The sequence below is a fragment of the Falco peregrinus genome, chromosome 4 (assembly GCF_023634155.1).
Source record: "Falco peregrinus isolate bFalPer1 chromosome 4, bFalPer1.pri, whole genome shotgun sequence".
Lineage (NCBI taxonomy): Eukaryota > Metazoa > Chordata > Aves > Falconiformes > Falconidae > Falco > Falco peregrinus.
The window spans coordinates 11,525,425-11,813,782 of NC_073724.1; the positions used below are offsets into that span (position 1 = coordinate 11,525,425).

Here is a 288,358-nt window from a genome sequence, read left to right on the forward strand (position 1 = left end):
CTCCTGGGGAGGGAAGGTGGGTAGGAGAAGGCATAATAAGCCCTTGAAGATTTGACCGATACTTAATCACACGATTAAATATCATAATCACACACAAGTGTACTCTTATTCAAGCCATGAGACACATTACATACAGCTTGTGTGAGAGGCACTTTTAGTACCTCTCTCCTTTTTCTGTTCCTTGACTTTAGCTCTAATCAGGATAGGATCAAGCAGAAACTAGAGGTTCTCCTTTGCATCCATTCACAAATTGGACAACCCTCTGTATGTTACATTGGCTCCACTGAAGGCTGTATGTACACATATCAATACCCTCAGGAGCACTGTTTGCAATGTGCAGGTTTTAGACCAAGAGTAGCTATTCTAGGTACCATAGCTCAAGGAGGCCACCTATTGCCCCTAACTAGTCTCAGATTGGTCCCACCTGTCATCTTTTTCACCAGCTTTAAATGCAAATGTATCGAAGAAGTACCAAAAAGTGAGATTATATCCCTCGTGCTTCTGAACTGATTATTCAGAGCTGTATGGTTATTCGCTCCTTTTCTGAAGAAGATACATGGAGTTCTTGGGTAGAACTTGGCTCAAACCTTGTGTTACAGCACATACAAACTAATCCATAGGGTTTTGCACAAGCGTGTAGTAAATTACTGTCAGAAGCAGAGAGAAATAGAGGAAAAATGGTGATAAGCCTCACACGTTCTTGTTATAATTGCCTCCTAGAGTTACTCCTCTGCTGATAAGGTTTATGTGCTGCTTCTCCCTCCAAGCTCTGCTTAAATTCCTAGCTTAACCATATGTGCCTTTTTTTTTTGGTTAACAGTGTGATTTGATGCTGCTAGTAGCATTATTTTACTGTCATAGAAGTCTACATGGAGAGTGGGAGGTGATAATGCTGTGCAGCGCAACCTTGCAGAGCAAAGTTTCCTTAATATATTCACTTTCACTTCTAATACTGTTTTGGAAAGACAAATATCATAATCCAGGGATAATTAAGAGGCTAGACTAATTCTGTCATGTCAGTGTTTTCTTAATCTGCCCCTAATAAGATTAAACACCTTAATTTAGAGGTTATTGATGTTGCAGGTTGCAGAACTCCAAGGGAGCTGTTACAGCCTATCATATCATAGGGGTTGTTGTGATATTAATGGCTGTTTATAACTTCAAATATTTTGCCAAGAGTAGAGAGAGTATTTGGGGAATGAAGGAATCCAAAAGTATGTTTTAGCACAAAGAAAAATTAAAGCACCTGGCTGTCAGGATATTATCTATACTGGCTCACTTATCTTTTGGGGATCGAGGTCACTAAAAGTGTTTTCTTAAAGTTTGCTGATAAAATTTTGACTACTGTAATGCCTGTTTGTGTGTGTGTGCATATATATATACACACAGACAATATCTATACGCTCTGCTACTTATGCTTAAAATGCGAGAACAATTTTCTTAAGAAATTTATGCAACTTAGTGACGTACAACGAGTTGCACTGCAAATATTAGTAAAAACAGAAAGTAATTTAATTAGAGAACCCACTTGCTGTTTGCTTTTTATTTCAAAATCAGTTATACTCACAATTCTTTTGGTATAGTTATTGGCAACAGCTAGTGTCTAGGAGGACTATTTTAAACTTGGAATTTATGTTTTGTAGCCAATCCTGACTCACAAAACATAGTTTGCACCATACTTTGATCACAGGCTAATTGTGTGTTGCTAATGGGTTTTTATGAAATAAAACCACAAATGATACCTCAGGATGTGTCAGGAAAAACCTTCTAGTGAAGATGAAAAACTAGAAAACTGCATCAGCAAGTAGGGCCAAGTTTTATTTTTATCTCTGCCCCAAAATACATTGGAATAATTATCAGTAGCTTTAAAAGATGTTCTAATTTCGTGATTTTGTTAATTCTCTTCCACCAATTTATTTTTTCTCTTGAACAGAACAATATGTTTTTAAGGCACTTCATTTGTGAGTGTTTACTTCTGATAATGCCAGTCAGTTTTGAGCACCTTGGCTATGGAAGGTTATGTGCTTAGTCGTTGCTTACAGCATCAGCAATTGGCACACCACAGGTAGTTCTCTCCTGAATCTGCTTTGGCAAAAGAGGTCGTCACAAAGCATCTGTATTCTTACTTGGTATATTTTGTCAAGAGCTGTATTAAATTTTTAAGTTAAAGTAATTCTTGCTCTCATCTTAAGATATAAGGCTGAATTTATCCTGAGTGAAATGACTATTAAATTTGTTTTACTGTGGATAAGTTTATTTCCTTGTGTCAGGTTTCAGCCTAAAGCAATTGCTTCTGAAAGTTTGTGATGTCTTATATGTGTTTGCAGAAACAGCTGTTGTACAACACATATGGTACAATACCTTTAAAATGTAGGGTCTGTGATATTGATCTATCAATGGACAATTGGTGATAGAGAAGTGGAAATGATTAATTTAGCTCAAAGAATATAATGCTATTCTTCATGGCTCTCAGACTCACACAAAGTACTGAATCAGATTTTTCCATTATGAACACTTTAAACTTTATGCTGTTATCTGCACAAAATGTTCTTATACAATATGCATCAATCACAGATGTTGTAATCTGAGAAATAATAGTTTTAACTTGTTTTGGAGAAAAAGCTGTGTTCTTTAATGTCATTTAAGAACTTGGGATGTTTTTACCCTTTAGCTTTTGTTATTGAGCTGTTAACGGGGTCGGGGGTGGGGGGCGGTGGTAAAGAAATGAAGAGGACAGGAGGAAGAAAAGACAGAAATCATTCTACTCATATCAAATCTAGGCTAAGAAAATCTCTCAGCTAATTGTAAGATGGACTGGCTACAGAGTTGCAAACTAATTAGAATATAAATCGTACCATGTGACAGGATACTTATTACAAAAAAGTGTATCTAGCCTTTATTACCAAATGCATTCTGCACTACAGATCAAAACTAACATTTAAATTCGGCCTGCTGACTCCCCTGCCAAAAGCCCGATTCTGTTTCCATAACTTTGCACATTCTTATTAAAATTAGAGTTTTTAACACTATAATTTTTCTCCCTTGCTTGCTTTCACTTTCATGAATGTCAGAAGTGTTTCTCTTTCATTTAGATGCCAATTACTGTTCTCCTGTTGGTTTAGATGGGATGCAGATAGAACCCTAGTATCAAGCATCCGCTGATTCTTCATGAACACCTTTTAACCTGCACGTTATCCATTCCATTATTTTTTTCACATTGTGCATTCCTCTTATAGCTTATATGTAAGTTGTCCATCAAAGTTGTCCATCACACACCAAAGCCCTTCTGCAGTTAAGTTTGTATGCAGACACGACACTGGGATGATTCCTGTCCTGAGAAGCTTACCCTTATTTACTGGAAGCTGATACCTGAATGAAGCAGGTGGTGTATACGCTCGTAGCCTGGTACTGCTATAGCAGGGGGCACCCACAGCACGGCTGTGATATAGGAAGAAGGTAAGTCAGGTAGCCCATATGGAAGACACGAAACAGTAAATTAATAATACTGAGGTAGAAACAATGAAGTGATACTAGTCAAAATAATACTTGGTTTTTTCTTAAAAATTATTTATGAGATTTAATTGTTAAAATGTAGATACCCAGTGCCGATTGAGATGCCACAGGTGTGCCTGGACACCACCTGTAGCTTGTAGAGTCAGCTTGGAGGGAGTGATTCAGCTGAAAATGTGAACCAGGAAAACAGCATCTAGGATGAGACATAGAAATTACTCAAAGATGTTTTCCTGGCTGTAACTCTAGTGACAAGGATGCTGGTCTTGCACTGTGTTGACACTAAGGAACCATTCATATTGAGGATGAGATGGGTTCACCTTCAAAAAGGGCCAGAATGGCGCCTTAAGTCTCATGCCATGAAAGACCCTGTACACGTACCTTTGAAATCTCTTACAACATCAGAGTGTACCAAAGGACCATCCTGAGCTTAGGTTTTGTAACATGTTAGGGTGGCTAAGCTTCACTAGTTTTTGAATGCTGCCAGTTTTTATAGCCAGTGGCCTGGAAAAAAAAAGTGCTGTTGGACTATTGCCATGTCCCACTCAATTCTGACTCTTCAATAAGCAGGTAAGCATTAGAATTTGGATTTGTAGACACAGCCTAGCAAGTTGGCTGTCTCAACTGTATAAAAAAACTAATAGAGTTGACATTTTCACTTCTTGTTTTAAAGTTTTTTTGGGAGAGGACAAAGTAGTGAAGAGACTTCTAAACGAAGCAAATTTTTAAAAAGTCCATTTAACCCAAAGGTTATACAAAGTACTGTATCTGAAACATGATAGTTGTCATGGCAACATTTGTTTTATTATTGATTGCTTGACTAAATAGCCTCCAAGTTCCTGTTGACAATTTCAGACTGCAAAATAAACTGGTTTAGTGTGCAGGTTTTTTATTACATGCATTCAATTATATTGCTTAGTAATTAAGGAACTATCACTCTTTATTTGTGATATTAGAGGTGCTGTTAATTTTTAATCTCTATTCTTGCTCACAATGCGAGGGGAGATCAACGTTCAGAAGTAAAAATGTAATTCACACTGGAGTGATCTCTTTTTATCCTGGTGAAAACAGAAATGCATGCAGTGCCTTCGATGTGTCTGTCTTTGCCTTGTGCTCTCTCAAAATTATCCACCACATGTCACTGGGTATTCCGGGCTTAGATTAATTAGACTTTTGATCCTCCTAGTGGTGATGAAGTCTTTTTGCTTACTATTCTATCTATGATTTCAGCAAGCCTCGCTATTATTTTCTTTTTAGTCTGAGGCTGTTGTGGAAGTTGTCATCTAAACGTGTTCATGTTTCCTATCTGATGTGTTCAGTTTGTTCACACTCCTTAGACTTCCAGAAGATAGAGTGCGTTCTCTCCAATTTATTTTACAGACCTTCCTGATAAGAACAATGAATTCTAGAAAAGTTCCTCACTGTTGTGGTGTTCCAGAAATATCTCTAAAGAAGGAGAGGAGGTATTGGAAATTATTATTGTGTCAGTGCTGGTCATGAGTCCGTGGCTGACAATACTTCAAGTCTCTGAAGGCTGTTTGTTGTTAAAGGCCATCTTTATGCTTTATGTCATTATTGTGGCATCTCTCATTTTCTGGATAAGTAAAAAGACTTAATATTTCTAACAATATTCCTGGAATATTAACAGGCACGCATTTCTTTTGCCTTTTTTTAATAAAACCATATAGTTCTTTTGCTGATTAATGTCATCAGTGAAGTAAAGGTCATTTAAATGGGTTTGCCAGTGAAATGTCTAGTTGCCATTTATTATCATCTTCCTCTTGATTCAGACAATAATGCAAAGAGTAGCAGGGCATAACACAGCCTTGCTTTACTCTTTAGCTTCCTTTGCTAATTTGTAAATGCTGATCATCACCTCTGTTTAATCAGTGTTATCATAAAGGACTTGGAGCGTTTTGATTATGTTGTTCTAGCACTTCCTATTTTGGGGGCAGGGTGGTGGTGGTGGTTTGGTTTTGGTTTTTTGGGGGGGTTGATTGTTTTTGTTTGTTTGTTTTTGTGTGTGTGTGTGTGTGGTTATTGTTTTCTTTTGGGTTTTTTTTCTTCCAAAAAGCTATTTCTCAAAAGCTGTTTTGGATGGCAATACCTTCTGTCATAAAAGTTATTTATCATCCTGCTGTTTACACAGGGATTTAATATGTATCCTGGGGATGGGGGTGTATTTTTCCAGCCTTCAAAACTCAGATTATTTTTGTTTTACTGAGCAAAAATGTATAAACAAATAATCCACATTTATGTATCATATATTTGGAAAGATAAATTATACAAACATTTAATTACTAAATATTTGTAAAATGGAGAAGAGGCCTCTACAGTAAGTTGAATTATCAGTTTATTAAGTATAAGTGAATATTGCTGGAAATTTTCCCCCAAACATCTGCATGTAGACAGCTATAATTTCTGTTCTCCAGTCTGCTATCATTGCCATTGTCAGAGTCACAAAACGCATACAACATCTCCAGCAATGTCATACCCCTGGCCTACATGTGCTGCAGCGTTTGACTTTGTTCTCTTCAGGATACCTGTCATCTACAAAGCAGACAGCCCGCAGCTTTCACAATCTGGCCATTTTTGGATCCTGTCAGAACACTGTGAGAGCAACTTACTCACAGGGGCTACTTGTCATCATACCAGCATTTATTTTTTTGTACTTTCTGAGTATCGTGAGTAAGAACAGAAGGCATTATTTGATAATTTGAAATAGACATTAAGGTACATTTTGTTTGGAGGTGCTTCACACAGCTTCTTCTGCATCTGGAAAAAAAAAATAATTCAGCTGACTTCTAGCTCTACTTTCCTCTTCAACTTTCCTCGAGATTTGCTCTTTAAACCTCTAGCATCAATTTTTGTAGCTAGTACAAAAGAAAATACTTTCAAACTTTAAGCAAGTCAAATCCAATTGTAAAATGCAGGTTAATGCTATAAAAAAACCAGAATTTACTAGTAATTTTCACAGAAGCCAACACTACTATCATTTGAACAAAATATTGAAAACTTACAAATGCTAGTCCTTTTGGAAAATATCTTGCAATTTCATAATTAATTTCTCATGGAGATGTGATACACTACTACAATGTACTTATGTCTAATGCATAGTTTATATTGTAATAATATCATTGTCAACGCTTAAAATATAATTAGTGCATTTGATAAGGTAGTATCAGGCACTTAGGATGTATTGGGAAACATGGTTCAACAAGTCACAAATATACATGTAAAGTCAAATAGCTCTGATTTTTTTTCTCTGTGTAAAAGTCTTCATGATATAAGGATGTAACAAAACTACAAAACAGAATTTGGTTCACTGATCTGGAATGAAAAGGAAAAGTATATATATTTTTTATATAAGGTATATTTTATACACATGATACATAGGAAAAAATATCATCTTCTCATTCTGGTTTTCTAAATGTTTATTAAAAAGCAAGGATCTTGACTATGGCTTCAGTAATATAAATGGGAAACCTGCTCAGTGGAATGTATACAGATAATTTTTTCTTTTTGATCAACAGTTGTCCTTTTTATAGTTTCGTTTTTACTCTGTAACGATAACAAAAAAACTTGAAAAAGTTGGGGGTTATCTTTCTGACAGAGTAAAATGTGTTTAATCACTATTTTTTCCTGAATGATTTAGAAATGTTTATGAAAATATCATATCCCTCTTAAACAGTATACCTTTTAGCATTTACCCTTTATCATTATGCAACATTCTGTCACATCGTTGTAACAGAATCATAGAATGCTTTGAGGTGGGAGAGACCTTCAAAGGTCACCTCCTCCAACCACCCTGCAATAATCAGGGACATCTTCAACTAGATCAGGTTGCTCAGAACCCCGTCCAACCTGACCTTGAATGTTTCCAGGGATGGAGCATCTATCACGTCTGTCTGCAACCTTTTCCGGTGTCTCACCACCCACATTATAGAAAATTTCTTCCTTATGTCTATTCTGAATCTACGTTCTTTTAGCTTAAAACTATTATGCCTCGTCCTATCACTACAGGCCCTACTAAAAAAGTCTGGGATGCATCTTGTCAGGTCCCATAGGTTCCTCAGGCAATCTCGAACCCAATCTCTCACAGTGGGAGGGACTTTGCTCCCCCGGTCCCTGCCTTGAGGTCCATCCACTTGAGAGGTGTGGGAAGAATAGGATTGCCAGTGAAGACTGAAGCAAAAGCATTGTTGAGTACCTCAGCCTTCTCCTTGTCCGTTGTTACCAGTTTGCCAGTTGTGTTCATCAGGGGTGTATGCTCTCTTTGACCTTCCTTTTCTGGCTGATAAACCCATAGAAGCCCTTATTATTCTTTGTGTCCCTTGCCAAGTTCATCACCAGCTGCACCTTGGCCTTCCTGACCTCATCGCTCCAAAACTGGGCAACGTCCTTATACTCTTCTCAGGATAGCAGTCCCTGCTTCCACTGCCTCTGTGTTTCCTTCTTGCCCTTTAAGTTGGCCAGCAGGTCTTGACTCTTCCATGGCAGTCTCTGCCTTCCTTTCCTGATTTCTTACACAGAGGGATTAAGAGCTCTTGCGCTTTATGGAAAGCATCCTTAAAGATCTGCCACTGCTGTTGTTTCCTTGTGTCTGAGGGAAGTTTCCCTGGGGGTCCTATTGACTAACTCTTTGAACAGCTGGTAGTTTGTTTTCTTAAAATTCAGGATCCTGACTTTATGCTTTTCATGAGTCATATTTCTCAGGACTGAACTCCAGCAGTACACGATTGCTGCAACCCAGACTGTGATTCTAGTCTTGAGGTCACTAATTAGCTCACTTGCATCGGTGACCAAGAGGTCCAGTAACCCGTCCCCTCTGCTAGAGCTGTTGCCTGGGATAAGAAGTTATTCTCAATGCACTTCCAGGAGTCTCCCGTATCGCCTACAGCTCACCATGCTACTTCTCCAGCAGATGCCAGGGTGGCTGAAGTCCTCCAGCAGGACTAGAGCCTATGAGTACGATGCCTTTTGTACCTGGAGTAAGAAGGCTTCGTCAATATGCTCCCCTTCATGGGCAGCCTGTAGTAAATACCAACCACAAGGTTCCCTTTGTTGCCTCAGTCTCTAATTCTTACCCACAAGCTTTCAACCTGCTCGTGGCTCTTCTTCAGCGTCAGCTCATCTATTTCTTGACGTAGAGGGCAACCCCTCTGCCCCTCCATCCTCACCTGTCCCTTCTGAACAGCTCGTAGCCGTTGATAGCCACACTCAGTGACAGCACTACTTTAAAATATGTATAGGCCCTATGTGCAGCTTTGACTTCATATAATGCCTTTTCTGAGCAAATGAATTCCAAAGTATGTAAAATACGTGTCAGTTTAAGGCATGTTTTCAGGCTTATCTCAGCGATGAAGTTCCAACTTAAAACCCTGTGAGTCCAAAATTAGAGCAAGTTAATCACAGGTGGAATTAATGCTGCTTAACGCTAAAGTATGAACAGTTTTCAAATACAAAACCTTTCAGGTTTTGTACATGAGGTTGTTACGTGTTTTTTTAAACCACTGGGTTATGCGTAGCCCATTTGTGGGCAAAGTTGTATCATTAGGAATATGCCTAATACCAGTACAGTTATTTCCCTGCCAGTGTGGAAATGAGCTTTACTAGTGCAAGCTTCTTTGTAACGATTTCACAGCAACAAGGAAGTTGAAAAACCATTTTAATAATACTGGAGATTTGAAAGGCATTGCTTTTGCCAAGCATGCTTATGAGAAGAGCAACTTTAATCAGAAAACTGCACTGAGACTTTTCCTATACATCAAATCAGCCATATATAGATGTCTGTAGAAAGAATTATCGGGATTCCCTAAGGAATTTAAGCATCTAATGATTCTGATGAACACCAGCTGAGATTTTCAAGGATCTCTAACAAGTCAGGTACTTATCTCCCATTGGCTTTATCTATTTAGTCACTCTCGGTGTGAGGGAAACTATTAGACTATACAGAGCAGATTTAGCTGCTCAGACACTCATTGAATTATTTTCCTTACTTACAGTTAGTAATTGTTTTGTGTTTTAAAGACATTAAAAAATCTATTAAATTGCTGTTAATGACTACACTAATGCAGTATTTTTTCTAGAAAAATATTTTTTTCTAAATAAATAAATAAATAAAAAGTAGAAGTAATCTAAACTACAGCTCACAAACGATTAATTTATATGGTTTAAAGACTATATTGGAATTATGTAATCATATATGCATTTAATAATGTAAGTAATCAAAATATGCAATTAAAAAAACTTACAGAAGGTGTCATAAAAGGCAGGGGCTAGCCTCTGAAACTTGGACTGGAATTTTCTATGCTACTGAACAAAACAAACCAGCCTGAATGTGATACTTTTACCTATAGTACAGAGACTTTGAAAGTAAAAAATGTTTATTTCACAGAGTGATTTAGCTCAGTTCAAAGACCCACACATTTAGGCTTCTTGCAGAGCTCTACTGCAACCAGAGACTGACAGATTAAACGAGTCTTTTCATTTGTGTTTTATTACCTGCCATAGTAGTCAGTTATACCTGATCATGTAAAAACATACCATAATTTTTATTAAAGCCCATAATTTAATGTCAAGATGTTAACCTTTCCCCATATTATTTCCTTCTTTTAGTTTTCTGAGCATACGATTCTTAACTGTACCAGCTAAAACCCTCTTGTTTTGACTGCAGTTGCCCAGAATAAAATTGACATTTCTCATAAAGATTACATTCATTTTACCTTTTTGAAAAGCTTCTTGAACTTTAGAACTGCCCTCAGCTTTCTGCAATAAATGATTGGTTTCACCTATTTTTAAACTTTTCATTTTTAAGTTTCAAGGCTACAATTAAAAGTCACTTTGTTTAACTTTTTACCAGTCAGAAGCAAACAGGTAACTCACAACAGATGTGGAGTCAAATGTATTTATAAACTGTGCAAAAAGCCTGGTATTTTCATTCTATAGAGGAAGCTCAAGATTTTGATAGACTGGCAGAAAGAATTACAGGTACTCTTTCTGTTGTTAGGCTTTGCGAAAGAGCTATAAATGTTAAAGAGAAGGTTAAACCGAAGGTGAAAATTTGAGAACATTTTTCAGCATGCTTTGTTTAAATTTGACAAAAATAATTTCTGCAGACTATATTTGGCTTTCACTTATAACAGTGAGAATCCATTCACTACTTTCACTGAAGGCAATGAAGACAGAAAATCAAGACAAAATTACGTATTATATTAAGAACCGATTTGTAAACATCAAACCATCTACATAGGTTCTTTCTTGTCAGTCCTTTTATCTGTAATTTACTCCTCATTCATACTTTTGGTATACTGTGTATCTTCCACTTTCAATTAGCAGAGCTTTTCAATTTAACTACTTAAATTAAACTTTCAGTTTAACAACTTACTGCAATAAATCTTGTTACACATAAGAAAAGCAGTTTGCTTGACCAAAAGGCTCTAACTGTTAAGAAAATGAGAAACTGCTGATACTTTATGATACTTGCTCGAATTCGATAGCTACTTATATGGAATATAGTCAAGCCTGTTACATGATACTTTCAGTATTTTTCTTATACATACACTCATAATCATGAATGCTATCTGCACATAAGCCTCACTGGGTAGTGATAATCTCCTCTAAATAAGACAAGATGATACCTTAAAACCCATAAAGAATTGTATTTAACATTTTTATCCTCCCAGGGCTATGCTGAGAACAGAAATTAGTGCATGCTCTCAGACAAATTGCATTAAACCAAATGGGATCTTGAATAAAAATAATATTATTTAAGTTATAAAATGTTCTACTTGAAAATGTTTAATCCAAATTACTTATTTTTAGCACTGCCAAGAGCAATACACAGTATATCTACAACTGCACTACCGAATTTCTATTTAAAGCTGAATAAAATGCATCTGCACTACTGCTTTGATACAGATTACATGTACATGTGTGGACATATATATGTGAGCATATGTGTATCTGTATGGTATTCTCAATGTGATGCACAGAAGTTCATAAGCTTAAAAAGCATGGCCAAGTAGGACTTACACCAGCAGTTAAGAAGATGAGAATATGCCAGTTATTTCCAGCAGAAGGTAATAGACCGACATGAGAGATGTGATTGATAACTGATACATAGGATCTGTGGCATGGAGCACGCCACATGTGCCAGCCACATGGCACAACGAGCACTCTGAGAGCTACAGCTCTCACCACACCACACTTACAACAATAAAGGCATCTCTTAATACTAAAAAGATAAATGTATTTAGTTCTGTGGATGCTGTTGTATAGCAAAACTTTGAATGGCTTCTTTGTACGAGTTGAAATATACATTTATGAGTAGTAAAATTATATTTAACTGACATCTTTTTTACAACTGAGAAGTCTATTAAGAAAATGTCAGGGTATACAAACCAAACATATATAAGAGAGAATGACTGCTCTCTCATAGCGTGTGCAGGAGACGTCAAAAACAGGCAGCTGTATCTTAATTTCCATTATGCTAAGACCCTTCTACGGTCTGTCTCAAAGTGAGGGAACTTTTGCCATGGCCTAGAAAAACCTCTTTGTGCGATAAACTTCCCACTCAGCGAAGTGTATAATTATGGCATTTTTTTTCCTGAGATTCCTCCTCTTCCCCATCTGATGTCCTAGGAGAGACTGGGGTGCTAGATAGTGTGTACCCCAGAACGGCTACTCTGTTTTCCCAAGCTTGAAAAGCCAAGGAAGCATAAGAGCTAGACATGGCATGAAAACCCATATGGAAATGCTCCAATATAAGCACTAGAGAAGATTCTGTATGACTCAGTGCATGTGAAATATTGAAATTTTTGAAGTCAGCTTAAGCCCTTTTTTTAGGGGTAGAATAAAGTACAAATAACATTGACCACAACAGTATTTTTTTCCCCTTAACGAAAATATAGGATTTTTTTCCCATACTACCCATGGGGGTTTTTTTCAAGATTTTATTTCAGGTTTTCACTGAAAAATAAAAAGTTGGCTTTTTTTAGCAATTTAGAAGACTTCTTTTCCAGTAATAACAAAAGAAATAGCATAGGTACAGAGAATGTAACAGTTTGGGGGTTTTTTTCCAGTAAGACGTGTGAAGCAAAAGAGCTAAAGCTCTGCTTTTGCCTCCTTGACATGGATAAACTTTCACAAATACAAAATAATATAGGGTTAAACCAAAGAAGAGTATAGAGTGAACAGAGGCAGGGCCAGTTCAAGGTTGAAGAAGGGTTATCTCACAAGTTTGATCCAAAAACATTTTAACTTAGTGGCATCATTTTTATGGAGTTGTATATTTAATAAATTAAATAGCATTACAAAAGTAATCATTATTGAAGGGCAGTGAAAAAGGAAAGAACAAAATACAAGACACTTGTAATCGGTATATTTAGTGTACTGCATATACATATTCTGTCCCATGTAATACTATTGAATGCAAACCAGTGCATGATGTTGTTCTCTGGTTACATTTTCTGGAAATTAGAGCTCTGTTGAGGTCAGTTTATATACAGTAAATTTTTTGCAGTGTGTAGCCTTCTAACCTGGCAAGATCCCAGCTGACACTTAATAAATGAATATCCGAATATCTTTTCCTGAGCTGCTTCACAGAATAATTTCAGCATCATTCTGAATTGTGCATATTACCCCAAATAGTTCTGGAAGTAGATGGTGATCACTTGAGAAAAGTGGTTTTTAACTGCTAACAATAGTAAGGCAATTTCAATTGCTGAATTACATCAAATGATGCCATACATTCACTTCTATATAATTCTTTTTAATTTTTTATCACCAGTCATCTCAGTCATTTTCCAGAAAAAAATATTTTCTTAGATTACATATTTAAAGCTTTGCAAAGAGTCATGGCAAATATCCGCAACATAAATAACTTAATGGTCAGAAGTTTTATAATTAGATTAACTTTTTTTCCCCTCTTCATTGTGTTCCTGTTCAGGCATGCGAACCATTTTTAGGATGTTAATATATTCATAGATTGGTTCATGTTGTGTTGCTTTAGCGTTCATTTTAATTTTATCACTCATTTGAGATAGGATAAAAAAAGGCAAGGGGAAAGTGGCTGCACAAGACATTGGTTGCTTGCTTTCCAATTTGTCTCTATTTTTCCAAAGGCTTATGAGAAAGTATACGCAAAATCTTCATATGGTTTTCCAGCCCAGAAATTCTATTCAGCAATTAAATTGTCTTTACTGGTTTCTACAAGTTATTTATTGTTCTGGTACTGTTTTAAATGACTTAATACACAAAATGTCTGGAGGGGTCAAGTTTTTTGGCTTTAAGCAAGCTAGGTGTCATAGCAGGACAGGGTACCTTTACATACCAAGAAGTCACTTGGGTAGCACGGATAGCTTGTCTCCTTGCTAGTCTGACAAGTCAGAGGTCAAAATGGGAACAATTTTAAGTGAGGATCTGGATTATTAATGCAAGATAAATTGAAAACCAACTTCAATATTTTCCTTAAAATGCTACTTTTTTTTTTTTTTTTTTTTAGCATCCTACTTTTTTTTTAACAAAACAGAAATGTCTCGAGGATAAATGAAAGATTGATACTGGAAGCAATTACTGTGACTGGTGAGCATCATGTAAATTTATTACTCATAAGAACAATTGATGTAGAAAATGATATGGTTTTACCTTTCTTTTATTTAGTCAGGTAACCAATATTTGATGCCTTTTTATTTCGATTAGGAAAATGCAGTATGGATCAGTTACGTTCTTGTATAATCAACTGTAATTTATAAAACTGCAGAGAAAGCTGAACCCAGTAGAAATTAAATTCAGACTTTTCCATTGAATTGTCTGTTCCAGAAACAACTCACTTTTTTCTTTCCCCTTCTCTTTTTTCCAGCTGCTTGTCTCAGTTTCTGCTATATGTTTTCCTTATTTCTGGTGGCTTCATACAGTTGGTGATGCAGTCACAGTATTGGTATGTTGACTTCTCTATGTGTAGACTATGCTAAACAAGTTTTTTGGTACTTACTCCTACCTTCTAACAAACTTTCAGCCTCATATGGTAACCTTCTGTTCTTAAAGTTACTGTTACAAAAACTGGAAGTACCTAAGGTTGAACAAAATGATATAGCACGCTTATTGAATTAAAGTAAACATGTGATGAAACACATACATGGAAGGAAAAACAAGGAGAAAAGTTTCAATAGCATGGAAATATTCTTGGAATGAAATTGTCATGTGGTTTTCTTCAAAATGACTATTGCAGAAGCTTGTTTTCCATTTTTCAGAACAAATGGTATAAGGGTTAAACCATAGAATCCATCAGTTTTGAAGTAATGACAAAATTTAAACTGAATCATGGAACAGCTTGCTTTAATGAGTAATTTTGAACTTAGAGTGGCAATTTATAAATTATGCCAAAGGTCATATTGTCAGAACCCTCCTGCCTTTTCCACAGTTCCACAAATGTCTTTCTCTCTTGACAATATCATCTTGAGAAGACTTAGTCTTGCTTTATTACCTTTTTCTCTTGGCATCCCAAATTCAACCCAATCATGACTTAGAATCTGTTAATGGCCAAAGAGGGATCTCATCAAGTAAATCTTGAAAAATCTGGATAGAAGGGAAATTAGATTATCTTTGTAATAATAATTCTAAGAACTCCTGCCTTTTTTTCATGAGCACCCTTACTTGATCCTACAGGTATCAGTGTTTGGATTAATGCTGTTTCTGTGTATTCACATTCAGAATTTATGCAGATCTTCCAGGACTTTACTCAGGATCAGTTCTAAAACTTAGTTGTCTATTGTGGTGGGTTGACCTTGCCTAAAGGCCAGACACCTGGACAGCCACTCTCTCATTCCGCCTCTTCAACAGGACAGGGGGAGAAGATAAAATGGAAAAGCTCATGGGTCAAGGTAAGGACCAGGAGATCACTCACCAATTAGTCACAGGCAAAACAGACTCAACTTGGGGAATATTATTTTTTTTTTCCGTTTAAATTGGAGTTGGATGGTGAGAAATAAGAACAAAAATGCTTTCCCCTTACCCCAGCCCTTCTTCTCAGGCTCAGCTTCACTCCTTCCTTCCCCCCTCCTCCACCTCCTGCTGATGAGCGGTGAAGGGGGCATGGGGAACAGGGGCTGTGGTCAGTCCATAACGGCTCCTCTCTGCAGTTCCTTCCTCCTCACACTTTTCCCCTGCTCCAGCGGGGGTCCTTCCCACAGACTGCAGTCCTTCAGGATGAACCTGCTCCTGCGTGGGCCACAGTTTTTTCAGGGCACATTCACCTACTCTACTGTGCGGTTTTCCATGGATGAAGTTTGGATATCTCCTTCAGTGTGGTGCTTTCCATAGGCTGCTCTTCCCCTTCCTTCTTCTCTCACCTTGGCGTTCACAGCGTGGTTTGCTATGCTATTTTTGTTCCTTCTTTCTCTCTGTCCAGCTTTTTCTTCCCTTCCTTAACTATGTTTTGCCAGAGGTGCCACCAGTTTGGCTGATGGGCTCAGCTGTGTCTTGTGGTGGGTCCATTGTGGAGCTGGCTATGTCCAGGACAGAGCAGCCCCTGGACTTTTCTTACAGAGGCTACACCTGCAGCCCTGCTGCTGCCAACACGTTGACACTGACACCCCAAACACCTATACATCATCCCTCTTTTCTTGTAGCAATTTTAAGGTTTTAAAAATAGGGCTAGCTTCCCCTCTTCAAGGCTCATTTTTATTTGCAATCCATCAATAACTTAATTTAAAGTTGAATCTCAGTGATTAAGCTGGAAATGTGCTCTCTGAAGCTCATAGTTGTGGGAGGCGTGGGATTTGCTTCACGTGTGACAAGCTGTATGAGCTGCATAATACCATTTGCTATCCCTAAATGGTAGAGTAAGTCCTTATTTTCCTTACTCTGGAGAAAAAAACCCACACATTTGTAAGCATTGTTATGCCCAGCACTCATTGCCATTATTTTAAAAGTAATGAGACTTTTTTTTTTTTTTTTTTATAAACCCAGCACCAATTGACTCAACCACTGATACCCATGAACTCTTATGCCGGACAGACAGGAATGGAAATTACATTGTCTTTGAGGATGCTTCATGTCATGCTCTGCTTATTGCTTTCATTCAGCTACCATTTAATAAGTAGGTAGGGATAATAAATATTATTTACTTCTTCATCCTAATCCATCAGATACTTATCAAACTGAACTGTGTGTTGTGAGAATTAACTCCGTGATCTTGTCTCGTTATTTATTTAATACTCTGATGACCAAGAGTGATGCTGTTCTTCCCTGCTGCAGGCCACGTGGCACCCCCTGGTACAGGCAGCCCCACCACACTCAGTGGGGTTCCTCAGTGAGTATGGGGTTGCACAGGGAGGGAGGGACTTTAAAAATAGTATTTCATTGCTGTGCACCCCGTGAATAAAGCTTAATGAGAGTTACAGCAGAGTAACATCACCTCTTGTACAGGTTTCAAGGAAGAACTTTGCCTCAACTTGGGGTTCAGAGCTGCCCCTGCCTCAAAAGTTAGGAGGATGCACCCCGTCTCTTAAATGGTGAAGGAAGTGGTGTCTCAGTTTAGTGCAGCATATCTGTTTTGTTTGGAAATAGGTAATGAAAATCTCCATTTTACAGGTGGGATTTTGAGTCACAGTGAGAGTAATTGATTTGTACAAATTCACATAGCTGAAACAAGGAGTTGCATCTAGATTTTGAAAACTTAAGCCAAAACCTTTTTCTGTGATCTGTTTAAAAACAAAACAGAACAAACAGAACCAAAACTAAAAATATATTGATATTGCAAATGAGTATGACTATAACAAACCTATCCATTTTTGGACATCACTTCCATGGTTATTAAAATGCCCTAAGATAGGTTTGGACAGTCCTTCAAATGTATATTTTTATTTGGATTTGTGTTTAAGCAAGATAAAGTTCAGTAGTGTTTGTTCCCTGTACTTGGACTTGTTTCTAATTTACGAACCCTAATATTTTAGCAATTTAAAAGCTAATGTTGTTTATATATGTTGGATGCTAATAATTCTGTTCTATTGTATAAATATATATTTACAGTGGGAAATGCTTATGAAGCTGAATTAAAGGCAAATGTAAACATCGGGGTTAATTTTTGCACATTTTCAAGCACATATCAGAAGAGAAGAGTAAAATTGGTCATTATGAGTACATAGTGATGAAAAATGGCTAGACACAATAAAGGATAATTTCTTTGGTTTCCAGAGCATAATGGAGTATGAATCATATTTAAAATTAATGGCTGAGAAGACAGATCATGATTTGAATGTCATCAGTAGCTATTTTACTCCTCCCTAGAGCAGCAACAAGCCTTTTATGAGGGATGAGTTCCTGCAAACAAGCCCTTCTAAGCCATCTGAAAGCTCCTCATTTATAACAGAGCTTTAGAAAATGTTTTATTTTTACTTCTTCCAGTGCTTGGAGTAAGGGAGACATACTGGGAACACCACCTCACTGTCCAGCAAGTAATATGCAGTTATATGTTTGCAAGTAATTTTTTTAATGTCACTTTTTTGGGGGTGACATTGGCAGCATATGTCCTTATTTTCAGATGGTGTGTGGTCCTCCTTCATCCTTTTATACTTCTGAAATAAACCCAAAATTAATTCAGTGGCAGCCGGCATTTTCACTTTTGGGCAGTGCTGCATCCCTCAGCCTTCATTTGAAGCACCACACTGAGATTGATGTTCAGCACCCTTGAAGACTGCTGGCACATTCCCACCCTTTGCCGAAGTGCCCGCCTGTGCCCATGCATCAGGCAGCTGCAGCCCTTCTGCCCGGACACGTCTTGTCTCGCCCGTGAGAGCTGCTGTCGGACACATGCCTTGCTGCCTGCTCTGCCGGGCTGCCTCTTGCCAACCAGCCAAACCTGACTGATGCGCAGGGCACACTCCCTATAAAGCCTTTGACCAACAATACACCAATGCCTAATGTGAGTGCTTATTAATACACCACTCTGATAAGCATTTCTTAATCTGCTTATTCTTGCACACAGAGAATGTGTTACCGCACCACAAAAATAGCACATTTGGCAAGGGTGGGTTCTGGCCGTTAGCGGGAAAGGAAAAGGAGAGGGAAAAGGCAATGTACAGTATCTGTCTGTGGAAAAAATTGTGCTTGCCCTCAGCATTTTACTCACAAATTAAATGGACCTCAGAGTATGTGCCAGTACTTGTTTTAGTCTTTGGAGAAATAGCACAGTGGAGGGGGGCATGCTATTGTTTCTATTTAAATGAACCTTTAGATTCTGCTATTATATACATGTGGTAGGCAATAAGTAATGATAACTAGTCAATGATAAGTCTTTATCCAGAATGATAGTCAAAGATATTGAGCAACAATGAAACAGAAAAGTCTGGGGATTTATGTGTACATAAAGTAATTAATGCTTTTTGATTTTCAGCATCAGCAAGTCCTGTATTGAAAGCTGAAGTCTGCTGTTGGAGATCAAACCTTTAATAAAAGATGAAGTATGCCTTTTGTTTTAAAGGACTGTAGGTAAGACCTTTCCTGACATTCAAACTTTGTATTTACTAAAGCTGTTATGGGCTTTCAGTTCACAGGCTGTCCTTAAACTGGTGCAGCTATTATAGTGGTGTATTACCTTCCATCCTTCCCACCAAATCTCTCATGGCTCATTTGCAGCACACGATGATATTCTGTGAGATTGTTTTCATTTTTCAGTAATTTATATCACAGAGTATCCCAAATTTAGCCATAACGCTGTTTCACTGGCAGGCTCCTCTCTCCTCTTCATTTTGGAATTGCCTCTTGAAGGGAGCACTCATAAAACCCAGTCAGTCAGGATCCCAGTTTAAAGGACCTGCCATATTATACTGGTTCAAATCGGCACGAAGGCAGGATTATAGGCAGAAAGCAGGCATTGGAATGGTTCGTTCTTACAAGCAGAGATAGACCAGAAGGGATACTTTCATGTATAATACCTAAAATAATCGCCTGACTTCTGGTTTAAGGCATCATTCTTCACAATGCACTGTCTTGTAATGTCAGAAAAACACTTTCTATTGTATTTAGATTCTTCTTGGCATCTTTTGTATTTAGATTCGTCTTTGGCAATACCTAGAAAGATACAGAAGCTACTACTGCTAAAGGTACCTGATATTTTGTTGAAAAATGTTTCCCTTCGTGTCAGTACAGTATATTGTTTTGTAGGAGCTGAAATGGGTGCAGTGAAAGTTAAGGACTCTGAATAATCTGTAGCCTGGTAACTACAGCAGCGTACATATGCATTTACATATATATATAAAAATACCACAACAACAAAGTAAAATTATCTCTCTGCATGCTACTTTTGTACATCCTAGGACATGGTATCCTGACCACCATTCGGCAGGATTCTGTCCTCTTAGTGAATACTTTCTAAAACAAAAAAGAGAATATTTGAATACACACCCCCATGTTTTGTATAATTTCCTTATTGCAAAGACACTCGATATGCTTACTTTTTATTTCATTGTGATGAAAAGCTAAATGTGAAAACACTGGAATTTCAGAATGTCTCTTGATCCATTCGCTTTACCAGATAGGTTTGTGAACTAGGTAACTCTGATTCTGATGACCCCTTAGTTATCAAAGCACAAGGACTACAGGAAAGTACTTCTCTTTCTCATATAGGGAAGATTGGAAGGGATGGTAAGTAGGAAGTTCATGGGGACATGAATAAATGGAAGGCATCCCCTGGTATGGGAGGAAAACTAATGCAAGTTTTAACCTAAGCAGTCTAAACTGCTACTTCTAAAAATAGCCGTCTCTAGGCATTTCTGTGTTGCACTTCTTATTTTGTATATGACATACCTGGTGCAGCATTGTGCTATGTAGGAGTGGATCTGATGGTTTAGAAAGGCAACCCAAATGAAATATGAACAGCTAGTTTCAGTGCTCATAGAAATACATTAGAAAAACACTACACGGAAGCAATAATTTGAGATCCCAAACACGTTTTCCCCCCATTAACAATATTTTAAAATGCAGAAAGCACCTCTGTGAAGCATGAAGGATGGTCAGGGTTAGCTAATGAGGCTGATAGGTACAATTGCTGCATGCTTGATCTGTCTTGGATCCTAATGCTCATTTGGACATGTCTTATTATTGTGTGGGTGTTAAGTCTGTCCAAGCTCATAATCAATAGATATATGGTCATTCACAGTGTTTATGCCTCTATCTTAGAAAGCTGGAACAAAGTGATAAGGATGTAGTTTGGTACGTTCATACAGAAAATTTCTCATAGAAAATCTGAGCAAACTAATTGCTGGCATTAACTTGGGAGTCATATGAGCTGTGATAATGATACAGATAATGAAACCCATGCCTTTGGCCATCAGTTTATCACCTATGGGGTCAGCAAAGAATTTATTCAACCCTGAGCTGCATTTTATAATTGGCTATTTGTATCTGGGAAGATTTTGGTTCTGTACTGTAGCTTCAGATATCATTCATTGACTGTAAAATGGCCTAAGTGCATCAGAAGAAAGAATGGTGGGGACACACTGTCAAAGCGTGTTGGAAAACAGTCAAAACCCCATCATTTTCAGTTTTAAACATATCGATCTTTGAGATTTAGAGGGAATAGCTTGAACTGGCAGCTTAGCAATAACTTAGCAGATTTATAAAAACTGTGTATCTGCCGAATTATGATGACATGATGTTGCGTGAACATACTGAACCAAGTGGAGCAGTGCTTTGCTAAATGTAGTTTTGTTTTGGTCATGTGACTGCTCAATCTCACAGAAGAGTGGGAATTTCCCATCTTTAATTCTGCACTGGGTATCATGGCACATCACATTAATGAAAGTCCCCCTAATAACAAGATGCTAAATAGTCAAGGACTCTTGAATGCCTGAAGGTTAACAGTGGGATATTTTTCAGTTATTTGCTACAAGTTGAATTCAACATGAGATGTAGCCACAATTCATTCAGCCTGTGTCTAGGTGCCTAGTTGAGAACAAAATTTGGGAACCCAGTTTTCTGAATGGTAACATACGCGGTGAGAGCAGCTCATACTTGACATCCCTCCAGAAAGCAATTCAGCCTGTGTTTCTTTCTCTGCTAGCTGTATAAAAAGCCCAGGGAGAGTGTGCATTTAATTTAAGCTGGTTTTGCAAAGACTGTTTGACTTGGGCTTAGGTATTCTGAGTTTATTGTCCCAGGCATGTGGGTATAGCTGTCTGACAGTATCGGTAACTTAAAATGACACCCACAGCAAAGAGCTTGGCAAGTGTCTCCAGTCTCCACTGCAAATTCTGCTTACTGCTTAGTAAGACACAAGCCCCTCTTCCAAGAAAGAGAAGCAGAAGAGCTCTTGTGCAGTGGACTGTAGCCTTTAGAGCTGACCAGGGGTCCTCTCCCCTGCCATTTCACAGCTGAGACAAAAGACCACACAGAAGCGCCAGTTCTCCATTCACAAAAGCGTATGTCAACTGTAAAAGGAGAAAAAAAAAAAATAATAGCCAAGAGGTGACCAGGAAGTTTCTTAAAGTATCCCTTATCCCGCGCTTGTTCATGGCTGACTACCAGCCTAAAGAGCTACCAGATTTCCACTAAGGCACTTCAGTAGTTCAGGTTAGATGCCTAACTGTGGGAGAATTACTTGGAACAGAGATGAGTTTTGATCATCTAGGTCTAAAATGTGATCCCAAATCCCCTGCTCACTGGTTGCCTATGGTGACATGTCTTTTACTTGCAGATTCTTCAGGCATCAGTTCTGCTCCTGGGCTTACTCCTGTTTGGAACAGCTATTTTAGTAGTTTTAATTAAACTCTGATCAAGATCCAGGTGATAATCACTTTGGTAAAAAACTCTGGATGCTCAGCACACACCCACAAGATTAGATGGCTGTGCTTTTTTTCTATGCTATTTCTATGCATCTTTGCTATCGTATTTTCCCTGGACACAGGAGAATGATGAGATTTTTCATCTTTCAGGAAAGTTTCATAGTGAAAGGACATACCAGCTTAGGTACAGAAGCAGTAAATCCAATCATTTTTAAACTATTCCAAATGTTTTTCCTATGTTAATTACAACAAACAAACAAAGAAAAAAACAAGCCAGTAAAATAAAAACCCAAACCCTCAACAGCAGAAAAGAAGAGCAAATAAAAATCATAAATAAAAAATTACCTTCATTTAAATTTTACGTTTCAAATTATTTCTGGATCCAAAATCACTTCACAAGTAAAATTTGTTGAAGCAGATTTGTGTTTTTCATGTAAATAGTGAAAAAACGTAGCAATTTTTTTCCACCAAGCTTCCTGAATCAGAGGTTTCCAAATGTTTCTTAACATAATAACTTGCGAAGCATTCACTTACTCTGTTTTTAATCTAGCTAGCTATATATTACTGATCTGAAGGGGTTCACTCCAACTACACATTATTTTATTATGAAGGTCTCACAAACACTGTAAATTTTAAAATAAGTCTGAGAGTTTGGTTTTATAAAAATAAGATTTTACAAAATCAAAGTGAAATAACTCTAACTTTTTAGGATTTAATATTGTTTCAAAATATGCTATTGGCAATAAATCCTCAATTCAAAAATTGCAGCTACAGCATAACCTAGCAGAGGCGTATTTCAGTCATGACCACATTATGCCAGGAGACAGGTGGATCACATCTGAAGATCTCAGTGAAGGTTAGTTATATGGTGGATCTGGGCCATAACTTTGCTAGGACCTTGCCAAACTACACATGCTGTGCTTTTTTACATTCCTACAAGACATCCCATGCATATTGTTGCTTTTTTTTTTTTTTTTCTAGTTTCCCCAGGAGCAGCTGCACCGTCCCACTAAGTTCTTAACTAGGAAAACATGATCCAGCACTGTCTGTCCTGGCAGAGAGCTGCAGCCTACTCACTGCCTCCTCCTGGGCAGATTTTAGGACAAGGACACAGCATTACTGTATGTGTTAAAGGATTTGCTGTAAGCTGGGAGTGATACTCCTAGGGGCTGGAAATAAATGTAAACTCAATGACCAGGTGTTCTGGCAGAAAAAAAAGAAAAAAAAAAAAGAAAATGTTTCTGCAGATCTGTCCTATCTGCATACTGTCAGACCTCGTGAGAATTTTGGATTAATTTTGCTCCCTGAATATTTGCTAGTAACCGGAGGGTGACTGCTGCGCTGAAATATTAAAGATTTTTTTTCCCCCCTGTATTTCTGACCTGCAAGACAGGAAACTCCATGTTCGGGGAATTAAAGCAGCAATGAAGTTTAGGTTTCAGTTGTGAGAAAAGGAGAATTCTTGATAAGACGGTTGCTGGATTAAGTATCTGTTTAAAACTGAAAACAACTCATGAGTAACATAGGCAGCTAAATTGCACCATCTGGAGCAAGAGGCAGATGTTAGCATCTTTATTTAAGAATCAGCTTATAAATAATAAGAAAAGATGTATGGAATTAATTTACTCTTTTTCTGCAGGTAGCAAAATTTATGGGACATAGCTTTGTTAGTTCAGAGTATATCTACATAGCACATGAAGATTTGTGTAGACATCTGGAATAGATATTTCTTAATAATTTTAAATAATAAATCCAGAATAACTGCTAAGGATTAATAGGCAACATTGCTTAAAGACTTCAGGCTACCTGTCAGCCCGGACAGAACACAGGCAGATGCTTTAGAAAGGCTGTAAGGAAGCCTAAGAATAATAAGCAAAGCAGGGAAGTGAACTTTTATTGTGGCAAGTAATGAAAGTGTTATCATATACCTCAACACCATACACTGCATGAATTAGACGGATCCACTGACCACATCTAGATAACTTTGTTTTCCAGCTGGTATTCTGGGCCTTTCAGCTTTAAGGCGGGCATTCAGAAACTGAGGCATATAAAAGTATCAGTCATCTTCTAAATTTTATAGAGAAAGTGGTACTTTCATAAGAATACAGTAATTTTGTTTTCACAATACAGATTTGTTGTTAATGATTAATGAAAGGGTAATTGCCTTTTTTTTAACTAAAAATTACAGGGCTTGATTGACAAAATGACTGTTATTCAATATTTACAGATGGAAGGAAAGGAGCATTCGAAAAACAATGTATATGTGATCCTCAAAACCTTTTTAAGTTTCATCTAAGTTCATTCAAAGTGAATATATAAATATAAAGATAAAATAAGGAAGTAATCTATGTATATTCAGGGAGTAAAATATTAAGATTTAGAGTCTCTTAGGATAAAAAATAATGAATGAAAAAGACTGCTTTATTGAAACTTAATGTTAAGTTGTGCACTTTTAAAAAGGTCCATCTAATTCTGTGCAACTTATTTCCAGATGGAAGACATGCATAAGAAAGATTATACTCACAGAAAAAAGAAAAAAAAATGTTAGTGAGACCAAGGCAACCATTAGTAAAGCAACTATTGGGATGTTTACAGAGCATTGACAAGGGAAGATCTATGAAAAGAGGATGTCTTAAAAAAGCTGCCCACCAAAGAAACAGAAAAGTTTAGATTTTGAATATATGGCTATTTTCCCATGCCAAGAACTCTGATTTAGTTCCAAAGATATTTTATGCTCTGTACAATTAAAACGTGAATAAATAGAAATGTACATTATACTGCCTTTTCAAAGAAATCTACCAGCTTAATTCTTGTGACATGAGCTAACATACCAAGAAAGGACAAAATTATTTGCTCTTCAGTGGATCTTTGTCTCTAGTGAACAGATAGTCAGCATCAGGAAGCAGGATTTATCACCATCTTAAAATCAGGCCCTGGTAATTCTGCTTGGTGAAATTTAATTTAGATTTAATTAGAGATGGACTGGAGTCAGGGTACATGACTTCAATAAGCTGCTGTTAATACTGAAGGGGTAAAAGTTACCTTTGTTTTATTGGACCTCCCAGTTGATTACAACCCATGAAAATTTGCCTTTTGGGTTCGCTGGCTGTGGCCACCACAGGCTCTCAAACCGGTGCCTGGGGCAGAATTAGTGCCCCTATCAGCAGGGTGACAGGTGTATGCGTGAGAAACGGGCTGGTGATCTACCAGTGCTAACATTGCTTATAAAAACCCTGTCCTTGGGTTTATCTCTCACAGGTGGGGATGAAACTGCAGGCGAATAGCATCCCGCTTGCTCACAGCTCTCACTCAGCTCTTCTCTTTAGTGGTCCACGTGCTCCTGGCCACGTGGCCTCCCCACCCCCATCGCTCCATTTCTAACTCTTCCTTGTCATGGTGCCCCGGGCTCAGGGTACCGCCTGGCCATGGCTGCCCTCTGCATCGCCCCCGGCGTGTCTGAGGTCTGTGTCCTGCAACGCACTACTTAGGAGTGGACTCCCACATTCTTGGACAGATATTTTTAGGTATCAGCGACACGTCTACCTTGAAGACAGGGTTCTATGCATATAGAGCTGCTTTCAGGACTAGCACCTCTATCTAACTTTAGGAATTAAAGGTTCAGCACCAGTGCTGAGCAGCTAGAACCTATCCCTCTGGACCTGTTTCTAAACTTGATTTGTTACCTAATCCAGCCATATTTCACATGGATTTGTGGTAAGTATCTTCACATGTCTGAAGACAGAACCTGACTAATGTCGTCTTCTACTGCTGATTACCACTAATACTTTTATTTTTCTTTTCTAATGATTATTTTTCATTAAATTATCATTCTCTAAAAAGTATCTGTGTATTTCCCTATTGGCAGGAAAAAAACCTAAAAATCCCATCATGAATTGAAACAAAACCAATCAAAATCTGGGGGAAAGAAGAGCTAATAGGCAGATTGAAGAAAGTGGCTTAATATTCTCAAAGTATTTTCAGAATATTTACTTTTAAACTAGTATTTTTGAAAACATAAAGTTTTCAGTACAGCATAGCAATAATTTGAAACTGTCTTCTCAGTTCAAAAAAAACAAGTTAGAAATTGATCTTTTTCCTACGCACTGACACAGCATTGTCTGGTGATCTGAGAATCCTGTAATGTCACTGTGCGGCTCAGGAATGACTGAAGAGCACCTCCAAGATCAACAATTTTTTCCTAGCAGTGATGCTAGAAGTTTTAAAAGGATTGCTCTTGCAATATAGTTTCTTTCAATAGTGTTGTGTGGAACTTGAATATCTGTCGGCTGCTGGTCAACAGTTTCTTTCTCGTTTGTGATTATACCTTTTTCATTACATTTAAGAGCTTTGCTACAGATGAGTGGCATATGGTATTGGCTACGGAAATGAGACTTTAATGAGATATAGAACACACCAACAAAATGCATGCTAAATTGCAATGACACGCTTGTGTTGGTAGCATGTGATGCTGTGAAATTAAATTCCCACCAAGACAATACAAACAAATGCACTGCAGCAAGCATGCAGTCACCAAACTTGTTCTCAAGTTGGTCCAAGAGAAAGGGCAAGTGGCGGGCTGCTGGGAGGGAGGAGGGATTTGGCTCTTTCCTCATTCTCCTACTGATTTGCTGTGCAATTTTGTAAAAGTAATTTCACCTTTTTTCTCACATTTTGCACATAGACATAATGAGGCATGGTATTACTTACTTGAAGACGTAGGGATAAAGTGGTAAGTATGACTGCTGATGCAGAATGGTCTTCTGAAAATTGTTGCATTTATCTTACACACAGGCAATTTCAAACAGATAGCTAAACAATAACAATTACAGTCAACAGCACTAGACTGTAAGTGATAGGTGACTTGCTGTAACCTGGAGCCATGCACACTATTTAATTAGCACCACTGAAAATTTTCCGTTGGGGAATACAAGAGCCAGTCTTCTGTTCAGCTCAAGGAGTTACTATTGAGCCTGCAGAAGGAAATAGCAGTACCTCTGACACTTTGGCTTTTGTGCTTGGACTCCCAGATCACCCATTTTTTGCAAACAGGAGAAAAGTAATAACGTTAATAATATTGTTGTGAGTAGTTCACAGGGTTTGGAAAGGTTTGGTAACATCATTAGTCTGTCTTGGGAGAGATTAGAGAAATTAAATGTTAGATTCCTAGCCAAGGAATACAGATCCAACAGATATAATCTCGGTTGGCACCATTTGGAGGATCAAATGAAGCTATAACTGTTCCATTAAGACTGCTCCACTTGGGTCCTTCTACTACTCTCTAAGCTTCCTCTTGCCCTTCCCCCGATTCAGAGAAATAAATGTCAGAAAAGTAAAGTATGTAAACATCTTCTCCTACCATGCTTACGCAGAAACAGGAGCTAATTAAAGATAGCAGCTTTCCCCCACGCAGCCTTCCCAAGGCATCCTGACTCTGGTGGGAAAAATGTATTTTTAAGGAAAAAATTATGGTTTATCTCTTTATGAAGAATTTATTCATGTCTGTTTCACCTTAACAAAGTTTGGAAAGCTAAAAGTAAAGAAAGCTTGCAGTGCAAGTTATCAAGAAATTGCATTTTTCAGGCACAAGAATTTCCTAGGAATACCACTAGATTTGAACTAGAAATAGTCTCAGACCAAAAGATTCAATCATCTGTGAACTTTAAGAGAATCCAGATGTCTCTCTGAACTTTGTGAGTTGTCTTTTATATCTGTTGTAGAATTTAAACTAAAATCTAATCCTGGATGCAATTTAGAACAGGTCTGAACCAGAGCTGATCAATACAATCCCAGTTTTAGTATACCTGAGGGGAAAAAAAAATAATTAAAAAAAATAAATCTGATGAACAGCAATTGCATCATCCATAATGTATCTTTAAGATGTATGAACTGCAGGTCAGTGCAGATGCTCTTAAGATAGCTTTAAAGTGGGTAACTGGCAATTTAGCTTCTGCTAAACTTTAGCTAGCAATGTTAGCTAGGTCTGGTTATCAAACCAGATGCCAAGGTGAGTTTGGCACCATGCAGATTTTCATGACACCTTTAGCAGTCAGGCAGCAGTAGCCACAGGAGGTAATTTAAAGGTATCTTCAATATAGCAACATGGTTGCCATGCACATGTAATTGTGGACCATGCTCTGTCTTTTACTACTGATGTAGCCTGTTAGCTGGTTTGTGAAAGACGGAAATCTCTGTCTTAATGCTACTAGCAGAAAGCATTTTCTTGTACTTTGCAGAGCCAAAGGGCAAGGACAACAGCTTCTTACAACAGTCACAGAGCAGAAGGAAAAACCTGTTTAATTTGCAGTGAGGATTTTCAAGGTACGCTTTGGTTTACTTGTGGTTTTATTGAGAACAGCAAGCTGGGTGCACATGGGATGGGCAGCCTGTGGCTCCTGAGTGACGTGCACTTACCAAGCAATCTGAGTGCGCCTGGCACTGGCATGCCAAGGCTCCACCACGGTTGTGTTGCCATGGGAAGGCCCGGTAAGAAGTAGGGTAAGTAATCTGAGTCCGGGGGGCTGTTGAATTGAGATTACCCCTAACCCAGCTCACATTTTCTTCTAGCAGAGGAATATGTGTAAGTCATTTTAAGAACAACTTCGGACTTCCAGTGCCTATGGTACATGCATTTGATTTTGGTGGGGAGCTCTTAGGATCTATAAAGATTTGTGGAGACTTACCATTTTTATGCCAGCTAGTTTCTACAAGATAATATTTTTCCTTCTTAAGGAAGATAAATAAAAGGGTCTTTGAAATCATTCAGACAGAGACCAAGGATGTGAGCTGTGGCCTGTGTGGATCTGACAGTGTGGGAAGGTGATTGGAGAGGGAGCTGAAATAACCAGCCTGGCCTTTTTATTCGTACTTGCTCCCTCGTACTCTGTATTCATGCTTCTCTCCCTGATGGCACATCCTTATTTATCTCTTACCTTGAGCCAAATATATTGTGCTATTCTGAGAGATATTTTCCAAAGGAGATGCAGCACCTCCTTGGGATGATGGCTTCTGGTAAAAAGATTCTTTTGTTCACTTGGTTATGCACAAAGCATCGTATGTTTCCTCTTAACAGGTTTTCCTTCTAGGTAGAAGTCTTTTAACAATTGGAATTAGAAAGAAATTATATTCATCTATTCAGACCTTGCAAAGAAAGAAGTAAGATTGTCAGCCTTATGCCTTTGTAGTTTTCCCTGTTTGAAAGGTGGGCTGATGTACAAATGCTGCACTGTGCCCACTGCTCTCAAGAGTACCTGAATAATATTTATATACATGTATATTCTATATATATATTTTAAAATAAATACTGTAATCTGTAGAATATATATATCATGTTTGCAAATGTTCCAGTTATATCAAGACAGTAAAGTATACGGTAACAGGTCTTTTCAGTCCATTTAGCCATTGCATTGCATGAAGGGAAAGATTATATACCTAGGTGATTTTTTTCAACAGTGAATAGTAGCTCTTCAATTATATTCTCACTGTCTTTATCGGCGCTATTATAATCAGTAAAAATCCTCATGTTTTTGCAGGATGGGGATTATGCATCTGTACTATGAAAACCATGAGTGTGGTACCTGGACAACTGTGTGCTCCGAAATTAATTTTGCTTTTTATTACTGAGAAAGACAAAGAACAAAATGTCGGAAGGAGAGTTTCCCTTATTAAATATTTACCATTCCAGCTCCAGAGTCAGGAAAGGTAAGCTCTGAGTCATTACTTTTTATTTTTAGTTTCCAATCTACTTGGAAATGAATGGAATGCAATAACCTTCAAATCCCTTTAGAAATTGTGAGTTACATGAAATAATTTATTTGAAAAGCACCGTGAGATAATGGAGGGTGTACTGGGTTTGGGTGGCAAGGTGCTGGTGCGGGGCTGCAGGGGCGGCCCCTGTGAGAAGCTGCCAGCAGCTGCCCCCATGTCCCACAGGGCCCGTGGCAGCGGCTCTGGGACGGACCCGCCGCTGGCCGAGGCCGAGCCCGGCAGCCGCGGGGGCAGCGCCTCGGGGGGGGGTTTAAGGGGGGGGGACCCCAAAACCCAGAGCGAGAGCAGCCAGAGAGGCCTGAGAGCGTGCGAGAGCCCCAGCCCCGCAGCCCCCCAGGCCGGGGCAGGAGGAGGCCGGGGGGCTCCAGGCGCCGCAGCAGAGCCCCCCCGGCAGCCCCTGGAGAAGCCCCCGGCCAGGCGGGCTGTGCCCCCAGCCCATGGAGCCCCCGGGGGAGCAGCTCCCCCCCGCAGCCCGGGCAGGACCCCCCCGGGGCAGGGGGTGCCCGCAGGGGGCTGTGACCCGCGGGCAGCGGCGCTGGGGCAGCTCCTGGCAGGGCCCGTGGCCCCGCGGGGAGAGGAGCCCGGGCTGGGGACCCCGCGGGGACCCCCCTGGGGCCGGCTGGGCCTGGGGGGCTGCGCCCTGGCAGGGCCCCGGGCTGGGGCAGGGGCAGGGGGCGAGGAGCCTCCCCATGGGGGGCAGGGGCGGCAGGGACAGCTGTGAGGGACTGACCCCAGCCCCGGCCCGGCGCTGCTGGGGGGGCCGGAGGTAGAGACACCGGGAGTGGAGCTGAGCCGGGGAGGGGCGGGGGGAGGGGGTTTAAGTTTTGGGTTTATTTGTCATTACCCTACTCTGATTTGATTGGCAATAATTTAAACTAATTTTCCCAAAGTCAAGTCTATTTTGCCCATGACTGTAACTGCTAAGCAATCTCCCCGTCGTTATCTGGACCATTGTATTTTCTCTCCCCTGCCCAGCTGAGGAGGGCAGTGACAGAGCAGCTTTGGTGGGCACCTGGTGTCCAGCCAGGGTCACCCCACCACAGAGGGGTTGGTTGTGAAACACAAGCCACCTTCCTGCAAATACCCATGTCCTGACTCCACTTTTTCCATATTTAAAATTGGAACACTGGAGATAAGAATATGATGGATTTTTTGAAATTGTTTTGTGTTGTGTTAATTTAAAATGATCACCTAATGCAGTAGTAATGATCACAGAGGATTGTTCTTTTGAAACAAAGATAACGTATCATTGATCTGATGCTGCAATCATAAGCTTCAAAATACATCAGAGATTTTTTTCAGGCCACAAGGGAGTGTTTTGATCAGCCAGCCTGACTTACTGCAAATGAGAAGCAAAGAGAATTTCACCCATAGCTCCTGCACAAACTGTTTTTCTGGACAAATACAAATACTGCTGTTTGTAAGGGCTTCTGAAAGTAAAAATAAAGCTTTTACTGCATCAGACTGTATGTTCACTAGGTAATTTTAACTTCTTTTGGAAGCAGAGCTGAATATTTAATTTCATTTACATGCTCTGACTTGAAATATTTATTAAAATCATGAGTGGATTCTGGAAGTGAATGAGAGAGATGAGTTATCAGTGAACACTGAGTAAGAAAACCGAGCCCAAAAAAAAAAGATAAAATGCTCAAGTATCATCGACCCAGTACAGTTTTAAGAAGCTAGGTCTTAGAAATAAATGCAAAGAAAGGAAAAATGGCTGAAGTCTTAATCCTGTGAAATACTAAAGCATGCCTGTGACTCATGATGTGAGAAGTTTCATCAAAGGCAATGAGACTGTTAAAAAGTTTCAGAAGATGGGCATAGGCATGCTTCTCAGTCCTTCAGTAGATTGGAATCCAAGTGCCTAGTCAAAATCATTAATTTATTTTAGTGAGGAGGTAGTACAGAGTTTGAGAAGCAAATTACAACACAGAAAAAACTATAAGAAAACTTCTTTTCAACAGTCACGTTCGTCATATTACCTAAGGGTCAACCACAACTGAGGTTTCCACAGTGCAGTATAACACACCTCAGAAAACACTAGATGCTACTTGCTCCACAGAACGTGCAAGCTAAAGAGAAGAAAACATGTCATTTTCCTGCAAACACTATCTACCATTAGTTTATTGTCCTTCTTATTACTTACTCTTGGTTTATTCTTGATTATATGTTCAGTTATGTTGGGTTTCTCCCAACGCAGAAGCCTTTGGTTTACATTTCTTAGCACCCAAAACTACCACTCAATACAATTAGGGCTTATCCCAAATACTGCAGCAGTCCTGCAGGTGAGACGTACCACAATATCAGAGACTGAAGTGCCTTTTTTTTTTTTTTTTTTTTAAGAAGCCAGAGTGCATAATTGAACAGAGCTGCCATCACTAAAACACAATTAAGGTTGTGAAGCCCTTGAGCATCTTAAGTTGTGGCGTGATACAATATTTATCAGGCTTCAGAACACATAATCACATCTATGGCCATCCAGCCATGTTTTGCTTTTTCACTAGGTGAGATTAATCCTCTATCACAGCTTAATGCAGCTAAACTTACCCCTGCTGTATATGACACCTTAATAATTCTGTGATGGAAGAGTAAAGACTAGCATTGTACAGAAGACCGAGCCAATGGAATGCCAAGAAAACACACATGGTTAAGTGTTCATTTAGAAAGATGCTTTATTTTTTTTTGTTGCGTTAACGAATAATGAAATAATACTCTGACAGGCATAAACCTATTAATTCTGATACTGCAATCTACAGGTGACTTACAAACAATAAACTGAATGATGTTAGTTTTATGCAAGAAATAATCTTTTAAAAGCCAGAAAAAAAGGCAAATGTACAGTTCATATGGCTAATAATATCTGCAGTATTTTCAAGGTAAGTTCACAAGTTTCCTGTGTCTACATGTGCGTGGGTTTAAAAAAACATAATACAAATGACCTTCAGTTAAAAACTTGGCAACTATTTCAAATTCTACTTCTAAATTTAACTTTGTCATGTATGCTTATTAAGAATATAATTCATTGCCTGGGAGTCTGGTTTGAAATACCAGTATCTATCATAAATGCTGGACAATTTTTCAATGTATCTGCTTTCAGACATTGGCACAGTATCAGCTTCAATGACTAGGTCAAATTCAGGTGTTGGCAAATGACACTGCAGGCTTCAATGACAGATTTGTGAATCTGCTGATGAACTGTACTACTGCAGTTCAAAAGATTTACGATTATTTTGATTTTCTGTCACATTTAGAAGTTGAGTCAGAAAGATCTTGTGAACTGTACCTAAATCAGAAAAAAAAAACCATTGCCACCCTTACACATGGATTGCCTTAATTAGCTATTACAAGTGCTGTCTTGAGTTTCTGGTGTTTTTTTTTTCCAGGAAGGGAAATAGAAAGCATTAATTCTTCCAGACTTGTTCTGGAGGGGAAAATACAGCCACCATCATATTTTTCCTTAGAAATAGCTACTTTTAAACAGAGCAGGTTTTTAACATTAGAAACACAATTATGTTTAACAGGTTTTTGTGTGCTATGATGTTACTTGTTGTACTTTCATTTCTCATACATAGCACACGCATGCAGTAACGTCTGTGTTGCTCATCGGTCAGGAGATGAACACAGGCACAATCTGTCTAAACCAGACAATGGAGACCAAATCCAAAATTCCTTCTAAATTTAAAAACAGGAGCTTTAAAACGGAGCATTTACCCAATAGCTCAACAGATTGAGGACTAGAGATGCAACTGGATTTTACAGCTGAAGACTCAACTTCCAGAGTTCTAGTTCCAGCAACTACCACAAGTTCCAAACAGTAGCTACAGCAGCAATAGAAAAGAGAATGCTACCTTTTGTATATAACCTAAAAATTGAAAATTTTGTTTAGCTGGAGAAGCAAAAAAAATTCTCTTAAAGTGGTGGAAATTCTTCCTATTTTCTTCCTAATCCTGCCCCTGCTGCCTCCTAAAATCATTGCTCATTTTCACGTTGCCCTTCAGAGAACAGCATGAGCTACTCTTCCTTCCCTCACCCGCTGCCTCCACAAGCCCAGCCACCCATGTGGGAGTTCCACAGGTTCTCCAGTCAGTGCTTTCCAGCCCTTGGATTGAAACCAGGAGGTGGATAGAAAAAACTTCCCATGTTAGAGACGATACTGGGAACCATTTCCAGCCATCATCAAGGAGCAGCTTAACAGGTGGACAAAGCATACAGGCATTAGGGGGTGTGAAGCAGGTAAATGCTATCTAGGCTACCCATCTGAGAAGTGATTGCTTTTTTCCAAGGGGGGTGGACTTGATAATAAGATCACTTTTTTCTGTGACTGCAATGCAGAATTTTCTCTGTGCTAATCCTGGCACTGACATTGAAATTGATGTGTGCCCTTTAGGTAAGTCACTTAATCAATGTGTTTGTAAAATGAGGATAATAACGTTTCTTTGCCTACCTCTGAAAAGGATGTGGTAAGGACAAACTAGTTAATGCTGTAAAATGCTATTTACTAGTAATTGCAAGTATTATTATATTGCAGACTTAAACCCCTCCTTGACTGGTAATTGAAAGAGCTGAAGAACCAAAGAGAAGCCTGAAATGTAAAGGTTATAGAGGTCTCAGCTAAAGTGGAGGTGGTTAATCCCCTCCTTTCTCATGGAGCTAATTATGCTTTAACTAAGGCAATAAATATCAAAACAGTCTCGAGCATATATCTGCTCTTACTTAGAAAGAGAATGAGAAGAAATATCGTGGGACTCACATCTGATTCACTGTGTAATGTGCCACTAATAATGGGTCAAGGGAGGAGCTGGGTGCAACACAGAAAAATACATGTTCAGGCCTCTGCTCTGGGATCCAGGTTCACTCAGGTATCCTAAGAGCATGAAGAACACCGCAGATAAGACAGAATTAGATGCCCAATTAACATCGTTGGTCTTCAGGATTAAATAAGTGCTGTAACTTACCTTTAGGTATGGCAGGTTAAAAAAAAAGAAAAGTAAGTCCCGAGGGTGAGAAGGATGAATGTAATACTGTAGAGTGGCATGAAGTAGATTAGGAAACTACAGTAAACTGGTTTATCTGTGAGCTGTACCTTGAGAACTCTTCTGAGGCCTCAGATTGCCACCACTTCTACCACAGATGTGTCTCTGAGAAGGAAGGAACATAAGCTGGCTGCCTGGGGTGGCTAAAGGATCAGGTCCTCCAAAAATAATTCTTTTGCCATTTGTAATGCTACCAAGAATCATTCATTAAAACCAATCATGTTTAGTTAATGTAGTAGTTAAAATAAACAGCCTTAGGTTTCTCTAACAACTGTAGTGAAAGTTCATAATTTGACCTTTCCTTATGCTGAGTGAAAGCTAACCAGCAGCATAAATGCCTCTGGCTTTATTGGAACTTGGGGTGATATCTGCTTCATGAATATCACATATATCTCAGTTTAACTGCTTGATATTTTTCTGATGAATTTGCTTGAAATTAATCAAAGAATCAAGGAAGCAGAGAACCAGACTATGACTAGCGATATTTCCAAGAATATATCAAGAATTACGAAAAGAGAAATGGTGGAATTATTAACTGTGGAATGACCTACTTTGCCTATCTCCAGGTTATGGCCCTGCTTTCCCATTTTTAAGTTTTACAATCAAAACTCAGGGCAAACCCAGCCCTGGAAGCAGGTAGGTGCCTAGCATCTCTAGAGCAGCAAAGACTCAAACATACTGAAATCCAGCCATTTAAGGGATGCGCTTCTGAGACGGAGATTTAAATGCAGAAATAAAGAAAATGGGATGCTGTAGGCTCATCAGGTTTAAAGGAGAGCATCTCAGGGGAGTTCTGCTACAGCAATACGCAGGCAGAGCCCTGTCAGTCAGAAAGACTGTGCACTGAAGAGATTAGGTAGAGGCAAGGTCCAGCAACTGTTCTTGTCCCGTGGGAAACAGTACTACTGGATATAAAGGCACTGCTATCTGTCGCTCACTGAATGCTTAAATTTTTTTCTGGGAATATCTGGTCAAATTGGTAAAAGAACATGCTCAGTAATTTACTGTTCCTTTTGGGTTTTGATGGTCACACATTTACAGAACCAACAAATTTTAAATGGCCGTCACAAAAATCACTCAAAACAGCAATTGAACTAGCCATGCTGTAACATCTAGCACCAGCAATGTGCGAAGTATCCACAGCTAACAGGAATATCATGCAAGTTCGGTCAAAACAAGCCAAAGGAACTCAGATTTCCAAATATGAATGCTAGTCCCAGATTGTGGGCTACTACAGACCAAAACCAATGCACAGACAAGATTTTGAACTCATAGAAAAGATTTGAAACAACTGGAGGAAAAGTTTCTGGAAGAATTAATGCTTTGTATTTCCCTTCAACACCAGAGCCAGCCACAGTTAAGTATCTAAATAACTGTGTCATGGTTTTGCTTAGGTTTTTGTTGAAAAATTGGCCAAGTTCCAGTAAGATACTGTGACTTTTTATTAAAAGCATGAAAATAAAGCATTCTAAATTATACATGGTTTTTTTTAACTTTTCTTCACCTCTGCAGCACCAGTGGTATATTTTCTTTGCATAACAGCCTCTTTAGCTAATCTTCTCCCTAATTATGCTGAGATTGTTTATTTAGCATTTCCCCCCCCAGTACCGTGTGCTTTTGTCCTGGTTTCAGCTGGGACTGGGATAGAGTTAATGTTCTTCTTAGTAGCTGGTGCTGTGCTGTGTGAGAGCAATGTTGATGGCACACAGATGTCGAGGGCTTCTCAGGCCGTGCCAACGAGAGGGCTGGAGGGGCATGAGGAATTGGGAGGGGACACAGCCACAACAGGTGACCCAAACAAGCCAAAGGGATATTCCATACCATAGGATATCATGCCGAGTATATAAGCTGGGGGAAAAAGGAAGGGGGGGGGGGGGGGGGGGGGAAGGGACATTTGGTGCTATGGCATTTGTCTTCCCAAGTAAGTGTTACGTGTGATGGAGCCCTGCTCTCCGGGGGATGGCTGGACACCTGCCTGCCCAGGAAAAGTCAAGTAAGGCTGCACATATTACTAATTTCTTAGGAATATGTCCTACTTACAGTGTGCCACACACTGGGAGGTAGGTCAAAAAAGTGTTTCAGATTGAACAGAAGTAGGTAGGCATTGCAGCATACATCTTAAACTGTGGTTACACAGTGATTCCCTCTGTGCTGGGGCGGAGAATACAGGAAAGGGTAAGTGATACATATTCTCTAGTCCTTCTTCCTTACCAACAATTTTCCATGTGTATTGTAGGAGGAAAGAAGTGTTTTACCTCTGCCTTCAGGCTGCAGATGTCCCTGGCACTGCTCACCTCAAGCACGTTGGTAAGTTTTCTTACTGATGTGTTTTCTGCCATCAGTGATGTTGCTGCAAAGTCAGTAATGCAGCGGAGGGTCATATGAGGTTCACAACAACAGTGGAACAGATCATCTGAGCTTACTGACTCGAAAGTCCTGTGTTCAATTCAAATTCTCTCTAAAAAGAAATAGGTGCTGTTTTGCTTAGAACAGAACCATGTATTTTTACGAAATCTTTCTCCACTGTCCATGTTTTTACTTCATTGGATCTAGTTATTCCAGGCAAGTGACAGTTTTAATCAACAGGAAACTCAGTTTTCATTGATACAGCAGAAAGGTATATCATTGCGCCAGCAAAGATAAATTCACTGAGTGTTATGGTAATTAATAGGTACATTGGAAAAGGACACTTACCATCCACCTTTAATGAGCTATTCTTAGCACTAAAAGTATTTCCTAACCCGTGATAGGAGAAGGAGATTTAACCTTACCCTGTCAAACTTAACAGCTAAATTAAAAGTGTTACAAGATGGGGAATTCCAAGTCATCTCAATTATACTGCACCACATGAAATAATTATATTTGGTTACCCTTTAAAAGGATATGTTCTTGAGGGATAACTTCTATGTACTGCTCCTCCAAACATGACTACATTCTGAATGCACTGCTTTTGATTTTTAAATAGCTCACACAGCTATAACCTCTGCATATTATAACTGTGGATGACAGTATTATATTTACATTCAGATACCATATTTTTGGAGGATTTTTTTTTTTCCTTAACTATCCAGGCTTACAATGTAAGACAAAAGAAATTAAAGGCTTTGTTGAGTCTTCTCTAATGTAACGGAAAGTTATCAGAGAAGACTTTATACTTTTTACTAATAGAGCTAATACACAATGCAAAAGACTTTTTTGAAAAGAATGAAGAGAATAAAGCTAATCAAACCTCTTTCAGTCAATATGCAAACTTGCACTCAAAGCAGTACGTAAAATATATTAACCTGAAAGGCACAAAGTACCTGATTCAAATTTATAATAAAGACTTGTTTTCATGTTTCTCAGTATTGAACAGGTTATAAAATGAGTGTAATTCACTACAGAAATAAACAGAACGTACCTCAGTTCCCCACTGTTGTGTTAGTGTTGAAAGAGGTCTTGCTGTTTATGAAAAATTGGTCCCCAACATACAAATCAAATCATGTGAACAAACAGGACAGATGCTAAAAGCTGAAATACTTCAGTTTATTCTAAACATGAAAAACTAGGCAAGACACCTGACTAATGTTTTAAGTCGAATCTGCAAAACATTTCTAGATTTAAGAAAAACAGTAGACAACTGGTGATAGTTGTTTTTTTTTTTTTAATAGGAATATGTATACTTCATTCTATAGAAAGGAAAATAGAAAAACAAGAAACAACGTACAAGCATTATTTTCCTGTTGTTGGTAGTGTTGGGTTTTTTTTACAGTTATGAATACCCATGCTTCATTTTACAGAGAAGGAATGAGTCCTTGTGCAACTCCTTACAAAACCAGGGAAATATTTTGATGACACTTGTATCTCGTATTCCACAGTCCTGTCCCTTTACCAACATGCAATGAGATCATGGAGAAACCATAAAGCCTGTCTCATCCATCAGCATGGGGCTCAATTTTCTTCTGTGTAACTTTAAATTCCTTTACGGATATCAATGCCACATGACTTACTGTAAAAAAAAAACAAACCCAAAAACCCCAAAACAACACAACCCCCCCCCCCCCCCAAAAAAAAACCAAACTACAGAAAAAAATCATATTAAAACAAAAAAAAAGTTGGACAAGTGATAAGAGAAGATAAACATGAAAGCAAATAAAGCAAGAGAAAAAACTAAAAAAGTATTAATTTTGGCAATTACAAATTTAATGAAGGCAGTAGTTATAAAAACAGAGCGGGCATAAAAATTGCTAACACATGAAAATAACACTGGCAAAATTAGCTGAAACGTTTTATTTCAAGCAATGTATTACAAGTGAAACATGGAGTTCTGGAGAAGTCTTCATGTAAATCTTATTCAGAGCTGCAAATGACCCAGCATTTTAGACATAAATAGGAAAAATCATAGTGTTAATAACTTGTAGTAGTGCTAGAGTGGTTTCAACATACCAGAGTATATATTTTTGGCAAGCACAGAGATTAAAAGCAAGTCTGTTCATTTAAAAATACAAAAAATATAGATGGTATTTCATAGTGTTAAGAAAAAGATAAGAAGCAAACACTTGGTCTTGCTTTTTCCTCACTTTCAGGTTGTCTAATATATGCCCTCATTAGTTAGCCCTTTTAAATGTTAGGTATATTGGATGACTTAAGACAGATTGATATTCACTGTGAGTGTCTTTTAATGGTATGATTGGAGAAAATATTTTATTGTAGAGGAGGTTATGTTCCTTGAGAACTCGAGGTTTCCTGGATGACAGGAACATACTAATAGTTCACAGAAATTAGATGTACATACAAAAATCAAGCCATTAAAGATGTAAGTATATTTTGAAATGACAACTGATTAAAAAATAAAGGAATAAACAGAACACAGAACTAAGAAGGATAAAGACATTTTTGGCATTATGTAACCTATATGATATGAATACAGAGAAAATTTTAGTGGATACTGCTAAATTATGTGCTTTTCAGTCAGACACGCAAGTAATTTAAAGTAAGAGAAGCTAAAACATCCTATGTAAAATCACATAGGTAATACTTGCCCTTAAGTTCTGCAGAGGAAGATTATTTGTTCACAGGATGATGATCCTGATTTAGAGAATGACTCAGCTCCCAGGATGGAAACCTTTGTGGGTTTTTCTTGTGCATGTGTTGAAACAGATGACAACATAGGAGTTACTCAGGAGACAGCTGAAGGAGCGCATAGGTCAAGAAGCAACAGATAATTCATGAACTGTAAGAGCAATTCAGTATTTTAACTGTGTGCAGCTAAACCAGTGGAAGGAGGAGATAGAACAAATAATTCTAATAATTCAGACAATGTTCTCATGAATGAAGAAATATCTTCATTTAAATAAATAAATGTCTTTACTGCAACTGGTATAAGAGCCAGGTAATGACCATCAGAAAAAATGTCAGGGGAGGCCTTAGTGTGGTTTGTCAGACTAAGTTTTAATGGGGGTAATACATGAAAGACTTTTGAAAGTATTCCTTCATTATAGTGTACTAATACAGTTGGTATTTGACTACTGCTCACCTGACTAACCAGAGAAAGTGAACTGTACCACTGATAAAAAAAAAAAAAAGTTAAATTTATAGAAGGTTGATATTAAGGCACAAATATATAACACTAATTTTGCCTAGAATACTGTGTTACTAGAGTCAGTGATGACACAAAGTAAATGGCAGATGTGTTCCAGGGACTCAGTATACCCACTAGTCCACATATTGTCATCTATCCTACTACAATAATTCATATTTCAGATTCTTTGAGGAAAAAAAAACTTGGAATTAAACAAGACATAAAATTATTTGTAATTTTTCACCACAACAGAGCATTTTGAATACTTAAGTATTTCTACAGCATATTTATCTAAGAACAGTTGGTTAATGTTAAAAGAATAGCATACAATCAGCTGATTTGCTAATGGCCCCAACAGTCATGGATATAAGGCTTTTCATAGCCTGTGTCAGAATTGTAACATTAATTTTGGCAAATCCTGAAAAACAGAACAAATTGGAAGAGATACTGGACTCAAGTTTTTTATATTGTATATTGACAAATTACTAAATTGCAGGCAGACTGCAAAATGGGCCTTTGTACTGCAACATTATAAATGTTCATGATGTCTTCCATTTATAGATGCTTTCCTTCAGTAGCTAAATGACAAATTTGAACTTAATGATGCAATGACCTCCAGTTTATACAGCTTTGCTGACTATGTATTTCAGCAAAACTACTATGAATTTGAAAAATCAACCACTGCTCTCTAACCTGTCTTCTGGATTTTCCACTAAGGAATCACAGTTTTATATTGCTGAAACTACTGATTTTAGTAGAGTTAATGTTTGTATAATAGTGGAATAAAATTGCAGAGGATGGCAGATACCTGCTGAGAGCCCTGGAGTAAAGATATTGTGCAAAATTCAAACTAGCTGGGAATCAATGAGTGGGAAGCAGATGGTGTAGGGAAAAGGTTTAAAATATAACACTAAATGTACCCAAGCCTGAGGACTTGGAGCCCTCCAACATGACCATCGTTGCTGTTCTTGTGAAGACCTCAGGGGCTGATGACTGGTCACAAAGCAAGCCCTCTCCCTCTGCACCAGGAATACTTAAACTGCCAACCTCAGGGCCTAGAGGCACACTGGAAAGGTGACCATAATGTAAGAAAAGTTAGGCTTTTTCTACATTAAACAGATAATTTTGACTGTTAGAATATTTACTGGACTAATTCTTAGTGCTATGTATATGGTATAGTACGTAACATTTTCAGTGTAGCAAATCAGTAGAGAAGGTGGACAACCCCTTCTGTGAAGCCTTCCAGTATGTTAGTGAGCAACTAACCCTCTGCAAAACCTTTTGTAGGTGGAAGCCTATAGTCATCTCAGAAGACCAGGAATGCAGCAGGTGTGAATTCCTGTGTCCTGGCAGGTATCTTATTTACAGTAAAATCAATGAGTTTTGGTCAGCTCAGGTGATTCAGGATCACTAATGGTCTGATGAAAGCAGAGAAACAGTAATTACATTGCTCTGTGATCTGGTTGCGACTCACTCCAGGCAAGCCTTGCCTGGGTAAATGGCAGTCTCTGTGATGCAGTTTGAAAATCTGAAAGAAAGAGGAGAAAATAGATGGCAGTCAGAGAAAGCTGGTGATAGGTGGACACTGGATGGAAGCCCAAAGTTTGTTGGTACTTGTTTTAAAAACCACTGATCATATTCCTTGGTGATCAGAGATCTCTGTCTCTGCTTCTTTCTTTTGACCCAGCTGAGTACAGGCTTTGCTTTTATTACGGCTTATCTGTATAGGACAAAATGAGGTACACCTACAGGGGAATAAAGGAAGAAGAAAACCACATTCAACCCCTTGCTAGACATGCCCACTCTACTCCTAGAAACATCCATCCTCCTCTCCTTTCTGGAAGAAATTGCTGAGCTGAGGGAATGGCATACTAATCAGGGACTAAGTCTTTGAGGTTCAGATTCTTGCAAATCTGTCAGCTCCTGCAGTAGCAACTGCCTACTATTAGTGGATGTGTAACACTGAGCTTTAAAAGGAAGACCAGAATTTGAAAGATTGTATCATCTGGATGATCACAAGCCAGAAGAAAGCAGAGATGTATTAGAAGCAGAAAAAAGTTGTCAGGCTTCTGTTCAAAAGTATTGTACACAGTAGAGATGCACAAGCTTTGAATTAAGACCAGGGTACATTTAAAGAGCTGTAGAGGATGTCCAGGACACAAAAATGCATTTAGCTTTACAGCCTATAGATACTGGCACAGTATGGAATGAGCTAGCAACCTGTATGAAAGAAGAAGTGATCTAGGGAACACTAAATAACAATGAACAAGAAAAACAAACAAAAAAATCTATGAGAGTGTATGACTTAGCAACTGTAAAAACTTATTTTTGTCAGCATTTACTCTCAAATATTCTTCTTTGGTAAAAGTGGAAAAAGGGAGGTGACAAAAAGAGGCAGAAAAGTAGTCCATACATGTATACAGTGGTAGGAAATAGTGTAGTAAGGGAACAGTCAGACCCAGCACAAACACACACATGGAAATGTGAGAAAACTGGGGAAGAGATGTAGTACTAGGACAGTATTTCCAACTACCCCCTACCAGATCACTCACTGAAGACTGGCATATGAAAAAAGGCAATTAATTGCTTACAACTCACATTTACAAACAACAAAGTACAACCTGATCATTGGGGATGGCCTGCTGTCCTGGTGGAACTATAGGACAAGCGGAAAATGAAGAGCCTGGATGTTGCCTGAGAAGATAATATAATGCAAAAAGATTGAATACCTGGCACGGGTTGTGATCTGTGCGGTTCAGAAGGCTATTCTGAATAAGCAGGCAGAGGAAGCAAATGAAGTGCTTAACAAAGAAGCTGAATGATCAACCAGGAGAAACCAGAACCACTCCGAGAAGCGTTGACTTCTGGTGCACAATGCCCTGCTGCAGGAGCTGATCACACAAATGTGAGAAATACCTGCACTGAGTGTCTGGTTAAATCAGACAGGGCAGTGATATCAACCATTTCTTGAGTAGGATTCGGTGACTGAATCCAACATCCAGGGAGAATTTTGAGACATAAACAAAAGGCTCAAAGAGACGTCAGAAAGGAAGAGTGTTTGAAACTGAGGAATGCTGACTGAGTGCCATCAGCCCTTAAACCTCTCTAATGGAACTGGGATCACATTAACTTGGAAACCCAAAAGTTATCCGCATATTGCAATTAATATCTTAAGATGAAAAATTGCATATAATTGTAAAGATTGCTATTTGAATTAAACTATAAATGTTTAGCTCTTTTTTACAAAGAAGAGATGGAATCAAAGCAAAACAAAAACAGACAGGGGAATTACTAAAGTTATCTAATAATAGGAGGTAAACTTTCTTACTAGATAGTTTACCATTAGATAGATACCATTACTATGTACTTCAACTTAAAGTAATCAGGAAACAGAAATGCAGCTAATTATCCTGGATATCCTCACAAACTCATACAGAGGGAGGTGCTGTAGCCTGAATAACTAACATAACTATTAATAATAATATTTGCTTATTTTATCTTCCACAGATAGCACAGTATAAGCAATCCCTTCCAAATGTATGCATTGTAAGCTGCATATTGCTTCGTTTACTGCATATTTTTATTATGATACATGCATATAGGAAAAGTGAAAGTCATATTACTTTTATTTTAACTCAAATGCCATGGCTAAGTTTAAAAACAAGAGCAAAATACAAACCTAGGTAATAAGAGACAAAGGATCCAACCTAAAGGATTCACCTCCAAGCAAGAGAAAATCTGTTTCTCTGTGTGAAGACAGACGTACTTCTTGCTAACCTACGAATATCTATATTCCTAACAAAAATGTGTCTCTGTGCATGGATGCACATTTATCTTGTATGAAGCTTTCTATCTCTACAAAATAGAGAATTTTGAGTGCTCTAGGAAGAAAAGGTGAATCATCAAGGTATAAAAATATTTCCTATGGAAAACTGTGTTGCGTTCAATACAATACCTACAGCAATGAATTGCCTATCTGTAAGTGTAGCTCTGTATCATTGGGACTGTGAAGACTGCGCCTTCACTTACTGAACTGGGGATATTTTAAAGACATGTAGAAAATGGTGGAAATCAGGAGTCCCTAAGCTGACCGGGTAACAAAATGTTACTTATGTTTATAATACAAAACTGTACATAATTATTCAACTAGAGCTAATCAGGTAACTTTGGAGATCTATTACTATAGCATTTCTGAGATCAGAGGTGTGCACATACGAAGATGGATTATTGAACATGATAGATGTTCTTCATAGTATCTTTAGGCATATTCCAGAAAAACAACACCTCAAGACATGCATTACATATGTAAGGATATTAGTTTTCAATGTTTTGACAATTGCTTAGATCAGAATATGACCAAGATGTGATTATGAAATTGCTCCAGTCACTGTGTCATTGTAGGATTTGCTTATGTTCAATATACATCCAGAAATGACAGTGAACTATCTCACTGTGCAACACACCCAGTGATAGGCACACATGCAATGTAAAGATACAAATTACATCATTACCTTAAAAGTAAGACCATGGTTTCCAACATCTACAGAAACCTGAATTTAGCTTTACACCCTACAGTTGTAATTTTAGTTGTTTATACCAGCTTTGGTGTTTTTACAATGGTTATATATCATTATATGCTTAAGACCCTTAAGTGTTACCATCACACAAGACCACACAGGAAAAAATGGTCATTTTCAAGAGCCACCATTCAGCCCTGTTAAAAAGCTTTGAGTCATCACAGAGTCTGCAACATTTCTGCTGGACTCACGTAATGACTAGCCTGTGTTAAGCAGACCATCTACCAAAAAGGGTAATTTTACCCCTGTACATGTGATTTTTTTGCCATTGTCATTGCTTGCCTAGCGCCCAAGTGACTATTGCTAAACCCATGTGAGCTTGTGTCTGTGAGTACCACTGGGAGAAAGGATCTGACAGGCCTGGGCAGTCCCTGCATGACCAACAGCATCCTTAACGTCAACTACATCTGGGAAAGCCTGTTGTGTGGTTGTCAGATTTCAGCTGAGAACCTAAAAACTGAGGAGTGAACATCAGGCTGTGTGTGGCAGATTGTCGTTAACACATATGCCCCCATCTGCCCAAGGAAGACTTTGTCAGCCTTAGGACCCAGAGGCATACCAGGAAGGGGGGGCATGACAGTAAAAGAAAATGCATAGGTGCTAGAAAGCTTTCTTTATAACAAGTTAAATTGCACTATTAATGAGGGTGGGGTTTTTCCCATATTAATCAGATAATTTCAACAATTATACTGTTAAAATATTTACTGGATTCACAGTAAATTCCTAGTTCTATATATGGCGTTCTCTTCTGCCTACAGCAAGATTTTGAACATAGCACTAAGGATCTTGTCCCTGTCTTTCTGTTCATTCAAAACACTACTGGTCACACCTGAGAACTGATTCGGGCAATTCCCACCGACTGCCATCAAAAACTAAACCACAATTAATACTGCCAGGACCTAAAAGACTGTCTGCGGAAACCATTTTGGACTTCCAAAAGCTCTGCATTTCACACATGATTTGCACTGGATTCATCTGCTTTTACTGTGGTGAACCCAGTGCACACTAAAATTCATGAATGTGACTTAGGTACTATGCTGCTTTTTGAAAACTAAAATAGTCCTACACATACTAATGGATTTATATTGACAGAGCTGTCAGAGCATTAGCAATATGCATCTCCTCCTTTCTTCTCACCTCACTTGACCTCCCCCCGGATTAGATGTGTTACCCTCCGAACCAATACCTGGCAACCTCACTTTCTTTTCTGAGTAAAAGGCCAGACAGCCTAAACGCCCACAGTGTTTCAGGGAGGAATGTGAGACCACGCAACCAGCCTTGAAGAAACCTCCTAGGTAAGATAATTTCTCAGAGATTTTAGGAAAGACCTGCCAACGAACAAGAAAGCAAAACTGCTGCTGAAGCGGTGGTGGTTAATTCTTAATTTGAAGTGTATTGGATATAAACCATACAATATTTGGCTAGCATTAATCAGCTGTTTAATACCAACAGATTGTTACAGAAGCCCACTGCAGTAATTGTGGGCACGTTCCTCTGGGACAACTATTCTGGAGAGCTCAAGCTACTTATTTGCTAAGTGTTAGAGAGAAACACACATTGGTAAGACAGTGGTGAGTTACCAACTATTGTGGGTATGGCATTAAGGAGAGAATCCCAAATGTTTTATGTTCTTCCCCCAAGACATAAACACGTATGTAAATACCAGGAATCAGCAGTATTGGCAGCTGCAGAAGGTTGGTACTATTGGCAGTAATCACTTTTGAGCAATACATATACAAGGCACAAATACAACAGAGTATATACATCCAAAAATATTACAATATTCCTAAAGCTTTTCTGTATTTTGTGTCTGTAAAGTGCTTCACAAATTCTTACTTGAAACTAAAGAGTTTCTGCTAAATTAAATCCTTTTTTTAGTGAGGCTCAGGCATTTTCACAACAAATACTGTTCTACATCTGCTGATATTTAATTGGTATCACACTTTGAAGTGTCTTGATTACTGTGTAAATAACTGAAAGATATTTACATGTTTTTGATACTCTGTTATACAAAATAAGGACACCAAATCATAATAATACTGCAATATTGTGAACACAAGAAGCAGCCATTATCTAGGGCATTCAGGTTGTTGGAATGTGTTTTCGTTTTGGTCTGAATGGTAAGTGCAAATGGCATTCCCATCAGCTGCCCTTACTGGAATTTGACAACCCTGAAACTGGCTTTTTAGTATTTCAGATAGTACACTAATTTTGATTTTTAAAGATGTGTTGTTATTTAAAGCTCCTGATACCATGCCAGGGCAGAGGTAAGACCTTAGAAGACAGCCTCAGTGAACAGCCTCCATTTCTTAAAAGACTCAAATCAAAAAATGAAACCCCCAAACCTATAAACTAATTAACAGATGTACTAATGGATTCTTGGAATGTTTGCTGCAGTTTTTAAGGATATGTGCTTTGTTCTTCATATGTAATCACATAATTGAATCCTTGCTGGAAGTGCAGTTTTAATTATGGAACTGTTACATGCTGCTGAGGTCTAGCTCTGGCAGCAGCTGTGCAACACTGACCATTTTTTTTCTCCTATGTATCTCACCTTGGAGAATCCAAAGATAGGGATAAGTAGCTTGTTTAATCTCCATTCCCCATGTTTGACCTGTCTCAGAAGACTACCAAGATAAACGATTTTTTTTTTTTTTAAGGGGGGCATTTGTATTGGATCTGGATGACAACTATGCAACTAGTTCCTTATGGATTCTTGAACAAATAATAGGGGTAAGTGTGGCTGGCCAATGTGGCAAGATAAACTAGTTTTCCTTCAAATTTCGAGCTCCATTGTGTGTTACGTGTTTAACTTGCAGTAATCAGTCCAAAGGTGGGAAGCTGCAAAGTGTACTGTAACATGCTCAGATGTCTGACATCTTTATAAAGGACATAGGGAATACTTCAAGAATCCATTCTTCTGGAATAATGATACACAATTTTTTTTGAACAGCCACCTCTGTCCACAGGAACACCTTTTCTTGATAGTGCCCACTGTGGGATCCAGTACAAGTACAGGGGAAACCTTGTGTTCCTGTGTGTCTCAGTCCTTGGTTGTGGACTGCTTCTCATCTTTGACATCAAAAGGTGCAATGGCAATAAAAAATGCATACATCTTCTCACATGTAAGCAAGCAAAGTGGGCCAACCACACCTAGATCTAAGAAGGCTTTCAGGAAAAGGAACTGGGAGGAGTTGGGAACATACAAAGGACATGCCTTGTGCCTTGTCACTTTGAGAAATTGGTAATTCTTACATGTTCTCAGCAGCAGAGTTAAAAATATTTTGCTGTCTTTGGTACCTGCTGTGTCTTCTCAGATGGATGAAACTAAGAGTCTATGGACTGCCCTCAGCTAAAATGGAGCACAGCTGATGAAATAGGTTAATGAGTACTTTGTGGTATTTGGGACCACACTGTAGTGTCCAGGGATGGATGTTTGTGATGCCCCATTTACGCCTATATTGGAATAAAAACTGGGCATACATCACCCTTGTCCATTGGACTCTTTCTCTCCCTGTAGGCTAGAAGATAACTCCAGAAAACCCTCACCATATACTGGGCAATCCCAGAACCGGTATGGCAGGAACCACACTGTAACTCATGTATGAACTAGCTATTTATCTCACACCTGTGGGATTGGGTCAGCCTAGAAAGTAGCAGTAGTGCATAACAGCTGTAGTGCAGAATCCTGTACCCCAAAGATGACTGACAGGTCTGGAAGTGTCTTACAGAGCCAGGTCAGGACCAGGGTCCAGGTCTGCTCTGAGCCACTTGGTTTAGAAGCACCTGGAGCTCAGGAACTGGCTCTGCAAGAGCCACAGACCACGTAGATCCATTCTAGCTGAGATAGAAATCGTCACTGTTGATAGGGGAGAATATGAACCAGTGCCTTAAAGAAAAAAAAAAAATTCCTAACCCAGGTCCTACAGTTTAGCATCTCTGTTATCTTTTGCAAAATAAATGCAAAATATTAGTGAATCAAAATGGAGGCACTGCATGACAAGAGTAGCCATTTTTCTCCTTATTCAATGCCTTCCAGATCTTGAATGTTCTTTAATGCAAAACTTTTATTTCTATTTGAACTTTGCATATTAAAAAAACCCTAAATTGATATTATAATAATTGTAACTAAACAGTTCCTGCTCAGCATTTCTATGCAACATTTTAAAATATACATAACTTAAGCATGAGCATCCTTTGAAAACCTGGAGCGGATTGATACACTTCAGCCTCAGTGGTAACTGAGCGCCAGACACACGGCTTAGACTTCACTCCTCTATGATCCACTGCTGTCCCGCAGAAGAGCAGTTACTGCAGTCCTCCTCTTCCTACTTCTGCTGGCAGCAGCAGCTGCCAGCTTTGTATCGATCTCTGACAAATGCACAGAGATGCATTCAGCTGTTGGGACAATATTCATTGTTTGAACTGCCATTTTTGCCTCCAGGTAGAGGACTAAATGGCAGTCTCCTGAAAGCCAGTCTCGGCTTTTGAGTCTCAGCTAGATCATGGTGTAACGGATGATCACAACAATATATGCCTTAGTATCTTTGAGTTACTGGTGACAAAGCAGGCAAATAAAATCATGCTCAAGTTGTAAACTGGAACATGAGTAGATAAAAATGATGTGGTTATCAATTTCCCAGTTCACAGAGTGTTAAATGTAGCATTTGGGCTTTTTCTATTATAGGGACAGGGCCTGTTTGCAGAGTTTAACTTCCTGAAGTTCAAGGTTGCTTGGATGTGAGGCTGAATACTATGTCATTTCAACTGGAAATCTCCCAAAGGTTAAAAAGGAGTCCCTGTCTTTCGGAACCCAAAAGTCACAGATATATTCCTACTGTTTACACAATTGCTAATGCTGATTTATAAATCTCTCTACTTTGTTTATGCCAAACAGGTAAAAATGATGCTGCAAACTTGCTTGAGCTTCCTGACAACGAAGACAACCAAAGAGACTGTGCTATGAGTGAAGCTCTTGTTTCCTAGGTTTGTGAATCACAGTGAATTGCTCTCCTACCTCCACTTCAACAGCAGGCGAACTCTCCAGTACCAAATACCTGGAAGCCCCAAAGTAGCAGCACAGGTAACACGTAACTATTGTAAAACCCCAATTTCCTGGCTCTTGATAAGCAGCTGGAATTTCTCCCCTTTTAGTTTGCCAGATTAGTTAACTGTGAGAATGAGTGACACATTCGCAAAAGAACATGATACACACAGTTTGCAATTAGCAAGAATAAGATGGCAAGAGCTGTTAAATTTTGGTTTAGCACAGGCACTGAAAGCACTGCCATGCAGGAAGTTTTGAGAAGCACCTGTAATTTTAAAAACAGGTTCTCAGTCTCAAGTGAGCCTGAAGAAATGGTAGACACTGGGGAAAAAAATAATCCTGATCTATCGCAGCTTTCAATAAGGAAGCAAAAACCACTTGGGGCTCCTGCTGTGGCAACTGCTATAGCAAACACTATGAGCATTGCCCTACACATTCTTCGGACTGGGAATACTTGTTGCACTCCATAAGGAAAAAAAAGGACAAAAGTACTTGGATTTTTGTATGCGTAGTTAGAAACTGCTTGAAGGAAGGAAATAGTTAAACATATAATGTTGATGAAACAAATAATTATGGAAAATCTCACGTAGCCAGTGTTGAATAAAGTAATAAATGAATTGCTGGTGTTCATTACATGCTGTGCTGTTAGTTATCTGGCAGACAGGAAGGCAAAGCAGTGCTAAAATTCAGAGGAAGCTAAGATAGGGGAGATGAGCTACAAACTGAGGATAAAAATTTAAGAGACGGTTGTGGAAACGAGGAAAAGTATCTAGGAGCTAAAAAGTTTATAAACCCTGGCTGAAAAGCATTCAAAAGAGGCCTCTAAATAAACGTTCTCACTACATGTCTAAACAAAGCAAAATTGCTGGACCTTAAATAAAAGTGCTTAAATGCTGGCCTAGAGGCATGGTCAGGCTAGTGATTAGTTGCCTTGGATATTTGGTGGCCTATCCAAAAACCAGACATGCTGATATTAGGTCAAAAACTTCCACAGCAATCTACCTGTGCTATTCAGCATTTAGAGCTACATCAGGATCAGCTGAATTAATCTTACTTTGTTTAGGATTCGTTATGTGTCCGGTACAGCGACATTTTGCTGTTCGGACACGGTGTTTATGAGAACTCATGGATGCCCCCGGAGTCTTGTTTTGCTGAGCTCGTCTGTGAGCACGCCAGCACCCTACGAAACAGTCCAGAAATTTATTCCAGCACTCATGATGACACCAAATCTGGCGGGAGGGGCGGGGGGGAGGGGAAGGGGGGGGTGGGGGGGGGGTGATGTGTTTTTTTGTTATTTTTGCGTCTGTGTGCGTGTGGGAACGCAGAGTTCCCCCGGCAGCAGACACACTGACAAAAGACATCAAAGTGGCACTAAGAAAACAAACCGGGGACCGCCGAGCGGCGGCAGACACCCCCTCCTGCCGGCCCTTGCCCTGCCCAGCCCGGGGGCTCGGCTCCCACCGCCACCTCCTCCCCGCCGTACCGCCGGCGAGCAGCTCGCCCCTCACCCCCGCCCAGCCTCTCAGCCCCGCACTCCGGGCCGCCGCCCGGGGCCCCGCGGCGAAGGCCCCGGCGCTCCCTCCCTCCCCCCAGGGGCGGCTCCGCCAGCGCCGCGGCTCCGGCCCGGCCCGCCCGCGCCGGCACCCCCGCGCCGTTCGGAGAAGGGCTTTTTTACCACCCCCCTGCGCGCTACCAACCCCTGCGGGCAAAGCCGGGGCAGCGACACCAAATCGCTCGCTCGTCCGCGCCGAGGGGAGGCAGCGTGCCCCCGATCCGCTCGCCCCTCGGCTCCCGCAGCCCCCTCGGCACACCGACACCGCCGCCACGGGTGCTGCGGGGGGGGGGTGGGGGTGGCGGGGGCACCGCGGCGCGGCCCGGGCGGCTGGCACGGCGGGCGGGGAGGGGCGGTGGAGGCGGCCGCCTCCCGGCCCCGGCGGGCTGCCCCGGCCGGTGGGCGGCGCCGGGCGGTGAGAGGCAGGGGGCGCCTCGCCCGCCCTCCCCGGCCCCCCCTCCCCGAGTGTATATAGCGGCGGCGCGGCACGGCGCGGATCCCGCGGCGGGCAAGATGGCGGCCGCCACCTGCACGCAGTCCCCGCAGCCGGTGAAGCTGCCGCAGCTGCTGGAGCGGGACCCCTACCTGGCCCCCTTCGAGTCGGACTTCCAGCGCAGGTACCGCCCCGCCCCGGCCCGCCCGCCGGCGGCCTAGGCCTGTGCCGCGGGGAGGGGAGCGCCTCCTCGGCAGGGCGAGGGGCGGCGGGCGAGCAGGCGGCGACCGCCCGCCTCTGGGGGCGCCGGGGCGGGCGGGGGGAGCGGCGGGGCGGGCGGTGTCCCCTCCCCCTCCCTCCTCTCCCCTCCCCGTCGCGGCGGGGGCCGTCCCTCAGCCAGCGCCGGGGCGGCTCCGCTTCCCGCCCCGGTGGCGGCGGGGGGGGACGGACCCGGAGCGGGGTTTCGTGCCGGCACTTCCGACGGAGGCGCCTCCACCGCGGGCGGAGCCGCCGTCGGGACGCGGCGGGGCCTCCAGAGCCGCGTAGGGCGGGCCGCTGCGAGGAGGCCTCCGCCGCGGGCCTCTCCGCTGGCGTCGCCGGTGGTGGCGGTGACTGGGCCGTCCCGGCCCCCGTGGCCTCTCTGGCGCTTCGGGCGTCTTCGTTGCCCCCCTGGGGCCCGCCTAACAGCGGCATGGCTTCGTTACGGCTGGGGGGGGGTGGGCTGGCTCACGGGGAGCCTGGCCCTGCCAGCGCAGGCAGGTGCGCCGCGGCGGCGAGCGCCGGGGGCCGCTGATGAGGGTGTTTTAGCCGAACCGCTGTCGCTAGTAAAAACGGTTTTAAATCCAGCTGCCAGAACCTGTAAATAAACTGCTCCTGAACCACCTCTTTCTGGAGAATTTTCCTTTAGGTGCGTTTTTGGAGAGATCCCTAAATCCCTAACTCAGCTGTTCGCAGACCTCCAACCGATGACAGTGTGCGTTAGGGTGGTTTCAGGTTGCCAGTGTGAACATTTTTTTTTTTTTTTTCATTTTTTTTTTTTCCCTCTCGCCGGCAGCTGCGACACCAACCCTCTGACCAGGACGGGCAGCAGGCCTGGGCGAGAGCCTGCCAGCAGCAGCTCGGGCAGAGGCGACCTGCGTCCTGCCCAGCAGAACTGCCGGCCTTGAGAAACTGCTAAAGCCTCACCGGCCGATTGAAAACCGTAATTGGGAGCTTTTATGGTGCAACTTTCTATGTTGTGTTTCACTACCGGTCCCCTGATAATCAAAACTCTAGTACTGACCAGTGCCCTGTATCCCAGAAGTCTGGAAAAGTCTGTGTATGTGGGAGAGAAGCAAAAGGGATTTTGATTTTTTTTTTTTCCTTTACTGTATTACACAGTGCTTTTGGTTTCATGTTACCAGGTGTCCTGTTGGGTTCTGGCAGAGAATAGTGGTAAGGCTAGATCATGTAAAATGGGATTAAGGATTTGGTAAACTACTAGATTTACACAGCATTTTCTGAAATGTAATCTCTTAATGATAGAATAGTGTAGTGGTTTAAACAATGATTCCTGGCAAGCGTGGGTAATGTATGCAGTGCTGTAAAACACTTAATTCTTCCAGTGAGGTGCCTGAGCGTAGGAAGGAATAAGTGGGTGGCTCTGGCTCTTAATAAAGCCATTTATTAGAGTATTTGGGCTTTCCAAATGTGCTTGCCATATAAATGGTCACATTGCTGATAGAATCATAGATTTTTTTTTTTTAGGTTGGAAAAGACCTTTAAGATCATCAAGTCCAACTGCTAACTGAGGACTGCCAAGTCTATCACTAAACTATGTCCCTAAGCACCACATCTATGTGTTTCTTAAACACCTTCAGGGATGGTGATTCTACTGCCTCCCTGGGCAGCTGTTCCAATGCTTGACTACCCTTTCAGTGAAGAAATTTTTCTTAATATCCAATGTAGACCTCCCCTGGCATAACTTAAGGCTGTTTCCTCTTCTCCTGTCACTTTTTATTTGGGAGAAGAGACCTACCCCCAGCTGCCTACAGCCTCCTTTTAGGTAGTTGTAGAGCATAATAAGGTCCCCCCTGAGCCTCCCTTTTCTCCAGGCTAAACTCCAGTTCCCCTAGCCACTTGTCCTAAGACTTGTAATCTAGATCCTTCACCAGAACCTGCAAAGCATTCTTGGGACATGCTCCAGCACTTCTACATCCCTCTTCTAGTGAGGGGCCCAAAACTGAACACAGTGTTCAAGGTGCAGCCTCACCAGTGCTGAGTGCAGGGGAGTAATAATTTCCTTTGTCCTGCTGGCCACAATGTTTCAGATAAAAGCCAGGGTGCTGTTGGCCTTCTTGGCCACCTGGGCACACTGCTGGCTTATGTTCAGCCAGCATTCCCAGGTCCTTTTCCTCCAGGCAGCTTTCCAGCTGCTCTGCCCAAAGCTCATAGCATTGGGTAGGGTGATTATGACCCAGGTGCAGGACCCAGCACTGAGCCTTGTTGAACCTCATACAGTTGGCCTCGGCCCATCAGTCCAGCCTGTCCAGATCCCTCTGCAGAGCCTCCTGCCCTCAAGGATATCAACACTGCGCCACCAAACTTGGTGTCATCTGCAAACTGAGGGTGCACTCAATCTCCTTGTCCAGATCATCAATAGAGATATTAAACAGAACTGGCCCCAGCTCTGAGCCCTGGGGGTGCTACTTATGACCGGCCACCAGCTGGATGTAACTCCATTCACCACTGCTCTTTGGACTTGGCCATCCAGCCAGCTTTTTACCCAGTGTGGAGTACACCCATCCAAGCCCTGAGCAGACGGTTTATTCAGGAGAATGTTGTGGGAGACCATGTCAAAGGCTTTACTGAAGTCCAGGTAGAAAAGCATCCACAGCCTTTCCTTTGCCCACTGGGTGGGTCGTCTTTTTGCAGAAGGAGATCATGTTTGTCAAGCAGGACTTGCCTTTCATAAACCCATGCTGGCTGGGCCTGATATGATGGCACTCAGGGTAATCAGTTCCATAACTTTTCCTGGCACTTAGGTCAGGCTGACAGGCCTGTAGTTTCCCGAATCCTCCTCCTTGTAGATGCACTTCCCATTGGCTAACCTCCAGTCTGCTGGGACCTCCCCAGTTAGCCAGGACTGTTGATAAATGATGGGGAGTGGCTTGGTGAGCTCCTTCACCAGCTCCCTCAGTACCCTCGTGTGGATCCCATCTGGTCCTGTAGACTTGTGAGTGTCCAAGTGGAGCAGCAGGCCACTAACTGTTTCCTTCTGGAATATGGGGACTTCATTCTGCTCCTTGTCTCAGACTTCCAGCTCAGGGGGCTGAGTACCCTGAGGGTACTGGATGATGGTGTTTGTATTTCTGAGGATAGTACAGCTGTGCTGAACACAGTGAGTTTGCAAAACTTTTGTGTACTTATGAGGTTCATCCATCTTGACCACAGAAGTTCAGATGATCCTGTTTGTATCTTGTCCCTTCCTGGCTTCTGAACCTCAAACTGGTTAATTAACATAGAATACTGTGGAACCGTGTATACTGTTAGGTAGTTTGAAGGAAAACTTTTGTGACAACCTGTGATAAACTGAATGTCTTATTCTACGCCCAAACAACAAGCCTGTCCTGTCTTTTATCCTGTGGATGGTAGAGAGTGCCAAGGAGGAGGAGTATAAGCATAGGGAAATACCTGTTGGTGTATCCATGCAGTGCTCATCCTAGCTTCCATGAATTGTGATTCAATCTGTATTTAATAGCTTGAGGTGCATTTTTGTCTAGAGGTCTTGCATCAGGAGTGCCCAGGAGAAAGGAGTTTTGCAGCCTCGTTGCTGCATGTGTGAAGAGCCAGTTCTCTGGGGTCTCTAGTATATGGGTTTTGCTTTTTTTTTTTTTAATTCTTGTACTGGAGGAGGCGGTCAGCAGCCCTGCACAACTTTGTTCACTGTGTCTGTGAAATCCTGAGCAGTGTGGAGCTAGGTGATCTTTGTCCTAGGCTGAAGGATCATGATGTGTTTAACTGGTCATTGTATGAATGTGGTCCACTTGTCTGATCCTCTGTTGTGTGTCTTTCCTGGCCCCTTTTTGAGATGGTAGTTAAAAATGAAAGCAGTCTGAGTTGAATGCTATGTGGATATGGTTGGATTTGCTCGTAGGTCTTTTCCAGCTTAAACAATTCCATGATTAATACAGTTACATAATGATATGACACTTGCATAACTAATCCTTGAAGAAAAAGTACAAAGCAGAAAAACCTGGCAAGCTGTCTAGAAGCAGAAATACATGTAAATATATTTACCTTTGGAGCTTCAAGTGTACGTACAGAGTGAAGTTGCAGCTACTAATCTTAAATCCTACTGGCAGTAAACTCGTATGCCTCTAGAAAGGTAATAATTATTGTAAATGCATGAACTTGATCATGCATTTGTGGGGCCCGTCATTAAGTAACCCAATGGATCAGGTGTATCCCACATATAGTGTAGGAAAGGCTGTGATGAAGGAACCAGGAATATGTGCTGTTAAGCAAACCTATGTATTAGCTGTCAACTGTTTGCCATGGCCTTATCATGGGCAGGGCAGAAGGACTAATTCTTAATACATACTTAGTATTAGCAATTCATTTACTCTTGTAGAGTAGGAAAACTGGATAGAAGTGATGCCACTCAACTGCTGAACAAGTAATCTCTTCTGATACCACTGGCTGGTTTTCTCTATCTAACGTTGTTCCTGATACGCCTGTCCAGTGGCATTTTTTGCCATTGGGATAGTTTAAACAACAAAGATACAGGTGGTCTGTCAGTTCAGAAGGTTGAGGTGTTCCTGGTGAAGGGGACACGAGGCAGCTGTTGTGCCTGGCACCCTGTAGCATCAAAAGTGTTTTACTTGCTTGGATTAGGAAGCTTTGGGAAAGGAGTAAAACAAACTTAATCAAATACGGTGTGTATGGGTACTTTTTCGGTAGTAGTCTAAATTCCTTCTTAATAATTTGCAGTGATCTTTACCTTCCTTTAATATTAAAGAAAATATTTAAGGACTGATAGGAATTTTGTAGCTTATAGCTATCATACCATGTATTGCCTAGAGAAATAAAAATCGGGGATTTTGACCAGAGGATTAAGAATGCTTGAGAAACAAAGCTTTTTAAACATTTGTCTGTTGACATCATTATACTGTGCCTTGTGCAGAAACATAAAATTAGTCCTTCCTTTGTCTTGCTTAGTAACGGTATGTTCTTCTGTAAAAGGGAGGGGGAATGAAAGATTTAGGGTCTGTTCTTGGCAGTGACATCGGCATGTTGTTAACTCACCCTTTGAGCTTGAGCCTGGCTGCAGTTTTATCCATAGCACTGTGTTAGTACAGCCAGATTATTGCTAGTGGAAAATTTTATGGCTGTTTATACATGACTCTTGTAGGATGCACAGTCAACTTGATTACGATGGATTCTCACACTCAAAGCAGGGCCATTTCTGGTGTTGGATTGAGTTGCCCAGGGGTTTGTTGGGTTGTGCTAGGTCTCTGAGAATGCGCTTCCACAGCCTCCTTTGGCAGTTTCTCCCTGGTTTGGCTACTATCATGGTGCAAATTTCTTTTTTAATACTATAACTGCCCTTGCTGCAACTTCATCTGTTACTTCTGCTCTTTTTTTGCCGTGTGCCTTGGAGGAGAGCCTGGCTCATTCTTTGCTCTGGGCACTGTCCCTCCATTACCTGTCTCTTTAGATAGCTTAAGACTGTAAGTGGAGATCAACAACCCATGCCCCCTCGTGTTAGCTTTTTCATCTCTAGTCCCCAGAAACTCAGCTTTCTCTGACCCTACCTTATGTGCCAGAGGTAGTAGAAGACAGACCAGGAACAAGAAGCTGGCTTTCTACAGAGGCTTTAGCTTGTCCTTACTTGCCTCTGCCTTGAGCAGGTGCAGGCCTACCTCGCTGAAGTTCACACCCACCTCTCCTACCCTGTGCTGTGCCACTTCACCCCAGGGACAGTGACCATGTCTACATGGCAGAATGCCTAATACTGAGATCTTTGCACATTCTTTTATTTTTCTTTATTTTGGCCAGAGGGGGATGTTAAACATCAGCCTGGGTTCTCCAGTGTAGTGTAATTACTGTGATTCAATTTAAGAATTACCAGATTAATGATGGAATGAATCATGATGTTGCCTCAAGTTCTAAAAATTTTCCTTTTGGTTTCAAAGACTGTCTCCTTTAACATCTTGTGAAGTTTGAGCTTCCTGCTTTACACAGTTCACTTTCTTCCATTGTTTTTTTTTTTTTTCTTTTTTTTTTTTAATCTTTGAGAAACACTGAATGGGTGCTCTGGTGGGAACAAAGTGTTTCTCTAAAGAAGTCATGCCTAAAATTAAATGGCAGGACCTAGTTAAGTTCTAAGCATGGAGTATGGACTACCATAGTTAAATGCGTGACAAGTGGGAAGAAGGAGATGTCTGGTCACATTCCCTCTTCCGTTCTTTGTCATGCATAGGCATATTGTTGCAAACGGTACTCATGGGGAAAACAGAAATTGGTATTTTTTTTCTTTCTCTGAATACCTCAATTTGACCCTGAGTGTCTGTGTGGTATTTTCTTTGGTGAGGGGCTACATCCTTCCAGTGTATATATAGTGAACCATTCAGCCTTGACCCAAACACACACTATTCAGAGCTTAAAATAAGAATCTACTTCAAACAAACAAAGAAAAAAACCCACAAGTGATGAGTGTTTGCATAGGGTATCACTGTGCTACACTGTTTGACCATCTGTGATAACGTTTTCGCGCAAGTATTTTGTTAACTCCCAAGTGTTATTTAGGCTAAAGACTTTGTATAATTTAGTATGTATTTTTAGTCTTTTACCTCTTAGAACATAATTGGTTCAATTAAAACCATTAATGCCTGCGGTGTAATTGCATTTTATGGAGTTACAAACTGGTGTTAGAAAGTGCTGCCCATTAGAATTTTCTGCTATAACAACATGCGTGGCTTATTATATTTTACCAGCCTCTGCAACTGCCTCTGTAATGTACTGACTACACAATACTCAGTGAAAGCTTTTCTTTTTCACCTGTTCAATTTATAGAGTAAATAGGTGAAAATGTACCAGTGCACAGCTTCAGTATTTATCTTGATTAAACCTTCAAACAGGACACTGATTTGTTCAGCTAGGCAGAATACTGGCCATAGTTCTTGGTTGTCGGTATGGGTTGAGGGAGAGAGAGGATGTCCCATTTCTTCTGAAGTTTTGGTGAGTTTTTGGTTGAGAAGACAGGAACATCTACTCTGTAGCTTTTGTAGCTAGATGAATTAAAAAGATGTCTGTCAGTTATTTCATAGGTTCCTGGTAGTGTTCTTAGACCCCTCCACTCTTACAAAAGGGAAGTACTTGCCATTTTTCTGTTCGTGTCTACGTAATATCACATTACTGCAGCTTTTTGCTTTTTGATGGTTCTGCTTTTTTTTTTTTTTTTTCCCCTCTTCTTATTTTAAGAGGTGCACAGTTGTGGGTACTTGACTGAGGTATTGAAATTGAAAGGTGTTGAGTTGGGTTCAGTAAGACTAAGTAGGAAGGCAGCTATTGGGGTCTGGCAAGTTTGGGAATGAAAGTTGAAGAGTGACCCAGGTGGAATCCCAGTTTTAGATGATGACAGGAAGTGGGAAAGGCTGGAGTAAGATCTGTCACAGAATTAACACAACTACTGTGTGTCATCTGTGTAGGGAGCCATGATTCTAACTTAGAAAAACAGGATTTTCCTTTTCTGCCTCATACAGGCTGCTGTATTGGGCATGTGAAACTGAATGTTCACGAAAAACAATGTCATACACTGCTGTATTCTTCTTTTTTTTCCTTTTTTTTTTTTTTTTTTGATGGCATTGACTTCTGCTGGACTACTCAGAATGATTTTAAGAGCCCTATAGAAACCAATACCTATCAGTTTAATGGGATATATGCTTCTGCATTATAGTTGTCTGGTGTGCTCTTGTGCATTGGGATTAGTAACCCTGACAAGCACAGCTGACTGCATCACTGATAACTTTAAGTCTGTGAGGAAGTAGTTACATAGGACAGTGTGCATGTAGTATATGTGTATCTGGTCATAGTCCTCATTGAAAGATTCAAGTTGGCAATTGTCTTAATAGCTGCTAGCTTTACAAAAAGGCAGGGAAGTATTAGGATGCAGGTAATTGCTTTTTGTTAGCCAGGCAGTTGCCTCTGTATGTATTCATGCTAAGTACTCTTTGAAAAGCTGAGTGGAGGCCCCCTCAGCTCTATTACACAGTGTTAGCATGTCTGAGAATGTTGAATGGGCTCTGAGAATTTGCCCGGAATTTTTAAAAAATAGATTATGTGACCAGGAATCTAATTACTGTCTCACTATAATAGTGAGGAAAAGCTTTGTCTTGCTGAATACTTTAAATTCAAGTAATTGTGTGTGTTTCTTTAATACTTCTAAGCTGTAAAGAAGGTGTTCTTGTTGTGGAGGATTGTCTTAAGTCAGCATCCTATTGCATGAAGATGCTTTTCTTCCCCTGTTCAGTTTCACTATTTATGTATACACACTACTCTTGCCTCTCAGTCTCCCTGTTACCTTCTATTAACTCCCACTATGCCTTCTAATTGTAGCTGCTCCTTCATCTTCTGGCTTCTACAAAAGAAGCTCCTTTTCACTTGTGCAGTGTCAGAGATCTAAAACCTCTCATTCATGCTTCAGTTTACTTTGTAGTTCTGAAACTCTGCTTCATTAACTTAAAAAGAATATAATGTCTTAAGGCAGTGTGTCAAGTGCGACAAGATCAGATTTTTGTATTTAAAATGTTTAAAATATGAGTTTTCCTCTGGAAGAAAACATTATTCTGCAAAAAAAAAAAAGGTTTTAGCTATAGTATGGTTGCTTCTTCCCCAAGTACCTGACAATTTATTTGACATTCTTAGAGCACCTCATGTTAACACGTTGAAGGCCGGTTATTAGTGGCGATTCCTGGCTGTGCTGTGAAGAACAGGCCTCCAAGCTGCACAGAACAGTCTGTTTTGCCTCATGTTGCTGTTGGAAGCACCTTACCAATGAGCGTTACCTGGGCAGTTGTTGTGATTCAATTCTAGTGTAGGCCCTTGAGCTCTTGGAGTAGATATCTGAAGATCTGTCTAATGACCCAGGCAAAGCAGTTCACTTATGTGAACATCTTGAAACTGTTCTGTTAATCTGGATATTTCTAATGCTACATTTATTTTAACCTATCTCTTGGTATACTTATAACCCCCCCCCCCCCCCAAAAAAAAAAAAAAAAACCAACCCAAAACAAAAAACAAAAAAACACCCCAAACAGAACCACCAAAACACAAAACCAAAACCAAGCCTTACTGACAGTTTCTTTAATCATGCAGCTCTGATTCTGTTGACTGATATTACTTGAAGGTAGTGGTAGCTCTAATGCTTTCTATTTGACGCCCTCCTTTTTTCTTTGGAGCTGTTGCCCAGGCATAATATGCTTGTGGTTCCTTCATATCCTTGCTGTTCTGTTTTTTTGTGTTGCCTGGCTTTGTGCTAGCATGTCCACCCTTGAGCTTAGTGATAGGGAGAGAAAATAATTTCAGTGGGGCATGACATTCCAGTAAGGGTGGACCTACTCTCTGCAATGTAGGGGTACCACTGCTAAAAGGTTATGCTAAGTTAAAAGAAACAAGTAGCCTAGATCTGCAAAAGGAATTGAGTGATGCTGGGTCACACAAAATTAACTTCTAAGTGTATAGTTCATGGCATAGAAAATGTGAGTTTCAGCCCTGGTTACTTGAACTAGTCTTGTGTTCATTAAGTGATTTGTCTCCATTTGTGTGTTCCACAGTTCTTAAAGGGAGGTTGGACCTCTGGGTCCTCTCACTTCCAGGTGATGCTGGTATGAGACACTGAAGTAAGGATGATGTCCTTTATGGTAGGAGTAGAAAAGTGGAGAAATCCTACTAAAGTATTACCTCATGAGAGTGTGGACTTCAATTTGATGAGTGTTTCTTCTTTAATTCCTCCCACTCAAAACCAAACAACCCCCTACCTTTTTGGTCAAGAAAAGGCTTATAGAAATGTGGGTAAGCTAACATACACAGACAGACTTTGCTGATCTCAAAGCGTAGTTAAATAACATTGCAAAGATTTGCGACTGGAGGAGATTTATTTTGCTGTTATTGGGCAATGTTTAGTGTCTGACCTTCATTTGCACTCATCCTTTTCAAGAGGGAGCTGATAGAGAAGGCCCTTTAGGAGGCATTGTATTGGGACAAGTGGACAATAAACTTCTAGTGCTGATCACAAATAGATGTAGGTAGTTTTATTACAGTTTGTGTGGAGATTTTTTTTGACAAAACAATGCATTATATGGTTGCTGAACTCTATGCCAGCGGTGTGTGTGGAGTCAGACTTATGCTTTGAGGGCACTCTTTTTTTCTAGTGTGACACTGATAGGCAGGGTACATGCATGTGCAGGATGTGTGCCTCCAGGTATTCCCTATGGTCACATGTGAGTGTGATGACATCATGAGATCTAAGCTATTGGATGTATAAACATTTGATAAGATGCTTTGGAGGAAAGGTGGGAGGGCCAAGGGGGAATAATCTGAAAGACTCCTCTTAAAATCATGCTGAGTTACTCTGTTTTAAATGAAAACACACTGCACTACCACAGCTGTTTGGAAATAGCCCATCTAGAATGAGTTTGTTGCATAAACATAGGAGTCAGCAGGTCATTTTAGCAGCTTTAGGGGGCAACCTGATTGTACTGTACCTGCTATCCCAGCAAAAAAAAAAAAAAAAAAAAGTTTATTAAATTCTGTTATATGTGCTAGGCTTAAGCAGATAATTTGGGTATTTTACACTGTCTAAAATGCCCTTGGACATCCCTGTTTATGCAGGCAAGTCTTACTGTTAACATAATTGTTTGATACCTGCTGTGGTAAATACCCACAGTATAAATGTTTCTGGTTTGACAGGGGTTGGTAAGCCGTAAGTTAATTAGTTCTTTCCATTCCAAGACTTATGCAGCTCATTTTGAAATTATGAATCTTTGATCACTTTCAGCAAGATTTAATTTGTCCTACATAAACAGTCCTTCCTGCCAAATGCCACTCCTCTAGGAAATTGTTAAAGTGTAATAGAAATATGAAGTGCTGCATACTGCTTTGGTGTGCCAACTTTTCAGAGAAAATTTGGGTAGCATGCCGGTTGTAAATACTTGCACAATAGCTTTGTATTGTTACGCAAACAGTAGCAATGACTCCACATAGAAGCATTTGTGAAATAGTAGATGCAGTGGGTTGGGACAGGAGCTGGTGAAGGGACTTTCCAAAGGTTAAAGCTAAAATCCACCTTTTTTGAGAAGCAAAAATTAGGAAGAACTGATGGAAATATCACAGTCTGTATACTTTGTACATAAAGGTAAGAACTTAATGCAAATAAAAGCTTTTTTTCTCAGTTCCTAGATACTTCCTCAGTTCGTATTTTGCTTGGATTTACCATCTGATGTTACATCATCTTAGTCCCACCCTTCTGCAATTGCCACCCTCCACTGCCTTACTGTCCCTAGAAAAAATATGAGAGAAATGGGGGAAAACCCTGGCTTTGGAAGAAAGGAGGGAACATAGCTGAAAAAAAAAAAAAAAAAAAGACATGCTTTACAACTTCAGGGTCTGTTTAGACTGCATCTTTTTTTTTTGTTGTTGTTGTTTTTTTTTATGAAAATGTTAAAGTAGTGGAGAACAGGGTAAAACTGGCATGCTGAATGAGCCAGGTGACTCAAATCTACTGTCTGAACAAGCATCCTCTCTCTCAGTTCCATGTACTCCCAAACTTTTACTTGATCTTTGGAAAGCTCATGGATTATCTTATCTTTCAAGTTCAATAGATGGAGTAAATAGTATGTGTCCAGTACTGTCATATTACCAGTGGCATGGACTCTATGAACATGTATATGAAGTTTTCCAGTGAAGCATAGTCAGTTGGGAAAGGTGTTTCATTTCCCTTTCTTTCAGTAGGGATCAGATGTGTTCTGTAAATTTTTCATTCTCACTTGAAGAGGAAGTGGTTTAGAAAAATATAGCTTAAAAAAATAACCAGTGTAGCAATAATTTTGAATTTTTCATCTTGCAAGTAGTATGATGGCTGTACTATCTTGTCCCTTTTGTCTGGTCTTTAGGAAGCTAAATAGTCATATCTGCTTGCCCGTTTTTTTTCAGTTAGGGTGCTAGCCTCTTTGCCCCTGTGCTTCCTTCTTTGTTCAGCTCTCGGCTACTTTCTTGCCACTGGCTAGCAGTTGTTTTGAACAACAGCAGGTACTTGTGAGATACTGAACTAATTTCAGGATGTAGCACCAGTAGAAAAATAATGTTTTCATTGGCAAACTCCAAAGGGATGGGAGAGAGACAGCAGACTAGCAAAACAGCATTTAGCTATGAACTGTTGTTCAAGTGGCTTTTTCCCTTTCTTGAAGAAAGCAAATTGAAACAGGCATTGCTGCCTTAAGGTAGCGTTTTCATACAGGTGACAGTATCAGAAAGGGTTGTGGTTTTTTTCCCCTCCCCCTTAGCCCCCTCCATCCCCAATAAAAAGAAGGGGGGGGGGGAGGGGCAGGGGGAAGAAGAGGGGATCCTTGAAGATTTTTAAAGAAAGGCTTGTACCTGGGCTGTGTGGAGATGATGTCACTTGATGAACATTAGGTAGCTGTTTCTTTGTGCAAAATTCAAGGTAGGTAGTTGCATCTTAGCTTTCAGTGGTGTAAAAGTTTTTGATTTGAGTGTGAAATCTAGCTTCTCCTTTGCTGTACAGCTTCCTTTATAGCTTTTGGGGAAAATACATAAAATATCTTTATTAATTGCACTTCATGTACTTAATGCACAAGTGTATATACACACAGAGTTTTTTTCGGAGGTCTTTCTAGGTAGCATGTGTATGTACAGCCTCCATTGAGGTTCATTCGCAAGTTTAACTGGCTTATGCAACTCATTGACTTAGTCTATGGCATATTTGATATGAGTTTTCTAATAAGAGCAAGTTCCTTGATGCTTAATTTTATAAACACTTTAAAGCTTTTTTTAAATAATTGCTGCTTTATTTTAGTCCTGTTTACAACAATTGGAAAGTATTTAAGAAAAAAACCCCAAAGAAACAGGCTCCTAACAGTCTTTTTTTTTAAAAGAGCAGCAAACAGATTTTTTAATAGTAATGCTATTGTGATGTAATTTGAATGTGATTACAGTGATTGGTTCTTTCAGACAGAAAATTCTAAACAGTTGTTAGCATTTAGATTTGCTTGCTAAACTTCTTTGGGTTTCCTTTGTATCATCAAAAAATTCTGGACAGAAAATCTTTTTCTAGCTAATTCTTGTTATCCTAAAATAAATGTATGACTTCATAAATCTGATTATTTATTATTAATCTTAATAAACTTAAACATTGTAAATTAATGTAAATAAAACCACCTCAAAATTGTAGACAACCTCTTCATCTTCCTCCCCTGCCCTCACAGTTTTAGGTGCCACATGATCTTGATGGTAGGTGTATGCAGAACTTTCCTTGGAAGTTCAGGGTTAGCTGCCATGAGGTTGTGGGTTTTGTTGTTTTGTTTTTGTTTTTTTTAGAAAAGGGGCCTTGGATTATAAAGTCAGTGTATAAAAGAGTAATTTATGATTGTGTATTTTTTTCCTGTTCCTAAGGTAGATCATGGATAAAAAGCTGAAGTTTGCAGAATGAGGGCAAGAACTGGGGGAGGTTGGAGATGTTACCTACCAGACAATCTATAGAGTGATAATACTGTAGTTTCACATAAATTTTGCCCTTACAGACTGGCATGGGACACTCTAGCTGGTTCCTGTGCAGTGTCTGGCTACTGATGCTAACGTTCAGGCTTCTCAGGCCAAAAGTATGAGGCCCAACAGAGCAGATAAGGGTCTGTTCAATGCCACCAGCTCCTCAAATACAATGTTTCTGCAAGGCTTCCAGTGTAATTTGTTTCAACAGGTTTCATGCATATATTGTTTAAACTTAAACTGCTTATCTTAACTTTTTTTGATTGCATGATAAAAATACAAGTTCCTTCATGCTTATAAAGTTCTTAACAGCACCAGAAGACTCAATCTATAGGTCTGATTGTTCAAAAATGCACTTTTTCTGAAGAAAGCAGTATGCTGCTTTTTCCATGGACTGATAACAGATGAAAAAATAGTGCTCATAGTACAGAAGTTAACCTAGTCCTTGACACCTTTAACTGGTAGAAGTTGTCTGTAGGTTCCACAGCTGGTAAAACCAAGAAGAGCACAGTCAATTTGTGTATGGAGATATATGTATTTCAGCTACAACTTGAGAATTGTGAGAATGACGTGAAAAGCTTTACTAAAAGGTTAGGTACCTGAATAGACCTAATGATTATTCTCTCTTGAAAATTTAGCAAATTTGGACCTAAACAGCGCTTGAATGTCAACTGTTTTAGCACAGCCAGTAAACCAGGAATGTTGTTACTGCACAATAACAATGACTGGATTAAAGTATCTTTGCCTTCTGAATAGGATCTCTTTTGGACCATGAAGTTATGGACTGAGTATTATAAGATAACGATTGATGTCTTTGAGTGTGACTATCAGCCATTGTGTATTTTGGCCAAGCTATTTGGGTTTTTGCTTAACAGTAAATAGTAGAAACAATTACAGAAACAAAACCCACACTTTCTTTAATAGCAGAAGCAAAAACTTCATCTGAGATGTGGGCTTTGAACTGCAGAACAAGATGTAAGGCATCACCTTCCCTAATATCATAAATAATGTATTGTCATCAAAGTAGGCATCAGACTGAGCTTTCAGCCACAGCGATGGTTGGCTTTGAGTGGTTTCCAACTTAAAATGGAGGTAACTGTAAGTGGCAATTATGTCCATTAAGTGTCCTTGTAGAACACCTTGACCATAATGACTTTTGACAGAAACATCTCCCAGGCCCTGCAGAGCTAGGAAATGCCAAGTCTGTCAAGATCTGATTCTTTTCCAGATATGCCTTTGAACAGCTTGTTTGTCTTTACGTAGCGGGATCAGTATAGTTTGCTGCAAATCCTGTACCTGTCAGTTAAAGTTGTTCAATTATAACTGTTTTCTCAAAAATGCTTGGTCAGTTCTGGGGTGTAGGTTGGCTGATCTTTGCATTGCTTGGCAGGGAAACCAAAAAACAGAGGTATTGAAGTAGAAAGTCCACAGAAAGACATTGTCAGTATAGCATACAATGTTGGAGAAGTGATTGTACAGTAAATACAGTTTATAGGTGCAGGAGCATGCTTTTGATAATACAGGTTGGTGGTGGTGCCCACTCCAACCCAAAAAAACCTTGTAGTTATGAATTCCTTGGTCTAATGGCATCTGCACTAAGGACTTTTGCAGTAAAAAGGATATTGCTCGAGAGCAGCATTTGCTAATACATTAACAAGCACTTCTAATGTAAACCTGGTTTTATAACACTAAACTTCACATTTTGTAAAGTCAGAGACAGCTTCTAGGTACACCTGTGTAGGTCCTTTAGATGTTACTGTCACTGACTGAAGTACAAATTTTGACACCACACTTCTACAACTTGTGGACTTCACTGAAAGGAAACATATTGGACTTTGGGTATTTGGCTCTACGAGTTACTGTGGGTCATTTGTTGCAAAGGCTGCTCTTGGTATTGTTAACCCTTGTTCAGCAGCATATACGTAACTAAAAATGCCGCTGAGATTCCTTCACAGATAGGTTTTCTTAAAATGCTTGATGAGGCTTGTCTAATAGAAGCAACAACATTTAGTCTGTGCTGAGGACAGCAGTAAACTGCAGTGGTTTTTGTATCTTTTTGATGTTTTCCAAACTGTTTTATCTGTCCAGTCCTTGTGTGTTCAAAACAACAGATGTTCTGACAAAGTCAAGATTCTTTGTTGTATTGTTGCCTTATTCTGTTTCCTAAGTTTTTCATGTTCATCTTTCCAGGCTGTGTGGGTTGGCTGCCAGGAACTGTAAGAAGTCCAGGGATTTGTCAGAGGGGAGAAGGCTTTCAGACTCTGAAACCTTTTCTGGCACTCATTCTGTCAATATTACTCTAGGATAGGTATCAGACAACATGCTGCTTACCATCATGTCTGTTACAGTATTTAATACAAGCACAAAACATACATATTGTTGAGTTGAACAGGTATATGTTTTAGCCTTTGGTGTTCCATAAATCAAGTGCCATCATGATGATTAGTTGAGAAGAAACAGGAAAATAAAGACCTGAAATTGCTTGTACTGTGTTTTGATGTTTGTGTTTTGGTTTGTGGTTTGGTTTTTTTTTTTTTTCTGTCTGTGCGTTGTTATGTGTTTGGTTTTTGTGGTTATGTTTTTTTTTTTTTTTTAGTAGCATTACTTTTGGTATCTCTGTGAGTGCTGCTAGTTGGAGCAGGATGGTAAAACAGAACTGTGTCAGAGAAACAATGGCATAAAACCTTAAAATTACTAAATCAACTTGTTTACCACGTTGTTGGAGTGGTTGAAAGCTGACATCTGTTTCCTTATGGCAAAAACAAATATAATTTTCTTATGATGGCTCCAAACCCTAGCTTTGATGTTCCTGATCATGCAAAAGCATAAGTGATGATTAGGAGCAAAAAAGAGGATAAGCTGCTTCTTGTTGTTGTTGTGTTGAGGCACCAACAGTTCTTGTGGCAGAGAAACTGTGTAACAGAAGAGTAGGAATAAACAGTGATTTGTGGCTGGTTTTGTAATGTATTTCATAGTTTGTAGTGGTATATATCAGTAATTTTTTTCATATGTCTGAGTGTTTTTATTTATTTTAAACCAGAAAGGTTTATTTGTGGAGGTATTGGGTGTTGCGGTTTTTAATATCTGCCTCTAGTGGATTAGCTTCCTGAATCTGTTTTGCTGAAGTTTTTGATTCTCAAATGTCCATGCAAAGAAGGTCTTCAATCCCCTGCAGCTTGTAAATGACTTTACTGGCTTTTTATAAAGCTTTGTCCAGAATAGGCTAACCAAGACTGAGACTTCATGAATAGGTCTATCCAAGTAGAAAGGAAGGACATGAAAAACATTTAAAGTCAAGAGTGTTCTGGGTGTCGCTCCTCTTCATCAGTGTGATATTCCTGCTGTGGTTTGCTTTCCCCTACAGAAGAGAAGAGGTATTGTAGAAACCTCAAAAATCAGTAGGGTATGAGCTTTCACCTAGTAGTATAAAAATCTAATAGTCTGTAAGCTGTAAACAGGCATCTAGAAAACAGTAGAGATGGCACTAGTGTTGTACATGCATTTTGGCAATGCATGCATCATTTGTTACATTAGAAGCTTTGGCTTAAGATTTTCTTTTCTCCTTTTATTTCTATTGATACTCTTTCATCAACTGATCCACTTGTAAACTATGAAAGAAACTAAGGAAACTGAAGTAAAGAGAAAATTGTGGTCTTGACAGGTAAACTTGGGAAAGGTCCCTTTGTGATATGGAATAAAGTGGGAAGTATAGCTGGGGGATGTGTCATTGTTTTTGTTCATGCCGTATGAGACACTATGGACTGTATGTGTGTGTGGGGGGGGGGTTAAAATGAAGCTTTGAGGGCTTATTTAGCTATAAATAAGTGTCTGTAACTCAGCTGCTTACCAAGTGTTTGCCAGGCTGTGCAGATGTCTTTTTTTTTTCCTCCCTCCCCGAGCACATTTAGAAAACTTGCTAGCTGGTGAAAAAACTGTGCTCTCTTCTAGTACTTCTTGATATGTGTGCATTGTACTATATAAGTACAATGTTTTTTGTTGGCTTTATTGTTGCTTCCTCTATTCTTTACTTCAGGTATCAAGATTATGAAAATTGAATTTTTTAGGGGTTTTAAAAAGATACAGGTATGACCTTATTTGAATGACAGATACATATTAAAAGATGCTAAAATATCCCTAGCAAACAAGCTGGTCTGCAGTGTAGGATGTCAGATTTCAAATCTAATGTTTCAAAAATTACTGACTTGGAAGCCTGGATAGATGGTGGCCTGTTGAGGGTAACTGTTGCGTATGCTACCACAAGATTCTAATATACTTTGCTGCTTCTACTTTTCATAACACAGCCAAAGCAAATTTTGTTAGAAGCCAGTGGAATTTCCTACACATACACATGCAGTGCCTATTCTAATATGGATTTAAATTCTTGTTAAGTAACTTTTTTTTGAGACTTTAAAAAAACAACATTGCCTCAACGAGAAGAAAAAGGGTGGATGGGAGCGAGAGCCAAGAAAAAGGGAGACCTTGAGAGCAGAGGGAAAGGGAAACATGGAGTGAAGATTTGCAGACCACCTCTAGAGGTTGTGACAAAACCTTGGATTACATCTTTTTCTGGGAAGTGTCAGCCTTTTCCTGTTTTCTGTTCTATTTTCCAGCTATGAAGGGGAAGTGTGTGGTGTGGGGGTTGTTTGTGGTTAGTTTTTTTAATAATAGTTAGGGTGGTTATAAGATGAGTGGAACAAACAGGTTGTAATTGCAACCTGTAGTGTTACTTTTCATGATGGTTATTGCAGTGACACTGTAATTGCAGATCACACAGAATCTCAATAACGTTTGTGGTAGAGTATTGCTTCTGCTGGCTCATTCCTTTGTGCTCTGCTGTGATAGCTGATGAGAGCTGGTCAAATGCGGGGAGCTTAAATAATTGTGTCATTGTATCATGTGCATGTAAGCAGGATGACTATCAACCTTCAGGTAGAATAACAGTGTGTTTCAGTGTGACTCTTCACAAATTCTTACTGTTATGATATCCTGATTAGGTATTGCTAAGGAATTTCTATTAGTAGGTGGAATCAAGTAACTGCTATTTGTTATATTCCTGGAAATACAGGTAACTGTCAAATCTTAAAAGGATAGTTTATTCACTTTCATGATGTGCTTTTTATTGGGTATGATCATGTCAGGACTCCAGTGGATGCCCTATATTATGGAAAATGTTTATACCTTACCAAAACTCAGCCAAACAAAAAAGGTGTTACGGCAAATTTTTGACAGTACAAAACCCCCACGATTATTTCAAGAGGAATCTTACATTAACTAAATAGTATGAAAGGGTAAAATATACAAACTTTTTTTTTGTGTTTTCAGCTCTTAGGAAATACTCTGTATTGCATCTTGGGTTTGCTGTTCACATTAATTCCCTTATTCTTGCTTCCTCCTGCCACCAGAACCATTTTTCATCTTCCTTGTAAGGATTTGTTGTGTATTTTTTACACAGGGAACAATCCATAGCACGTATTGTGGGTGTGCAAGCTGGCACTTCATAGTCTTCAGGGAGTTTTGGGATTCTGAGGCTGATAGCAAATCTCTCTTTTGCCAACTGCAGCACGTCAGCTTATAAGGTACTGGAGGAAATTCCCTCCGGAGCATTAATTACAAAGGAAGAAAAAGATCTCAGAAAGATGGAAATTATAATCAAAGACCTATGTACTTGGTAGTAATCTAGAACTGTTTTTTTTGAGTGGTTTCTGTAACCTGTAATGTCTATGGCACATCCGGCTTGTGTCTTTAAATTTTCAGAACAAAAATATTTCTGGAGCAAATTATATCATACCAATTGCTGATTGTGTATCATTGATATAACTTAATATTTCAGTTTTATTACAATACATTAATCAGAACATGCTGCATACTGCTGAAACTTAGAGAACTGTTGGGGGTGAGGGAGTAGAGGATGTTGGCAGTTTGTAGGGAGCTGCTGGGATTGGAACATACAGGTCACAAATAACGGAGATTACAAACACAAACTAAAATTATGGCAGCATTTGTTCTTCAGTCTTCAATGTTGTTAATGCAATTAAATGAATTTGGCTCTTCAGTTGTGTCCAAGGTATGCTATTCATGGATTTCATGGGGAGGGGCACTGCTTGTGTGCATGTGCATTGTGACTTTTTTGGGGAATGGGTTTATCTGAATTTCTCTCTTTGAATCTCTCTGTGAACTGTCCAAGCAGTGAGGATTTTTTTGACTCTTTATGTTGGCAATCTTTGCAGTTCACTGAATGGTCTTCAGAATAGCTGTCCTGGGTGCAAATTAAATTTACTTCTAATAGTATTTCTGTTTCTGAGAGAACAAACCGAAAAGGAAATTAATAATTAAGCAAGCTGGGTTAGTTTCTGTTGCTTTCACCACCCCCACCCCACCACCACCCTCCACCCCCCAAAAAAACCCCACCAACAAACCAAAGCCACACCCAAACAGACCCAGAACACTAACAACTAGTTGCTACTCTGAATTTATTCTTAAGGCAAATATGGAGGTTGCCTGGTGCTGAAATTTTATCTAGAAAGAGCAAGTTGACCACTAATGTGACAAGATTCAGTTTTAAAAGCGTAAGCCTTGCATTCTGTTTGTTTTAATAAAAAGTTGCATGTCATGTTCACTGCCAATCATGTTAATAGGCATCTGCCTTTGCCAAAATACTTATTTTGGAACTGCTTACCTGTTTTGCCTAATAACTTAATATGTAAATAATGAGTGAATGAGAGAACAGCCTTTACCTTCATGCTACCTTAAAGTTTTAACAGAATGGATTTCATTTAGGTTTTTTGGGGTTTTTTTTGGTGGTTGTTTTGGTTTTGTTTGTTTCTAATCTTGGTTATGTGTAAGCTGTTTGGTGAGATTCATAGAATTATGTATCATGGACACTTGTGCTTGTTTTGAGAACTATATGGAGAAAAGTAACCCTGTTGCTTGGGGAGTTTAAAGCCTGTCTTTGCTCCAAACTGAGGTGAAGAAGGGGAGGGGAAAGGTCGTGCTAAAAGGGAAGGTTGTGGGCAAAGAGCAAGTGAGGTCCTGGCTGTGGGCCTGTGCTTGGCACTTGCTCTGGAGCTAGGAAGTGCCAGGGGCCTGTGCTGCAGAAGAGCTGAACGGGAGGGCTGGTGGGGAAGTAGACTCTGCTGGCTGGGTCCTGTATGCTGTTAAAGGGTCTTAACAGAACAGTGTTATACAATGTATGGAAGTTGAAATCCTACTGTGTTGGCTTATAGATGCGAGCTCCCTAAAATGAAAGTGTAATGTAAATGCAGTGCAATTCTAGCAGCTCTTTAGTACTACAGAAGAGTGATGAATTACCAATTTGAGTTCTTTAATACTGTCCAAATCAGTCTTTGTTCATGCTGTTTGTTACATATACTGATGTGCCTTCAACATTTTGTTTTAATTGCAGATTCTTCTCAGTAAGCAATCTGAAACGTTACACTTAATTAGGAACAATTGATAATCTTACAAAGTTTCTCTCAAGAAGTCATGTGGCAAGTGGAATTTTTTTTTTTTTATTCAGCTGTATGTACACTGCATATAAGGGGAAAGAAGAACGTATGTTCAGTTTAGACCTGAAACTTGCTTATTATTCTTCTCCTCACACTTAGATGATACAGCACCTCTAACTCATGTGTTGGTAAGCTTGAATGAGCTTTTCTTGCTACTGTGACTCCATGTGGGACGTGAAACTTAACTGTGCCAGCTGTGTGATTTTTTGGGTTTGAGAAAGAGGCCATGGTTCTGGCCTGCATTTATGTATCTGACATCTGCTAAAGGACTGGTAGTGAGAAGGGACTTTCTATGGGAATCTCTTACCTCTCTGATCTGTTGCTGAAAGCTTTTTGTCATAACCAAATGCAAGTGTATTGTGTGACATAATGCATTGGAATGGCTTATTCCAATAAATAAACACCAGGGCTTTCTGAACAAAGGTATCTGTAAACTTTGTCAAACAGTGCACCTGCTGATGGTCTGTGGCTTAACGTTTGAAATATAGTTCATTTAGCATGCACATTCTTAAAGGCACTAAATGCTCATCTTAGAAAAATGTGATAATAATTAAGATTTTTTTTCTTGGAGTAAATGAATGATGGACTATAAGAATCCAGGCCTCTTTCAAGAGATCTTAAAATGAGGGAGATGCATAGTTGCAGCCCTTTGCTGCATGAGAGACTGTGTAATACGTGGGCATTAAAATAATTGTAGCCATCACACTGCAGTGAGTCAAACTGTCCTCCGGTTCCCTCCCTGGTGGTGTAGAAGTATGCTGTTCTGTCTTAAGGGAGGCCTGCGAAAGAAGACAAACATGTTGAACGGAACTGCCCCAAACAGTAATGAATACCTTTTCAAAGGCCTCAAAGAACATTGTGGCTGACTTAAAAAGTTAGAATTAAGTTATTTTCTATCCTGAAGACTTGTTGTCCTTTGTAAAGGACTTCCCCTCTGCCCCATTGATTATTCAGGATTTTAAAGCACTGATTTTCAAGTTTTAAGGCTGATGAACTTGATTTAAAGTTACCAAAATCTGGCTGAAGTGTAGGGTAAGGTCCTAGGTTTTGTAAGTCATATATTGCCACAATTTTATGTTAGAAATCCCATTGGTAGCATAAAAGAGAGGCTGACAGTTGCAATTACAGGGGGATTGCTCATCATCATCATCAAGGTACATAAGATGTGGTAGCTTTGCATTCCTGCTGATTTTGGTGAGATAGAAAATAAGGCATCCCTTTTCCGTAGAGATAAAACACTGTTGAACAGCAGTTCTATGCTTCAGTTCAGGAAGGAGACATGGTAGCATTACCTTTCCTGAAGGTTTGGCCCCCTCTATTGCAGAATACTCAGGGATATGGATTGTCTTTTGTTCTCGTTAATTACCTGGGAAGAAAGACTCAAAAATTGCACCATGTGGTTAAAAAGGTTCAGAAGGAAGAAGAAAAAAAATAATCTATATTATTGGATAATGTCCAGTATGAATACAAACTTGCATCCATAATCCCCCACCCAAAATGTTTTATACTTTGGTGCTAGGAACTCTGGATTTCATGTGCATATTAAATTGGTTCACATTTCCAGAATGCTTTGAAACACTACCATAGCTATAGATCTATAAAGTAAACATTGTATGTGTATACACACAAATACATATATAGTGTTTACTATGCAATTATAGAACTTGTATGTAAGGAACGAAAATAGACATAACTAGGTCTATCAGTTCCTTGTGAATATGTGGTTATTGTAACATTTTACAGGTAAATGTAACAAAATGTAACAATGTAATATGTAATGTAAAAATGTAACAAAAACAGATAAAAGTTCAGCTTACACATGTCAGTAGCTACTTTAACTGATTTTAAATTTACATGGCAAAAACTTACATGTGAATAAGGTATTTAAGGAAAAATTGCCTAACAGCAATAGCAAAACTTGTTTCAAGGTAGCAGCTGGGCTGCTTTGTCCATGTTTTTTGTCTGTTTTAGCACTGTGGAATTCCTTTATCTATGTGCATAGATATACAAAGAAAACTTAATGCAAGCTTAGGGGAGGTGTATGTGATTGCCAGTAATCTAAGTTATGTTAGAATGCTTTGGCATTTGGCTTGTAGTGTTTCTGTCATTATCTGCATTGTTTTTATATATCTTGCCATGTTCTTTGTTTTTTCTTAAGCAGAACTGGATAACTTCAGTAAGTGTAAAGTGCTAAATATTCACAGAGCAGTTCTGGTTGGGGGGACCTCTGAATGCTCTGTGACCCAGCCTCCTGCTTAGAACCAGGTCGGTGTTGAATTGGGACTGGATTGTTCAGGATTTTGCTTTCTTGGGTGTCAAACCTACAGAGAAGATTCTGCACCCTCTCTGGGGTGCTCGTCCTAAGCAAATTTTTTTTTTTTTCTTCTATCTAATTGGCACCCCCTCTGTCAATTTTTGCATATGTTTTACACTGAAATCTTTCATCTTGTACTAATTCAGATGACAACTGAAAAAGGCTTTTAACTGGCAGCATGCAAACTGTGTGTGTTAGGAGGGAAAGAACAGGAGATTACACCTATAGATGCTAACGTACGTGTAGCCTTGTAGAAGCTGAACATGAGTTCAGGCTCTCGAGAAGAAGTTGTTGTTAAAATATGGAATGTTGGAGGCAATATATACAATTCACAGATTATAGATTTATTTATGGACTAATAAATATCCAAGCTACTCTGATGTAATGAATATATTGTGATGAAAAAAATAAACACGTTAATTTGTTACATACCTAACTATTTTTTTCTTCCATGATGCCTCAGAAGTCTTTGCCAGCTTTATTCTTGATGCATAGTTCATAAATGAAGAGGTTAATTTCCTGACAGACTGTGAATTCCTAAAGTTGTTGGCTCATGGTTTTCCTTTGTTATTCCCTTGTGTTGGTGTGTATCAAGTTGACCTCAAATAAGGAGGCTGTGCCGACGGAGGCTTTGGGACTAACCTGTTGTCCTGCTTGGCTTCAGTTTGTAGGCTTTACTTTGGCAGCTCTCCAGGCTGACAATTGGAGCTAGCAGTGTTTTTCTAGGCTTAGTTCCAATAAAAGACATTATTACTTTTATGTTCTGTTGTATGTGTTTCAGGTGGGAGAGAGGAGAAAGAAGGATGGTATATACCTAATGTAAACATCCAGATTTGTAGATAATCTGGTATGTATTTACATTTTTTTTCAGTCAAGAGTATACTACACTCCTTTTTCTATTTTGTACTTTAAAAAGAGAGAGGTACTTTAAAATACAAATTTTCAAGCAGGTCAGCAAGTGTAAATTGTCTAAATTCTTCTATAAAGAGGAAAAAAACATGCTAAATAGTCATAGGAATGTCCTAGCGAGGGTGGCAATTCATGAAAAAGGGAAATCCTATCCAATATAGCTTGACCTTTTTGCTGTTTTAAATTTATCCATCTGAAGCAAATGAATGCCTGGTAGTATTAATTTTGTATACAAAAGGTTCTGTGTAAATAAAGTTTATGTGAAAATCTGGTATGGGAGACTTCTCTTAACTTTAGTAGTTGTTTTAGAGGGTGCATATAGAGTCTTAAGCAGGCCAGATGAATCTGAATTGGTAAAACCAGGATTTTCTCTACCTAGTAGATAGCTTGTTCTTCTTGTATTTCTTACCTCCTGGTAGTAGCCAGATGCTAGTATTCCATGATCTCTGAAGCTTTCCCAATAGTATTTTATAAGAGGAAGATTGTGATTGCACTCGGGTGTGCAGCATATCAGGATGACTAAAGCTGGCAATACCAGGCTTTCTGTTTGTGGGATTTTGCTTCCACCTTCTACATAATCCCCTGAATTGTGGCGAGTGGCTTTCTGTGGTGTCTCAGGTTACCTCACCACTTCATATATTTAACATTCTGATGTACACCTCACTGTCTCACCAAGTCTTGAGTCATTTATGGTAGGTGACCTATGAGTCCTACATAGTAATGCAGTGTAAGATAATACTCCCCCCTCTCTTTTGTTTACAATGTTCTTTAGGCACATCAATTCAAACCTTGAATCATAAGCTTTCTAATGTGACAGATGAGTCTTATTATAGATAAGAGATTAACATGCTTGGAAGCTGCAAAGTAATGGTGACTTGCATGATTATTGGGTTTCCTCGCTAACAGCAAATACAGCTACAATCCCATCGGAAGGCAGGTGTCTTGGAAGCTTTGTCATACGTGTTTATGAGCTTAAATCGTATGAGGTGGGTATGTGGTTGAGGTGAATCCAACAACTGCCAAGTAGTGCTCTTTCTGCAGTTAAGTGCTTAATATGTTTTTGGTATGCAGCAATTAATACAGTTTTAGTCAGATTAAAGATCTGTAGATACAGTAGCTTAATGTTTCAGAAGAACGGCTGAGCTATGTAAATCTGAAATCTTCTGTTTTCTAAAGACACTTGAATATTCAAAATAATTACTGAGAGATTGAAGATCATGCTTCTCTTTTCTGGATTATGGTACAAATTGATTAATAACTCGTATTTCTTAACTTTATACTCACTCTTACTGAAGTCTGGAAAGAGAGCAGCTTTTAGACGGCACCTTGAAAATGTTTGGCCGTTAAGTGAAGTAAGCTGTTGTATACAGTTATTCACAGCAGCAGGCAACAGCAGTGCATGATTTTTGCTTGCTCGTCTTCTGTGGGAATAGACTTGATTGCCTGGGACTATTTGAGCAGACATTTGTTAAGGACACAAATTCTAATTATACTTCTAGTATGTTGATACTAAATTATAAACGCTTTGCATTGTGGACTGTATAAATGTTTAAGAGTGGTTGGCTTTCCTTGTTGGTCCTGTCTGCAGTGAAAGCAGTTAAGAATTAAATTTAGATAAGCTTGTGCTGTGAAGCCAATGCGGTGCTTCTGCTAAGGCATCTGAAGCTGGTATGATAATGTAGAAGGAAAAGTAGCTCAGTGGTGTTCCTGCTGCCACCCTCAAATCCCTCCAGATCCTGTTTTCCACTCCCCGGAGGTAAGATTTTCTTCCCTAAAACTGTCTTCTGAAAGGGCTGCTTTTCTTCTTTGGCATTACAGGGAACCCAGCTAGCAGACCAGGTGTGCTTGGTGAGTTGAATGTGTGGTCTGTGTGAATAGCTCCATACATCTACTGAGCCTAAATAGAAAACAAAACACTCCCTGATCAAACCAGTGAAGATTGGTCAAAACTGGCACAGTGGTCAGCAGCAAAAGCGAAAGTATACCTTTCTTTCCCATCCTGTGTTTAGTACTGGTTTTTCTATCTATTCTTTATATGTAGAAACTTCACACATGCTTTTCTTTCTTGAACCAGTATGGGACCACTATGAAATTTTCTTTGTTCTCAGTAAAATAACAGAGATGTAATCCAAAATTGGTGACAAGTACTTGAAGACCAGGAAGAAACCTACATTGGGAGTATTATTTGTGTGCAAAATAGGGAAAACCAACCACCTTTTTTTAAGTAGTGTATGAATACATGCACATCCTAAAATTGAGGCTAAACTAATAGGAATTACGGAGTTATTTAATTGGGTGGAATACTGTAGGTTTTGAGTCACACTAGGGTGAGAGGAATACTGTTACAGGGAGCAAGGTCTGATGGGGTAGTAAAGCAGCCGGGTGTTGCTGTGGGTACTTCTCTAGCCAACTTTTTGGCAGCCTCTTAAGATGGCTATCCATTTAATTCTGTTCAGATTTGACAAGGAAGCAGCCTTGTAGCAAGGGGGATTTTTGTTAGTTTGATGGTTATCAGGGGATGACAAGATTTTATTTAACTTTCTAATGTAACTTTCAAATAGCGAACTGCTTGAATATATAAGCTATTGATCTGATCCATTAAATCAAGACTTTGTTTTTAATTTCTGGAACATATTTTAAGGGGAGGTAAAGTAGGAGTTGTGGAAATTAACATGAAGTTGTGCCTAGAGCAGCTGTGCGGTTTTCTGTTAGGAAATTCAAATAACAATTCAATAATAACTATGTAATGTGCCTGCTAAAGTGGGTTGGGTGGCAAAGGGTAGGGAGGAATATATGGTGTTTTATTTGAAATAATCAGAAGTGGCTTCTGAATTAAAAGCTTTTTCCCGTTTGGTAGACAACTAAACTTTTGATTCTTAACTTCTTGGGTGTTTATTTAGAAAGGTAAGTCTTTCTTGGCATTGTGTTGAGCTTCATTTACGCCAGTTAATGTTACTTGCAACATTACTAAGAACATGGAAGCCAAACTCATGCAGTAGACTTGAAATCCAAATTTGAAAAGAAAGAGATGACTGCTTATGTTTACTGCTGTGGCAGGCTACTAAAAACACCTCACCATCCACAGAATTCAAATCAGATTTATTTAAACAACTGAAACAAAATTTATTAGTTACTTAAGTCCACACTATCTTGTCACTAGGTCAGAGCTTTTACAACCCATAGGAAGTGTGCGGACTTGCATCTCACCACACAGATAATTGCTATAGAAATGATACTGACTGACACTTCCAGGTTAGAAGACCTGCAAGAGGTAATAACATTTCCCCACCAAAAGGCATGTCACAATTCTTTTTAAGAAATTCTGTGGGTTTTTTTCCCCTGAAGGCTCTTCGTAGCTACTGCTTTTAGTTTGTGTTTCAATTCCAGCTTTGTACTGGTGCTGTGATAACCATTGACTTTCCTCCAACTAGACCTTGATATCTATTAATACAAAGATAGTCTGTTAGAAATAGTTGGCCGTGGAATCAAATGGGAATTGATACGCTTTTATTTGGAGCTTCATTAAAAAAAATTCTGATAAATAAAACATTTGAGTGAATTGTTTCCAGGTTAAGGTGTTTTGAAGTGTATGTTAATATGAGTAGAAACTGTTTTGGAAGGTTCCACTAATAACTACATGCTTCTAAGAGGAAAAATAAACTGCTTTTCATACAGGGGGGAAATCTACCTTACAGTTTCCTGTTAAATAGTACTGCATAACAAGAAAAATTTGTGTACTTAAAGTAAAAATGGACTAGTAAACCAGATGAAATTTTGACTCTATTGTCGCTATTGCAAACAAATTAATAATGATACTGTTCCTGTGGCTTACCTGAGAATGTGATTAATGTTCAGTATTATATATTCTAGTGTGTTTTGGCAGTATGAAAACCTGAATGTTTAACGAGAACACAATTTCAAATTAAAGTAATAAATCAGAGTTACTGAAGTAAGGCCTGCAGTATGCCACGCTCCTCAACGGGCATTGAGAGTGGTATTTTGTCCCACATACTTTTGGCAGCAAAAGCCTCTTTATCAGCTACTGTCTTTCCAGTCACGCTTGTGTTCATGTCTTTGCTACATGCTCCGCTGATTACCTTGGAAAAGGGCAATGCTGTAACTGTTCAACTGACCTTTCAGTTTATTTTCTCTTGTGTAATATGAAACATGAGCTAACGCAGTCTTAGTCTACTGATTCCAAGAAAAAAAATATCTCTACGCTTCTGCAGCTTTCTGCTCAAATATGATGGAGTTTCTCTGTAGTTACGTTAATTCAAAAAGAACTCCATCAACTTGCTTTGGATATCATCACAACTGAGAAGGAAATTACTGTAGGTAGAAGAGAGTTTATAGTGTACAATTCATGCATAATTAAGACTACTTAGCAGAGGGATAGTGACACAATGACTATTCAATGAAGAAATCTCAGCTGTAAAGTGTTTATCTGATAAATGTTCAGTGTGTAGAACTAAATAAATGACATGATACTGGTATGTACTGGTATGCTATGCTACTTTGTTTCCTTATATACAGGGAAAAACATATAGAACTCCCATTATTTTGAAATTGGTGTTTTATTTGACTGTTCCCTCATGACATGGAAGCTGTCTTGAGTGCTTTGGCAGGTACAGAATATACATAGCTGTGCTCTTTGGGGCGGTTGTAACATAGCTTGGTATCATACAGTTTTTTGGGGCAGCCATGTTTTTATTTGAGGGTGTCTTTTAGTTTAGGGTAAAAGTGACTATATACCTTTTATCTCAGTAGTGGGTAAAAGATAAAATGGCTTTCTTGTAGCAAGTGTTAATACTTAGGTATACACTTCTCTGTCTTCCCTCTCACTTGAATTGATGTCTCTAAATAGTTTACTAGGCTTCTGATGGAAAATAAATTGCCTCTTGGTCCTTTTAAACACTAGTAATTTGTTACACTTATACTGTGGGGTGCATCCATGTGTTTCTAATAAACTGAAGGGGGTGATAGATGAACAAACATGTGGAGTGGGTAAGAGCTGCTAAATATTGTGGGGAAGGGTTTTCTTAGGAGTGGGATTGGCTTAGATAGGTCAGTGGAGCAATTATTGCTGAATGATTGCATTAAGTTTGCATTTGATACATCTTGTAATCACTCCTGCATTTGGGTCCAAATTGAGCACCGTGCATGTTTATTACAAAGCTGATGGCAAAAACACTACAGCTGTCAAATGCTGGTGAAGCCACTAAATTATGCTAATGTTTAAAGCAGGGAAGAGGCTTGCTTCTAGTCCCCTGCATTGTGCAGAAAGCACAGTGCCAGAACTGAAGTCAGCAAATAATCTTCTTAAAATACTACTGAAAGGTATTTATCTTTATTAGACTTCATAGCTTACAGGTCTTTACCTCTCTGTTAGAAACAGCAACTGCTGGTAAGATGTCAAGAAAAACTCTGTAGTTTCCCTTTGTTTTCTGGCAGTTTTTATGTTTTGTTGCGTTCCTACGTACCAGAATGCCTGTTGTTGTTGGGGCTTGACTTGCATATCACTGTACTTTAAATTGCATTAGAAAAAGTTGGTGCTGAATTGGTCACTTGACCTGTATGAATAACTTCAAGAAAAGCAAGTGATTATTTATTAATTATCCACAAGCAAATATTTAATTTTTAAGATACTGCATTTAGTTGGAGACACAAAGCTGTGTTACCTCTCCATACTGAAATCATGGAACATCCAAGGAGAGTTTGGATTTATTTACTATCTGCGGAGTAGAGAAATTGGAAAAGTTGCTTTTGATGTTTTTGCTTCTCTTGCTGGATTTTGAGTTCTCTGCCTCATGGAGTCTTTAGTAACTAATAACAGATTGTTTCTTTGGTAGGTATTGTAACAGAAATGGTTTAACTGTGTAAGTTTCTTATTGGAATAACTGGATCCCCAAATTATTTGGGTAAGAGTTAATTTTATTATACCTGAGAGGAACTAAATATTATTGGACAACCTGAAGAATCCTTAGTTTTCAGCTGAAAATGTATGTTAAATTGCCTCTGACTTTGGAGAAAAGCAAAATACTTGTGTAGTGAATATTTTTAATAGAGCAACTAGAACCTCTGGGAAATTCAGTTTTAGCCTCACACAGACTTCTTAAGATCGTGATTTCAGAAACATGTAAGATCTTTACTTTTAACCTGCAGAAAAGCAAAATTATATTATCATCTCTTTCTGGATCTCTTAACATTAGCCATTGCTATCCCATGGAACATATCTCTCAGAATTCTTCTAACACTTCAAAAGTTGCATGTGTTCAGGGGTTGCTTAATCTATTTAAATGCATATTAAAAAGATTACCTGAATGAGACAGGACTTCTCTATACAGAAAGTGCAAGTCTGTAATCTAAAACTATAAAGTTGATTTGTGTTAAAATACAGTAAATCTGTTGTTCTGAAGTAGTCATACCTACCTGAGATTTACTGTGCCTTTACTATTTTCCTTAAGTGTGATTACTTTGTGTAATCCTCTGAATAATGTAGTGAAAAGTGAGGAAAGGGAGGTGGAGAAAAGAATGAAATAAAATTCAAGGCTTCTGTTTTGATACTTTCACTAGTGACAAATGAAGTTGAAGAAGCAACTGCAAACAGGAATTTGCTTCTGCCATGTAATTCTAGTGCAGCACGGTCTGATGCATTTGATTTGTTGGGCTGCAGAAAGTTGCTTTAGGAAGAACTTGATCCATCCTGTTGCTGTCTTCCTTCAATCCTTTCCCTTCTAAGCAGCTGAATGATGACAGTTTGTGGAAATAATCAACACAGAGTAAAGGAGAAGATGAGAATCAGGGACTCCTAATCTGAGCAGGGACTTTGCATTGGCTTTGGTGTCAATGAAGGTGTTTGTAAGTGCATCTTCAAAGTAATAGCAGCAATATTAGAAAGGGTAATTTGTGAATGGCCTTATACTCTTTATTTTGAAATATTCAGAGTCGTTGCATCTACATTTTAAACCTCTATTTTCATCTTTTCATTTTCTTTTCTTTTTTTCTTTGAAGTGGTAGGGATCACAGCAGGAATAGAAATGGGTATTATTAGTGATGATTGTTTCAGGATTGTCCAGTTTCATATTCCCGTGTGCTCTTCCTTTGACTGCCTTGAAAGAAATTAATTCTACTCTGGCTTTCCAGGAAAACTCAATGAGAGTACAGCACAGTCTTTATCAGAGACCTTACAGCTGGCATCGTGAAGTGGCAATTACCACTTCTGTGATTTACTAATGGTGGTTAAAGATACCTGTTGCACACAGTGGACTGCAAGGTGGAGATCAAAAAGCTGGTGCCCCTCATCCAGTGAGCCTGGACCATGTGGCTCTGTATAGATGCATCAGATCAAAGTTGCAGGCAGGAATTCCTATTGTATAGGCAGGCTCTATGAAATGTTGCTTTTTGAATTTGACTGGTTACCCTGAGGGCTGTGGCAGGCCACAGGGGATTCTGATTTGATAACAGTTTTCTGAGCAAACTTTACTGCTGCAGATGAACTTTTTTGACTGGATGCATAGTGCTAAAAGCTGCTTAAGTAGAGAAGTTTGACCTAAGTGTTAACATCACATCTTCAGATTCAAACGGTTCCTCTTCTGTAGCTATCAAGGTTTTTTCAGGGAAGCAGTTGCTGTTTACACATTTGGTGTAGGGCCTTAGATGATACCCATCATTGCTAGCTGATGACAGCATTCCAAGATTTTGGACATCATTCTCCAAAGAATGGGCTGCCTGTGATATCAGAAGGAGAACTGCAGCCTCTCAGCCTTTCTTGGTATATAATTCAGAACTAGCTTTTAATCCTTTCTTATGTTCCTACAGTAGACTATCAGAACTAAAATGGGCAATTTTGGTTAGTTATTTGCCAGATTTCAAAGCGTGGCTTTATTTGAGAAATACATTATTTGACTAATACATTATTGTAGGAAAATAAACCTTTAAAAATTGTTGCAGTTTATTCCTTCTCCTATGGAGGTATTATGCTGGTGAAAGTGTGGCGCATCTATACTGTGATTTGGATTTTTTGTTAGTTTTTTGACCCTTTTGATTGTCCACAGGGATCACGAGATAAGAGTGGATCTATACCAAAACAGGGAATGGTCCACATAAAGTGGGTTTACCACCTCAGTGGGTGAATATGAGTTTCACACTGCCTGACTTCTTTTCCACACCACTGGCCCCAGTCTTCCTGCACTATTGTAGTGAGCTTCATTCACCAACTCGGAACCCAGCGTGCTATCTCAGTATTGTTCCAGAGCTGTGATGGGTTGCATTCTTGTTTACAAGACTTAGGAATCCTTTAAAATAATAAAAAAAAACAACAAACAACCACACCCTAACATAAATCCCCAGAGAATCAACAGAGCCCTATTCTTGACGCTGTGGTACTGTGACTGGAAAGCTGCAGGAGAATTTCAGGTCAGTGTAACTTTGGAGCAGAGGGTGATGGTATGTTAGCTGCTAAACAGAGCTGCTGTGTAGGGATTTTGGGAAGAACCTATGATTTCAGCAGAGCACTATAGCAGTTTTCCAGTCATAGTAATAAGTGTGGGAAGACCCAAGGCAGTTTTGAAAATGGAGTTCAGAAATCTTAGTAACTTTATGAATAGTGTTGTTCATGATACATCAGTGATGATACAGGACAGGATTTGATGGCCTCTTTGCTTTCCTATTCCCTGCTTTACTGTAATGCTGATACAGCTTCTTCTGCGGCAGGGAAGAGTGGAAGGTTGAAAATAAGAGGCAGCATTCCCCTAAGAGGCTTCAGGATTGAGCTGATAAATAGGATAAGTGGTATCATGAAATCTGAAACATTTCTTAACGTTTTTTGTTTAACTGAGGAGGAAAAGGGGAAAACAAACCATTTTTCCCTTTCTGCTTTTGATATTTTAGTCCTTCCAACACCTGCCTTGGAAGAAATGTGAAGAAATATAACAAATTTAAGTAGCGGAGAGTTTTCTTTTCTTTTGGACTGTAGCTTTGTTTTTAACACTGGTATTACTGTAAATGTTGTATTTATTGGAAAATGGGAGGATTTGGCTACGCAGAGCACCTTACTGGGCATTTTCTTTCATATCCTTTTCCTTCTGGTATCTGCAGAATTGGGCTTTCCATATGGACACCAGATACCATTACCAAAGTCTCTCCTATTTTTTCATGTTTTGTATAAATTAGCATTAATTAATGGACCAATATTGTAGAAATAAATCATGACATAAAAGCTGGTGTGGAAAAAATGAATCTAAAACATGAATAGCTACTAAGATCAGCACCAAAAGCAGAAGAGGGACCACAGTGATTCATTTCAGTGTTGATACCACAGGTTTTAAAATAAGCTGATTGACTGTTCTATAAACTCCAGTAACTACAACTTTAGAAAAACATGAGAATGGGCATAAAAATGCCTTGAAGCTTTGCAGCTGTCTTGGAGTTCAGCACCAGACTGATTAGATGAGGGTATCATGTATGCTGCTAAGGAATTTTTTGTTTATACTAGTTTCAGTTTAGATTAATAAACAGAACTTTTGGATTTAACCAGATTAGCTTTAGTTTCTAAAGTTTAAGATATTGGAATACCTTTCCGTCATTTTACAAGGTGGTCAGGAAGGAGTTAGTACGTGTGGTTGCTTGGATGAATAAAGACCTGAAAGCTTTATGTGGAGCCTTAATTCAGTATTCTGATTTACCATGAGACTTCCATGGTCTGCCAAAAGTGTTATTTCACTAAGGCAGTTGACTTTGGGAAGGAAGGGGCAGGCTTAGCTTTTTTATTCTTATGCTTCATACTGAAGCTACTAATTTTAACACATGCCTGAGAGTTTTAATGGGGTCAATAGCTGAATGAAGTCAGTGGTGATAGGAACTACAGCATCAGGAGAGTTTTGTATATCATGGTTAGCAAATAAATAGAACACTGTTGCTTTTGATAAGAACTGTATAGCTTTTCATTGAACTGAAAGTTTTCATGCCATCTTTTCCTCTGATCTTCTTCTCTGATAACTGTATAACTTGACTGTATAACTTCTAGACTTCCAGGTATCCATAAGACAAAATGTTTGAGGGTGTTTTTCACCTGAAATCTAAGACCTTGGAGTAGCTAGTGAGTTGGTATTGTCTTTACTCCTTCACTGTGAAGGTTATTTTATTGGCAAGATGCTTGCTTTCTGGGTAGCCATTATACTAATTCATGTTTGATGTTTTAATCCTGCTTTGATGAAAAGTCAGCCAATTCCTACACTTCTATTGTAAGGCTTTAAACAAAGCTGCATATAAAGCGTGGGATTTAAAGCAATGCTGTGTTACAAATTATGAATGTAACAATAGGAAAAGACTGTTGTGACCCTGTTTCAAATGATGTTTACGATTACCAGTATTTCACAGTGAAACAGTGGTAGAGAAGTGGAAAAAATGCTGGTGTAAAAGTAGCATTCTGTTACCAAATGCCTTGTTTCAAGCTGGGTTTATGTGTGCTTGGGAAAATGTGAAGACTGTGAAGTCTTTCTTTCCAGTAACTCTGAAGAAAACACCTAGCTTTGGTATTTTAGTTTTAAAACCCATTGTTGTTTTGTAAGAACTTCAGGAGCAAGGAATACACTGAAAGCAGCCCTCTTCTGCTGTCTTCTGCACTTGTTAGATGTGTTGTGTTGTACTTGGCTGTAGTAAGGGACTTTATGTACAACTTTTTCCATTTACTTCAGACTCCTCTATACCTGAAGTTCTGTGGATCCTGTTGTTGCTCCATTTGGTTTTTTTTGTCCCAGAGTTAAAGGTTGTACTTTTCAAGGCATATTTAGTACACTTTTTACCTTGTAATCCTCTTCAGTGTCAATTTCAATGCAGGGAAACAGAAAAATCTTAAAAGACTTTGCAGTCATTAAACTGTGAATTGAGAAGTATGAAGGCAGAGGTCAGCCTTTTGTCCTGACTTGTAGCTCTGGATGCTGCTGTTGACTCTGTTCGTATGTCCAGAATCTTACAGGATTGTTTCACCTTTGAAATGCGTCCCATGTGTCCAGAGTCTGTCTGACTACATATATATGTGTCATATGAGTATATAGGCATAACTGAACATGACATAACTTTCAGTGTTAAGAGGGGATCACGAAATACAGTTTTACCAATCTAATGTCTAGCTCTCCTCTTTTAGCACTTGTATGTTATTAGTGAACAATATAGATCTTTGGACCCAGTTGAACAAAAAAATGTTTTCCTGTCATCTTCTGTGTGTAATCTTGGGATTTCAGTTTGGAAGATAAAAAAGTTTAACAAGCCTCGGTAATGTAGAAATCAAAGCTGAAATTTCTGTGAAAGCAAAACCTTGTGTTTCCTAAATCCAGATCATGAAGCACACACTTAACTCCATCCTTTAAAGCAGCAACAGGATGCAGTACTATGCTTCTGCTGTTTTACAGGACCTTCTGTGATGGGTAACCCAGATGTTTCATGTCCTGAGATGGGTTTTTGGAATAGTTCACAGCACAAGGAATTGATACATTTCAAAAGCTGTTGGGTTTTTTTGTGAACTTAGAGCAAACTAAAGTTCTATATTTGCTAATTTCAGGAGGTGGTTAAAAATAATAAAACCTGAATGCTTTCAATATTATAATTTAAAAACAATTCTGAAGAGCATTAGCTGTTTCAAAAATCATGATTTCTGCAGTGATGGTGTACCAGCAACACCTGAATTTACTTGCTCTGACACAAGCAATATGCTTTGAATATTGAAGGAGCATTGTTACTGAGTGTACATGATGCTGTATTACTTGTACAAAATCTGTCCTATATAAAAAGCTATTATTGCAGTAATGTTTTAAATCCTTGGTCAACAACTTTTCTAATCTGCTCCCTTCCTTGACCCCTGAACCCGTCCCCCAAAATACATGATTTTTATTGAGCACATGATATTGTTTACCACTATTGCAAAGTGAGCCAAAAGAGCAGTCTTTTACAGTAATACTCATGATCATTTCACTTAAGTGTCATGGTCTCTTTGGGCCACGATCTCTTTGATCGCTTAAACTTTGGATTTACTTAAAGACAAAAGCTGAAATGGTGGATGTGCTCTTACTGCTTCTGTAACAAGAATCCAGAGCTTACAATGTGTGTATTACTGTCAGTGATTTTCCCCCAAAGACATAAATCACATAATTGCTTTGTGAAAGTCCGTTTTCATCCCAGCCAACCCATAAACTCACTCTCAAATTCAAAATTTGTTTGCTGCTTATTTCCTCAGAATGAGATGAATGGGCTTGATTCTTCTTTGCTAGGGAGGACTCACCGAGGAGCAGCAGTAAGCCATCAGTGTGTGTGCACCTCTAGGTTATATGAAGTGTTATCATAGCGGTTTTCTTTTCTGCACAGATATTTCAGTCCTTCTGACCTGCTGTTCTTCTGTGTTAATAAATGTATCATTTCCTTCCTCTCCAGCTTTCTAAGTTATGTACTACTGACTTAGAGTTCAAGGTGAAGCTTGCCACTTACTCTGCTTCTTTCTGAATGTGGGAAATACCACATCCAGCCAAAGGTGTTCTTAAAGCTGTGAAAATGTATTTGTACCAAGTATGGGGAGAAAAGGATTAATTTTGAGTAGATAACCTATTCCAAAACACCTTTTCTATTTTAAGTCTGTCAAACTTATTGCTGCACTAAGATCTTTTTTGGAGTTACAACAGCTGTCTATAGCATATAGAGAAAGGTTCCTGCTTCAGCTGCAGTGGAAATAGTTAAAAATAATATATTTGACAGACAGCAATTTTGAAACAGCTTATGTATGGCTGAGAAATAGGAATTTGCAGATAACACTGTTGTCTCGTAGAATATAACAGATATGTTTTAAAGGAAGGCCTAAAACTTTAAAGCTATACAGATGAAAATACGTCCCACCCCCTACCCCATGCCGGGAGACCCCTTCAATAATGGAGTAATTTTGCCTTTACCAAACATCCTGTGTTGAACTTCTGAGGCTGTTTGTGACTTGTTCTGTTTTTCTGTATTTAAACTTTATTTATATTATTTTTTTTCTGTGATTGCAGTTTATTAAAACTTGTGAGTCAGCTGGGTTTGTGCATGTATGTAATACAATTATACTTGGGAATCTGACAAAATATTCTACCTCAAGCGCTATAAATGAAATTGATCACCACCACAGTAGTAGTTAGTAATGCACTTACCAGGATTATACCCATGAGCAAATTTGAAAGGAATGGTGCAGGTGGATGGGCAAAAATGTGTAAGTGTTTTTGCTGTAGTGTATCCTGAGACATGTTCAAATCTTACTGTCTTTAAAGGTGAGCATTAGTCCTCATAATAAAAACTTGCTGGGAGATTAACCTTGAAAGTCGTCATAGTGCTCAAAATTAATATAGGTAATGTTATTTTACCTTAACCAATAAATAGACATCGCAAACAGGCTACCTTTCTTCTTCTTTTTCTTCTTTTTTTTTTAAACCAAAAGGGTGTTAACCCATAGTGCTGTTCTGCCTCTTTATTTCCTTTTCCAAAATACAGTAATGAGGCAGACAAGTTGTTCTTGCTGGTATTATTATTTTATTATTTTTTATACATTTCAGGAGACTCCTTTCCATTTGTGGAGAACACAAACACATTTCTAATTACAGTGGCGATGTCTTATTTAAAACAAAAAAAAACCCTTTAAATGTTATGTTTGGGTTTTTTTCGGTTTTGTGGTTTTTTTGGTTTTTTTGTTTGTTTTTTTTAAGAGGTAGCCTATTTGCAGTGTCAGGACTTAATGCTCTGATTTGCTTCAAAGTTTCATTTTAGAATTGGCCTTTAATTACTCCAAAGTAGAGGATTAATGTCTATTTACTGGTTAAGTTAAAATAACATTACCTTTATTAATTAAATGCTCAACTGAAGCTTTAAGCTGCGGTTCTTCACATAATAGCTCACGTTTTAGGAGTCAGAGTTGACCCTCTTGTTTATATGGTATACCTGGTGTGTGTTTCTTGTTACGGGAACTTCTTGGAGAAAAACAGCAAAATATGTCAAAAATCTCCAAGCTGTTGCTAGCAAACTTCTTCATTAGAGGTTTAAGGCATTTTAAGTCCTACTGGTATAAGTAGGGTATGATCCAAACAATTACTTTTGCGAAGTGGTAATTTTGTTTTCCAAATCACTGAAGTGTCAGGGGTCTGCAGAGTGATGCTGATGGTTGCTGTAAAGAGGTTGCCCAAGGAGCTGCTTTCTTTAAGTGCCAGACTAGTTTATCCATACTTACATGCTATACTGCAAACTTTTCAGTGTCCTGAAATTGCCTATTAAAACTGACTGTGAGAGATGTAGCAGGCCTATACAATTCTCCCTAGGAGGCCTGTGTCCAATATTAATAAGATGGGGGGAAAAAGTGCTGGGCTGTTCAGAGTGTGAAGTTCTCCTGTTGTGTAGTAATACTATGATTTCTTGGTTGCCAATCAGGAGTTGTAGTCTTGGATTTACAGTGCAAACCATTCCCGTAAAGTAGAGAAAATACAGACAAATACGAAGACTACAACTTTGCACTGTGTAACAACCAGGGAAAAAATTGTATGGCTTGTATTTGGTATTTTTTTCTATTTCTGTAGGGAACAGCGCATCTGATATTGTAGTCTTAGGACATAGTGTGACAGTGTGTCTCATGTAATTTTTTTTTTTTTTTAGTGTTCTTACACTTGTTTATGTAAGAAAGGCACTTTCTAAAAGATCTTATCTGTTTTCATTGAAAGGTATTCTCTGTTTTATAACCGCTTGAAGAACATTGAAGAAAGTGAAGGCGGCCTTGATAAATTTTCAAAAAGTTACAAAACCTTTGGAGTTAATCAGTTTGTGGATGGCGGAATATATTGCAAAGAGTGGGCACCAGGAGCAGAAGCAGTGTTTCTCGCAGGTGACTTCAGTAAGTATTTTAGGAATATTTCTTCTTTTCTGCACTATGTTTTAGATCATTACCTTCTTTGCTTAAAGACAATTTTTAATCAATGAGGAAATTCTGATAGTGAAAACGTGTATCGTGGCTGAAACTAATACTGGTTTTACTCTACATTGTAGTAGCCTTAGAATGTACATGTTTCAGTTGTATGGTCAGTATTGTGTGCATTTTTTTTTTTCTTCTAATACCCATTAGATGATGACTTGTGTAAAGGATCTAGCCCAATTACACTTCATCTGTAGACTGTGTCTAAATTGCCTGAGGTTCTTCCTAAAGCTCTACAGTTAAGCTTCTATAAAACTGTATGCAGAGAAATAAAAGTGTAATAATTGGCTTTATGTTATTTTACTAATCTAAAAACAGTGTTGTCCAAGGCCCAAGGCCCTTCAGAATTCCCACTCATCATGAGAGTGTAGACAAAAGTCATGCTGGAAAAGGGTAATCTAAAATCAAACATATTTATGAAAGAGTAGTTGATGTGCTGGTTTGAGGGGAGGAGAAGGAGGGATATTAGCAGAAGAGGAAGGTGACAGGATTACATGGAGAAATTGTGTTGCTTACTCAAGAACCAGGAAGATGATTCACTTACTTTGAACCTGAGACAAAAATATAAATTTGCTCCTCATTTGGAAGGTTAGCTACATTCAAATCGTTCTGAAAATTCTTAAATGGAGGTGACATGCATTTTTATTTTTGCTTTTAAATCCTGCAATACTAATGCTGTGCTTTTTTTTTTTCTTTTTTTTTTTTTTTTCCCTTGTGGGTTGCGGGGGTGGAGTTGTTTTAACCTTTCAGCTCCCTGTCCCTTCTTCAGGGTGTTAGGTATTAGTCCATCAAGGTATAGGAGTTTCATTGCTGGTTCTTACTGAACTGGAACTTCTGTTTGTGAAATGCTTTTGTTTATTGAACTGCATTTCAGACACACACAGTGTTACTTACCCAACTTTTGGTTTGTGGAAATACTGATCTGGTCAACTCAGTGTGTGTATTTGTGTTACAAAAGAGTACATGAATTGCCAATTTGAGGCAGTTAACTACTGCTTAAACAAAAAGTTAAATATTGAGTTTTCCTTCTTCCTTACCTCTGTTTGAAGAAACTATTAAAAGGACAAACTCTGTATTTGAGGAAGTTAGGAACCTGAAATCACATGTGCTTATATAATTTAACAATGATAAGACTTATTACATATGCCATTAGTTGTAGTATCTGGTGGTGCTTTCTAAGGTACTGTGGTTATCTTCTGCAAAAATGTGGGCAGTAATAAAGAAAGAAGTGGACTATCCTAGCAGTGTTTTTCAGATGCATTGTTAAGGTTTTTTCAATGCTTCATAGCAATCTGGTTTAGTACTGTTTTTCCATAGTCCCAAGATCGATACACTTACAAATAGAATAAGCAAACTGTTTAAATATTCATGTCACACTTCAGTTTCCCAACAAAGTAATAAAATGCATCTATTTTAATTTTCAGAACTTTGCATTTTTTCTTTTAATTTTAAGAACTCAATAGGAGGGTCTGTCTACAGACAATGATTATTTTTAAAAAAAATCTTTTGATTTTGATGCAGAATGCAAACAGAAAACTGTTTTCAGCCATGATCCTGTTTGATATGGTTAACGTAGTGAATGATAGTTTCCTTGAAAACACTCCTTGTCTTTTTATTGGAATAGACATTGATAAAATAGTAGTAGTACTTGAGTTTTAATATGGGAATCAGATATACCCTCTGATTCAAAACTGAATAACGAATCATGAGTATAGTTCACCTGCTGCTAGATAGCAGTGATTTCAGCTATCAGTACTGACTGCAAGACAGCTAGATGAGGCTATTTTTGACAGCTCAACTTTGCATGTATAGACACACAGAATATTCTCCTCTTTACCCCTCTTCTATTTGCTGCAATCCCACCCATTGTTCAAGGTTTTTGTGATGAGATGGGTATGATAGTCTTTAAGTTAAATTTGTCAACATGGTTGGAGACTAGAATTCATTTGTTTTAATTATGTATTTTAATAGATGGCCATTTTAAAAACAAGCTTTCAATGAAATTAGTATCTAAAATTAGTTTTTAAAGAGAATATAACTTGTAAATTGGCATGGTAGGTTAGGAGGAGAAGTACGCGTATACCTGAATACAGTAGCTAAAAACTGGAACGGTTTTCTAAACTCTACTTCATTTAAAATATTTCATGTAATACATCATATGAAGCAGAAATTTAGGACTAATACAGAGTGGTTGTATATAGACGCTAATGAAATGTGGCAATAAGGAGTGAAGAAACTAAAAAGAAATTCACTTTTAACATGGAAGAACTGTTCATTCTATGTATCATATTCATCAGTCATGGTAAAGTATTCATTCCCAAAAGGGAAGATAATGTACTCTGAAAGCCTAGAGGAATGGATGATTGTCATTCAGTGTAATAATATTCTGATGCGAATTTGGGTTGCAGAACCCTAAGATTTAGATTCAGGTTGCTACGGATATGTTTAATTAAAACTGAATCCCTTTAACCTTTCTTTAAGTTTTCAAGCAGGTTAAAGTCTCAAATGAAATTTATGATTATATTGTATTTAAATTGAATATCAGGATTGCTTTTAATAAGATTTTTTTTATAAAAAAGCTTTATAAAGAGAACTGTAATTGAACCATGCGGGGGGAAGCTGGATATCTTATACAAAGCAACAAACATGGAACTTAAATGACAATAGCTCTTTAGGTTTTAAACTGAAATATGATGGTATATAATATAAAACCCTGTCAGTTCATGCTTTCTTTTTTTAGTTCTCTTGTAAGGATATGGATAGCAGTGTTTTCTCTGTGAATCTCTCAGATGTTTGTTGGAAAGATGCAAAAAAAGAAACAAAATGCCCTTGCTATTTAATCTGCTAAGTTTTTGAGGATCGAAACCTTGTAAAAATTATAATAGCAAGGTCAGGTTGTGTTACAGAAAACATAAAATTCTTTCAGAATTTATAATTAAACTGAGCTTAAGATAAACATGAATAATTTGTTTCTGTAATGATATACATGTGAAGCCTCAGTCCTGCAAAGGTCAAGTTTTTTGTGAATGGATTTTATGCCTTATAGCAGACAATAAAAGCTTTAATAATAAGGTATTTTGCCCCAAATTATGGTATTTTTGTACCTCATTCTGAGACACTTGTAATGAGTGAGACAGCTCCTATTTCTAGAATAATTCTTAGTATTGCTGTCTCTTCTGGAAAACAGGTAAAATTTAGTAGTAGCACTCAAATTGGTAATTGAATTGGAGAATGGAAAACATAAATTCAAGAAAATACCAATACTTTCAGTGTTCTTTGTCTGTTCTTTAAAACTCCATAATTGGAGAGAAAACAGTATTATGACTGTTGGTATTCTGGTATGATGCTTATCTGAAATAGTACTAAATGAACATCCAAAACCATTAAGATTTGTCAAGTAGTACTTTTAGCATCTCAGTAAATCAAATGCGTGAGGCAATTAGCTGAATTTCTGATACTAGAGGTAGTATCAATGTTATAGCTACCTTAAAAACTTGCAGCGATAACACACTGAATATTTTATTTGCATGCTATATTGCTGAGGAACTTGGTGACTACTGGCCATTTATTGTTACTTTACAATTGACTATTTCAAAGTCAGCCAGTGACCATCAAGTTTTAAGGGTAACCCAAAGAATTTGTTTGGGAATTAAAACACACAAAATTGTATTTGGCCATGCAGAGACTCAGTAGGTTATCTGTAAACAATATTTGAATTTAAAAAAAATTAAAAGTTACTGGCTTTAAGAACCTTGAAAGGGTAAGAATGTATATGCTAATTTGGAAGTCGTGCTTGTGATTTCTGTTCTTTAGTTCCCTTTTTACTTTTCTCTGTCTTCCTTTCCCTCCCTCCCAGCTATCATTAGGTCTGAAATGTTGATCCCTCTGGAATGTGTTTGATTCCATTTCTGTTTCCTTTTTCTTGCACTAGTGGGGAAGGCTTCTCCTGGTGGTAGAGGGAGGATGGGCTGGCCAGTTTTGGGAGAAGGTTTATTTATTACTTGAACTCTGACAGGCTTCCTTCAGAGTGAAGAAAGAGGAGCTTAAGCTACCAGCCCTCAAAATTTGGGTATCTGACAGCTGACTGGAAACTTTTCTTACTTTAGAATGATTTATTTTTTTCCCCACAGACTTGACTCAAACATTTACTGAAATGCAGACTAGGTATTACAATGATATTATACCCAACTTTACTTTCTTCAAAGCTTTTTATAGAAAAACACCTAGATTTCATGAGTAAAGTCAAATAGTTCTACACTTCTGTGGCTGCAGACAACTGAAAGCACTAAGTAGACTGAAGTATAACCTGTTATTATTATCCAGGGAGACATCCTATGTGAGAAGTAATGACATTTGTTTTTATGTCAGTGTTTGAGCTGTTTAATCACTTTTTAAGCAGATAATGTTAGTGACCCTGCTATTGAGCTGTTGGAAATCAGGCAGTGTAGAAGGAGGAAGATCTAATTGGCCACTATGTAGAACAGTATAGTGTCCTTAGAGAATCTCTCCATTTATGTTCTGATTTCATATTCCAAGCAAATGATATAAAGGTATCTTGTGGGATAGTGGGATTTTGATGCCACTTCCCTTGTCTGAACTGCTGTTTGTCTGATATCTTTTCCTCAAGGAAGCTGTGTGAATGCTTGCTGGTCTCTGTATTCTCTTTGAGCATCTTTCAGTTGATCAGAAGTATGTAGAATGTGCAAATACAATTGAGGTGAGTTTATTGCACTTGAGAGTTCAACCTCAGTTTATGAAGTTTTTTCACTTTTGAAAAAATAGTTACGTTGCACTGATGTATCAGCTCTTACATTGGAACAAGCAAATGATTTGGTCAATATGCAACAAGTACTTTTTTCCCCTATGAGAAGCAAGAGGAAGGTTAATTTCTGATATGAAACTCCAAGTGAAGCCATGAGCCTCAGAGCTGTATGGCTATATACTTGTCGACGTGAAAACAAAATCAGGAGATGGAAGAAGTCACTTAAATTTATGATTTAGTCAGAAGTATTGCATTTAATTTTTTTTAATGATAGAAGGTAGAATCCAAGCTATTAGAGCTTTGAATTCAGTTCTAGATTAATGCTCAGTTCATGATTCTTTAGCATGTGAAGTGTGCTGTTCTGAGCAAGAAGTTCCCTCATGCCTCGTGTTGCTGAGGTAGGATGTAATATTTAAATAATTGGCTGGTTTCGCAAGATCTACTCACAGAGATGAGAGAAACTAAAAGTACCAGACTAATCAAGGTGTCTTCCGTGTTTGATTAAGAGATATCTGGGGCCTGAACTTTTGAATAGAAGGTCTTGTTGTGTATGTCTTACGGGTTCTCTGTGGTGTCATTTTTTCCTAAAACCTATTCAAGCTGATTATTTGAAATTCTGCTGGTAATCTTCTCAGGCTTTTTCTGTTTGTAGCTATTGACAGAGTCTTCAAAGTCCCTGTTCTCAAGCTATTTCTTTTGTCTTTATATTTTCAACTTCTGAATAGTCTTCTATTCAGTTTTTGGTTGGTTAGGCTTCTCCGCCCACCCTCCTGCCCCAAGGCATTTTTGGCTATGTTTTGCTGAAAAATATGAAAACTAAGCAGCAAAACTGAGAGAAGCCTGAGGTGCTGGTTCTTTGAAGGCAGCCTTCAGTTTTCAGGGTGTTTGAACTTTTCGTATCTCTTTCCTTAAAACAAAGCAGTACTTGCTGTTATAACCTTCCTAAATGAGTTCCTCTCCAGGGGTAACTAGTAAACAGTGGTTTTAAGTAGGATTGTGTGGGACAGATGGGTATTGCTTTGCAGTTGTTCTTAAATCATGAACCGTGGGCAGCCAGTACTGAAGGAGTGTGGCTGAGAAGAGGAAGGATTAACAGGAGCACCTGGTGTTGGTAGCAGGTGGAGAGAAAGGTGTAAGCAGCTTGGGCAGAATTGTTAAAGCTGCCTGTGGAGAGCAGAGATGCTTAAATGGGTGGAGAGATGCAACCATTTTCCCTTCTAAAGGAGGAAAGAGAGGTGGTTTTAACAGAGGTCATAAGAATTTTTTTGGGGGTAATGTAAGAATGCAGCAGGTTTGGTATATGTAATGAACTCAACTTCAGGCAATTTTCCCAAGTGAGTTTTCTAGAGACTGGGCCTAGAGGCCTTTGCTGTAACTTTTTATTTTGCTCAGTATTAGCAAGTCATCACTTGGCTTATTTGGTTCACTTCATGTGCTGCAATCAAGAGATACCGCTCAGTAGGAAAGAGATTCATGAAAAGCAATGAAGATGATCAGATATCTCGAGGGCAGGAGGAGAAGAAAGAGTTGGTGGTAATTCCCATAAGAAGGTGTTGACTATCAGAAATCCTGACAGGAACAGGTTCCTTAAAGCAGTCTTCTTGCAACTGAAGATGTTTGTTACTTTTTCATCTTTCTTCTGTTTTCCGATTTTTGCCTGAATTGTTTATTTCAGACAGTTTAGATGTTTGCAATTTAAAAGAAAATATCAGTTTTAACTCTGCCCCACCCCGCGCCCCCCCACCCCCCCCAGCCCCAAAATTCTGGTGATGTATATTCTACATCTTTTTATGATTCCCTGAAATAAATATATGTATTACGGTGTATATAACCACTGTATATATTGTTTGCAGTTTGGGCTTTTTTTTTTTAAGGAGTATTGCTTTGTTGGGAAGGTGTTGTTTGGTCAATATTGGTCTTAGTAGCCTTAGTAGATGGTACTGTTTGTTTCTTTATTTCTTGTACTTTAGAGTAAAACCAAGGGGGAAGACCCATCGAAATCTTACTAACGTACAAGCCATTCTGCTGTTAAGCAATAGTTTAGTAAATACTTTCCTTCTGCTAATTTGTGTATTTTGTCTGCACTATCCAAATACCTTATTTGTGATAAAAGCTATCATCTAAGTAGAGCACCAAGTTAATTGTATTTCTGTGTTCGAGCATGGTAAATGTTCTGTTAGAATAATCTCTTCACTGGTTTTGACACTGTTCATTTTACAGTAGCGAACAGGTACTAGAATATTTGCTGTACATGGTTATTTTTGTCACATTGTCTAGCCCATTTGATTTGTGCCTTTCAGCTTTGTTCCTTGAAGACTGACAGGTCTCAGGTTTAAACAGTTGTCTAAGAGCAACTAGCAACTTACTTTGGAAGCAGCCTAGTTTTTCTCTGAAACTCAAGACATCCAAATACCGATTTGTTTCACAGCAAATAATATTTTTGATTACTGATGTTTAGGAAAATATGTATGTTGATGAATGTAACTTTTTCACTTTTCTGCCTCCCCTGTTGTGATTTCCATGGTGCCAAAGGCGATGATCCTGCTCCAGTGGCACGTCCAGTTTTTTTATTGAATTGCTGTTAACCATGACTACCATACTTAGCAGCAATTTTGATTTACACTAGCTTAAACTAGTCAGGGAACTACAGTTTAGGGTGTGAACAGCTTGTTAGCTGTTACAGAGTACCTGCTTAAGATCATGCACTGTACCTCCTGTAAATAGGAGATCATGGAAGGCTGCTTATTCTTCTTTCATTGAGGTGTTTGTGGGGTTTTGGTATTTACATGACAGGAGATGGCATGCAAATAGATTAGCATGAAGGGAGATTAGCATGTCTTGCTTTAATGTAGAAGAATGAAGCTGGGTTAATTAGCATTGATAATATACAGCTGTGGGTTGGCCTCAGAGGTGACAGGTTGTAGATAAGGTGCAGCTGTGGCTGGTTCTGTTAAGGGGTTGAGAGCCAGTGAAGAGAGAGGGAAGAGGGAACACATGTCCTGGGTGAGGAGAAGGCATCAGAGGGACTGGCATGAAGAGTATGCTGGTGTGAGGTAGTAAAAGACCTTGTTGCAGCTGGCTAGTTTGGGGAGTGCTGTGACACTTCAGTGTCTTGCAATTCAATTTTCTTTGTTGATTGGTTTCTTGTGAGCTTAGGAGTCTCTGTTGCCTTGATCTATGTGAGACAGGTGGGTTTTGAGGCAAAACAAACAAACAAACAAAAAAAGTAATTCTCAAACTTGGCTTGCCACTTCCTTCTAGTCTAGAAATAATTACATTGCCTAGGTCTGTCATTTCAGAAGCTTTTTATTCAGTCTCATTCATACCAGTTAACCTGGAACATGCATACAGACACACAAGACCTTCTTGGAAGGTGTCTGTTCAGTTGGGCATGTCATAATGACCAATCTTGCATGTTTCCAGTGCTCAGTAAATCCAAAGAGGACAAAGAACCTTGAATTACGGAATCTAAGCTAAGTTACTAAGTCCAGTAAACTTTTTTAAATGAAAAAGGAGTCTTCTTCAAGACTTGCTTAATTAGAACTTCATCATTTCAGGCCAGATTTCCCGGCTGCAGTGTCATTGTCTGATATTGTGTGGTTTCTTAGCCATTACTATCAAATTTGTCTGCTGTTTCCCCTTTATTTTTCCTATATTATACACTTAATGAGTGTTATTAATAGGATATCAACTTGTCAAAACAGAGGGAGTGAGCAGCGTGTGTGTCCAAACCTGGTTTGAGTGTTCAGTTTCTGGAGGTGGTTTTGGTTACATTTTGTCTGCTTCCCCTCTCTATAATCAACAGCAGCTCTGATTAGTTTTTTTTTCCGTAGTATTGTAACAAATATTTCTACTGGCTTGTTTAGGATGTGAAGGTTTTTTTAATGTTTATTTTTTTTTTTAAGTTTTAAATCTACATTAAACATTACTTTTAATCCATTAATTTTCATACCACTGTGATATTGTGGTATTAAAATCAATATTTTTTGGGGGGGAGTAGGAGGTTATTTTGACTTTCATCAGAGAGGTGAAGTAGAAATAATTTATTCATTGTCAAATTAGAATTGGAGTATAGTTCCCTAGTGAAAATATTAGCCATTTTATTGAGCCTCTTTTTGAATGTTTATGGTAGTACCAGATAAAAAAAGTCTGCTGTCACTGAGGTTAATTCTGAAAAAGGTGGAACAAGCTGTTATACCTTTGAATTGTAATTGGACACATTTGAAGATAAATACACTTAGTATTATTTCTTACATTGCAGATGGCTGGAATCCATTTTCTCATCCATATAAGAAGATGGAATATGGGAAGTGGGAGTTGTTCATCCCACCTGGACAAGATGGTTATCCTCCTGTGGCCCACGGATCAAAGCTAAAGGTGTTGATTCTAGAATTACTCTGTCCAATTCTTGTAACCCTTCTTACTCAATTGTCCTTTTTGTTTTCTTTTAAATAACTTTATCTTCATTAAATTGTTTTTAGAAGCAGAATCAGTTTATCCTTATACAATGTTACCTCAGTGAGTGAAACATCAACATCTCTCTTCATGACTCTTAGGAACAGGCATATGGGGCTGAAATATGGACATAGTGTATTGTATCACATTACAAGATGAAAACAGTTTTTAAATTTTGATAATTTGAAAAATAAGAAGTAATATATAAACATCTTTCTGTATTTGATGCAGCTTCTTAAGATTTAAGATCCTATTCAAATCTCAATACCTTTGTCATGTTTGTGATGTTTTTAATCATGGCTTTTCAGGTGATCTTTTTGTGTTGCTTTAATGGTATGTGTAACTTTGTAAAACTGCCTGTCCTTTAGGAATTAATGGTATTGAGCAGTAGGCTTAAGTAAGTTAAACTAAATACAGGTGCAGGGAAAACTTAGTTGTATTTTGTGGGTATCCATGAGCATAAAATCCATTCTTCCAGGAATCAATGGAAAGTTTCTTTGAACTCTCAAATGCCACAGTTTTACACAGTGTAGATATACATAATGACAACTAACCATCAGTATTGTTTCTTATTCCTGGGTGAATAATTTTCAGAGTTGTACTTCTGAGGTTTTTAAATTGTTGCAGTCAGAGCTTGAGTTGCAGAGGTATCAGATGCTAACAGAGGACAGTGATGACTAGTTAAGAAATATACTGAAATAATTTATAGACTAGGAAAATTAAGAAACTGGAACATTTGTATAATACTGCTGTATTTTCAGGGCTTCCACCCACAAAAAAAAACCACATTGGAAAAGTCCTAATTTTTCTGCTGAAAATCAGCTTAGGTAAACAAGAAATGTGCTGAAACAAAGATATGCATAAAAATGTTCTGAAAATGCTTACTTGATGTGTGTGCTTATCTTTATGCCTTTTGTTATGGCCTTGAAATTATCCCAGTAATAAATATGGATAAATTGAAATTTAGGAATAATCATTCAAGGATGAAAAAGCTGTTTTTATTTTACAGAGTAGGAAAGAAACAGCCATCTGAAACGTGGAAATACAGTGATTATGCAATAATGTATGAGACTGCAGAATGGTTACTTAGTATTTTCCACAGTTTTGAGATGTAAGTAGGTTAGATTTTTTCGGTTGTTACTAAATTTACCTTTTCCATTCTGTCTACAAAACTGTTGAGCTCACCTACTGTAGAATATTATGCTCTCATTGTAGAGGTGAGAGGTGTGAATGATGAAGAGCGCTGACCATTATTAACAAAATAGCAAAAAGCATATATTCTTGAACATGTTTGGAAAAATTAAAGATTTTTTTTTTTGTCTGTCAACCTATATAAGCACCGGTCGTATCTCCTGTTTTTGAGGCAGACATCTTTATAGTACTTTTTCTGTGTCCATTCATCATTTTCTTTGGCATATGAACTCCATAAAGCAAAGATTGCATTATGCATAATTTGGTTAGCATGCAGAATTTTTGACTACTGATTACTCTTGGTACTGATGTACTAGTAAGAAGATGTGCTGTAGTTCTGTATTTGTTCTGAGTCTCCTGAAAAGCCATGAGGCTCCTGCTGGCAGAGCAGAATGTGAGTTTTATTTTCCTCTTGGAAGAGGCTCGTGAGGCTGGACTGTTCTGTCTGCCTGTGACATAGGTTTGCTTTTAATTGTGCATATTCTTGTCTTAATAAAAAAAAAAAAAAAGTGAAGATTTAGAAACTTGATACACAAGTGTACATAATCATAATTGATGACTTCATCCATATGGAACTGCTCCCAGCCTCATCTGTAACTTTGCTAATAATCTTTCATGACACTTTGTTTTTGTTCCATGGTGTCGACACAACTGAATCTTAACACATCATGACGTGTACTTTCAATGTATTTGGATGGTATAATTAACGTGGAAAAATGTCTCCAGTTAAGGTAGTTCTAAAATGATTTATCCGTTACAAAAGCTGGAAGGAGATTGGAATATTCCACACGTTAGACATGTATCCTACCCTTATGCTATGGCTGATCTTTTTATCCTCTTTCCTTCCACTAATGGGTTCAGAAGACTGCTGCTGTTCTGTAAGTTTTCTTTGAACTACACGGTTCTGTTAGATTATGATTGTTCATAAGTTTATTTTAGGGAACACAGGCATTCATGTGGTAGAGCATAGTTTTGCAGTTCATTGTTCATGTAGAAGCTGAGAATATTGAGTTGTCTGTAAATGGAAATTACTATGCAGATTGCAGAGCCAATGTTTAAATAAAAGGCACTGTTGCCTGCGTGCACTAGACTAGGCAACAAAAGTATTTTTTTGGTAGTGAAGGTAGTCCCTTTTTTGATTTACTAAAGCAGCATAAGGGAATCACAGGCTTTGAAGTTTCTTCTACAAATATTATTCTTAAATATTTAAGTTAAAGTAGTCAACTTTAGATATTTTTGCAAAGATTTGATTAATCTCCTAGGGGGAAAAAGTCTCCTCCAGAAGGTCCTTATCTTTAGCTTCTGTCTACACTGTTTTCATCTTTAGTTCTATGCAAGCGAATGCCAAGTTCTGAAATGGTGACAAGGTCACTCCTTTTAAATAAGTAATTTCTAAGCCAGAATGGGAAATGGATGGAGTTTAGCTGGTGACACTAATTTAGATCAGGTCACAAAATATTTTTGTAGGAAAATAAATGAGGAGCAGAGGTCAAACGTTTGCCTGTTATCAATAGTAGTAGACTGTCTGCTGTAGCTCTTCAGGCAGTCTTCTCATAAGTAAATACAAACATTGAAGAAGGTGAGTAATTAAAAAACCTGCTATAGATCTTCTGATACGTTTCTGTGTGAAGGGATGGATGCTTATGACTCCCTTGTGGGTAATGACATCCATCTGAAAACTAAGGTTGCCTGCTAGAAAAAGGTATTTTTTTTTTATCTGTGGATCAGTTGGGAGCTTAGAGTTAGTTAAGTGAACAAACAGAGTTGCTGTTGTGGATGTGTGGTGTTTGCTCCCCCCCCCCCTTAAACTTCTGACAGATTTCATAAGCTGAGCTGAGCACAGATTAAAAAACAAACTTCGTGCTTTAATAGATCAAGCCTTTTTACCTCTCTTTCTTTATTCTGCTGAGGATAGTTTGAAAGATAGTCTGGGACAACCAGAGTTTCTTTAAATGTTAACGTGTTTGTCATTCTAACAGTGATGGCAGTTGGGGGCAAATGTGCTTATCTTCTTTCATGGTTCAAAATGACTGAATTCTTCCTTCATTGTCAGAGTATTCTTGATTATGTTTTCACAGTATACAGCAAGCTTTTAGAAAAATTAACACAGATAGGCTTCTTTAGCAAGTCATATGTTGTCATATGCATGCAGGAGTTTAATCTGTTCCACTTTGTTCTATTACTGTTTATTTATGAATGAGTTTTTCAACTGCTTAAAAATACCTGTAAATTAAGTTTTCATTGTAGACCATAAGATCCTAATTTTGAAGTAGTGACAGTGGAGTTTAGGGATGGGGACAGTACCAGTAAAAATTGAGATCTTAGTATCTGCAGTGGAGAACTCGTTTAATATTCTTTATAGGAATGCCAGGAAACAACACAGAAACTGCAGAACAATTGGCAAATAGAAGCCAATGAAAATTCAAACAGATGAGTATAATTTCCAAATTCATGGCTAATGATTAACTTTTAAAATATTTTCACACAGCTAAATAAGAAAAGATAGTGAGATCAGTACTTCTACTACAGTCCTACTACATATTGGCAATTATGATTGAGTTACCTGCTGCCCGTGAACATTGAATAGGATGAGATCTGTGTAGCAGAACCACCATATTTTCTTCTGTGAACTGGAGAGGATATACTAAAATAGTAGTAATTGTTCAGCTTTCTAGTAATGATAGTAGACCTGTGATTTCTGAAATGATTTGGCAGAACAATAGTTTTATATATTAATATATTTATCTGACAATATGCTGGGTAGGTGCATGAAATTAAAACACTGTATACAACTAAATATCACTTGTATATTCACAAAATCTAGTGTAATGTAAATAATTCTGGCTTGCTTCTCTGGTGTTATGAAGGCAAGGTTCAGGATGGCTGACATGCCTCCATAATGCAGCTTTTACCAAGAGTGAGGTAAGCATTAGCATTAGGAAGCTGTCGGTAAAATATCAATGACTAAATCTGTTGGTTTCTTATTACATTTTTGAAGCCATGAGTTAGTTACAAATAGGTAGCTTTCTCAGATAGCGTTTATATAATTGAGTGTAGATAGGTGAAAGTAAAAAAAAAACCCCACAAACAACACAACAAATCCCCAACAATAAAGGAAACCCTTTTCTATAGTTCATTTTAATTGGGTTTTAACAATCATTTCTGGAAACCATAGCAGCCTTCATAATTTCTCTGTGTATGCTGACAGAAGTAATCATAAACAGCTCAGGGAACAAATAACCCAAGTATTGCCAGGAAAGGTCACCTCAGAAAACAGTAGAAACTTCAAAAACTCTGCATGCCATTATTTGCTAAATATATATCCTTTCTTCCTTCACACACATATATGTGTTTATGTGTATATATATATATTTCTTCTAATGGTAAACTTTATAGTTTTTCGAGGGAGTATTTTTTATTGTGATGAGGTGATTAGATTTGGTATCTTGTGCGCTTGTTAACACAATATTTTTCTGTTGATATTCCAGTCTTGCGTGTTTGTGTACTTTCAGTGATGGCTGAACAGTAGTTACAGGTGCCAAGTTGAATACAAAATTGGTGCTGGCGTGAGGAACAGTGTCACAATTTTTTTTAATCAGTTTGTACAAAATGTTTTAAAAGTTCACTACTATTGGGTTTGAGTGGTTTTCCTGTCCAAATGTGTAAACCTTTTTAATATTAAAGTGTGCAAAGGAGGGACTACTTTGAGTCAGAACACTTAACAGATTAATCGTGGTTAGAGTATCTTAAAGTACATTTGTATCCATGAGTTGCTGGGGAGGGGGAAGTTAGTTGCAAAGAATATTCTTAGAACTTAATCCTTACAATTTTCCCTGCTGTGTCCTATACTTTGTAGTAGATCTGCATGCTCTGTGTTTAACTTGTAAACCTTGAAAAGGAATCAAATATGGTGAGCCGGTAGGTTAATCAGTGTCAGGGAACCACCGTTCGTAAAATTCATCAAGTGTAATTACTGTCACTGATGAAGTAGATGGTGCTGCAGCTGACCCTGCTGATCGGGAAGTCCAGCAGCATAGCATCAGGCTGGCTCTGAGTTCAGGTCTCATGTGCTTCAAGTAGTCTGCAGTCAAAACGTGAAGGCGTTTTTTAATGAGAGTGTGAAAATCCAGGAAACTTTTTAATAATGGAAAACAGGTGGGTGGTTAGGATGGTAGGTATAGAAATATTAAAGTTGCGGTGAGCATTCTGTAGCATAAGATGTAAATAGAATCATAGAATAGCAGGTTGGAAGGGACCACAAGGATCACTTGGTCCAACCTTTCTTGGCAAAACCACAGTGTGGCCCGGCACCCTGTCCAGCTGAATCTTGAAAGTGTCCTCTGCTGGGCAGTCCACCTCTTCCCTGGGACATGATTCCTGTGGCTGATTGTTCTTTCTCATTGTGAAATCAGTTATGTGCAGTCAGACAGCCTTTACAGAGGGAGTTCTAGGTAACCCTAGCAGAGATACGAAACCTGATTTCAACAGGAAGCTTCTTGAGGAAGTATTCAGTGTTTTCTAACGTATACAAATATAAACACTTCTAATGTTTCTTCTTTTCACCTTAGCTGGCAGCGGGGGGTGGGGGTGGGGGGGCAGGGAAGCAGGGAATATCATTGATCATAGTTTAAGTTCCATGTCACATAAATTTCATGTCTTAAATGGTGCGTAGGATGGAAAAACATAAAAATCATCAGGTCTGCAAAGTTGAACAGTGAATGAAACAAGTGTTCTGCAGCATCGTGGTATGTAACCTATGTGCAAGAAGGAGCAGATGTGGCATTCCTGGTATTTCTGGTATTTTAAACTGTAGAGAACAGGACTTACGTCATCTAATATGTACATTTCTTGGCATCAGTGCTGCTGAATGGAAAGTAAAGCATTAGTTAAATCTGTGGCAATACCCTTCATGTTTCATTGCTTGATTGTGAGCCGTGACCCTTAAGCAAGTTATTGTAGACCTCTCTGGGTTACAGATTAGGTTTACTGGCAGGAAGAGTTGTTATCTCATTGGGAGGTAAATGGTCTCCTGACTTGGCCTGTTTGGGTTTGGTAAACAATGTGCAACTTATGGGCTCATAGGACAGTGGTAGCAGCAATGAAGCATTGTAATGCAGTGGACTGTTGCTCTTTGGAGCCTTTTTTTCCGACCAAGCTCAGCACTTCAGAATTGTCTTGTTGAGTTATTTTGGCAGGCTTAGTTCTCCTGTGACTTGAAGACTGCACAATTCTTTGGTAGGAAGATTTGCTATTTAAAAAGACTTGCCTTTTAGTTTATCCATACAGAACACTTAACTGTTTCAATTGATATTAGCTGCGTGTTAAAGCAAAATGTGAAGGTTTTTTGGAGGAAAAGAGATTTTAAAGAGAAGGGGGGTGTTGAAGTGGAATCTGAAACCTGGGAGTCTATATTAAGTATATATAAACATGCCTGTTTTTTTAGGAGAATTGTTTTTGTTTTGAAGATAGGGCCGCTAATTAGGTAAAGCTTCTCAGACTCTCTTCAGCATGACTTACTGGTACATACTTCCCCAGCTGTATTTGTTAAGAGAAGATTATGGGTCAAGGAGAAAATGGAAGGTAAACTTTGGTATTCTAATGGACTTACTTCACATCTTGGATGCCCAAGTCTTGTCAGATGGAATCTGTACTGGCAATACAGCCAGCACCAGAGTTGCATGAGTACTCTTCTGAGACATTATGATAAAGTATGTATGGTATGCCACTTCGGAATATCAGAAAGTAGTTGAATTAATGCACTTAATCTGTGGAGAGGATCAGGTGAGCTCATCCATGGCAGAAGACGTCAGAACAGAGGGAACAGATCACAATACTCTGCATCTTTTACTGTAACAATAATAATACTGATATTGTTATTATCACTATTATTATTATTGACTATTACTATTTTTATTATTATTATTATCCATCAAAGAGAGAGTGACCTAAGGTGTTCGGGACTTGAGCTGTCAGAGATGACAGCAATGGGAGGGAGAGGACAGTGGAAGGACCGTTTGGGGCTGTAGGCTACCCCAGTTGTAAGACACCTCGGGGGTATGTAGCAGGAAGTGGAGGTGTTGAACATAACCTGCCCCATCCCCAACAGAAGTTTCACTGTCACTTTGAACCAGCCGTGAATGGGAGCATCAAAAAGCAAGCATGCTGTGCCACAGCCACCCAACCGCAAGGTGCATTATGCAGCAGTTGTCCTTTATACAAATGCTTTACTGTTGAGGATAAGTAATACTTAATGCTTGGGTGCCCCTATTACATACTTCAGCAGCTTCTTTTCTACTTGACATGGCTTGAAACAACTCTAATAAGTTACACTTATTGTGTGTAATGTGCTTTATTATGGCTGCTTTTCAAACCATGCTTTCATACCCCGAGCCTCTCAGTTATACAATACATATACGAATGCTTTTATATTATGCATACAAATTTTTATAGTCTTTGACCTACATCACTGTTGTTATAGTAACTTGATTCTGGATAAGTCCCAGTGAGGAAAAAAATATTTCTTGAACTTTCTATTTGAGGTTCCACTTACTTGATTTTGAAAACCTTTTTCAAAATCTGGAATCTAGACTGAAAGAAAAGTTTGAATGCTGTCCTGCAGCATAGATACATGTGGTGTTTTTTGGAGGGTTTTTTTGTTGTTTTTTTTTAATAAACTGGCTGTTCCTCAATACCTAATAATGCCATCTTTGTGTAGCTAACAGTTATAAAGCCTATTGTTTCATCTTATAGAAATCCGTGTATTTTTAGGATAGTACAAGATGATTAAGTGAAGTACTCTGTCTACACTTGTGCCTGTTGAAATCTATTGGGAATGTTTCCATGTGATATTGCTTTTACTTTTAAGAACTCTCCTATGTTTTCTTGGATTTTAAGAGTTTGGTTTTCCTATGGTATTTTTATCTCTTATCTGCGTAGATATTTTTATAATACTAGGCTACTGTCTCCATCTTTTGATTATTTTTTTTTTATATTCAAATAGAGGATATAGTATTTTCTGTATCATTTGTTAGTATTTACTAATTTATCTTAGTTTTCTAAGAAAAGCATGGCAATAAAAAAGCAAAAGCTTTCTTTTAAAATCTGATCTAGTAAACTAGTTAAACATGTTATTTGATTCTTCACTGCAATTGAAATACTTAATTGAAAAGTGGAGCTATATCTCCCTCTTTTGGAAAATCAAGGCATGACTTCATGACTTGGCTTTGAAGATAGACTTTTGCTTCTTTCAAATCGATTATTTTTAGTTTTAAAAAAAATTATTTACTTTCCCCAGGGGAGAAGGGAAGGGGAAAGAAGGGGGAATTGTGAACAAATATTTAATATCCCTAATAAGTTTAGAGTCTAGTAGCTGATGTCATGATATATTTACAGAAAAATAATCTGTACAGCAAATAGATCCCGCTTCCAATGGCTTCTGAACCATGTAGACTCCTCTGCAGAACTTAATTAAACATGTAAACCACCTGAGAAGTATTACTATGTGTCTGATAGCTAAGGAGGTTTTTGGTTTTTTTTTCAATATTTCATTTAAATACTTGTCCTTTCAGTAGATTTCTTTGCCAGAAAATTGCTTGGAAGTAAAAAAACAACAAACCAACCAGACAGCTTTGTCTCCACTGGCTTAATTTTGACAGTAATCTGAAATTGATAAGGAAAAAAACATTGGAGAAAGGGATACTTGTAGTAAAGTGACTAGAGTGTTTGCTTACTTTTTCTTTCTAGTGTGACTGTTTTGCAAGGTAGGAAGAACAGCCTGGCAGAAGCAATGTGCTGTCCGTTCTTTCCAAAACTTCTTTTCAAGGTTTATATTCAATTTGCATGTTAGGAAATAATTTCGTTGACTGCAAGCACCTTGACATATACTCTTGATTTTGTGTTTATTTGGAGCAGCAGGAATAGAGTATGGTAAAGTTTTTCAGCAGGTGAGTTCTGGGAAGATAGCCCACTGCCCATGCCTCCTCCCCCACCGGTTGGGGAGCAGGGTCCGTTTGGGAAGGGACTCCTGGATAGGGGAAGCCGAAGTGTTGAACAGCTTCTGATCCCTTTTCCTCCTTGCTGCCTCTCCTGAGCCTTGTTAGGCAGGGCTGTGCAGCAGCAAGTAGAGTAAGGCACTAGTGCAGCCGCTGTGTTCACTTCATTCCTTGCCTATTTCTGACACTATTAAAGAGGCAAATGTTCTATCTGGTCTCTACAATCTGTTGGGTTGAATGAGGTAATTCCAGAATAAAGCTCTTAACAGTCCTGTTCTATCCCAAATTTTTGTCAGAATTTTGTATTTTTATCTAAATCTTTTTTAAAGCAAACTGTGTCATGCAAGGAACTGGGTTCTGCAGCAGTTTGCATTACCTTACTGGGAAGTGTTCTGCTGTATTAAAAAACATGTATCGTTATTTATCATGCCATGTATTAAAAAACAGGCATGCAAGAACATTGCCTCTAGACTCCAGTGCTTCTCTCACAAACCAGTATGACCTGTAGAAAGAGAATGGTAATACTTGCCCTGGGGTTTCCTCTTTGTGCGTGCAGAAGGCAGGGATGGCGATGTGATTTTACTTATTTACGTAAATGAGCTCAATTTACATAATCTGCTAGCAAAAGATCATCAGAGCTGTCTATCCTGTCTTGGGTGCTAAATTTAGGATTGGATATGCTTCGTGGAAGAAAGGTACACAGCTAACGTGTACAGGGAAAGGTATTTTCAGCTGATAGTAAAGCTTCACCTCTGTTTCTGTAGCAGCTTGAAGGGGCTGAGAAAAAAATGAACAATTAAAAAAAAAGGAAATATGATCTTGTAGCAGGATATTATCAGTGACTTGAATGAAGGAACTGTCTTTGAAACTGAACTGCATTTATGGACTAAAATCTAAGACCAGGTTTTCTTAAAGCAGCAGTGTCCTAGGTATGTAGTTTTGGAGAGAATAATTCTAATTGGTTCAGATTCTTTTGTATTCCTGTAAATTTGTAGTGCTTTCTCTTGGTTACTGTATTTTTGCAAAAGTAAAAAAGTAAACTTTTCTTTGTCTACAGTGTATATTATACTAAAAAATATCTTAGTGTACAAGCAGTTGTTTTGCTTCTTCATATACTCCTAGAACAGCTTGAGGGGTGGAAATACCTGGATGTTTAGTTTCTAATAAATTTCATATCATGGAGAAACCTGTTTATGTTATTGCAGCATCTGACATAAACTTCCTAGAGAATCTTGAAGACATAATTGTGTCATGCTTTTAGGTTTTGGTTTGAACTTTCAAATCAGGTGCATGTTATTGAGATGAGGTGCTGTTTCCAGCTGTGTTCTTGCAGCTTTTACATTGGAATAATCTTGTCAGAAATTTATAAATAACAAGCTAATGAAATGCTGTAAATTGTAAAATATTGGAATATTGGCTTATTGCCCTTGTAGAAATAAGACACTGATTTTTCTATATTTCTCTTAAACCTGGTTCACTCTCAATATATTAGCTATTGTTGGTTTGATGGCCAATTTAATTTCATTATTGTATTAAAAGCCGCATATACCAACAATCATTCTGAGTGCTTTCAAGCTATTAAAGTAATGAAATAATAATACAATGTTTCAGAGCCTTTTATTGGCTTGCATATATTAATCAGTTATCTAGTTGTCACCACTTCATCTTCTCTGCAACAAGTATAAATGGCAAACCGCTGTATAACAAATTTCCCGAACTGCAAAAGTATCAGTGTTAATTCTTTATTCTTTTTATAAAAAATGTTCAGCAGATTCTAGTATTAAATGAAAATAAATATTTGAAAAATAAGGAGTTATCAAGACAGCATGGCTTATTTTTATTTCTGATGTTTGATCCTGTGTCATCATCAGTGAAAACAGAAGCAGACAACGGGGACGCATCATAGTTAAATGCAATGCTCTCACATGGAATTGGTCTGCCTTAGATGCGGGAACTGAAAGCTAAAGGAGTGGACGTTTAGCAGAGAAATTGTCTGATCCCCTATGTAACTGTCACTTGAGTTATTCTCCCACGCTGTTCTGAAGAACTGTGTATGTGTACACTGGAAGACAAGGTAGCCAAATGAAGCTGATGTGAAGAGAATATGAAGGTAGGCAAACACGAAAAGAAAGAAAGAAAGGGGATATTCATAAAAATGGATTTTAAAGGTGGTGTTTTGTGGCCTGTGACTGCACAGTTTCATCTGTCATAACAATAGCGCAACCATATTAAGTGCCATTTTATACATGGGTTTACATTTTATCTAAATTTGCATTTCTGGCTAAACTGTTGAAGTTGTTAGACTTACAAAGCTTTCAGACTTTTTATTGTTACAGATAATTTAAGAAAAAAAAAGTTTGGCTTCTGTTCATAAAAAGTCAACAAATTTCACCAAGTCACAGCGAGTTGGAAGTTGCCTGAACATCAGTGCTGAGTTTTCCTGTAAATTCCCTGAGACATCCAGAGTGGGTTGGCAGATGTGCTGTAGGTGATATGAAAGACTCATGCTGTTTTGGCAAGGCAGAACAGTGGGATATGCGAGTCCCAAAAATTTTCAATGTCTCTGAAAATCAAGGGCCCTGAATCTTACTTGTCCTGCATTGGAAGCACCATTAAATTAGATGAAACCTATTTTAGCTTCTGAATTGTTCCGGTGTGTTATTGCTTTTTCTATATGTCTCCAGACTGCCCTCAGAGTGATGGTTTCTCCTTAACTGCTTTTGAGAGTTTTAAACATCATCAAAATGGACCCGTAAACAACTGTACTTAATTTTGTCCTATGTCTTATTCCCCATTTCATAATTTGCCTATAATCTAGTGGGACAGACGTGGAGCACATTGTCATTGTGAGATTTTGGTCCTGCTTTGTGTTCCAGCAATCCAGCATCTTGCAAATTGAAATGCACCTTTGCACACGAGTTTTTACATAGCTTAAAAGCCAGCCATTGTTGGCTATATGTTTGCTTTTATTGCAGCCATACGTTGCAGTTTTTTCTAGTGATTTTTATTCAGATCTGAATAAAATACTTCAAAATTAATCACTTCAGCAGCATTGATGCCTTAAACCTCAGGTTACCAGAGCATGTTCTCCCTACCTTGGGTGTACTCATCTGTGAAATCCGCTGCGCTAATTACAGCAGTTTTGGATGCTAAACTTTTGAGTGAGCTTAACATAAATAGGCAGAAGTGTTGAAAATACACTCAAAGTCCCTGTAATGGAAATGCAAACAAACCCACATATTTTTAACCTTTACATACAAAGGATGAGAAGCTTAGGTTAAGCTCTTGTGTTGTTTTATGATTGTGCTTATATTAATTGTGTATCTGTGCCCTGTCCATTTTTAGACCAAACTGATGTTTTAATGTCAAATTATGAAGGATGTTTTCACTCTGTCTTTCTGACACTTATTTATGTGAGGGCATTTATTTACATGTATTTACACTGATATTTTGACTGGAAGCCAGAATCATGTGACATTCAAAAGTTATCAAGGATTTTGAGTTTTTATATATTATTGTGTGAATGTTTTTACTGCTAGAGGAGGGGAAAAAACTCCCAAACTGTGCAGATGAGCTATATCTAGTGTTAATATAGGCAATTTCTGCATGACTAACTTCAAATTTTCCAAAGTCTTGTTAGAAATTTCCAATGGGTAAGCCAACTTGGAGACTTTGGGGAAGCAGGGAAAAAAGACTTTAGTACAGAGTTCTAAACAGATTAGCTGTTGCAAGGGTCTTCCCCCTCTTCACAATGACAACAACAAAATTGTTGCCTGTGTATTAAGCAGTTTGATAATCAAGTAGTCCTCTTCTTACGTTTCAGACAAGGAGATGTTTAATGAAGATGGTGTAAGTTCTCTTCATCTGTTTTTTGTCTTTGCTTTTCTGTCCTAAATTTGGGCAGTGTAAATGTAACTCTTGATATGTAGATTTCTTCTTAACTTAGTTTTGACTATTTTAACAGCTTAAACACACAGACTGAAGAGAGTATATTATTTTGCCTAGGAAACTTGAATATCCTTTTTCCCTCTGCACTTGTCCTCTTGTTGGAGTGTTTTCTATAGTGACCAACATTTCTTCTCTTCCCTGACAATTTTACATAGCTCATATTCGTAAGCATTTAAAAGGTGACTAAAATCTGAAGAAAGCCAAGGGTAAGCCATAATGCAGGTAGATAACTGGATTATTTATTGTATGTGTCGGCTAGGTTTAACTGTGATTTTTTTTTTTTTCTAGCAACTGTATCTGTATTCTCTATAATGTTCTTAAAAGCCAGCAAGATGTATGCTCTGTTACATATTTTTAGAAGCCAGAAAAAGTGAAAAAAATACAGTGACTGTTTACCTGGATTTTCTTTAACTAAAGCTTAAATAAGTGGAAAACAAACAGGTTAGTTGTAATTAGAGGTTAAACTTTTTCCAGTTTCCTTGGTCCACTTAACAAATGCATTTCATTCTGTACTAGTGTGCATTTTTAAAGCTTTATTTAATAGGAGCTGTAGTGTTTGTATCAAATGGTATAATGTGCCTCCTCATATACCTTAAGGAAACAGCAGGGGCACACCTCTTAAAAATGAAGTAAGTAAATCCCAAGGCCAGTTGAGGAAGCTGTTTTAATGAACATCATAATTTTATATATGTTCTTTAGAGAAGATTGTTGAGCTAATTAGAAAATGTAAACTCATCTATAACATGTTGATGAACTAAGTGGTAGCTAGCTTAGGCTATGCATCATAAGTTTTAAGAATTAGTTTGAGATGAGTACAATAAGCAAATTTGGAGCAAAAGTACAGTATCTGCTAAATAGACTCATAGGCACTTTGCCAAAAGGTCTCTGTAATGAATATTTTCAGTATTCTTTATACATATATATAATCTGTAGCAGAAGGTTCAGATTTTACATGGCAGCTACCTTTTATATCTGAATGGACCACAAGTAGTAGTGTGGGGTGAGTGAAGCAAGATTTTTTTATCTGTCTTTAAGTTTTAAGTGTGTGTTTTATATTTACCTGTTTTATGACAACCTTTTTTTTTTTTTTTTTTTTTGGAGTTAAAACTGGCTACTCACAGCTTGCATGGGTGTACTCTGCGGGGTAAGACACTGGCTGGACGGCTCAGCCCAAAGGGTGGTGGCGAATGGAGTTACATCCAGCTGGTGGCCGGTCACAAGTGGTGTCCCCAGGGCTCAGTGCTGGGGCCAGTTCTGCTTAATATCTTTGTCAGTGATTTGGACAAGGGGATTGGGTGCACCCTCAGTAAGTCTGTAGATGACATCAACTTTGGCGGTGGAGTGTTGATCTGCTGGAGGGCAGGAGGCTCTGCAGAGGGATCTGGACAGGCTGGACTGATGGGCTGAGGCCAACTGTATGAGGTTCAACAAGACTCAGTGCCGGGTCCTGCCCTTGGGTCACAACCACCCCACCAGCGCTGCAGGCTGGGGCAGAGCGGCTGGGAAGCTGCCTGGTGGGAAAGGACCTGGGGGTGCTGGCTGGTGGCCAGCTGAACACAAGCCAGCAGTGTGCCCAGGTAGCCAAGGAGGCCAACAGCATCCTGGCATGTACCCAAAATACTGTGGCCAGCAGGACAAGGGCAGTGATCGTCCCCCTATAGTTGGCACTGGTGAGGCTGCACCTCAAACACTGTGTTTGGTTTTGGGCCCCTCACTACAAGCGAGATGTAGAGGTGCTGGAGCGTGTCCAGAGAAGGGCAGTGAAGCTGGAGAAGGGTCTGGAGCACAAGTCTCATGAGAAGCGGCTGGGGGAACTGGGGTTGTTTAGCCTGGAGAAAAGGAGGCTCAAGGGGAACCTTGTCACTCTGAAGCTGCCTGAAAGGAGCCAGGTGGGGGTAGGTCTCTTCTCCTGGATAACAAATGATTGTACAAAAGGAAGCATCTTCAAGTTGTGTCAGGGGAGGTTTAGATTGGATATTAGGAAGATTCTTCACTGAAAAGGTGGTCAGGTGAGGCTGCCCAGGGAGATGATGGAATCACCATCCCTGGAAGCATTTAAAAAATGTGTAAATGTGGTGTTTAAGGAGGTGGTTTAGTGATTGACTTGGGTTATCAGTTATCCTGGGTTAACAGTTGGGCTTGATGATCTTAAAGGTCTTTTCCAACCTAAATTATTTTGATTAATTATTTCAAGAAACGCCAAAGCAAATATGCAAGTGAAGGTTCTTGGATTGTTTCCATTAGAGTTATTTTTATCAGTCTTGGGCTGAATTGCTATTAATTTTAGTGTACCATTCAACTTTTGCAGTTATTTTTTTTGTCATGCCACAGCTAAGCCTGATGGTGTGGGAGTTGTGTCTCAAGAAACTTTAGAAAGTATTATCTGAAGTCTTTCTACTTTAACCTATTAATCAACTTTCTACAGTATCAGGAGAGAGGATTAAGAAGTTGATTGAGTATAGAGCTTTGTAATTAAGGAAAGGAAAGATGCAGTAAATGGGATTCACATAAAATTAAAAAAAGGGTTGAGCAGGCATAGGAAAGAAGCAGTAAAAGTGTTGGGGATTGCTTGATAGAGGTCTAAGGAAACTATGTTGATTATGGTCTCATAAACCAGAGAAGATTCAGCTTTACCAGCTTCAGAGTTGTGACAATTCCTGTTCTGGGTTAGCTGTGTTCCCCTTGACTGTGTTTTCTCTGTACACAACTCATGATGTTAAAAAATGACAGCCGCCCCTGAGCAAAATTTGAGGTTTCTGCCTTTATGGTGAGGTTCATCCAGATACAACCATGACTGGATATATTTACTACATATTCTTTAAGAAGGCCTACACTGTGAAAAAAGCCTGATGTGAAAATTTTCTGAATACTTGTTTAGAATAAGTATTCCCCCCCGCTGTTTTAGAGATTTTTCTGACGTTTGCGCGGTTGAGTTATATGACTTCTGTTGTTGGATAAATGTATCCTTTTCTTTAGAACTTTGGACATTTCTTACGTTTTTGCATAACAAAACTGAAGTTTTAAAGTTCTGAAATAGAGATGAAACACAAAAATTCAGATTGTGAACCTTACAATAGAGCAGGCTCGTAAGTCTGTTAGGACCGTTAAGTGTGTAAACTCAACCCTTGTGGAATGTGGTACATTAGCACCACCTGTTTATGGCTCTACATTGTTACTATCACAATATATGACAAATACACTGAAGCCTCTGCTTCTAGGAAGTTTGTTGTAGCTATTAAAATTCTGGCTGTGGAAGTTGGTAGGAACTTGTACAAGTTACTATGACTCTCAGTTCCTGAAAAATCTAACCATTAAACTTGATCTGACAGATGCTTTGAATAAAAGGTAAACTAGTACTAAAACAAAATGACTTCTGCAAAACTGGTAAATCAAGTACACTGAGGTGTCAGAAATGAGGGAAAATATGGTCAGTTTGAGTTGTGTGACTACAGAACAACAAAAGTTCTCACATGATGTCAGAAGGGTGGGATGCAGAGATACGGTTAATTAACATGTGCAGCATAACTGTAGAAGTGTGGGTTAAAGGGAAATAAGGGGTTGCTCATTTCCGTGTGTTTCTGTTCTCTGTTTTTCTTAAGTGTTTTTCATTGCTTAAAGGACTATATTAAAGAGTATGTATGACTGGTTTTAGTATCTCATAATAAATAAACTTTTTCCCCCTCCAGTATCACTTTTGTATTAAACTAGTACTGCATCTAATGTTCTGAATTTACATTAATTATTCCATATTTCTTAAAGTGTGTCCACCCCTCATAAATCTGTCTATTATAAATTACATTAGAATGTTAGAGAAAAAGTAACATGATAACATGATAACTCATGATAACATGAGTAGCTAGGTATGGTTATTATATGCAGTAATTATCTTATTTCTGTGATGGGTAAATTGGGACAAATTAAGAAAATGAGGAATAGCACCATCAGAAGTGTGATATCAGAAAGTGGAGATAATTCTTATTATTTTAAGAGTAACTTGCAAATTTTCAGTGCAGTCAGCTAGGAGGATCTTCATAGTGTTGATATAATTTGCAGAAATACCCTTTTGGCGAGCTTTTCTAGCATAGTTAACAGAAGAAATTTTTGATGCACCTGTACAGTGTTTTCACTAACCTCTTCTTGTCTTTTGCTGTTTAGGTGGTTAGTCTCAATTACTACTTCTTATAAAACCTGTTCCAAGTTGTCAGTTATAGTAATATACACTGAGACACAGCAATCATACCTCCTTGCTTTATCAACTTCCATTAACCTACTGTGTATACATATTTTCATTTGATTTTCTCCTGTGGTTGGGTTAAGGATACAGATAACCTATCAAAATGAGACACTTGCCACAGGTGAAAAGGCAATTCTTCGATAGTTTTCTTCCAGGCTGCTTGTTAGGAATTGAGAGCAAAGAGAAGTCATGTTTTAGATAAAAAAGTAACGTGAGGGGGGGGCGGCGGGGGGGGGGAAGCTCAGCTCACCCCCCACCCCCCTTTCCATCTGAGGCTTCTTATGATGTTCATAGCTCTCTCCCTACAAAAAAAAGGAGTCTGCCCAAACCAACAACCAAACCAGAAAAAAGCATCCTTCAACTTCGTAACAAAATTGGAATGCTGAATTTCAGGACTTCACTTGCTTGTACATTTCTGGGTTTCAAATTGGCAAACCTCCTGTGTTACCATTTCGATGGCAGCCAGAATACCAAGCAAAACCAGAGTGCTGCTGTTCCTTCTGCACAGAGGAAAGGGGGAGGTGTGGTGGGAGAGATGAAGCAGGGTTCTTTCTGCATCTCAAGAGGAAAGGCCTGACAGCAGTTGGCTTCAGTCGGGTACAGCTTCAATGAGACAGAGTAAGAGGGGGAATACTGACAGTGAGCAAGTCACCTGCAAAAGCTGGGCAACCTGTGTTACTGTGGCATCATACGGTGCCTTGGCAGATTTTTTCTCATGGCATGCTGTGTGGAGCAGATCCTGTTCTTGGAGAGGAGCTCTCCCTTTTGGTCATTCCAGCTAGTATATAATTTCCATACAGGAAAACAACTCTTCTCCTGAGCGTGTTCCCATGAGAATTTCTTGCTGTACTTTTAGGCAAAGGCAAGGCCGTGCAGGTGGCGTAGTTGCCGGTACCAAGGGGCAGGTGCCTCCAGGCCCCTGTGTTCCACTGGGGTGGCTGAGGTTGTCCTGCAGCCAAGGGACATGTGCAGCACAGCATGGACCCGTTGTCCCTAGCTCCTAAATGTGCAACGCTTTCTTAGTCAGCAACACGGCCTTCCACCCCTTCATTCTCATACCCTTTCCCAAGGGTATTTTATAAGGTACAGATTACATTAATTACTCAATAAAGCAGAGATGACCTGTTCAAATTTTCCAACTCCTCAGACAGATTGTCTTCTGCAAAGTCCCAGGACAATGTTATCCTAGTAATTATTTGAATTTTGCTTTTGTTGTGTAAAATTATGGAACTCCTAGGTTTGTTGTGTTTGGTCACTTTTTCTGGTGAAGTTTTATGAGCTTTTTTAAGGAATTGATAATAATTGTCATTTTTCATCTCTCATTATAAAATAGACAAGGTAAACCATTTGGTAGTATTTTGTTTTGCCATTAGAATGGTGGAGTCATCCAGAGAAACTGAAAGGCAGCAAAAGAAAACCAGCCATTTAAATTTTACTCTTTTTCCCTCTTCTTGACCTGAAAGCTGTCCTGTGCTTCTTGTGTTAACCTATATGATATTGGTCAAGACTCACAGAGCATAGAAAAGAGGAAGGAATCAAGATATTAAAACTGGCTTACTAGATTGTTTGCCAAGTAAACAAATCTCAGTACTCATCTTGATGGCATTACACTGTATGTCTATTTAAATTTATAGGAACATGGCAGGGAAATAGCAATGACAGTGGAAATTAGGGAACCTAACACTAATCCATTTTGTAGGGCTCTGTCTCCCATAACTTATGTGAAGCTTATATATATATATCTCCTCACCTTTCAGCTCCCGCTCATGAACATCAGTCCTGTGTCTGACATGCTTGGTTTGCTATTCTTTTGTAAATCATCTCTGTGAACAGGGTCATTCTTCCTTGTCTTGACATGCATTGTATATTTGTATGTTCTTGAAATTAAATTTCTGTGTAGTGTACTGTTTCATTCTCTGCTATGGTTTACATAGGAGCTGTTATATGAATTATATGTGACTGCATGCATATGTTGCGTTTTTTTTATAGGTGGTGATCCGTGCTCAAAATGGCGAACTCCTCTATCGTATTTCACCTTGGGCAAGATATGTAGTCCGTGATGAAGACAAAGTGAATTACGATTGGGTACACTGGAATCCACCAGAGTCATATATAGTAAGGTTTAAATATTACTTTCAAAAGGTGCATAAAACCATGTATTGTGTCATCTTTGTATACCTGCTTGGGGAGGGGAGGAAAAAAAAAGGAAAAATTGTTCTGCACAAAGAGGGTAGTGAGCTACTTAAAGTAGCTACCTGAGAAGTGAAGGGGATTTATTCATGGGTTTGACAGAAAAAAGTGACTTCAGTGACTGATGTTCTTGAGCTACTTCTTCAGTCTCTCATAGACTATATAAATAGTAGTTGCCCATTAAAGTGGTATTTTAAATTTGGCTTCCCACGTGCTAGACAAGCTCAATAACTATTCCAGGACTGGGCAGCCCTTCCTGGTATAGAAGAGAACAGGGAATTACCAGAACTGGGTTTAAGAGTTACCTGCACAAAGTTCAGTACTCCACAAAAAAGTCAATGCCATATGAAGTCAGAAGAAGCTTTCCAAAGTAAGGTGCTCGCACTCCAGTCAAATCCTAGTTTCTTCATGTCAGGAAAATCCATTTATCGATTTTTAAAGCCCTGTTCTTGTTCACTGCAATAAGGGGGACAAATCTTTACAGGATATATGAAAAATATCCTGGGAGAATGTTCCAAAACTTCAGACTGAGTGATATTTCATATGATATACTTTTTGGAGCTTTCCCTAAAAAAAAGATACACAGGATTCTGTATTAGAGGTACTGCAGTCTCTGGGTCGAGTTAAATTGTAGCGCCCACCTCAAATTATGAAGTATCTGCTTGACAGAGAAAGGGTAACTCACCTGGAAAGTCTCATTTAAAAAAAAAAAGGAAAAACCAAACAACCAACCAAAACCATAATCCACTAACTTTATTATTTATATGTATAGTTTGTATGAATTTAGAGACCTGCTCTCTACCGATGATGCTGTGTGACACCTAGATCCTCTACAAGAAGAGGAATGGGGAGGTAATTGGAAACACAGTCATTTGTATGACCTAGAGTGGAAAGGAAGCGAGAACATTTAGGGTGTGGATAAGGCCTTACTGCGTTAAGGCAGAAAAAAGATATTTAAGTTCTTTCATGAATAGAGAGTTGCCCAGTGGAGGTAAAATACAGGGGACAAATGTCAATCTGAACTTCTTATTCTTCACATTGTCCCTTTAATTTCTGTTCATGTACATGTACGTTTTTTACTGGGTTTGTTCTAACTTTTCAAAATTTCACTTGAATATTAAACAAACAAATAAAATATAAAACTAACTTTCTTTTAATTGGGAGAGGGAGGAAAAGAGAAAACTTCTGGGGAAAAAACCAGGTTTTAATCAGTAGTTTTCCTAAGTTTCTTCAGACAAGGCTTTTATTTTAACAAATGAAATCCAATCAAGTGTAAACTGTTCTTCAAGTTTAAGGACGAGGTTTTGTGAGGAACTTCGGTTGCCTCTGTATTCTTTAAATATTTTCACCGATCAAGAAATACTGTGTACTCACCTACAGATGGGATTTTATGTTAGTTTATTTTTTTAATCCTACATAATTGGAATATAGATGATTCTGTGCTGTGGAACTGTGTTCTTTAGGACTAAAAATATTCATAAATTTTAGTTTAGAGAAGGCAGAACAGCTTCAAATACCTGCACAAAGCAGGTATGCTTAAAAAAAACCCACATGTTTTTCTATTGTCATCTTTTATTTTCAAATAAACTTCATAGTATTTCAGAAGAACTTTATAGTACAATGACTGCTCTGAGTTTGTACACTTAAATGTAATTTAAAAAGGCTATAAGAAAAGTGTTGAATCATGGATGTCCGGTTTCTTGTTCATGAAGAATGTTAATTTGAAATGGACACTTGTTCTAACAGTTTAGAAGGCTTAATTATCTCTAAAACATTTGTGCTCTTAGAGGAAGAACAAAACAAAACTACTCTTAAATTGTTTTTTGCCCTGTGCAGATTACTAGGTTGTGATGACACTTCCAAGCTGTTCCTAATGACAACTTTTTTTTTCCTTATAGCATAAGCATCCTTCCCCCAAGAGATTAAAAAGCCTAAGAATCTATGAATCTCATGTGGGGATTGCTTCCCCAGAAGGGAAAGTAGCTTCTTACAAAAACTTCACATACAATGTACTACCTAGAATAAAGGATCTTGGTAAGTAATAACAGAGATACTTGCAGAGATAAAAATTTTATGGGCCCGTGCTCTTATTAGAAAAGAGAATTATCAAGTCTGTACTTTTTCCTGTTTTCCAATTATATGTACTACAAAAATAGAATCGTAGGGCAGCACAAAATTATGAACAAGTGAAATCTACAAAGAAGAAACAAAGACTGAAGTAGGATATGTGCATCAAAATTCATTCCACAGATTTTTTTTAAGTAAATTGTGATTGCAAAAGCCTAGATAAATGTTATGGGGCAGTTTGCTTTTGGCATGGTTTGCTTTTAACTTAAAAAAGGACCTGTTTTTGTGAGATTTGTCTTCAGAAAATATTGTGCTCTCAATTGGTTCTACTAATGTAAATTTTGATTCGAAGGAAAGACAAGTATCTGGATAGAAAGGATTGTCCTTTCTGTTTGCCAGAATAAGTATGCTAACTCTTTTGACCCCGAACAGTTGCTATGAAGTATCAGAATATGGAAACTTCAAACGCAGAGTAATGCTCTTTTGGAAAGGAACTGCTACTATATTGGAGGGGGTGTATGAAACAGCTGGCATGATTATCTTGGGCAGCACAGCAAAACTGTTCACCTCAGTTTCTGTTTGTTGGTTATTTTTTTCCTGTGGTGTCTTTGCATTTTTTCTGTAATGGACAATATTAGAACTTGCTGGCCCTTACTGCTTGGTAAATAACTGCTTGTTACACTCCACTGTAAAATAATTGTGACATCCATAGCTGAGACCTCTGAGTTTAGTGGCTGTGCTTGTGTTGTTTGGTTTTAAAATTATTTATCAAAGTGTCTGAAGAGGCCATAGTAGGCTTGTAGGTTTACTTGTTGAGTAAGTGTGTCACAGAATGTGGCTTTTGCTTTGTGGATGAAGTTGAGCTTGCAGGTGAGATGAGAAGAGTTTGCATGCCTGGAGGCCCTGAAGAAAAAGTTAATTAGGATTCCACATTAGGTACCTGTGACTTCCTTTCTGCCAAAGAATTTCAGTTGTTCCAGGAGGTTAATATGTTTAACAGAATTATGAAAGCTTTCTGCTTTACCTACAGATTTTCCCTCGGGGAGGAGAAATGTCATGAAAGGGTTGATATACTACAAAATAAAAGCAATATCAAATTTAGTTGCTGTATACAGAAATTATAATGTTTGTTCTTATTTACAGTAAGCAAGCACTGTGGGAATTAAGCCTTTTTTTTTTAATGTATATTTAAGGGTCATTAGATTTGATTTTGGAATGTCTTTCTTGTTAGGACAAGCTTAAAGACATCAGTATTTAAGAATGCTAAGATTTTAATAGTTTGTAGAAGTACGTGCATGAAAAATAGCAAAATAGATAGCAAGCAAATCAAATGAGATTTATTTGATGCTATGTTGCTGTTTATATATAAAAAAAGCTGTAAATAAAAATAAGTGCAATGAGCCTATATTATAAAACAGCAATGAAAGACAAATTGCTGGGCTCATGCCAGCTATCTCCTAATAACTCTTCTATAGCTGCAGAATTCAGAAACAAAGCCAAGAACAATAAAAAAGAAACTGGTGTCTTGTCTAAAGAAAATAGTTAAGTGAAGATTTTGCTTAAACAAATAAAGGGAAGTGGCAGGTAGTGGTGAGAGTCTTGACAGACTCAACACAGGTGAAGGTTATCTTTTGCTGATAGTCCTCACTTGCTAGCTATCTGGGGTACTTACTGCTAATAAAGATAGCTTTAGTTAAGATATGTGGCAAGTATTGTGGCTTCACCATTAGTATATTGTTTTGCCTTCAGGTTTCTCTCCCTTAATATTGTACTGAACTATCTTGGGTGATACACGCGTGTCCCTGACCCTGCTGTACTGCCTTTGTTAAACTCAAACCAAAACCACATTACTTCAGTGTTTTCTCTTTTCTGAAAGACTCTTGTAGAGGGGAAATGTAATCATTAAAGTGGGAAAAAGTGTTTTTGAAGTGGTAAAAAAAAAAAGCTTCCATGGGGTATAAGGTATAGTACGTTGTAGCCAGTGACTACCCCCACACCCCCTCACTGCGAGTGTCAGTGAAGTGGAAGTTCAGGACGTGCAGATTGGCATAGTCAGTATTCTGAAGTTAAATTGAAATTATTTTTACCTATCACTTACTGCTTTCTAAATCTGAGAGATCCAATAAACCTAGTTATATGTAGATCACGTAACAAATTGACCATTCCATTTGTTGTGGAAAATCGTGTAAGTGTAAACTATTAGATAGAATTCTGTATTGAAAGAGACTGGATCTTTAGTTGTTAATCATTAATGTTAGAAGCAGCTAAAATGAGAGAATACTGGAATGGATATATCACAGGTGTTGAAGCCTCTTTTAACTATCCTTAAGGGAATGGGTTGGTTTGTTTAATTTCTTCTATTTTTCTAGGATATAACTGTGTCCAGCTGATGGCTATTATGGAACATGCATACTATGCCAGTTTTGGTTATCAGGTCACAAGCTTCTTTGCAGCATCAAGGTAGGTTTAAGTACTTCAGCATTTTCTCTGTTGTTTTATCTTACTTCTTATCCATTGAAATCAATATCCTTGTATGTGTATGTTTGCCAGTGTTTAATGGGAAGATAAAAGTAATGGCTTAGATATTTGCTGTAGCTTCCTCTTAAATCTGAAATCAATTTGCCATAGTGATCAGCTGTTCTGTGGAATACTTCTTATAGGATACAAACAAAAAGGATATAAGTAACTTCAGCTGTCATAGCATATTCCAGCTAATCTACCTTCAGCAGTCAATGCGTGCATGGGTTTTGTGTTGTGGAATTCTTGGCAGTAACAAACATGATAAACAGAACCGTACGCTACTTGTTCATAATACACTTGATTAAAATCATGGCTCTGTGTTGTGCGGGAACTTTTTCCCCACACTTGTAAATGACTGTACTTTGAGGCCTAGGGTGAAAATAGGTGGAAAATTTATTCAGGTAATTGTTAAGAAAATTATGATAAACCTCAATGTTGTGTGTTTGTGGTGAGTATTTCTGGTTTGTTTGTTTTCTTTTTTTCTTTTTTTAATATCTTATTGCAACTCAAGTGACAACCAGGATCCATTTAGATAGCCAGTTAAAATTTCCTTTCTTATTTGAAAGAAAGTTGTGCCAGATATAGGAGATAAAAATCCTTAGTTATAAACAAGTTGTGAAATAATATAGTACATAAAACAAATAACTAAGCAGGACAACAGCAGATGGTATATTTTGGGGACTTTCATGAGTGTACATTTACTTTTGTAATCACTATGGATTAGTTCATTTCAGTAATGTAAATATATTGAAGAGGAAGTGTTCAATTTTAAATAAAAGCTTTAAGTTGTATCAGTTATCTTTTATGCTGAATTTGATGTATTAACAGATAAAAAGGGAAGAATAAAACTTTGAAACTTTCCGCAGAACATTGCACGCATACGTCATGTAATTTTTGTATTCAAAAAATTGTTTCAATTGTCAGTTTTTAATCAATACCTACTACATAAGAGGCTGAAAAAATAACCTGTATACAACTGGAAACTAGGTGATGAAGAACTGCTGACTTTGATGTAGTTTTTATGAGTAATGTTTAGTACTGTCAGCTTAAGTTCAGATTGCACCATTCATAACACATTACATTTTCATACCGACAGCCGTTATGGAACTCCAGACGACCTGAAAGAAATGATTGACGTTGCTCACTCAATGGGCATCACTGTCCTGCTGGACGTTGTGCACAGCCATGCATCAAAAAACTCTGAAGACGGTCTCAACAAATTTGATGGTACGGATTCTTGTTTCTTCCATTCTGGTCCTAAAGGAACTCATCAGCTCTGGGACAGCAGGCTCTTTGACTATGCAAAGTAAGTACAAAATGTTGCTTCAGTTGTGTTAGTGGTTATTATTTCTTAGCAGTTCTATTAAAACTACAGTATTCACCAAACTGGAAAAGTCATTTGGGTTGTTCAACAGTTCCAATATGCTGAGTCAAAATCTTTTACTTTGCTGAACACTTAAAATCTAACACTAAATAAGAGTATTTAGGTTTTGTTATTCTTCCGTCGTCTATGGCTACATATATATGTATTATATACCATGTGCGCTGTATGTATTATATAATCATATTATGTAGTTACTTTTTTTTAAATAGATTTCAGTATTTTTATTTATAGATACCTATTGAAATATTTATTCTATAGGTGTATATTTATATACTTGACTATAAAAATAGATTTGTATTTTCATATTATATATTTATAGATTATATATATTTTTATATAGAAAAATAAATAAGAGAGTAAGAAAAGCAGAAGAAAACTTGTAAGCTTTGGAAATGTGTTGTCAAACTGTCAGATTATTGAAATGTAGCAAAAAATTTTTGGAACAAAAAAATGTTCCAAAGAGCTTCCAGAGGCTGATCAATAGAGATAATACATGGGTCATTTGCAGTAGGCAGTTCTAGGGACCCAGCCTGGGCGCATTTAATTAACTTGTGTAAATATAGTGCATCAAAACACATGTTAGTGCTAGTTGATGATTAACGTTTAATATTATTTACACTGTATTCTCTGAGGTATTGGAGGTGAGGGGGTGTCGTGGTTTAACCCCGGCTGGCAACCAAACCACACAGCCACTTGCTCGCTCACCCCGCAGCTGAAATATGGACGGGGGTTTATCTTGTATGCTAAATATTTCAGTAGCTTAAATGAATAAACAGACACAGGCAGCCAGTTAATTTCAGTCTCTCCCAATTTTCCCATGTTTGTTCGTTCCTTGAACCACCTTGATTCCTTCCTTTCCTTATCTTTGACTCTTCCCCTAAGCATCACACAACGCTTTTGTGCAACCCCACAATCTCCTTAAACCACTTTTTAAGCAATTCTATACAGTGTCGCTCAGCTCTTATTATTGTGATAAATTTGCCTTTCCCCTGCTCCTTGAGATGTATGATAACCTTTTTTTGCCTGTCTTATCAATTAAAGTTCAGTTTTAACCGTTTCAGGGTCACGCTTGAGTGGTCCCTTCGGTGGCTTGTCACTCAGCAACTGTAGAGTTCTGGTCTGTTGTTACCTGTTAGGTTTTGTGTGTTGCAAGTTCAGTTTACTGTATTTTCCCTTGGTTTTTTTCCCTCACTTGCATTGAATTGCCATTAACTGGATATGCTTATGTTGCAGATGTCCTTAAACCTTGGTTCACAATGATGTATGTTCAGTTTGTTGCCAAAAAAGATTTTTCTTCTTGTACTCATTAGGCTATACTCTTGAGCTGACAGTTTCATGATTTATAGGGGTTGTAACTGTTTAAGGTGGTCACTGTCTCAGAGGTAATGTTACATAGCATAGGTGAAGTGTTTAATGGAAACTCTTGCACAGTACCTCACAATTTCAATTAAACCAAGTGGTAAGTGTAATAAGTGACTTACACACTATGTTACTTAATAGGATGAGCTGTTTATTACTATTTGGGAAAATTTAACTGATTAATTCAGGGGGCCTTTTTGAATTGTGATTAATTATTATAAAAATAGTATGTCTAATAATAATTTCCTGTTTGAGTTTCTTCCTGTTGATCTTTAAACCAATACCCAAACACTATTTCAGATAATCTCAAAGATTTAATGTCAATACAATGTTATTTTGCACTTTATTTCATTTTATCCTTATGTATAATCAACAAGTGTGTGGTACCGACTTCTCCCGTGAGAAAATAAATTGAATGCAATTATGGACCTTTCTCTGTTCCAAGCAGAGGCAGCTTCTTCCTATTGGAAAAGAAAGTGATGCTGGTATTGAGTGTTTTGGAAGAATCTGTAAACGAAAGAAACAAGAAGCTGCTTTCTAGATACCACTTAGCAATGTTAAGCTTTTATTCAGAACTGAAGCATTTTCTACATGGGTCCATTCAGTCTGTGGAATGTGCCTGTACTTTTTGGGAGGGACACTGCTGCAGTTACTTTTCATCCTATTTGATTGGAATAGATGCCAGACTGAACACTGGAAAGGAGGAGTGGAAAGAGCTGTGAAGAGGAAAGAAGAGATTAGGAAATAACGGAGACCAGAGAAATTGAATCTATGCTCTAAACTGAGTAAAAAAAAAAAAAAAAAAAAAAAAAAAAAAATATGCTCTGGAACACTGAGGCTCTCTTGTGCGTTGTTGCTTATGCCCTGACCTCTAGTGAAATGCAATGTGTTTGGATTTCCTTTTCTAAACTTCTGGGGAAATGCCTCTTCCCTTTCAAACACAGGAGGCTATGCAGTGAACTGGTTTTGGTCATTTAGGGCTTCTTTAGTCCTAATATCTGAAACACTAAATATTCTATGTGTGTTTATAGCCAGATTTTAAGATTTAAAGGATATAAAAAACATGTTTATTTTAAGTTGCTCAGAACTGATTAAAAAATGTTTTGAATTTTTTTTCCATCTTATTTGTGGGTACAGGACCCAAACAAAATTGGGAAAGAATCGGAACAGATGTTTCATTTAAAATGTTCCTTATTTTTCCATTTAGGCTTTATTGGTGTGCCTGCTAAATTTCATACCAGCAAGTGAGCAGCTCTAGTCTGAAAGAGGGGAGTATAAAAATCTATGAGAGACTCTCAAGTTGCTTGCAGATGTCCAAAGTTTGCTGAAAATAAATGACAGCAAACACAATCTACTGAATGGTATACAGAAACGTTTGCTTTCTGAGACAAATCTCTTCAGCTCATACAGTGCTGGTACTAAATCCTGTTCCTTCTGTAGTGGGAAGAACTGTTAATTCTACAGGTACTTAAACATCAAATACAAAGAATGCTCGATTTACTTAGGAATTGAGAGAAACTAATTCTCTGCCATGAAAGAGATTAAGAAACAATTGCTTTATCAGTTTAGTCTGTTTACATTTTCTTTGAAAGCCAAGATGTAAGTAAATTTGTCTCCCGGCATTTGCAAGATTATTCAGTTGTTTGGGAAGGGGACTGTGAATACTTGCCATAACAGAAGGTGGCGAAAGATCTATATCCACACACAAAAAAGACTATATCCATGGTGTGTTTTAAATACTGTTTTTTTTAATATTGTTCATGTAAGTAGAGAGTAGCTTCGAGAAAACCATCAGCAAAACTATTAAAAGGACAACCTGGATGTTGTGTCTTGCACCACAGTGCAATTTAAGAAGATGAAGACATGTTGTATTGTGGACTTTGAGACAAGACTTAAAGAGCAGTAGAATTATTTATTTTTGTTTTTCAAAATCTGTGTTTATACAAGTGTACAAACACTGAACTTTTTGGTAAATTGTAAACAGCAGGTTAAATGATGCTGTTCAAGGTGGTGTCACAGGAGAATAAAACCTCAGTTGCAGTAAAGTGAGAATTTGAAGGTAATATTCTGGCTTAATTGTAAAAAATAACTGGCTAAGTAAAAGAACATTTTCAGTTTAACTTTTTTCAAGACAAGTATTATGAATTCTGCTATAGAAAACCAGCAAAAATGGATTCACAAGTAAACTTCCACTGTCATAATTTTGGCACGTCTTCCCAGTTTTTTTCTAAAACCTGGAACTGAGCGGTTTTTTTCCTCAAATGTGTTTGTTTGATCAGTTTTCCTCTCACTGATCTTCATCCCCTCCTGGTTCTGTCCATGCCCATCCCCCCCCCCCCCCCCCCCCCCCCCAGCAGCCAAACCAAAACCACAAAGCCTGAGTGAGGATTGAAACTTTCATATCTTTTGTCTTGGTTCCTATTGAAAATGTGGCTTTCCTGCCTGTAAATTCATGAAAGGGAAATGCTGTAAGGCAAAAGGGATGCCAGAAACTCTGGACCTGCAGTCTAGCTGGCACTGTCTAATTAATTTTGTGGCAAATTAAGTGCCTTGTCTCTGTTGTGATCCTTTTTAAGATAGCTCACTCGAAATACATGTAAACACCGTCCCATCTTTAATAAATATTCTGCTTGTAATTAATTTAGCACAAGGTAAGTATAACAATTTCTCCTTCCTAAAATCATATTTGAAGATTATTCAGCTGCCGAGTTCATTAGAAGTGATGCTATAGACCCAGGAGACCAGGTGGGATCACAAGTAGATTGGTTGATTGTTTTGATTTAAATTCATTTCTCTGTACAGCAATGTGTCTAAAATACTAATCAGGCAAAACAACTTAAAAAGAATTGACAACAAGGTATTACCTAGCAAAGATAAGTTTTTGGTTGTGGGTTCGGTTTTTGTTTGTGTGGTTGTTTTTTTTTTTTTTTTTTTTCAAACACTACGTAATTAAAATGTGTAAGTGATGCTGCCTTTCTAGGCTTATTGAGATTAGAGAGTACCGTTTTGATTTTTAAGGCTCTGTATTCCTCTTTTCTGATTAGGCTTTGTTAGTTTCTACACTTTTAAAATCCAATTCTAAGGGATAATATGCGTACTGGTACATTTCTGTGAGCCTTTAGAAATAATGGTAGAAGTAAAACTCGGCAGAGATCATGTGATGCCCTAGGTTTTGTGTTTGGTTTATGGGGTTTTTTTGTGTGTGGTGTTTTTTTGTGGGGTTTTTTTTTGGTTGTTTTTTTTTTTTTTTTAATACTGTGACCCTTTTCAGCTGAGCACTTTGCCAAAATTTTAAAGTTCTTGCTCAATCTAGAAGAATTTGGTATAGAAGTCAGAGGTTGAATTACATTCTGGTTTTAATTACAAAGTCTGTCCTAGAATGCATCAGTACAATCAGCAAGAGATGATGTTAGTCAGAAGGTTCTGGCGCCAGCAGACATCCCTGCCATCTTTTTTCAGGCCCTGTTTTCAGTGCTTTTTTTTTAGACTGGATTTTATGTGTCCATGCTTTGCTTCTTCTGTGAAGGCACCAAATCACAACTAGTGGGAATCCTTTGGCCTGTCCACATACAGGTGCTGTTCGTATTTGTTGACGATATTCTCTGTTTTGGGAATTAAGGCTTGTAAGCGCTGTAGAGGAAATGAAATCTACTTAAGTCATGTAATGGGAAAAATCTGTTCTTTTCTTTAGTCTTTTCTTTCTCCTTCGATTTTATGAAGTCTCAAGTGACATCCATACCAAATGTGCTTTGAAATGCTCCAGGTAGATAAGAGTTCAGAGAATAAACACTGTGTCCCACGAGCCAGTTTACATCAGGGCAATAGATGACATGCTGGTCCCCTGCTGCCTAACCAGATGTTTTCTCCAGCTTGGTCTTCTGAACTGTTGGTGGAGCAGCTGATCGTGGCTCAGTGTGCTGCTACTCTTTTTTTCAGTTCTTCTTAACGTGGGTTATAAACTAGTGTAGTTCTGAAACTGCATTTAGCCCTGCTGTCAGTGCGGCAGAAATAGGGCAGCTGTCAGGTACCAAAGCATGTGGTTTAGTTCTGGTTTAGGTGGCCTGTCCTCCAGTTTGGCCCTCCAGAGCAGTGCGGGTCACCTGAAGCTTCTCTTCCCGATCCTGTGGTCCAGCCTCTCTGCTTATCTCCGGTGCTTTCTTGCATCTGAGATGGCACTGCACACCTGTGTTTGAATGCTGAGACAGTGGCCTCTTCTGCCACCCAGTGCTTAAATCCTGCGTGGACTTCATGGTGTATTTTGTGGGGGAAAAAGGTACGCTGATGTCAATAGATAGCAATTTACTTCATCTTAGGATCTGACTCCTTAAAGACATGTTGATCTTTTGACATGTTGATCTTCTAACACCTTTAGCAGCATCTGTTAAGGTCAGCGTTTAATTTTTTTCCTTCAATAGCTGTTCTTTACCTTTCTTCTGATTGCCAACTTCCCCAATCCTTGGCTGCCACTGGTGTAAAATACATCTCTCAGATTAGTGCTTGGTTAGTAGGGCTACCTTTATGGGCTCATAATTCTCTTAACATAGCTAATAGAGACTTTTTTTTTAAGTAGCCTACAGTCAAATGAGCTCTCCTAAATATCTGTGGAAGTAAGAACTTGTTGCCTTATGTGAGAGCATCACCAATGGTTTGTGACAGTTGGTTTTCAGGAAGAAATGGATATGCTGCTACTCTACAACACTTGCACATTTAGCATTTTAAATTGACATAATTTATTTTTGTGATTTTTAATTACATTTTATTATATATTCTATATAAAATATAAAATTTATTTATAATTACAAAATAAACAATATTATAATTGATGCTTTGTGAAGTACAATGGTGTTAAAGATTATGGTTCCTTGCCTAATGCACTAAAGGGAAGTCAGCATATCGACATGAGTTACAAAATGCAGATAACATGGTATGTGTGTTCTTACCATCCATCTCAGAGTTGCTTTATTCATGCATTTTCTGCGAACTATTGCTTATTAGTTAACACCCACAAAGGATAGGTATGACATAAAAACTGCTAGTACACTCATAGCTTCCAATAAGACACCAGGAGAGTCCCTGCTGGCCAGGCAGGCATCAGTCAGATGGGAGAAAGGAGGCTGCTACTACTTGTAACAGTTCCTTGATGGTGCTGGGTTATCCTCTTCAGGCTCCATATGATTTTCTTTTACAGTTTTGCACCTTTCTGTGTTCTTCCCTTTGAATCTTTGAGCTACTAACAAACCTGTCTTTGTTTGTAACTTTACCTTTCTTTGCATAGCTTGCATCGAAAGACTTTTTTGCAGCTTTCCCTCAACTAAGTAATTTCCTTAGAAGTTTAAACTATACAACTTCTGGGACACAGTTGATCCCCCAGTCCGGAGGTAGGGGAGAGGGAAATATACCAGCGGAAAGTTACAAAAAAATTAATGTGTCACACAAAAGAGCTGACTTTCTGGAGTGTAAGTGTAGTCACTGAAGTGTTTTCTGCAGATTCTGAGGATTTAGTCAGGTACAGATGACGTTCTTCCAGATGCATTTATGAAGTAGTAATGACATCCAGTGGTATGTCATGTTTGTCACAGATATGTATTCGTTGGAGAGATACCTTGGCTGTAATTCCAACTAGTTTAAGGGTAATGCCGTGATAGTTGTCAATGAGCTAGACTATCAGTCATGTGATGGATTTTTTGGTATATTATTGATTCTAGGGTAATTACAGTAAGAACAGGGATACAAGTTGTGTTTCATGATGAAAAAACCTTCAGCTATGCTCATTTTAATTCATTTCCTGCCAGTCTTCCTTCACTAAATTAGTTTAAGAAAGCTCTGTATTTAGAGATCCCCATAAATGCATTGGAATTGGATTTGGTTGGCAAAGATTGTTTTTTAATGACTCTTTTAAGGAAGCACTGCTTGTGGTGTAATAGTGAGTGAAATATTTTTTTTTTTCCCCCCAGAGTTCATAAATGTAATTATTTTGATTACAGACTGACTTTTAAAAACCTGCCTGCATATGTTCCTATCATTCTGCTTCTAACAGACTGGCTTCAGAGGGTGACTGTAAAGGCACAAAAGTATTTTATAAAACTTAAACCTTAAGACTTTCCATGTATTTCAAAATCTTTGTTTCTTTGTATTTCCTTTTTTTAGTAATCATTGTGTACGTTAACAAATAAGTACTTTCAAGTATGGGGACATTGCAGTTAATAAATTGCCTTTCTTGAAGGGAATGAATACCGAAGCATTGACAGAAGGGATGATACATCGGAACTTACTGCAAATATAATCAGAACAACTAAAATAATAGCACAAAAAAAGTACTATCCATGAGCTTATGATTTATGGTATATGCAGTCTAGACCTGTTGTAGAATTGCTTTATATTTTTAATTAAACATTCATCTAGAAGCTTAATTGTTTTACTACGCTGTGCTTAGATTGAGATCACATTCTGGGAGGCTTTAAATCCACAGATGCTCTGAAACAGAGCTTCATTTAAGAATATATGTAATTTTCTTTGAAGTGCCTCATGTTAACCTATAACATAGAAACCAGAGCTTTGTGTGCAGGTTCTGAAATTTAGCTGCACAAAAAGTGGTATAGTAATGAAGCAATATATTGATAAGTGAAGAAAAGGCATACTGAGAAATTGCAGTCAATTGTTCTAAATTTTGTCAGGTAGTGTATTTTGCAATATAGAGGTCACCGCTTATAGCCAATTAAATTTAATCATATCTTGAATAGACTCAGTCACTCTTTCTTGAGGTTGATTATGATATTTCAATAAAGATCTAAAATTAGACAAGATTCAACACACTGCCGAGAATCATTCTTCATCAGTCTAAATGCAATAATGATCTTGCATTTAGTAGTCCACATGTAAATTGACAGCTTTTACAGCATTCTTGGGTGATTGCTGCAGCAGGTTACGTGAGCATATCTGTCGTGAATGGAAGATTGTCTGGGAAAAATGGTGATGGTTGTATAAATTTGAGATGAGGGACAGGTCGTAAAGAAAATCTGCAAATGAAATGGAGAATGTTGACTTTCTTATAGTAGGGTTTCATCCAAAGAAGTTCTAGGCTGGAGGAAGATTAAGCATAATACTGCTCATGGCAGGGAAAGAAGATGGGATCATTAGGACTATTGTCCTTTCTTTACTTGCCTTTCTTTTTTGTTCATAATTCTAATGTATATATGTTGTATAACGTACAGATCCACTTGAAGTCCATTTTTAAAAGCTCATTGGAGAAAGTTGATAACGGGATAAAACAACTACTACATCTACAAAGTAGAAAACAACTATCAAAATGTTGTATGCATTTCTGAAAGTCAGTAGTGCATTTATGGCCAACAGATCAGAAATGATCTGCAAATAACTGTGTCAATCTGTTATATTACTTTCAGTTCTGAAAGGGCTGCCATGTTTGTGTGAGGAGTGCCATTTCATGGACTAGCATAAAGACTGAGTTCCCATCCCTAGAAGTTGATTGAAATGGAAAATGGGTGTCAACGTATCCAACAGAGCTGGGCAGCCTGCCACTTCAGGTGGTACCGCTGCTCTGTACTACCAAATTGCTTCCTAGCTGTAGCCACTGGCAGAGATCAGTTTTGGATGGGACTATGTTGGTGATTCTGTGCACAAATTGAAGGAGGATTTATATGGACTCATTCCACTTTACATGGATGTTCTCTTTAGGATTATTTAAATGCCAAAATGACTTTGATTTTGGAACTAATGTGTTACTGAGATAAATTTTATTAGACTTCATACATACAAAATTATTGGTGAAATTTTAATGAAGCTACATTAACTGGTTCAGCTGTGATCACATTGCAATAGTAATGAATGGACTGAGAGTAGCTTTTGCTGATTTTTCTTTTAGGTTCTGTTCTGGCTGATATGGTTATATTGCAATTCTGAAGAACTGAAATAGTGTATCATGTCAAATATGTCCTAATGAATAAGGAAAATGTTGTATGAAAAGCTTTATCCCTGGGAACAGAGCAAATTGTTGTAAACCAGGTTTGGAAAAAGAGTTCAACTTTTTTTTTTTTCCAAAAAAAAAGCATATTCCTCTAAACTTGCTTGGCTACCTTTTTTCCTGTGCATTTGTTTTAGGCAGTTCCTTGTAAAAAGGTAGCTTCCTAGAATTCTCTGGTTCACCATGACATTTGCAATCAGACATCTATTTGTCCTGGTTCTTCCCTGTATCTCCTCTATGATGAGGAGGCTAATTCTTTACCCAATATTTTTATATATCTGTGGGACAGTTCCTTAAAATCTTTTAAATATTGGTGTAAAATTACTTAGAAACAAAAGAAATTCATAGCTGTAGAAGTGATTTTTACAAGTTCAGATAGTTGACACAGAAGGGTTTTTTAAGTTATTCTACTACAATTAATGAGTTTGGTTGGGAGTGAGGAAAGTGTACAAGTAATACTCTGTAGACTTCTTGATTTCTTCAATCTAATTATTATGCAGCAAGTCCTGTCAAATGTAGTTATAGGTATAGATACATATGAACAAATAAACACAAGAATGAAAATGTACATACATATAAGAAGTCACTGCTATGTGCTCTACTGCTTGTCTTCTGTAGGAGAAAAGTTATTCTGGTTGAGACAGTCTCATCTGTTCAAACAAAGAGTTGAGAGTGGAGTTCTGTGGATAACTATTAAGTGGAAGTGTGGGGGGGTTGTATATATAAGATATTTAGGCATTGTGGAAGGCTGTTGAAGAGAGTGTATATATCAGAGGGCTCCACCATGAAAGGGGGAATGCCCTTGGCTTTTTTTATTCTTATTCTGTCTTTATTATCTTTTCCTTTAATATATGTAATGAAAGTAAAGTAATGACTGTTGTCATTTTCCCAATTAAATAAGCACATTAGAGAACCCCTTCTTGGCTGGAGGGATTTATGTAAGCACCGTAGAATTTGTCACTTTGTGATGTTGACTAAAGCCGTATTCCTTTCACCCTGTCACAATGCGCGTCCTGCACAGCTAGCCACTGGGGCTTGTATTTTCAACCCACAAAGCTTCAGAGATTGACATTATCATTTACCATTTTCTTCAGTGCTTTACAGTGATCAGCTTTTCCCCCCTTCTGTTATTCAGTAACGTTTTATTAACACTGTAGCATGCCTTTAATTTGGGGGTGAGGTTTTAGAACACATTTTAGCACAGGCTTAGTAGCAGTAGTATACCTAAGTATAAAAGAAATATAAAGAAAATAATAATAAAAAACTAAAAAGAAATATAAAAGTCACCAAGAAATTTGTGTGTTTTGAGGAAAGAATCCATTCATTATTAGGCTATAATTGGAAATAAAATTATGCCTATGAGGACTATTCAGTTGGGACATTTGTTTTGGTCAGTGTTACATTTCCATACCCTGACATTTTGCAAGCAAGTGGAGACAGTGCTAAATTCCCCCTTGGCTTCCCTTCCCTTCCCTCCCCTCCTTTCTCTCATGAAGGAAAAAAAAAAAAAAAGGGAAAAACAATTAAGTTTTTGTTTCATTTATGATGACACCACATTAGTCAGAATGGTAAATAATTAGAATAATAAATAACAAGTAGAAATGTTCACGCCAAGGACATTTTTACAAATACTTCATTGCTTCATGTACCAAGGTTGTCTAAAATAATGACTATTTTTGCAGATCTAAAAGTAGTTGCAGCTACAAGCCAAAACCACTTCTTATTCTGAATTATGTAATTTAGAATTGATGAGTTTCTTTTTAAATTTATTTCGTTTGAAATGGTTTAAGCTTAGACTTTCAGAAACAAGTACTTAAAGCTGGTGTTTAAGGAAATGAATAGCATTAGTTTTCAAATTGCTAAACATACAGTTGGTCTTGCAGACAACAAAGATAGGTGAAATTGTTGAAATTTAGCTCGATGATGAATTGCCTACATACTTTCTATGTTCTTAGAACTGGTGAATCTGAGTAATCAGTCAGCCAAACAGTGGAGAAAAATAAAATTCAGTGATTTTTCTCCCCTTGTCTTCTGGTTTGAGTGGTTTTATTGCATATTAATCCAGATTTTTAGGCTTTTTTCACTGTGGCATCTCTGTGGGTGGATAAGGACTTGGGGACAGTACTGGTGGGTGAAAAATTAGACATGAACTGGCAATGTGTGCTTGCAGCCCAGAAAGCCAGTGACACCTCAGGTTGCATAAAAGGAAGCATTGCCAGTAGGTTGAGGGAGATGATTCCACCCACCTACTCTGCTCTCACAAGGCCCTGCCTGGAGTACTGCATGCAGTTCTGGGGCCCTCAGCACAAGACAGATGTGAACATATTGGATTGGGCCCAGAAGAGGGCTACAAAGATGATCAGAGGGCTAGACTACCTCTCCTGTGAAGAAAGGCTGAAAGAGTTGGGATTGTTTAGCCTTGAGAAGAGGAGGCTCGGGGGAGACCTTACCATGGCCCTTCAGAACTTAAAGGGGGCTTTTAAGGAAGACAGACATTTTACCAATGCCTGTGGTGGCTGGAGAAGGGGCAACCTTCTTAAACTGTAAGAAGGTAGATTTAAATTGGACATAAGGAGGAAACTTTCTATGATAGATTTGGCGAGACGCTGGAACAGGTTTCCCAGATAAGTTGTGGATGCTCCATCCCTGGAAATGTTCAAGATCAGGTTGGATGGGGCTTTGAGCGACCTGGTCTAGCTGAAGATGACCCTGCCTGTGGCAGGGGGGTTGGACTAGATGGTCTTTAAGGTCCCTTCCAACCCAAACCATTCTGTGGTTAATACACAAGTTCTAGTGCACTAATCGGACATCTTTCAGCAATGTAAGTTAATTCTAAAGTGATCAAAAGATACTATTGCATTGCCTTGTGACTTTCCAATTCTGTGTTGACTTGAAAATGTAGATACAGTACTCAAAGATTTTTGAGGTGTGGAGGAGTGTTTTGTTTTTAAAAAGTTTTCCAAATAAGCTGTAAATAGTGGTTTATGCTTTTTGTAATTTATATCTAATTTAAGGACACTGATTATCCTAAATCTGAATATCTTCAAGATATTATTTGGGATTTCCATTGTCACAATTTAATATCAGAGGATTAGTGCGAGTACAGCTGAATACATTTTTGAACAGTATCTTTCCCATGTCTTTGGTGGAACTTAAAATTTGGTGGCTATAGAAAGAGTGGGTATGTTAAAACATATGTTCAGATCGCAAAAGGTTTTAAAACAGGTGCTTAATGCTTTAAAAAGAGAATCATAGATAAAGTATAGCTGTGAATCAATAAAAAAATTGTTGTAGCTATTTTTGCCAGAGACAATTCAAATAATATCTTGCTACATATTATATACTAAAGTTACTGTAACAATGTTATAAATGTGCTTATTGTTCTTGTATTAATCTTCATGAAGTGCAAATTATGTAGCTGAAATGATAGTTTCTAGTAAGAAATCAAGATAAATCCTGTCTTTGAATACAAACCCATTTTTCCGTTCTCTTACATGGAAAAGTATTTATGAAGCATGCAGAAAGCAGTACATTTGCAAGCTCTCAACTCTATTGGCACAGCTTAAGATGAGCTGATATCTTTCTTTAATTACATTCCTGAAGCATTTAAAAAGTGCAGCAAATTGAGAAATACTGCTGTGCACTTAAGAGCGGATTCGTATTTAATAGGAACCCTCTACTTCTGATCTTGTGTGCTGTTTTGTGCAAATGCAACAGCTTTGCATTTTGTGCTTGCTGAAAGATAATAGGGGCTGATGCACATGTAAGTGTTTTGCCAGATGGCTGCTTACCTCCACAGTCATTTCCTGAATCTCCTGCTAGGGATGGAATGGGACAGTCTTCAGGCTCACAGAGCCTTCCACTGGAACTCTTCTTTTTCTTTGAAGGTTTCGTTGTACAAACTTTTCTGCCCTTTATGCCAAAGTCTGTCATGCAACTGAGCAGTCTTGTCCCATGGCGCTGGAAAGAACATTTTGGACTATATCCAGAACAATTGTTTATGCTGAGGATAAAATCTACAGGTTTTAGAGGAAGTAATCTGAGCTTTCTGTTAGCTAATATTAGTTTGGAGAGTGAACTTCCCTTACCTCCTGCTTCCCCCAGGGAGGAAGTCTGTAAATTACCATTCAGGACTTGGAGTCAGTATCTTAGAAGCTTCCTGTAATGTCTGTATTTTAATGACAATTGATAATTAACACTTTGACCTGTCTTAAGATTTTCTCGTTCTTTTACAGATTTAGCATTGCTACCAGCTGTCCAGTTGGGAGGAAGGGCAGGGTAGACCTTTGGTCAGCAAAATACAGACAGGCGGCTGATACTTCAGGGGTCCAATATGCCAGTGTCTGAGAGACTAAAGTGAAAAGGATATTCAGATAGTATTTTCTTCTAAGTAGGTCTCCTGGGATGGTAAAATGCAAGTGACCCCCTTTTCAGGCTTCTGTATGTAATGATAATTATTCCTTATGAGACTGGGTTTGCTATGTTAACGTAAGAAGTAGCTGACACAGTTCATTGCTTGAGGATTAATGTTTTGATTTTTGATTTTCAAGGTAATTACCTGTTTTCAAAAAAGTAATCTGTAATAGCATATGAACACTGAATGGTAGATTGATACGGTTTTGTTACTGTATTCATGGTATATATGAATTGAGTCTTTGTGTTACCATTGTAGCGACTATAGTTCACTGTCATCTGCATACAGAAAAGACTTCTCAATCATCAATGCAATTAATCTTTGGAAAACTAGATATTTGGTGATATATTTATATTAATATTGAATTTTTTTCAAGGGCAGAGCTCTGGTGATCTGGCTTCACTTCAATGCTTTTGTTTAGGCGTTTTGGTCTCTTCTATGAAGAAATTTATGTCTTTGCTTCTTAAACTCCTGTTGCTATTCATCGTCATTAGTAACACCAAAACTTCCACCTGAATTCAAATGAAAACAGTCTGTATTTTCATTTGGAAATGGCATAATACCAATACTTTAAATATTTTGTGTGTGCCTGCGTGTTTGTTTTCAGGCTGGCATTCTTACACATCATGTTTACCACCGGCAAAGAGAGGGGCTGGTACTTTGTCAGCTGTAACTTTGGTTTCTGCGTGTTTGAAGGAGGCAGCATGCTCAAAATCTTACCTTGGCTTGGGTGGAGGTCGCAGCAGCATTTCTCAGCTGTGGTTAAACTGCATGATTGCAGGAGACAGCCATGCTTCTGCTTACTTCTTCAGGGAGAAGGCTGGGAGCAGGTGGTCAGGTAGGAAATGCTGAGGGGAGGGTGGTGAACCAGATGCTGTCCTCAGTGTCCCCTTGAAGTCAGTTGTGGGAGTGTTGGTTTGGGAACCAGTACTTTAAAGTAATAAATGAGATTAGGTTTATAAAAAACATTGTTTCATACATTAAATAAGATGGTTTTGAGTAATTAGAGCTTAAAAATATTAACAATTTGCCACGTTTGGTATTTTGTTACTGCTAATGGTATGAATTGATTGAGTATAGTTTTGCCTTTCTGTTTAGGGAATATAGAAAGTCAAGGATGATTGTTTTCTATTTTTATACGTGTGTATAATAGCATAGTATTTCAGGGGAGAAAAACACCTCACAACAAAGAAGTTAAATCTCTCTGGACATTTGATTCTTCACAAGTCCCTTTTTTACCTCTGGTGCTGTTTTCTGAACTATGGTTCCAGCTGTATCCTGCTGTTCAGGGTAACGGTCTCTTTAAGATTGTGAGTCACCTGATATGTAATAGTTTGTTGGCTATTCCTACACTACATTTAGATTTAATTTGAAAGCGATCCCAGTGCTGAACAGTAAAATACTTCAAAATGTTTTGAAATCTTTGTTCAATTCTGGAAGTTGTGAGTTGCATTAAACTGTGTGCAAAATCCTGATGGTACATTTGAAAAGTTGTGATTTAGTTGCAAGTTGCAGAAGAACAGGTTTTGTTGGTTAATATGCTGGGTTGATTATGTGACTAAATAAATGTAGTATTCGCTAAGAAGTTTATTTTGGATGAAAATAATCTTAAATGTTCTTAAATATTTTTATTAGTGTATAATTTACTTGGTTAGAACATGAGTGGTACTGTCCTAATTTTATCCAAATTGTAGCTGGAATCTATATAGGCTTTATCAGCACTCTAAAGGGTTTTTAAATTTTATTTTTGAGCCGTTCTCCATCTTAAAATGTGTGTGTTGTGGAGGCTCTGTTGAAACTGCAGGTAATTGTCTTCAGTACTTTTTTCTTTCCCCCCTATTTATTTTAGGAAGCACTCTGAGCAAAAACCATGAAGAATATTGAATTTCATTACAATAACTACCTATCTGTTTTGCCTCCAAGGCTGTTCTTATATTCACATTTTGCAGGACATAACTTTCACTGAGTAATACTTGAATTATTGCTTCCATTTTTATGGCAAATAACTGAATGCTTTATTTACTATTATTTAGTTTACTCTTACTGGTGTAGATAGAACTAGCTTGAAAAATTTGTCTAGGACACTGCTGCTTATTAGATATAATAAACCTATATATATATAGGTCCATAGTTCGTCTGAGGGGAAAATTTGTCTTTGTGCAAATGGCATTTCAGTAAAGTTGTGAATATTCATAAGTCTGTTTAATTCATTGACAAAATACAATAGAGCTAGTCTATGCAGAATTCACCTGCTGAATTAAGGTGATGGATCTTTCCAAAACATTGATCAAACGTCTCAGCACTTCAAAATTAAGTCAGAGTAGTAAGTCGCTTCCTGACCATATCATCAGAATCTTGCTCCTTTCTGGGTTGAGCCCACACCCGATATTCAGCAAAGAAAGCTTGCTTTTTTTATGTGCAAATCATCTTACGTTTTCAGATACCTGTAACATTCTTGGTGTGTGCACATGTCTGTGTGTATGGTAGGAATAGCGCTTCTGATCTGGAATTGGATGAGCAGATGATCAGCGTTCAGCACTTGGAGTAGAGTTCACACAGTGCAAGGCTGGGGCTGCTCTTACCTTGCTAGTGCTTGAGAGGAGTCAGCTGCCGAGGACGCACAGCACTGTGTCCCCAGGGCCAGTTATAATGACTTTGGGAGAACCTGCAAGCAGAAATACATACTCTCATTTTATTCTTTCCCTTTTTTTTTTTTTTTTTTTTTTGGTTTTGTTTGTTTTTTTTGTTTGGTTGTTTTTTTCCCCCTCCCCCCTGGACAAAATGTTAGGCTATCTATCACTGTTTACCTGGCACATGTTCAGTCACCCTAACTGACCTCTCTATTGTATCATCTGTGCCACTAGCTCCTGAAGGACCTTACTGTATAGTGCTGCTTTGTGCCAACAGATGAAATAGCATTGGGGGGAAAAAAGAAGTAAACATGTTCTTGGAGAATTTAAAACTACTGCTTGTATTTGAATAAAGGATGTGTCTATTTCTAAGAAATATTTTTCCCAAAGTAATTGCTGAATATGAATCAAGGCTAATAAATGCATATTGCTATTACATTGTTTACAGCATAGTGCATGAAAGTCTTTCTCCCCGCATAACACTGGATTTGTAGGGATCAGGATTAGTGTTTCCAGAAGGGGTATTCTGTCTGCCATGGCACTCTAGAGTTTCGATTTTAACTAAAATGGAAAATCCTCTGCACCTTCAAAGCTGCTGTGCTTGTTTACATTTAAAAAATCAAAAGCTATACTTAAATGATTTTTTTTTTTTTTACCATGATTAAACCAGGAAAACTATTTTGGTTATTTTTATTTCTTAGTATTTTGGTATTTTATATTTATTCACTTCTCAGAATATCACATTACAGCTTGATTATTGGATGTCACAAAATACATGATATAATAACCAGTGTTTTGTTTTTTTAGAATTTTTAAATAGAAAAGTATAAAATTATATATATATTTGCCAGTGGCTTCTGCAGAATTGGAGTTTTGCCCATGAAAAGGGCAGTATAGAAATAATTATGCAATCCTGTATGCAATTAATTTACCAGTATTAACTTTTATGTTGCCTAATAGAAGCCAGTATGATTTATTTTGTGAAAGGGCTTCATATCTTCACTGAACAAGTTCTTCCAAATTTGAAAATAATCCTTCCTTCACTTAAACTTCTCATGACTTTTTAAAACTCAAATGATTAAGGAATGTTTTCCTGACGACTGGCCTTGATATTCTGAAATACTTTTGAGCTTTTCCATCTTGATTTAGGGAATGGGATGTTAATGCTTTAGCAAAGATGTCTGCAGCAAGTATTGTTAAAAGCATCCATTAGTTTTAATTGTTACAGGAAAGATTTTAGTCTTTCAGTGACTTATGTGATAGCTTTGTAATAACGTAATGTCATTGGCTTTCTAATTATGATGACATAATTCCTTAATTTCTGTGGCTAAGAATAAAACCACCTTCCTGGATTTAGATATGCCCAGGTTACATGTTCACTGTTCATTTAATCTTTACAAATGCAAGATTCCAGTGTTTCTCCAGCACAGATTTATGCCTAATGGAGGGTCTCACCCACCTCTTACTTCATACTGCTTATAGTAGTGAGGCACTGGTCACCTATGGGGTTTTATTTTTAGCATTTTTGCCTCTTACACAGTCTTAACCTAATGGAATAATATCCTGTAAAAATATAGAAATCATTTTTTTTCCTATCAGCCCTTTTCAAAGGTCTGTATCCTTCTGTAAAAATGCTCAAAACTGAGAACAAGTGGCTGTGAAAGGTCTTTCATTCCTGCAGCCACCTGTCTTTCACCTTAATTTGATATTATTCTCTCTATGAGTGAAAGGCATTTAATAACTGTGAGAAATACGTGCCTGAAAACTCGAGTTCAAGATTACCTAATACCATCTTGGAATATGGAAAGACAGAATCTTGACTTCCTTAAAAACATGACTGGTTTACCCCCATCTGGTAATGTTTGCGTCTACCTTCTCCTGTCTACCCAGTTTTATACAAAGCGGTGAGATTGTTTACCCTAAGCTCAAGCCATTTGGGAACTTCACTTTTAGGGAAATCAACTGCCTAATGGCAACTGCTGTGGTCGGGAAAGCTGCTTAAGCAGTTCATCAGAAGTTCAGCTCCTACTGGGAAGAGGACTGCTATCAGTGACCGTTCCTAGATTTAAGCACCCTTTTTGTTGAAAACAAAAACAAAGCAAAAAGCCCTGACCTTTTGCATTGCTGTGCAGAAGGATCTTACTTCCCAGTGGAGGCTGCTGTCTGGCTCCGTGATGCCAGTCACTATGTGTCTGACGGTTTCTGGACATTGATCCCAAGAAGGGCTGGGTTTTGCTGCCACCACTGCTCTTCTCACGGGTGATAGATTTAGTGTTGGGGTTGATACTCAAATACCTGACCAGAAACAGATCAAAAGGGACCATTAACGGGTCACATGCATTGTGTGACATTTTGTCACCTCACTGTGACAACATAAATTAGGAATGACGTGTCTTCCTGTAGGTCTTTGCTTTAAGTCCATGAGGGCTGGTTAGCTTTTTTTCATTGTCTCTTTGGGTAGTGAGAGATTCCTGAGAGCCACAGCATTGGCTGTGAATTACAAGCAACTTTTACACTGATTTTTCACAGTGACAAAGTCCTACTGAGACCCCGTCCCATTTACTTGATAAAGTATTTCAGACTTGCATATAGGGACTGCACCCTCCTCTGGCCGTGGGGCAGACTGTACTTCAGACCAGTTTAGAACACTTACTGTGTTCTGGTGCAGACTCTGCTCTTCTGTGAGATTAGTAAGGTGGTTCTCTAGGACAGGCACAAATGTGTTAATGTTTGGCAGCTCAGGTAATCTAGCCCTGCTTCAGAGGGATGTTGTCCCTGTACCTGCTGAGGTTAAGATTGGGTATGCTTTCAAATGCCTGCCTTTTAGTACCTGGTCAGCTTTGCTTGTCTTTTCTGATTTCAGATGTTGTGTTCTTTATTCATTTATTTCCTTATAGTTCAGATGCTTTCATGTGTCCTCAGTGTAGGACCTTCTTCCCTTACTGATGTCAGAGTACTGTCTACTCATGCATGAACCTGAACAGGCTGATGATTTTAAAGTTGTTATTGCATAGCAATTACAGTTTGTCAAAACCCTTCATCTACTTGTAGCGATGTATGTGCATTCTTTTTCAGTAGTGGGTCCTCTTTGTTCCATGGTTGGATCCTGAGAGTCTACAATGTCCATCAGGATTTCCTAAGTGAGAACATTTCATTAGTTGTAAGGAGAGTTGGCCATGAAATTTTTAGTCTAAGTGATCTAATTGGCAAATGAAACTTTTTTTAATGTTTTTGGTGTCATACTGGACCTTAAGGAAAGGTAAAACTCTTGAGATCCGTCATGCACCATTACTTGTGTTATTTAATGCTTCTTTATTTGAAATGTCATTTAAGAGAGAATGCTGCTTTGCAGACCAAACATCAAAAGTTACATGTCTTTTGTATGGCACTGTGTACACCTTTGCTCTATCTCAATATATAAGCTGTTCCAGTGTTACGAATTCTATACAGGTAGCAAAGCACACGTAATCTAATAAAGTGAAACACAAAGGCCGTGGTATGGATCCATTTCTCCTTAAAACAAACAAGGTTTGTTTGAGAACAGAGGTAAAGTGATAAGCAATTGATTGTAAGCACTAAGTGGGGAATGAGAAGACAGTGGGGTAGTAATTAGGATATTTGATAAATCTGAGGAAAAAGCTCAGGGAGCTAGGTTTAAAGAATATTTATTTTAAATTCAGAGACGTCAAGAAAAAAAAAAAGTGGCTCTTTATCATTGATATATGATACTGAAAGATATAGATAAATATTCTTTAATGATCCAAGCTCTCTGTTAAGGAAGTCTTGAGCCAGGAGCAGTGGGCGACTTAGAGAAGTGGGAGCTATCCCCATTAGCTTGCCTAAGAAAGTGCAGTTATCCATATGGTATAGGTAACTTCTTTCCAAGCTTTCTGTAAGCAGAGATCTACTGCTACTGAAAGTGTTAATTTCAAGCCTTGTCCGTGTACAAGATTGTGATGGGCGAGAAATAGAGACCTGATGGGCGAGAAATAGAGACCTCTACGACTTAGGCATCTAACCTGTAGGTTCTGTCTTGGTCCCCAGATCACCTTCACAGTGCAATGGCTTGAACTGCTTGGCCAAAGGGATCTTGACCACACTGATTGTCTTTTGGGTTGGTTGCCTTTGGTAGGGATGTTTAAAAAAAAATCCGTTTCATCATATTAATTTATTTTAATGATATCCAAAATACTGTGGCACTGTGAAGAAGAATTCAAGAATACTGCAAGTATGTTGCAGCCATTCTGAAAACTTACCAGCTAAATTTTCCTGCATCTGGGAGTTGGAGTGTCGAGAAGACTGTCCTCATGATTTTTGTCAGTTGTTTTCTATTTATTTTAAAATAATGTAAAAAATAGTGTCTTACGCTGAAAGTTTAGTCTTCTGTAATTTCTCATCTATGGATATTTATGCCACTGCTATTAATTAGTATTACTTGTTTTCAGAGTAAGCTTTTTTCTTAAAAGTTATTTTGTGTCCAAGTATTAACTTTGAAATGTGAGTAAGCTTAGCATTGCTGAATAGAACAACTTGTTTCTTTTCTGGCTGTATGGGGTGCAGTCATGCAGTGTCCTTTCAGAAGTCCCAGGTCCAGAAAAAGTAGCACTCTACATGGGCGCCTCTAGCTGTTATTGTAGGGAAAAAGTTAATTCACTGCTTCTCTTCTTGGGATTGATCCAGGGAAAGTGACATGTTGCTTCTGACCTCTTCTACTCGCAAATTATCATATACCCCAGGCGGGCAACTCTTTGGTTTGTTGTCTGCACAGTTCGTTTTGGACACATAATGCAGCTTGGATCACCAAGCAAAAGCTCTTTAGGTCTGTTAACAACTGTATCATGTTCTGTTGAGTGAGAGAAATGTGTCTGTTCCCACAGAGTGGTGTTCGGTGTAATTAGGAGCGCAGGTATGGACAGCAGTCTTAACAGCGTGAGTCAGGATTGTCCCTTGACTAAAAAGCAGGCACCTGCTGCACTGCTTCAACTTCTCAGTCTTTTACAGCTAGAGGTAGCTTGGGGTCTTGGCAACAATATTACCTAGAGGACAGTGAGGAATTACTTTTCCATGTAAATGAAGTATGTTGAAATACAGAGAGTTTATTCTTTTTGTTGTGGTTTTTCCAAATAGGATAAGACTGGGTATGCTTTTGTATCACTCTGATCAAAGAAAGTGCAGCTAGATAACAGGCAAACTGGTTAACAGCAGTGAGTGAAGAACATCCCTGTATCAGATCTGGATGTTTAGTTCGTAAAATAACTTGTACCAGATTCTGTGAAATTTAGCATTATCAGACTGAGTGCCAGTTTCTTAATGTTTATCAATCCATTAGTGGAATTTAAGCCAGTCAGCTGTTGAAAAGTTTGGGGATGATTTGAAAAGTAGTGTTTAAGCAATTCAGCGCTACTATGTGTCAAGTTAATTAAATACTAAGAACTGAAAACAGGTAAATAATCATAAAAATCTAGATTCTTGTAAGGTCAGCAGTTCCGCTCACTTTCTAGAATATAAGCATAAATGCAGTTCCTGAATGTCAACATTAATATGGTTCAAGAATTACAGCTTCAAACTGTTTTAGGTACAATCAATATTATTTTTTCTCCTTAGTGACAAAATTAAATTATTTAAATGCTTTACTTGCATCTAAATATTTCATGGTCATTATGGACAGGAATTTAGAATTCTTACAGTGAATCATTATTTTGCTTTTTTATTAGTACGCGAGGAAAAAAGTAAATGATGGGTGTGACTTGTAAGCAATTTCACAGGTTTTCTGCTGACCTAATACAGGAAAGTTGTTAAAATTCTTGCCACCTTATGAAACCAGGTCATCTAAGTATATACTCATTTTACTTTTTCAAATGAGAATTCGGTTTTTAAAATGTGTGACCAGTTGGCCCCAAAGGGGAGGGGAAAAAAACCAAGACTTCTCTGCGAACACCACCTTTGTTTTGAACGATGTCTGAGTGAATTCTGAATGACTTAAATTTCTTAGTGTAAATCAGTCTCTTCCTTAATGATAATACGGGATATATTTTCCTCTCTTAGTTCATGCATGCAATGGAAGAACTTTCTCAATTTTATGGTATGCAAAAATGTGAGATACTCTTAGGATATAATTTCAGATATGGCTTTTGCCCAGAAGAAATTACATTCTTAATGAATGCTATCCTGTTTCCATATCTGTCTGTAAAATTACGAGAATGTACTTCTTTTAGAAATGTTTGTGAATTATTGTCTATTGTGGATGTATTTCAATTATGCTATGATTCTGGCCTCCACTGGCATTCTGCAAAGTTATTTGTTACTTCTGTCAACTTCTATTTCTAATGCTGCTGCTCCCATAAACAAATTGACTTGGATGAAATAATGAATCTCTATATGGTTTGTGTGATTTGCATATTTCAAAAATACTATTATTCTGGCTCGTGTTACAGAGCTGTGTAGTTATCTCTCTAAAAGTCAATATGGTTGCTAGTATTTGACATCCTTCCTAGAAATTATCCTAAAACCAAATTTTTCCAAGTTAAGAAATCAGAGTTAATATGTTTATTTATTTATTTACAATCTTCTCTCCCATGTGCAATCAGATGCTTGGAAAACATCTGCTGCTCCTACTCAGGTTTTTGATCTCATCAATTTGCTAACTAATCTTTTGGTTCAACAAATTCATCTTGTTTGTTCTTATCTGTAGTCACTTTTTCATGTAAGTCATTACGATTTATTTTCATACTGATTGTCCATTTTTTTCAAAATAACAATCTTCAGTGCCAAAAATGGTGGAAAAAATTACATTTCTTATCCATTTTGGGACTCCTGTGTATATTTTACAAATGTACAAATCCTCTTCGCTATGTTAAGAACTTCAAGGTTATGTAATCAGGCAGTCTGTAATGAGGAGAAGTAAATTTTAAGTCTGGCTGGTGCTCGTAGCAATTAATCTACTCTTTGTACATGCATTATCTTAATTCTTTATGAGAGTATTTTTATTGCAATGCAGCTACTGCTTTGACTTTGCTCACAGTGTTTAGCTTGCAGCAAATAGCTTTCTGCAAATTGATGCTGGGTCAGAAAAGGATGCAGTGAACATTTGCAGAGAGTTGTATTTTTGTGACCAGCTTGCAGGACTTTTGATACCTTTCTGTTCCCTTCAATATCAGAGCAATCTCTCTCATTCGTTCATTGCAAATCATCTCACCTGAGAAATAAAAAAAAAAATATATAAAGGGTTCTGTAGACAAGCTCCTGACATCTTCCTAGTATAGTGTCGTCTTGTGAATGGGATTATTTGGGGCAAGGCAGGGGAACGTGATGGTGGAAGAAAAAATCTTGTCATTCGTGCATGCTCAGAAAAGGTACTGAACTGAGGCAGTTCACATTGGACTGATTCACATTTCCTAAATTCGGAGTTTTTGATGTGGTAATATTTAGCTCTTTATATGCACAAGTGTAGTATCTGTGTGCAGTACATGAAAAGAAAAGGAGAAATATTATAGTCCTATTGAAATAAATAAGAACTGGCTCTTTGGTGAGATGAGGATTTTGCCAGCTTTATGGTGTGCCCACAGCCTCCCCATTGTTTCATGTAATGCCATCAACTCCAGAGTTATAGCACCCCTCGTATGAGGAAGGTTTTGGAAGGGAGGGAGGAAGGCAGGGACATTTGTTTTGTCAAAATGGAGGTTTTCCTCGTCATAATTGCCTCATGAGTCTACTGTTGCTGATGTCTGTTAAATAAAGCGTAGAAAGGGTTTCCTTCACTGCCTTATGCCAACTACTTGCATCGGGAAATTTTAAGAGTGATGCTGACTGCTTTGTTGCTCGGTGTACCCCTTCAGTCTCACCCACCAGAGGATGGTTGGTGAGACCCTGCATGCTGCTGGGTAGCTTGCATTCTTCTCTGAACAGAAACTTGGTAGAAAGTGTGGTCGTGGATACGCTGTCTTGGGAAATGGATTAGGGAGAACATTGACAAGTGTCGCATACGTGGGCAAAACAAGTTTCAGTACCTCACATGGTTGGCTGATTGGTGAACTCTTTGGAGCCATAGCTTGCAGGAGATGCACCTGGGGCAGCCTGTGCCAGGGGTGGCACCAGGGTAGTGACATGGAGGGTGAACAGTGAAGAGAAGGTATGGGGGTCTTTTGAAGCTGTTGAGACCAGTGTCCTGGAAGAGAATGTGATGAACAGTAGGAAGACTGTTCCTGCAACTGTTTTGTTCTTCAATATGAATTTTGTTCACAAATGCCTCTGTGTGCTTGCTCACTTTGGAACCTCTTTATATATATATATATATATAAAAAAAAATGATTTCATGTCTGTGCTTTGTGTGTGTGCTGTACCCCATTCCTGTTGTTCTGAATTTCAGAAAATACCTCCTCAGCTTCCATAAGTTGGTTTACTCTTCAAATGTGCAAATTTACAACACAGTAGGTGATTTGGTAATCTACTGGTGATTTTTAAATAATTGGGGGGTGGGGGGGGGGTGGTGAGCATTGGAAAACAGCTTTTCAACTTTATTATGCCTAAAAATTTCTGTTAATCCTTAAAATCTTGGACAAGATATCTTTCCTGTTATGATTTTCTTCCCGTTTCTGTAAGATCTTTTCCTACAGAGTATAACCATCTTTAGAGAGGTGAAGTACAGTGCCAGTATGGGTACTAAATGTAGTATATGTGTTCAAACAGTCACCTATTATTGGGTGTCTGTATACTTAGTTGACAATTTTTCTTAAACCTGTATTTGCACTCTTAAAATTACGTGCAGTAAAAGACAAAGATTTAAGGAAGAAAAACATTTTAGGAAAAGGCTAATTGAAAATGGGGAAGGAGGCATTAAAGTGGTATGATGTCCAGTACACGTACTGGTTGTGCAAGTGGGGAGCATGGTATAAGGAACTCTAGTTGATCCCAGGTTTCTAAAGCTTTTCAAATACATTCATGTTATTTCAGCTGGGAAGTTTTGAGATTCCTTCTGTCTAATTTGAGAATGTGGATTGAAGACTATCGCTTTGATGGATTCCGGTTTGATGGTGTTACATCTATGTTGTATCACCATCATGGGATTGGTAAGTAATTTAAGCAACTCTAATCTCAACAGTCTTGTTGCATCTCAGCTGCTGTGGAAATAGTGCTATAAAGTTCACTGGAATGCTCAAAAAATTCCAGATGTGCTAATATCTTGTTGTGCTGCTATATGGATAGATCTGAAACTAGGAATAAATTTGGTGCTTACAAAAAGGCATATTACAAAATAGCTATGTTGTTTCCTTGTTTGTTTGTTTAAGTGACTGTGACCTTTAAAACTTCCTGTCTCATTAGGCACAGGATTCAGTGGAGATTACAATGAATATTTTGGCCTACAAGTGGATGAAGATGCTTTGTGTTATCTCATGCTGGCCAACCACATGATTAAATTCTTGCATCCAGAATGCATAACCATAGCGGAGGTAAGATCAGAATTTGCCATCCTCAGTGACGTTAATATTGATTAGTTTGCTTTGGGATGTGAATTTCCGGTTAATTGTCAAGTCACACTTCAGGTACTGAAGTAGTGACATGAGCTCAGAGGTATTAATTAGTGGACAGATTTCGTCTTGTGGGGAAAGACAACTGGAATATGCACTTTGGGAATATTCTCTGCATTAATGGGTCATTAATTAATGTGAGGATTTCTTTTTTTTTTTCTTCTCTTCATCTCCTTGAACTTGTAATGAGATTGGTTTTTATTAATTTATTGCCTTTGCATGATTGCCATTTGTCACTAGCGATTCATGGTACTAAAGATTAACAGCCCTAGTGTGGTTTTGCATATTTTGAATTACGTTGGCACAACTGATAATTCCCCTTCAAAATAAATGTGCTAAAATTATAAATGTTGAATGTGCATGCTAATTTAAATTTAGTATTAATTTTATTCAAGTCTCTGAGGGAGTAAATAGACTATATTATGAGTTGATTGAGATCAATTTTTGACTGTTGGCACATGGAAATTCTAATGGTACAAAACACCAGAGCATTGAAGTTCTATGAATAGGTATGTTTTCTCTAATATTTTTATTTAAAAGAAAAAAAAATAATTTAAATCTTGAGGATTATTATGTTACTATATTTAAATAATTCTTTTCATTTAAAGAATTGCATCCATCTGATATCTATCTTGATTTCTAATAAAACTTTGTATTACTTAAGTGTTACCTATTTATCATCAGAAAACAAAATACTGCTTAACTTCATTTTTTACTTATGGTAAAGTTTTATATTCTAGACAACAACTTGTAAAAGTTTAATGATAAGCTATCAAAAACAGCGTCTGGTGAGCAGTCACTAGTAAACTTGAGACAGTTTCATTGAGCTATATGTGTATTTGAAGTAAAATTTGTGCATTTTCTAGGTGGCTTTAGATTATAAGCATTCTTACCAATGAAATTCTGAGTTCGCTCTGCTTGTATTACCTGGCCTAAAAGTTTTTTCTTAGTAAGATGTGTCTTCGGTTTTGCTTGCTTGAGTTGAAAACTGCTTCTTTTCTGCCTGGGGGAGTCAGTACACAAAACAGAGGATTGATCAATGTACTGCATGGTTAAAGGAGAATTTCAGAAGGAGGAACTATTGACATAATTGAAAATTATGAAAGACAATGAAGAATGTCTGCTTGCCTATAATGATGATGGAATGAGCGCCACATGAGAAATGTTTTTGTCTATCCATAACTGATTGTAATACATACCTTAATTATTTTGCTGCTTATTTTTACCGCTTTTTAATATTCTGTTTATTTGCTGTCTTAGTAATTTCTAAGTTTTTAGGTATTACTGACTATATACTTGGTTTTGATTTTGGCCTTCTAAATATAGCTGTAATTAAAGTTTTGTGTTATGAGAAGAAAAAAACGTTAGGTAAAGTTACATCATGCCTAAAGTAGCATAAAAACAAACAGGCAAAAAACCTCTACCGCTATGATTTCTGGGTTTTTTTTATATTCAGCTCATTTAAAACTGAATCTGAACAAATGCTTAGGCATTGGCTCTTTACATTAGTTGGAATATATACTGAACAATTAACACTGAATCATTTTTTTTTGTGTTCAGGTAAAAGCTTTAGATAGAAATAAATAGTACTACATTTGGAATTTTACTTCCTAAAAATCTGACTTTGAGAATTGTGCCATCTTATCAACTTACACAAATACCTTAAGGGTGAGCATTAAGAGGATGCTCTAGGCTCTTTTCAGCGCTGCCCAGTGAAGGTACACCATGGGGCAATGGGCAATAACTGCAACACAAGAAGTTCCATCTGACTATGAGGAAAAAATTCTTTACCCTGAGGGTGACAGACTCTGGCACAGGCTGCCCAGAGAGGCTGTGGAGTCTCCTTCTCTGGAGACATTTAAAACTCTCCTGGATGGAACCTGTGCAACCTGTTCCAGGTGACCCTGCGTTAGCGGGGGTTGGGCTAGATGATCTCCAGAGGTCCCTTCCAGCCCCAACCATGCTGTGATTCTCTGAATGAAGTAGATGGGAGCTACTTAAATCTCACAGTCAGTCCTTGTCCACGTAGTCTTCATAGCATCGGAGAGAAAGGCTTTTGTTTCAGATCATCTTGTTCTGCATAATTCAGAGAGCATTAGTCTGTTTTTATACTTCTGGACAGATTTAGGCGAGCTATTGAACTTCCTTTTATAATACCTAAAGGTGTGGAAGGAATTTCTGCTTCATTGTTTGGTATTTACAGCATGTGGACCGTGGATGCAGTTGTCTGTGCGATGTAATGACTGCTGAATGAAGGAGGATAATCGCCTCCTTTGATCTTCTGGCTTTGCTCTTCACCCAGCTGGCCAGGAGATGCTGCTGGCCATCCCTGCTGCCAGGGCAGGCTGCTGGCTTCTGCTCAGCTTGCTGCCAGCCCAGATCCCCACCATCTTCCCAGCAGAGCTGCTTCCCAGCCTGGTTGGATGCAAGGGTTGATCCATCCCAGGGGCAGGAGTTAACAGTTGCCCTTGCTGAAATTCCTGAGCTTGCTGTCGAGATTCCTCCAGTCAGGGTGTCTCTGGGTGGCAGCCCTGCCTTCTGCCTCCAGGATTCCAGCCATGAGCTTCATGATGATGTGATCCGTCTCCTCGCTTGTGTCAGTATTGGAGGGCGGGTGTGGGGGCTGGACTTGCGTATGTGTGTATGCCCGTCTGTGTGTAACTTAAAGTGCAAATAGCTTTTTCATTGTCTAATGCAGCAATTGGATTTAAAACTGGATTGAATCCAGAATACCAGAGCGTCCTAATTAAGCCCTGGTTCTAGTCAGAATTTAATTTCATAAGTTCTGTTGTGTAGACGGAAGAGATATATGTTAATCCATAAATATTGTCGTAGAATGCCTTCTCACTGACATAAGTTAATAAAATTGAGTACTGATAGACATTCTGCAATTATTGGAGATTTTCATTCTCTGTACAGATTAACTTTAGAAAAAGAATGCTATGGAGATAAATTGCCTTATAAAATGGTTAAATAAATATTTTAATAACTTTGAATACGAATTTAAGGATGTTCAGCCTCCATCAATATGAAACCGGAAAATTATGCTGTAAGAGCACGTCACTTTCCAGGGCTACCTGGATCAATAGTTTTGGGTTTGTGCATTTAGGAAAAGAGTAGATATTGTATTTTTCTTCCTTACACTGCTTTATATTCAACCTTTTCTTCTTATGTCATTTTTAATACAAAATATCAATTAAAAAATGAAGGTTTAATTTGTCTTTTGTAGACTACTTTCTATTGATCACTTGGCTCTTGAGAGCTGATTGTTTCAAATTCTGCATCTACTGAGGTCTCTTCCTGCTCAAATATCTACTCTGTTAAAATATTTTGTACTAGAGTGTTTGATGAGAAAAGTCCTAATGATTTTCCATCTTAACTTTTGCATTCAAACAGCAAATCTGGGTGTAATAATCACTCACTGTTTTGTTTTGGTTTTTTTCTCCTCCTTTACACTGGTCAGTCTGTACAAACACTCTGTAAACTATAAACAGCTTCACAGAAGTATTACTGTATGGTAGGTAATCTGAACTAATAATTGCAATGCTGTGCAAATGATATTGTGGTTTTTATTATTATTTTATTTAAGGATGTTTCTGGAATGCCAGCTCTTTGTCGTCCCGTTGCAGAGGGAGGAGGGGGTTTCGATTATCGACTAGCCATGGCTATTCCAGATAAATGGATACAGGTGAGAACTTTTTTAAAAATATGTTCTACTCTTCAAGGTGGGATGTTTCTGTGCATACACAAAAATACTTCTCAATCCTACTGGCAATTTTTACTCTCTCTTCTGTTAATGTCCTATTAAAATAAATTCTGACAGGCTCAAGCACAGGAATTAGTGGCTGAAATGAGAGCTGTCAGATATCCTGTAGGTTTCAGAAGTTCAGGGGCTGTTCTTTTCATTCTGTCTGACACTTGTTTTATTTGTGATAACCTGTGTCTTGCAACAACTATAGAATATTTAGTTTATATTGCATGTGAACAGGTAGATAAGTTAACTGTATGCATACACATATTAAAAAACAAACAAACCAAAAACAGCCACCCCAGCAACATGCAAGGAACCCTCCTGAAATTTGGCATAGTAGTTGGCACTGAACATAGGTAGAGCTGAAAGTTTAACCAAAGTAAACATAAGTGAATTATAGAAACAACAGCGAACAGTATAGTAAGGTTAAAAAGGAATAATAAAAATCTGTAAATGCTCTTCAAGAACAGTAATATACTAATAAACACTGACTACGATAAGGATTTAAATCACCTTTTCCTCAATACAGAGGATCACAAGAAAAGCAGTAAAACACTAAATGATCTCAATAGGCTTTTACTGATGTTTTAGAGAATGTTTTTCGGTTAGATAGAAGATTGCATCCAAATCCCTCAGGCTGTCATGATGATCTGAAACAATAAATGTTTCATATGAGCATTAATGCTTTAATAAATACACTGAGTAGCTTAAAATAAAAAGCAAATTAACTTATCTTTCAGCATCTTTCACTTTTGTAACTGGGTGGTGAAGAGCTGATTGAAAAACAGTTTTCAAACCTCTTTTCATTCAGAAGACAAACTTGCCAGGTTTTCCAACAGGGACAGCATCACTAAACTTCAGAGTGTGTAATTTAGATCCTGGAATGCAGTGAGGGCTCATATTTCTGTAGTAATAAGAAACACCTTCACCTTGTTGTGATCATTATTTTATTTTTTTCCTTTTTTCCCTTCTCCTTTACGCCTACAACTTCCTTACCATGCTTTAGGACAGGCAGAGATGAGCAGTTGCCTAGGTAGACAAAATACAAGTGGCCAGGTTCATATTACAAAGAAAAAAAAAAACCCCACAGTGTAGAATTTTACATGGGCAAAAGATTGATAATCTAATTTAGTAGTCTCTGATACGGTCTGTTTGTTTTAATTTGCAATACTTGGAGAGGAATCGTACCTACTCTGCAGTAAATTCCATTCTTAACTGGAGAAAAACATCTTCCAGCCTAAGCAGGTACTTAAGTGAGACAGCAGGTGGATGCTTGGCATGCTGACAGGTGTAAATTCAGCTATGATACTCCAGGCTGTTTCCCAGCAGACTCCAGTTATTTAGGAATGTGTCGATTGTGCAGGAACATAGGGTCATGCAGGCAGGAGCTTCTAGCTAAGGAAGCTGCAAATAAGCAACCACGACAGAAGACCTTGAGTTAGAGAAGGAGATGATGCACGTAATTCATTTACCACATTTCTGGAGGCAAAAATAAAGCTGAAACAATTGGAAGGGAAAAGTTTAGAAACAGTCTATCAGCTGTTATTAAACCGTCCTAGACTGCTTGCTCCCCTTTCTCTCCAGCTTGTAAGTACGTACCTGTTAATAGCAAGTTTTCTAGGCAGCTTCCTAAAATCAGTTTTAAACTTGAAGGACCTCCAGGGTTCCATGAAGTAATTCCAAAGAATTTGTAGAAGTAAGAAAGATAAGCTGTTTGCCATGACAGTGGCTCTACTAGTTCAGATTAAAGATAGATGTAGTACGTAATATGATGATGCACAGGGACCTGAATGTATTCAGAAGTAGAATTTTTGGAGTCAAAAGAAAAAAAGAAAAGGAAAAGAAAAAAAGGCTGTTTAGGAATACATGGCCAGTTACAACCAGAATGTTGTTTTACAGCATTGTATTAACTGTCTTGGTGTTACTGCCTTTTTATCACTTCTGTTTTTATGTCCATATATTTCCATATATGTTTTTAAGTTGTAGTGGTCAATGGAGGTCTCTAAAGAAAAATGAAGGGCCTAAGACTGAAATTGGACTAGATTGAGAAGAGCGAGGAAGTTAGTATCATGTCGGGCAGAAAGTTACTATTGATGTGGTTTAAATTGCTAGAAATCAGGAGCTAGCATGGCAAAAAATGTAAAGCTTGTTTTGTATTACAAAGCTTTGGGTTTGGAACTGACTGGGAATGCACAGATCAGGGGAAAGTGCAAGTCCCTGTGCTAAGTACCTTCTGATGTTATTGTGCGCTTCCTGGCAATAGCATAGTGCTGTCTTGTAGTGATACATTCTCCACCAGTCAGCCCCGTGGTTAAGCTGTAATTAGAAGCCGCCGTGTGCCAGGGTTGCTTGAACTTCTTTCAGTATTGTGTGTAGGTAGATACATGCCCACATGTTTCTTCCTAGTTTTTGGTGCAGTGCTTTTTTGCAGCTCCTGCCAGTCACATTGCCTGTGTATCAGGGGATTCGCATGGTGGATGGCTAGTCCCATTGTCCTTGCTTATACATGGAAGTACAGGAGAGACAAAGTGTCCTATTTATTATGTTTAGGTAGTGGAACTGAAAAGAAGAAATCTCTTTGGATTATCAGAGAAAGCTCACAACTTCAAAACTTGGGAATAGGAGAAGTAACAGTTCACAATCCATGGGAACTTTCTGCACCAAGATAATGAAGAAAAGTAGTAATGTGCTTTTAGTTGAAACAGCAATAACTTTTTGGTGGTCTTTCCCTTAATTTCTGCAGATTATTAAGGAGCTGAAAGATGAAGACTGGAATATGGGCAATATTGTGCATACATTAACAAACAGACGGTATGAAGAAAAATACATTGCATATGCAGAGAGTCATGACCAGGTATTTTATCTGTTTGTTTATATATAAGCAAGTAAAAGATGAGGTTTAGAGACAAAATGAGGCAAGGGTTGAGAAGAATAGGCAACAGAGACAGGTAGATCTGAACTACTGTTTGTTTTGTTTTAATTATTGGGGTTTCTTCTGATCCTCCTTCTTAATAAAGGATTCTTGCTTGGAGTAGGTGGGTGTTGTTTTTCAGTTTTGTGGTTCTTAAGAAATGAAAAATTATTCCTGTTATGCCTGCCTGTCATAAGACATTTGAAGGCATCTAATCCATGCTTTGGAAAATCTGGTTTCCATAAAGTAAACTGGAGCACCATTTATGATAATCTTAAACAGTATCACAATTTAGCATATTTGTTCACTGAATCAGTGTTTGAGATTTGTATTCCTTTCAAGAAAATGTTTTCCTCTCCAGAGGGATTGCAGACATCCTTTTTTGAGATCTAAATGAAATATTCTTTAACAGTTTGGTTCAAAACACAGCAATTGTAATGGTTCCGTATATGGGAAAATGAAAAAGAAATGAATAGTTTTGATAACACTCACCTCCCACAGTCTTTGTAATGGTTGTTTCTGAAGAATCAGAAGTCACGTTGGTTGAGAATTTTAAAATTAGGAACTTAAAAAAACCCACCACAAAACATTTTCTAATAAAAGGTTTAAGTAATGTACCTTCAACATTTTCTTCTACATAAGAAGCTGACATTCTACTTCCTATAGTTTCTATAATAAAAGTCAACAGAAATGTCTAAAACAAGGCATATATTTTATTTTAAGAAGAGAATTCTGACTTTATCAGCTTAATTTTGTGTAGCTATTTACACGCTTACACAGTGTTCACTTAAGGCATGACAGTAGAGTCCCAGTCCTGGTAAAGAGCTTCAGGCATTACTTGGAAATGTATATTATTCTGTGCTTATTTGCTTTTATAAAGGCTAATTCTTCATCCTAAGGCATGACATATAACATTACTGTTGCTCTCGTCTATTTCATGCTGGATTTTATCAATTTAGTTGTTTTCCATAACACCATGTATTTTTGTTTTAGAATCTCATACTTGGAAAGAAGATCTATTTATTTTGATTAAAAAAAACCCCAAAACCCACAAACAAAAAAACCAATTATTGCTGACATACATGAGAATGATATGTGAAAAGTTAGGACAGAGAAACAAAATGGGAGTGTAGATAAAGTATCTTCAGACCGAATTTTAAGTGATGCATGTGAAGGACTGAAACAATTCTAGCTACTTATATGTTACAATGGGGCTACGAGCTGACTGTTACCAGTCATACAGGGCCTTGTGGTTATATCAAGTGTGTGAAAATAGCAACTCCATGCTTATAGCTGTAAAAAAAAAAAAAAAGGCAGATATAGTACTGAAATTATTATGAGTGGAATGAAGAGAAAAATTATTATGCCACTGTAGTCTTTCATGGTTTGTAGCATCTTGAATGTTGGAGGCAGATTTGGTCCTGTATCTCAAAAGATATACAGCATAACTGGGAAAAATGCTGTGAGTGAGTTAGTAAGATTAATACTGGGTGTGAATTCCTTTTCATGAGAAGAAAACTAAATAGACTAAGACTCTTCAGGGTAGAAGAGATGATTGAAAGGGGAAGGATAACAGTTCATAAAATCATGGCTGGCATAGAAAACATGAACACCTTCTAATTGGAAGATTAGGGGGATATTAAATGACACTAACAAAAGGTACATTCTGAGTCCAGAGAACAGTTCTTCTTCGCAGCTGTTCACTGCAGTCTTCAGTCTTGCTATGGTTGCGTAGGAATTTTGCCTTTAAATATTATTTTTTACTTGAGGGAATAATCTACGTATGGTGTTACATTGTTAGATGGAAAATTAAAGGATGATAGTGCTTTTTAGCTAGACTGGTTTACAACTCAGCTGTCTCCCTGGAATGTAGTGAGTTTTCATGCTAGAGTATAAAATGAGAATTAGGCTAATTGAACAAAAATTAGCTATTTTACATATAAATGCTCCAAAATGTTTTCAGCTACCTTCGTGCCAATATATTGGAGTAATTCTTGTTACATAGCATTTGTGTGGCCTTTCTCAAATAACAGTAAGCACTACCTAGTTAGGAATTCAGTTGCTGTTTTTAGTCAGAATTACTAGTTTGTGTTTTCTCTTGTGTGAAATCACAGAAAACCAATCACATTTTTGATTGCATATAAATGACCGTTTCATATTCAATCTGTGTCTCTAAATCAGGAGTGTTGTTAATAGCCCATTATTTGTACATCCCAGGAACTTTACCTAGGATTTTTGCTTTCTTATTTTCTGTAAAAATTACAAAGTGGTAGGTCACTTGTGGCATATTGAGTTGACACTAACATTTCACATTTGATATCTGTAGGCAAGAAGGTTCTCAGAAGTGGTTGTGCAGTTTGATCCCATCAGGTGAAATGTAGGAGCACAACAGGGTTTAGACAGCTATTGGTTTGTGGATCATATACCCGCACTCCCATCGGCGTGGGGAGAGCTCCAGTAACCATGTGGAGGGTTGCAAGGGGAAAACAGATGGTCCCGTCTGGCATCCAGTCGAGACTCAGCTCGGGGATGTCCCTGCCTCAATTTACATGCTGTCTCTTTTTGGCAGCAGATTATAGATATCATGCCCACGTGATTACACATCCCACAATACAAAGTTGCAGTAACTGGAAGCGAGGGTCACTGTGACCTGGTGATCAGTGGCGGTGGCAGGATGTTTTCTTTATGAACAGGGACTAGATTGTGCACATCGAGCCACATCCTTAACTCTTCAACAATCTCTCGAGTCCTCCCCTTACGACAGAGTGCCTGCTTTAAAAAAAAAAAAAAAAAAAAAGTTAAACACATCTAGTACACCCAAGAGTTCTCCTCATGTGTTTATTTGTAACTGTTACAGGCGCTTGTTGGTGATAAGACCTTGGCGTTTCGACTGATGGATGCAGAAATGTATACAAACATGAGTGTGCTCTCACCTCTTACTGCAGTTATTGATCGTGGAATACAGCTTCATAAAATGATTCGTCTCATTACTCATGCACTTGGAGGAGAGAGCTATCTGAACTTCATGGGTAAGTAATCTTAGGAATAAGTCTTTTATTTTCTCATCTACAGAATGCTTGGCAGGGAAATAAAACGATCCGACATCATCTTATATCCACTGTATTTATCACAATTCTGAAGTTTGGAGCGTAAATGCTTTTATAAGGATTTAGTACAAAAGGTAATATGCATTGTTTTTCTGTCTGTAAGATATATTATCAGACAAGAAAATAAAATCAATGTGGTTCCTAAAAATGTGTTAAGCTCTAGTTCAGGTTACTCTGATTTACAACTCAGACTAGTATTTTAATTATTGTTCTGTGAGTTTTTTATGTGGTAAGCCTTGCCTTACACAGCTGGGTTGTCTTTCGTGTCTATTCTACTTTCCTAAATGTTTTAGGGTAACAGTGAATTTACTAAAGATAGCTCTTGCTTATTTCAGTTAGTAGTTGCCAGGAAGGAGTCTGGAATCAGTTGAATTGTATTGCCTTGTTTCTTATTGAATAACAGAGGCTTAATATAGTAGGCAAGGACAAATCATAAAGATCAAAGGCACATCCTGCTATGGAAGCATGGAAATAGTAAGAGTTAGCAATACTTTTTTGTTGTTTGTAAGTGGTAAAATACAGTTGTCGCATTGCTTCCTAAGTACTAGTGCTACAAGAACGTGTAATAGTTAAGCACATTTAATCCGCAAGTTACAGTTCCAAGCAGTCATCTTAAAAAGTTGAATCATGTTCTTGGTTTTATACAAAATGCTGAAGTTATTTATGCTTGATGCTTTTTACCATATTCATGTTCCTTAATTTCTTTTTAAATTAATCCTTACTTTATAGTAAAAACCATAAATCTGTAATGTGGTGTGACAAGTTCTGTATAGCAGTTGTGAAAGTCTCATGGGGAAAAAAAGGCTGAACATGTGCTGTAAGTGACCAGCTCAGTTTTCTGACAATGAAACACTTGAAAATTATATAAGTTCTGGCTTAATGCTGCTTTCAGCTTTTATTATTGAATAATTTGTGTTATCAAGATGAAGGATTGTTGGATATATATTGCCTTTCTTCCATCATAGTATATTTAAAAATATATTTTTCTAATTAAACAACTGGCGAACATTGAAATGGACCATTGCCTTATTATTTAAGCATGTCTGTACTGATACATTTTCTTCCTTGGTATTAGAAGAACACTCAAAAAATACCATGTTTTGGGGTTTTCTTAATAAGAATTAAAGCAACTTCAGTACAGAACAAATCAATTCAGTATATGATATACTAGTAAAACTACTGTTTCCAAAAAAACGCAGAATTTTTCCCTGACAGTGAAGAAAAGTCAATAAAATAAATGTGAAGTGTGTAGCCAGGCACCAAAATGTGCAAGGTATGATGTAATCAAACTAGTGATACTACAATAGTTAAGGAAGCAAGTGTGTAAAAAATATGCCCCAAATTGACTTGGTAAGGTTAGAAAAATAACAGTAATCCAATGTGACATGTTGATTTCAGTGTGTTAGTGCAGGTTGATTGAGCAATTAATATTGTGTATCCTTGGGTACTGCATATGTTTCAGTAACTAAGTTATAGTTTGCTATATGTAAAAGGTGAAGAGATTGTAATAAATGTTGGAGGAGAAAACATACGCTCAGAATGCTTGCAGTCCGGTGTACTCAAAATGCATGTTGCAGCTTGCTGTCTATTAAAGTGAACACAGAGACAAACGAGTTCTTCAGCTGTCAGTTTTCAGTGAATGCTGAGGGGGAGGAAGGGAAGCCTCCTGTAGGGTGTGGGGAGGACTGGAAATCTGCTTTCACAACACCTGGAGAAGGTATTCCAGGTGCCTCTGTGCTTCCCATGGTCCTTCCGTAAATATCTTGTATCTTCTTTTTCTGCAGATTAGAGACACCAAAGCAACACGCTGCTTTCTCAATGCTTTGCTCACCTTATGAAAAAAATTGTTTCTAAAAAATGTATTGGGAGTGGAAATCTGTCTTCCTGAATGTATGTTGAAATTTCTTTTGAAGATCTGGAGTAATATTTAATTACACCTGTGTTGGAGTATCATTTGTACTCCATACATGCAAGCAGATTCCTGTTGAGAGAAGTTGTGCCCCACTGAACACCAAACACTGGTACTGGCTTTCTCCCATTTTCTCACTTTTCACAGGGGACCATTCTTTGCCCATCTTACAGGTGTCTATAAAAAAACACTGCAAAGATCCTGGAAGTTGTTGTTCTTGGTTTTTGTGTTTCTGGATGTTTAATTTTCACTGAAGACTTTTATTTTCCTTCCCAATTGCTTATATCCTGGTATAGACAATCAATGATGTATACAAACAGAAATGTGAATGGGAAAGTTTTGTCATTTCAGTGAATTCATTCCCTTGTAACACAAACCGTTGGGAGCATTCTTTCCTCTGGTCTGTATTTCAGTTTTCTGTGCAGCTTTGCAAATAATCTCTTGGGCTCCATGTGCCCATCTGTCATGGAAGACTTAACCCAGAAAGGGGAGAACTCTGTATGCTTGGCCAAAAATGAGCATGACAATGATAAACATCCTGCTGTAGTGAATGAACACTCTGGAAGGCCAGTTTATTTAATAGCAATAGTAAAAAAAAAGGTAGCAATTGTTTTGAAACTTGTGCTATGTCTAAATCCTCTGCTTTCAAAGCAGGTAGGGAGCAACAATTCTGATGTAGCTGTAGTTTGTTCAACCTGGCTTCTGTTTTAGATGGAGATTTTAATACTGAGTCTGGCCAGTACTGGTCAGAAGATGTTATATGACTTTAGGAAATCACAAAAATTACAAGTTCCTCTGCACAGTACTTTAGTAGGAGCACAGGGGTGATGCTTCTTTCTTCCTCTACAGCTAAGCTTCTGTGAAGATGTTGATAATACACACAGATAATACACACTTGATTTTCTGAACTTATATGACGCTTAAAGAGAAAGCCCCAAGCATTCACATTATGTGCCTGTATTAAATACTGGAAGTAATTTTTTTTTTTAATAGTAGGAAAACACCTTGTAGTTGTACTTATTTTTGTTTGCAATTGTGGTGATATTGAAATACAATATGTACCTGATATTACCTTAAAATCAGAAAATTACGTGAAAAAATATTTGGAGACATAGATATTTTCCCTGTTTAATATGAGAATTTGAAGGCAAATTCAAAATAAGCTCCCTCTATCTGACTAAAAATCTTTATTGCCAATTTAACCCCCTACAAAGTAACAAAAAGGCTTAAGGTTTGAGTCTACTTCCTCAATTTCTAAACAAGGACTAACAGAAGCTGTTACAAGACTTCCAGAATACTACAGGAATCTTTTGATCTCACCTTGAAAATGAACTGACCACTATTGTTACCTACTAGACGATGTTTAACTTCAATGTAACTACTCTCACATATTTCTTGAAAATAATAGTTGAACTTAGCACTACAAAACTGTTCTGTGTTTACATACCTTCATTTTTCTTTGGCTTCATTTTCCATCCTGTCCTTGAAGAAAATCTGTAGACAGCTGTAATTGTTCCTTTCCTTCAAATGTTCTTTTTCTATTCTCATGCTTGTTACCTGCGCCCCGCACTTAGGGAAGCCATGCAGGACATGTGAAAGGTGTTCTTCAGTGAGCTTGTTTCCGTGTTCTCTCCGTATCTTGCAGGATACATCTGTTCGTCTATCTAGATTTAGACAAGTAAGGGTAGCTGCTTTCTTGCCTGAAATAGACATAAGATCCAGTCCAGGGGGCCTTAAATAGCATTTTAGGTCCTTGGGATTGATCCTTCATAGCAAAAACGTTTAGTGGTTTAGTAGAGTCTTGCTTTTCAGCTTGCTAACATTAGTTTTCTTGCTTTCTTCTTCGTTTAAAATTGGCTTAAACTCCAATCTATTTATTGAAATGGAGATTAGTTCCTACATGAACCTCTAGCACTATTTTTCATGGCTTTTCTACAGTAAAACATGTCTTAATTAGGACTTCAGAGACCAAGTTTCATCCCCTGCAAAACAACTTGTTTTATATGTATAGTTAAGCTAGAAAGTGATTTGTAGTAACTAGCACATTTTTTTGCAATCACGACCATTGGCTGATGGTGTTACCATTTGCATTGACATTACTTCTGTTTCACCAATACTGAATTTATCTTGTAAAGCTTCCTTTTCCTACTCGTTAGTTCACTTACACATTAATTTATCTACTTTCTCTATGTTTAGGGGTTTTTTTGGCTGAACTAAACCAGTTTCTTGTCTAATGGTTAGGTATGATGAGACTTATTCTCTCTTTGGCCTTAAAAATAAGGCAAATTGGTATGCATCATCTATTCCTTTAAGTATTTTGGAGAGAGAAAGATAATTTTTCCATTCGATTATTTATTGTTAAACTAAAGGATTTTGTAACAAGGCTTTTGAAAATATGTTGACAAACAAAAGGAGTGGTGTTGATATGAGTAGCGCTAGTATCAGGGTGGGAAATGTACATACAATTTACTTTTTAAATATTAGAAATGTGAAATAAAGATTATACAATATAATTTACAATACGAATGGGAATGTTACTTAAAACATTATCTGAAATACTACTTTTATTGCTACCTATTCTAGATAAAAAAGAAATTGAATCAAACCCAAGAATATTTAGCTTAAACCTAAGGGGCTTTTGTTTTCTTAGACATGTTGCAAGGCAATCACTTTGAAATTTTACAGTTGTTTTTTTTTCCTCTCCCCTGTACGCTTTCTTGTGCGTATTACTGCTGTGCACTGGTTACAGCATGACATTTTAGACCATTACCTCAAAGGCCCTGCAACAGCAAATGCTCTTTAAACTCTCTCTCTTCAGTCAACTCCTTTTGATAAACCAGCTTGAAGTGCACACTTGGTAAGGGCTGTGGATTAGGATCTGTAATTTGAAGTCATCCTTCTTAATATGCTTACCTAGTATACCTGACAAATGTGCTTTCTGTGCTGCCAGTTCTACCATGCGCTTTAAATTCACGGCAGTCTGACAGAAACAATTACTTTCATTTTAAGGTAGAAAACAAGAAGGGTGTAGTCTGAAATCTTGCACATAGTTTGTCATAGATTTCCTGTCCTGTGGTGACAGACCACCTACAACTTTGTTGCATAGTACCCTGTATGCCCTCCGTCACAGCTTGGGACAGGCAGTGACAGAGGGAAGAATCCATATATATACATTAGGCTTCAGTAACTGGTTTGAGAGTCTAGTCTGTTCCAGAACATCTAGAGCTGCAAACTGTTAATATCTATTGTTCATTTAAACAGAGTTGATTGCAACACAGTTCATTTCTACACTTGCTCAAAACCCATTAGAGGGACTGGGAAAGACTGTCTTGTAATTTAGAAAACTGAACACACAATCCTGTCTAATCCTACCTTCTCTTCACAAATTTAAATATGTTCAACTAGAAATGTGTTCTGGGAATTGATTCTGCTTCCTCTTTGAGAGGGTAAAGCAGAAAGATCCACACGCATGTATGTAATTTAAATACAAAAATAAAATAGGCACTAGCACCAGTCTACATATGTGATGGTGGATCAGTGTCTACACTATGGCTTCTCAGGTCAGGAACCTTGAAACAGAAGCCTTCGTGGCCAACGGGATCCTCAGAACTGCACAAAAATCAAAGTTCCTCCAGATGTGTTCATGGATTGAAGTCCAGGCAGGATTTTCCGGGGCAGGAGAAAGAATTGTCTAAATTGCAGTAGCTGTTGTGTGTGGGTGCTCCTTTCTTCTTTCAGAGTTTCAGATGATGTTTCCTTGGTTTGTTCCTAAGTGTTAAGTCTGCGGGTATCAGATACTACAGTATTATAGGTGAAGTTGATTTGTATGTAATATATAAAGCCATTCTGACATTTTGTTTCAGTTACTAGGTGTTTTGTTTTAAAGAATGGGTAGTTTTCTAGTGATTTTTCTGTTACTGGTATAAAGAGACTGGATTTTTAAGCCTCAGTTAAATTGTTTTGGGAACTACAGATATTTTTATTATGCTAAGTACCATCATTTTACTATGGTGATGTTATTGAGACTTCTGCTGATGTCTTAGGCTTTGTTCATGACTCCGTCCGTTGCCTTGCATCTTGTAGCATCTTTTGTCACCATGTGTAAGTGCATCCAACCTAGTCTACTGATACAATAGTTGGTGTGGTCTGAGGACTTGCTAAGGAATAATAAATGAAGTTGTAATATAAATATATTGAAGTTATGTTAGAAACGAGTTCCATTTCTGTCTGCATGACAGCCTTCATTTTTGCTTTATTGTTGTTTTGAAGAACAATCACACTAACAGGCCTCTATATATTATAACTTCATACTTTCAGCACAGGTTTTTGGAGGAGTTTCTATTTTCAAGCATTCAAAATTATAATTTATTGTAGAAATTATGACAGTCATATTCCTATGAAAAACTTTTTCCACATCTGGATTTTTAACTCTGTAGGGCATGGCTGTTATTTTATTCTTTCATAATTGTGTTTTTATCCATAGCTACTAAATGAAAAAACACTTTTCAGTAAACTATAATTAAACTGTATACAGATGGCATTAGTTTTAATTAGCTGTCTTTTATGGAAAAAACAACCCCAACAAATCTCAATAGTCAAAGAAAAATATGAAGACTACAATATTTTGGATTAATTATATTTTGTTTCCAGTTTCTTCACCTTGAATTCAAATAAACTTAAAATCAAAAGGTTTACCTCACTTTCAGACTCCTTTGCTTTTTCAATTCAGTATGTAAGCAACATAAAAAGCATCTTAAAAATGTATCTCAAATTTACTGGGAGTTGTGCATATAAATGCACATATTTGTACATAATAAACTGTTTTGGTTATTCTTCAGGTGTCCAAAATTAAGAATTTGGTAGAGGAGAGAACATTATTGACTGTTAGTATGAACGTGTGATCATTTTCTATAAATTTGATACTATATTGAAAATTGATCTTGTGTGTGTATATATACACACACATATATATGTATGCATCTGAAAATGTGTGGCCAGCAGGACCAGGGCAGGGACCGTCCCCTGTGCTGGGCACTGGTGAGGCCGCACCTGGGATCCTGTGTTCAGCTTTGGGCCCCTCACTGCAGGAGGCACGTTGAGGCGCTGGAGCGTGTCCAGAGACGGGCAACGGAGCTGGGGAGGGGTCTGGAGCACAAGGCTGATGAGGAGCGGCTGAGGGAGCTGGGGGTGCTCAGCCTGGAGAGGAGCAGGCTCAGGGGGGACCTTATCGCTCTCTGCAGCTGCCTGACAGGGGCTGTAGGCGGGGGGGGGGGTCGGTCTCTTCTCCCAGGTAACAAGGGACAGAACAAGAGAAAATGGCTTCAAGTTGCAGCAGGGGAGGTTTAGATTGGATGTTAGGGAAAATGTCTTCACTAGAAGGGTGGTGAAGCATTGGAAGGGGCTGCCCAGGGAAGTGTGGAATCACCATCCCTGGAATGTGTTCAAAAAAATGTGTGGGTGCTGTACTTAGAGGGACATGGTTTACTGATGGAGTTGGCAATCCTGTGTTAACAGGTGGACTTGATGATCTCAAAGGTCTTTTCTAACCTAAATTCTGTGATGCTATATGAAAAGGTTTCTATAAAGATTCATTAAATGTGTAAGCAATTAAGTGTAGTCACACTTTCTATGCTGTGGAGAACTTGGATTCAGACAAAATGCTTCAAATGTTTTCTCTTTATATAGTCATGAAGTGCTTTAAAATATTACGTATTGTAATTATTCTAAAAATTTTACAAAGCTAGGTTTATCCTATGGACTCTGTTAACGATTAGTGCTTTAGAAGAGCCTTGACATTGTCAGGTACGTAAAAATGTCTTTGTGATTGTTTTGTTATAATGCCTCTTCAGAGAAAAAAAAGATCTATCTGGTCCCCTTTTCTGAGTAGAAAGCACTTTTGGGGATGTGTATGTGTTTTTCTTATGGTCACATGAAGATATGGTCCATCACTGCATGTATTCAGAACAATAGATTAGCTATACTTATTATAGCTAACCTATAGCCTTATGCTTCCAAGACTTCTTGGTTGAAAGATGGTGCAAGACTATAAGGAAGACAACAATATTTTTTGGTTTTCCCGTAAATATTAAGTTGATCTGTAGGAAAGACTGGATTTTCAGTATCCAGGTAGCCACTCTAGATTACCAAAACCCATTAGCTGGCCTTTTTGAGAAAAACTAGTCTTGTTTGGGGTTTTTTTCCCTCTGTTGTGCTGCTTCAATAAATTCGTGTAATGACATGTAGTTTTCACACAGATCTTAGCTTCTGCCTTGTCACAAAGCAAAAGCGTAATGTTTATTTTCTAGTTTATCAACATCACTAATGACATGCTTAGCACAGGAGGCCACTCATCTCCTGAATGCTAGATGTCTACAGAAATGGTCAGCCTGATAAAAACTAAATCTGTGCAAGACCTTTGTGTGTAAGAGCAGGGGAAAGGGGTCAGCATGCCCCTTTGAAACAGTGGTAAACGTGTTCGTATGAAAGCTTTTGTCTTTTCTTTCCCTGCTGCTCACTGTACTTCATACAATTTCAATGCTGATAATTTATTAATACTCCTTTTGTTTTGAGTTACTTCTTTCTGAAACCCCCAATGCTGAAATGAAGCTACAGCCGCCTCTTACCACACCCAGCTCTGTTTCATTTCTACTTTTTTTTCAGTTAGTCTGTACTTGGTAATCTGGAAAGGGTTTAGTGATTGCATGGCCAAGAGAAAAATGGATCTATTTTGTCCAAAAACCATCTGCCAAAGAGGAAAAAAAATTCTTCCTGTTTATACTTTGTAGACTGGCTTTTAAAGTGAGAGAGAGGTGACCCAAACCGTGTTTCCCTTTACATCCCAATCAAGTAATTTAGCAACAGGAATCTCGTGAGCTGGTGTAAGAGCATGCATAAGAATCTGTTAATCAGCAACCCTACCACTGGCAATGCATTTTTCTTTCCCAGACTTGTTTCGGGCGATAGAGAGCCAAATAGAATTAAACCCCACACGTAATTCAGTAAGGAATTGTTGTTTTGAGACATGACTGAGCAGGTGACATTTTGTATTAGTAAAGTCTGAATAATAGATCCTTAGGCATACATTCCAATTTGGATTTTAATGTGCGCGGTTGTGGTAATTTGAAATGAGTTCATCTCAGTGGTGTCATTAATTCCCCAAATCAATGTAGTTTAAACTGAGATAATACTTTGTGATGACATTGGAATAAAAAGAAGATGTCTTTATGAGTTCAAGAACTTCCTATTTTCACAAGCCCTATTTATTAGCTTGAAATCTGCTCATTGTCTTAATTTTCTGAGGCCATCAAGCCAATGCTCACTCAGGAATTTACTAGAATAAGAATTTAAACAACATTGTAGTCGAATTTGCACTGATCTTCAAGAGATAATGTATTTTCTATGCAAATTTTCCTATGAAGTGGTAAAATCTGCAGAGTAAAGCACATTATAGCATCCTTTATAATAAAGTCAACCTGCCTTTCTTGGATGTCTTTTGAGATCTTCAGTTTGAAATTTACAACTGTGCAGGCTTCAAAAGTTACTAGAATTTATCACTGCAGGCATAGACTACGTGCTTTGGTTTGAAGTACGTTTCCGTTGTATTATAACCTTGTTGAGGTTTATAAAAAGAAGATCTGAAAGCACTCTAACCCGTTTGGTGTGCTTCCATATGTCAAGAGATTTAATGGAAAAATGCTTTTATATGGTAGCAGTCAGAGAGAGGTAGCTATGTGTTGGTGTTAGAGGGAGGAAACGCGTGCAAGGCAGAGGGCAGACCAGGAGAACGTGGGGGCGAAGGAGGCATGCAGTCAGGGTGGGATTGGAGTGGAGCTGCAGGCTCCATTAACCCAGGACAGTCGCTTTATCTTTCCCACTAAAAAGATGCATTCCTCTACATAATGCAGGGTGAATTATTTCTGTGAGCTCATGGAAATCGATAAAAATACAGTGAAAATGAGGTATTTTAGTGTTACTTCAGAGTTAAGCGTTACGAGGTTAATCTTGTGTATGAATATAGAGCTGATTTTAGTAAGTTGTCAAGAAGGGAGAGGAGGAATTTATGGTGGAATAAATTAGTAAGGGAGTTTAGGAAGAGGGTAGAATTAGTTTTGGCTGAAAAGAGAATTAATGTTTGGGGGGGTGTTCTTTTTCTTGTGAATAGTACATGTACCTTTTGAGTTGGTATGTCTTGCTGAATACAAAAGACTACGTCTTCATTTATTACGTAAAATTGCAGGGCTGGAGGAGTAGCAGGAGAAGTGACTAACATCTCAAGGAGAACCGAGGATTATTCACAAAGCCAAGAGTGCTGGTACGGTCTTTTCATGGCATCTGTTTATGGCCAGAAGCCTAGAACTTTTACTTGGTTGGGATAGTTATTCAGGTGTTTTTGTGAAATTCAGAGCAGATCCTGCAAGCAAGGTATTTCTATTGAATAGCTTCTTAAATAGCATTTTTTAGAGACATTATTTAAAAGCAATCTAGTAATCCACACCTAATTTGAGTCCATCCATTGATTATGAAACAGCTCCTAAAGCTCATATTTTATTTTTTTATTTTTAATTGAGCTAACCATTAACACAAAATACTGCAGGAAAGCTTAGATCATCTTTGTTTGTATTATAAATCAGTTCTTTGTGCAGCCTAAGCTCATAACCTTTATCTTCATAATGAAGAAATGTGCAGCCTTATTTCCAAATATCAATGCAAGAAAGGGAGATCTGAAGGAAAACATTAATCCATTTTAATGTACAATATTGGCAATATGCTTTCCACCATTTATCTTGTACTCCTTAAATTTGTGAAAAGTGCATACTTTGGGATTGTGATGTGTGCTTCTTACTAATTGATATGTATCATGAAGTAAAACCACCTTTAAAAAAAAAAATTCTTTTGCTGTAGATTTCTGTTTAGGTGTCTTTTGTGGATGTGTTCTCTCTAGGTCTGGGGGAATGTGCGTATATGACCTTTTAAAAACAAACAAAAAAATTGGTTGAGGCTGAGCTTTTATGCTTATTTCTATTTTTGTGATTGTTTTTTTAGTTTGTAAAGGGTGCTACCATCTTAGAAAGTGAGGAATTGTGCATAATATTGCTTGAAGGGGAAAGTGCAGGAGGCTGAATCTAGATAGACTTCCATAACTCCAATTTTTTCTTTCATCTAAGCTAGCATAGTGAGGGTGCTAGCTCTTTATAAATAACAAAATACTGTGTAAATCTACAGTCTATTTTCAGTAAGTCTTCACTCATGTTACTGTGCTTTTTTCCTCCTTATGTTCTATTTAGCTGTACTTAGGCAGCTTTTATGCAGACCTTTTTGAATAAGTGAATAGTTCATTCTTTAAAGCCCTCTATTTTTTCAATATATTTTAAAATCTCATCTAGCTTTTCATTTCTTTCCTAATGATTCACACTTTTTATTTATCGTTTGGAGAAAAAGAAAAGATAACCTAGCAAATACTACTGAAGATATCCTATATGGCAATAGTATATTTGAAATAGTAGGTTACCTTGTTTCTAAATTTTATCGCAATGTGGGCCTTACATATACTCACTCAGACCTTAACACGTGTCATACTTGCAAGTGTTTTGGCGCTACAGCACTGATTTCTGCCGATCAGAGAAATAAAGGATCTAGAACAAAGTAATGGAGGTGCTCTTTGGGGTTATTCTTATTTCTGCCTGGAGAAGCTATTCAAAGGAGAAATTGGAAGTTTAGCCCAATCAATCTCTTCAAGTGAAGAGTGTATTTTTGTTTTAAGTTTGATTTTATTGCTGGCTTTGTCACAACAGTTGCTACCATCCTCCCCCTGGCAATTTAATCCTCAGTTTTAGAAGATATGCTATAAACTGTACCATGCCTTTTTATGTCAGATTTACTATGACTACTCAAAGCCCCTAAGTTGATAAGTATGCCAGAATTTTGACATATTAATTTCAGTAAATGTAAAGAAAACTTGTCTTATTTGTGCAGACTTCTCTAGTATGTGAAATTTGTTGTTCTGTTTGGGGTGGGGTGGGGGTGTGTGAACAAAAATCAATAATGCTATACATTTATTATGATGCTGGTTGTGACTAGTCTTAGAAGTATAGTAAGCTATTTATTGATATGCTGCCTTCCTACTTATGGGAAAGAAGGGGGTATCTCGATCAAAATAATGAAGCAGGGAGTCTCTTAATTTAAAAGTCTTCATTTTCTGGAGTTTAACTACACATAATTGAAATTTTCAGAAAACCTGTGAAAGTCCCTTTTCCTATTTACTAGTTGCATTTATATTTTTAGGTCAGAAAGACTGTATTTTTAATTTTTAGTTTCCTGTGTGGAAGGCTATTGCTTGGTTCGTACCCTGCACACGAGAATCCAGGTCTAAATCCATTGCTTGGCTCTGAAAATGTAAATACAGGAAGAGACCTGTAGAAATAAATAAAATTTATCTTAAAGGAGCTGTCTACGCATTCTATTCTCTCTAGTAAGTATCTGATTTATGGTGTTTTCTGTTATATGAATATGTTAAAATACTGAGAGAGACCAGGCACTGCAGAACAAGGGACAGTAAACAGTGTGATGTGTGACAGAAGGGTTCTTCCTCAGTGCCTCACTGTAAATACAGGAACACTAGCGCTGGAAGTATTTCTACAAGAAATGTATTTTGAGAAAAGCCTGTAGAAAGCAGTAGTGAGTATATTGTGTTTAGAAGTTGTAGCATATCTTTTCTTTTTGTAAGATTTGTTTGTTTGTGTTTTCCATCTCCCATTTTATGAGGGTGATGCAAGCTGTATCTGAGATACCAAGAGGCTGGGCTCAGGGACATGAGAAATTTTTACTGGACTGATGTTACGGGCTCTGTCTCTCTCTTCCTCCCTCCCACTGTTCCGTGCAGTATCAGGCTTTCAAAGGATATGTTGTTTTCTTACAATAAAATGTGCCCATTAAGATCTAAATAACAAAGTAGTGAAATAAGTTACCAGCATAGTGTGGCTGTATAAAGGAATGAAATGGAATAAAAGAGAATGAGTAATGACATTGGCAAATAATTTTTCGCAGATAAAGATGTAATTGTACTTGTTTCAGAGTTATTTTCCTTTTTTTTTAAAGAAGATCTATGCAAAGCTTTTATAACTTCAGCAAGATGAATGAAAAATCATTACTGAGAAATATTTCATATGTCCAATTCAAAATGTCTTTGTACAAGTAATCTCTAACGGTTTCTTGTCTCTGTTTTGTGTTTTGCTTTTTTCACTTTGAATTTCCGTACAGCATTGCTGGAGGGGGGAGAGGAGAAATCATCTTAGTGTTTGTACATATTTGGCTATCCTCAAACAGTTGTAACACAACACACTTTTGACATTGAAGCCGGCTTTCTCTTTTTTTTTTTTTTCCCTTCCCCTGAAATCAAAGTTAGTTTTTTTCCTTTGACAGAGAATTTTTGTCTTAAAGGTACAAAAAGCATTATGTGCCTCCTAATACGGTTGCAATCCATTTTCCGCTTAGGCCCTAAGCAAGCTGTATCACTTCTTTATACAGTGCAATGACACCATGAAGTATAGTCCTTTGAACACGTACATATTTCAGTGACGTGGAATTCTATTTTGGGAAATAATGTTTTAAAGTAATTAATGAACACAGTATACAAAATAAATTCTAACAATTACATGAAACTTTGGAGTAGGGAAAAAGGAGCACTATGTACTAAAATATTTTAGTAAAAAATTGCTCAAGGAAAAAAATTGGAGGTGGCTGCTTAAATGAGATTGCTTATATTGTTTTTCACAGCTAGTTCAGAAGTATTTGTTTTAAAACCAGAAAAAGAAAATAAAATTTTATTATTTTTTTAAGCAGTTGTAATAGGATCTAGAATTTCTGCTCTGGTTCTCATTCAGTAGTGTCATTTTATTTTGTATCTATTAACTTGGTATCACAAGGACAACCTGAGACGGTTATGTCTTGAAAGGCTCCCAGCTTTGTTATGCCTTCAGCTGGTTCAAGTCTTAGGGCTAATTAAAATGTGTTTTTACTGTAGGATGAATACTGTCATGTTTGCATCTGTGTATGCAGCAAATTGTTGAATTTCAAAATCAGAAGGGATAACTGTAATCTGGAAAGAAAGAGCCGCCGTATAATGAAATGAAGAGAGATTATAGCTCACGGTGAATCTCTGTTTCTTTGAAACAATGTCATGGGTTCATAGTGCAGACCATCGCCATAATGCCAAATGTCCCCCCCTTCCTCCTTCCCCTGGCTTATATACTCAGCATGACGTTCCTTGGTATGGAGTATCCCTTTGGCCAGCTGGGGTCACCTGTCCTGGCTGTGTCCCCTCCCAGTTCCCCGTCCCCCCCAGCCCTCTCCCTGGCAGGGCCTGAGAACCTGAGAAGTCCTTGACTCAGTATGAACATCACCCAGCACCAACCAACCCCATCCGTGTGCCATCAGCATTGCTCTCACACCACACCCAAAACACAGCCCTGCACCGGCTACTGAGAAGAAAATTAACTCCGTCCCAGCCAAAACCAGGACGATAATGTATGGGCTGATGTGTATCTGGAGTTACGTATGTAATGTAGCAATCATCAGGAAGTGTTGGAGTGTTTTAGTGGGTCTGGGATTTCCTAGTTATTTGGACAATTCTATACTAAAACCTGAGTATTGGTAGGTGAAATACAAAACTGGCAGCAGCTCTGCTTGATGATACTCGAGAGTACCTCTTAAAATCTCCTAAAAGACATATTATTGGAGGGCAGATGGCCAAAATCTTTCCTCTGGTCTTTGTGTGCAGTAAGAATGGTTACCTGAAGGGAGTGGAATCGTGCCATTTAAGCCAGTGCATCTTGTGGATCTTCTGATGTCTCTTAAAGCTGTTCCTTTGAGGCATGCCCTATTCAGAAATCCAAGGGGAGGGGGATGTGAAAGGGTAACGAAACATGCAGAAAGGACATTTTCTGCTGCAACTGATTTTTCAAAGAATGTGGTAACCTTCAGTTACAGTCTGTTTTGTATGTTTCCCTATTATTTTTTAAAATTTTAACAAACATCTTGTTTTAAGCTTGTTCTCTCAATATTGCAAGATGCATCTGTTTTGGTGTTTTTTTCCTGTCTCCCCACATGCAAACAAAAAATACCACGAAGGCCTCACTGGGCAATTACTCTCTGATCTTACAGATTTTGGAGGCTATTTTATAAATCACTTGCTACTCATAGCAAAGGTGCCATCACTACGGATTCTCTAATTCCGGTCTTTATTTGAGGAGCAGTTTTCTTTCAAAGCTATTGCCTGATGGACTTTATCTAAATCTGCTAAGTGTTTTTTCTTCTTTCCTCTGTTTTCTCTTGCCCTGTATTGTTTTTCTCCTTTCAGCCATGTCTCAGTTGTGTCGACGCTGCTTTAACGTACAGGTGAGTCAAGACTATCTTGTACACCCGTAAATCAAGCCCATCCATTCATCAGGATACTCTTTACCATCTGCCCTAGCCTTCGCATTAACTGCACTTTCCACGTGCACATCCGTACTGACAGCACCGTCCTCCATTACTCAAACAGGGACATGCTTCATGAAGTTACGAAGTCTGCACAGTGCCAAAACCATTCTAATCGGGGGTTTTATTTCATAGTCTAAAAGCATGGCATCAGAAGTTCTTGCTGTCTGATGTAATTAATTGTAGATTAGTATTAGAAAGCAATGCTCTTCAGAGACTGGTTCTTAATTATAGCCTGTCTTTATGCTATGTACTGTTCTGGTGTTGTAAACAGTCATAAAAGTATTTTAAAAATATGCAAGCATTATGTTGCTATTATATTTTAATTTTCCTTTTTTGTTGTTTTTTGTTCATTATACGCTGAGATGTGAATAACGATGGTTAGGGGATGAGGATTGAGATGTTTAAAATCAAATTCTGTAACACTTCCAGCCATATAAAATGTGTATGCATAACGTCCACGTGAAGCAATTGCAAAGCCATGCTGAATTTTAAGAGCTAACGTAGCAAGTGTTCCAAGACTAAGTACTTTGTGGAAGCAGCACATCTCAATGATTTTAAATGAATTCTGATCTTTAACATCATGCAGGTGCAGTCACCCTCCATCCGACAGACACATTAGATCTTTCAAAAAGTTCAGAATATTTCTTTGAAAACTGTCAGACTTGGTCCCTGTTCCAGTGAGAGGGAGAGAGAACGCCAGGGCAATTACTGCCTTGAACAGGTCAGAATGAGATCATCGGAAGGTTTTGCTTATTAATACGTACCTTTTGTGCACCTTCATTAGTAGGTCTCATTTACAGACAGGCAAGGCATTTCAGTTTGCATCGTACTGTTTCTGTTCTGTGACTGAACAGCTGACCTGACTGATAGTCTTAAATAGTTCAGTCAATCATTAGGCAGATGTGACTCTTCTTAAAACCTGGCCCTTTTGTGGCATGGCAAAGTACCAGAGGCCCTGACTATTGATCTCTAACAGTTCTTTCTCAAACAAATGTGTAAGCTTCAACATTCATTTCAACATAGGAAAAAAACCAAACAAAAAACCAAACCAAACCAAAAACCAAAAACAACCCAACCCAACAGTATAGCTAATCTTGCCTTAGGTGTCCTGGTTATGATTGACTGTAATGAGCAGAGATCTTGCAACAGATTATGCTGTCACTATATTGGCACTTTGGAACTATGCTAAGACTAATAAACATCACTTAGAAAAATTGATTTCAAGTGTCCTGGTAGAGTCTTAAATAAACCAGGCACCTTCTTTCATTTTTTTAATATTCTTACATAAGAAAAAAAAAAACCACAAAAAAACCCCACAACCCAACAAATCTCAAAAAAACCCCCACCCAACAAATCCAACAAAAACTATGAACAAACTAACGAAAACAATTAACAAGTTGGGGGAAAGAAGACTGAAACAATGAATAGGTGAAGTAGGTAAATTGATGGGGGATGTTGTTTGGATATACACAATAATTATGTTTATACCAACATAAATATTTGTGAACCACTGAGGATACTGCTTTTGAAACATACTCTGCAAAGCCGCAGTTTTGTTCTTTGGAATATCGATACATTTCAAAGCTAGTTTTCTCTCCAAATTAAGATGAAAAGGCAAGTTTTTGTGAGATGAGAGATCAGGAAATTATTTCCACTTGATAGAGTTTGAACCGTTCATAGAACTGTTTTCATCTATTTACTAGTAAGCAGCAGGAAAATGAATCGAAATGTAAATGTACTGTTTAATTTGGCATCGTGCAAATGAGAATTTGAAATTCTTGAGGCTTCTCCTTTCCTCCTCAGGTTGTTCAAAATATGCTTGGCACAATGAGGTTTTGGCAGGCTTGTGCTTTCCTAGCGTAAGTAGTTAGTTTTGACTCCAGTTAGTATCATTCTTCTTTAACCACTTCAGTCTGTTGTCTGATTAACAAGAATCTGTCTGCACTACTGTTAGATGGGTTTTTTTTCCAACAGCAATGTGTTTTCACTTGAGTGACTAAATAAAAATTCCTTCTGAAACTTCAGCAAATCGCACGGAAGCACTGTGTTGGTGTGAGTGGAAATGCCAAAAAAAGTAGCACATCGTACTGTGACGTGTTCTGATTTGGGGTTGGTGTTTTGCTTTGCCTTTAAATGGAGTTAGAAAACATTGAACTGACATGTGCTGGCTAGCAACCAGACACAGATCTCATCACTCTTTGCAAGGATACTACCTTATGCGGAGTTACTCTGCTGTTTGGTGCTGGAAGTGAGACTAGGGGTTGTAAATGAGAGCAACATCACTCTTGGTGACATGTTGCAGTTTTGTGGGTCAACAGTTGTGCTTGGAGAACTGGCCGCAGTTTCTGCTGGTTGCCGCAGGCAGCCCAAGTGAGCCAGCCTGGACTTCTGGGGGGGTTGCTTATCTCCTCACAAGGTAGCATGGAGCAGCTGATAAGCAATGTCGTAAAGCTGTAGGAGGGCAGTGGCTGCTGGCTTGGACCTTCAACTGGATTTTTGCCTCCCAGTCCCTGTGAGTGGCAGGGTAGTCCAACCTCGACTAGCCCTGAGCTCAGTAAGGGCCTCTGCCACTCCTCATGCAGCATCTCGGCTTTTTTATAAAATAATGGCTTTCCAGTTTCTGCTGGGTCTGATTAACTTGCTTTCTCCTTTCTTCAAACTCTGCTGTTGGGTTGACTAAATCCAGTCACGCTAGCTATCAACTGGTAAACTGAAGCGTACATACCTGGAGTATATTTTGGACCCATTTACCTCTTGCAGCTCATGCGGCCTATGCTGTCTGAAAATGGTTGAGTATGAGCCGTTCAGAGCAGCAGTATGAGGCATGTATGTGATTTTACTTGTTGCCCACACTCAGAGTCCTTTGTCTACACCAGGGGTCCTCAAACTACGGCCCACGGGCTGAATACAGCCCCCCAGGGTCCTCCCTGCCACTTCATCCGCGCGCCGTCCCCTGTTTAAAAAGCTTGAGGACCCCTGGTCTACACATACAGCTCTCCTAATGAATCTTCTTTTCTCATGTATCACTTTAATAACTGTACAGGAAAGCACGTTGGTTGACCAACATATACTGTCTCAGGACTGTGTTACTATTAGCAAAATAGAGGATTCTCAAAGTGTGGGTCTTGTATTTATATTTTCTCCAGCATGTTTGAATTTTACAGATTGCTAATATTTCATTCATCCCACAGCAGTAGTCCTGAAGCAAAGGGGATAGTTGGCCAGTCTTTTTCAGTGTCAATAGTTGGCTTTATTTTCATCTGCTGTGTACTGAAAAAAAAAAAAAAGGGGACCAAAAAAATGGCAACAATCCTCCCCCCAACACACAAACAAACCAACAAAAAAGCTAAAACCAAACCAACCTGATCTAACCTTAAATCCTCAGTGCATGATTATTTAGCATCAGCCTTGTAGATTCCTTTGCTGCAAGGTAGAAGTACAATAAAAATTTAAATGTTTTCCTCCTAAGCAGTAGAACTGAAGAAACAGTAGAAGGAAAATACACTGTGCTGAATGGTAAGAATGCTGGATTTTGCCAGGGCTATGTTTTTTTTTCATCAGCTCACTGAGGCAGTCTGTTTACTGAAACAAATTATTTTGAAAGAATGCTGTAAAAGAAACCTGACTTTGAAACATTTGCAACTCTTCTCATTTTGGAGGGTTTTTCACATTCTGAAATGTTGTTAGTATGCAATTCTGGGTCATAACATTAGCCTTTCTTCTTAGCAGTGTGTTTGGATTTACTAGCCAAGTACTACATGCATTACATTGGAGATGTGATGTCAAATTCTTAATATTTAAAACACTCAAATGAAAGCTTTGAAAATAGGTCTGTATCTTGCTGATCTGTATTTTCTAAACAGTAAATAATTGAAAGATGCGATTATGTTCAAAAACTTTTGACGTATGTTGCCATAATGTTTAAATGCTGAGTTAGGAACCTGCAAGGATTTTAATGTAAAAAGTTTCTTACCAGATGTGATGCATGGCTTGTTTTGGAATCGTTTTACTGTTTTTTCACACTTCAGTGTGCTGAAATTCTCTGCTAACATGAAGATTTTCTGCATAAATATTACAACTTTGTGTCAGATTTTGTACTCCTTTTATTTCTATAAATTGTTTTGAGATTAGGATACTGACTTTTACTTTCCGTGCTGGTTTCTGTGTTGGTTTTGGGGAAGTTTGTTTTTTTGCGGTGTTTTTTGGTTGGTTGGTTGGGGTTTTTTTGTCCAAGGACTCAGAGAAGGCCTTTGAAGTTTACAACATATCTTAGAGGCTAAACTATGTCCAAACGTAATTATAGAGGGGTTGCATTCACTCACAGCAGATCAGTTAATTTTACATTCATCAGAACTGAGCTGGACTGTAAAACCTGGGCTATTTAAGGACAGAACGTTTGTGTGCCAGTCAGCATGCCATGCCGAGATGTGCTGGCATCTATCACAAGTACATCAGATTCCTTTCTTGCTGTTTCTTCAGGAGCTCTGCACAACTTCCTAATTTATTCCATATCTCAGAGCAGTGTAGTGCTAGGACATGTTGTATGATACATTTCTGAAGGACCTGCTAAGGACCACACTCACAAACAGGCTTCTCTGACTCCAGGGTAAATTTATAAGTGAAGCAGATCTGTGTAGTAATAGGTATCAATGAGATGCAATCAGAAAATGTGAAAAGTCCCTCAAGTGAGGTCTGTCGCGATGCTGGTACCTTGGGTTTGAAGTGCAAAACATGTTTTCAACCTGGCTACCCTTGTATAAATCTAGAAAATATACATTTGAAAACAACAGTGGTAATCAGCCAGTATGAACTATTATCTCATATATCTTGCACTGACAGGTCGAGGGGTGAGTAGGCAGGTAGCACATCCAAAATGCTGAAAAACGCATGGATAGCATGGTCGCTGTGGCAGTGGAGTCTTTTATGGGGAGAATGTCACAAATGAAACATACCGGAATAGGACTAGCTGACGTGCAGTACACTTAGCTCTGAGGCTGTTTTTCTGCTTGATTTTACCATTTTTCTGGTTTTTTTCCAAATAATTTTTAAGCAAACATCCTTGCATACCTAAGGTATGGCTCGAGTTAGATATTGGTTGCACCTAAGAATTCAGATGTTGTGTAGAAGTGTTTAGAAACAGACTATTTGATTATATTTTTAATATAAGTTTTAATTATACATATTTATTATGTATACATACATTTGTATATATGTAAGCTCACAGTGGTGAGACGTTACAGTAATAGGTTGTTTTGAAACAGTGCACAGTCCTGCAGAATACTCCTTGCAGCTTGCAAATTCACAAATGACTTCTGTAACATTCAGAATAAAAATATAACTGTTTCCTTAGATACATTGAAGCATATCTGGTTTGTGAACTTAGAAATACTTCGGATTTTCTTTTTTCTTTGTTTTGTTTTTACATCAAAGGAGTCTAACATCGGCAGCCACAGTCTTGAGAACTGAGCACGTCAGAGGTAAGTCTCTGGACTCTTAACTGTGCCACAGTGCCCAGGTACTACTTACTTCAGCTGCTGTACTGGCTGTTTGGGGTTCTCTGTCTCTTGCAGGAAAGGGTGTTGTAGCTAGCAGTACGATGCTGTGCCTTCTCAGAGACTTCTACAATAACCACATCGCATTTTGAAAATATCTTGGAGTGCCCAAGCCCACTGAAAACAATGGCATATGGAAAATGTATAAAATTGTGAAGGTCTTGAAGATGATTTTTAAAACAAATGTTTTTTAGGAAATTTATAAATACATTCTCGGCATGATAGGGATGAGCTAGCCTCAGGTTGAGGGCAGGAGGAAGCTTTACATGAGCTTATCACTTATGAGTGGTACTGATTCTAGGAGGAATCTGGAACGTACTTGTTGGAGAACAATAGGTCAGAAAAGGTTCAGAGCTGGATCCAGAAGTATTCTCTCATGGCTGATTTGAACTGTTTCAGGAAGGCAAGACTTTGGTGTTTTGGGGTTTTTTTCTTCTTTGGCATAAGGATGACAAGCCTGATTTGTGGACAGCGGAACGAGTTCCCAGTCAGTGCCTTATCTACCTTTTTGTTTCCTTGTTACATCAATTCTGTGTATGAACTGTATTTTATGTAGATGCAAATATTTGTTGTATGTGTAATAATGTATATAAAATAAAGGAGACAGTTTCCCAGAATACATGTTATAAGAGTTGCAGGTGGACTCTGTGGACATTTGAATAGTGTCTGAAGACAAGAGAGCTTATGTTCTCTGTGCATCATTTTTACCTTTTTTGAGGATTGCGTGAGTAGGCTGTCTGCAGTCAGGCTAGTAGGGGTAAGGTGGGTATCTGTGCATGTGCAAAAAAAATTAATCGTACAATGTTAACTACTAAGTTATCTTTTTGGATATGACTTATGCAAGCATACTTTGCTACTTCTTTGTCTTTCCCCCACCCCAGATAAGACTATTGAATTTAAACACTGTCATCCTAGTGTTCTACTTTGTCTTTCACTACTGCCCACTTCTCCATCCTTATGTCTCTTTTCCTTCAAAGGACTTCTCCACAGCCTGCATGGCTTCTCACAATCCATCTTCTTTGTTGACTTTTTATGCTAGACTGTACTGTGTACTACTTTTTTCTTTTTTTTTTTCTCCTTATTTTTCTTTTTACTTGTTTTGTTTTATTTCCAGGAGCATTTTGCTCCCTCTCTCACAAAACGACCTTTTTTTCCCTGTCACCACCTTACCAAATGGTAAGTTGCCGGTTCTATGGAACAAGACTCATGTATTTTCATTTCTGTTTATTTGCTTGAAATAGTTGTCTAGAACTGGGTGAAGGGATACTGCTGTGTTAATATTTGTTTGTGAAAGTATAAAGCTTTCTTTTCTTTGGAAGTGTTATAACATTTTGGAAGTTGAAGGTGTCTCTGTTGGTATATGTGACTGTCACTTTGTTAATATTTATATATTGAAGAGCCCTGACATCTGTCACTTTAAAAAGTTTTCTGTTTTGAATAAATGAGAAATTTAACAACTCCTTTTATATTCAGCTGGCATGAGAAGATTGCAAGAACATCTGACATACTACAGTCTTGCAAAAAGTTGTCTTCCCAGACATCTTTGCTGTTTGCCATCTATTGTAGTCCTCCCTGTAGTGCCATTAAGTTTCTGCTGAAAGCTCAGCCTCCAAAGGCAACCTGGTAGCTTTTTGTTGGTTTTTTGTTCTTTGGGTTTGGTTTTTTTTTTTTAATTTATGAGCTGCTTTTTTAATTAGTCCAAATGTTAATTTCAAATTTTCTTATTTTGTGCTGTTAACAAATGCATAATTATTTTTAACTGGATTTCTTATAGCAAGAACAGTATATTACTGAACTTTCTTTTTTGATTTGCATCATATGAAAAGCTTGAACTTTACTATTATCAAATACTATTCAAATGATCTCTTCAGTTCACGTTTTGTTTCTTTTTCAGCAACATAATCCTTTAGTCTTTCAAAACTAGAGGATGAAATTCTGGACTTTCTGACAACAGTAAGATGACTGCTCTTTCTTGAATATATTATGGCAAAATGTTTGCCATCTTTGTGTGACCTTTTGCTGTTCCAGTCTGGTCCTTGATTTGGTTTTTAACCCGTCAGTTGTGGTACCAGTCAATACACACACCGAAAGATCTAGCTGGAACTTCTCTGACCACATCTTCTGTTCAGGAAATTTCTTGTCATAGGTTTTGTGGGTTTGAGGTGGGTGTTTTTGTTGGTTTGTTTTGTTGGGGTTTTTTTAACCTTTGAAATGTTTTGTAGAACATTTCTGTTTCTAAATATTTTAGTGAGCTCTTCCAAGTGGTTAACTAAATAATGTATAGTGTGCATGTATGTTACACATAGAGCATAGTGGCAATGTCGCAGTGTCTGAGTCAGTCCCTCATTTTTACTAAGGCTGTAGAAACTCTTTAGCTCTGCTCACTAAATAATTCAAGGGAAAACATTCATCCGCCCCTAGGAACTGGATACTCTTACCAATGACACTACTAATATTTCATTGAATACTCTTTTGATGGAGCACTGCATATAAGTAAATGAAAGAATTATTTATTCCAGAGAATGGTTTGGTTTTTGTTTTTTTTTTCTGCGTAAATATAGTTCTACTAAATACAAACATGCTGGCATAACAATCATACACTGTCCTTCTGTTGAAAGGTAAAGTAAATCATAGCAAGCAATGCCATAGTCTGTCCACTGTGTCTGCTCCTGGGTACTCCTCCATGTAAGCAAGCTCCTCAGCCATCCAGCCTTTCCTAATACAGGTATAGAGTTGGTGCTTCGGAGCAGAATTGCTTGTTTTCCTGTTACTTGGGGTTTTGTGTACTTGATCTGACAAAAGGGAGGTGTACGCTTGAAATATCAGGATCAAAGAATGCTCTTTGGTATGGTGAGAACTCTTGTTGGAACAGTTGGAAAATTACCTCCTTTAGGAACTTGGAACTGTTTTATCAACATTATAATATTGTACAGTATGGTAGCTACTACTTTTTAACATCAGTAGGAAATGATTGAAAACAGGCCAGCCTTGATAGGCAGGGGGAACAGGAGAGAAGCAAGTAATTTGTTAGTGTATCACAATCCTGAAGATATATTTCATTTGAAATATTTTTTAAGAGGCGGGTGAACTGTGCTTAGATGTTATCAAAATCTCACCTGACATGTAAGACAGCAAGAGCTTTGGGTAACCAAGCTAGCTCCTCTTGGGCTATGGCATACGAGGGTCCATCAGCTGGCTTAGAGCTATTTAAAAGAAGATTGTTGAAGATGGGAACTATGAGGGAATTAGTCTATCTGAGATTAAGTAAAACATATTTCAGAGAAGTTTGAGATGGGAGTTGATTTCTTCGGTTTCTCTTTTACTTTACAACAGTATTTTCCTCTTGAGCTCAGTTTTCAGTAAATTGATTACATATTGGTTCAGTAAATTGATTACTGAATTCAAATTTCAGTAAACTGAAAAATTGCTTTTTCCAGTTTAAAATGAAGATGTAGGGGAGAGAAGAACGTACCATAACTGGCTGGGAGAAATGTCTTCTGATAGAATTTCTGTTCCTTCCTTATTTGCTAAATAGGATGTGTTAGGAACAGATTGTAATCAATATGATTCAAAGAGAGTATTTTAGAAATACCACTAAACTTTGAAAGTGCTTTGGTCAGCTAAATATTTTATAGTATAAAAAAAAAGCTAGTTAAATCTTGCAGGTTGCAATATGTGTAAAAAAAACCCCAGATTCTCGTAGAGAGGAACGACTTCATGACATCTACTCACAAGTAAAGATTAACTATTTATCTGGCTTGACAACCTGTGTAAAAAGCAATAGCGTGATGTAATTTGAGAAGGCTGGTATATTAAAATAAGAAAATCAGAGTACTGGATCTTTAACAGTAGTATAAATTTAGTACAGTATCTTGTAAGAACACAGGCTCAGAAGGATTTGTCAGCTTCTATTAAAAAAAATAGTAAATTATGAAGTCTCTTGAATTTAAACAGTCTCTGATAGCAAAATATTTGCTTTCCTGGATGATTTGTTTGTATTAACCTGTGCCTGTTTGCCTTAATGACTGAGGGAATAATAAGGCTGATCGGTTTACTTTGACAAAAGGCATTTATTATAAGTGATGTGTACTACAAAGGTATCTCTTTCAGAGGAGAAAAGGTCAGTAACCAGAAATGCCCTTTTTATAAAAGTTTAAAAAGTAATGAAACACTTAGATTAATATAGCTTCTAAAGTTAACATTTTCCTGCTGAGCTATGTTGTACGACTTTCTGTTGCCAAAAGCTTTGTCATGAATGTGTTTATATACGCACAGTTTACATGGGTTCGTATTTTTTTTTATGCTGTTCTTTAATCGTTACGATTTGAAAAGCTACATTTTCATTTCTTAGAAAGTAAGAATAGAAACTAATTTTAGACAGTTAAGTCAAGGGAGGAGGGTCATCTGCAGAGTCTCCAGGATTGTAACAAGGAAGCCTCCTACACCCTACCTGTGGTCCCAAATTCTTTGAATCCATAAGCGGTTTATCTGTGACCCAGTTTTAAGTTTTCAATATAAAAGTCTCGAAAGAAGAGATGAAGAATATATTGTCCCAATGAAGGTTTTGCCAGAGCTGATATTCCCCAACACACAGATCTTCTTTTATGAAACGATCTTACACAGAAAGTTTCACAGCTACATATAGTTATCAAAAAGCTGGTTCATATATCTAAGGATAACATTCTGAAAATTTATTTCAGGTTATGTTGAAGGATTTTTTTTATAATGTGATTTGCCTTTGGTTGGGTGGTTTTCTTGATGTGTGTTTTTGTTTGTTTGGGGGTTTTTTTGTTTGTTTTTTAATTCAGAGCATCAACAAGTAATCATAGAATTTGTAAGAAATTGCCGTTAGTATTGCGGTTTGATCCTTATGATGTTGCAGAGGACTACCATCATTTTCTTCACAATTTCTCAGGGCAGAGGGAGGCTTAAAACCTCAGTAGGAGAATGTTCATTATTTAAAGGCTTGGATATTAAAATGATAGGCAGGAAATTTAAAAGTGCTACCTACCTATGCTGACTGTGTGAAAATGCAGTACAGGCTTCCATGTTAGCTGAATGTGTGAAGTATCGTCTGTAAGGGGAGAGGGGGAAAGGTAACAGTCGTGATTGAGATTGCTGTGGTAACAGTTGAGATAGAGAAGTACTAAAGAAGAAAAGGGAGGCTGTAAAAGTAATTATAACAGAAGCCTTCTTGCAGTGCTATGTAAATAAAATCAATGTTATTCTGGTGGGAGGACTAGAAACTACATTTCTAGATCAACTGAGAGATTTTTTTTCTTGGAGCAACAAGTCAGACATCCCAGGAAATTCCTCCAGATTTCATTCTGTAGTTGGCCTGGTTCTTCTTGTCAGCTCCTGTGGGTAGAGTACTGTATCCCTGGTGTGAGCTAGGGTACCGTTGTAAGGACTCTTTACTTTCCATGTCTCTGATACATTAGGGACATGCCTGTGTTTTTTCATGACTGTATCGCAGCAGAAGAGATGCATTCTTTGATCATTTAATACAGGCAAGGTTGTGTCCACTCCCTACTCCTGTAGGAGATATGGAAGATCCGAGTTTCAAAACAAATACGGTATTTATCCTGATTTTTGTCTTACCATAGATTGGAAGGAAACAATATCTGGTATTTTCAGAAAACGGGAGAAAAATACTTTTCTCACAAACCTGGATTTACCAGTACCTCTCTTCCCACCATTACCTCATGCATGAGATTTCCTCTAGCCTGTGTTTGATGCAGGAATTATGACATAATTGTTAACCTGAATTGATTTGGTTAGTCTTTACTGGGCCAATATGTTACTGAATAACAGTGCTAGAGAGGTTAAAAAAATACGGAGGTCTCCAAGTCATCTAACCCAAGTCTTTCAGGAGTAGTCCATTTTGAATTTCACTTTATTGCATTGTTACATGGATGGCAAGATTAAATTAATGTTTGTAATGAAGCTCATTCTCTCATAATTCGAAAGCAGTATGGAGATTTTTATTTGGATTTGGTAGTATGAATAGTAAGAACTAGTTTTGGTACAAACATGAGTAAATAAAATTATCAGAATTGTGTAATACCCAAAATGTTCATGACTTGGGAAAATCAGGATTAATTGTTTGAAATATTTATTTTTTGAAATAATGATAAATGCCCAAATGCTGTCTACATCTGATTTACATTGATTCTGTGTATAATCTGCAGATTGTTTTATTGTCATCATTGTTCACAAAGGTAGTGAAGTTAAAACGGTTGCAACTCCTGGGGAAGTTGATTATCTGGCTTGCATAAATTGCTGTAATTCCACTATGATAGAAATACTTTAAGGTGCAACTTGGGTTGAAATTCTGTCCCAAAGTGTCTAGGCTCCAGCTTATCAGCTTTAAATAGGATCTTTTTATAGTATTTTAGATCATTTAAAAACTTGTTCAGCCTTATACACCTAATTAAACTTCTCACCTTTGATGTATCAAATTAACTACTTGCTTTAACTGCTTTTAAAGTATTTAATGTCATGCTTAATTCAAAATACAAACAAACCAAAATAACAGGCATCTCTTGACACTGCCTGCTGCATCTTTTAAATATGCCTTCAGTTCTGCTTAGCCTGACTTTTTGAGAGAGAATTGCTAGCAAAGATGCCTGAAGAAGAGAGATCAAGAAAACTTTAATGACCTGTGGCGCACAGCTTCAAAGCAGTCATCAACATAACTACTTTGTGGTGTAAATGCATTTCTAACTTGTTCTAATAAACAAGTGTGGTGTACATTTTCATTATAGTACTAGGTATTTGTTGAAATTGTGATCTTGTAGGCTCGTACATAGTGAAGTTGTTTAATATACGCAATAAGTAGGAAATGGCAAACTTGAATTAATTCCTAGATAAAGTTAGTATGCGTTGCACTTCAATGATCTTTTTGTTGTTGTTGTTTTCTTTTGGTTTTTTAATCAAAATTTGAGTTAATTTCAGCTTTGTTCTCTGCCTCACCCACATTCGTTCCTTTGTCTTGATTTGTGTCATTTATAGCAGCTGGCTTCTTGTCAATCTGTAGTTTGGACCTTTACATCAAACAGCAAATTAATTACAGGAAGAGAAATCTGAGTAATACTTCTGTGCTTAGAGGCTTTCACAGTCGTCAAGAACTGAATGTTGCTGATTCTTTTAAAAAATGGAGTAGAATATGGGGAAGGGGACAGTGCATGCTTCGCAGGTACCATTAGTTACCTTTAGAAGTAAGTGTTGGTCAGTTATCTGGACCTTCCCTTTCCTAGACCGTCCCCTCATTCATTATAAATTAGGGGAAAATAGCAATTTAAAAAAGAATAGTATCAGATATGTATTTTTTATTGAAGGATGAGTAGCCTTAATGCATCTCCAGTGCAGAAGCACTCTTGGGAGGTTATTGGAAGGCCTGCTTGCATCTTAGAAGTTACTTTTCCCTGTACCATATATTAAAAACATAACCAAAAAGCCTACTTGAATTCATTCTGCTCTAATTTATGAACTTCTATTTTTCTTTCTATAAAAAGAAATCAAGAAACATGTACAAAAAGCTCACAAGTACATTGTCCAGAACGTGCCCATGGAAACAGATGTTTCAAGTGCGAGCACTTTTAAATGTTCAACATGTTTTTCTGACATCAGCAAGTAATTTAATCTTCTATCAAGTTGCTGCATTGTGTTAAATCTCTTTTTTTTGTCTTCGTGGCCATTAGTAATGGTTAGGAAATTAATACTGGTTTTCTGCATTTTGCTGCACTTATATTGTTCTTTAAAAAAAAACAAAACCACAGCATTCCAACAGCACTATAGTTACTGTGGTGGGGAAATAGGCAAAGTGAGTGGAGGCGGGCGCGTCGGTGTATGGTATAAACATGGAGATGTGCTCTGCTTACAGTGAAATATGCTATTGAAATGATGGGCTAGTTTAGTTTATTCACTCTCTTCTATTTCTTATTTCCTCCATTTTTATGTTTTTCTTGAACAAATAGGTACAATTTCCTTGGCTATCTTTTCAAGATACATATAATCTCTGACTTTCTGGTGGTTTTTTTTCTATCTTTAACTGAGCTACCTGGTGTAGTCTATCAATAGCGCGCAGATCATGAAAGAAGGTAATACCTTGCCCGGCTCTTAAGAGAATATTGAATTTGGTTAGGTACAGTGTCTGTTTTGTAGCAATATCTTTCCTCGTTTCCCATACCACATTGTTAGCGCAGTTTAAGAGCTCAGTCCAGCATTATTCCAAGGTCATTTTCAAAGTCCTGCTGTGATTCTGATTCTTTTATATTTGTCTCTGCTTTCGAGCTGAATATGAAATCTAGAGGTTTAGCTTCTGAATGGGAAATTTAATTTACAACTTGTCAGTTCGTTTACAAAACAGATACTGCTGTGAAGGATTCTCCTAAGTATATATGCAGCCTTTCTCCTTTGTTCTCTGTTCATTGTTCCTGTGAAGCATGGAAATACATAAAAATCACTTGGAAAATCTAAATTCATAGCGGTCACTGCTGACCGTATCCTCCAGGCCTTGCAGGCAGCGCAGGCTGTGCGAGACAGCGATGGAGGCTGCACACACGGGTACCCATCCAGGACACGTTCGTCTTCTCTCAGCCTCCCTGCCCCTCGTCTGCCCACAGAACTCCAGTTTATTGACAAAACTTGAGGAACTGCTTGTAGAAGTGTTTGAGTCTTTTTTTTTTTTTTTTTTTTTTAAAAAAAAAAAAAGTAGAAGCCCTCTTAAATTTGATCATATTGCTTTCCATACCTATTTCCAGGTGGACCATTTGTTGCCTCAGTTTTATGGTGAGTAGGTGATATCCGTAATCTCGGCAATGTTTGTGAGGAATCGGATATCATAGGCTTTGAAATGTGTGTTTAACTTTCAAGGTACTTTAGACATCTTAATCCTGTGTAACATGAATAGCCCAAAATGCCTGAGAGCTTGCTAGGCAGCAGGTTATAGCACAAGTTAGAGCCATTAAGTCCATTTGGATTTGTCTCAAACTGTAATAATGACAGTATATAAAATAAGAAAACCTTGGATACATGAATAATTCAAAATAGTGAGTCCCAAATGAGGTGTTGCTGGGAATCTTTACCCTTGACAGCTGAGGTTTGCTTCAGAGATTCTACAGAAGAGAAGCTAAGCTTTTTCTTGATTAAATTACAACTTTTTTCCCGTCTCTTTTAATGAAGCGTGATCTAAGTCTGAATAAACCTATTCCTTGTCTTAAAGTGAAGTCTATTCAGTAGTTGTGTGGGCTAGAAATCAGGACTGGCAAACTTGTGAAGCATTACTGCTGTAGGAAATGCAACGGTGTTTACACACGCTCAAAGGGACCTGAACTGGTGGGCACGCAGAGGAGCTCAGTGTCCAAGCGAGATTCACCCCAGCCTGAAGGGTGTCTCTGGTGCTTGTGACACTGAGTGTTGCGTTTGGAAAAGGAGCTGCCCTTGCCAGGTTGCTGAATTGATGCACCCTGTTAGATCCCTGCGTCGTCCCGCCCCTTAAGTCACTTGTTTTGGGTATGAAATCCTGAATGTGTCCTCGTTAAGCATTGTGCTTTGCTCTCTATAACTTATCCTGCTACCTGAAAAAAAGAGGTCTTTTTGAGTTTTTCTAGGGTGTGAGGAACCACAGTTCAAGTCATCTTTTTAGCAGTTATTTTTATACCACTGGAAACAATGGCAACAGTATTTATAGCCAGGATAAAAAGTAAAAAGAAAGTTGTTACAGTGCTTCCAACTGGTCTTCTGATTGTTTGAAGTTTAATTGATACAATGGGAGGTTTCTGTCTCTGTGGTTATGTCAATGGTAGCGCTGCTTTCCGCTAAGTGCTTAAAACAATGGATTTCTACTGTTAAAGTGACGTTTTTAAGTTTCATGGTGACTCTAAAATTTGTATCATGGTTGACTGAATTTCTGTTGCCCTTATTAAGGGATGGGAATGAGAAAATTTTAATCATGGCGTGCTAGCACAGAGTTTATAATTCTTTCACCACTTTATACTTCCCCTGGAGTGCATGGATATTTTTGCTCAGGTAGTTTTATTGGCCAAACAAACCTGTTAACAAGCATGAAAATTCCGAAAGACATTTTAATAATAAAATGGCAATTTATATATGGAGAACTGTTCTTTGGAATTTAAAACTTGTAAAGTATATTTCCTTTCTACTTCTGCAATTGTAGTGTATTTTTAGCACGTGATTTCACAGATCCTTAATATTTTTAAATACAGGCAACGAATTTGGACATCCAGAATGGCTTGACTTCCCCAGAAAAGGAAATAATGAGAGCTACCACTATGCCAGAAGACAGTTTAATCTTACTGAGGATCATCTTCTCCGCTATAGATTCCTAAACGCATTTGATAGAGATATGAATAAATTGGAGGAAAGATTTGGCTGGCTTGCATCTCCCCCGGTAAGCTGTATATACTAAATGATAAGTTTTTAGTCACCAGTTGGGTACATGTTCAGAATAACAACAATACCAAATTTGCATGCAGAAATCTTAAACAGCACTTTATTATGCACTGAGTAATGCCCCACCGTATATTTCAAGTTGTCAAAACATGTCACTGAAATATGTTCCATAGATAATAGAAATCTGAAAGTCTCCTTTTAGCTTCATAGCAAGCTCTTTTCCTGTTATTTTTGCTATTTTTAGTTAGTAACTGTAGATTGGATAAAGCAAACTATAAAATTGTCTGTAATCCAATCCAAGGATTGCCTTGGGAAAGTGTAAATTGTTCTGACTATTTACTTTATATAAATAATTTCTGTTAACTGAGAAAACACTCCCAGTATAGTGTAAGTTATAGTCTCCTGGTCTTCAGACTGTCACTTTTGTATTTGCCTGGTTTAACCCAAATATTGCATTATACTTTTTATCAAAGCAACTCAATTATTATAATTTCTCAGTATTTAATTATGTCACGCTAGCCATAATTCACTTTAAAGAATTTTTTTAAAATGGATGTCTTGTTATTCATGGCTTTAGCAAATAGAACAAAGGTGGTATGTACAGCAATTTAATGTGGCTTATCAAAGCTATTTCTCACATAGATTTCACAAAACAAACAAAAAAACATAGCCAGTGCTTCATTTTCTAATTACTAACAGTATGTGTGATGCAGATCCCCATAACAAGTAGACTGAAGATTTGGGTTCATGAAAGGAATCTTTTTTTTTTTGCTTGAGGAAAGTGTGATAAAAAGACCATATTACCAGTCTATAAGCAAGATCTTTTCAAGTGCTCTGTACCTAATGTGCTCCTACCTCTTTAATTTTATATTGCCTTATAAAAATTAAGCTATAGTTTAGGAATCAAAAATTTTATAAGACATCACATAGGTAAACAATTTCGTTTTGCGTGTTAATGCCCTTATGCTTGAATGTTTGACATTTTTACTTGAAATGAGATATAGAAGCCATAGGTTTTTTCTTTTTTTTTTTTTTTTTAATTCAGTTAGAAATAAAATATTGTATTGGGGTTTTTTTTCTTCCCTTTCTTTCTTAGGCCTTTGTGAGTGAAAAGCATGAATCCAATAAGGTCATAGCATTTGAGAGAGCAGGTCTCATTTTTATTTTCAACTTCCATCCATATCAAAGTTATGTGGACTACAGAGTGGGTATTGAAACTCCAGGAAAATATCCTTTTAATTGCTGTTTGTTTGTACAGAAAAGTTTTAGAAGTCGAAAACTGATTTTTTTCCTGTTTTCTAATATGAATGCAAACTGTAGTTACAAGGTAAGAAACCACTTACTCATCATCAGTATAATCTTGCTTTAATTCTCTAGTTGTACATCAAAAACTAATTTAGAAATTTGCCTTCTTCATAAGAGGTCATTTTGTAGAACCCAAAAGTAAAATCCCAACTGAAAGACTACGTATTAAGTTTTCCTTGTAACGCCTTGTTTTTTGGAATATGTTGAGGCATGAAAAAGCAAGTGACTCCTACTCCTGAAATGAACTACAGAAGAGACCACGGTAAGATGAGGCTGCACACGTAGTCACACAGGAAAATTCATTAGCTTAAACCTTCATTGGGACAGTCGTACAATTTCTGCTCTACAACTGGGTGGACCAAGAATGTGCTCTTAGCTCAGCTGAGCAGTGAGTGATTACTCTTGAGTCATTGGCTGGCTTTGCATTTGTGTCCAAATTCATAGAATTGTGGGAGATAAAAAAAAAAAAAAAAAGCCAACTTGCCAGAGGAATTTAATTTGCCCAAATTCAGTTTGTTTCAAATCCTTTGACAAACAATCTAGTGAATCTGGCTGTGTCAGTTTAAGGCACTGCAGTTCCAGTTTTTAACAACTCTCTTTTTATTTACCAGCAATTTCAGGAAACTACTGCCCTATTTCAGCTGCCTTAGTTCAGTGTATTAACTAACTCCTGAGCACCATTGAACTGACCTACGGGGTCTCAGGACCTGCAGGATTCTGGTTTAGAAACATTCAAGTCCATCACACCTTCTTCAGTGCTTTCTGCTGCTACCTCTGTGCTGCTACTGCAACTCCTGACAAAGGTAGAACGGGGTACTAAATTGGAGTCGTAAAATTTTGATCTGGTGTTGTGACATATACTGATGCTTGATTGACATAGCCTTCAGGTATCCACCTGTTTAAGTTGCTGCTACTACACTTCATCTGTCTTGCATGGAATTCCTTGAGTTCTGGAGATGGAAAAGGTGTACGTTCAGTGTTAAGGACTGCACATAACAGAATTGGCGTGACTTTTCTGCTCTGATACTTATACAGATACAATTAAATCCAGTCCACATTTTGTTGTTTGCGCTCTGCCTTTCTTTTTCAAAGATGCTAGAGGTTCAATTATCAGAAATGCCTAAGAAATATTTTTTTTTAAAATCTCACTCATTAACTTTTCTATCACGTTTTTCTCTTTTCCATAGCACATCTTAATCAGGCTTGTATTTAATTAAGATTATATATGAGGCTGTTTTCCTAAGTTCATTTTCTGGTTTCTGCTAAATTAATTGGGTACCTAGGCATTGGGTTTTCTGGGTGTGTAAGTGCCCTGCACACATTGCTACAAAAATTCTACTCCTTGGCAATTAAAGCTAAGGTGAGATTAAACAACAGCTCACGCGTGTTCCCAATGTGATATAAACAAAGCATACAGATGATATTTCATATTTGCAGTTTATATCATATTTTAATATGTTAGTGTCAATACACATCCTTGTCTTTTAAGTGTGTGCAGTATAATTTTATTTACATCATAACTTATAGAGAGTTTAAATTTGAAAGGCCCTTATTAAAGCATAAAGATCCAGATTAGCTTTTCATTCACTAACCTAAAGTTTTTATAGCTAATGAAACTGCCAGTTACCAACAGTGTTTGCATTTGTTCAGGTTTCATCTGACTAACCTCTCCTTCCCCAAGCAAACAGTGGATTTCGTGGTTCTCTGTCCTCCATGTGTGATATGCTCAGCTGCCTTTGGTGGTAACGGAGGGCTTTAAATGCTGCTGCTCTTCTGTGTGAAACATAGTGTACCTTCACCTCTGCTGAGAGCCTTGTTCATTTGGTTAAGGAAGCATCTGTCCCCTTTTATGGTACTGTACTGTTTGCAACTCTGAGAGGAGGTAGTTCTTTTAATTTAGTGTACTCACTTGGGAATTGCAAATATAGACTCTTCCCATAAATCACCTTTTCTACAGCCTTCCCCTATTCATTTTATTCTGGGGGGGATTTAGTGCGCGAACCAGGGGAAATTCCTGAAAACCCTCTGGGAGGGAACTGTTGCCAGCTGGCTCTCAGCCTGATTTAACCTTGGATTTTTAAGTCTGAAGGTAGGAACCTTCTCTTGCTTCCAGTATCTCAGATTCTGAAGATGCAAATCATTCTGAATAATACATATACTAAGGCAGACATATTGCAAAAGACTGTGCAAGTTCTGGTTCACAGAGCTGGCCTGAAATGATCTTCAGGTTTCAAAACCTGCAGTGTTTTGCAATGTTGTCCCTCAAGGTGAACATAGCAGTGTTTCCTATGCCAGGAGAATAAAAAAAAGTCCTTTCAGATGGAAAAAAATAATCTCATGAAGACACTGCTAGAATTGGGTCTGTTTGTTTTTAGCAAATACTTTTGTCTACCCCAAATCTGTAGTTCTAGCTTATAAAAGCAGATTTAATGTATCTTCATCAGACTTCCCTGAAACAAAATGTAGGAAGTTGCTGTGGTTTCTGTTGGTGATATAAAAATCATATTTCTTCTTTAGCTGTTATGCATAAAAAGGAGAAAATAACAACGGAGGGAAAATGAAAAAGCAAGTTTAACTTAGGTCAAAACCTTTTGATTTGGCTTGTAAGTGTTGGGGGGGGGGGGGTGTTGCTTTTCTCTTTGGCCTTTGAAATACGTCTCAGTTATGTTAAGATCTCATTTTATCTGCAAAGCTTATTTATTATTTATATTAAAAAGGTCACTGTGTACTTATCCAAAGTCATCACATGGATTAAGCATTGGAACTTCTTTTCTAAAGGAAGTTCATAAAAAAAGATGACATACCCTGGTGCCTACAGCATAAACGTCTCACTTCTGTTTAGTGCCTGTTGCTAGTGAAATCCTTGGACAGTAAGATGGCTATAAACACCTTGAACATACCTAAATTTTTCACTTCTGTCTAGGAGAAAGCTAAGCAGTACTGTAACTACCAGTTGCATTCTCAGTATTTTTTTGTTGGTAATGAAGACAGAATCTGTCCGTTGTCCCATTCCTCTGTGTAAATGTTTGCTTCTGGCGTTGTGAAGGTACCACCGAGTCTGTTAGAGGACTGCTGACATCTTAGTGATAGCTGATATAGGATGCGCTTATACACTTGTCATCATAATTGCTTATTTTCAGGGAACGTCAGCTTAACTAAACTAGACATACCTAGTACTTTGTCATTAGAATGGAGAAGATGCAGTTGGTCACTAAAACACTTCTCTGAAACTGACCTCAAAAGCAGAATTGTTACAGCAGTTCCCGAAGCATCCTTTGCTTAGCTGGGTAGTGGTAACGAACCGTATGCATGGTCTAAAGTGACAGCACGTTTCAGGTATTGTAGCATGTGATGAAAGAGGAACTAAAACTGCCTTGCTCCTCAAAGGTGAGGAGTCCGTGTGTAATATGTTTTATTCTTTTTGTAGCAGCACACTCTAAACATTCTGCATTATATTCAATTCTCCTCTGGTTGCAAGATCAAAAGGAAAAATTAACATGTGGGTGACAGTGCTATTCAGATTTTGATCTACTTAGTTTGTGTAGTGTTGGTAGCTACATAAGCTGTTAGCAGTAAACAGGGGCTAACCTTCGCTGTTTCTGTAATCTTCCTAAGACTAGTGAAAGTGAAACAGTGCAAAAGGATAGCATGATTTCCAGAACATGACAGAGATTGGGGTTTGTTTTGGTACTTCAACGAGGTTTTGGCTAAGTGTATCAACACAAGTCTATAGAAGTCCATTTTATACTCCACCTAACCACAAGAGATGTAACTTATGTGTGTTCATTTCTTTTAAACATGCTAAGTCTCTCTTGGCTGAGATTTCTAACCTATTATTTAAGAATGGCTGACTTGAACAGTACTTTGCATCAGGCAAACAAAAATAATCACAGTGTCCTTATTGCTGCTCAGTCTTCTAGAGTAGTCACACATTTGTATTATAGAAGCAACAAAGAACTGTTTATAGTATCATTTTTCAAGTGAAACATACCCCGAATTTAATAACCACATTGCCCTCCTATTCTTGCTGTCAGCATTCTTTCTTCTTCCCTGCCAACATCCAGAAGGCTGAGGTTTAGTATCTATTTTCTTTAAATACATGGAGTGTTTTAATGTTGACTAACTTTCTTTCTGACTCTTGTACTGCAATTAGAGCCATGAATTTTATGTATAGTTTTATAATAGAACCTTTTAATCTGAGATTTTGCGGTGGGTTGATCTTGGGCTGGATGCCAGTTGCCCACCAAGCTGCTATATCACTCCCTTCCTCAGCAGAACGTGGGGGGAGAAAACGAGATTGAAAAAAAAACATTTGTGGGTTAAGATAAAGGCAGCTGAAGCAATAGCAAAAAGTCACACCTGGAGAAACAAAGGAAAACAAAAGATGTTATTCCCTACTTCCCATCAGGAGGTGATGCTCAGCTGCTTCCCAGGAAGCCGGGCTTCAGTATGCGTAGCTCTTGCTCTGGAAGACAAACATCGTAAGTAACGAATGCCCCCTCCTTCTTCCTCCTCTCTCTTGGCTTCTATTGCTGAGCAGACGTCATATGGTATGGAATATCCCTTTGGTCACTTTGGGTCAGCTGTCCTGGCTGTGTCCCCCCACAAGGTCCTGCCCACCCCCAGCCCACTGGTGGCAGGGGGGGATGCTGGAGAGACAGCCCTGGTGCTGTGCGAGCGCTGCCCAGCAGCAGCCAAAACACGGGTGTGTTATCACCACCTCTCTGGGTACCGGTACAAGCACAGCACGGCGAGGGCTGCTGTGGGGCTCAGCCAGACCCAATACAGATTTAAAATAAAATAATAGTAATAAAAAAAAGTGTCCTATAATTAGACAATACGGTCACATGTGAGCTATAACTAGGAAATACGGTCACATGTGACATTAAGTTTTCAGAACAACTTCTCCACTTTAAAAGGAATTCCTTACAATCCCTTTGGAACTTAAACATGAAGCAGAAGTACTTAAAAGCAAGAGTGTATTATTATTGTTTGGGGTTTTTTTTGAGAATTTAATTTGATACTCTGAGGCGGTTACTGAATAAGCCTGAAGAGCAGATTGCTATAATATGTTGATTAAATTATTTTTAATGAAACATTTATTTGAATCGTATTGGGAATTGTGGGAAATGTGATGATTCTTTCACAACCTAAGTTTAAGTTTTAGTGGATTGAATTAGTTTAATTAGTGCATGTAACACGTCATTAAATTTGCCTTTATTAAGTGGATGGCTTTGGCCTATCAGTATATTATAGTAATATATATCACTAAGCTGCCGTCATGTGTATCTTCTCAGATATGTTACCAGGTATGGTAAGAGATAAAGATTCCTGCCTCTCCAGCTTACATTTTTGTAGGCAGTCCTCTGTTCTGATGTCACTGAAAATATCATTCTGCTTTCAGCTGTTCTTTATTTGTAGGCTGCTCGCATAGCAAACCTTATTGTACTTTCATAAGAGAGGTGGCAGTCAGTAGGCGTTACAGTCCTTCTGGTCCCACGTGGTTTGGAAGGTCTTTTTCTTAACAGGGGGACAGTCGTAGCTATATGAAAAGTTTCAGCTGGCTTGGAGTCGGAGTCAGTTTTTCTTCCCTTTTACGCTACAGACTTCTCTCTAACTTACTTTCCTTGACATTGGGTTGCTCCGGTCTCCATCTTGTTCTCCTGAGATGATGCACCCTAATGTGAGCTATTCAAGGACTGAGACCTTAAATTTATGTGAGCCTAAAGGTCCGTAAATGTTATTGAGCAATACATAGCTTATCTGTATTTGTATCTTGACACTTCATGTTACCATATACTGCTAAAGTGCAAGCAGGAAAAAAATAATGGAAAAAAATAGTTACTTTGTTACAAATGTTGCCATTTTTACATAGTGTGACACACCAAAGCATTGCAATGCTGGAGTGAATGAATGCTGGAGTGGTACACTTATTGTTGGTATGAATTTAGAGTGCATAAATATATTTGAAGTCAGAGTGTCCATAAGCAAATACCTGGGTGAGACCTGAGGTATTACAAATATTGTCATCAAAATGCTGCAAAAGTGTACTTTTGGGAAAAAAAAAAAAGGAAGAAAGAAAAAAACCCCACATCAATTCAGGCTCTCTGACATTTGCAACCTGCACCTAGAGCTTCTAATGAGCAAATAAGGTCACTTGGATGAGTCAGTGGCGGGCGATCGCTGAAGGCAGAGCCACCGCTTTGCAGGCTGCTTTGAAGTGTGGTTGTGTAACTGTCCCTGCCTGTTAGAATTCAGGGGGTGTCTGGCACCTGGAGACAAAGGACTTAATTCAGCATCCGCCAAATGCTACATTCTACCAAGGTAGTTGATAGGTTAAGGTTAATAGGCGCCGATAAGAAATACAGCATACTAATGTGGGTATCCGTCTTCAGTCTGCATAGCAAAAGGCACAGGTTTCCAGCACTGTGAGCCTGCGTAACTCTTACTGTGGCATATGCTATTGCCAATTTCTGTTTCATTGTACAAAAGAAAAAGGAAAACATCTCTATGCTCATGCTGGAATTTACTTCATAAATTATGCTCTTTCAGAAGCCTTTTCATGAGAAACAGGCAGCTTGAGCTAGCAAATTATTTCTGCCTAATTTGCTTCAGTTTTAAGATAGGTGAATAATCCAGTCCTAGGTCAGCTCTCTCTAGTTCTCTGATTGTAGGTAAAAGTTTGAATGTTAACAGGGGAACCATTAAGTTCCCATTTTTTTTATTTTTTAACTGACTAGACCCTTCTGTGGGGTAGTAGTTGGTTCTAGAGGCCTGTCTGCAGTAAAACTTCAATATGAAAACCTTTCCTCTATTCAAAGTTAAAATGGATGAAAGGAGGGAGAAAGAACAGGGAAGAGGCTTAGAGATTTCAGAGATAACTCCTTTTCCCTTCCATAAGAACCCACACCATTATTTTTTTTAAAAAAGCATTTTTTATGAAGCGTTGGAAGTCCCACTACAATTAAGCTATATATGTATATCCACCACCACCCCTTTCTTATACAAAGCTTGTTATCTTGGCACGGAAGTAAATCAACATTCGTGATTACAAGGCAATATGGATTTACACGTGTCTAAATTTATATTTGGTTTAAGCAGAAAGCATCCATATTTGGCTGAAGCAAAAAGACAATAGTACCCCCTTCCTCCCCAGTACTGTGGCATGAGTTGAGTGCTAAATGACTTAAACTATCTTCTAAATATCGTGAGCTCAAGTTCATCAGGCTGAGGTGTTTAATTAGAAAATTAAGCCAAATAGTCTCTAATATGCTTTTTCTCAGTTGTAGGTTGACCCCTTAGTCTTCTCCAAAATGAGGAGTGTGCGGAGAGTAGGAACAGAGGCACCCTTCATCTGGAAATTAATTATGCTAGTTTTCTCAGTGAAATTCAAAAATTATTGAAAACAGAAGGGCCTAACCACTTCAAGCTCTTTACAGGCCTCCTTGCAGCTGTACTTTCCTTCATCTTCCCTGTGTTTATGGTGCATTTAATGACTGAGTTCTTGTTTGCCTTACTGTGTTTTAATAGCATATATTTTGTCCCTTTAGTTTCTGCATTATTGTCTTTGTATTCTTTTATGCCTGGCTTGAAAATCTAGTTTCCACTTTCATTAGACTTCTTTTTTAGGATATGAGGTGAATGAAAAGTTTATTAATTAGCCATATTGACCTGTGGCTGTATTTCTTGTTCTGAATGCATATAAATAATCATAAATGATGCTTATGTCCATAGCTTGCTTTTTACAAAATTGATTTCTTCAAGAAATTGCTGGTCTTTGGTATCCTTTCCCTTTTTTCGATTCATCTTAAGAATAATGAGTGTCAGTTCTACAGCTGTTGGTGTGCTTGGCTTTCCTTTTTCTCATTTTGTTTCTTGTCTTTGTTTGTTGCCAGGACCTCTTCTTCTATTTTACAGGTAGTATTTTGTCAGTGAAAATTGCTGTCAGGACAGCTTATCTGTTCTTGCTTTCTGTAGGGTGAATATATTCCTTTGGCCCTGGCTCATTACTGTTGCCTTTGACTTCTCAAGCCAGCTAGTGCCTTTGTACATGAAAATCATATGTCATCTTCATTGTCATCCTGGTGAGCTCTCCATCTGGACACTTTTTCCAACAGTTTTTTTTTTTTTACATACTTCTGAGAAACAAGCAATGAATAGCATACTCTCAATAGCAAAAGACACGTGGGAGAAAATGTAGATCATGGTGCCGGTAAATACCAGTGAAAATCTGGAGTACCCAGTCAGGATGGGGATTATTGCAATCTAGGTACGACTTTCCTAGCTACAGGTCTAATAGCAGAGATCTTGTCTTTCCTAAGGGAAAGTTGTCCACGGTGCTGACATCAAGCAAGTGTTGGAACAGGTTGCCCAGAGAAGTTGTGCAGGCTCCATCTTTGGATGTTTTCAAGAGCTTACTGGATGAAGCCCTGAGCAATCTGGTCTGAGCCTGTAGCTGGCTTCCAGAGGTGCCTTCCAGTCTGAGTTGATCCCATCCTATGACGGGATCTTTGTGTTCTCTCCTTTAGGCTTGCTCTTGAATACTGTGTCTTACCCTTCTGTGGCTAAAATCCTGTGGTAAGTGAAGGTCACCTTTATTGCTTAGGTGAGCTCTCTTCTCTCATTAACTTGCAAATTCTTAGCAGTGGCTTATCTGAATAGCAGCTTTGTGTGTTTTTTCTATCAGAAAAGTTCTTAAAGATGAATAAATGTTTAAAAAAAAAAAAAAAAAAAACAAAAACCACCACACAAAACCAAACCAGAAAAACCAAACCCACAAGAAAACAAATGAGAACCGTGAACCAAACCGGAGAAGCTATTTTTGTGTTTAATTTTCTAAATCAAAATAGTGCAAGGAAATTTGGTGCGTTAATGATAGGTTGCTAATCCACACTTCATAAGGGTTGCTCCTCAGTAATTTCAAGTCTTCTACATTGTTGACTTAGTGACTTTTTTTAATGAGCAAAGTTGGAAAGTCTTGTATATTCAGCTGTTAAATGCTAGCGTGAGTTATTCTACATCGCTTTGTCAGTTTATTCAGCCTGACCTCTGAGAATCCATTTATTACAATATTGAAGATCATTCAGATGTATGCTCCTTCTATGCTAGCTGCTAAAACAGAGGACCCGATATACTTAATGTTATTTAAATGTATTTGATTTGTGATAGATGTTTATGTGAGTCAAACCAGACCATATAGAAAAGAGTAGTTTCTTTATAAATACTCAATAATCCTTACATTATTTTACAACGCATCAGTCGAAGTTCTTACCTGTTCTGCAAAGCTTTTAATTATGCTGGACCATCACCCTCACAAATAGCACTTGGATTCTTTTATAAGTAGTCAGGTTTGAGGAACAAAATACAAATTATCTTATTTTATGATTTGCATTTACTTAGTGGTGTTTTATGCATCATTAAAATGCATGAGATAAAATAAAAAATTGTGTTAAAATATGTATTTCAAAACATCATAAAAGCATAGTAATTCAGTAGTTAATGTGGTAGATAATGACAGCCTTTCCATTTCCAGCTCTGTCTATGCAAGTGTTCATGGCTTTTGCTACTCTCCTCCACTGTAGCGGTTGGGAAATTCAGAGCATCAAACTGAGCAGAAATTGGGCTTTTTTTGTCTCAGAGTACAGGTTAGTATTTCCAGCATTCTGTCACTGAAACAAGAGGGACCACTGCAAAGAAAATACTTCTATTCTGTGCTTAATTAAAATGCACAACTGTTTAATGTTTTCGTGAAAGTAGTCTTCAAAAGCCTCGATGCTCGTAAAAATCTGAAATGTGAAAAGCAGCTTTTCTGTGAGGTTTGAGTTGGAAGGCAGATGGGCTTGTATACCGAACTAGTTATTTTTTCCCGAGACATATATAATTTCTGAAGATCTTAAAATTCTTTTTGAGCCCATTATTCAGGATCTGGTTAACAGTATTTATGCCAGATAAGCTGTGTTGTGAGGTGTGGAGAGGCAGTGATACTAACTTTGTATTGCTAGAGCGCACTGCCAGACATACTTTTATAGCTGGGATTAAGGAAATGGGATAAATTGTTTTAAAATTAGCATATCCATAACAATTGCATTTGCTGTAAATAGTTCTGAGGGAATCATTAGAAATGTCAGGGCTTTAAGTAACATTGATACATTCTTAAATTTAATGTATTGTGTAGATCACAGAGGCAAAGAGTGAAATGCTTGGTTGCAGGAGACATTCCCGTCATGTTAATAAAATACACAGTGGAGTAGTAGCAGCCATTGCTGATACTAGGTTTGAAAGGGCGTCGGAGAGAGTAACTAGAAGTTGTAGTTTCTGACAACAAATGAATAGTAATTTGAATGTGTTTATAAAATAAAGGGGGCAGGGAGGTATATATGTAGTGCATATATAGGACATTGAGGACTAAAGCTGGGAAAGTTTAATTTTCCCAGGGGTTTTTTTGTGTTTTGTTTTTTTTTTAACGTATGTAATAAACATGAAGATTTTTCCACAGAATGTGGTGATCTGCTTTTTCTCCCCTTCGGCACCTGCCCTCTACAAATCAACAACTAACTTGGCAGTTCTGAACCTTTTTCTCATTTTCCTGCATATACTTGTGGGGGAGGGATTACTTAACATTAGTGATTCAGTAGCTAATTGACAGCTTTGCTTTTTTTCCTCATGTACATCTATTTTTCTTCTTCTTTGCTTTCTGTCAGCAAAAGCTGTGCAATTTTCTAGACTGAAATATCTCAGTAAATTTAGTTACTTTTAGGGTACTTTTTGTATTATGTCATGCTCCAGTGTTTCTTGTTGCTAGAGGTTTAAGTCAGTAAGACTAGCGGTTGGGAAATTTCCTAAACTCATCTGATAGAGAGTAGTGTAAAAAGACTTAAAAACAATTCTGTTAATACCAAAATCCTTAGGTTTTTGAACAGGCCTGTTCTCAAAAGGTTGAGCAAACACAAAAACCCAAGCATAGTTTAAGAACGACTGACTTGAAAGAGTGTTGCTTCACTCTTCCCTAATCCTCATAAATACAAGTTCTAGCAGAACAAGGTTCTTCCATGGTGTGAAATTAGGGAGTCAGATTGTGGATTGTAGAGCACTGTTACTTCCCTCTATGTTTTGGGTGGTGGGGAGTGGAGAGTGAGGCTTTAGGTTGTAACTTCAGGAGGGAGAGGGATGTTTTAATTATGTCAAAGAAGAAATTCAAAAGTACTGAAATAATCATAAAAATTAAAACATTCTATTTTTTGTTGTCCCACGTAAGAAGAAACTGATTTTCAAATGTGTTAGCTCTTTAGTTACCCATTTATTTCCTTACATATTTCAATTTTCTTCTTTCAGCTGTTTTTTTATCTTATTTTTTGCTAAATCTGTTTGAATCCTTTTGAGTATCTGTACAGGTATTCCAGCTCATTACACTTTTTTAAATAACTCACCCCATTTAACAACTGAAGTCAGAATGTTTGTCTCTTAAAAGGTGGTCTTTTAAATAGAAGCTTTCTTTTGTTCCTCTGTGCTATAATATTCAAACCTTTTTGAAAAACTCTCAAAAGTTGTGGGCTTTTCTTCTGTAAAATTTTGTGCTTTTCTCATTAACGCTTAATCAGGCTATGATAGACTGTAAAATAGTGCTAAACACAGATTGGTTTTGACTGTCACAATTATGTAACTTCTTAAATGCAGTTCAAATCCACTAATTTTGTTTAATGGTACATTTTTAGTCTAGTTCATCACAAAAAGTGCTATGCATATCTACCGTAATACTGTAAACTTAACATTCGTGGAATATTCCAGAAGAGACTGGAAGGTACTTTCTTTACTAGGAGTCACTATGCTACGATGAATTTTTCAGGACAAAATGACACAGCTTCTGTATATTCGGTATGTTCTTTCCACTCTAAGTTTTCTTAGATTTTTTTTTTCGTTATTTGTGCTTTATATTGAGTATATTAGCATGACTTATGTTGCAGCAGTTCTACTTCTAGTTTGTTGTTTTGGGTTTTTTTCTTTATTTCCCATTTAACAGTAATTTGGCATATTCCTTAATGGTTGTTTCTAAGTATAAAATCCTTCTGGATTCTGATGCTGCAGAATATGGAGGACATCAAAGGCTGGACCACAGTACAGAATACTTCTCTGAAGAATATCCTCACAATTATCGACCTAATTCACTTATGGTAAGTAAGGTTGTTTTTGGGGGTGTGTTTTATTCTATTTTTGTCTGAATAACTTTTGAAATGCGGTGCTTATTCCAAGAGTATTTGGGGGGATGGGTGGGTTTTTTAAAATTTTGTTTTCTGAAATTAGCCTTTTTATGAATACAGTAGAGATTACAATGTTATGAGTTGATTATGACTGATAATGTTAACTGATCTTTTTCTCTTTTGACGTTACATTTAAATTTGCATGCACTCTTGCAGTGTCTGGCACGCAACATTCCTTGCCAACATGCATGAAAACATTCTAATATGCTTTTGAATAGTCATTTTTAATGATGTTTTAATCATAATTTGCTGTATTTTCATGTCTGAGAAACTCCATCTTCATGCTTGCTTTGTGATTTAAAGCTCTGTAGAAACTGAATCTTGCATTGTTTTCTTAATATCATTTCCCTAACTCCATAAACACAAATTAGAGCAAATTATGTGTTTGCCAGCTGGCTTTCTCCTCCTCAGTTTACAGAAAAACTTTGCAAAATGTAACAGAACTACTCTGTTCACATCAAGAATTTCCAGTCCTGAAGTGGTATGAATAGCATATAAAGACTTTCCCACAAATCACTTCAGTTGAAGTGGGAGGCATATCCTTACGTACAATTTCTGTTAGCTGAGATGGTGACTAATAAAAAATTTACCTTTTCAAATTACTCTTCAAATCATAATCACTTATCACAAGTAACAATTTAAAAATGTTGTTTTTCCCATTCTTTATATATGTGTATGTGTACACCTATTTCCCATTATTTCTGTATGTATGTGCATATATTTGTGTGTATATGTTCACAAGCACAACAGAATAAAATGTAAAAAGGTAATGAATTAAGGCTGACCACTGAGAAAGTTCTGAGAATGCTTATATTGCTGACTAGATTTTTCATATCTAAAACATACACATGGGTGAAAGGTCATTATCTCTATGCCTGGGTATATTTATATACATAAACATCTATAAATAAGTTATACAATTTTAACAGGCTACAAAAAATGGACTCTCTGCACTGATTTGTGTGGACCACTCCTCTTCCATGACAGAATGGAGACATCAATTCCTAGTGTCACATCTTAACGTCTCTCATGAGATCTAAACTCCTGAGATTTATTGTCACTTTTAATCTCTTTCTCTCTCACACTTGCTATTTTGTTGTATTCAGGGCATTGGTATTTCTCTCATTTGCTTGTTTTAAAATAGTGTCGTTAAATGAAAGAATTCCTGTGCCTTCATCATGCTTGTGTAAAGGTTCTTGGGAACATTTTTTTTTTGTGAAATGTCTGTGTGTGAAAGTGCCCTTGTAGCATGGGTAGGTTTCTGTGCCCATTTGTACACAGTCTAAGGCTCTAAGATTTCATTCCTGAAGATTACGTAGCAAATTAATGCTTCCAGAATTCTTGCTTCATGTGTCCAATTTAAATACCTTGCTTTGGTGGTTGGAGAGCATCTTAATTTTTTTGCCACTAACTTAACTTTTGCAGTCCAATTAACTGTAATTTGGAATGTATATTTCATATTTAGAATCTTAGATGGTGAGTGCGAGTCATTCAAGACAGAAAAAAAAATGCATCAAGATGTGAAGATGCAATTTACTAGAAGCATGTGGAAGATAAGGCATGTGACAAGTAAAGCAACAAATGCACATTTGCAGCATAAACTGTGGCATGGCAATCGCACTTCTGAGTTGGAAAGAAACCCAGCAGCATGGGTCACGTTAACTTTCTTTTATGTCCTTCAGCAATCCAATTCACAGACCACCTTCAGCCAACACCCCAGAAGATGCCCCAAGCACCACATAGAGGTAAAATTCTAGTAAAAGGACACCAAGTAAAAGTAATTGAGGAAAAAAAACCTGGAAAACCTGACTAAATAGTTCAGCAGGATTGAACTCCAAGTAAGAAAGAAAAAAAGTTACAGTAAATACTTCCAGCTGCTATTTTACAACAAAATAGCAAAGTTTTATTTTAAACAGCAATTTACATCCCAGTTCTTCAGTAAGCAGTCATCCTTGGGAGTTACTTTAGTCCGTTGCAGTTTCTAAGGTGCAAGTAGAAGTCTTCCCCTCGGATTTTTTTTTTTTTTAAATTTAAGATTTCACCCCAATAAACTCATAAACGTTCTTTTCCTGCTGTTTAACAATTACCTTATTCTTTTTACGTAATGCATAAGACCTAAGTTTCTGGTTTCAAAAATGTTAGTTTCTCCTCTACCACAAACATGAACAAAATACTATTGTAGTGACAGATACACCTCCCTTAAGGTAAGTAAACACTGTCAGCAAAACATTCCCAGCAAAACATGACAAAACGAAATCACATGCAATAATTCTGCTGCTCAAGTCAAGCTTAAATAGCGCACAAATGTGTTACAAAAATAGAAGATTAGATGTGACACGATTCATTCTAAAAACATCACCTAATGAAAGAAATATTCAAAGTGACATTGCAAAATGAGAAGAAGGGAGATACAGAATTCCTGGAGCAAAGAACCCTGGCTGAAGAGGAGGCTGTGTAGGGACCGCTAGGCATTTCGCTGTCAAATATTGTTGATGAACAGATGATGATTCAGGTTTGTGCAGTAATGCTGCAGAGGACAAGATTTCAAAATCATCACATACTCCTTCAAAACTGTAGAAAAAATGCACAGAACATGTCCTTTGTAATATGACTGATTTAAATAATTATTATAATCTAATTTTTCCATTTCACTGCTTGCTCTGTTCTGGATTGTTAACAAGGATATGAAATGTACATAACTTTCCATGTAATCAAACTTTCTAATAACAAGCTCTTAACCACTTTGTCATTGTGAAAATAGACTCTCTTTACCACAGTTTTATTTCGGTTTACTTCTGCACTGTGGTATTCTCCTAATAGTCTTTTTTGAGGGATGTTCTATGGAAGTGGTGTGCTCTTTCAATGCTTCCATAAACTTTCAGGTTTGCTTATGTCTTATCATCTCTTTGCAAGATGCAGTTTAGGTGTTGCACACACATTTCACCTCCTCTCAGATCCTAGTGCCCCTGTATGTATGAAGTAGTTTGTCGATACCTTACTTGGCTGTTGTAGTTGCTTGTGAAACTTAAGATTTCGGGCTGGCAGGGGCAGGGAGGGAAGAACTGTTTCTTCATAACATTAATCGTTCAAAATGTTTTGTCAGTCTTTTCTAAGGTATCCGGACTTGACTGAATTTTACTCTAGTGGAGCTAGATATCAATGTGTGTCCTAGTAACTCATATTTTTGTACCACACCACACCAACAGTTAGGATTTATATATGAAAACAGGGGGGGGTTACGCTTGGATACTTTGTGCACCAACAGATCTGAGTCATAAACAGGATAAATGGAATAATGCAGAGTATGTCGTGTCATTGGCAGCGTAGTATGCAATTTAATGGGCAATACAATTGTTTTTTTATAGAATTACTTTTTCTGTAGTTCTTTTCCAATTATTTAAAAAATAAATTGATGTCAAAGTATTCCTTTCCCCCTGTCCCCAGTACTGTTTTTTTCTGATTCTCTATTTTTGACATCTACCAATATAATCTTTTCACATTAAATGAAACTGAAATTACATAGTTTATTTTAAGGATATCCTTGTTGCTGGGTTGGGTTTCAACCTTGACCTTAATGTATACTATTCAATGTCAAAGAGCAACTTCCTGCTTCCTTGAGTCTATTGACAAAATACTCACATAGACTGAAATGATCTAAAAGCTTTTAGTGACCTTAAATTTGAAAATACTCATTTGAATAACTTTCATGACAAGGATTTATGTATTGAATTTTAAGGGACTGGTTTAGTCTTTAACTGTTTTCTCCCCTGATACGTACAGATGTACAGGTTATATGAATGAAAGTAGTGAGAAAAGTAACTGCATTAACTAGGGGAATCAGAGATACTTTGATTCCAGCCAGGTCTTTTGTTATTTTTACCCCTTGATGATTAAGGCTTACAAATTCATTTGTTCACATTTATTGATTGTTTTGACTTCTTAAAACCACGAGCGAGTGTAATGATTTCAAAGTTATTCTGTTAGTCGTTTTCTTTCATCCTATTTTATTTTTTAGTCTACTGGTTTGTGTTCGCAAGGAGGTTTTGTTGTCTTTTTAAAGTACTGTTTCTTAACCTGAAGGAGTGCAGAAGGTAATAGAGAAGAAATTTTGAGATACAGCCTGTGCAGTGTATGGACTTCTTTTGCATAAATGAAGCAAGACAGTCTGAGAAATGATTTTCTGCATATTCATGCTGTACAGCTGTAAATTGAAAAACAAATTGGAAGGCAGAACTTCACATTATTTTAAGCATACCTTCTTTGTCATATGCGATATCTGACAAAATGAAAATCGAAATGTCTGGGGTTTTGTATAACAAATTATAGTCAGAAAGCAAAAACTATCATGTATTTTATTCATTGATGGTTAATTACATTCTCAGAATACTGTCAGTGTCTGACGATTAGTAGTGATACAGAAACACGAGATTGTCTAAAGCCCTCATTTTAATTAAAAGTTTGGGATAATTTTGGCACAGACTCTTGTGACATTGCCTTCTGCGTCTACCAGCTGCAATATGCAATATGAAATATTTTTCCACACTGCCTGATCTAGCTCTGAGTTCTAGTAATTCTCCCATCTGTTGCAAAATGACCTTGAAATTATTTTTAGAGCTTGGTGTTTTCCAACCCTGAAAGTGGGATGAAGACTAGTCCATTGCAGTTCCAGCCAGTTTCAGTTGTGCTTGCACCTGGTACTGAATCTAGTCTGACAGATCTGAAAGTAGCAGTTGTCATTTGCAAAAGTTCTTGCTGGTGGGTATTTAGATACATTTGGAAATTGCTGTGTATTGTAGATCTCTCCCAATATATGTAAGGTGGGATTTCTGCTTATAGCTGCTGTTGTTCACAAGTGCTTCTTGTGTTTGGTATTCTTGTATTATTCTTAGCTTTTCTGATCTCTCATTGCTTGAAATATCTGGATAGTTACAGAAAAAAAGTACAAGGAGTAAGCATTTGTATGGCTGAGAAGTAGCTTGTATTCCTGGCAAGAAGCAGTAGTACCATTTGTTTTTTCCCTGTTTGTGAGATAGCCTACGTGAATGGACTGTGGTCTTGACAGACCGCTGTGTACATTGGTGGGAAACAGGTTGATCGTAATAAATCTTTTTTGTTTCTGTGTTGGAGTGGCTATAGTATTTTGGTGCCAGAAGCTTTGATCTGTGTGAGATTTGCCTAGTGTCAGACAGCGTAACTGCCTCATAGTTTGAATGGACCTGCAGTGTAAAAAGGTCAGAGGTGATGACAAAAAAACAATTTTGTATGTATTTGATTTATAAACAACATTCCCATCCTCCATCTTCCTCACTGTTAGCACATCTGCCTGTGCAGTCAGCTGCAATTATTTCACTTCATTCCTGCTGAGTACTCATTGAGAATAAAAAGACTCTCAACGATAGTCTGATGACTAAATGTTTGAACGTTAACTTTGTCAAAAATTTATATTTACAGCTGAGTCATCCTAAGCCTGTCCCAAACAGATCTGATGCTCTCCCTTCCCCATATTCCACTTCGCCACCAGAAAAGGCCTTGCAAGCCTTCCTGTGTGTGGTTTTCTAAAACAGTGGAGTTTGTGTGCCACCTTAGAGACCTGAGGTGCTGAGTAAGCAGCTGGTGTAGAAAGCAGACAGATGGTTCATTGAGACCATCTGAAGCCCTGAGTAACGCTGTCTGAGCTCATCACTGACCTGCCTTCACCAGACCAACCAGGCAGGCTGGGTCTCCTGAGGCCCTTTCCAAAGTGGATGAGCCCAGTAGGGAACAGAGAGCTGGGAAGGGCATTTAAGGTGAACACAGAAAGCCTGGAGCAGAGGAGAAATTCAGAGGACGGTAGTCTTTCCGAATGGTAGTAGAGACATCCATTGGTTAACTATGGATGTGTCCTCTTTAGTATTCTGTACTTTGGGTTTTCACTTCTCTCCACGTTCATCAAGTGAGCCTTGTCAAATGGTGAAGACAATGTGAATGGGATAAAAATTGTGATCAGAAAGAAGCAGGTTAGAAGAGCAGGGATCAGTAGAACCGAGGCTCGTAATTGGAAGTGTATAATTCAGCAACAGTGTATGAAAGGGAGAAGGGAAGACAAGAATAAAGTTCTGAGACCTTCTTCCTAGGGTACAGAAAAACATCAAAAATGCTGTATCTTTGATAATCCCTTTTACTGATGAATACCTAGGTTTCCTGTGAGGGCTTTAATCAGGACACCTCTATATACTTTTATTCTGCTTATCTATAGATAGGTGAGTGTAGATGTCAGGCCATGTACTACATATAAATATATATAAACCAGCTGGAGATCACCAAAGAGTGGCAAGATGATGATCCTTCAAGTATACTAATAGGAAAGGCAGCTTAAGAAGAGATGCAGGTCCCTTGTTGGAGGAGTCAAGCCTGTGATGGGTGCTGTGGGCAGCACGGGAGTATTCAGTGCCTTTTTTTACCTCAGGCTCCCAGGGCAAAGCTTGCGCTCAGACCCTTTTGTGTGCCAGTCTGCTGCTGAAAAGAAAGTAGCAGGAGAGCTATAGGTTAGGGACATCTTATAGATGCTATCTATAGGTGGGATACACCCAGAGATTTGGAAAGAGTTGAGTGATGTGATTGCAAGGCCGCGGGGTATCATTGTGAAAAGTCTTAGTGGTTCAGGGGAAATCTCTGACAACAAAAACAGCCCAAAGGCTGTAGTGAAAGTGAAAGGATGGCTGAGGGATGTGTAGGCCAGCCTGCCTCTCCCCTCGGTCCCTTGAGAAGTCAAGGACCACCTTCTCGTGGAATCCATATCCAGGCAAGTGGGGTATATGAGATGGGTCAACCAGAAAGCCACCCGGGTTTAGCAAAGCCAGAAGATGCATGCTCAGCCCGATGGCTTTCTGTGATTAAATTACTCCAGCTGTGTGCATGAGGTTGCTGCAGGTGATGCAGTGATGAGACTTCCAGCTTTTTCTCCTGCAGCATTCTTACTTGGGAGCTGAGGAAATACAGGCTGGATAAGAAGATTGTTAGGTGGGTTAAAAGCTGGTTGGGCTGCTACAGTTTTTGTTGTCAGAGGCTCAGTGTCCAGTTGTTGACCGGTATTAGGGAGGGTGTCCTAGGAATTGTTCTCAGGACTGTTAGTGTTTGGAATCTTCAGCGGTGACTTGTGAATGATGAGACAGAGCGTTACCCTCAGCAGATTTGTAGATGACACTGAGTTAAAGTGAACGGTTGATAAATTGAATGTTAGAGGTCCAATCCAGACACATCTTGATAAATTTGAGGATTTAGCCAACAGAAACTTCATAAAAATTAATGAAGAAAAATTCTGCAGAGGAGTCCCATACATCAGTAAAGATTAAAAACCTACTAGCTGAGTAGCAGCCTGACTGAAAAGGACCAGGGTTATGCTGGATACTAGGTTAAATTGAATGGAGCATGTCACAGACATGTCACAGCGTGTCAGGACAGGTATCTTCATTAATACATTTCAGTGTGTTGAAATTCTCTTTAAATTTCTTTATTATAATTTGGACCTAAATAACTTAAAGAAAAAGGAGAGGAAAAAAACCTTTTACCTAGAAAATGCAAAAACTAATGTAGTTGACATTTCTTTCAGTATTTAAGGAAGACAGAAGTGAGTAATACAACAGAATCTATACGTTTTGGCATCTGGGGATGCAAGCCTTTTATTGTATTCTATTGCGCATTTATAATAAGTACTGTATGTATGTGTTTTGATATGAATTAGAAAAGTGGTTTAAAATATTATATGTAAGCAGGGTTCCTAATCTAAATCAGAGACGTTAATTAAAATATACCTAATGTTACTAATTAGCTTTTAAGAAAGGATTATCCATGGTTTTATATATTTGAAAGTGTTTGAACTCAAACATACAGTAAGATGCTTGCATTTCAACTTGTCCTGTCAGTAATGGATTCCTGATGTTTTTTAATTGTGCCACTTGGTGGCAAATTGTAGCATATGGTTGGAGCACAGTCTGCCCAGTTACACCTCTGGACACTCAGGAAAAAGAGGAAATAAATTTAAATTTGTGGGGCTGTTAATACAGGTAGTTCCAGCTGAGAGGTGCTGAAAGAAAAGGGGTAATACTGGAGTGGAAAGGCTGAAGAAGTTCTGGGATTCAGGGTGTCTGAAGAGCAAGGGGTGAAGGTGAGAAATCTGGGCCGAGATGGCTGAAAACCCCACTGGGATCCTGGGCAGATAATCCCCCAGATTTCACCTTACCTCAGGAAAGGAGCAATCTTTCCAACCTCATTGGTCACGTTTACACACACACGAATGTTCTGTGTTCTACTTTAAGAAGGCCAGAGCGTATATACACTGTAGTATTTATGGAAGTACTGTTGGGCTGATGGGAAGGAATAATCCCAATTCATTTGTAACAAGAATTATCTAATACTTGTGTCGTATTTTTCCTCTTTAAAAAAAATTACAGCAGTGGAATGAATAATTAATAGTAATATTTAATAATTATTAATACATTTAACCAATAATTAATATTTAGTCATTGTTCATGCCCTCATTGTTCTGCTGCTTCTTGCAGTTTTATTTAAACCTTAAAGATGGTTGCACTGACAATGAAAGGAATAGGTAAGATTAGGAAATTATGCCATAAGTGGCTCTTCTATGATTTAGCAAGAAAGCCATCAAGACAAAAACCGCTAAAACTCATGTTTAATTTGCCCAGGTAAGGAAAAAATAGTGAGCAAAGTAATAAACTGGCAGTTACATCTCGTTATGGCAAACAGAAAACATACCTGTCATCAGTCTAAATGCAATCATTTGCACAAGTTCAAAAATTGTGCTTAAAACAAGTTTTAAAATTCTGATTGGCAATGAAGTGGTAGCGAGTGGGATGCTTCCACACTGCTCTCAGATTCTCAGCTGATATAAATTGACTTTAAAGGGACTGGACTAATTTACTCCTCCTAGGATCTGACATATTATTGACCAGAATATAATTGAGAACTGCTGTGTCCTGTATTAATGTTAATTTTTGTTCCTTTAAGTAACTTTTTACACATTCTTTCTTAGAATTACTTGTTCGTTCCTTCTCCCTTCTCACTTCATCATACAAACCCAGAGCACTGAATTTCTCAATACAGTTTTAAAATCTGTCCTTTATCTATATGTTCTTTAGTTGACTTCATTAAGTGTTTCGTGCCCTGCACAGATTTGTAGATGCTATTTATCACTGAAACCTTAGGGGAAATCATTATGTTCGCTGCCTTTCAAGAAGCATTGGACATAGCTTTGTCTGGTTCAATGAAGATCAGCTGTTCTTTTCCTTTTTCTCCTTTTCCTAAAGCTTTTTGCTTTACTTCTGTGTTGTGTTTTGAAAACTATGAAAGCCGTTCATGCCATCAGGCTCTAGTTAGCAGATAACGTTGTTGAAATTGCAGAATATTAGGCATTCCACAGGGATGAAGGATAGTCTAAAAGAGGATGTTGTCAGAATGAAGCCAATAATCTTCAATCTTGTGTTACCTTTTATAATTGCATTTTTATTGACTTGTTCAGCAAACACATTCATACACTTGACAATTGATGGAGTACCATATATCAGCGTAATTGGTAGATAGTACATATCGGTCTTGTTTTCAGATTTTTGACTCCACTCTTCTTGAAAAGAATGTCATGTAAAATATATTGCCACAAGTTCTCCTGTGATCTATGAGGAGTCTTTTGATTATATATGTTTGGGTTTTTTTCATGGTAATCAGGAAAAAAGAGTAAGAAAAATGCAATAATTTAATGGTTAATTTTGAATCTGTCTTGGTTTGGGAGTAAGTTTTATTCTCAGACACTGAAACTCCATAGAAGCCAAGCGTGAGAAGAATACATTGCTGTGTCATATTGCTTGTATTTACCTGTATGAAATTACATCACAGACCTTGAGGCAACTTTAATTCACAGCAGAAGTGTTGCAAAAGTGTCGTTTATCATTGTACAGTCCGTGGACCTGAATGTGCTCAGGTTTTTGAAACTGGTCATTGTAAATCGTATGAGGCCCTCTACTGGTAGCTACTTGAAAACATCGCAAGGTAATATTTAAAAAAAAAAAGGAAAAGAGGAGAGAGTGCAATGAAGCTGTCTTTTAAACTTTTAGATTATCTTGTGTTATTCACTCCTGGGCACTAAGCAGTCAATAGTCACGCTTTAAATGTGATTAATGTGACCCACAACACTGCACAAATGACAAATTAGTAACAGCTTAAATATTTCACGTTGGGTTTGTTTTGGGTTTTTTTTTCACATATTGTTATATAGAAATTGTATCCTGCGAGGCTGATGTTTTTTTCAGCTATTCTTGTTCTTGTCATATTTTTACTAGGTGTACATTCCAAGCAGAGTGGCAATTGTGCTTCAGAATATGGATATCCCAAAATGAAGTTCTCTCTAACTATCACTGAAGAAGCAAGTCATAGAAGAAGTGCTGATACGCTGTACTAGTACTAAGTATAACAAAACTTGCTCTAAGGAAGCTTTCTGAAACTGAGTATAGTATTATTAGGTGTTTAAAATGTAAGATTAATATTCGCATATAATTGCAGAGCTCTTGACTTGCTAGAACCTCTTTTGAGGAAACTTTACAAAAGAGGCAGAAAGGAAAATGTTGGTTTTGTAGTTCTAGTAGTACAAAATTACACTTAAGATATTGCAAAGCAGCAGGTATTCTCTATTAAACTGCTGTTTACAGAATTTTATCAGGAATAACAAGAGTGATCCTGCTCCAAAGTTTGTAATTTCTTGTAATCCTCATTCTGATAGTGAATTCAAATGTTCATTATATATTAATGCTTCTTACTAAAAGTAAGTAGTTTGCTTAAATAAAACAGAAGTTTTTGGCTAAAAGGCAGCCTTAACGGTTTGTGGGACCTAATTTGAGGCTCCTCTTCTTCAATGAAGTCCAACATGGAATTAGAAATGTTTATCCAAATGGATGAGAAGGTCCTCTGAGAGTATTGTACTTAGCCATTTTTTATGTCATTAAAGTTGCACAAAAATGCTGAAGAGCAAAACAAGCAGGCGGGATTGACAGGCGACCTGCTGATGCTATTGTGTGTGTTGCTTATTTGATCCCAATAAAATCACTTAGTCTGTGCATCTCACTTGCTACAGCTGGAAAAAATGATACGACTATTTTATTTAGATGACTAAAATGTTCAGTGAGAAGAGTGTTTTGTTCTTACTGCAATGATACCACGCTGGAAGATGTACTTAAAATGTAATTCTTCCCATTGCATTTATTTCACTAGCGTTAGGACCTTGCAATACTGATTTCACTATTTCCAGAAGCTGCCTTTCAGCTTGGAACATGATGATGTTCTTGCACTTTTATAACTTTTGAAACATTGCTTCTCATGAAGAAGCAGTCTCAAAATACAGCGATCAAACTAAGGTGTTTTTTCGATAAAACCAAGGTAGTTAATTATTGGAGTGCTGCTAAGATTATTCAAGTGAGTTCCTTCATGAGCTACAACTTTTTTTGTAAAGAGTAAGATTTTGTATATTTGAAAATGTATTGCAGAGTATTCTGGAAAATTAATACCAAATTAACGAGACATGCTTTATTTTGTTCCATTTATTTAAAAACATATTTGAATTGGTTCGGAAAATGAATGTCTTTTGTACAAATCTGAATTTTCTAACTTTTAAAGTAGCCAAAGAGGAAGATGTCCGTGACCATTTCCAAGTCATAATTTTACCCAGTTTCCTATGTGAACCATTGTGTAAATTACTGAATAGTTGTGCCAACACTGAAAATTTATTCAACAGTTCTTGGAATGCTTACTTGTGGCTTACTTCTTAAGCAAAATAAGGGATGGAATAATGCAGCATGATGGAAAACAGTCTTTTGCCAAGTACACACTGAAACGACTTTATGAACATCCCCAGTCTGCTGTGTTCTGTGTGACAGAATTTCATATTGCAGTTGAATACTGTAATACTGTTTAGGATCATGCTTCATTTTCCTCTATGCCACTTTGATCATGGTTTGGTAGTGGGCTAATAAAAGCATTCCTGTTACACTAAGACTTTAAAGAAAATACACTGAAATGTTTTAGCAACTGGAACTGAATATCTTTTTTTTTCCTAGATTGTTTTCCTTGTAGTGAAATAACGAGCAACTTCTAATACATGTTATATTTACATTGTATTGATCTAATATGTTTTATAGGGTGGTTTGTTTTTTTACCGGCACCAGTTCCAGGTTTCAAAATGTAATCCAAGGCAAGTGTCTGTGTCAAACTTTTTTTTTATTATTACTTTTTTCCCAAGAGAAGGAATAAATGTATGATGTGAAGTATAAACTGTGTAAAATTACATGCAAAATAAACTCTGAGGAGGATAAAATAAATGCATATATGATTTCATTGTTTGTACTGTAAAAGCATTGCACAGTAGTCTTAACACCAGAGGAGAATATTAGATTTTGCTCCATCTTGAAATCAGGAACTTGTCTTGGTCAGAAAAAGTCTAATGAGATTGGCAGAATATTTGTCCTGTGCACGTTTTTCTTCTGTTTTGAGATAGATTAATAAAAGCAGACTACAAGATTTTCAAGATGAACATATAAAATATAGGAAGCGTAACAACTGGGATTTTTTAAGTCAACCTTCATTCTAACGATGGGTATGCTCATGCCCGTTTTGCGAGGCTGAAAAGTTTTCCCTTGCAATACTCATGAAAAGATAATTTCTTCCTCCGGCTCCTTGTATCCTGATGGGTTATGAAGAGGAATTCAGCTACTGCCGTTTCACCTTCTGCCTAGCACCACGCTCAGATTGCAAGACCTCAGCTAATGCCCCTCCTTACCGCTACGCACTGAGGTTTGTAGCTGCCTGTCACCATGACTGGTTGAAGTGTCAGACACGTTCCGAGAAGCACACGACTTCCAGAGCTTTTTTGCATGGCTGCACCTCAAGTCAGCACTCTTCAGTCAAATAGGATAGTTTAGCTCTGTCACAGAAGTTAATGAAATGGTCTGTGGGGATGTATCCCTGGGCACAAAGCTTTCCACAGAGATTCAGACATCGCGGAGGAACATTCTTTAAAGATAACCTCTCTTAGTGCAAAGGGCCAATAAGGATTTGTATTTCTGCCCTTCGAAATATGTACTTACCTGTCACCTGAAAGAACACTGGCAATTCTTGGTAGCTCTGGCCCCATAAATTGTTGCTCTGTGGTCTCTCTAACAGTCGATGAGAACTCAAGTGCATCCTCACCTGCCGGTTTATCTAAAGATTCGGGCTGACCTTCCCTCCATCAGGCATCACATGTGCTGAGTGGTTCTTTGTACTGAGTAATTCAGGTTCTCCAGGCCAGGTTATTTTTACGGTAACAGGCGGGCAGCCACTAGACTGGTGTATTCTATGAGCAGTAAGTTCTGATTTCCTGGCTGTTCTCTCCTCCTCCCACAATTCAAGTCTTACTGTCCTGAGGTTTATTTTGAAGATGAAGAATAGAGAGGTTATTTCACCTTGGTGAGTACTTCTGGAAAACAGATTTTAATGGACAAACTGTTTGGCCTTTCTGTTTGGTTTTTGTTTGTTTGTTTTTTGGTAAATAATTTGTTAACCATTTGCTCTGAAATACGAGAACATGGTGTAGCTAATCCTCTGACAAAGGGAGACCAGCTGTATGAACAGTAAGATACCAGACTAGGCAAGCAATTATATGGTACTCGCACATGATGCAAGGTGGTATTTTTCCATATTAATCTGTCGCTGTTTAATATTTTAAACAACTTGAAAAAGTTTTGTTTTCACCAGTTATTTCATGACTCTGGGTTCTTAACTGCCTATTAATGGTTAAAGGAAGAACTTCCAGTTTGTTTAAAAGTCTTCCTTCTCAGAACTCAAATCCAACTTTACTAGTTAAGTAGTGAAGGGTGAAGGTTAACTCAGTGAGCATCAGAAATTATTTCCTTTGACTTAAATAGATGAGGATTTTCTGTTCTGTATATGTTGAGGTCTGTGGTCTGTCTTCTGATCGATAATTTCTGAGGAATTTAAGTACTCAGCATTTAAAGAGTTCCCTTATTGACTAACATTTCCAAACTGGTAATGTTGTCATTGTTAGGGGGCTGCTACAGAGGTGAAGATGTATTTAAATATTTTCATACATCATACGTTAGCTAGGATCTGACTTTCATAAAGATCAGCCTGTAAGTGGCATCTTAGGGAAGTGATCGGCCCCCTGTGCTGGGTGCTGGTGGGGCCGCACCTTGAACCCTGTGTTCAGTTTTGGGCCACTCACAGCAGGAGAGACCCTGAGGTGCTGGAACGTGTCCAGAGATGGGCAACGGAGCTGGGGAGGGGTCTGGAGCACAAGGCTGATGAGGAGCGGCTGAGGGAGCTGGGGGTGCTCAGCCTGGAGAGGAGCAGGCTCAGGGGGGACCTTATCGCTCTCTGCAGCTGCCTGACAGGGGCTGTAGGCAGGGGGGGTCGGTCTCTTCTCCCAGGTAACAAGGGACAGAACAAGAGGAAGCGGCCTCAAGTTACGGCAGGGGAGGTTTAGATTGGATGTTAGGAAAAATATTCCCACTGGAAGGTTGGTGAAGCATTATAACAGGCTGCCCAGGGAGGTGGTGGAATCACCATCCCTGCAGGTGTTTAAAAACACGTAGATTAGGGACATGGTTTAGTGATGGACCTGGCAGTGCTGGGTTAATGGTTGAACGTGATGATCTTAAAGGTCTTTTCCAATGATTCTGTGATTCTCTGAGCTTTCTAACAATTAACATATGAACTTTTTTGCCAAGGAAAACTCTGCACATGTGTGCGTTTTCACACCTCATAGTATATGGTGCAAGTGTTTAGAGGGGTTTGAGGGTGTAGGTTATTTGCTGTAAGAGAGACCTGTCTCTTATGCCAAATATACATTTTAACTCTCTTTAGATTTTAGAGTTTTATTCAAATTCTTGAGAGAAATGGCATCTTTCTGAAAGTTTCATGAGCATTTAAAAAAAGAATATTCATAAGTTTTGGTCATGTTTGCCTTTATAGAAACATTTTTTTTTCTTTTTGAGGAATGCTTGCTTTACATAGGCTTTTTCATTTTTGTTTTATCTGAAAATAAGTTACAGTAATAGTGATAGGCTGACATATGAATGCTCTTATTAAAAAGAATTATATAAATTGTTGGGTAAAAATAACTGCAGTTGAATATGTTAAAAATATTCTGCTTACGGAAAGGTAGAAACAAAAGCTAATGGTGACTCATTAGATGAGACAAATTATGTTTTTCATGCCTGTGAGTACAATATGTACCCTGTAAATATAAGTAACTCTTGGATATTCATGGTAAATTAAAGCCTAAAATGAATTAGGAAAAAATGTAAGAACTTGTAGGCATTGAAGTAATAGGTGTCAGCTTAGCTGATATTTTTGCTTCTTTACAAAACTATTCTGAGCCCTGAAAAAAGATCTAAGTGTTTAATTGAACTAGTTCTGAAAACTGTCTTCTAAGTTAAGACAGAGACAATAATTTCTCAGAATATTAGGGGGGATTAAAACTGATGCAGCAGTAATCACCCATGCCATTTGACTCCAAGATAATCTTCAGCATTGTTAAACACTGGGGGGGAACTCCCTCCAAACTTGCTTGTTTCTTCTGACTGCACCTCACAAATCACAACGCAAATGTGTTACACAAGGACAGTCTGTGATAGGATGATGTAAATTTAATGCACTGAATTTTCAGTCTTTGGTCAGGGTATGAGGTTTATGACAAAATACATACAGTGCCTTTAGAAAGAAAGGTATGTCTGTGAACACTGAAGAAACTAGGCTGCAAATGCTATAACATTATAGTGTTTTCCCCACAGTACTTTTTTCCCCTGCTACTTTCCAGTAGTTTCCTTGTGTCTTTTGTAGCAAAGGTACCAACTCTGGTCTATTTTCTACTCTTTTGAATGGAAAGAGGGGTTGGGGACAAGCAGCTAGCTGTCCTGCTGTACTGGGTCTAGCTGGGATGGAGTCACCTATGGTGTTGTGTTGTGGGTTTGTGCCTGAAACTGTGTTGATAAAATATCAGTGGTTTTGGCTGTTGCTAAGTGGTGCTTGTACAATGTGAAGGCTTTTCGTTTCCTACTCTGCCCCCCCTTACCCCTTGCCAGAAAGTGGCTGGACATCTCCTGCTGATGGGAAGTCATCAGTGAATTCCTATTGCTGCTTTGCTGGCACATGCAGCTTTCGCTTTCCTTGTTAAAGTATTAGCTTGATCCACATATTTCACCTTCCATTTCCTCCCCATCCTGAAGGAGAGGGGAGTGAGCGAGCAGAGCAGCTTATGAGGGTGTTTGGCTGTTTGCTGGGATCAACCCACTACGTCCACCAAAAACTGAGTGAGCTGTCCACCTCAGAAGGAAATTGGCTGGAAAAGTGAAAGTAGATAAAGCCACTTCAAGTCATTTGAAGGAAAAGGTAGAGGGTGAATCCCAACCTTGCTTGGTTGCCTTTCACAAAATACTGAGTGTATCTCTTGTTTACTTGGGAGCAAGGTAACTGCAGTAGTTTAATTATCCTGCTGTTAAAGTACTACCTGTGTGAATGATCAGATGAAGTCTATGTACTCAGTATATTTCATGCTAAAAGTTCTTGGACCAGTTCTTTTGTAGAAGTAGCACATGATTATGCATTTATAAAAGTGTAACGATACTTCTCTACTTCAAGATCTAAGTAATTTTTAATGTAAATTCCTTTGTAAAATGTTATTCACTATTAAAAGTGGAAAAAACCCCACCAAAACCCTAACCTTCTATCAAAAGACTACCTTCTGGTACAGTAAAGATACAGAAAATTAACTGAAATGAAAACCTGATCTTTAGAACGTGTGAAATGGTAACTTCTGTACAAAGCTCCTTTCATGTATTGACCACTGCTTCTGTGGGGTTTTTGTCTTTTTTCATGACAGTGCTATTAGACCAAGGGCAACACTTTGAGTCTTTCTCTATTCTGTAACCTGTGTAAGTAGTACGTAGGAATGTTTGAGGCGATTGCAGTTTTCAGTCTTCAGTAATAAGGCGAGGTTAGCTTTGGGTTGGGGGTTTCTAGGGTAGGGGTGAGAGGGGAGGCTTAAGATACCTGGTGTTTAACAAAACCATCACTTAAATTCCTGCCTTTGCAATTCCACTTATTTTTAATTTTTGTGTGGCATGTTTTTGTCAAACAGCGAACCCTGTCTGGCAGAAAAAAAAAAAAAAAGCACGTCTTTAGACTAGCATGAGAAAGCCAATTATGTAAACACATCATGTCCAAAAACTGAAATGTATTTTTCTATCCAGGATTGTTTATGTGAAGGAACTAGTGTTGATCACTTCATGAAATGGAGCAGGATGGCTGTATGGCATAAAGGACTGGGGGTTTGTGCAGAAAACTCTTTCCCCAAGGAAAAAAATGTCCCAAGATTTCAAATATGGGATTTTTTCCTGAAAAATACTGGATTATGACAAGTGAGCGTTTTCATAGAAAGATATTTGTCAAAACCTCCTCCCAGAGTATTTCTGTAAAACTAAGAATACTAAGCAAAGTCAGTGCTTGCATTACGTGCAAAGCACGGACACTAACAGTTCTTATCGTTGTTAGTGTAGGCAGCTGTGTGGAGGGGACTTTGCATAAGTGAATCCCTGTACTGTTCTGAAAATAAGAATTTTTTTTTTTTTTTTAATAAGCATGTAAAATGCTAGGGCTATAGGGTTAGCTTTCCACAGGCCTCCTTTGGCTTCTAAAATTCAAATCAGCTGTGTAACTTCTGCCTAGTGCCTGTTGGGGAGGGTTGGCAGGCAGCAATTTGGCCAGGCTGCTGGCCTCAGCATCCTCTTCCCCAGATGGGTCAAGCTGTCCCAGTGGTGCTGCTTGCACAAATGCTGGTGATGCCATGTGATGGAGTGGAAAACTGATTTGGCAGAGATCTAATTCTCTTTAATGGCATAAGGCTGCCAAAATACATAAAGCTGGAAAACAGGCTCTTCACAACTGATAGATATCTCGGTCTTCCTACAACTTGGTAATGAGGATGACTGTGCTGCATCTGTACGATGACTGTATGTGTTTTTTCTAGTTGTGCCGTGTAACAGCCTGCTATGACACAGAACTAACTCTTCCTTCTAGTTTTCAATAACCTCCTGGATCTACCAGCCCCTGTTCCTCAAACTTATTGAACAAGTGTAATACAATACACCATATTCATGGATTAATACTGTGGCCACTTGTCCTTCATGGCGATGATGTGTTTTTTTAAAAAAAATCCTAAAGAAATCATTCATTAATGTGATTAATTATTTTAAAACAAGTTGAACATGGTTTCCCTAACGGGGGATAGCAGGTAGGAAGTGATAACGAAAAATTCAGATATATATAATGCAATTTTAGCCTTTTTCTTCTTTTTTTTTTCTTTTTTTATCTTCTCCTGTGGATGTAGGTAAGTGTGAGGTATCACTGGTGTTAATGCACCCCTAGAAATGCTATCGTCAAGTGCGCACACACACACATTAAAGGGAACATAAAACCATATTGATGTATAGCTAGAAATTACCTAGGGACAACTTTTCTCATTTCAAGAAAGAAAAAAAAAAAAAAAAGACATCTAATTACCAAGTTCTTTGTAGGATTTAAGTACTGATGGAGTGGAGGGACGTGAATCCTTGTCTTCCATCGCTGCACAGTTACTTTTTTTCTGAAAACTTCATGTTATTTCTGGTACAAAACATAAAAGGAGCAAATATCCCAGAGTTATGCATCTGCTGTTGCTATAGAAGCTCTCATCAGGAAGTTCTTGCCTTGCAGTGCATACTTATTATAGTGGTTGATTGTAATAGTCCCGTTTAAACCTGAGTGGTGATACATACCTTGTTATGTAAAACACTGTGCAAGGTTGTTTAAACATGAAAGATAATTGCTGATGTTTCATTGGCTGTAATCCATAGGTAGGCATTCCTATGGCTAATTAAATACACTGACCTTTAGTATTAACAGCCTTGATGGGTTTCAAGCCATGACATGCTTTGATGCTAGACATAGGTTTCAACCTGGCTTGCCTGCTTTTGTTTTTTTTTCTGAACAGAGCTTGTGAATCTTCCAGTTTATTTTGGATAATGTAGGCAGGTGTCTGGTGTGCTTGTGCTCCCTACAGAGTCCTGCCACCTCGCAGGACTGCACCATGCTTAGTCTTGCATGCCTCTAGCTGTTTTTTGTCTATGCATCAAACCATATGGACCTTCTAAACAGCCCTTGCGTCCTTAATCCCTTCCTATTTCTCTGGCTTCCACCACCCAGCAAAGGGGGTATTTTAAATAAAATTTAAATATGTTATTTAATTTAAGAAATAAAATATTTTAAATTTAAAAAATAAAAAAATATATGAAACAATAAAAATGTTGATGCAGGTATTTACAAGGGGTTTGACCCATCTAAAGGTCTGTTAAGGCCAAATCTCTTGGATGCTTGGAGACAAAGGGGACTGCAGCACAAATAAGTATGTTGGCCCATGTTTTACTTTATCCTTAACGGTCACAAGAGGCCCACCTTCTAACTCCTAACTTCCCCAGATTTTACAGATGCCGTCACCCTGCTTTGGTGGCTCCTTTTCAGGGCTGTCCGTGACCTGAAAGGGTTGGTAGTAATGTTTCAGCCGTTGCTTTCACAGTAATTACTGTAACAGTGCAGATGTAAACTGCAATCAGAGATGTGCAGATGAACCATCTTCAGCTTCTTAAATTTATTCCTCCATGTCATCTGCTGAGCAATGCTTGCATGTGGCTGGTAGAGAATTTTCCCTGTGAGGAAAAATTGTAACTCTGAGCATATCCTTGCATATATTTCGAAGTCTGTTTCGTTTGTGCCCCATACAGGTCTACTCTGAAAAGCTGGTGTGTGGCAGAAGACTTGCCCAGGATTTGAGAGAATCGTTCCACAACTCGCTGGGTACAGCTTTCGGCACTGGGGGAAGGAAAACAAAGTATGAAGGTAAAGAAGGGCTTGCGAAGACGCATCACCTGCTGAGGTTGCTTTGATGCCCAGTGAAAGTGTCAGAGTTGATGTGAACCCTGCTGCAACCTGCTGGATTAGTGCAGGCAAATCCACCCCCTTCCCATCTCTTGCAGGAGAGTTGGTTATGTCCCAACTAGTACACAGGTACTGCATATACTCTAGGGATTAGAAGTATGATGTCAAGAACTCAGATCACAGAATTGCCACGGTAAACATGGATATGAAACCTCAAGCACACAACACACACACACAATTTACTGTTTATTAACTCTTCCAGTTCTTACTGAATCAATCAAGTGCTCATCCTGTTTTTCAAAGTGACTGCTGCTGGCAGAAGATGCAAGCAGCCAGCAGAGGTGCCTATGGGATAATCCTGCTTATGGGGATGTCAGTTTTGCCTGGGGATGGACTGCATGTGACAGGAATCCATGTGGAACAGGGAGGCAATAAGTATCCAGATATATCTGGTGTCTGCAGTGAAGCTGTTTCTCTTGCTTTTACATCTTCTGTTGATGTATCTTTTGGTCACAGAAACTTGATCAACTGGGCTTTATTTTTTTAAGCACACATTCTGCAGTATTTTGTACCAGCTTCTATTTCTTTCTGCATCTCTTAAATCGCATCACTAGCAACGTCAACCTACTGCTGCACAGTATTTCCGCAAATTATACTGCCTAATTAACCAAGTGGTGTGTCATAATACTACATGACATTTTTCTAGATGTCTAGGCCTAAAAGGCCTGAATTTCTTAGAAGTGATAACAAAAAAGCGGTAGTAGAGTTCAGAAAGATAAAGTGCTGCACATGGTTTGGTATCTCTGCAGGTCGGCATCTACAACAATGATCTGGTTCAGAGAAGTAATATGCAGTTTTGAAGCAAGACCCCTGGTGGTCTCCACCTTCCATGCTAACTCGGTTCCCAGAGTAGTTTTGGGATGAAAAAGTAGATTCTTCAGAGGTGGAACTAAACAACAGTCTCTTCTCCAAAAGCACTCTGCTTGTTCCTTCGTGTGTAATTTGATTAGACTCCAGTATTTCCATGCATGACTTCCACCTGCTGCAAGGACTTCCCACATGCATCTAATAAATCTTCTGTTGTGAAGCTTCAAATTACACACGGAGGTACGGCTTTTCAGCACAGGAGATGAGACTGCGTCTGATCCGCAGTATACTGCCCAAACCACATGTAACAGTAGCTTGAGGAGCTCAGCAGCAGCTACTTTGATGTGTTCCTAAAATATTTGCAAACATTGACGTAGAAATAATAGCACTGGTCTATTAAGCTACATTTGCAAGACTCTACTACTGTCAATCTATATTTGTTGGCTTAAGCCCTGTTCTTTATGTAACATTGCAAACGAAATTAAAGAGACAGAAATGTTTCTGAAAATGTTTACACAGAACTGATGTTGTGAATCTACAATTATTTTTACAGTTATCCTCCTGTAGCCGTTATGGCATAATAACAGCCTTTAGTCATTGTTCTTCTGCCTGCTAAGGCGAATAATGTGCTTGTCTAATGTAACAGAAACCACAGTCAGTAGCAAAATCTTTAATATCTAATTTGCTAAACCTTATTTTGCACTTTTTCATCTGAAATGCAGATTTAGGAATTGAAGTAGTATACGTAACAATTCAGTGCACAAAATCATTACCAACAGGATGTTTGGATGGCAGATGTAGTTCGGTTTGGGAGGATTTTTTTTAGCTGAGACAAATTTATCTTCATGTGCGGGAAGATATTTAAAAGCTAACAAGTCTTATGTTGTTTTTTGGTTTGTTTGGGGGTGGGGGGGTGGGGGGGTGTGGTTTGTTGGGGGGGGGGGTGTAAGAGTTTGGGGTTTTTTTTAAATTTTATTTAGCAGCACATTGTGAAACAGTTAACTCCCCCCATGCCCTAAAGAGTCTCATTTCCAGTCTCCTGCACCTAAGGGTTGCCATAAGCTCAAAACGAGGAATTCATTTTCAGTCGTCGTTGAGTTTGATGCTTCCTTGTGCCACAAACATGTTCACATAAGGGATTGTGGGGGATGATCTGTGTCTCCAGCAAAACCACAGGAGAAGTGGTCTTGGCCTGCTATGCGTATAGAGGATATCATTGTCACATAGAGGATATATTGCAGGATTTACATTCCAGTACTCTGCTGATACAAGGATTCACTGCTTCCAGATATTGCGATGTCTTTCTCTTACAAAGTTCTTCCTTACTTAATTGCAGTCAGGAAGAGCCCACCTGTGAATTAGATGGGATGAATACTGCCCTTGATGCCCTTCACATATTTTATTTTGCTTACTTTCAGCTGCATTTCATCATAGTGCGGTAATGCTCTAGCAAATAGAGTAATTGGGGAGGGTATCATGTTTTATGTTAAACATCAAAGGTATGAAATGGAGCCCATAAAAGGTTGTACTGTGCTTTTCACCATGCGAGCCCTCTTTTTCAGCTTTGCAGCGGATTCCCAGTTGGAGCCTCAGAACCAACTGGCTCTTGCCTGGCTAGTCACTCTTAGGCCCAGAGATAGGCAAAAGTGTATTTTTGGAGCAGGTAAAAGGAAACCTGCAGGTGCTCCCCATACCTGGTCACTGGAAGCATACGTTGCCCAGGCATCAGGTGGCTGCAGGGTAAGGATTATCCCAGAAGTCACGAGAGAACTGTTGTGGAGTCACAGGAATAACAACCTCCCTTACCCTTGCTGGCAACTGACAGGTGAGAAGAAGAAATGTGGGCATGTTTTCTTGTGTTCCAGTATTCTGCCAGCTTGGGATGAAAGTAGCACACCGGTGCAAGGAGGTCACCAAGGCTGCGCTGGGCACTGTCGCCTGCTGGGCACGTGCTGTCCCAGCCTCTTCCAGCTGAAGGCAGCGCAGGTGGGTCATGGTGAAGGAGAGTGCTGGGTGTTTCCAAGGCACTGCGAGCTTTCTGCCGTCTCTTGCCAGGCCTTTCATTGGCACAGCGTGAACCGATGCAGAGACCACAGGCTGGTCTTTACATGGCCAGCACATGTGATCTTTAGTGACTCCGGGGAAGCTGTGATGCATACCAGTAAATGTAAAGCTATTCCTACTCAAAGGATGTGGTTGCTGTATATACTGGGATATATAACTAGCGTGTGCTCTGGCACTGCATATGAGACTGTTTGATTTCCCTAAGATTAACTTCTTTTTCCTATATAAATACACTAAATATGCCTACTGTAGCTATCCATACACTGTGGATATCTACAGTTTATATCAAATATACCTTTAATATAACCAAAAATTAATTTCATTTAAGTATAAATTAAATCGTCAAGGTTATCCAAACTACTTTGTTAATCCAAAGCCTATGTAAATGCTTGTATCCCTGTGCCAGGCACTAAAATCAAGATTATGGAAGGACCTGCAGGAAGAAGAGTTAGTATTATTTTTCATTGGAAAACCTCACACAGAGGTCAGTACTGTGATGGCTGCAGCGGTTCTGTGAACCTGATGCTTGCTTATAGAGGCACATCAGCTGAATAACAGCAGCTCAGACATTCATGCTTATTTCAAGGAATTTCAGACACAAACTTCTGCACAGTGTCAGGTTCTGGCCCTGCTGACTATAGATTACAACACAGTTAGGAAATATTGACTTCAAATACATTTGTTGCTTATAGAGTAATCCCTGTTTATGTATTCAGTTGATACCAGAGAAAGCAAAAATTATTTATAAGTACAGATTAACTTCCATTAAAGCTTAAAAAAATTATCTTGGAAAATTTTTAAGAGAGCTAAGCAAAAATATTAAAGCTCTCATTCTCATTCCAGTCCTTCAGGAGAAGTTATCATTCAGTTTTCATAAAAATCCATCAATAACTAGAATGGATTTTCTTCTCTAAGTAGAGCTCAGTGTCTCCTCTCTGGGTGAATAATTGAATGTATTGGTTTATTCAGCACACCGATAGTGTACAAATATTTAAGGATCACATTAACAGTTTTGATCTTTCGCTACCAAAGTAAACAATGCTTTGTAATACTTGAAGCATTCCATTTGACCTAAAATAACAAGGTTAATTTTGAAACAGCTGAAGAACAGAACAACTGACGGACTAGTGTTGCCAAGGGTCCAGTTGTCATTTTTAGAGGTCTCGGTGCTAATGTGATACAGACCTAGATGCAAAATGACTGTCCTCTTACAAAGCAGTGGTAAGGTTGGTGTGAAATACCCAAATGCCTGTTGGTTCAGAAAAACATTGTGAGTCTCAGCCCTAGTGATGAGTTACACCCGTGTGGGAGGTGAGATGTCTGGGGTAGAATTTCTAGTGCCCCCAGAATTGTTGGTCACCTGTGCCAACAAAACAGCATTTAATGCAGCAGGGCAGCCCCTGCACCTGGGGTATCTTTCTTTCTGTGGGTCGGGGTACCTGTCAGAGAGGTGAGCAGCCAAGGTTGTGCCTCGGGTGCTGAGCAAGACAGCAGCTGGGCTTCGTGCCCGCCAGTGGCCTCAGCCACCCGTTTGGCTTCAAGGTGACACAGCTTGACTTGCATGTGTCGCTAGTTTACATCTGTGACTTAAGCAATGCCATGGCCTGAAGTGCAAGTGGTGCTAAAGCATTGAGTTTGTCCTATGATCTGCAATACCTGGCCCTACTGTATCTGCATCCCCTGCTGTCCCGTTTTTAGGGCTGTCCTGTAACCCACCTGCGGATCCATGCTGTCTCAAAGGGCCATGTGGTGGTTGTATGTGCAATCCTGTCTCTATTGGTTTGGCTGAACGGTCAAACTGTGTCATAATCCTGAACAGCTTTCCCCCCCTAAGCAGGATGTTCTCCACAGGAAAAGTGTGTGTATGTTTCTAAGTGCATGTATGGCATATGTATGCGCACACAAATATGCATCTCTCATGCTATTGGAGTGCAAGAAAATTGCATTGATATTAATTACATCCTTTTTAGGGTCAGGAACAGCTTGTTTCTGTGTGCCTGAACAGACCTAACACAAAGAAGTTCTGGTTTATTTATGAAATTCCTAGACATTTCTGCAAAATAAATCAATAACAAAACCTTCCTTAACATGCGATCAATCAGTCTATTTACAAAGACTTCTTTTTTCAGGAACAAGATGAAAAGGCTGATCTTTCTGTTTGGGATTTCTACTAATACGACTTTTTTTATAGGCTGTGCACTCATTAAGGAAAACATACAGACAGGCAAACATCGCATGCCTGTATATTTCTTTCACATTAAGTATACTTATTTAAATATCAAGTGAAACTGTTGTCCTGACAACTTGCTAAAGCAGCCACTGAGTCTGTGTAATCTCGAATGCTGTAGCTCAAGTAGTTTCAAAGCCATTTGTTTGTTCAGTAGTTTCTTCTGAATCTTTCATTGAACTAGCTTCCCTTAAGCAAGTGAATGTAGTCCATCAGGAAAGTTCTGGGATCAGAAATTCTAGGTCAGTGGGAATTAATACATTTCCTCCTTAAGGCTGTGTTTTTTTCTTTGTAATATGGAGGTGTCATTACCATTAACTCTGATACCTTAGGATCAGAATTACATGAAGTAGAAGGCAGAATTCAAGACTAAGTATACTTACACTATTCAGAAGTCTCTTAATATTGTAAATTAGTGCTAAAATTCTGCCTACCTCATCAAACTGTGTATGGATTATGGAACAGATGTGGGTTCCTACCGATCCTAATATATATGGATAGATAGCTATCAGCCATATAATGATCATCTAATAAGAGCTGCTAATGATTGGCAAACATATCTTTTTTATTACTTGACTTTTACCTTTCTTAGTATTTTTGCTGTATCACCAATCTGCTGTGTGGCGAGTGACCTAGTTATTTGATTGCAAGCTCTCTAAAAACCTCTGTCCGCAGAGGTCACTAAGAACGTTGTGCCTGTTGTCTCGTGATGTTTGATAACCACGACAGCTATCTGCCCCGCGTCTGTGTTTGCTGTGGTGTGTTTTGGTTGTGGTATCTGTGCGTGCTCAGATACTTGCTGTCAGGAATGGCAGTGCCTTGGATGTTCCCTTTAGCACAGTGCAGCGTTGGCCTGAGGAACCTTTTCTTCCTCATCTGGTAATTACTTCAGAAGAGAAAAGGGGAGAGAGGTGCCCAGGATTGTGCTGAAGTGAGTAAGTAAAATGAAGATGTCTTAGCATGTGGTATAAGGCACTGCAAAATGGTTCACGGGTCAGACGCTGCATGTCAATGCGATGCTGCCATGCCCCAAAACTACTCTTTTGCCAATCTAGAAATAAATTTAAGCAAATATTTAAACTGAGGGGTGCCAGTGAGATAACAGCCTTAAAGTTGAGTATATGTTGTATGCTTATCATTTTTCCTTTTTCTTCTGGACTGGAGAGCTCAGTGTCATATAGAATTGACGTACAGATAGTCAAGATCACTCTGCTTGACTTACATTAAATCACACTGGACCTTCTACATCTTGTCTTTTTGGGGAAAAAAGAAACAAACAGCAGCAACAACAACAAAAGCCCAACTGGAATGACTCTGTAGGGAAAGCTGCAAAATCTCTCATAAGGTCAATGAAACTAGTCACAGTACTGTCAGAGATTGCCAAATCCAACCCATGCCATTTATTTTCTGGCTCCCTTTTGCTTACTGTTTGTCAATCATAAATATGTTTTCCCATTAATTATTGTCAAGTGCAAACCCTTTTATGCTGTCCTGATTTATATATATATTTAAATTAAATTTTGAAGGACTGTGGTGCTTGTGATGTGAGTTAAACACATTTCAAACCTTAATAAGCCTATTTTTATATTATGGTGCTTGAACTACAATCATGCTAGAGGGATGGAGGGGGGGAAGAGAATTAATGGGTTCCTCTTGAAGTAGAAAAAAATTATTCATTTCCGATAAAAGATCTTTTGATAATTTACTCTTGACTACACTACTTGATTTATCTCATCTTCCCATATTAATTTGTTTTTAATTTTTTTCCCTTGCCTTCTGAGGTTTTCTAGCTTCAGTAGCAATTCTGAGATGGTTGGATTAATGGACTACAAAATCTAACAAACATTTTTGAACTAAAAGAACAGAGAGCTTAAACACTTGAGCTAACAAGCAATAGAACCTTCACATAAAAAACTAGAAATCTAGCTTTCCAGTGTTTCTATATAAGATGCTGGAAGTTGATTATTTAGTTCATCTACTCCATGTCCCTGCTAAGCCATGATAGTACTTTTTTTTAGTCTGCAGTCTTTAGAATGGGTTAAGTATTGGTACTTCTCTTGTTTCTCTTAAGTTACCATGTATAGGCAGATATGTATTATTGACAGTAGGGCTTTTGGATGTATCAGCCTTTATTTCCCTCTTTTTTTTCTCCCCCGCCTCACCACCCCACCCCACCCCCGTTTTTTCTTTTTTTCCTGTTTTTTTTCTTTTCTTTTTTTCCTGTGTGTTTTTTTTTCTCTCCTGTTTTGTTGTTTTTTTTTTTTTCCTGGATTTTTCTTTTTCTTTTTTTTTTCCTGGATTTTTCTTTTTTTCCCCTGTTTTTTTTTCCTTTATTCCCAGTGTTTTCTTTTTTCCTGTTTTGTTTTTTTTTTTTTTTTTTAAGAGCTGTTTAGTTCTTTCCTCAAATGTTACCAGTAGATCTCCCTAAATCCTTGTGAAAAGATTAGTCTGTGTAACCATATCGATGTTATTACATGCTAACAAGACATTCTCAGTGCATGTATTTTTGTCTCATTTGCAGCCTGTTGGTGTGCTCTCAGAATGAACCATGCTGGTCAGGATTAGCAATCCTTGTAGGGCAGACGCACAGTTGTGTTATTTAATAGAGAGTCAAGATATTACCTGCACCACTACAATGATTTTAAGAACCTAACGTGCTACTTAACTGCAAACACAGATTAGAATAATTAAAAGAGCAGTGGAAAGGAGGGAGAAAACCAGAGTGGTTGGAAACATCACAATTGCCCTGCCACTGAGCCCCTGAACTGCTCCTTGGCCGGTGTTCGGGTAGGCAAGTGTTTCAGTGCAGACCGTGGTGCCTTCACCATGAGCTTATGCCTGGAACTCAGGCGGGTGTGGAGTACTCCAGCATGATGAATGTTGATGGGAAATGGTAGAAGTTGAAGACACACTGGTTTAACCCAGACAGGAAGAATTTTGATGCAGCTGTGGACTGCGCTTAGGACTGTGAGTGAAGCAAGAGAGGGGGAAGCTTTCTTAATTAGTTGGTGAAAGGTAACAAGTCAGAAATGGAACCTACATGAACTGAATAGTGAAAGTCTTTTATTATATTCTTTGTCAACATTAGAAACAAACAAACCAAAACAAACAAAAAACCCACACACACCCCCAAAAAAATAACAACCTTGAGGACAGGGAAGACAGTTAAATAGACTTTGGCAGATCAGTTGAAGTTAGTATTGAAAGAGGAAAGGTTTTAACCCTTTATGCTGGGAAACTTGTTGCTACTTTCCCCACTCGCTGTGTCATTCGTTCTGTTGTTTTCATCCACCTTGTTCCCTTCTGTGCACTCCTGTGCATGCATGTTGTTCTGTTTCCACCTGTGTCAGAGCCAAATTTCCTTGACTGTGCACCAGAACAGGAGGAGGTGATGCCCAAACAGCACTAATAGGTTTCGGAATACCCACCAAGGCACCAAACCTGCTGAGACTGACCAGGTGAATAGTCTAGATCAGACAGTTGCAAGAAGCAGTTTCAGCTGAGACACACAGTATGTGCTTTCATGGATGATGGATCGTGTTTTATCCTGAGATATATATATAAAAAATAAGCATTTTCTCCTTTACTAATCTGTTGTATTTGTCTGTGTTGGCAGCAATGTAGCACAAATCAATTGAGATTCAATAAGAACACAGTTTCTTCTTTGCTAAGAAAGATTACGTGCTGTTCAGTACTGAATATCCACTCTCTAGCAACATAAATCTGATACCTTTTATTATATTTATCTTGTGGAAGTGTTGAATATCAAATTGTCGTTCTATAATTTTATTTTTTCTCTAGTGTATTTTAGTTCCTTTTTCTCTGTTGTATTCTAATTAATAAGTTACCAAATTTAAGGACTGCTTTTTCTATTTGCTATAAAGCAATGTATTAGCTGGTCTTTGTTCTTGAACCTTATATGGCTGTTAAATGTTGCGTGCTAACATTAAGAGGATTTTATGCGTACTCTGAAAAATGAAAACGTGTACAAGCTGTAACCTTTAAAAAGATCCTTATTTTCAGCAACTTACAAGTGCTTGGGCAACAGCACTTTTCAAGTGATATATATGACACACCCGTCTTCAGTATTTTCTTGGTTGAACAGCATAGGTGGTAGATTTGGTTTTGAAAAATTAATATTTAGTATAAAGCCCAGGTTAATTTAAGTTCTTCTTTTCTATAATCTGATGCCTTCACTCTTTCATAATTACATATGAATATTTTTAAAACTCTGCTGCTCAAAAACAGATTATTTTTTTTAATAATGATGTCTAAATTTGTGTAGCTTTTATTTTTTATTTAAGGAAGTCTGGGAAAGTATAACTTTGCCTCCTTCCTAGGTACTTGTAGCCTTTAAATGTTGAGTGTTTCATTAAAGCACACCTACTCTCTTTTCCACACTTTGCGTTTTAGTCAATTCTTGGCCAAATAGCACATTTTCAGTGATTTTTGTCCTTTCTTGTTAATTAGTTCCTGAGCAATCACTGATGATGTTCCAATTTTCTGAGGTGTTTAGTTGGTTGGAGTTACGTATGGCATTTAAAGCATCTGTCCTAGATTCTAGGCTTTTCTGGTATACCCTGTGATTAAAGCAATGAATATAAATGCCAAAGAGGGGAAAAAAGCAGCTTGTTCCATATCATAGCCTTTTCAGTTTCAGGTCTTTGCCTTCCAAGTCACTTTTCCATTTCTGTGACCCAAGGGAAGAAATGAGCTTTGCAGCTTACTCTGGAAGGTCAGTGGCCTGGGGCTGCTCCGAGGAGCAAGGGGAATGAGCCCAGTGCTGTGGCTGCCTGTGCAGCAATCCCTGCTCACAGCCATTCCCACATTTAGAAGGTACCTGTGCCTTTGACCACAGCTGGAGTTGAGGGTTGGGTTTTTTTGGTTGGTTTTGGGGTTGTTTGTTTTTTTTTTTTTGAGATCACAGCAAATAGCTCAGGTAGGGTAACTTTCCCTGTAAACCTCCAGGCAGTGAATGCATCTTCTGCAGGACTGGTGTTGTTTTAACAGGGGGAAAAAAAAAAGAAGAAAAATAAAGAAAGGAAAAAATCCCCCTAGACTGTGTCCTTTTGCATTATTTTCATTGTTCAATTCTATTTATTGTGTTGCAGTTTTATTTTGTATTGAAATAGGCTTAACCTTAGATTGAAGTACTGATTATGTGTATACCAGCTGAAGCAGCCCTCGCCACCTTGTCAGCACATGCCTTCCGTCTTGCCGAAACCATTGCTACGTCGCTGAATTTTTGCTGCCAGTTTCATGCCCCTGGTATATCTATGCCTGACAATGAGTGCTTGAAGTTGTCTGTTAACAGTGTAGTAGAGAGAACTGCCAGGTAAAGTCTGGATCCGTTGGGGTGTTATTTTTCAGTCAATTTTGCTAAATGGTAAGATTTTAAAGAGCTGTTCAGAAGAAATGTAAGCGTAGGCAAATATCAGCTCCCCTGGCTCAGGTGTTCATTTTTGTCTGCTCAGCTAGTCTTCTGACGGCTCTCTAGACGCTGTCTGTATATTGTCGGTAGGAGTACTGAAAGGACTGGTTAGATCAGTAAAACTATGTTAACTCAATCTATATTTGACTGGGATTTTTGCAGACTTTTAAAACTTTTACAATGTTACGCCACCTATTATATCCAGTCACTTACTAGATTTTATTCTAATTGATAAAAGAGACAGTAAAGTTCTCAGGAACAGGTTTTAGCTTGCTTGCTTTGCTTGCTGGGACTCTCCATAAGCTAGTGATGGAGAGAAACATAACTATTCCTCATTAAGCTGATAGGGAAGGAATCAACACCGTTAAGCCTCAGACAATATTAGTAGATAAGTAAGTAGGACCATGTTTAACTTGAAGGGAAGAGGGGAGGTATGAAGATGTATATGTTTTTGAATCCCTTGACTTTCTTTTTCACTTCTCCGGTGGCTTCATTTTCCAGGTGATGCTGCCTGCTTCAGAGAGAGACTACCCAATTCCCACATAGAATTGCAAATGAATAAGCAAAAGTCGTATTCATCTGCCATTGTTTGGCTTTTGTAAAAGTTATTGCATATCTAGGCTTAATAAAAAAAAAGCATAATGCATTTCAAAATATTTTTCTTTTTTCACAAAATTAGGCAATCAAAGCAATTTCTGATAATTTTCCAGTTTTACAGTGTGTTAGCAAGAGCTGTATTTGAGCTTAATGTCAGAAGTCTAGTTGAAGGAAAACTGAAATGGTAAGTAACAAAAGAAACTACTCCAAAATCAGATGAAAAGGGTGTGTCAAAAGGGCATGAATTTGCTATATTTCAGTCTTAGCATTTTGAAAAGCATATTGAATTTTACAAAAGTTTTGCTTATACATTTTTAATGAGCACAAATAATCATAATGATTCTTGATCACAGTGGAAGGTTATGGCAACACTGTGTTTTACTTCAACAAGTATACTGGCCTTAACAAAAAAAAAAAAAAAAAAAAAAAAGTTGGATGCGAAAAATGCCCTGAAACGTTATAAAAGGAATGAGCATGGGCTGTAAAGAGGAAGACTCAGTCTTGCCCAGTGAAAACTATGGACTGAGAATGTAACCTTCCCACCCCCAGTTCAGCTTTGCCATTCTTTTAGAAAGCCCAGAGGGAAAAGACATCTATTTTCAGAATGGAAAATATTTGCATTGTAAAGATTGCAGCAGTTTTGTTAAAGCGTTAGAATCTCTCTCTCTTTCTCTCTCTCACTCTTCTTTTAATCTTCTTATTCTCTTTATACTATTAATTTTGTATTTTCATGCAGTTGTAATTTGGGGGAGAGTTATTTTAAAACCTGTGTCTTAAAGGTTTAGGGTATTTTTTCTTTTATGTTTGCAGGGATGCTCCTTTACTGTCAAAGAGGAGGTATGATTAGAGTTTCTTTTTACTTAATTACCAGTGGGGAAAGCAGCATCTGAAAAATCAGAATAGTATTTTTTTCCTATGTGATCATCTGTTCCTGCTGTTTATGCTTCACCTGGATGCCTAATCCTTTTAGCAGTGCTGAAGATTATGAAGCTACAGACAAGAGATTATGGCTCCAGGTGAGGGATAAGCAGTTGATCAAATGAATGAAGGAGAGAAAGAGATTGTTTCAATGCAAATATCCCCTTCTAATTAGGGCTAGGGAGAAGAACTGAGAATAAATATGATTAGGATACTCTCTGTCTCTCTCAGTAAGATTTTTATTCTTTTTGCCCCCCAAGGAGGATGCCTTAAAGTTTTCGCAAGGAATTAAAGCCACTTTTAATATACAATTTTTTGAGAGATTAGTATACCTGTACAGTTAGTACCACAGTCTTGTGCCAGGTTTGTGGGTGTTTTATATATATATATGTTTGGTTTTGCCTTGCTTGTATCATAATTTCATGAGGTCAAGAGCTAAGGAGCGGGAGGAAGGATCTGTCAAGGGTGTATGGTTTATGTTTTCTGTGGCTTTTCTTGCAGAAATTAGACATCACCAATTCATTTTGCAGTTAGCATCACATATATTTTAGTGGTTTTTATCCTGGTAAACACTACCTGAGGTAACAATGCAGAAAAAGCCTTTCTCACTGCAGCATCACCCTTCTCAATCATGAAGATATTGGAGCCCACAGTTACTCAGGACTTGACTGCACTGGCTGTATGTTTAACACTTTATTCTTAATGTGTTCTGTGCTCTGACTTCTCAAAAACAAAAAAAAGTTTTCATGTCTTGTGTAAAACAAAGAGCCAACTAAGACACTAATTGGCAAAAATAATACTAGAGCTACTCTATCCTATCCACTGAGAGCAGCATATCAGAACTGAGGCGCTTTTCTACTGGTCTTTCCTGGGACCTCTGGGTGCGACTGCAATTCAAATATTTGCATTTTTCTTCAAGCATCTAGTCACCTGTCTTCCCTTCCTTTTCATTTTGCAGAAAGTTGTGACCACAGTTGGAAATTACGGGATTTTTCTAAAGTTAATCTGATTTGCAAATAGAAGCAAACTAGAAAATGCATGCTTAGTTTTATCGTAGCATGAGTTGGTGTTTGGTCTTTTACAAAGCAGTCACACACTGGTTTACACCTATATGGCAGGTTTTGGTTTTCCACTTCCCAGAAGACTGCAACAGAAATGAGGAAAGTACTTGTATTTACACTGATGCAAATACCAAACAGAGGGTGACATGGCTTGTCCAGTTCCTACTGTTTAACTGGTACAGCCAAGAAGAAAATTGACTTATCCTGTTCTGACCACATGCCTTAATCCCTGGCCCTTGCTTGCTGCTTTCACTGATACCACAAGACCATATCTCTGTGCTTTTCATTTTTCTTGAAAAGAAAAAAAAAAAACAAAACACCAACAAACAATGGCTCAAAGACAGTAGGTGGGGTTGGTAAATAGAGAAAAGAGCGATTTATTGTGAGCTATGCTGTAGACTCAGGAAACCTCATAACTTTTTTCCCAATGTGTATATGCAAGACTCAATTAAACGCAGGTAATTAAAAGCTCTTTCACAAAACTGACAAAGTTTGCTACCTGTGGAGACATTCATTCTGAAAAAGAATTACCATTTCCCAAACATTCTTGGGATTAAAACAGAGACTTGCTAAGCATTTTCATAATACGTTTTATGAAGGGTACACTGTTGATTTACTCATGACAGGCGTGCTATTTTACAATCCTGTTCTCCTGTTCAGGCTAACAATAAAATTCTGTCATGTTCCACAGAAAAGAACAGAGCAAAGAAATGCAAAAGATTGTTTGCCTTTGTGGGTGATTTAAGGTTTTGCCACCTAGCTGAGCTGTTTGTAGAAGTGTAAAATGTGAATTACACACACACTATACACTACACGTTAGAGAAAATAATAATTTGCAATTTAATTAGGTGGTCTGTACATGCTAATATATTCATCCTTGGGGGGGGGGAAAAAAGTGGATGCTAACACTCGAGTCAATATTTCAATCTGAGAGTTGCTCTGTTAATAATCAAACTCATTAACAAAGGTATCTGCAGTATATATCTAATTAATTGACTGTTACACAATGCTAGTCTTTTCCAGCTTTTGAAGTCAGCCAGTATTTATAGCAAAAAAGTGCTTCTAGGGACTTTTAAGTTGTAATTAATAATTATTATGTCTCATTTAAAAGGCTTGTCCCATCAATATGTTGCTTCAGTTTATTGCTTGGGAGTCTTGCAATAATTAAAAGTAAAATGGTGGAAAGTAAATTAAATTCTACATCACAGATATTAGTGAGGAACAGATACATCTTGTACTATTAACAACAAAGAAGTCAAGTCTTTCTTTAAAAATAAGAGCTGTGCTTCTAGTGAGATATGTGAAAGACTTAAAACACGGTTTAAAATCAAAATTGCATCCATCAAATTGAATTATGAAAGATGGTAGGTTGCAAGAATAACTTGTAGGTTTTAGATGACACTGGTACATAAGCAGCCGCTCTCAAGCTGCTCTACAGGGGGGAAGGCAAAAGAGCAAAGCAAAGAAGTGACCTTTCCAAGGTCATGGCTGATGGCAATGCTGCAAATAAAGTACTGAAATCAGGCCCTTTTTTGACTAAAAAGGCAACTGTGCTTCGATCTCTCTTGTTCGCTGATGCTGACTCCTAGTTCCTCTCTGTCCCTGCCATGTTAAGCGCATGGCAGCCCAGCTGTTTCTCATCACTTTGAGTGGTGTGGTAGATTTTGGAAGAACACCTTTAGTAAGATAACTTCAGTACAATCGTTGAAGCTGCACTAATCTTTTTCATTTCCACCATCTGAGATGTGGCCTCTAAAGTTGTGCATTGGGAGCAGGAGATTTTTTTTGCCTCTTTAACGAACAGTGGCCGCCAGGCCTCACTCTGCTCGGCTGCACCTTGGCCTGGAGGTGGGCTCTCCTTTCTTAACTGGTTTTATATGGAAAAAAAAAAAAAACAAACAAACAAACAAAAAACCCCCTCCAGTTAGATTAATCTCAGGTACCTTTATACTATTGCTGTTGGGAGAAAACTGTCATGTTTCAGAAGGTGGAAAAGGCTTCGCTGTGCCTGTGTGGTAGTTTCTGCTGGTGGGATGGTGTTTCCTCAGTGATACCAAATGGTCTGGCTGCTAACGTCATGGTTCACTTTCATTCCTCTAAGCCTTATGCTATGTGAGTCCTGATAATCCGAGACGTTAACTTTTCTCCACAAGCTTCCTAATGGTAATTCCGTTTGCTGTACCACTTAAACTGTCAGTCCCCCAGGCAGAGACAAGAAGAGAGCCAACGGCAAAGCTCTTGGAGTTTTCAAGGTTTGCCTCACACTGGCCTTTTGGAGGCTGGAGTACCTGCTCATCACAGGTGGTTTGAGCTGCCAACAAAGCCATTTCTTCCCCCCAGTATTTTGTGCCTTTCACATATTTAAATGTTTTTCAATATTTATTTTTTCTAACCTGGGGGAAGTACTAGTGAGGCTTCAGAGACCTTTGACATGGAGCCTGAGAACCCAGCATCCACATTCACTGCTTTTTCTAGTATTTTGCCCACTTTCGAGCATGACATGTGGAGTCCTCCATCTTCTGGCAAACAGTTGATTCTAGGATCATTTATTAATAATCCCCTTATGTACTACTTTTCACTCTGTCCCCTGGGTTTCTACTTGAGCATGGGTAGCTTGCGTAAGACAGCAGAGAAAGTTATTGCCCTCAGCTGCAGAGTATAAGTAACTTCAGTGTAAATCAGCAACTACTTCCGTTTACACTGCAGGGTTGCACTGTAAACTGTGGTGGTTTGAAATCTGCTGGGTGATCAGCTAAACATCTTTGCTGCAGTGGCAGGGCAAAAATTCAGCTTCATGACCTGTCCAAAACTAAAGCATCCTGCATGTATTTGAACCCACTTGCATTACTGTTATTTTCTTTACTGAATGAATCTCCGTTACTTTTCTCTCCTTAGTGCCACATTCATTACAGAATTGCTGTGGTTATTTGAAAAGCAACATCTGGAATTTTTAGAAATTCTTCTGGAATGGTGGGACACAGGCAGAATATGGCATGAGTTTTCTGTCCAGCAACATTTAGTATCTGGAGGAAGCAGATTAATGTTACTTGCTGTTGCTGGCTGTCATGCTGTATACATCTGGCACCTTAGAGCAATTGCTTTAGATTAGAGATGGCATTGAGCATGCAAAGGAAAAATGGTACTTTGTCGTATAGTAAAAGAGCACCTCACAATGGCCCTTTGAACCAATTCATTTGTTCTAGTCACTGGCTGCAGGTAGTACAGCTTTATCTGGGACATGCAGGCATTAAAAGGAAAAAGAAAAAAAAAAAAAGCCTACTTATGCTCAAGGTTGTGCAGGTTTGGTCTGTGGGCCACTTTTTCAATATCTGAATGATACTGCAAACATTTGTTTATCCATGCAGTTACTGTTCACCTGCGTGCTCACGCTAGTCACCAGAAACCACGGCCACTCTCTGTATAACCCAAACATGGAACTGCACGGTTGTTTGATTCTTCTGCAATGTGCTTTATTTTTGTTTTGTTTCTCCAATGGCCTACTGCACACCGAGTAGCTTAGGCTTCCATTATCTGTAAATAACAGCACTTATTTATATAAATGAAATCATTGGATTTGCCTTATTGGCAGCGTAGTGGGTAGGAATCTAATGTAATGGCCTGGTTTGCTGGAGCATTCACATTTTAGCATCATGGGGCCTGTATCAGCCATTACTAGTTAATACTATCAGTGTTTATTCTGGATCCTAAAATATCAGGTTTACATAGGAAATATAAGACAAAGCCAACAAGATCATTTGAATGTTCTGATTTTTTTTTTTTTCAGAAGAAACAAACTGATAGCTGAATTTTGCACCTTGAAACTTGTAGTTAACTACCAAATACCCTCAGCTGTTTGTTTGAACTACTGGCAAAAAAAAAGTCACAATGGATTGTTAAAGGGTAAGTAGAATGATTTGTTCCTACAGAATACACAAAATTTACCTTTGTGCATCGAATTTTCCTTAGATAAATAACATAGGTCACCACCATAATTATCCATTTCCCCCCTATGTATATATGAGTATTTTTACAGTAGACAGGAAACATTTGTTCATTGAATAAATTACATATGGAGATTTAGACTTTTATTTCTGTTCTGTATTACTGAAACAACTCAGGCTTAGGAGTTTTCTTAGTGCACTTTACCTTTTGTCTGTGAAAAACTAATAATGAAATGGAACACTTTGCGTGAACCATGGATGTCATTCATTTTTCAGAAAAAAATTACCACATTTTTAGTTGTTCTTCTGTTTGTGCTGTATCTTCCTGAACGTGTCTCCATGCATCTGTAACGTCTCCCTTGCTCCCTGTTTGCTACAGGTGTGTGCAGTTATCCAGTCCTTTGCTGCTACGCTTACAATAGGTAACGGGCAGTAGGTGGGTATTCTCCAGACACATAGGGGGAAAAAATATAATATAAAGAAATGATAGATAATGTGTTTCTTCAGGAATTTTTCCATTATAAATACATGTATTTTAAAAAGCTTTCTTAGTAACAAGTTTACTTCTGAAATATACATATTGCACTGATGCAGTATGACTGTATTTAGGGCTGTGTTTCACTAACCATTCTCACTTCAGTTGTTCACCGCTTCCTCAGCCAAATCCCTTTTGGTTTGCTGTGTTCCATGATTGGCTTCAGATCAGAAATGATATTTTTGAGAGCAAAGAAAATTTTGAAACTTTGGATTTCTCCATATGTTTTTGAATCAGAAGAGCTGTCAATATGCTGTTTAAGGGATGATTTGCTATTTGATTTTTAGGTCTTAAGAAAAACCAAGACAGAGATAATTCCAGTACACGTTGTAGGTTTAAGTTCTGAACATGTTTGAATTTTACTTGTTTTTCTTTGTTAATGCAAATCTGCTGCCATTTTTCATATTATGAGATGGATCTGCAAATGGGCTAGAGAGTTATTTCTCTTACCAGATTTTTAGACCTTTAGTCTCATCTAGACCTCTACCTTCAACTGAGATCAATCATACTCTGAATAAGCCTGTTTTTGTGCTGACTATAATAAAAGTCTAGTTGACTAGCTCTCACCTATCCATCTACATTATAGATGTCTGTTGACAGTCAGATAACTTTTAACCCAACTTCAGGGAAAAGTGTTTAAACTTCCTTTGCCTTGCTTTGTCAGTGTGCATAAAAGGGTATCTTTGAATTTTAATTCACATTTAGAAAACACTTCAGGGAACACTATTGTTGTGTATATATACATGCATTGTATATATATCTATATGTGTATATGCATATATAATAGAAGTGGGGGTCCACATTGTTTTTTAAGGAAAAAATTGATTCAGGAATATTTTTGGGGGTTACTTTAAAAATGTGCATTTGTTTCACAGTAACCATATTTAGAGTCAACAATGCCTATTCTAGAGTTGTAGTTGACCTCAGCCTCCAATACATTGGTCAGTAGCTCTGCCTTTTGAGTTCAGATCGGTTCACAAGTTTGACTAAGAGAAATGGGCCTCAATTTTCAGAAATCAGCTGTGAAAGAATCAGGAAATGAAACGTGTGCCTGATTTTACCTTTGTTTCGGTATTTTGCTGTTGTGTAGGCAGAGGGAAGAAGCTCCTCATAATAACCTAGAAGTAGCAGAGAGAATCAAGTACTTTCGATAGTATTAAGTCCCTCGGTACTAATCTTTTAAGCACCCTCGAGCAGATTGGGAACTTGATCTAACCTTTGCTGTCAGTACCTATCAGCCAGCCTTGCACTCTGGAAATGGATGAGCTGAGCAGGGACAGCGCTGCAAACTTATTGTTTATGTTAGTATTGGACAATCTGTTTATACGTTGGTTTAGGGTTTGTGAAGTCTGTAGTCTTTGCTTTTAGAAGGGAAAAACATAGAAACAGGAAAAAAAATTTCACTGCTTCCAAAATATTCCTAAAGCTTATTATTTCAAACCAAGCTATGGAGTTTTTTAATGACTTGGAGTTATCACCACTAGAGGAAATCTGTATCTCTGTTGTTACCCTCCCCAACATTTAAAGATCTCTTGCTTCATGGTTCAATAAATGGTTTTGTATCCTACCTAAACTGCTCTAAAAGTTAGAAGGCACAAAGGCTGAGATGCAACAATGAGAGTTTGGAAATTCTCCTCAAGCTTTTCTGCGCACCCAAAACAAGTGCTTTTAACCTTTTTGTGATAGAAGAGATTGCTGCCATTTTACATACCTCAGGGCATGTGTTACAGGTTATTGGGAGTTATGTTATGAAGTTATGCAGGGAGAAAATTAGAAAGGAGAAAGCCCAGCTAGAGCTCAGATTGGCCACTGCTGTAAAAGATAACATTTATTATTTTTTTTTTTACAAATACATTAGAAACAAAAGGAGGGCCAAGGAGAATCTGCATCCTTTATTGGATTCAGCGAGGAATGTTGCCACAAAGGATGAGGAAAAGGCTGAGGTACTTAATGTCTTCTTTGTATCATTCTTTAATAGCAAGACCAGTTACCCTCAGGATACTCAGCCTCCTGAGCTGGAAGTCTGGGATGAGGAGCAAAATGTCCTCACAGTCCAGGAGGAAATGGTCAGTGACCTGCTTCTGCACTTGGACACGCACAAGTCTACGGGGCCAGATGGGATCCACACGAGGGTACTGAGGGAGCTGGTGAAGGAGCTCGCCAAGCCACTCCCCATCATTTATCAACAGTCCTGGCTAACTGGGGAGGTCCCAGCAGGCTGGAGGTTAGCCAGTTGGGATGCTCATCTACAAGAAGGGCAGGAAGGAGGATCCAGGGAACTACAGGCCTGTCAGCCTGACCTCAGTGCCAGGGAAAGTTATGGAGCAGATCATCCTGAAGCATGTGCAGAACAGCCAGGGGATCAGACCCAGCCAGCATGGGCTTATGAAAGGCAGGTCCTGCTTGATGAACCTGATCTCCTTCTATGACAAGATGACCTGCCTAGTGAGCAAGGGAAAGGGTGTGGATGCTGTCTGCCTGTGCCTTTGACACAGCCTCCCACAGCATTCTCCCAAAGAAACTGGCTGCTCATGGCTTGGACAGGTGCACTCTATGTTGGGTTAAAAGCTGGCTGGATGGCCGAGCCCAAAGAGCGGTGGTGAATGGAGTTACATCCAGCTGGTGGCCGGTCACAAGTGGTGTCCCCAGGGCTCAGAGCTGGGGCCAGTTCTGTTTAATATCTCTATTGATGATCTGGACAAGGGGATTGAGTGCACCCTCAGTTTGCAGATGACACCAATTTTGGCGGTGGAGTGTTGATCTGCTGGAGGGCAGGAGGCTCTGCAGAGGGATCTGGACAGGCTGGACTGATGGGCCGAGGCCAACTGTATGAGGTTCAACAAGGCTCAGTGCCAAGTCCTGCCCTTGGGTCACAACCACCCCACCAGCGCTGCAGGCTGGGGCAGAGCAGCTGGGAAGGTGCCTGGTGGGAAAGGGCCTGGGGTGCTGGCTGGTGGCCAGCTGAACACGAGCCAGCAGTGTGCCCAGTGGCCAAGAATCCTGACTTGTATCAGAAACAGCGTGACCAGCAGGACAAGAGAAGTGATCATCCCCCTGTACTCAGCACTGGTGAGGCTGCACCTTGAACACTGAGTTCAGTTTGGGCCACTCACTACAGCAAAGACACTTGAAGTGCTGGAGCGTGTTCAGAGACGGGCAATGGAGCTGGGGAAGGGTCTGGAGCACAAGTCTGATGAGGAGCAGCTGAGGGAACAGGGGGAGTTTAGTCTGGAGAAAAGGAGGCTGGGAGGGACCTTATCGCTCTCTGCAGCTGCCTGACAGGGGCTGTAGGCGGGGGGGGTCAGTCTCTTCTCCCAGGTAACAAGGGACAGAACAAGAGGAAATGGCTTCAAGTTATGGCAGGGGAGGTTTAGATTGGACATTAGGAAAAAAATGTCTTCGCTAGAAGGGTGGTGAAACATTGGAAGAGGCTGCCCAGGGAGGTGGTGGAATCACCATCCCTGGAACGTGTTCAAAAAATAAGTAGATGTGGTGCTTAGGGACATGGTTTAGTGGTGGACCTGGCAGTCCTGGGTTAATCGTTGGACTTGATGATTTTAAAGGTCTTTTCCAACCTAAATGATTCTGTGATTCTCTGTAGCTCCTCCAGCCCTTATCATACTTTGAGACATAAACTATAAAACACAAAATCATGTGAAATGGATCACAAGTACAAGAGTGCAGTGCACAGAATAACTGTCTTGGTACTGAAGGGCCTGTGAATCCATACCTATGGGGCTTTTTTAGAGGACTATTCAAGGTAGCTAGAGATGTTTTTTTTTTTCTATGAGTGTAGTCAAGATTGCTGTCTTTATAAAAAAATATGTAGTTGTCTAGGCTTGAAATGTGGCTGGAAATAAAAGGAGGAAGTAATACTGAGGGGTAGATGTGATACACACCCACTGCATTACGATGTGAAGGTTAGAGTTTTAAATGATCCTCTGCCTGAGGAATGCAGACCCTCACCTGTTCTTTCCCATGAAAGTGTCCTAGTTGGGAAGCTGGAGGCTACATTGGCCAGTCTTCAGAAAAAGTGAAGAATTGTCTCCACAGTCCCGTGATAAGGGCATTCCCCAGGCAAAGGGAGGACTGAAGATTGATCCATGCTTCCCAAATCAAGTGCAAAACCCAGTGCAATCCTAATTACTGCACTGCTATGATACATTTATCGTTACTCTTCACCATCCACTGTCTCCACTTAGTGTTTCACAAGACAAGAAGCAAGCTGAGGATGCCAGCCCTGTCGCTGCAGTCCTGGTCTAGAGAGGGACGAAGGCATGACAATGCTTATTTATTTTGTCCATAAATGCAATGCACTGCTCCTAAGTTGTTAGAAAAATAGTGGCACAAGTTCCACTTCTATTTCTAGCTATTTTTAAGAGGAAAAGTGTAAGCTGCTTGCGTGTGCTAAAAAGGTTCCCAAGTCCTGCACGACTGTGGATCCTGACTTCCTAAAAGCAACTAACACAGTTCACACAGAGACAGCTGAGAAAGATAAGATTTCAGGCGTTTCTCACTTCCACATTTCCTCCAAGCTAGTTTAGATGATTTTTGAATTATACAGAAACAGAGTACTTAAAATAAGGATTCTGTAAATTTTGTGGAGGGATGTGTGTGTCAAAAAGCCAACCATCACATGTTTTAGTCCTGTCCAGATTTGGACTGCAGTGACAATGCTGGCATTCTCAGCTTGCTTTTTGTCTTGTGAATTATTTTAGTAGAGCCAGTGGATAAGAATGAGTAATTATGGAGGTGTCATAGCAGCACCATAATTAGGATTGCATTGAGCTTTGCAGTTAAATTTTATGCCTAATGCTCCCCTGCTGTCCCCCATCAGTGCACCACATTTGAAGTACAGCTACAATTAAACCATCATAAAACAGAGTACACAACTAGACAAAATGATTAAAAGGAACCTGAATCCATGCGTTGTTAGAGAGAAATGACTTTCTTATGACATTGGTTGTTCTTGCTATAGGTTGTAGAATTCCAAGCACTTCAATTTGGTAATTTCTCCCTCTGCCCCTCTATTAATATTATAGTATGTATCACCTTGGGCCCTATTATTTGTCCAATTGAAACGTAGTCTCAGCCAATATGACACAAAAGAACTATAAATAATCTTGGCTCTCTTTATGCTTGAACAGTTCAACATGCCTGAGATGCCTAGGCACAGATTGTGAACACAGCTATATAATAATCAATGGGATATAAAACAGTTCTCTTTTTGAAATATACATTGGGTTTTGTTTTCTTTAGCTTGGATATTCACATCAGTGCTGTTTTCCAGGAAGCAGGCAGAACATGAATGAAAAAGTCTCACTGTGCTGTTGAAGCCCAGAACACCTGCAAAAATCTGCTGGAGTTTGCAATAACCCCAGGGTATTTTTGGCTTGTTATTTTTTATATAGCGTTTGTTCATTTATTTTTTTTTTTCCTATGGTATTCTGAATAAGGCGTGTAGTAGATTCCAACTGCCAGAATACAGAGAAGAGGTCATATATGGCTTAAGTTTGGGGGGTTAAAAAGCTAAACACTTGCATACTTATTGAATCAAACATAACTAATGATTCAGTTTTCTGGGTTAGGTTTTCAAATCTGCTCACCTCACATCTACATTCCAAAACAAAGTGTGCAGTTGCAGACATACCCCAGAGCAATAATTATTACGCAGCTTTGTGCGGGTCAGGATCTATAATCCAGTTAAAAGTTTGAGAGCTTCCTGGGAGGGAGGTAGAAGTTCTCTGTTGTCTTTTTCAAAGCCTTTAGGACTTTGCAGGAAGAGGAGGAAGGGAGGAGTGTGGCAGCTGAGGTCAGGGAGTACAAGAGGTGACTGGGGAGGCACCTTCAGTCAAGTGGAGGTGAGAAAGCAGCATGCGTGTGCAGAGAAGGCAGGCTGCATGTTGATGGTCTGGGAACCGGCAGCACGTGGTTGTGCGCAGCCCTCAGCCCTCCTGCACTGATGAAGGCTTGGAAGCAGCATGGGCATGAGGGAACCAGCCCAGACCTTGCACTGTTCAGTGGGAAATCTGGGCCTAAGATGACTCTGTGTCCTAGAGAGCCTGTACTAGCGTTGCTTTTCTGTGACTTGGGGAGATAAACCATGCAGTAATCACAGTGTTTGGGTCCAGTTCTGATGGGCAGGGTTGGTGCAGAAGAGTCTCAGTTCATAGATGTGTGTAGATATGTATATTTTTATAGATATATAAATACTTATAATTGGACGTTATCACCTTGTCTGAAGGCAGCGACATTTGGCATCTCTTTGACTTACCCTTTTCCAGACAGGTTGCCTTGCTGCTGGGATCTCATTCTGCAAAGTGCATAGCATTGAAAGATAGGTTATAGCCAAATGCCTCCATGTAGCAGTAACAGAGAGCCTGTGTTTTATAGGAATTTGTATGAGACTGACATTTGGGGGTCTACTACAAATTAATGCAGCATTCTGATGTAATACTAAGCAGGGTTCCTAGCAGCAAGTTTCCATTTTGTTTACTAGATGTTCTGCTTATAAAACCATTCAGAGATCCCTACCAGATAAACTATTCAAACTTTGTGAAGTTCTTATTTATAAAGATCTTACTGACTTCAGGAGGAAGATAGGTTACTGTCATTTTTGCAGGCACGTGTCCTGTTCGAGAAAATATTTTATTGCTTGAAATACTGTTGCTTTTATTTTCCCTAGAGCCTGCAATGCAGTTCAGAAAGAGAAAGGAATATATTTTATTCCAGGAACTTTTGTAATAAATGAAATGTTATTTATGTTATTTTTGCTACACTTTGCACTACAAAAGCAAGAATATCTTTTAATAACTCATTAAGCTGACAGTCATTACAGTAGATTAATTCAAAAACATTGGTGAAAACAGTGTAAACTGCAGAGGCCAAAATGTGTGTAATCATTAAAGTTTACCAAAGTATGCCATCTAGAGGTCTCTGGCAGAGCAGAAATAACACTTCAAAGTCTTCAGAGAAACATCACATTCGTATCTCTGCAAGTATTTTGTCTGTACACAACCTTAGTTAGATCTTTCTGCATGAAACTATGGGCAGGTGTGTATGATTTGACGGGTGACAGGGAATAAGCTGAGGTTAGTTTCATAATTTTTCTGAGCTGAAAAAACGATTTCAAATGGACTTGCAGTTTACAGGCTAGAATTTTTACCGTGTGTGTATAGCAAGACTTTAAGTCACTCCATCTTTTTGATGTAGAACATAAAGACTTTTCAAATGGTGCTGCATAATAAGTATGTGCATCATCTTTACAGTAAAGAAAAACAAGTGAATCAAAGCCATAGGTAAATGTCCTTTTGTGAATATAGATAATTGAAACTATCTAAAATACGAGGAATGAGCACACAGTAATGATTTTTCTTCCTAGGGCCTACCTGTATCTTAACAGGTAGTTAAACAAAGCTTTATAATTTTGAAAACAAAGACATTTCTACTTAAAAAGAAAATAAGTAAAATAGAGTAGCAGTGATGGTGCTAATGAGGTTCATTCTGTAGAAAGGAATTCCGTTAACAATCCTACAAGGTAATAAAAACATCTTATCACATCAAATTCCACCCCTCCTCCTCCAAAAAAAAAAAAAAAAAAAAAAAAGGTAAAAAAGATCTCTGATCCTTAGTTTGCTTGTTCATCACTTAGACATGGGGTTCTTGTCAGGACTGCAATGGTGCAATGGGCATTTAACTTTTGTGGCAGGACTGTAGTCACATCACTTTAAAACCTGGCAGAATGGGCTTTAGAATGCATTTTGCATGACTGAATACAGGAGGAGTGCCAAGTAAACATTAAAATTTTAATTTTAGTTGAGTAATGCTTGTGATCTGGGGCTTTTTTAGTACAAAGATGATCCTGAACCTTTGGGTATGATGAGGAAAAATATTATAGTATGTATCCCACCCTGTTGTCCGTAAATATCTGCTGAGATACCTTTTAGATCCCAGTTATCTCAGTTTCCTAGGGAAAACTTTATACCCTATAGCTCCTGTTGGTGCATCTCTGAGGGCAATAGAAGGAGAATGGGCAGTGGAAGCAAGTGGCCTCTGGTCTTGTTCTGCGTGGACCGAGGTTTTAAACTGGCGCAGAAGTAAGGGGGTCTAAATTTCTTTTGTATGTTTAAAAGACAGGAAGGTACAAGTTTGGTCCTTTTACATCTTTATTTTCAAAGTAGAATGGAAGTGAGAAGTTTCAGGAGGAGCCTCCCCATCTGAACACAGAGAGGTTGTGCAGGGACTTAGAGAGATCTGTCTCAGGCAACTCAGAGCTTTGATTCAAGTTCTACACTTGACTAATTGTGAACTGCTTTTACCTTTTCCTGAAGAAAAAACTGGAGGAAAGATTGCTAGTAAAAGGATTTTCTCCTTTTCCTCTTTCCCACTTCAACTGCTCTATACAATAAATGATGTAGTTGAGTACATCTGTTGTTGAGAAAGGACTAAATATTACATTCTGATAATAAATGTGGAGTCAAGTCTGTGAAGGAGAACCTAGGTGAGAGAGAGGAAGATTTCTTAGTGTGGCTTGAGGGAGGAGAGAATAAAAAGCCTTTCGCACTTTCCGGAGAATCAGAAATAGGCAGCAGGAAAGAAATTGTGGCAGTTGTTTAAGTCTAGATTTCCCTCAGGAGAAATATCAGTCTGAGAGACACTAAGGAATAGAGCTGAGAGAAGCTGGGGTCTCCAACAGGCTCTGTGGCTTTCTAGAGCGTGGAAGTTGGATCTGGTCCTTCCTAACCGCAGAAAAAAAGCTGGTCTGCCTTATTTGTATTGTAATGAAGCATAAGATTAGATGAGACTACATGTGTGTATAGGCTTGCTTTCTTATGAACGATTCTCTAATACCTTGCTTCATTTATTACTTCAGCAGACTAGTATTATAAAAGCTGCTGGTCACAGATTCCCAAAAGCAGCTGTCACAGAGGTAATTTCGGAGGGGCAGGGAGCGATGTTCAGCCTCCAGTGGAATTGCACTTCTGGATGGGCACTTAAAGAGCCTGGGAAGAAGCAGAGCTGCAATCAGCTCAGCAACCTAGATAGCAATATTAACAAGTAATTAAAACTTGATTCCCTCCTCCATCTTCCCCTGCACTATTCCTCTCCTGCCTTTAAAAATAACCTAAAAAATCAGTTATGAATATTAACCTTTCTGTTGCTACAGAGAAATGCAACGTGCGGTGGTGGATTAATAATTAAAATCAGGAAACTAAGAGCACAAGCACTCGAGGGAGTCAGCAGCAATAATGTTATTGAAACAGCCAATTTAAGAGTCAGAATTTCTCAAATAATTTAAATGTTAACGTTTAAGATGACCTATAAATATCAAACAACATATAAATCATCAGCAACTAAACCAACTTTTTGCATAATTGAAGGTTTATAATCAGCCTGTTTCTCTGTCTTCCTGTGTTTGGAGAAACAGCAAAGCCTCAATAAGCTCAGACAGCTTCTTAAAGGTGGAGTACACAAACAAAATGAGATTTGAACACTTCAAGTAATACATACATTGGAGTCAGTGGAGACGAGGAGAGGCAAAGAAGATAAGTGATTAGATGCTGCCGCCTGTGCAGCCACAGTTAGATTTTTAGCTGTAATCAGGCCTGCCCTAGTATAAAGGTAGTCTAAGTGTCTCTGTGTTGTGTTATAGGCACTGGTAGACTTGAACGAAAGCCATTTAGGTTGTGTAAGTACTTCTGGGAATTTCTAGCCTTATTCTAAAACTGTGGATTGCTTATTTTTTTTAACCCAGATAATTTTTTTGTTCCTTTTTTTTTTTTTTTTGTTTTGCTCTCATTTTCCTTCTGCCTCTTAACTGTTGAGGAGACCATCTTAGTCTGATCCCTGCTGGCATTCCCCCATAACGAATTGTTCTCCAAGCCTCTTCCTGCTTTGCCTTTGGACCAGGCACCCGAGGCCCTTTAGACCTTGGGAAAATCTCCTGTGGGATGAGAGTATTACACAGTGGTTTCTCAGCAAAGCCAATTAGTCCACACGGAAAGGTGGTTTTAATCTTACTGCATGCTCCTGGCCTGTACAAAGTAAATGTGGAAGTCTGAGCCAGGCTTTTCCTCTCTTCTAGCTCTGAAGTTGCACCCATGATATTTCCTGGTGACAGCTCGTAGAGCTGCTGTTTGTTTTCTTTTTCTTTTTTTTTTTTCTTTTTTTTTGTTTGTTTTGATCACAATATAGAGGTCATTAGCAAACCAATATTTTTTTAATCTCTTCAGTTTTCCAGCTGATCTCTTTGAATACCTATTTGCAGTGAAGGGCCACTAGATGTGCTTCAGAGGAAGCCTGCCAAAATTTCAGAACCCTGCTGCTTCTCAATGAGGGCAGACCATCCTCTCAGATACTGATCTCAATAATAAAAAGTTGCTATTATTAACAGTGACTAATGATGGGAAAGGCATTAAATCTCAGTGATCTAAAACTAAAAAGATGAGGAGTAAAAAGCTTTTATGCAGTGAATTTTATTCCACATACGTTAAACAAGGAATTCTTGTATCTTCTCCTGCAGTATCTGCTTCTGGATACACACAGAAACAAGAAAGCAGGGGAGCTAGTGTTTCGCAATGAAACTCTGAAGCGTTTATGAGTGTTAAAGAATGTAGTAATCTTTGCCTTCAAACAAGTGCATAAAATTGCTTGTTTGTTGGTTGAAAGGTATCTCCTCTGCCTTTTCCCCTGTCCAAATGGCCTTGCTCTTGTCGTATTTATTAAAAGTAACTGTCCATTTTCTTACCTCAGGTAAGTCCTTATTGTTAAACAAATGAGGGGCAGCAGTGTGCAGTGTTTTGTCTGGAGCTTTTCTAATTGGGACTCTGGCTGTATGCTAGAGATCCTTTTGATTTTCAGCACTCCAGGAAGCACGCTTGATTTAAATCATAACCTTGGAATTAAAATGTGTATGTGTGTGGGGAAATGTTTTTTAAGTAATTTGGGGTTTATAAGAATTTATAATGGAAAATAAAACCTTGAAAGTTTGCATTTCTTTTTCCCTCTTCATCATTTATGTGATTAGTCTGCTGGTAAAAGTATTAAGGGTAAAAACTCTAGCCTTTCAAATTTAAAGCATGTTGTCTTTTCCTACTGCCATGGCCATATTTGTTAATGCTCTGTGTTGCTGTAGCATCCGGAAGCCAGTATCATGATCAAAACCTTTGCTGTACAGCAAAATAGAGCACCATTTTTCCACTTTCCGAAACCCCTGTCCTTCACTATCTTTTGGAAATAACTTAATACGTGTTTTACAGTATTAACTATTCAGCTATGTTAATATGTTGCCTCTCATCCATCTCCTTCTCAACGAACCATCATTAACTGTTTGAACTCCTATGATTATGAGAGCAAAGCTCAGGTTTAAAGAAATGCTTAAATGAATAAAATAATACAGTGTGAGTAAGAGATAGAAATGTGAATTTTTGACACTTAATTGATGGTAATTTAAAGGGAGCCTTGAATTTTCTCCACTACCTCCATCCTACTTCTAGGTGCCTCTGATTTCCCTGCCTTCATCTCTCTGCTCTCCCTTCTTTTCCTGCACTGTACGGTTTCTTCTTATCCTGTTAGTCTGCTGTACACTCATTTGTATACAGTGTATTTTCCTTCTGTTTCCAGCACTAGGTATGTTTCTTCCCCTTGAGCACTTTCATTTCCCTCTCCATTGCTCCCCCCACTTGCCTGAGATTTTCAATCATCATGTCATAGCAGTGGTCTCTGAACCTCCCTGTGCTCACAACACTGTACCTGCCACGGAAAGAAAAACACATTACTTGATTCATTTTAGAAATGATTTTACAATACGTCAAGATAAAAAGGCCTGGGGATATAAACAAGCTCAGAAATATTTCAAGACCAGGTAGACGTAATTAGAACACAGACTGTTGATTAGATCGTTTCATTTTGCAACCATGCGAGTTTAATCATGTTGGAAATTGGTTACGGGATTTCTTGCGGAGATTAGGTATTTCTACCGCATTTTAGTCTCCTTTAACTACACAAATAAATACTGGTTCTTTACTGTTTTTGTCTTATCTTTTTCCTGTTGGTGTGCGGATGGTGGCTAGGCCTGCTGCTCAGCAGCCACGTTAAATGCAACCAGCCTGCTTACGGCACTGGCTGGAAGGGGAGAGGAGAGGTCAGCACCCTGTCTCTTCCTCGAGGGCATCGCTCCGTTACCTGCTTCCTGATCCCTCCCTCTCCCTGATAAAAGCTCCGTTCCCTTCTGTTTGAAATCCCAGACACCAAAGTACAAGTGACTGTGTCCGGTTCAGGCTATACACAAATGCCCTTCTTGAGCAAAACTGCAAAAATAGAGCATCTTGATGTCTGAGTTTCTGAACATAAGTACAGGGCTCTGTTGCAATGTGATGCACCAAGGGGGGTCAGAGCTGAGGCTGGCTGGCATGGTACATCCTTTCAGAGCAACATGGAGGTCTGTAGAGATGCCCCAGGTGCTGTATTGCCATGCCAGCATGAATTTAAATGGCCTTTCCTGTGCTGTGCAGTGCTGTGGTGGCAGAGCTGGTCCTCAGCTCTTGTGCACCTGGTGATGCTCTCATGCACTCTCCTGTGCAGATGCACCCACACAGGTGCACCATGCCTCTCTCTCTATATATATATATACACACACATAGTGCTAGACTGGCAAAAATACATAAATAACTTTCACATGGGAAACAGCAGAACCATCTCAGCATTTTTCCTTCCCTTGGCCTACGAGGCTGCAGGCTCACTGAAGTAAAAGAAGTCACCTTTTTGCCTGGCAGTGCGTGTGAGCTCCCCGCTGGTTTCTGTGTCGCCCTTTGATGTGTGGCACTGCTGATTCCCTGGGGAGAGGTAGCAGAGCTGCCTGTCCCCTGCCTTTGCCACTGCAGACCAGTACACGTGGCAGTGGGACATGGTGGGTTTGTGAAGGCAGACCTAGACTGGGTCAGAGTTTACACTGTGGACATATCAAGGTCAAACTAGTTGAAATGTAAACGCTTCTCCTAGTCTTCTGCATGCAGTGTGAGACTGTGTTGTACTTCAGTAGGACAGAGGAAGTTCATGGAATTCCAGGTGACTGGATGTGCCAAGCTGGGCCTGATAATCTTATGGGAAAACAAATGCATGTTTTCCTGCGAGCCTCCCACCTTCTGAGCCTCTTGGATCAGTTTCCCACACTGACTTAGTCAGATTATTCACATGCTGCCTTGACTATCACCCTTGTACAGTTTATATGGCATCTAATGCTCTCAGCAGATACAGATTCTATGGTTTTAATAATATATTACAGAATAACTGTCCTCTTCCATAATTATTTCCTGATTGCAGATAACTTTTTTCCTTTTTTTTTTTTTTCTCCTCCCTAGCACCACCCTGATGCGTCAAATACATCTTTGATGATGCAGGTCTGCAGGCAGTCTGCTTCAAAAAGCGCAGGTACACATTATCTTGTGGGCAGGTGGCACCATTTCCAACATTTATGTTTCCATAACATTCAGAAATGGATAACCCAATGCACAGTTCTGCATTACTGAGCTTTAGGATCTCTGCATTTACCTGCAAGAATTGATTTGACAAAGTAAATGTTTAAAGATGTTTTTAACAGAACTTTCTCCCCACGACGGAAGTCTGTTAAACTTGGGTGTAATGAGTAATCTCTCTGTATGCCATCCTGCATTCCACATAAAGGTGTAGGAGATGTTAAAAGCCAGTAGCTGTGTGTGTATATATATAAATACCGAACCAGCAATATTGTCATCTTGAGCTTTTTTTGCAAGGAAGGGAGAGTTGTATGACAGTGCTAAAGGTTGTTGTGTCTCTGTTCCCCTGTGGGTTGATTTTGAAAACTTAATTCTAATGTGTACGCTGATGAATTCACCTTCTCAGAATAAGAGAATCTGTTCTTAAAAATAGGCCAAGACAGTGAGGAAACAAAGGGAAAATATTGAGAAGGAAAAGGAAAAGTAAATTAAGCGATACTGAGTAGATAATGTTGCTGAGAACTCCAAAGAAAAAGATGGTACTAGAAAGGTGAGTATTTAAATATACAAATGTTAAATCTATGAAGACCTACAGAGCAAATTGGAGAGATTTTAGTAATAAAAACAAAATTTTAACAAGTTATTTCAAGACATGAATGAGAACATGTTCTCAAAAGGACAGCTCTATCACTTTTTTTATTAGTGGATTTTCAGTCCTGCTCCTCGCCTTTTTTTTTTTTTTCCTTTCTTTTAATTGAAGGTTTTCTGTAGCAATACTGCATTCCTTTTAATCAAACTACTGTTCCCTTGGTCACCTATAGCTCCAGAAACATCATCAAAACTTTCTGCAGCTCACAAGTCTGTCTCTTACAAGTAAAGTCACCTCTCGGAAAAAGTAGTCTTAAATTCCTGTAGGAAATGCTTCATAGAGTCAAACGGGCTTTGTGAACCAAAGAAAATAATGTGAGGTTCACAAAATTTCCATTTGATGAAAGTTTCCCCCACTCCTAGTTCACCTGGGGCTTGAAAAAACCAGCCAGGCAAAGCAGTTCAAATCTGATGCTGGAAAAACTGTAAAAATTTAACATAAAAAGGGGAAGCATTTCTCTATGCCACAGTGAATACCAAAGCATATTTGATAACACTGACTTAATGTAAGTGTGCTAAACCAGTTTTTAGCATAACATTCTATATTATCTCTTTGCATAATACCTAGCAATTCTTTGGCAGTGTAATCCATAAAGGCAAAATAATACATAAAAGATGCAGTACACAGAAGAGATGAATACAAGGCGTAGGTTTCCTTTTGAGGTCCATGCTGGGCCATGAAAGGAAGCATCTTCAGATACCAAGGTGAGACCTGTGCATCTACAAAGAACAGGATGTCTCACCATCTTTGCATTTGAAAATGAATTCTCATAGCTCTGAGTGACACTCTGCCTAGGTTAAAATCAGCAAAATACAGAATTTCAGGGTCTCTGAGATCAATGTGTTTTTATTAACCTATCCATGTTGTGGTTGAAAGCACCGAGAAAGGTGTATATTTTCTTGTAGGGTAAATTGTTCTTTTCTCTAAGGTCTAAGCTGAAATCCATTTTTTTTATGAATTAAGTCCAGGTCATGGAGGTAACAGTAAGTTTACCAGCTACTGCTGGCTGCCCAGTTTCTTCCAGACAGTCTCTGGTCACAGTCCCACAGTGTTGTCCAAGGACAAAAGTTTAATGTGTAAGTGATCATGAAGGATGGTTTGTAGCACGACAGCAGTTCCCTTAGTAGCAAAGAAGGGCCGCTGTGGCCAAAGTGTTAGGAGAGCTTACTTACATAGCTCATTTGGATGAAGCACACTGCCTAGTGATTGCCTACCAGTCCTCTGTTCTGAGAGGTGGTTGTACTTTCTGAGCAGGAGTCAGGAAGCCTCTAAATATCATTCAGCATTATTAAACAGTTCTGCTGTTCCACATCGTTTTCAGTCCAGCAGTGCCAAAATGCATGACTATCACTAATGAAAGCACACAATGTATCCCTGAGATAGAAAATCAGTGTTCTTATTTTTGCGACAGAGATGATGAAGCAGAACATGATAATGTATCTGTCACGAGGACAAACACAGTTAGGACTGTGGCAATAGCAGAACCGTTAACAGATTTTTCCGTTGCAATCAGAAGATGGCATTTCCAGCAGACCAAGAGCTAGACTGTAGGCTGAGGGTGGATCTGGGAGGAAAGATGTACAATGATTATACTGATTCCTTTTCCCTTGCCATAGGTTTAATGTTATTTAATGATTGTTTTACAGTGGTGCCCCAGGGCTCTACTCTGCTAGGTTCCTTGCACACAATTAAAAAAACAAAAAAAAACCCAAAAAACCCCCGATAATCCTTATCCAAAAGCATAGGTTATAGACTGTACTTCATCTGTTCCGACTTTCAAATAACCAAGATTTCTCTGGAGATAAAAAAAATCGAGGAAAACTAAACTGAATATATTTCAGCCAGAACACTGCATTTAGGGATTGTTTCCAATGCTCTCACAGAGAAAGGAGATACAATATACTATTTACTACTACAATTTACTAATAAGTGACATAAAGAAATACAGAAAAGTAGACTAATTATTTTGTCATTATCATCACTGGTCCATTCCAATCTTTTCTGCAATGCAAACTAAAGTAATAGAAGGTGAGATCGATGGGCTTTTTTTACTTTATAGTTTTTAACTTTTTCTTTTTTTTTTTTTTTTTTTACATCTGAGGTAAATGTGCTGAACAGTAAATCCCAACCTGACAGATTTCATCAGGTCTCTGTATAACAAGCACTCTCTTTCAATCTTAAAATGTCACCACCGCGTAAACCTTTTCAATGTTCCCTTCTGTTCTCTAAACCCTTTATAAACCCATTATGATTTTAAAAAGATTTTACTTCTTACAGCTACTGCGTAGAGAAGGTAAAACCAATTTCTTCATTTCCAGGATGTTGTAACCTGAGGTAATTTCCAGAGTGCTTGAATTGAAACTTTTATGAAGAATATACTCACATTTGTCCCCTAACAAGAAAAAAATGTGAAAGTATACATTGCTTAAGTTGCTAGAGATAAAAAAAAATGCCCATAAATCTTGTTGTCTTACTTTAAATATTTGAAATATACCAAGGAAAGTAAATAACACTACAATTTTCACTACAGCAGCCGGCAGCTGGCTGGCTTTAAATCTTAGTGGAAACAACATTTCTGGATGCTCAGAGCCTCCACTGTTCCATTTCAGCTAAAGGCAGGATTACTTGAGCTGTATTATATCCTCCATCTCATTTTCAGCTCTATTGCACCAATTATGCAGCCTGGAGGCTTGTAGAGGCTTATATTGAGTTTCAGATAGATATAAGAAAGCAGTCTATATTCTCTGTGATAAAAATAGTCATTAATTACTGAGACTTGTAAACCGCTTAGCATCCTTCTTAATGTGGTACATCAGGCACTTTACTGCATTCTATAGTTAATCACCAAAAAAGAGGGGAGAATACTTCATGAAGAATATGATCTTTCTTAGTTGGAATTGAAAGCTGAAGTTTAGAGGGATGTACAGAAAAGGCTTAGCCACTTCAGTATGAATTTGCTTTTCAAGGTCTTCTTTGTGTTTATAAAATCGATTAAATGTAGATGTTGAAGGCAGCCCCTTGTGCAGGGCTCACCAATACAGTCAAACGCCTTCCCTAATCTGCACAGTGGTGGTATTGCACAGAAACAAAGGAGCCTTATCTAATTGGAAAAAGATATTTTCAAGTAGGAGGGTGCCAGAGTGAACTAACAAAAGCCATTTTAGCCTTCCTAAAAGGACGGGAGCAACAACAAAGACTTGCTAAATTTTATACACGTGAATAATGCACCAACCAGTCCAAATATGAAATGGCTAATTATCATTCATCTGTTTGTGGGCTTTCATATGATGGAAGATAACTGATAAATAATAATTAAAAAACCTCATTCAAATCTTGTTTGAAATTCCTAAACTTCTTATTCTAAGCCAGGCAGAATAGACCAAGTGAGTACTAAGTGAGTAACTCCAGCTTTCATGGTTTGTTTGTTTGTTTTAAGGACAAAGTATTCAGTCTATTAAAGGAAAACTTATTTACCATGTGTGGGTTTTAAACATTTCTTTACCACTTAATTTTTCTTCATTTTCAAAAGCGTCCATTTGCAGGTTTTTTTCTTGATTCCCCTGAGATGGATGATTTAATTACAGAAGCAACTGTTTTGTAGATCTTTTATGGCTTCCATTACCATAGTACATAACTGCCTCTCTGTGCATAATTCACCCACAGAAACACTTGCCTATCTAGTTAAGAAACGATGCTCCTTCAGCTCAGTCTGGAAACAAATACGCTGAAGATTTATCTCCAACATGTCATCAAGAAGTCCTGCGCTCCTGAGTTACGTGCCTCAGCCACACACTAAGTCTACCTAAAGATGAGACTTTGGCATGAGTCTTCCTATGTCCCACGTGGTTTTGTTGTGATGAAGCCAGGAGAGGTCATGGTGCTGGTGGGCAGCCAGGGGATCTCCTGCCGGGTCGGTGCGTGGAGGGCACCACAGCACGAACAGCCTCACAGTTTAGGGTAGGTATGAGCACAGGTACGTTGCATTCAGCAGATGCTTGTGGTTTTAGATATTATCCATGATAGTTTCATTCAACTTCTAGGAAAAAACAATGGATGTGGTTTACCCAAGTGAACATACTCTGGTTTTACGCTGAGAAAGAGAAGCACCAAATTATTAATCCCAATCTAGCACCAGAGTCTCTATGGATAAATGGTGTTGGTGGAAATAAAGGCATATAGATTAATATCGGCCCAATAAAAGGTAGCATCAATCCTAAAAACTTAGTCTGGCTTGCATCCTTAAGTTACTATAGCTGCAAAAGCACTATCAGAAGGTAATTTTTAAGAATAGAATTAGTTTTTGTGGATTCACTGGCAATTCAATGGCCTGACTAAAAGTAGAATCAGACTCCAAACCAAATGAACAGTTAAAAGTAATATGTTTAGAGAAAATAACTGAATCACGGCACTTGTTTCATCTGTTCCAGAGCCGCAACAGACTGCAGCCATGGAGAATCGTTAGCAGATCTCCTAAAGATCATTGCTCACTACAAAGTCCTTCAGGAGCAAAACAAAATCCAAAACTTACCTGATATATAAACTCTGGACAACTGAATTTTGGAATAATTTCTTTTATCACCTTGGTGGAAGTAAGTGTTAAGACTGACAAATGTTTAGCTATTTTAACAACCCCTAAGAGCCCTATTCTAAAACGATGAACTTCATTATATTTAGGGCATAGGCACACACAGCTCTCAGCTTCCAAAAGAGTGCTCCATTGCTGACAAAAAATAGCCTATTTTTTCACAGTTTTATATAAAATGCTCAAATATGTCATCTCAGCCTGCGTTTCTAGTATTTTCTTCTCACTTTCCTCACTTAACAATGCTGACAAGACCAAACGGGATTTTACTCATTTATTTCTGGATTTGTCCATGTGCTTTTAGGTTTGTACCTCTAATATTATGATAGAAGGCTCTTGGTGGTGGAGTATCCAAGCATTGCATGTGGCTCTTGCACTTCCGTGAGCAGTTAGAGGTTGATGAGTTCGGCATGGCAGTTTTGAAAAGTGCCATAAACACCAGGGACCTAAAAAGAGGTAAGATTTTTCAAATTATTTACCATTAATTATTTTTAGTGAAGAGTACACTTAACACTTTAAAGATGCAAAGAGAATCTCATGCTGACTGAGAAATGTATCTGCATGAATAGCAAATTTTATTTTCTCCCACTATGTATTCCCATCTTTTAAATTTTATCCAGTGTTTTTCCTGACCTTCATACCTTTGGCAAGCAAACAATCACCATTAATGGCATTTTCCATCAGATTTGTTTGCCGTTACATATTGGTTCTAAAATTACAGGCCTCATCCAGTTTTATTATTCTTCTTTCCTTGTCACCGATAGTGTTACAGATTATGTCATGACTGTGCACCAAAAGCATTTGCAATGCTGCGGAAAGAAGAAGTAGGCTTGTTAAAAAATCACATCCATATTTTCTTTCATAATATTCTTTTATTTAGTTTTAATAAGAAATGGGACAACCTGCAATGCAGATTTTATAGCTTTTATAAGCTAATTTACTCTTTTTCCCCAATTTTCTGCCACAAGATAATTGTACTGACTGTGCTATGGTGAGTGAGAAAAAGATTAGGGTATGTAGCATTTCAATGTTTTTGACAGCCTGATGTATTGCAACTTGAAATGTACAAGTCCTTTCAGTGTTATTGTCTCTTGCTCATTAAAACTAAGAACAAGGTTTAGGAATCTGACACTACTTTTCCAGAATGCTTTCAAGGAAGAGCAGAAATAAGCTGTTTGCACTGGTGACACAGATCCCATTCACATGTTCATACTTGCGACCTAAGGGCTAATTTCCTCTTTCAGTTTCATTCTCATTTTCAGTCTGAGACTGAAGGAGAATGAGGATGGAGATGGCCAGGTGGCACCTCCAATATCTGTGAAATCACATGACTTAGTATTCTTTGCTGACTACCAAGTAAGGGCAAGACCTGGCTCTGCAACAAGTATTTCTGAGATGCTAGCATAGGAGAAGGAATTACATGACCAAGTCCAATCATTTTTTTTCAATATGACCTTTGAGTGCACTCCACCATGCAACCTAGGTGCTCTGTCACCAGCTGAGATGTTATGTGGCTCTTGTCCAGCTTGCTAGATTCCCTTTCCTGTAGAAACAGGAGGGCTGTGGAGATAATGGGGTTGGTGTACCTCTGGCTGCTTTCCTCAGAGAAAGATTGGAATGTTGTGGAATGCAAACTTCTATTTGGGACCACAGAAGTCACTTTAGAGTTAGCCATCAGGATGCAATGAAACAGCATCCCGTATGGGGTTTCTGGTAATGGGCCAAGTCCTGCACAAATGCTCAGAAAATTCTCAGAAAACTTCACAGCAACTCCTTTCCCCTACTTCCTGTACTTTGTGGATGTATACCTTGGGTTTTAATACAATTTAGATTATGTTCTGCCTTCTTCCTCATAATTCATCACGGGTAAGTGAGCAGGAAGCTTCATACCAGAGAAAGGAATGGGTCACGCAGCATAAAAGTCAGTCCTGGAAAGAAAGTAATATTCCTGTTAAATGTTTAAACGCTATATGTGCTTTTAGTTCCTAAATGGGGAAAAATAAGTGATAATAATTCTGCCATGCGCCTCATGATCTCTGGGCTGACACTTGCCTGGTGTCAGTCATATACCTCCTTAGGCATAAAGATCTGATTAGGAGCACGGTCGTTCAGCAGAACAGAGCAAAAGGTGGACCATCATTCCAGCAGATAAAAATGTCCTAATAAGTCAATCTTACTTTTGTAATTTGAGTACCATCCCTACTGCATACCAGCCAAGCCAACCTTTTAGATTTAATAGGACAGTCTCTTGACTTTGTGAAAGTTGCAGTTCACTGGGCATTATTCCAGAAAGCATCCATTTCCAGCAATGAAATGACTTCCAGGATCAAACCATGCTTTGCATCCCTGGTTTTCACTAAGATTACACTGTGTCTATTACCCTATCAAAACTAAAGACAAAGTAGAAGTGGCTTTTCTCTCTCATTTAATCATCACTGTTAAGAGTTACGGTTATACGGGCAGTTCCTGGCATCAGATTTTCACGTTATGGAGTACTGTGAGAACTGCCTGAGCCTGACATGGGAGATTTTAAATGAAGTGCCCCATGAAAAACATAAAAAGCCAAAGTTGTCAATCCACTGTGCCAGCTTAATATCTAGAAGCAAAATTAAGGTGTCTTTAAAAGGTTATGTCTTTTAATGTAGGTGTAGTATTTAGAGTCTGGTAAGGGATTATAGAGCTCAACAAACTAAATGGTAAAACTTCTGTGTTGTGTAGACAGAGAATTGCTGTAGCCTACCTGGAACAAATACCTTTGTGCTTTCACCTAAAGGCTATGAATAATTAGGCTTCAAGTTCAACTTAAAGGTGGGCAAATAACAGGAAAAATAAATCACAAATATTTGGAATTGTTTGGAAAGTGAAACAGCTGGCCATGTTTTCCTGCCTTTTATATCTATCTTTTCACAAATATTTGTATTTGTGTGAGTGAAATTTTATTTGTACAAAAGTTTATTAGAATTAGATTTTTAGGTTGCAAGCTGAAATCTGTTTCATAGTATATTGAATCCATTTCAGGTAAAAGTGAAAGTAATAGATTTTTGGTTTCCCAATTAAATTTGTCAAAAGGCACTGTTCTCTCTCTTCCCCTGTTCACTCTCTCTTCCTTAGGTTAGAACTCAGAGTAAGAATGGGCCATGATACAAGGAAAAAATGTCTTCACTGGAGGGGTTACCAAGCGTTGGAACAGGCTGCCCAGGGAAGTGGTTGAGTCACCATCCCTGGAGGTATTTAAGACATGTAGATGTGGCGTTTAGGGATAAAGTTTAGTGGTGGACTTGGCAGTGCTGGGTTAATGGTTGCGCTCGATGATCTTAAGGGTCTTTTCCAACCTAAATGATTCTATGAAACCCAGTCCCTTGTTGTCCCAACTACCTCTATTGCATATCTCCATAGAGCAATTCAATACTCCATATAGCAATTCAGTATCTCCAATGATGAGACATAGGTAATATTTTGCTTTTTAGAATAATTATAGGAAACTCTTTCTAGATCAGATGTTTTAACAGCCCCATTGTAAAAATTCTTTTATATCCTTCCCTAGGGTGACAGTTAATCTATCGTCATTGTGTTTTTTTCTATACTATCTCTCTTTCTTTCTGTCTATTGTACATTTCTTCCCAAAAAGAATGGTCTTGGTGGGCTGAGAAGGACATGGTGTTGATAACAATTTGAATCTTGTTCTTGAATATCTAAACAAGATCTAGGAGAGCCTGCTGAAAGAAATTTCCTCTCTCTTCCTGCACATCCCTCTGCCTTTGCTGTTTTCTGCCACTTGTGTGCAGGTGATATCTGCCAATGAATAAGGAAGATATATCAAAAGAGTTTTTCTTTGAACCAAGAAAATCTTCACTGAAACACAATTTTCCAGACGTTCAGCAAGAAGGTATTATTCTTGTAATACATATGGGTACTTCCCTTTAGTTCCTTGGGGAGGGCTGGACACAGTTAATCAGCTAGCTTGTCACAGCGGTCCTGGTGAAGAGAGGTAAGTAATAGGACTGTGAAGACCAAAATATTCATGCATGCTCTTTCTGTGCAATCAAAATGCTGCTGCACCATGTTGACAGAGGAGTCTGTGAGGAAAGCTATTCTGCTCTCACTCAGACTGCAGTGTGAGTCAAGCAGCCCCCTGAGCTGCAGCAGTGAGCAAGTTTGCATTAACCATAGACCCTTCCTCAGCAGGGTGTGAGGTAGCTCCAGTCAGCTCACCAGGTACACACATTAAATCACCAGGTACACACATTAAAAGTTACCTTATGATGCTGAGAGTCGTGATGTGGCCAGGAATGTGTGGCGAGGCCAGGAATTGCCGAAGGCATCCCTATGCCATACAAAGAGGTACATCTGTGTGGCCAGGCACCTCATCGCACAGCTTGACATCAGCTGAAGCAGAAACCTTTCACGTACACTTGACTCCAAGTGACACAGCTACGTATTCTTGAAATAACAATCTGAACATTTAGGATTGCATCTAACTTCCTTAAAATAATCCAAAACATCTGGCCAGAGATATATAAAGGGGCCCAGAAAGACATGGTTTTGGAAAAGAAAAGCCCATACCCCTCAAACTTTTTAATACATTAACTTGGCTTCCTTTGATTGCCTTTGCTTCAGTCTCTTTCCTTCATGAATGTACATAAATATAATGAAATATATCATCAAGAAAGAAAAGAGCAGAAACATATCCCAAGGTGACCTACTACAAACAGCAATATTAGTTCTCTAAATACGCTTTCAGAGCATGTCATAGGCCAAACGTTGCTGACATAAGATCTCCAAATAATTATGACCTGCAGTCAGATTCATAAAAATAAAAGTATGTTTGTGAACAATTTATTTATTTAATAGTTTGCTCTACATAGCCTATATACAGGACAAATGGCAGTAGTAAATGTATAGTTCATGTGCTACTTAAGAAGTAATGGCTTCAGTAGTAATGAGAGTATCTTGACTGGTGGTCAACATGCAAGTCAGCGTGGCCAAATCAACAGTGAGAATGCATTTCGTGAATGTAGTAGTATTGAACCTATTACAGTATTGGTATTTGGCTAAATTCTTTCCTTGGCTAATAATAAGACAGATGATTCTAAGAGAAATCAGGTCACTTCAAAGTTCTCCAGTATTTTCAGGTGGATGTAACTTCCTAATACTCGTACTTCATCTGGCTATCGAGCAAGTGTTGCATTTTCCTGAAGGCAAGCTGTATATGCACATATGTATATGTGCAGCCCTTTAACTCATCCATATTGTGCTTTGGTGTTGTTTTTTGTTTTTAAATAATTGTCTGTGTAATTCTTAACTACTTATATTTTATTCAGATTAAGTATTACTGTTTGAAACGAATATTCAATATGCACATCTGGAAAACAACAGAGGGGCCAGTAAAAATAGATTGAAAATCTAATATTCCTCTAGCCAGCACAGCCTCAAGCTAAAAAGCAGTTAACATGCTAGCATCAGACAGCTCTTCTGCTTCCTCAAGAGTCTTAGCTCTGCATTATAAAATACTGAATTGCATTTTCAAATGCTTTTCCAAAAAGAGCAATCATTGTTTTGCTATTTAAAAAGCAAAGGAATAATCCTATTCACCTTTCATCTGAAAACTACCTGGGAAATTTTGGGGAGTTCTTTGAACATAGACCCTTCCTCGTCTTCATTCTACAAATGCACCTGGCCGCTGAGTTCAGTGGTGCATGGGCTCCCAGACCTCTGTGTTTCTGTGCAAACCCTTAGAAGACTTTCCTTTATGCTGGTTTCCAAAGTTTGTAGTTGGCCTTGCTAACTACAGCTGGCAGACAGCATGTGAGGTATTCCCATTCTTTATCTCAAACCCAGCTTTTGTCCCTGTGTTGTGTTGCTAAGTGCCGCAGAATGCACTGGTGGACAATGAGTGCTTGGAGTGTTGAGTGTCTTAGAGGTTAAGATGCAAAATCTTCACCCCGATAATGAAAATATCTCTGTTGATGGGGATTACGCCTTTGAGCATTGACCTTACATCATCCAAGTCAGTTTAAGATTACAGTTTTAAGTCTGCTTTAAATGTAACTCCATATTACTTGTAGAAGCTTTTTTGGTTGCTGAAAGTAAGCTTCTTGAAAGTATCATGTGTTGCCAATATTTTTATGCATAATAAGTGCTAGTTCAGCCTGGGGGTTGTTTCATTTTCTATTCCTTCCTAAGGCAGCTTCTCAGCTTGCTGGCAAGCTATGTTTGTTTTCTTGGAGAAGAAATAATTATGATCACATCTTTTCCAGGACTAGCAGTGGGGGTAGAGTGGCATAGGTAAAACAATGAGGTAGCATTGTGGCGGGGGAGGTGTGCAGAATATTGTGATTTTTACTGGCAATTAACAAGAGAAAAGTTTGCTCAGTAACATGACTGGTGTGTTGTGGGTTTTTTCAATGGAGCCCCAGGCATTAAGTATGTGGCTCCTAATGAAAGTCTATTGGGTTTAGGCACCCTTAAGTCTTAGCCTTCATTGTATCTCTTGGAATTAGAGAGTGGATGTATGTAGCAGATTTTCCCAGCCCAGCCTTGCCTCATTGTAATTCCTACAATACTTGGTTCCTTATCTTTAACCCATTTCTGAAATCGATGGTGTCAAGCCTCTCTGGCTTCACATAATCTAATATGTTTTAAAAAATGATTTTTCTTGCCATCTTATTCTTTCTGCCTCGCTTCTGCATCTTCCATCGACTTTAATTAAGCTTTCCTTGGGCTTGTGACCTTGGTGAGCTTTTAAAAATAAAGTGAACTGACTTGCAAGGTGATTTTTCCCAATCTTTTTTGTAGCTCTGCTGGAAATTCACTTTGTGTGGTGTTTGAAAATATAGGCTGTTCATTTGGGATCATAATATATGCACAGAGTGGCAACAAGGAGAAACCTCAGCGTTCTAATTACTACATTGTAGTAAACAGTTCATTTGTCTATTATGTGTGCTTTGACTTTTCTACCCCTTCAAGACCTGGCTATACAGTGTTTGCTTTATTTTAAAGAAAGATAGAAAAATTTTGTTCTTTCAGGAAGGCAGTATTGAAATATAACCTTAAAAAAAAAAAAAAAAAGCTAAAATAGAGTGCAGAGTAAAAGATGTGCAGAACAGAGGTTCCACACAGAGGCCTAACAGAGATTCTCAGCATGCTTGTTATCTTTCTTACCATTTTTTTTCCCAATAAAATCTTAGAATAGATGGGTAGAAGCAGATGACTCTTCCTAATTCCATTTATAATTACACTTGGCTGGCTTCCATCCAAGGTCTGAATGGAAGCTCTTGTCCTGATTTTCACTGCTATGGAATCTACATATAAATCACTGCACACTGTCGTACACGGGAAGGCTGAATATGAAATACCCCTAAAGCTGACATTATAGGTGCTAGACCTACAACGAGTCTTATGTACAGAATGACTAAATGGGGCTAGAGCTTGAAAGGATTTTTTTTTTTTTCTTTATTTGTTAGCTTGGTATATGCTTTCTTGGAATCATTCCTTTTGTTAGCTTCTGTGCCTTGAGGATGGTAAGGAGTATACAACTCCATACAGAGCTTTATGCAGCTTTTTAATTACTTGCCTTTGCAGAGTCTTCTCATCCTGCGTTCATGGGGGAGTTGGAGAAGTTAGCAGAGTGTGTGTGACCTGCCCAGTCCTGGCTTTTTAGTAAAAATCACATCATGCTGGAGCACCCCGTCAGCTCAAGTACTGAAGGCAGTATAAAATGTGACTGCACACACAGAGCAAACCCATAGCAGGGAGGAAAAAAAAAAAAGAAAAGCTTTTATAGGCTTACATAATGTAGTAAATAATACAATAGAAATCTTAGTAAAGGATGGCGTTTTAGTATTAGGTTGATGTCGCGACGGAGGGAAGACACAGTCGCTCAATATGAGTGATCAGCAGACTTCGTTTATTGTACCTTACAGTCACCTTTTATGCCTTGTTATAATTAGCTCATACATATTACAAAAGTTAAGCTCATTATTGGTTAGTTGCCTAAATACCAAGCCCGCCCCTAGTTTCTCTTCTGTAGTTATCGGTTCCCACCTGCAACATTCTTTTCCCACCGAAATCTTCCTGTTACTGTGTAACAAGAACAGCCAAAGACAGTGTATTTTTGCTTTACTTCAGATAAGCTGAGAGCGATGTGCATTTTTGTCCAGCCAGCTGGACTATGTCTATGTGAACTTTTTCAGCTAGCCAGTTATCCACAGGTTGAGGGTAAACATTGTGGTGAAGACTACAGTGTGTCTTGACCTAATGACCAGTAGTAGTACAAGTACTCTTGTTTTTGCTGGGAATATTTTTTGGATCAGTCATTACTTGTTAGGACAGTAAGCTTCTTTCTTTTGAAAAAATGCGATCTCTTCAAATGGATTGTACTCAGTGTTAGCAAAGATTAAATCTTGAATTAACCGTGACTATCTGACATACTGCTAAATTTAGCAGTCCTTCTTGATATGGTGCATTTAAACCTCTCCTAATTCCTAGTATTCCTCAAGCCATATTCTAGCATGATATAGTTTTCCACAGCAGACAAGGCCTTTAAATGAGGTTGTGAACAACGTCACATTTGTTTTATTTAGATGCCTTTAGTATATAGCGCAGCAAACCGCATCAGATCCCTGCAGCAGTATTCAATACTCTGTTTTTATAACCAGAAACAGTATATCAGTTCAACAAATTGTGATACCTTCCCAACACAGCTGCAATGTTTTTGAAATCCAAGAGCTCTGCCCTGGTGTATACTGTGCTTGGAATGAGCTTGGGTGTCTAATGCGCTGCTGCAGTGCTCTTTATGGACATAGATGCACTGAATAAGAGGGGATGACTCACCACCGTGAAATTAGGCATGTGACTTCATATGGTACTAGATGAAGGCATAACCCTGATTTTGAAAAGCATTGATTTAGTCATTTAGGTCAAATTTAATGTAAGTTATTAATAATGTCATAAAATTATTAACAGCAACTCCTTGCCATCTATGAAAGGTGAATGTTTCAAACAGCTATGACATTAAAGTCATACCAGCTTTTTTTTCTTTTTAATCCTCTAGAGTCAGTCTATTGTCGCTATTGTATTTAAGAGAAAAGTTAGAAAAAGAATGCTGAGAGCAGGCAGGTTGCAAATTATTTTTCACGTGCATTTTTTCCCCATGAAGCACCTCTTGGCTTTTTAAAATGTATTGGAATGGGTTTTTTTGCTCCACTTTTGCAGCCTTCACTAAGACTGCAAGCCTTGAGGCTTTTAAATAGACTTGCATTGAAAGATATGAGATGATGAAGGAACAGAAGAGCCTGGACCTTTGGACAATACGGGTGCTGCCTCTAGAACTGGAGAGGCACTGTGTGCTCTTCCAGCTGTGTGGTGGCATGGTCAGGCATCCTTTTGCCTGACATTTTACCTGAGGAGACACTATTGCTGTACAGACATTCTGCTTTTAAGAAGCCAATACGTTTTTTTCATAAAACTTCAATTAATTCATAGACGCATTTTGCAGATTAAGGGTGTTTCGGGGTGGTGGAATTCTTTGCCTGTGGTAAGAGACACAGAGATGCAAATGTTTTCCTAGACTTAGTGAAGATGAAGGTAAACCCTTAGATGTCTGAGCATAGATCAATGTTCGATTTAATAAATATGGTAGATAAGGGTGAGGCTTTTTTTGTCATAATCTGGAATATGTACAGTATCAGCAAGAAACTCTCAGGCAATTTTGTTTTGTTATCTGAAACAGCTTCTCTTAAGTGACTTCAAGATAAATTACCACTTTTTACAGTCCCCTTTGGAATCTCTATTTAGACAACAACGTTTAGGATTCAGTTTAAAAGAATTCATTGCTCCCTGTCCCGTTGGTACTAGCTGGCATTCATGAAGGATAGATTTACCAGCCTGATTTTCAAGGGTTTTTGCAGGGATGTTTTGGAAATTTCCTTTTCCCTTACAAGTAAATCCAGGCCAATGAGTAAGGTCTATGCTTCCAATCCTTAAATTCATTCTACATTAGAGGGAGTGGATGCTCAAGGTATACTATAGCAAAAAGGTCAGATCCCTTCTAGGCTTGTCTAATAAGTTTTAAAAAAAATATTTACAATTAAAAATTATAGGCTATTTGTATTGATAAATAGATCCTGGCTCAGCGTTGATTCCCTGAAGATGATGCTCCTTTATCAGACAGCGTTCTGAATCTGGCAAAACTGGAAGTCTAGTTTTCTGCCCCCTTTCATTACAGGGCAGAGCAGCACGAGAGAAAAAGGTCAGTGTCATCTCCTGTGTTGGCTATCTTACAGCAGGTATCCTGGGTTTAGTTTGTTCTGATACTTGTTATATATTACACATACCCTCCAGATTTCAACAGCCTAGAATATATATTAAACTAGATCTTTAGCATTTTAAGCTGTTTCAGGTTGATGTAAACTAGAAGTTCATTATGAAATTCCCAAGCAAAATTGCATAAATGGGGATGAGTATGTAAGGTATGTTCCTCTAGATTTTTAGGCCTCTAAAGTGAAAATCGTCTGTATTCTCAGGTGTAAAGAATAATAATGACATGCTTAAGTCAGGGTGATACGTGGATCATTTTGTCTTTATCATATCTTATGAAAAAATAACTTGACTTTTCAATATACATAACGTTTTCATGTTAATAGCTGGTGAATTTCCTTTTAGTTTCAGATATGAACTGAGCCATTTTTTCTTGTCATGCTTTTTTTTCTTTAGATCAAAAAAATATCTTGCTTTCACTTTTATTTCAAATGTGTTCTTAAACACTTGCCTCACTGAAACACTATTGTGATTCAGTGCATACATAGTGTGTTTGAAATGGTCCCAACAAAAATTTATGCCGAAGCTTCCCATCTGGAGGATAGTTGCTCATAAGAGAACACACAGATAGAAATTAAATTTAAAGTGGCTGACAGCTAATATCCTTCAGGTCAACTTCTACTTCAAATTGGATTTCTGTTCACATTTTGTTGTTATTTCCACTGTACTCTGTTGGTCCAGGTCATGGACTCTATATGGTTGATGCTTCTGAAGGCTTTGAGAAATCCATCACTGTTGCTCTGGGTTCATGATCTCTCCTGACATAATGTTTGATGAACAGGATGCTCTTCATAGTTAGTTTTTATCTTTGCTACACTGACCATTTACATAATAAGGAAAGTTTGCTGATCCTGATCAACTCAGGGCAGAGCATGCATTGAAGATAATACAAGCATATGAAGAACACGTGGACACTTTCTTTTATAGCCCATCTGATCAATATCAGTAACTGAGGAGAAAGATTCTGGATCTAGATACACAAGGATGCTTATCTGTTATGCTACAATATTATTTCTTTTAAGGCAAAATACACAACCACTTGAAAGACAATAATTCATTCTTTAGAGCTTCCTGTTTTCCTCTCTGATTCTTGAGTTGTCATGATCAACTTGTCACAACTATGTTGATTTGAAGAAAGTTATCTCTATGACAGGCAAATATGTGTGTTGCATGAGTATGTATACGTGCCTTAAATCATTATTGTATAACACATCCTGAGGCACTATTGCATCTATTTGAAGAACATTTGTACTTATTGAATTTTAATAAATCACCTCCGACCAAAGTATCCGAGAAGCCCCCTACTGCTGGAACATCCTCTCTTATGTGTTCCTAAGCCTCTCCTGGGTAAAAGCTTAAACAGGTTGAGAATAAGCAAGGGTCAAGATGAGGTAAAAGCAGAGAGAGATGGACTCAAAGAAGCGAAGACTGAATCGCTACAGTATGGTGAGCTGAAGTGCTGCTAAACATGGAAGGCCAGTATCACTCCAGCTGTGGCAAACAAATGCAACTCCTGCAGCTTGTTCTACCAAGTGTGCTTATTTTTTTTGCATTGGTCAAGGCCTTCTGTCACCCTCCACCAATGAGTTCAGTTACAGTAGGTGTGGGATAGTGCATGATGATTCAGGCCATTTCTGAACAACCTACAAGCTAGACAAAAGAGTTGAGTTATCCCATTTTATAATAATCATTAGGAAGTAAGTGCCCAAATAGGCTTATGGATCTGTTTCAGTGCCTACAAAGGTCAGATGGGTGTCTGGGGTACATGAAGAAGAGAGTCTACTGGTCTCGTGACTTTGTTGACTGGATTTGTTGACTGGAGTGCAGGCATCACTTCAACTCTCATTTCTGTTAAATTAAACACCTGTGCTTCTGTCTTTGCTCTTTGAAGTGCCACCACAATTATATTGGAGTCAGTGAGTACCCCATCCCTGGCTGAGCTTGCTCACTGGTTCTTTTGCTTTTCAGCTCTTACTGTGGTGATAGTTCAGATCAGCTAAATATGTATTCCTCCATTTCAATATGCTCCATAAGGGATTTAAACACCTTTCTCATAAAACCTGCTGTGGATAAATAAGAATTTGGACCGGTGTATTTTGCTGAGATTTCATGCTTACTTCAAAGGAAATACATCCAGCTCTGTTCAAAAGATGTCTGATTTTCTGAGCTCAAGATGAATTGTCTTAGTAAAGAATAATTTCTTGCTCGTGTGTTTTGAGATTGTTATTATTTCTTTCTTTTTTTTTTTTTTTTTTTAATGGGAACAGGTGTATTGGGTCAGGAAATATTCTCATTTCTGAGACCTTAAAGGAAACTCCAGCTGTCAAAATGCAACTGAAATGTGAGACAGACAGTCTTCTCATGTAAGAGGGAATTGAGGCAGACTGTTTGGATGCTATAAGTCAGGTAATATATACTGCTTAACATTTTTGAAGGCTGGCCATTCAAGACCTGTCCTTCAAGGATGCCTTTTTGCTCCTGCTCCAATTACACTTGCTTAAGAGAGAAAGAGTGGGAAAAAAGACAAAACAAATGGCCCACAACAGGCTTCTGGTTGATAGCATGGATTCAGGGGACCTTGTTGTAGTGAACAGATATTACTTTCCAATACTTCTACACTAAAATTTTGCTGTCAGCAAGAATCCATATTTTTGCTGAAAAATAAAACAAGATTGTTTAGCCAGATGTATTACAATAAACCTTGGAGTGTGACTGGGAAGAACACATGGCTAAAAAAGAAATAAATCTGTAAGTTAAATGTATTTATTGCCCTTTGATATAATACAGGTTTTTATGTTCATGTTTTATGTTTTATGTTATTGCATCAACTTAAATGTAATGTCTGACCAAAAAAGAAAACACTTGAAAAGGGATAATATAAAAAATAAAAAGAGAGAGAAAAAGGAGAGAGAGATGATTAAAATCTGTGCTAATAGGTTGAGATCTGGTTTGCTAGAGGCATGATTAGCATTGGAGAACAACCAGAATATACGAATTAGATGACAGCTTCATGGTAATAATGGAGTTGTGCCATTAGTGTGCGTTTCCAGAGCTGCAGAAAAATAAAAATATGATCAGTTCTTAAGGAGATTTGTTTTAAAGTGACTGATACAACTACTAGGTTTTCTACTAGATATGAATTGCAGAGATAAGATTAACCTGAATTGTCACAGGTTTTAAGACTTGGGGATTTGCTACATACCTATAATGAATTATAATGTAAACCATCTATCACAGTGCCAGGCAGCACGGCAGTTTCTTCTTTTTTTTTTTTTTTTTTTTTTTTTTTTTCTCCACCCTCACCCCCCCTACCCCTTCTTCTTTATTTAGAATAATATAAATGGAAGCAACTCCTATTTCAGTTCAAGAGGTTCTTGCCTTTCTAAAACTCTGGCAATTTTCTGAGTCATGGGAGAGCATAAAGGCAGGTGGTTCCAATCTAAGTCTTTTGCTTCACCGATGTCTTGAAGATTTTTTTGAATGCTGTCTCCTCTATGAAGTGTTCTAAATTTGCATGACGATGGTTAGTAAGATAGAAAGCTTTAAGGATTATTGATAGAGCAAGTGTGAGTGTGGTGTGGATTCCTGTAACCATGCCATAGGTTAATAAAGTCAAGGAGTTTATTTTATAAACTCCTTTTATGTTTTATGACAGAAACTCTGTGCCTTGTTTTTTCATCTTAAGAATAATGAGTATATTTATTGATTCCAAAAAGATATTGGGAGGCTTCATTAAATAAGTATTGCCTTTTACAGAAATACAACTAAATCTTACCAATGAAGCATGTATTAGCTAAAAGCTAGGTGTTGATTTGAAGTCAAAAGTGACAGACCATTTTATTGAAGGAATACTTGATGTCATTTAGTAAAACACTGAGGTTTTCTTTTATTAATATTTTGTAGGTTCCTAAGTATTGAGTATAAGATACTTGCAGAACTGTAAATGACTGCTACTATTTACCCATTCTGCTTTCTGCGTGTAGGTTCTGGCAGCTCATCAAAAGTAGTAGGAAAATCCCAATAAGTCTTCTTGGATTTTGTACGTGCAGTATATGAAACAAAAGACATTCTTGTAGCTTAAGTATCTTATATGGGAGTAATCTTGAATGAAATGGCTGGTATTTTTATTTGGCGTTCCTTTTTCAAAGACAAATAATCTGCAGCTGGTTAAAAGCCTGGTAGTTCCAGTGGCAAGTTAAAGGTAAATCTGTCAGCTGAGAGCAGATAACCATCCTGCATTGATCTAGCTGAGGAATTAGCTTCAGCAGCACCGTGCCATGGATGCTGCCAGAAATGAAGTGAAAGATGCTGGGAACTGTGATGTTCCCACTAATTCTCCTGATAATGATACTGGAAATGATGATCCTCATCATGGAAGTGATTAGCCTGCATTTAAAGGATCTGCACCTGCTTTTATTGAGTTCAGAGCAGCTCTGAAAAGGGTTAAAGTTAGCTGCTAACAGTGTATTTGCAGTTTAGCAGGAGTAAGCACTCTGGGAGTAAGCACTCTCTTGTCCCCTCTGCTCCTCCCTCTTTTTTTAACAACAATTAATTTCAGCAATTACTCATCCTCTTTTCTGGTTTATTGCTTGAATACCACTAAGGCCACCTTTGCACCAGTGTTGCAATACTAGTATCAATTAATTGGAGGCTTCCTGCACAGCTTCCACAAACTGTACTGATTACTGACATGGGTGGTATTACTGGAGCATAACAGACACAGGAGATGCAAGGGAAGAAGAGGCTTAAGGCTGGAGCTGCCAAAAGAAGTATCTGTGAGGCCATCTTAAGATGCCAAATCCCAGCAAGCAGAACTGGCTCAGAAGTAGGCTACAAATATGCAGCCTCTGTATAACATGAGCATCAATTTCAGTGATTTAGTATTCCTGTGACAGAGGCAGTCATGCATCCGTTCAGCCCACGCTTGGAGACGATCAGCTGGGATCTAGAAGCTTCACAAGTGCATGAATTCAGGGCTGACCCTGCCATAAGCTGGATGACAAACACAGCATTTCAGTTTGGATTGAACTCCGCATCACTCTGGCTTCCAGACTAGAGCTGGCTTGTTTCTTATTGATTTGGAGGACAAGCCACTAGAATTAGTACCCGTGGGGAAATGAGTTTGTCTGACTGATCTCCCTAGTAAGAGTAAAGTGGGGATAACATTATGCAGTGTGTAAAGATATAAAGAAATTAAAAAAAAAAACAACAATGGTGTCTTCAATGAAAAGCAGCAGAAAAAATATTCCATTTCTTTTGTCTTTTTCATGTAATCTAGTGTGCTGTAACTGAGAGAATATTTACTTTTTGCTGTGTTATGAAGTAATAAGGGTAAAACACTTTAATTTGTAATTAACTTTTTATTTTAAAATGGCTGGGGTGGACAAGTGGTAAAAAAAAAATCTTGCTTATAATGGTTGGAGAACCATTTAAAATATTTCATTCAGGACAGTATGCAGTGTGGAGAAAAACCTAGGCATACTAGTTTTTTCACATTGTTCAAAAGGTTTTTAAGGTCAGAATAGATTATTCTGGTAAGAACTTGATCTCCTGTCTGTAGCACGTGCCACAAAACTTAACTTGTGAAAGGAGTTTCATTTTCTTTTTACTGCCTTTAGCCTACCCTGACTAACTTACTGTGAATATTCAAGATCTGACAGGCTTCAAGGAAAATATGCTAGAATTTAAAAAACATACCCATCAAATTGAATGGGTAGATAGTCTAAGTCCAGTATGATATTTTCAGGGGAATCAATCGCTACAGAATTGCTCTTTTCATTAGTGTTTATATGTGCACATACTTCCTATTCATCCCAAGTGATTAAACACTTAGCAAGAATAGTTTACCTTCTCATAGTCTTTACTGACCTAATTACTCCAGTGGATGAATTAACATTTCTGAAGATGTTTTCTTGCACAGCTCAAGTTTTTCACTTGAGGCTTATATTGGCCTTTAAAGACATCCATCATAGGCCTTATGGCACACAACATGCACAAATAAAAATTATTATTTTCACATCAGAAAGGAGGATAGGTAGCAAAAATCAGGTAGTCACCATCACCAGCTTCCATTTTCTGGTGACTTCCTCAGTCTTTTGAAACAAACAAATAAAATAAACCACACCACACCCCAAAAGCAGGCAGCGCTCATTTTAGAGATACCGTAGAAACAGTATATTGACTAGGTGAAGGATTACATTTGAGATCCCCTTACTCCACTAGTTTCTACAGCCAACTCTACTACCACTAGCTCTTTTGTAATGTTTGTTGCTTGTATTTTAGGGCTTCCAGTGCCAAAAGGTTTAGGGGAACGTCTGAGAAGAAATATTGTGTTAAGTCAGGTTAGGTAGAAGGAGACTCTTCTCACTTATTTATCATTGTTTGGTCTTTAATGTTCTCAGCGTGGGGAAAAAATATCATTTGGGCAAGCCTTTTTTACCTATTCGGGTGTACTTAAGGGCTTGCCTGTAATGGAACGTGGCATAAGAGTGAAATGGAACAGGCACCCTCAGCTACAAGCTACGGCATAGACACAAGCAGGTGAGTTACCTCTTGGCCAAGCCCAGTTATGCTGGCACCTAAGGAAAAGTGACAAGATTATTGGGGCAGCTTTGACAGCATTAGCATGGATCGAAGCCTTTTATGTCAGCTTAGGGCCTACAGCAGAGATGACCCAGTTAAGAGGAGTGCCCAAGTTGAGCGATACTTGTGCTTCACATGTCTGCGTGAGGAAAACAAGCAGATCCCCTTGACTAACCACGTTAGTGCTGCTGACTGCCCTCGCTGTACCTCGAGGATTTTTCAGCTTTGTTGCTATGCCAGTGGGGTTGCATGTGGGGGTTGGTGGATGCATGTGCATCAGGCTGTCCTTTGGCTTGTTGGGAGCGTGGTGGATTACTCTCACAATTTCATGTTTCGGCTGCACTTGCAGAGAACTTCTTCAACAGCTATAGCAGCTATTTTTAAGCAGCCACAAGAAACTGATTTGTCTGTCAGTGCAAGAGAATGTGCTCTGCAAAGCAGTAAGCTACATATCTGGGTCACGCTGTATGGTGTAAGGCAACCGTGTGCAGTTCAGTCAGGAATTAGCTATCAAATGTTGTTTTTTGGGGGGAAGGAAAAAAGAATCCTCAAACAGTGGGGAAGGACTCATCTTTGGGATAAAAATCACCATATGCTAAGCTTCTCTTTTGCCACAAGCTAGACAGCCATACTTTAAAGTCTGTCGAGGAATAAAATTGATCAGTCTCTTTATTCCACAGTTTTTAATGAAAAAGGAAAAGCAAGCACTTTTTTTCATTGGTTGAGGCTTTGTTCTGGACATCAATAACAGGAACAGGTACCCTTTTTTAAATCATCCTAGCCTATGTATATTGCTATTGTAATTTTAAAAGCATTGGTGGGGGCGGGGGGTGGCGGCGCATTTTCATTAAAACAGTAACCTAGCCTAGCATCCTTTAGGGTAGGAGAGGGACAGAAAAGCTGTCTTTACCCCTCCTGTGGGAGCCTGAGACAGGTAAGCTTGTTAGCTCCACCACTGGTCTCAAACGGCTTCACTGGAAAATGAATTCACTAACCACTGGCTGTACTGGGTCATGGAGGGAAGAGTCATGTCCCTCAGCTTCCATGAGACTCCCACCTTGAAAATATGTAAACCATGAAGCTATGAAAACTGCAGCTCAGATAGCTGAGCAAGCTGTAGGCTCTCCTGGAGAGTGGAAAGAGGCTGACCTGTAGTGAGAACAATGCTGTGGGAAGATTGCCATGCTGAGGAAAGCACAAATAATTTCAGCCCAGGAATCCAGTGAGAAATTGGAAGACATTGCAGGGTTTGCTGCTTGAGACCATGGTCTTAGGCTTGAATCTGCCCCTCAGAGAAGGTGGCAGGGCATAATTACTACTCCTTTGACAGTACAGTCCTTTACTGGGGAGAAAAATGTCTGTCTTTTATCTAACTATGAAGTCCAGGCAGGTCAGAAATGGATCAGATCGATCTGTACTGCTGAATCCTTCTAAAGCAGATTCAGATAACATGCTGATAACATTCCTAAATTAAATTTTAGGTTAGTGGCTTTTAAATGACAGAAGAAATTCCATCCTGTCTCTTTGGCTTGCTGAGGACCTGCCAATTAGGTATTTGTTGATGCGGATTGACCAGGGTTCGAGGCTGAAGTAGAATTGGTAGAGCTTTGCTGGCAAGTACACGTGCAATACAAAGCAGCAGCAGAGGGAACTCATGACTTTACATTTCAGGATCTTGCAACAGCATGGCAGTAGGGGCAGCAGCATTGACACGGTCAGAGCACAACCATCTATCTGAAGACAGAAGGCAAGACAGGGAACACAAAGCTCCAGAAGCTAATGAAGTGTCATCATTGTGCCCTTCTCGCCTGGCATGGCCAGGACTGGTGGACCACAGACACCACACACCTGAGAGGAATGTGTGGCTCGTGACAGCAGATCTCCAGTGGGTGGATAGAAACAGAACAGAACATGGCATGAGAAAAAACTACAACAACCACTGACTTAAGAGGAATTAAGAATGTCCATGGATTGTTGCGTTATATTGCCATCCTATTTTTCTTCCTAATTTTCTTTAGTACAGCAAGTTATTGTAAGTTTTTAGCTTGAGTGGTGCCCTAATACAAAATCTTTGAAGATAAAAGACATAGCAATTGGATCAAGGCTGCTCTGAATCTTTGTTTCCTTTAATGTTTGGGGGTTAAAATATCTAGCTGGCTTGGATAGAAGTGAGTTGGAAAAGGCAGAAGTTTCATTCGTTGTTTCATATAAGTTCATCAGACTGGATTGGAGCTAATTGGTTTATGTAAAAACCAAACCAAACCAAAAAACCCCAAACTCCAAAGAAACCCACAAAACCATGAGAAGTCCAGCGTGATTATTTTCATTCTGTTCTCCTATGACAGTCAAATGGCAGTGACCTAAAACCTAGAAACTATATTTCCTATATTCAAGGCAGGTACAAGATAGCCATGTCTGCCTTTTGAATGCTTTACTAGGAAATTTCTCTTTACTTCCCTTCTTCCCCTTTCCCCCCTCTCCTCCAGTCCCTGGTCAGTGCAGCTGCCTCCTGGCTGCCAGGAGCACTGACATGTGGCATTGTTGTGTTGGGGCTGTTGGTTCCGAAGAGGCTCATTAGCTGCCACTCTGTTCCCCCAAATACACTCAGGTTCCCTACTTTATTATACCCTCCTCATGAAGTGTTCGGCTGAACTGTAGCTCCCTTTTTTGCAAGTCCTGGCTTTCTGAATGTAGTCCAAAGCTCATTAACACTATTTATTTCTGCAGGGGGTTGTAATCCAGTCAACGGCAAAACAGATTAAGTCAAATAGACCTCTTCCTCACACTACGCAGAACTGTATCTCTTGAGGTTATCGAGGTGCCTATTACATTTTTAGATGTTTTCCAAGATCAAATAATTAAATATATATATTTATGTAATTTAAAGGATACAACTTTGTTTTGACACTCCACATTCACCATTGTAGTGCCAGTTGTGCTATTGTTTAAGTGGGCAGCAAGATATGTTTGCTGGATTGAGAAGACAGTATCTGATTTGCATGTTTTTGAATAGAAGCTGATGTTACAGGGTTTAGGTAGTTCTGCTTCTGAGTTTAGTGTGCCAGGAGAATTAAAGCTGTAATATAAGGATGATTCTAATCCATTCATCTGACATGATATACATAAAATACTGTATGTCACTTGTTTGTATTTTGGTGATTTGATATTACGGAATGAGGGAAAAGGGATATTATGGCATATATATAATTCACAAATAAGAGCTTCCCCCCCCCCCCCCCCATCCCCCCCCCAGAGACTTAGGACCAGTGCTATGATGATTATAAAAAGAGATAATTTAACATACTAATAAATGCATGTACAAGACTTCAAGATGCAAAACCTTACTTTGGATTCTTAGGGTTTTTTCAGCATGCAGAACTTCAACTCATATACTGTGATCATAATCCAGCCAAATGTCCTCATGATATTCAAGAAGGGAAGAATGGAAATGCTCCATTTTTATGAGGGTGAAACTTTGTACTCCTGGCATATTGCAAGTCTGCAAAATAACTCAGACCTCCATTAAGGGATTCCAGCACTGTATTTTCATAACCTTTTACATTCATGTCTATGCAGGAGCCAGTATGTGGAAGAGTTTGCATGGAAAACTTTGCATCTTTCCACTGTTTTTATGCAAAAATGTAAAAATCTCCATCTGGCAGTATGCACTGATACCTATTGGCCAGTTCTGTTGCTGAGACTTAAAAGCTATAGCTAAGGTTAACCAGTACCTTTTAAATATTATATTCAGATTTTGAAGACCATACGATGTAAAATACTGTTTCACTAATGCACTTTTTGCATTCAGATTGTGTGTGAGGTAGAAATTAAAGTCTTTGCTGAACTTAAACTTAACTGTTCCTTTTTATAAAGGTTGGTGAGTTCGCAGGGAATTACATCAATCTGGAGTCAACCCTTAAATCTGCCTTGCAGGCATAGTATAAAACTTTCCCTTTGATCATGTCCGTGAGTTTTGTTCAAAAAAAAAATAATAATAACAGGATGTCTACTCTGCAAAAGTGTAACAACTTTAAGCAGATATCTGAAAGCCCCTGTACTATTCTAGCAAAATTAGTTATTGAACTTGAATAATAAGCATGTAGGAAGGGATTGCAGGGTAGAGGACCCACTTGAGTCAAGTGTTTCTATGACAGAATTAATAAAAGCTACTGTAGCTTTAGCTCAGTGTTCTCTGATGTAATTACATGACTTAGGAAACCTTGTGAAGTGATGTTGAACTTGTAATTTTCATTCTGTTTCCTTCTTTTTTTTTTTTTTTTTTTTTTTTTTTTAGATGTCTAGTGCATATAGGATTCAAGTTGAAATTGTGCTTAAATATATTGAGTGGCCATAGGCTATTTTATTATAAATAATACTATACACATTTATAAATTATGGACAGATAGGGTTACAAAACCAGAATAGTCTGAATAGTCAGAATAGTAGTCCCTCAAGTAGCACCTGGGGCAAAATCCATTATATGTTATCTGTGTCTACTTTGAAATTGCAAGTAAGATTTTTCTTTTCAGCAAAATGAAGTGTTTGAAATTCTTTCACTCAAATTCATTTTGTTATGGAATCTTACAAAATAAAAGGATTGGCCAAAGCTTTAGACATTACATTGTAAAAATGAGTATTTCTTATTTTCTTGTTTAACCTGCTCTGTATTTTATGTTTCATATATAAAGTATGGAAAATAAGCACAGCAACAAAGAAGCATCTGTCATTAGAAAAAATGAAAGCAAGGTATATACTAACTCTAGGAAAGACTCTCATGTTAAGGTTAAAGCCAGGCCATAAAGGAAGGTGGCTGGACAGGCAATTAAAGCTCTTGTGTAGAATTCTCTACTAATTTTCCTTAGTAGATTTAGCCAAAATTTCTATTCCTGTAACTGGCCACAGACACAGGACACCTGGTAATTACTGTGTTCTGCTCCAGTAAAGGAATGCTTTGCAGAGAGGGTTATGTGGGGTTTACTTCTAAAAATTGTGAAGGTGTTTGAGCTAAATGATTCTACATGCATGTAAAAATCATTGTGTTGTTCACCACCTCTCCAAAGATAGAGTTCACAGGTTTTTGTACCCTCAACAAATAACAATTTTCCTAACCAAATTTGCCTTATACCAACACATAACTCTGTACCACATATTTATTCTGTCCTGACAATCACTGTACTTTTGAAAAGCAATCTGCCTGGTTATGTGAGAGAATGCAGTAATGCTACCCATGCATTTTCAGAATTTGTTAAAAAAAAATTAAAGGAACAATATAGATTTACAGAACTGCACAAGTGGCAGAAGTTAAAAGATGTTCATGTTCTGGCTGGAGCTTATCAGAAGCACATCTTGAAGTCTCTGTTTCAAATCATATTGGTGGATGTGGCTGTTGGGTTTGCAGAAAGCCGTAGTGACTGACCTTTACAGAGGCAGAGTGACTGGCTGCTGGTGACTCAAGTCACACCAGTAGGGCCTTCACCTCTCTGGAAATCAAATTGTAGCAGTACATGAGATCTTTTCTATCAGTGGAAGGAGAAGTTGTTTCCTTCCAGTGAGTTCTGGTGGACTTATGATATTTTCCTGCCAAGTGATGGGTTTATCTGCAGCCCAAAGACAGAGCACAAGGAAGGCTCTGGAGCTGGTCTGTGAGGTCCTTCTCTGCCCCTAACCATGGTCCAATTTATCGCTGCTCCGGGCCTGTGTAACTACCTGTCTTTCCAGAAAGCTACCAAGGGTGAAGGATCTGGCAGTGAGTGTGAAAGCTCTGAAAAAGGAGTGACCTCACTTTTTTTGGGATGCCCTGGCACTCCTGGACCCTCCTGAAAACCAGACAGGTCTATGCTGCCATTTGTGTCCCCAAGGAAGCAATAGGCTTTTGTCCCAGAGACCTCATTACTGTGAAAAGGATAAGGTAAAGGTCTTTCCCTTGGGGATGGTAGTCTGAGGCTGGGAGTCATTTAGGGAAATAATTTCTGACTAACTCTTAATGTATCTAACTCTTATATGTTAAATTTTTATGCCTTAGAAGTCTACAGACTTCCTAATATGGAAATATATTATAAGTGGGTAATCAGATTTATTTTCAGGGGTAATTTTGCCACAATTCTAGAAAGTTGGTATTTTAAAATGAAGGCAGAGATTTTTCTCAAAGCAGTGCTGAGTAATTACAGTCTTCCTGGTGCTCATATATTGCTCTAAGTTCATTTTATTACCCAATGCATCTTTCCTTCTTCCAATTAGCTTCAAATAATTCCCATGCTTGAACCTTAGAGCAGCGTTTCAGAGTTATAGGGATGACATTACACAGCCTGTCCTCCAGGCTTGGAAAGCATATTTCTTTTAGGGTGCAAGGAAAACAAATGGACTAAGCTTCTGTAGGCTGTTGCGTAGAAATACCTCCAAGTATCTTCAGATTACTGTTTCATATCCAAGCAGAGAGGCTTTTAAGTCAGAAGGAGCCTTTTCTGATATAGGCACAACCTTGCGCATTTTAAAAGCCTGCCTGCTTGCAGAATCTTCACCTATGTTCAGATCGGAGGCTGACATAAATAAAAACGTGTGGTTTGGAAAGTTGTGTACTTAGGCACTCTAGTTCTGGGCAATATTTCTATGTCAAAAGAATTTCCTTTTGGGGGGACTGTTATTAAAGGCTTGGGATAATTTGGGGCACCTGGAAGTGGAAAAAATAAACACTGAACCATGGGATCAATGCCATAATCTATTTTTATACTTTATTGTTGTATTACTTTGGATTAATTTGCTACTCTGCAGTCCTGCCAGTGACTGGGGGACATCTTCATCAGTGCTTGGACCTGAGGAGCCATTTTGTCTTCATCTCTATACAGTAATTACTGGTGTAGTGGGGTGGTCCTACTGCATATGGGCTTCCCCTACCAGCTGTACTTACTAGAGTTGTTCTTAATTTGTTGTAATGAAGGGAGGGTCAAGGAACAGAGTGATGGATGGAAGAAGCAGTGACTGTACCATTGTGTTTGCCATAATATCAGGGTGGTGGTAGGTGCAAGGAACAGAAGGTGATGAATAGAAGAGGAAGTGATTGTATTATGTCGTTGTGATTTGAGGGACGTTTTGATGCCTTAATAGCACAGACTATTTTCCACTCAAATGGAGAAAAAACCCTCTAAGGCTAAAGTCCTACTTTACCTTTATATGCATTCTGAAGTTGGATTGGAACTTTAGTTTCCTTTCTGATCTACATATGCTAGTGTACATTCATATGTTTGCACTAAGTTTATTAACATTATAACCTTTTTTCTGTCATGTATAATCTTTGAAGATTGGGGATGAAAATATGCTCATAAAAATTACCTCTTGCCATAACTCTTATCCCACATCCTATCATAAAACAACGTCCAACATCCTTATTCGTAACAGGAGATATAGACTGAGTTACTCTCTGCACTGTATGATATTTTAACTGTATAATCGCTTCACTGGTTAACAATGTTAACTACGATGTGATTCGTGGCAGCACTCCTGCAAGTATCTTTCAGTAAATCAAAGTAGATGCGCCGGGGCTGTTACTCAAATTACTTCACAAATATTTACAGAAGTATATCAAGCCCACTGAATTATAGCTACTAAATTGCTGGGAATGTACTCATGAAAACAAATCCTGTTTGTATAAGAAAGAAGGTACAATCACTCTTCAAACTGTATGATAAATCTTACTGCTCTGAAAAGGTTGAAAGTCATTTGCATTTGGCAGAGGTAATGAAATGCATCTTAATGGACTTAAATGTTCAGCATTGTTAATAAAGAACAGCAGAATATAACCATTTTATGGGTGTGATCAGGTGGGTTCTGTGAAATTAAGGCTCCATTCTGCAGCTGGATCTTGTTCATTGCCAAAACTCCTATTTCTTTGTGGCAGCAAATCATGCAATAGACTTGCAGACAAATATAGCATCAGAGCTATTATCGAAATAAACAAGATTCATTTGTTTAGTCAGCAAATGTATGCTTAACAAAGAATACAGACTACTACATTTTCAGAATCACTGTTAACTTGATTGGTAAATTGGTCTCTTTAAAGAATTTCACTGAA

At 38.3% G+C, this 288,358-nt stretch overlaps 2 protein-coding genes across 7 annotated transcripts; one reads left to right on the plus strand and one right to left on the minus strand.

The window, feature by feature from the left end:
- Positions 1-39,342: 39,342 nt before the first annotated feature.
- On the minus strand, positions 39,343-54,088 carry LOC114012596 (proline-rich protein 2-like). 4 transcript variants are annotated; one of them, XM_055801430.1, is made up of 4 exons: positions 52,414-54,088; positions 51,331-51,456; positions 42,099-42,180; positions 39,343-40,304 (listed from the first exon to the last, which is right to left on the minus strand). In XM_055801430.1, the coding sequence occupies exons 1-4, from the start codon at positions 52,952-52,954 to the stop codon at positions 40,298-40,300; spliced, it is 756 nt and encodes a 251-aa protein (XP_055657405.1). In that variant the 5' UTR covers positions 52,955-54,088; the 3' UTR covers positions 39,343-40,297. The 4 variants fall into 4 exon arrangements, 3 of the variants coding, with proteins under 3 accessions (XP_055657405.1, XP_055657403.1, XP_055657404.1); XM_055801428.1 differs by having other exon boundaries at positions 39,343-41,718; XM_055801429.1 differs by lacking the exon at positions 51,331-51,456 and having other exon boundaries at positions 39,343-41,718; positions 52,414-54,086.
- On the plus strand, positions 52,197-219,406 carry GBE1 (1,4-alpha-glucan branching enzyme 1). 3 transcript variants are annotated; one of them, XM_055801424.1, is made up of 17 exons: positions 52,197-52,445; positions 91,468-91,637; positions 100,739-100,854; positions 120,286-120,411; positions 122,385-122,520; positions 124,923-125,013; positions 126,170-126,379; positions 151,791-151,906; positions 152,160-152,287; positions 155,955-156,053; positions 158,860-158,970; positions 161,885-162,056; positions 193,301-193,485; positions 194,584-194,712; positions 206,840-206,959; positions 208,729-208,791; positions 217,375-219,406. In XM_055801424.1, exons 1-17 carry the CDS (start codon positions 52,342-52,344, stop codon positions 217,429-217,431), a joined length of 2,133 nt encoding a protein of 710 aa, XP_055657399.1. In that variant the 5' UTR covers positions 52,197-52,341; the 3' UTR covers positions 217,432-219,406. The 3 variants fall into 3 exon arrangements, with proteins under 3 accessions (XP_055657399.1, XP_055657401.1, XP_055657402.1); XM_055801427.1 differs by lacking the exon at positions 52,197-52,445 and adding an exon at positions 63,640-63,656; XM_055801426.1 differs by lacking the exon at positions 208,729-208,791.
- Positions 219,407-288,358: the final 68,952 nt, after the last annotated feature.

What these genes read in the sequence shown, in the direction of transcription:
- LOC114012596 (XM_055801428.1), bottom strand. Translation starts at nt 52,954, where the DNA reads ATGCCGCTGTTAGGCGGGCCCCAGGGGGGCAACGAAGACGCCCGAAGC. An exon ending in TCCGACTCGAAGGGGGCCAG is followed by an intron (nt 51,457 to 52,413) that starts GTAGGGGTCCCG and finishes ACTGTTTCGTAG; the next exon opens with GGTGCTGGCGTGCTCACAGA. An exon ending in CATAACGAATCCTAAACAAA is followed by an intron (nt 42,181 to 51,330) that starts GTAAGATTAATT and finishes TCTTTCTTTCAG; the next exon opens with ATTTTCAAACTGCATCACAG.
- GBE1 (XM_055801424.1), top strand. Translation starts at nt 52,342, where the DNA reads ATGGCGGCCGCCACCTGCACGCAGTCCCCGCAGCCGGTGAAGCTGCCG. An exon ending in GAGTCGGACTTCCAGCGCAG is followed by an intron (nt 52,446 to 91,467) that starts GTACCGCCCCGC and finishes TTTCATTGAAAG; the next exon opens with GTATTCTCTGTTTTATAACC. An exon ending in TTCCAGATAAATGGATACAG is followed by an intron (nt 156,054 to 158,859) that starts GTGAGAACTTTT and finishes TAATTTCTGCAG; the next exon opens with ATTATTAAGGAGCTGAAAGA.